The sequence below is a fragment of the Scleropages formosus genome, chromosome 13 (assembly GCF_900964775.1).
Source record: "Scleropages formosus chromosome 13, fSclFor1.1, whole genome shotgun sequence".
NCBI lineage: Eukaryota > Metazoa > Chordata > Actinopteri > Osteoglossiformes > Osteoglossidae > Scleropages > Scleropages formosus.
Window position 1 is genome coordinate 9287712 of NC_041818.1, and position 253276 is coordinate 9540987.

At 45.2% G+C, this 253276-nt stretch overlaps 15 protein-coding genes and 1 long non-coding RNA gene across 30 annotated transcripts in view; 5 read left to right on the forward strand and 11 right to left on the reverse strand.

The window, feature by feature from the left end:
• The window catches only part of brms1 (BRMS1 transcriptional repressor and anoikis regulator), a 15174-nt gene extending 697 nt beyond the window's left edge, over nucleotides 1-14477 (reverse strand). The window contains exons 1-11 of one of the 2 annotated variants that reach the window (XM_018737502.2): nucleotides 14408-14477; nucleotides 12795-13067; nucleotides 12339-12429; nucleotides 11558-11685; nucleotides 11005-11084; nucleotides 10808-10904; nucleotides 4958-5050; nucleotides 4720-4784; nucleotides 2831-2873; nucleotides 2249-2360; nucleotides 1-1478 (exon numbers count right to left, since the gene is read on the reverse strand). The exon at nucleotides 1-1478 is cut by the window's left edge and continues 697 nt beyond it. In XM_018737502.2, coding sequence (XP_018593018.2) covers nucleotides 1361-1478; nucleotides 2249-2360; nucleotides 2831-2873; nucleotides 4720-4784; nucleotides 4958-5050; nucleotides 10808-10904; nucleotides 11005-11084; nucleotides 11558-11685; nucleotides 12339-12429; nucleotides 12795-13065 — 1098 coding nt within the window. In that variant the 5' untranslated portion in view covers nucleotides 13066-13067; nucleotides 14408-14477 and the 3' untranslated portion in view covers nucleotides 1-1360. Of the gene's footprint in view, nucleotides 1479-2248; nucleotides 2361-2830; nucleotides 2874-4719; nucleotides 4785-4957; nucleotides 5051-10807; nucleotides 10905-11004; nucleotides 11085-11557; nucleotides 11686-12338; nucleotides 12430-12794; nucleotides 13068-14323 lie in introns of both variants that reach the window. The other variant, XM_018737504.2, reaches the window with a different exon arrangement.
• A 4827-nt stretch (nucleotides 14478-19304) lies between these two features.
• ppp1r14bb (protein phosphatase 1, regulatory (inhibitor) subunit 14Bb) lies at nucleotides 19305-34137 on the reverse strand. Of its 2 annotated transcripts, none has more exons than XM_018737450.2 (4): nucleotides 33174-34137; nucleotides 23071-23154; nucleotides 21334-21366; nucleotides 19305-21057 (listed from the first exon to the last, which is right to left on the reverse strand). In XM_018737450.2, exons 1-4 carry the CDS (start codon nucleotides 33369-33371, stop codon nucleotides 20989-20991), a joined length of 384 nt encoding a protein of 127 aa, XP_018592966.1. In that variant the 5' UTR covers nucleotides 33372-34137; the 3' UTR covers nucleotides 19305-20988. The 2 variants fall into 2 exon arrangements, with proteins under 2 accessions (XP_018592966.1, XP_018592967.1); XM_018737451.2 differs by lacking the exon at nucleotides 33174-34137 and adding an exon at nucleotides 23929-24345.
• An 8741-nt stretch (nucleotides 34138-42878) lies between these two features.
• plcb3 (phospholipase C, beta 3 (phosphatidylinositol-specific)) lies at nucleotides 42879-83471 on the forward strand. 2 transcript variants are annotated; one of them, XM_018737483.2, is made up of 34 exons: nucleotides 42879-43565; nucleotides 53104-53178; nucleotides 59322-59390; nucleotides 63902-64048; nucleotides 64335-64414; nucleotides 65407-65460; nucleotides 65589-65661; nucleotides 66179-66279; nucleotides 66765-66931; nucleotides 67044-67190; nucleotides 67795-67952; nucleotides 68080-68162; nucleotides 68355-68439; nucleotides 68990-69146; nucleotides 69491-69592; nucleotides 69678-69748; nucleotides 70003-70099; nucleotides 70734-70818; nucleotides 70968-71092; nucleotides 71254-71408; nucleotides 71539-71697; nucleotides 72062-72161; nucleotides 72374-72478; nucleotides 72785-72879; nucleotides 72986-73118; nucleotides 73404-73439; nucleotides 73603-73712; nucleotides 73991-74097; nucleotides 74362-74521; nucleotides 76059-76135; nucleotides 76852-76941; nucleotides 78409-78466; nucleotides 79435-79521; nucleotides 79942-83471. In XM_018737483.2, the coding sequence occupies exons 1-34, from the start codon at nucleotides 43467-43469 to the stop codon at nucleotides 80242-80244; spliced, it is 3750 nt and encodes a 1249-aa protein (XP_018592999.2). In that variant the 5' UTR covers nucleotides 42879-43466; the 3' UTR covers nucleotides 80245-83471. The 2 variants fall into 2 exon arrangements, with proteins under 2 accessions (XP_018592999.2, XP_018593000.2); XM_018737484.2 differs by lacking the exons at nucleotides 76059-76135; nucleotides 76852-76941; nucleotides 78409-78466; nucleotides 79435-79521; nucleotides 79942-83471 and adding an exon at nucleotides 74707-75091.
• Nucleotides 83472-89245: 5774 nt separating this feature from the next.
• slc8a4b (solute carrier family 8 member 4b) lies at nucleotides 89246-144340 on the reverse strand. The gene is made up of 9 exons (XM_018737162.2): nucleotides 144295-144340; nucleotides 143332-143512; nucleotides 122138-123530; nucleotides 120861-121342; nucleotides 95222-95328; nucleotides 93522-93646; nucleotides 91842-91941; nucleotides 91446-91718; nucleotides 89246-90611 (listed from the first exon to the last, which is right to left on the reverse strand). The coding sequence occupies exons 3-9, from the start codon at nucleotides 123473-123475 to the stop codon at nucleotides 90232-90234; spliced, it is 2805 nt and encodes a 934-aa protein (XP_018592678.1). The 5' UTR covers nucleotides 123476-123530; nucleotides 143332-143512; nucleotides 144295-144340; the 3' UTR covers nucleotides 89246-90231.
• An 11623-nt stretch (nucleotides 144341-155963) lies between these two features.
• badb (BCL2 associated agonist of cell death b) lies at nucleotides 155964-160818 on the forward strand. The gene is made up of 4 exons (XM_018737047.2): nucleotides 155964-156161; nucleotides 158100-158237; nucleotides 158674-158912; nucleotides 159111-160818. Exons 1-4 carry the CDS (start codon nucleotides 156104-156106, stop codon nucleotides 159234-159236), a joined length of 561 nt encoding a protein of 186 aa, XP_018592563.1. The 5' UTR covers nucleotides 155964-156103; the 3' UTR covers nucleotides 159237-160818.
• A 147-nt stretch (nucleotides 160819-160965) lies between these two features.
• On the reverse strand, nucleotides 160966-163004 carry LOC108925360 (uncharacterized oxidoreductase Mvan_2161). 2 transcript variants are annotated; one of them, XM_018737213.2, is made up of 2 exons: nucleotides 162936-163004; nucleotides 160966-162196 (listed from the first exon to the last, which is right to left on the reverse strand). In XM_018737213.2, the coding sequence occupies exons 1-2, from the start codon at nucleotides 162994-162996 to the stop codon at nucleotides 161304-161306; spliced, it is 954 nt and encodes a 317-aa protein (XP_018592729.2). In that variant the 5' UTR covers nucleotides 162997-163004; the 3' UTR covers nucleotides 160966-161303. The 2 variants fall into 2 exon arrangements, with proteins under 2 accessions (XP_018592729.2, XP_018592730.2); XM_018737214.2 differs by lacking the exon at nucleotides 162936-163004 and adding an exon at nucleotides 162462-162585.
• Nucleotides 163005-164079: 1075 nt separating this feature from the next.
• majin (membrane anchored junction protein) lies at nucleotides 164080-171033 on the forward strand. 4 transcript variants are annotated; one of them, XM_029257157.1, is made up of 11 exons: nucleotides 164080-164271; nucleotides 164373-164508; nucleotides 165004-165046; nucleotides 165499-165675; nucleotides 166040-166117; nucleotides 166651-166676; nucleotides 167132-167227; nucleotides 168614-168776; nucleotides 168888-168948; nucleotides 169168-169306; nucleotides 169682-171033. In XM_029257157.1, the coding sequence occupies exons 2-11, from the start codon at nucleotides 164408-164410 to the stop codon at nucleotides 169725-169727; spliced, it is 930 nt and encodes a 309-aa protein (XP_029112990.1). In that variant the 5' UTR covers nucleotides 164080-164271; nucleotides 164373-164407; the 3' UTR covers nucleotides 169728-171033. The 4 variants fall into 4 exon arrangements, with proteins under 4 accessions (XP_029112990.1, XP_029112989.1, XP_029112991.1 ...); XM_029257156.1 differs by having other exon boundaries at nucleotides 164080-164508; XM_029257158.1 differs by having other exon boundaries at nucleotides 164080-164508; nucleotides 169722-171033.
• Nucleotides 171034-171041: 8 nt separating this feature from the next.
• On the forward strand, nucleotides 171042-177520 carry gpha2 (glycoprotein hormone subunit alpha 2). 2 transcript variants are annotated; one of them, XM_018737031.2, is made up of 5 exons: nucleotides 171042-171771; nucleotides 175912-176026; nucleotides 176244-176428; nucleotides 176937-177079; nucleotides 177260-177520. In XM_018737031.2, the coding sequence occupies exons 2-4, from the start codon at nucleotides 175924-175926 to the stop codon at nucleotides 177039-177041; spliced, it is 393 nt and encodes a 130-aa protein (XP_018592547.1). In that variant the 5' UTR covers nucleotides 171042-171771; nucleotides 175912-175923; the 3' UTR covers nucleotides 177042-177079; nucleotides 177260-177520. The 2 variants fall into 2 exon arrangements, with proteins under 2 accessions (XP_018592547.1, XP_018592546.1); XM_018737030.2 differs by lacking the exon at nucleotides 171042-171771 and having other exon boundaries at nucleotides 175831-176026.
• Nucleotides 177521-177648: 128 nt separating this feature from the next.
• LOC114912139 (glycoprotein hormone beta-5-like) lies at nucleotides 177649-179343 on the reverse strand. Its single transcript, XM_029257638.1, has 3 exons — nucleotides 179183-179343; nucleotides 178191-178416; nucleotides 177649-177941 (listed from the first exon to the last, which is right to left on the reverse strand). The coding sequence occupies exons 2-3, from the start codon at nucleotides 178413-178415 to the stop codon at nucleotides 177753-177755; spliced, it is 414 nt and encodes a 137-aa protein (XP_029113471.1). The 5' UTR covers nucleotide 178416; nucleotides 179183-179343; the 3' UTR covers nucleotides 177649-177752.
• An 8606-nt stretch (nucleotides 179344-187949) lies between these two features.
• Nucleotides 187950-213159, reverse strand: ppp2r5b (protein phosphatase 2, regulatory subunit B', beta). The gene is made up of 13 exons (XM_029257547.1): nucleotides 212508-213159; nucleotides 203627-203823; nucleotides 199406-199507; nucleotides 199026-199118; nucleotides 198743-198873; nucleotides 197404-197463; nucleotides 196356-196464; nucleotides 190472-190525; nucleotides 189912-189962; nucleotides 189593-189712; nucleotides 189344-189471; nucleotides 188760-188861; nucleotides 187950-188653 (listed from the first exon to the last, which is right to left on the reverse strand). Exons 1-13 carry the CDS (start codon nucleotides 212698-212700, stop codon nucleotides 188485-188487), a joined length of 1509 nt encoding a protein of 502 aa, XP_029113380.1. The 5' UTR covers nucleotides 212701-213159; the 3' UTR covers nucleotides 187950-188484.
• Nucleotides 213160-216954: 3795 nt separating this feature from the next.
• batf2 (basic leucine zipper ATF-like transcription factor 2) lies at nucleotides 216955-221726 on the reverse strand. Its single transcript, XM_018737186.2, has 3 exons — nucleotides 220682-221726; nucleotides 220394-220504; nucleotides 216955-218008 (listed from the first exon to the last, which is right to left on the reverse strand). The coding sequence occupies exons 1-3, from the start codon at nucleotides 220763-220765 to the stop codon at nucleotides 217691-217693; spliced, it is 513 nt and encodes a 170-aa protein (XP_018592702.1). The 5' UTR covers nucleotides 220766-221726; the 3' UTR covers nucleotides 216955-217690.
• A 2452-nt stretch (nucleotides 221727-224178) lies between these two features.
• Nucleotides 224179-229032, forward strand: arl2 (ADP-ribosylation factor-like 2). 3 transcript variants are annotated; one of them, XM_029257500.1, is made up of 5 exons: nucleotides 224179-224246; nucleotides 226274-226384; nucleotides 227291-227453; nucleotides 228263-228343; nucleotides 228778-229032. In XM_029257500.1, the coding sequence occupies exons 1-5, from the start codon at nucleotides 224215-224217 to the stop codon at nucleotides 228910-228912; spliced, it is 522 nt and encodes a 173-aa protein (XP_029113333.1). In that variant the 5' UTR covers nucleotides 224179-224214; the 3' UTR covers nucleotides 228913-229032. The 3 variants fall into 3 exon arrangements, with proteins under 3 accessions (XP_029113333.1, XP_018592556.1, XP_029113332.1); XM_018737040.2 differs by having other exon boundaries at nucleotides 224186-224409; XM_029257499.1 differs by lacking the exon at nucleotides 224179-224246 and adding an exon at nucleotides 224421-224623.
• A 1865-nt stretch (nucleotides 229033-230897) lies between these two features.
• LOC108925329 (uncharacterized) lies at nucleotides 230898-234817 on the reverse strand. Of its 2 annotated transcripts, XR_001965394.2 has the most exons (9): nucleotides 234738-234817; nucleotides 234297-234411; nucleotides 233968-234004; nucleotides 233728-233756; nucleotides 233476-233520; nucleotides 233271-233319; nucleotides 232951-233080; nucleotides 232464-232545; nucleotides 230898-232254 (listed from the first exon to the last, which is right to left on the reverse strand). It is a non-coding gene; the product is annotated as an uncharacterized LOC108925329 (long non-coding RNA). The 2 variants fall into 2 exon arrangements; XR_001965395.2 differs by lacking the exon at nucleotides 232951-233080.
• Nucleotides 234818-236329: 1512 nt separating this feature from the next.
• LOC108925359 (uncharacterized) lies at nucleotides 236330-239262 on the reverse strand. Of its 2 annotated transcripts, XM_018737212.2 has the most exons (3): nucleotides 239108-239262; nucleotides 237859-238495; nucleotides 236330-236989 (listed from the first exon to the last, which is right to left on the reverse strand). In XM_018737212.2, exons 2-3 carry the CDS (start codon nucleotides 238441-238443, stop codon nucleotides 236843-236845), a joined length of 732 nt encoding a protein of 243 aa, XP_018592728.1. In that variant the 5' UTR covers nucleotides 238444-238495; nucleotides 239108-239262; the 3' UTR covers nucleotides 236330-236842. The 2 variants fall into 2 exon arrangements, with proteins under 2 accessions (XP_018592728.1, XP_018592727.1); XM_018737211.2 differs by lacking the exon at nucleotides 239108-239262 and having other exon boundaries at nucleotides 237859-239096.
• A 1532-nt stretch (nucleotides 239263-240794) lies between these two features.
• Nucleotides 240795-245292, reverse strand: b3gat3 (beta-1,3-glucuronyltransferase 3 (glucuronosyltransferase I)). Of its 2 annotated transcripts, XM_018737034.2 has the most exons (6): nucleotides 245106-245292; nucleotides 244370-244475; nucleotides 243985-244150; nucleotides 243419-243749; nucleotides 242522-242812; nucleotides 240795-241855 (listed from the first exon to the last, which is right to left on the reverse strand). In XM_018737034.2, the coding sequence occupies exons 2-6, from the start codon at nucleotides 244455-244457 to the stop codon at nucleotides 241757-241759; spliced, it is 975 nt and encodes a 324-aa protein (XP_018592550.2). In that variant the 5' UTR covers nucleotides 244458-244475; nucleotides 245106-245292; the 3' UTR covers nucleotides 240795-241756. The 2 variants fall into 2 exon arrangements, with proteins under 2 accessions (XP_018592550.2, XP_018592552.2); XM_018737036.2 differs by lacking the exon at nucleotides 245106-245292 and having other exon boundaries at nucleotides 243985-244145; nucleotides 244370-244468.
• A 633-nt stretch (nucleotides 245293-245925) lies between these two features.
• Nucleotides 245926-250015, reverse strand: naa40 (N-alpha-acetyltransferase 40, NatD catalytic subunit). Of its 2 annotated transcripts, none has more exons than XM_018737268.1 (8): nucleotides 249846-250015; nucleotides 248577-248672; nucleotides 248428-248480; nucleotides 248180-248275; nucleotides 247809-247967; nucleotides 247269-247352; nucleotides 246809-246886; nucleotides 245926-246463 (listed from the first exon to the last, which is right to left on the reverse strand). In XM_018737268.1, the coding sequence occupies exons 1-8, from the start codon at nucleotides 249849-249851 to the stop codon at nucleotides 246322-246324; spliced, it is 714 nt and encodes a 237-aa protein (XP_018592784.1). In that variant the 5' UTR covers nucleotides 249852-250015; the 3' UTR covers nucleotides 245926-246321. The 2 variants fall into 2 exon arrangements, with proteins under 2 accessions (XP_018592784.1, XP_018592785.1); XM_018737269.1 differs by lacking the exon at nucleotides 249846-250015 and adding an exon at nucleotides 249349-249420.
• Nucleotides 250016-253276: the final 3261 nt, after the last annotated feature.

The following is a 253276-nucleotide window of genomic DNA, read 5'->3' on the forward strand; positions in this document are numbered from 1 at the left end:
TTAAGGAGAGCAGGCTGAAGTGTGACATTTGTCCCAAAACAGTCAAAGATTGCACAATAAGAGCCTTCAGCAATGTGACTTGAGTTACTGCAGTTGGCCCCTCTAGCCATGAGCAGCTGAAGATGTGTGGAACAAATAGTTAATTTTATTGCCGTGAAGCAGACAGGCTTTGCCACGCGCGGTTCGAGATACATTTATCGGCGCGACTCCATATGTGCGTAGCACAGCCATGCGCTGATCGCTATGCAGAGCATCACGACGTGCTCGTCTACCGTGTGGATGAAGACACTGCGCCACCTGTTAGCGACACAGAGAACTGCACCATGTGTGCGTTACGCTGGCTTACAGACAACGCGGAGACACAAGTTAATTCAGGAGTGCATTTGTAAAGCTAGTGTCACTTTCACCACAGTCACAATCAATGAAAGCTGAACAATAAAGATGTCCTTCAATTAACTCGCCGGTTAGGTTCTATAGCATCCTCATAGTTAAATAAAAATCTCAGACTTCACTTAAAACATTTAAAACTAATATGAAATTACTGAAAATATGTGAAAAATCCATCATTTCCTCAACCTTCTCATCAATCCTGACAGTTGACCTGTTCATCCCATCAGCTTCTGGACACTTTCAAATTTATTATGTGCACCATTAAAAAGTTAATAGAGGTGTCCTTTGATATATTTACGAGTGAAGTTTTGTAACAGTCTTGCATAAAACTTCAATACGTAAAATACTGTCGTTTCATTTTAACATTTTTAACATAAGTCGGAGGTTACTAAAACTGATTCGAGATGACTGAAAATAAAAAGACCGTCTCCACAGACTCCTCTTTAATGCAGACTGATTTAATCCCATTGATGTGCAGTGTTCCTCACCTTAGTACTGATCTCAAACACCGCGGAAGTGAGTTGAATGAAAGCGCTCCCACATTCGTATGCTGTTTCCGAGTGTTTTAACCAACAGCCGGCTGAGAAAACTCCGGTCTCTTTTGCTCCACGACACACAGAGCCAGTGTACTTCCACTGCGTTGCTCGGTCACGTCCTCTCCTGTTATCAGTCTGACGTTAGCATCAGATCAGCGACAAAACTACGTCGGGATTTTGGACAGATGGACATAAATACATGGTTACTGAAGACCTCTTTTTTTAAATAGTCTATTTAAAAACACCATTTCTGACCAACGTACAGTTTTTGAAACAATATAAATAAGTGGGGCTAAGGTTATCGTAGTGATAAATAGGTCCTAGTAGTACTCATCCAAGTGCAAATATTGGTTAGAATCAGAGTGCGGCCCAAGGCAGCTAGAGCGTGCCTGCACTCGCGCTGAAAGGCGCTCGAGGACCAACCGTCTTCTCCCTCACACTTTGCTGATGGTGTATTTGCCTTTCTGCAGCTGCGAGACGTAGATCTTGGTTTTGCTGCCGTCCGTGCGCCTCAGCCAGACCTCCCCCGTGCTCACTGCCGTTATCACCGCCCTGAGAGAGCAGAAGAGTGAACTTCAGATTTACTCGTCACTCCAATACTCTGCTACTTGTCAAGTCTTCCTTTTTTCCGTCCTCTTCACAAATATCAAAACCAAGAAAAGACAGTGACGAGTTACTGCCCCCCAAAGTCCAACCACTAAACCAACTGTATCTGCACTGAGGAGGACAGTCACCTCCTACACTTCAGTCTCTGCAGAAGGTTCCAGATATGAGCAAGGGCGGGGGGGACAGATTGCGGAGATGTTTGTGGAGGCAAGTTGAGGAAGCTGGGAATTGTGCATACATACGAGTGCATCTTTAGGCATATAAACGTAACACTTTGATGACCAACAGATAGATACTGAAGTCATAGCAAATGATATTCATTTCCTGTCACTTTACATGCGGTCAAAATTAAATTACACTGATCTCTTGTAGATTGTGTTCTGCTACCATGCCATTCATATGGATATTAAATTTCTCAGGTCAGCAGCAAAAAGGCCTGTGCTTTTACTGTACGCTGAAAAAAGCTCTACACACATGCTCAATCATTGTGTGTCTGTGGAGTGTGACGTCACTGAAAAGCACTACAGCATTAGCTGCCGCTGCGTTCCTGCCAAGTTTCAGGTCGGTGTTTTAACAAACGTTACTGTGTCCTCAAATCGCAGAACGCTCCCACCATCAACGAAGGTGGTGTGACTCTGCAGTGCACTGAAGATGCGCAGGTGACATGGACAGAGGGGCAGCAGACAGGGAGAAAGGAGGGAGAGAGGCAGACTGACTGTGAGGTGGCATCCTCCTTGATATTCAGCAGGATAGTGTTCCCTTTGCAGAAGCGCTCCCCCTCATAGTAGAGTACACCACCCTGGCAGCGAGCGCAGTACTGCTGCCTGTCTGGGAGAAACCACAGGAGAGAAGCAGAGCTGCTCAATGCACACACACACCTGAGAGTGGGCGGAGCTCCACCGGCAGACCCTCGTGTAGCTCCACCCACTCAAATACTTCCTGCCCCCAGGGCACTCCGTGAAGCACACTCTTGATTATGGAAATGTGTCCTTTTACACATCATTGTGCAAGTCTCCTATTAAATATACAGAGCTTACTGGAAAAATGAGAGGGGCCACACTGAAATGTCACAGCTTCCTACTCTTAATGGTAACGGCACACAACAACAATGACCCCTCACAGCCCTGGGAAATTACTCTTGCAGGTTCACGGAACCTATGGTCTGCAGATTTCTATAGCCTGGAATAAGAGCCCTCCCACACAGACCATGAGCAATACGAGAAACGCAAGCAGAGGGAACGAGATGGGGACATTGCAGAGATTGCGGAAAAGTGCCACACGTAGAATTTTCAACTTACTTTCAGGTTTCTTCTTCAGGGGTGGCAAAAGTGCTGCTTTCGCCTGTATGAGCAAAGCGAAGACAGCATTTAGTCGGTGTGGTGTCTCAGTAAGGCAGCCCAATATCAATAAAATGCCATTACAAACATTTTTTGCATAATACTGTCACTGCAACATAAGTGTCAAATACTGAACCATTTTCCCTTTGCTGCTCCTCACAGTTGGCTCTTTGGCACCTAACTGTTCTCCTGCGTGACATAATCTTGAAAAGCTAATTCATAAGCATTCGTGTTAGAAGTCCATCGCGAGCCAACAAGATGTGACAGACAGCTTTGTTCCGATTTTAAGAGGAAAATGGCGACTGCCTTTATATACATAGTGCTGCAGAATGGACCCCTCTGTCCTCTCATGCTGCACAGTGCGCTGCTTCGCATTCCAGCTGAGCACTCTATCAGTCAGTCTTGGTCTTCTTTTATGTTCTGTTACCTTTGTGAGCTTTTGTTTTTATTTTTCATGATAAAAAAGCAGAAAGAACATTATTTTTATTAATTGTTCTTACTCTAACAATTAAGAATGCCTACACTGAATACAAGACCAATTCATCCGGTTCATTTCACTAATAAAAGGAACATATTATAAAAGCACAAGTGTACCAGCAAACATGTTCTAAGTTGTACGTTGGTACATTCTGAATCAGAACATTCACTTAAACTTCACTTGAACTGTGTAGCTCGTTCCTCGGTACATCAAACAAGGCTCAGATGGAACAAAAGTCAACAGAACTTAGAACCCATAAGGACCAGCTTCCCTCACTTCAGAACTGAAAGGATTCAACCATGTTATATATTTCCACTTATTAATTCTCCAAAGCGACATACATCTTATAAAAAAATACAGTGTTCATTACATTAGCAGGAAGAGAGACTTGGAGGCAGATGTGTGATCCTCAAGTGCAGTTAGTTTCTTTCCACCATATGAATCAATGTACATCATATGAGTAGGTGCATAAAACTTTATCCGAATATCGACGACTCCTGATCACCTTCCTAGTAATAATTTTTTTCTCAGATACATATATTCATTTACATTTATCACACACAGAACTTTAAACTTGCTACCCTAATCATATCATAAACGTAAGGCAATTCATTCACAGTACAGTGACATGATGGCAGTGTCACAAAACAGCTGCAGAATGTGATTTTACATGAACCCTCAATGCGATAAACCACAGAAATGCCCAGTCTCAGCCTTCCGACCACGGTGCTGTTGACACCATTAGTAAAAAACTGTTAAAGAACATAAACTCTAGGTTACAATCTTTATCTAGCTTCTAAATTTGTAGCTCCTTGCTTAAAAAAAAAGTGATGCATGACTGTTCCAGCAAAAATAAGAAAGCACCCCAGTGAACCCTAATATAAGCTGGTTATTACTGCAGCTGAGCTCCTATAACACTGGATTGATTTGTTTAATAACCTAGGAGGACTTTGTTGGGAAATGATGCTCAAGTGCACCTTCTTTAATGAGTATTCTTTCTGTATTTGTTCTTATCGATATACTGAAGATACCTTTTGACTTAGCCTCAGACACGAGGTACAATAAACTGGCTAACTACACTAGTATTTACTTTGAACACAGCAAAAAACAGCTACATATTTAAAAAATATTCATCTGAGATAATGAGATGTTTCCCTTGCTGCTTGACTACAGGTCCAGTTGAAACGGTGCCCTTGCCTAACACTGCCATGGATACGGTGTTCCTTGGTGTACAGTGTGTGAAATGTGTGGTGTAAATACATTTCAGCATCACACAGACACTAGTAATACCAAAACCTGATATTTCTACAATCTGTGTAGGGTGTGGTTTGAAGTCACTCAGACCACCATCCCTCTTGCAGTACATCAGTACCTTTTTAATGGCAGTCCAGTCCTCCAGGATGTCAATGTCCCTCAGCATGTAGACTATGTAGGGCCCTGAGACACATGGAAAACAAGAGACATGCAGGAAGACACACTTCACACAGAAGCTTTGTTTTGGTTTCATTTAACATGAGCCCAAGGACATTCATTGATTTAACAAAAATATAAACATGCTGAAGAGCACATTTAAAATCATGCCAGTGCGGGCGGGGAGTGAGACTGGTTACCGGACACCAGGGCTGCTTTCTTCCTTCGTTCGGGTCGCATGGAGTGACTCCTCTTTTTATACTTCTTCCCTCTCCCTTCATCGCTCCACCACTCTGTGACAAAGCAACAGGCACAGGTGAACATCTGTGAAAACTACAAAACACTGAAGCACTGTTGATAACATAACACTGCAACAGTCTGTGAAGTGCAATACCATAACACTGCAGTGCATTCCGAAGAGAGGGATAAACACCTGGCTCTGACTCTTCTCAGTACAAATGTTACTGCTGGGTCATATCATTCATTATCTGGAAAACAGTTCATTTCCATGACGATACGCAGCTCTGCGTGTCCATCAAGCCTCTTACTCACGTGCCCCGCCATCTTGACAACATCAGTGCCTAGATGAGGGCCAACAATCTTGCAATGAATGTGGATAAAATGGAGGCCATGTTTATAGGACCTAAAGTTCCCAGCACAAAACTGTCAGATGAAGAGATCACATCCTCTGCGAGGCGTCTCAGTGTTCACTTCGACCCAGAGCTGCCTTACAAGGAAGTTATGAAGACTTGCTTCCAGCACCTGAGGAATCTCTCTCAGTTAAAGCCATTTCTCTCTGGACACCAAGAAGTTAGTCCAAGCCATCATTTCCAGCAGGCTCGACTACTGAAACTCCCTTGTTGCCTGCCTGCCCTCTTTACGTCATCTCACCCCTTCAACTCATTCTGCATGCCGCAGCCAGGATTGTTTCAGGCTCCTGGAAATGCTGCCATATTATTCCAGTCCTTGACCACTTCACTGGCTACTCATCTCATATGGAGGCACCTTCAAGGTACTGCTCCTAACCTGCGAAGTGCTCAAAGGTCTGGCACCAGCTGACATCGCTGAGCTCCTCAACAGCTGCATACCCAGCATTCACAGGACACCAGTTTAATCGTAGTCCTAAAAATCTGCACGAAGACTGCACGGTAGAGCATTTACCCATCAGGCCCCTAAAATGTAGAATGCTTTGCCTTAGACAGTGAAAGACGCCCCTGCCGTTGCTGTCTTTAAAGCAAGATGAAAAACCCATTTCTTTAATCTTGTATTTCAGTAGCTGATCCCAATTAAAGTATTCATGAGCTGTTCTCTTTTTTCTCTGATTCCCTGAGGTGTCTTGGCACCTCAGAAACCCCAGTTCCACTAGCACTAGCACTAGCGTACTGACAGCCTAAGGACAGGTAAGATACTGACAAGGTTACCTGTAGGATGACTGCCTACAACAACCACTGGGCCCAATGGTCTGGAAGTGATGACTATGTACCTGAACCGATTGGATCGGCAACAATGGGCCTGGATACCTCACTTAGCTTCCATCTACTAGCGCTGTCCCTTACAAGATATACCGGTCCTTTGTGCTAGACATGTCCCCCAAGATCACCTGTGGCCACAGTAGAATGCCCAAGAGGGGTGGATAGGCACTGTTTATTTTTATCCCCTTGTTTGCAGTGGGAGTTTTTTCCTCTCCTCAGCTGCCAGCGGGCTTATCCAAATAGTTAGCTGTAACTGCTGCTACTCTGTATTGCACCTTTATTGTACTCTGAATTGTATTGTGAACTTTGTTCAGTGTTCTGAGTCACCTTGGTGACAAGAGCACTCCATAAAAATAAAATGAATTGAATAGAATTATTGACAATACAAGTAGGAACAGATTAAGAGGAAGGGGAGTGTGAGAGAGAGAGAGCGAGAGAGAGAGAGAGAGAGAGAGACTTTTGTTGTTCAAGGACTGGCACCTCTGTCCTGCCAGTGTGTCTCAAGAACACACAAAATCCTCCAATATGTACAGCATATTTGACTACGGTACATGTAATACAGACACACAGGCTCTGTCAGAGAGAGAGAGAGAGAGAGACGCAGGTTCGTGAGTTGTTTACATAGGATTAATCACACAACAAGGCTATCAAATGTTTAGCGAAATTGTGCAGTGTAACTGTGTGCATTAACTATGGAAAAGGCAGGGACACTACGTAATCCATAATGCATGTGTAACTGCAGGTGTGACAGCATGACCAAGCCATACAAAGTAGGGGATTTAATCGAAATAGATGCATAGAGCTGACCTGAGGGGATTAGCTAAAGCTGACGGCAGCTGCGTGACCAACAGCTGCTCAAGAGATTCTAAAAGCTGTTGGTACCTGCCGTCCTCCATTTAAGTGAGTGTTTTCTTCCACCAATAAGGGCATTGATTTATTTGTTGACTGCTTCGACAAGCAAATGCAGTTATCTATGCTGCACTAATATCTTGCGATGAGCCAGCCCAGTGGCCAATAGAACAGTTTGCGGTGGAGTAAGCCTTACACTGCTGCAGAAATGACCCAATCCCTCCCTTCTGCATGCTTGACCTGAAAATCTCCTCAGTCTGCCCCATCACAGATGTTGAACTATATTTTTAAATAAAGCAGAGTACTTCATTACATTAATAACATTTGAGTACGCTGACCGTAAGATCACATAACTATATTAATTCTTCATTGTCTTTGCTAGATCAGTACTGAAACATCTAGGACTGAATGTTTTAACTGGATGCTGTTACATACAAATATACAGTCATGAAAAATTACTAACTACAAAAAGTAATTTAAAAAAAAAGTACATCCTCCTCTAACTCTGTGGTTTTACATATTAGGGCACAATAAAGCCTTATGTCAGTCCTCACGATGCCCTAACAGTAGAGAACTCTAAACGACACACACGAAAGATTTTTCTTTGTCAGTATTTATTTCTGGAAAGCACAGCGGCGCAGCAGTAAAGCTGCTAGTTCACAGCACCTGGACTGTGCAATCGGACGCGACTATAAATCTATCTCAGTCTGTGGGCATGCATGTTCTTCCTGTGCTTGTGAGAGTCTCCTCCCACAGAGCAAAGACGTGTTCCAAGTAAAATGATGGCTCTAAACTGCCATTACTAGACACAGGTCTGTGGGTAACTGTCCTACTACTGGCTGGTGTCCCATTTAGGGTGCACCCTGCTTTAAGCTCTGGACCACCATGCCAAGTGATTATCATCAATAATGGATGGATGGGTTATTTACCCAAAAATAGCAGCTTGCAGGATGCATAGCATGCATAGCATGTGTGAAATGGTAGTAAATGCACCGTTTCTTCTTCTACTAGTTAAGAAGGCCATTAGTGCCGCTAATCAAATTCACACAATTAGCTGATCATCAGGAAGTGTTAGTACCTAAGTGCCAGCTATGACATCTTGCTTATGAGTGTTCAGGTTTGTGTTAAAACAGCATGCAAAGGACAAAAGATATCACAGAAAAAGAATTTCTGCTACACATTACTTTGTGAAAAGTTATGAAATCATTTCCAAATAATAATGACTCCATCAATCCAAATGGACTTCATTCAAGACAGCTGCCAATCTACCCAGCGGTGGGCATCCTGGCAATTTTACCCCAAGATCTGACTGTATGGTGCTCAGCAAAACTGCAAGAACCAGTTGCTCTATCCAGAGATTTAGAGGCCTGCCAATGTGGTAAATATCACAGAGTTTTTGACTTCACCATTAGATAAACTGAACAGATAAGCCTTTGACAGAATAGAAGCCAGAAGAAAACCTCTTCTCTCCAAAAAGTACACAGCCCCTCAACTTAAGTCTGCACAACTGCATCTGCTTGAACCACATGATTTTTGCAACACTGTCCTCCGAACAGATGAGATCCAGGTCATAACACAAAATGCCATGTTTAGTGAAAACCACACACACTGTCACAAGAAGTTGATACCAGTCATCAAGTATGATGATGAAGGCCTCATCATCTCAGGGCTGTCTTGTACCACAATAACTGAGTCTATGATGAATTCCCCTCTATACCAGCATACAGGGGCACAGCTAGGAATTCTGCACCCCTTTATAAATAAAACAAATTCCTACTAGAATTTTTGTGGATCCTTTCTAAGGGTAAGACCCTAGAATTCTGATCACCATGCATCCAACTGGTGACAACCCTGCCAGTATGTCGTAAAGGAAAACGTGAGACTTGTCCGGCAGCTAAAGCTTGGCCGAAGATGGACCGTGCAGCAGGACAGCACAGCAGTACATCTGTGACTGGCTGAGACAATAACAATCAGAGTTTTGGAATGGCCACGTCAGTTAGACTGTAGTCCCATTAAGATGTTGAGGGAGAGCCACAAGAGAGCTTTGCCTAGTGAATACCCTCAAACATCAATGAGCTTAAGTAGTTTTATAAGGAACAGAGAGTTAGAAATCCTCTGATGAGACCAATAAACACAAGTGTTCTCTGCTACTAAAAGGAATCACGGGGCTGCTTATTTTCAACACATGGCTTCTCCACGGTGACTTGTTTTGGGTGAAGAAATACAGTAATGACAAAGTAAAACATCATGAGACCAGATTTACCTACTGTTAAGACTTGGTGAGGACTAGATGAGGGTTAGTTATGTCATCATATGGAAAAATCTAAGAAATGGAACAGGGTTTTTCAAATACAAAGCAGTTTTAACAAAAGGTCATACATGTGACCAGTTCTAAGTATAGAAAACTATTTCATATGCTCTCCTAATTTTTCAATATATCAATTTCAATCCTAACAATATGGTTTAAAGACCATGTATTGCGAGACGCTTTTGTTTGTTGTTTTAATCAATTAGCAAGGACGTGCACCAATCTCTATACTGCAACAGCAATAAAAATAAAAAGAACTTCCTATATCCTCAAAGCAATTCATCTGTTTCAAATTTTAATTAGTTTTGAACTGCTTTCTATTATTGTGACATTAAGGCAACGTTAATGGCGTGACAGGACTGAAATTACAACGGCGATAACAATAATGACTTTCATAACATTGTAATTAATGTTTTAAGTACTGATAGCTGACTTGTCTGTCTATTAACCTCAGGAAATTGGGTTTGTGTTCTCTCACAGGAATTCAAGAAGGTCACTCCATCGTGTTCAAACGCAACACCCCTGACAAGGCCTGCGTTTTACATCGCCGGCAATAACTGCAGACTGTTTCCATCACTGAGATGCTGAAAATTGATAAATCGCTTCAAATCAGTGCTTTGCATATGATCATATAATCCCAATACTGTATGTTGTTTATTCACAACAAAAAAAATATATAATTATACAGTGCTGGACACTGGAATACAATTATAGCAGTATCTATGTCTGTACAAAGAGAACAAGTAAATCTGTAAAGTATCCCATACTGTGACATAAACTGGCATGGTGTTTAAAGCTGCTGCCTTGCGCAGAAAGAACCCAGGTCTGAATCCCACAGCACCCTTGAGCAAGGTACTTACCCTGAACTGCTGCAATAAAAATTATCCAGATTTATGAGAGGATAAATCATTTTAAGAAGGTTACATTTTATGTCACTTTAGAGATGTACATGAATTCTACTGTATGCAGCTGAGTGGATGCATTGCTCCACCTCCTACAGCTAAGCTGTGTGCATGTATGACATGGCTGGTTCTCGCATCAGTAATGAGAGGGAGTGGAACGAGAGGGTCAACTGGGTTACCAGCAATGGAAGGTAAAGAGGACGACGAGAAGGAGAAGGAGGACAACAGCTCTGGGGGCAGAAAGACACATGGGCTATTGTGCTTCTGTGTTCTATGAGCTCTTGAAGGTACTTGTACATTCAGTTTTAGGTCTGTTTAGGAACAGACAGGCTGTGGAATAGTCTTACCATAGTACTGCTGATAAGTATTAATGTGTGTCAAGAGTCTGGAACATCTTTCTTAGGTCCTTCCAAATCTGTACATGTCTTCTGTAGATTTGCGACCACTCAGTATACTTTACAAGTGTTACTGTGAATGTCAACATGAAATGTGTGTGTGTATGCCTGTGTGTCTGTGTACCTGAGCTGATGTCTCTGCTCTGCCAGTCCTCTTCCAGCCTGTGTATCTTGTCCAGAAGCTCTGTCTTCATGGTGTCCAGCAGTAGCGATCGCTCACTCTAGAGGCACAATGGAGACATCTCAACATAGCGTCACCCCTCGGGTAGATCCACAGGCTGTTTTTCCTACGTGTGTGTGGGTGCAAACCAAGTGTGCTACCTCCAGGTGTTGCCGGGCGCCTTGTATCTCACATTCATACTTGTGTTTGATCACCTGTAGGCACAGCTCTTTGTAGACCCCTGGATACAAGCCAGAGAGAAAAGGGACTGCTCAACACTAGCAAGTAGCACAGGGGTGTAGGACATGTACCTGTGTCCAAAAGGCTACAAGTTCATCAAGAGGGGTTCCCTACTGTAGCCCTGAGTTGAGGTATTTAACATAGGTCAATTCTAAAAATGTACACTAACTTTGGACAAAACCTAATCACAAAAAAAATAACAAAAACTGGTGGAAAAGTTTGCATATTATTTAAAAGATTCCCTGAGACAGTACTCTAAAACGCTCACTTGAACTGTTATGCCGTTACAGTGCCCGAGCTGTGAAATTGTGTAACTACAGTTTTTCTGTCACTTGGTGGTGTGCCGTAAGTTCTGCAGCTCTGTGTTCTTCTGAAATGCCAGGACATCATCATCTCTGCGACCTTGTCCAGCGTCCTTGATGTTGTTGTCGTGGTTGATGTGTGAATGCATTAGGAGAGGCATGGCCACAGTACCGGCAACCTCGGTGCGTAGCTGCATGTTCTTGTGGAGGACAGCCAGCGGCTCCTTGTACTCCGCTGCCCGCCCAGCAATCACTTCGTCTAGTTTCATTTTCACCTGGCTCAGCCGCTCCCGGAACAGCCTGTCCACATAGAGACCCTAAACATGACAACCAGGAACACTACTGGCTTGGAAAGCTCATTTGTCAGACTCTGGACAGGAAATGGTTGATGGAAAGGTGGAGAAGTTGCCCTACATGTATAAAAATGCAAAATTCACTGGTAGGTGAAGTACTTTATGGTAAAGTAAAACTGAATCTCCTAAGATTTGAATCAGCCTGCATTACTTTGCAATTTTAAAGTAGTGAAGTGTGCTCACAAATTCAAGACATTATGGACATTAATCAACACTCATCTCAATAAATCTGATCACAATAAATTGGAAGTTTTTACTGTTTTATGATTTTTAAAAAATTACCAAAAAAATTTTTAAACTCCTACAGAGAAACATTCCATGATAAAACAGACTTTTTCTCCCAGAATGCTGAGAGTCTCCATTTCATGGAATTCTTCCTCAATTAATTAATCTTTCCATCCATCTAAAGTGTCTCTTTCCTCATCTCTTTTAACAAAATAACCCCATTCACATAATACCTCCTTCAACTAGTCATGGGCATTTATTTTACTTGACTTTTGGACTCTGGCTCTCATGCATGGTACACAAAAAAATGGCCAGTTGGAATGAAGTGCCACGAAGGTTAAAGAAGATTTTGCCCTACCTCTGTCCGCTGCTTACTTGTCTTTAAGTTCCAGGAATTGCTTCTCCAGGTCTGACATTTCGTGCAGGCATTCTAATCTCCTCCGTTCACAGTCCTCATCGTCCATCTCTGACAGATAAGAGTTTCTATTATTTTCTGCTCTAATATTTTTTGTTCCTCTACAGCAAACACCAACTCCCATACACTAAATGTGGTAAATATATTACATATATACACACACATTATTTTTCTTGCTTGGCAGACACTTCTGTCCAAAGTGACCAATGAAATTTACCATTTTTAGAGTATGCCCAAGCAGTTCTTGGTGAAACACTCTTCTCAAAGGAGTCCTGTCAAGGAATGCCCTTTATATGAGTCTGCATGCACATTTACTACGCCATTACACTACCTGGTGCTCTGTCATGAATCAGGTGCCAATGAGAGACTCAGAATGTAACAAAAACTGATGTTTCTCTGCAACAGTCCTTCACTACCTGAACTCTCCTCCTCCTCCTCCTCCTCCTCCTCTTCCTCCTCCTCCTCCTCCTCCTCCTCTTCTTCTTCTTCCTCTTCAGCTTCGCTGTCCTCCGGGTTGCTCCCTCTTTCGCTTTCTCGGTCTTCCCCGCTCTCCTCCGCTGTCTCCTCACCCTCGCCACCTTCTCGCTCTCGCTCCTCGTCCAGCACCCCATTGGCTTCCGGCACCTCGGGCTCACCCTCAACTTCCATCTCCTCCTCGGGCTCCCTTGGGGCTGGTTGAGCTGGCATCGCTGCACAGATGAACACACAAGTGGTTCACAGAGGTGCGAGAGATGCACGACAGGCAGCACACATACACCATAGTGTACATGTAAAGAGCACAGCAGCGAAGGTAGATGTGAGTTACGCTTACTGCGGACAGACCCTGACATTTATGACATGAAACATACACATCACACAAAGCGCAAAACAGATTTATATAGCAACAAATATTTTTTAAAAAATCATTTTGCATTATCTATCATTTTGCTTAATTTCACAAAGTTCTCCGTTAGTATTTTTTACTTTAGAGGCTACTGGAACTTAACCCTGATATATTTATAATGTGTGTATCTCACAGGTCATACGTAGTACTTTTGAGAGAATGAAAAAGCGAGTTTATTTGCCTTATGAACTAATCAACTGGAAGAGCCTAAGCGAACAAACACATTTTTTAGTGACTTCACATTAAATGAAAGCAAGTGCTCAGTGCGCATGTGGAATTCCAAGTATGAGGAAAAAGGAACAACTTTCCTCAGGAGAAAACTAGAAAAGAAGAAATATTTGAGCTTTAAACAGGAAGGACAACTGGTACCCCAGTGGTTAGAGTTGTAGCTGCCTTTGGGCTCAGAAATCATAGGTTCCTCCAGCAGTAGCACCACTGAACAAGGTATTTACCCTAAATTACTGCAGTAACATTACCCAATAACTAAGTTCCTCTGGAGGAAAGTGTCAGCTACATGAATCATGTAAGGGAGAGGTGTCTGTCAGTGGTGAGAGCCTCTCTACACACAACTCCACAAACTGTAGTGTGCTGTTCCTCTGCAGTGAGACACAATAATCCATGTTAACCGATGATAATAATAACAGTAACAATATGAATTATGATAATATCAGCAGTTTAGAGCTGGTCGCTGCAGTGACTGAATCCACAGCATCATCAACAATCATCATGCGCCGGCGCAGTAGCTACACTGACTTGAGTGTAATTTAAATACGCACAAACAACAGAGACAGTCCCGAGATGCGCACTTACTTGTGCTCTCTCGGTTCTGTGCTATAGGAGTGCGTGTAATTTTGTCAAGCTAAACAAAAGAAGGAGGAAGCGTTATGAGAAACACTGTTCGAGTGTAACTGACGCAAAATGAGATAATTCTACACCACGCACTGAAGCACTACCACTAGCTTCTGTGCTAGCAGGACGAGTACGTTTCGCATTTATACCGCTTCCTCACCGCCCGAAACTGAAACCGTACACTCTGACGGTAGACGCACCACTTTTTCCTACCTTTATTTTGGGATTTTTTTAAAATTATTATTAATTGGCAAAGACCAACGTAGAAATGTAACAAATTTTCGTAAAGTCTCTTACTTCCTCAGGACAGTGTTACTTCAGCAAATCACAGTAGCCAATCAATGCGGACCTACTGCGCGCTCGTGCGGAAGCACTCGGCCAATAGGCAGCCGCAGCGCTGCAGAAATTACCAATCCGCTCGCTGCAGGTTAAGCTACCTGACCAATCGGCACATTCGTCAATGTGCTATCGCAACGTTTTCGTGTACGTTCACGCGTCAAACTGCGGGTCAACTACGAAGCTCTGCTTTACTTTTCTTACTGGTAGAGTAATCGTGTAATGCAACATTACATTTATTTACTTAGCAGACGCTTTTCTCGAAAGCGACTTCTAATGGATACTATGTTAGAGTTACTATCAGCCCACACACCCAAGTGACTTACACTACTAGATACACTGGGTCACTCATCCATGATACATCAGTGGAACACACTCTCTCTCTGTGTCACTCACACACTATGGGTGAACCTGATCAGCATGTCTTTGGAGTGTGGGAGGAAACCAGAGCACCTGAAGACTCACACTGCTAGATACACTACTTACACTGGGTCACTCATCCATGCATCAGTGGAACACACACACTCTCTCTGTCACTCATGCACTATGGGTGAGCCTGAGTAGCATGTCATGTGGGAGGAAACCTGAGCACGCGGGGGAAACCCATGCAGACATGGGGAGAACGTGCAAACTCCACGCAAACCGAGTGAGGCTCGAACCCACGTTCTCTCGCACCACCCAGGGGCTGTACCATCATGTCGCCCAGTCATGAGTGTGCTCGGTGAGGGTTTGTTCAAACGCTGCTCATGAAGAAAGGGAAAGAAAGTGGTCTGGACGCATTCTCACTTTTCTAATTGTAGGGCAGGAAGCGGTTTGACAGCAGTACCTTTCACATGAACAGCGGAGCGAGGCCTGGGACCCGAGCCAGATTTGGGGGGGCGGGGTCAGAGAAGGAGACGGGGGGGAAGTGCTCCGTCCATCCTTCTCCTGTTCCCTCCCTGCAAACGTGGACTAGGGGTAATCTGTAGGGAGTTTCCCCGTCGTCTCCTCAAAGTCCACATTGTTTCCGCTGCTGCTCTGCCTCCTTACACTTGTAAAGAAATTCTTGCACAAACGTGGCATTCACATGAATTCGGCGCCTGGAACAGGCATACATCTCACCATCTGAGAGACGCTGCAAAACATTTTAATATGGCATCAAGGAGTCAATATGTGCTGAAGGAATGTAGAACCGAAACGAATGGACACGAGCGTCTCTGTCCCTCTCTGGCACCGGGTGGAGACGCATCTCCGCGGGATGTCAAGCAGTTCAAAGCGATTCAAGGGCCCTTGAGCGGCACGTCCGCGGTTACAGTATCTTATTGCCCATTGCTGAAGAGGCAGAGTGGAGGGCGCGGTGGGTTGGACCGGGTCCTGCTCTCCAGTGGGTCTGGGGTTCGAGTCCCGCTTCGGGTGCCTTGCGATGGGCTGGCGTCCCGTCCTGGGTGTGTCCCCTCCCCCTCCAGCCTTACGCCCTGTGTTGCCGGGTTAGACTCTGGCTCCGGCTCCCCGCGACCCTCTATAGGACGAACGGTTCAGAAAATGTGTGCGTGTGAAGAGGCAGACAAAACCAGCTGATCACAAACTAACAAACGTGGCGTTTCAGCTACGACGGCGCTCTTTCGTATCTCTTCATTCTCCTCTACTTTCATTTCACCTCTTTTCTATGGCCCGGCGCAAGGGGGATGTTGAAAAAAGTAAATTCATGGGAGAACATCGGTGTGACGGAGCTTTTCTTGTCTCATAAGCGGAAGGTGAAATTCTATTCAACCCAAAATCCATGAAAATTGCTGCTTGTGGTATATGTTGCCTGGAGGTGAGAACCAGACTAATTTTACCATTAGCATTTTCCCCCCCTCTATTTTCTTTAATCGTATAATACATCCTGCTGTACTCTGCGTTCAGGCTATCCCACAGCGTGTGGTTCTGCTGACGGAGCGGGCTCCGTTGTTGCTCAGTGCCATCAGCAGGAATTTAGCCTATTTATGCATTTATTGACATCTGATGATGTTATGCTCCATGCTTCGTCCTTTAAATCATCTGGTGTTTGCCCTTTGCGATTCGCAAGGCCCGAACGAACGTGCGCTGTGAGTCACGCGCGCTTGCGATGGGAAAATAAAGGCGCGTGAAAGCAATCCATAGTGCATCACTAAATGCTGCTGGCAAGAGCCCTTTGCTGAAGTACGTTAGTCAATGTTTGTAAAGCTCAGAATAGTCGCACATTTCTCATCACTAATGTATTTCCTGACAGCCCTTGGTGCTTCTTGTGTCCTGTCTGTCCAGCAGGTGGCGCCATTCTCAAGTTTGAAAAGGAGCTGGTGAAGAAGTCCTGGTTACCCATCCATCCATCCATCTATCCATCCATCCATCCATTCCTTTGTCTATCTATCTATCTATCTATCCATCCATCCATCCATTCCTCTATCTATCTATCTATCTATCTACCATGCATCCATCCATCCATCTATCTATCCATCCATCCATTCCTCTATCTATCCATCCATCCATCAAAAGAAGGTCACATACTCATGTCAAAAGTGTGTGTCTGTATCAGTCAGAGGAGGAAAAAGCCTCTGTGAGATGAGCAGGGTCTTTTTCTTTAGTCTTTGGGAAGAATCAGTCTGTTTTTCCATAAAATCAGTTATGTTTTTTCAACAGCTCAGTAGTCTGCCGGTACTTTACCGTTCACGCGTACTTTCCGGCACCTTAAGAGACACCGTGGTGGTGGCATTGCATGTGCCGGTCCTCCTGAAGCGGTAACGCAATCATTATAAAATATAGTTTTCTTTTGATTTCTTAAATCTAGATACCTGGAATCACAGAAGTTTGTACATTGCTTTTTTTCCCATCATTTATTATATAAATAATTTAACTTATCTAAAGTGATTTACCCTTTGAGGAGACCACATGAGAAAAGCAGGAAGTACTAAAAAAGGAGGCTTTGTGTGTCCAGGCTGCTCCTCGTGAACTTGGGGGGGGGGGGGGGGGGGGGGGCGCAAAGCAGTAGAGCGAAACTCAGCGAGACGGCCACGTGCCCAGAGCCACGAGCTGCCAAACACCACGTCCTGCCACGGCGAGGCTGTCACACTGCCGCGTGTCTCACGGGTTAAGTCGGACTGCTGCTGTAGGCCCGATGCCCTCGCACGAGCCCCTCTCTGCAGAAGTGACGCTAGAGAAATCACATCGGCACCAGCTGATGTGGAAAAATGAGCAGCATTTCTCACAATACGTTTCCCCACACACAGCTGAAAATGGGTGGGAGACACCATATAGGAACAGTATATATAGGCAGTGTGTGACACACACACACACACACACACACACACACACACACACACACACACACACACACACACACACACGTTTCCCAGCACTGGTCTCAAACCCAGGAGATCAGTCTGGTGACCACGCTGTCAGTGTACAGATGATTCTCCATCTGACTCCCAGGTCTGTAATTATAGCCTTTAAATTCCTCCCCTACAACCACATACCCCTGTAATTTTAAGTTTTTTTTTTTTTTTTTTTTAAATGATCAGCTTACAGTAAAGCATAACAGTGTCTCAAGTTCAACATCTTTTTATTAAAGTTGCATAAAAGTGTAACAAAATTGGGAAAAAGGACAGTTAATATTGCTACATAAACTTTTTGTTTCTTTTTCAAACACAACTCTAAACAGCAGTGCTAATTTTTTTTTTTTTTTTTTTGCAGTTGTCATACAGTAAAAAAAGGAAACAACAGCACTATCTGGTAAACACCGGTAAAAACTGACCAATTCAAATAAATGTTAATATTTGCACCTAATAATGTACTGAATAGAGGTCTAAATTCTACCCTTACTCCTAGAAACATGAAGTCTGTCACAAACGATGGCAACAATAAAGATGACGTTGGAGTTCTCCGCAGCATCCATGATTCCATTTGCTCTTCTCGTCCGTTACATGTCATTGATGAACATCTTCATTTTATTTGGTTTGTGTAACATAAATAAAACCTAAGGCAACGTCTGTTTAAAAATGTGCCTCTCATCTGGGCAGATGAGCGCTGGAAGGAGGGAGGGAGGTAGGGAGGAAGAGAAGAGCTGGGGAGCGAGGAAGAGGAGAAAGAGGAAGGGGACAGCGGGAAGAAGTCCTCGTGGTAGCGCGGACGCTCCGAGCCTCTCCTCCGCTCACGCCGATTTCTGACGAGGACGTAGCTTTTTGCCGGATTACTGGCGTAGCACCGATGGGGCGTCAGCATCGCTGGCCGCAGTCTGCAGATGGAGCACTTGGGGAAGGCACCAGTCTGTCACCAGGGACACAACGTACACAGCTCCATTCTGTGGCGTGTGGGGCTGGACCGGAGCTGAAGGGCTGGGATTCCAACGGGCGGGCGACTCTGGGGCAGGGAGGCGCGATGCTTTAATAGCTGCACTCATGCACACACCTGCGGTTCGGGCGAGTTACACAGGCCCGTTACACGGGCCCACCCCCGGGGCTCAGTAAAATCGGAGAGTGGCGGGGGCGTGGTCTCAATCTGGCTGGGGGGGGGGGGGGCGGCGTGGGGATCACACGAACCCTCAAGGACCCTGAGTGTATGCAAGCATGCTGGTTTCCTTAGTAAATCCTGTGCGGTCCTGTGACACAAGCTACCTCTCTGTAGTCACCGGACGCGGGATGACTCAGTGCAGCTGAGTCACAAAACAGCCGCGGCTCTTGGAACGCCGGCCGGCCGTGCCTCACTCTGCAGTCAGCCTTCCTACCGGACGAGCTACTAACCTTCATGACTTCCGTTGTCGCACACGCGTCTGGTCAAGATATTAATGTTTCAAAAGACCACCAAAAGACCCTATAGCGCAAACTGCACGAACGTTAGAATAAAGCATTGAATCTATGGCAAAAAAAAAAAAAAAAAAAAAAAACTGCAGGACTAAGATCTGTTTTGCTATAGTAAGCAAATAAAAAGGTCTTTCTTTAACTTTAATTGCTTTAAATACTAGTTAATGGATGTTTAATGGGGAATATAGGTTACTTTACAGGCCCACAATCGCCCATGATTACAGTGTTTGAAAAGAGATCACAAACTACTGTGCTGAAGCTGAAAAAACATTTGTCCTTTTCGTAGTTTTTCTAACTAGAAATTGGGAATTTTGAACTGAATCAGCAACTTCTTTCCTTAGCCACTCTTTTGGAGGAAAAATGCCACGCTCACATTATACAAAAAAAAAAGGAGTCGAGAGAAAAAAAAAAATCCGTTGTCTACTAAAGGCTGAAATTTAAATCTAAATGCTCGTATCTCAACATTTTGAAAAAACTGATTTCACAATATTGCCCTTTTCCCAAATTTTTTTTCCCAGCCAGAAAGGAATAACCCCTTGAGAGGATGATATTCTCCATGTCTACTGTGCGCACAGCATCTGTGGTCATAAGAGCCTCACAGTTGGATAGCAAGTATGTAAACCCCTTCGAATAAGACACTTTTGAAATACAAAACTGAAAGGTCTGTATTTTAAACGCTTGTTCAACAGATGCGGAGCCTAACGAAAAATACCATTACCGATCCTCCCATTTATGCACTTCAATGCATATATTATAAAATTACTAAAATCTTACAATATATTCTGAGTCACATAAATGAAATCACAGTCATTTATACACTCCCACTTTTTAAAGATATTTTCCTTAAGTTGTATTTCATATTATTACGCTGAATAATATGCTCGTGCTCCTCCAAAACAGAGAGCAAAAACTCAGCCTGACTGGCTGATGGGATGAGACCTGACACCGAAGGAAGGCCTCCCGCATTCTGCTCTCTCCCCGCTTGCACGGATTAGTGGCGCGAGCGCAAGGCGGGCAAGACAGCCGCGCGCGATCAAAGCGAGGAGCCGTGATGCGGAATGCGTCTGGATTCGTAGAGCATGCCCGCTGTCCGGCCTTCACCCCCGCCGAGTGCGGAGAGTAGGGAGGATGGCAGCATTGGGCGTGGGCTTCATATGCATCTCCAAATCACACCTCCACACGCAGACCCACGGAACATATGATTCATTAATTAGAGACGAGCACAAAAGAAGTCTTAATGAAGCCCTTTACTGCAAGCGAGGGAGAGAACGGAAAAGACACGGACGGAGAAGTGGCCACGTTGCCGTCTTCCCCCCCGGCCCGCGTGCGCGAGCGCAGCACCCGGAGCATGACGACAGGGCTAACAGAACTGAACACTGCACTGCTTTGTGTCGCCACTCAGACAGGAGCCAGGCCCCAGGCCCCTTCTCGCTTCTGCTCCTCCCAGTATCCACGCGCTGTCTCAACATATGTGTACACACATCGATACGCACACTTTTTCTATACAGATACGCAAAAAAGATAGAGATAGATATCCAAACAAATTGAATCCCTTAAACAAAGCTAAACGAGATGAGGCAAATGAACCCTGCTTTTAAAATCTGATCAGTGGCACTCCTCACTTCACTCCTCCCACTCCTTAAAGAGGGATTGTGGGAGCCACCGCGGCACCCACCCTCCCACTGGCCCTCTCCAGCTAGAGGGGCAAGGGGCAGAGTTATGGGGAGCAAGGGGTTGAGGGAGAGGCGCTCATTTCTTCTGGGGTGTACTGAGCTTCTGCATGCCCCGGATCTTGTCCAGGAGCTCAGCCACAAAGTCCTGCGGGGGGTTGAGGGGTTGGGGCAGGGACAGAGGAAAAGAAAAGAAACATGCATGCGAATCCACTGTTTCACGGTGGACAAGTTTAAAGACTGCACACCCCATACTGCGGCCTGCTTCAGGCATGGTAAACATAACATTCTTGCTATCTTTACCATTTAAATTAACTCTTGCCTATTTGAATACTGTTCATCATACCATGCCCAGAATGTAAATTTGCTTTAAAAGAAAAGAAAAAGAAAAAAACACCACCATAGTGAATGAACGTAAACTCACGTCAGTAGGTTTGTAACAGTCTACCAGCAAGTCCTGCAAAACAATGGAGACAATGGAGACTTTAGGACACAAATTTTCTTCATTTAGATGACTTTTTGTTCAATTACACTATAATAAGGAAGCTCTAAAATGTTTCCATCTTTCACCTTACACTGACTCCTTATCTTTCAAACACAGTTGGTATTGGAAGTCTGTTTGCACCTTGGGTTGTTCGTAAATCCAAATTCACTTTTACCACCAATTCAAAATCAATAAAATCTTAATAATGCAGACCTCCCTTAAGTTATTTGCTTAACTTTTTTTCCCCTGTAAAACCCATTTCATTAGTTTTGTGAACAACGCTGATTCATTTAAAATTACTGGGGGAAAAAATCTGTCATTTCAACAAACTCCCACAGCAATTCGTCCCGTAGTCGTATACAAGCTTCGAAGCTTCCAGCCTCTTCCAACATTCTTGAATATCCTCACAATCTAAAGGTCAATAACACAGACATCCCTCGATTTATTTATGGGATAGATTCTGAAAAGATCAAGTAATGCTAGAAAAGTTTCCCCCACCTTGAAGTAATGCCACCTTGTGAATAAATCTGCACCCGTCTCAGTTGAACTGGTGACTTTCAATTGCTCATTATATATGTGTGTGTTTCATTGTTTTGCTGTATAAATGTGTGAATGATTGTAAGGAGTTCACTACAGTGTAACTAGCACTGTAAGTGACTTTAGACAAAGGTGTCAGCCAAATATGAGTTAATCATCACTGCACATTGCTGTGGAGAAAGGCATCTGCCAAATGAATAAATGTAAACGTCTCACTCCGCACAGCTGTCGGGAGGGGTGCAAAATCCAGATTTGGTCCTTGTAAATGTTGGGAAATTTCTGGGTAGGCCAAAGTTGTATTAAATGAAACTCGTTGCAACTCAAATGAGTGCATCTTGGAGGATGACTGTATACGAAAATGTTTTAACATTAATTAAAACCACAATCGACATGAAAACTCATTTAAAGAGGCTGAAAAAAATACGTACTCAAACACCTACTTAATGATCATTTTTATCGTTCCATCCCATAAACGTGTGCAGCGTGTGTGTGTCATTGATCACACACTTGTGAACAGCAGACGGAGGTGTGAACACTGTGGAGTCGAACAAGGGCGCCATCACACTCCTGTACTGTTTGAGTAGGTTTTGCTGCCAGCTAAAGGCTGGGTGTGGAAATGAAGGTCACTTTCGTTCCAAAATACAAAGAAATATTAGAAATGAATAAAAGCAAATAAATTATCTGGAAAATCGTATCTTTGGAAATTCACAATTCATTGTTTAGAAAACGGGGGACGTGGTGGTGGAGTGGGTTGGACCAGGTCCTGCTCTCCAGTGGGTCTAGGATTTGAGTCCCGCTTGGGGTGCCTTGCGGCGGACTGGCGTCCCATCCTGGGTGTGTCCCCTCCCCCTCCGGCCTTACGCCCTGTGTTGCCGGGTAGGCTCCGGTTCCCCGCGACCCCGTGTGGGACAAGCGGTTCTGAAAATGTGTGTGTGTGTGTGTTTAGAACATGGGGTGAGAGGGTTAAGTACAAATGTGACTACTAAGTCTACAAGTACAAAAATGTTCTTCAATCCTCGAAAATTCTACGTATTTCACCGTTAATCACACGAAATTCTCATGTTTCAGGACGTCTTCTCCTGCACAAGATTCCACCACACTTTTCAAAGATGGACCCAGCAGCGAAACGGCAGGTCATACTTTCACCCTGGTGGCTCGGTCCCCGTCGCTGGGCATGTCCAGCAGCTCGTCGACGTCAATCTCCAGCTCTGGGATGGCCTCTTCCTAATGGACATGTGAGGGTGAGGAGGAAGAGACAGAGGAGAAACAGAACTAAGAGGAAAGGCCCCAGACGGTGTGTTTTTTGCACAACAGCAGCACAATCTGTAAGTCCCAAAGTCAAGCCTGCAGCGCCAACAACGTTTGGGAGTTAATCCAGCGAGTGACACTTTCCGAGAATCGGAATGCATATCAAGCGCACGCTCACACACACACACACACACACACACACACACACACACACACACCCCTGTGGATGCACTCTAAATGCCACCTGCTTCTATCACCCCAAACCCTTCAAAGGCAATGAGGCCACTTTCTGCGAAACCAACGTCCAGCCCTGCTGAATGAAGAGGACGGTAATACGCAGCGTCTGTAAAACACAGTGCCAGACAAAGTAGTGCACTGCAGAGTTTAACCACTAGGTGTGTGATTTCCTGGATGCTCCATGGATGCCTCTCAGGAGTTCCAAGCTGACGTACTCTGCACTTGGTATCGCTAAAGTTTTAGTTTCCAACGGCTGGCCTTGAGCGGCGAACCCTACGCTCCCTCTTGCTTTGGGCCGCGAAGCCCACGACCACATACTGTTGACGGTGACGCATTTTGGGAGAGCACCGCTGGGCCGCACCCAACGAGCCGTCCACCGAATGGATTCGCCAACGCGGATTGCATGGCGCACAAGTTGAGTTTGCCTGCGTTTTCCCGTTCGAGCCTCTCCAGCGCGGGACACAACTGCGTCAGACTAGTGCCCTTTTTAGAAGTAGAGCAGCACTGACTCACTCTTGTGGCCTGTTGCGCCTGAGACGTCTGGCCGGCCGACCGACCGTGGTACTCCAATAGCTGCTCGACGCTCCAGTAGTCACAGTTTGAAAGAAAAACACGAGTGGCGAGTTCACGCCTGGGCCACCAGAGCAACTCCACCATATTTGTCCTACTGTCCTCTTACATGTCCACTTTATTCTTACGTCACGTCCGCAGCTCTACACACTTTCTCTGCCTGTCTCCGTTTCGCATTCCTCCTTCCTCTACCCCTCTGGCTATTTTTATTTGTCCCTCTGGTCTCTATCGGCTGCTGTCCGTTTTTTCTCCCCATGCAGCTTCCTTCCTCTCCCCAAAGTTAAAAATACACTGTTTTTCGCTGCCGAGCGCTCTAATTACCCCGTTGGAGAGCCAGCCCTCACCACCCCCCCCGGGGTCCGTCTGCTTCCCCCCTTTAGTCTCCACTTAAAGCAAAATTGTCAGTTGCGATGGACTGTGGTTAGAAGTCAGTGCTTCTCTGTTCCCATCAATCCTCCCTCTGCCATCAAGATGAGCTGGACTGTGTGTGTGTGTGTGTGAGATGTACATATGCACAAAAACAGCTTCCTTGGCCATTCTCTCTGAGCCACTTGTGAAACACACTCCCTTTATGGTGCTGTCTTTGTGTACTCTTCCTATTGACTCCTTTCAGATGAGTATTTAAAAACAAAAAAACCCGCCCCCCCCCCCAAAAAAAAAAACACATTGGACCTTGGACACAACGAAAGTCAGCGTGTTTCTCATACCTTCAGTGGATGTTGGTTTACGTTACATACCCCCCCTCGTCAATGCTCTCTCTTTCCTGTATTTCGCCCCCACCTATCTCCGTCCCATTTTTGACTCAAACAATTTCTCTATACTCCCCCAGTCCTCAGACCCGGGTTGCCCAGAGCAGCTGTCAGTGCACCTGCTCCTGCAGCCAACACACACTGACAGAGACTCCTTCTTCTCCCTGTCTCTTTCACTCTTTCTCTCTCTCTCTCACACACTCAACACAGCAGAGCCACACTAACCTGTCTGTTCTCTAACACACAGTCACATTGACAAAGACGTGTACTTGCCATCCACACTGTCCACAAGAACAGCAGCGGAATCCTGCCTTTGTGTGTGTGTGTGCTCCCTCAAAGAGCCGGGGTGGGGGTTGGCGTGGGACAGGGTAAGCACAGTAAGTGCGGAAAGGACAGTGAAGGTAAGCGGATGTGGCCAGTTAAGGAACTTAAAAGTCTTTGGATTAAGAGCACCATTTGTTTCTTTGTGTGTGTGTGTGTGTGTGTGTGTGTGTGCGTGCGCGTGCATGTTTGTCTGTGTGTGTTCCCGAGAGAGCTCCTGGGGCAGCCAGTGTACGCTGTAGTATAAGGATGAGGCGGCAGCGGGGGGTGGTGGTGGTGGTGTGTGTGAGAGCTTTAAAGAATGTTCCACAGGACATGTGGCCAGCATGTGCTGGCAGCCCGGGATAGGAGGGACTGATAGACGGAGGATGTGTGTGGGTTGAACAGGAAAATCAAACACAGCAACAAGAAAGGCACCAAAGCAGAGAAGCATGCCGCAACATGCGTGCTTTAAACATTGCGCCAGCGTGCGTGCGTGCGCGCACACGCACCTTCAATTTTAGTTTTTCCACCGTCTTCCTCCAAATTCCTGATTTCTATCATTGCTGTCTTTCGTGTGGCAGCACAGGTTAGCGCTGTCACCTTCCACTAGAAGGATCCAGGTTTGAATTCCCTCTCCTGCTGTAGTATTCTCGAAGAAGCTACTTACCTTGAATTACTCTAATAAAAATGGCCCTGCTGTATAAATGGGTAAAGTATTGGAGAAGAATGTCTGTTAAACGGATGAATAAATAAATAATGGATAAATCAAATAATACCACCACCTTACACTTAGGACAGTAAGCCTAAATCCAGCAACTCAAAGAAAGGTCACACCCCACATCACAGTAAACTGTAATGGCACTGAAGTCCCAATCAAAGCAGAAGCTGTGAACAATCTGATTGTTAATGAACCACATATAAATCCAGCAGCGGCGGCGGCACAAGGTACGAGGGCACACGCGTAGAGCAAAGACCCGGTTGGAAGCGTGCGGAGCGACTGTTCCCACCGAATCACAATCCCAACATCAGAGAGGAGCGGCTCTCAAAGTCCCGTCTGCATGTGCCCCCCGTGTGCAGACAGGAAGCGAGCTAGGGTTCCTCGGTGAGCTGGAGAGAGAGGCACTTGAGTGAGTAAGCAGTGTGTGTGTGTGTGTGTGCGTGCGTGCATAACGAAGAGAGACAAAAAGAAAAAGGTATTCTGAGTCCATAAGGGACTAAGTGACTGATTGATGGAGTTAGTGTGGATTCATACGTCTGCGTGTGTGTAATTGAGGGAGATGGGAGGTGTGACACAAGGCCGAGGAATGTGTGTCCACAGGCCACTGCAGTTCGAGTGGATGTAAAATGACAGTATGGGAGCAAGTCAGTTACGACGTCAGCCTGAGCCACATTACAGCGGCAGCACGGAGAGAGAGCGCACAGCCCTGTGAGCACCTGAGGGTCGCTGGCTCCAAACCCCCACAGCCACCAAACCCAGGAGCTCGCACAGTCATCGGAAAGCAACTGGACTGTGCATAACAGTGTGCACAGGGCACTGACTAACATGTATAAACGCAGAAAAACAGTGGCGACAGCATGGGTTTTATGTATCAGTGCTTAATATGAGAACATTTACATTTATTCATTCTTCAATACGATGTACAACGACCATTAATTAGCCCTCGGCTTTGGTCCAAAGTGACTTTACATACACTACGGTAAACTCCCTATGATTATTCGCCCTTCTGTACAGCAGAGCAGTGTAACACATACACACACTAATTTAGAGTCAGGCAATTTACCATCCCTGATGCACCTGAAACACATCTTTGGCCTGTGGGGGGCAACCAGAGTACCCAGAGGCAATCCACATGAACAAGGGGAGAACATGCAAACCCCACACGGACTGAACTGAATTGAAACCCATGTCCGAAAGCACATCCCACGTGCTGCGAGACATGAGCTCTACTGGTACTTAGCTCTAGATGAGTGTCTGAGCAACTTAAGGACCCAGCGAGACAAAGCCACTGAGCCACGGTCATCTCAAAGACCGAGGTTCGCAGCAATAATGTTCTTAGCAGGAGCCGCATTTAAAGTGAACACCTTTAAAAGGGACAAATGAAAGTCAGAGCACATCCGTGCAGGTTGCAGCAGATCATCTCATTGCTGAGAGCGGCAAGCAAACCCACAGTCTGCGGAGGCACGTGTGGTCTTAGAAGAAATGTGTGTGAATGTGTGCTGATGGAGACTGCTGGGAGCACAGATCAAACACGTGAACAAGTGCGAAGAGCTCCTCAAAGGAGCGGGCAGAGAGGAGGAGCGTCGGCATGGTGCTGGAACAGGAAGGGGCAGATCAGGGCTGGCGGACTCGAGGCTAAGCTGGAAACAAGGTGTACTTACTCCTCACACTCCTTCATTCAAGACTTCATAACCGTTAGATACAAGGTTCCAGCTTTAGCAGCCCCTTGAGGTTGGGATTCGGACCCAAGACCGCCACAGATGCTGGACCTAGCGCCAAAGAGCGCGACGTCACCAGCGATCACACGCCGTATTGCGTGTCGCGCGGACATGTACGCTCTAATTGACTACACATGCGCTCAATTACAGGCAATCCATAACACGCATTGCAGCTCCACATGAAACGACTGACGTGATCACAGGGGGAAAAAAAAAAAAAAAAGTCACTCGTAGGATCCTGTCGCGGTTTAGACACTTGCGGTGAGCAGGATTTCACAGCACAGCGAAAGCCGTGCACTCAGCCACGGCCCACCGGCAGCGCAACGCCGAGACAGGCCCGGTCCGCACACGAACATGTTGCGGCGGTGAAGTGCTCAGCGCTCGCTCTCTTTGTCAGCTTGTCTCTATTCCTCCTGATTGCTCTCTCTCACACACACGCGTGCGCTTTCATGCCTTTGGAGGAAGCACCACGCGACGAGGCAGGGGGAGCATAGGATGAGGGGCTGGCTCAGAAAACGAGGTGAAGGGCGGGAGCGTGGCTGCACGGCCTAGCGGTCAACCGACCCCACGGCCACTCATCTTGAGGCTGCAGGCTTTCCGACAACAAACGGACCGAACCCCAGTCCCCCGCAGCGGTCAAACCCGACACAGGAGAGCTGAAAGGAGGGAGAGAACTCCTCTGTGGGTTCCCGTTCAGTTCAGCTACTCCAGTTCGGCGTCTGTCCTCAGGCCTGATCACTTACACATTTCCTGTAAGATACAAAGACAGCTGGAAAAAGCCTATTGGTAGCAACAGTAGTTAACGGTTATTAGAGAAGAGGCCTTGCAGGACACCGAGCCTCAGATCCACAGCTGCACTTCTCAGGGTTAATCCACACAATTTCATCGACTTCCTGTCAAACCTGCGTGACTCAGAGGGACTGGCGGGGGGATGGGGGAGGATGTGTAAAGGGGGAAAGGAGTTCGAGACAGGGAAGTCTACGAAATAATTGACAATGACTTCATATAATGAAACAAACCGTTGCACAGTCTTGTTCTGCTCAACGCCACTGGTCTGAAACCCACGACCAACTCTTTATGTACGCCGTCAAGAGGAGCAGCAGTCCAACTGGATTTGAGGATTATAGTTATCAGTATTAATAGTATATTATTATTTATAATATTCATATATAATCTATACTATCACCCTGAACAAATAATTTCAGTGCAGCTATCATTGATACTTACTTTTCTTTAAGTGATAGAACCACACACAGATTCATGAGCTTTCACATCCACCCGCGTATGGCCTACTCCTAGCCTATCCCCTGTCCCTCGTCCCAAACCCAAATCCCCACGCCTGTCCCCGTACCCACCTGTAAATTCACAGATGGTTGTTTCTAGCTACCAGGTGTGAGGTGCAGGGTTACAGGGAGAAGACGTGAATCCTCAGAGCCAAGTGGTGCCACCGTTGTGGCTGAGGGAAGCCTTCTGGAACTGACGCTGGCTTTTCTTAACAGCTATCTGTCCTCCCCCCAGCGCTTTCACACCATGCCTCAAGCTGAGATGAGACACCAGAAACCAGTCCAACAGACGTGGCACATGCTCGACACCCAAAGCTTTCCATTCCATAGCAGGCACATAATTAAAAAGGCTGAGATTTGCTAGTGGACACATAATGAAGCAGTCTGTACAACTGACAACCCAAATGTGAGCAATGAGCACAGTCTCATAATAATAATATAGCCAAAAAATGCTTAATGCTATAAACCATCCAAATTTGACCATGAATAATAGGAATATACAACTGGATCACTACTGGGCAGATGCCAATGCATTTTTTGAGAGGCATTTTCCTTTTTTGAGACTGACGCCCAAACTCCCCAGCACCCTTGACTTTGGGTCACATACCCAAGCAATCAATAATACAATTGATCAGTCTAGATGGTCATGTGAAGCTTTTGACCACAGTAGCGCTCCAGCAAGTTGCTGTTAAGGGCCGTTATTCTGTCCGCTCCCCAAACCTGGCGCACGCAAACAGACGTATGCACACACACGCATACTTGCCCAACACTGGATTCTGGGTGAATTATTAATCATAAATGATAGTGTTAGGTGGGAAATAGGGTTTACAAACCTACAGTTACACGTTAACCACAAAAAAAAAAAAAAAAAAACACAGTTTCAGAGAATTAGATCCGACTGTGGAACCATACACCCCAGTACATTTACTTATGGAAATAGTCCAGAATGTGCCCTTAGACAGAAGTGTTCAGACACTGGAGGAACTCCCCATCCCACTGCCCAAAAGGATATGACTGGACAGTAAAGAAGGGCACCAAACTGAGGAGTTAATTCGCAGTTTAATATTCAGCATTTAGGAACAACATCCACAAACCGATGTTATTATTGGCTTTTTTCTAATGCAACTAATCAGCGAAAGTATTTTAACTCCCTTATCAGCACAATGAAAGGGAGATTCCCATCACAATCCAGCCCTACTACATTTACAGTGTTAATCTACTAAGTTATTTACCCATTTATACAGCCAGGTAATTTTACTATAGTAATTTTTAGGGTAAGTACCTTGCTTAAGGGTACTACAGCTGGAGGTGAGATTCAAACCTGCGACCGTGAGTTCAATGGCAGCAGCTCTAACCACTACAAGTACTAACCCTGAAGTGGAAGGCAAGACAGGTGAATAACATAGCAAATATGCTATGAGACATGCTCAACCTGTATTTTAAGAATAAGCACGTTAAGACAATTCACACAATAAATATAAAAATGCTAGATATTCTAATTATAACATGAGGTATTCTATCTTCAGTCACAGAAAAACACGATGTCTCACGGTCGCTAGTCTGCCTGTGGAGCATCATAGTATGAATGTGTTTACAGTCACGTTATTACTGCTTTGCACAACACGTAACCACTTATTTTCTCTCTCAGAATTACAAAGCTTTCCCAAATTAAGGGTGTCTGATTAAAAAAAAATGCATTAATGAAACTGCCGATTTAATTATTTGTTCGGTACACAGCATTTGACGCAATACTTTTCTGGTATGTGTATATTTTTAAGTCTGCATTTGGTGGTCCTTTTAGAAGATTTCACTGCAGAACGCGGCGAGCGCAGTTTAGGAAGCTCGGCGGAGACGAAGTAGCGCCGATTTCGGTTTCCAAGCGCAGGCCCCGCGTCTCACGCACAGGTGACGGAGACATAGCATCAGCAGCTGACGGCCGGGGGTGAGGGAGGCTGCAGCTGCAAAACCTGGAACTGCTTCTTCTGAGTCAGAGGGCCGGTTGCAACGCTGCGGAGCGAGAGTCATTCTCAGTCCCCGGGAGAGCGAGCCGTTCCCAGCGCACAGGAAGGAGCGTCATTCACTGCCGAGGAATGGCAGCTATTCCCAATTCACAAGCAATCGGGGGTTTTCGCAAAGAAAATCCCTCTTATCTAAAAGGCGCTGGTTTGTTGACCTCTTCCTACCCTGTAGTTTGTGAACTTTTTTCCTTGCAATCTGCGCAAAGTCTTTAAATATATTTTTCTCAGCTGGTTTTGCTTTTAAATGTCCCAGGCTTGGCGAACCGGCGACACTAAATTGACCGTAGTGTGTGTGAGTGAATGTGCGTTTGCGATATCCCACCGATAGACTAGCGTCCCATCCAGGATATACCCGGTTTCACACGCTGTGCTTCTGGGACAGGCTCTGGACCGAGATGACCCTGCGCTCGAAAAGTGCTTACTGACAATGGATGGTTTATATGTGGCGGAGAAGAAAAGCAAAATGGCAAGAATGCGTCTAATGTGAAAAAAGTAAACAATGAACAATACGTATGTGCAGTGATCACAAAACGCGGTTTCTAAAGGGCCGAGCCGGAGCTCTGAAGTGCAGCTGCTGACACACAGCGAGTCGCTGGGCCTCCCTCCAAACACTTCCACCCCTCCTCCTATTAACTTATTTTCTTCTTATAAAGACTGATCCACATTAATAATTACCTTTTTACAATGATCATTTCTTTCATGGATTTCAGCTTCCTCTCATCTTCCTCTTCTCTATTTGTCCCTTGTCTGCTTTGTCTTCTTTGTGACTATGGACACTGTTTACGATGAAAACACTCCTACAAAGCAAATCTGGCTTTTACACAACACAGAATCAGCAAGCTGGTGCCATTACCTTCACCGAAGACTTTGCTTCGATTTGTAGATTCGGCCACAACACAGTTTTAAAACAAAACCTTGGTAAAAGTTCAGCAAAAATGTCCACTGCGAGTCTGCACAGAGTGCCCCTCACACATTTCTCAAGACCCCCGTTCCCCATTCTAAGCCATCTTCCGGGTGCATGATTCAATTCCTCATCATTTCAAGGTAGGTTCCGACAGCCTTCAAGGATTTAGTGATTTATCAGCAGGATCATTTTTACTGGAGCAATTTAGAGTAGGTGCCTTTCTCAAGGGTCCTACAGCAGGAGGTGGGATTGCAACTGCAACCTCCAAATCCAGAGGCAGCAGCTCATAGACTGAGCTTCAGTGCTGCACCTAGAAAGACCTCTCCCACACGATAATAAACTACTCCGAACCATATCAAACCGTATTACACCACGCCAAACCATGCTGAGCCATGCTAGACCATACGTAACCATAGTTAACCATGCTGAAAGGTCCATCTCTGCTCTGTCCAGATCATCAATCACAAACCCCAATGCTGAGGCTATCACTCTGGACATGTGGAGAAATGAGCTCCAACCACCATCTCAGCAGCATCTCAGGACCACCTGAGGACCTTTCTTGAAGGCCCACGCAGCATCCTTCCCGCCGCACACAAGTCATTTCCTACAGGGACATTTTAACGGGGGGAGCTCCGGATGGTGTCCAGCACATTCTTCTCGCTGGGCCTCAAGGAGGAACGCTGGCCCCAGAAGCGAAGGAGGGTGACGGCAAAGAGCGGATGAGGGATCCGGGGGGCAGAGCGTGGAGGACGGAGAAGCCCCTTGTCCACATGCTCCCTCCCTTTGTCACAGATGCCGCCGGCCTTTCTCCATCACACCTCCATCTCCATCCCCTCATTCCCCTTTCTCATTTTCACGTGTGTGCGATTACCCCGTCCCCCATTCTTTCCTCTCATCAACCTTTCTATTTTTTTTCCTCTGATTGCAGTATCACTCGCGTATGTTGCCACATAAAAGCCGGTCTTTATTCCCAGGACAGCGATGATGTTTGACTCAACACATCCCTTTGTGCTCCTCCTCAACTTCCCCCTGTGGCCTTCGATCGCATTCCCTCCCAATCCCATGGCATGACTGTCACGAGCCTGATCCTAAATGCGGACAATAGACCGTGGCAACAAAACTGAAGTGTGGAACGGATTCGGCCGAACGCGGTTCAAAAAGGCACGCGCAAGCACGCACGCGCGCGCGCGCGACGCTATTCAAACCGCGGCGTCCATATGATACGAGCAGGAGCGCGGCTTCGCGACGCTGCCGTGCGTGTCACGCGCCAGTGTCACTCAGTATCCATATTTAAACGCCACATAATCACATATACCGCCTCGTCCTTCTAACCACTCGCACTACTGTACACCGCGCCTCTTTATTATTATTATCCGCCACGGGGACGCGGCTCGTTTCAGCCCCGGCGTCTCGTGTGCATGAGGCGGACAGAAACATGACACAAAAAAAGGCTCAAAGCCCGGGGACCGGCGTCCTGTGGCACCGCGTTAGCTACCTCGCAGTCGTAGAGCTCGGTGAGCCGCTCGATGATCCACTCCTCCAGGTTGAGGCGCTTCCTCAGCTCCTTGCGGTCGTACTTGACCGTGACGCGGCCCTGCTTGCGAACGGGCACCTCGCTCTCCTCGCCCCCGGGAGGCGTCTGGAAGTAGACGCGCGGCTGGGGGCTCGACTCCGGGCTCGTCACGGCCGCCATGCTCCGCCGAGGTCCGCAGGGAGACGCTCTCCGCCCGTTGCTCTCCTTCTTCTCCTCCTCCTCCTTCTCCTCGCCGTCTTTAAGTCCCTATATCTCCGCCTGAATAAATACCTCAGAACGCGCGGCCCGCTATTGTTCCTGTGCGGCAGATGTGCATGGCACACTGGGCACCTCTGATGATGAATAAAAACAGTAATAACAATTACAGTTCACCGCGAACCATAAAAATATAGACCCGGCTGAAATGCCAAGTCCTGCTCGCGCGGCTCTTCTCTACAAAAAAATATAATATATCAGTGAAAATGTGCGGACTGTTGTTCGCGGGCGCAGCGCGTGCCGCGTTTTCCGCCCTCCGTGCTCCTATTGCTCGTGTGGAATAGAAAAGTGGCCACTCTCTGGAACGGCCTAATGTCTCTAACAGACCTCGGTGGATTTTTTTTTTTTTTTTCTTCTATTCTATTCTTGTCCTTTGAATGAGGTAATGAAAAATCGGCAGCAGTGTGAATACAAAAAGTGTTGCTTCTAGTGATGTCAAAAAGCAGCGCTACACGCCGATCGACAGGAGGATCCTTCTGGAAGTTGCAATATGCGCTTCGTCCCCTCTGTTCCGTCCTTCCTCTTCCCCCTCTTCTTCCCCTGGATCCCTCCACAAATATCTCCCCGAATAACTCCCCTCCTGGAGCGCACTCGAACCTCTCTCTCCCCCCACCGTCTGTCACTTACACTTACACACACACACACTCGCTAAATCTTTCTCCCTCTCTCACACACCTCTTAAAGCGATAGAGGCCAATATGCGTCCGCTGGGCTCCCTGATGAGGGGAACACAGTTCATCACCTAACCTCTCCCGCAGCCTTCTTAACGTCTATATGTCTGAAACCTGTGTCCAAAGCAGCTTGCTGTGTTAGATAACCTACTTTACCTCAACTTACCCATGCATCTCAAGCAACTGCGTGGCTCTGAATTGCCCCGCGCTCTAAGTGTGAGCGAACGAGCGTGTGTCGTTGCCCTGATCGACTGGCGTCCTGTCCAGGGTGCACTGCCTCACGCCCTGCGCTTCCAGGACGCACTCCAGAGCACTGTAACTTGCGTACGGATAGGATGGCATAGGATAATACTTTATGAATTTCTGCAAGGATCACATCAACGCATAGCAGCTCAACACTGCAGCAAAGTGTGCAGTTACAGTATACCAATAAATAAAGTTAGTAAGAAATAAAATCAACATTTACAAATTGCACATTGTACTATATAATAAAAAATTAGCCCATTGCAGCGACTCAATGCACTCGTCTGCTTCGAGGAGCCAACAGGCCCTCGACTGGCTTTAGGGGGCCAGACGGCTGCTGCCGAGTAGGTTCCCAGAGTGCCTCTTTGTGCTCCGCAACCGAACGATCCGGTGACTAAAGGGGCTCGTGGCGATCGCTTCTTGGAGGGGATGTGAGCCATTGTTCGTAATGGACTCTGACTTCCTCCTCATCCTGCTCTCTGCCACCACTTCCACTGAGTCAGGGCTCAGCACCACGATAGAACCTGCTTTCTTTACAAGGAGGTCGAGTCTGTGGGTCTCATCAGCAGAGATGTTCCTCTCCAGCACATGACAGCGCAGAACATGACACTGGTGACTATGGTCTGATAACCAAAGGACACATGTTCTTTCTCCAAACATAAACCCATCTGGATGTAGGGAATAGGGTGAAATATGACTCAGCAGACCATATTATCCTTTCCATTTCTCAGGGGTCTCCTCTCTGTGTGACAGTCTTGGTTATGGGCAGTTTCTCAATGGCAGGCCTGCTGTGATTTCCAGCTTAGTGAAGCTCCCAATGTACGGTTCTTGTTACGACTGGGTCGCAGAGGTGCTGATTCAGTCCTGTGGTAATTTTTGAGTGTGTACTTTTGGGGTATTTAGCAAGTATCCCTTGAAGTATCTGTCCTCCGGTGTCGGTGAACTTCCGCTCGCGACCGCTGTTCCTCTTTGCTGATGCAGGTTGTCCATGTTTGCCATATGATTTCATTATTTTTGAGACTTTTCCCCTTGACAAAATTAATAATTCTGCCGTTTTTCTGACTGCTGCACCTGCAATTCGGACACCGACTATTTGACCCCTTTAGAAGTCTATTAGGTGCCCTGTTGCAGTGAACTGACATATCAAAGATTTTTCATAGCTGGAACATGCTGCTAACTGGTGATCAACATGAGATAACTCACCTTTATAGCTGTGATTGTATTTGAGATTTAGTTACTGGAAAGTGAAGACCAAATTTTCATGTGGCTTCTCTTCTTTTGTTCATACCCTATACGTTTAAATGTACAGTTATTAATTTGGCAGATGTTTCATCCAAAGAAACATACGTATGCTGCGCAAAAAGTGCTTACACACACACACACAGTCTGAAACCGCTTGTCCCAGGTGGGGTAGCAGCAAGCCAGGGCCTAGCCCGGCAACATAGGGTGCAGGGCTGGAGGAGGAGGAGACACGCACCCAGGACGGGACGCCAGTCCATTGCAAGGCACCCCAAACTTGACTCGAACCCCAGGCCCACCCAAGAGAAGGCACAGGCCAAACCTGCTGCGCCACCGCACCCCCCTCTCAAAGAGCTTTCAGTATAGTTTAAACTTAATGAGTTCACTTACAGACTTTGGGAAAGATGTAAATGCTCAGCTGTGTGTGGTGATTAGTTTAATGACAAAGGGCGTGAGAAGCACAATGCTCCAAGGATTGGCATCATGCTTAGGACAGAAGGGAGGTCAGCCTCTTCAAGGGGCAAAGGGCAGCAGGAGCACTGATCTTGAGTGTGTGTTCACACCGTGTGTGTTGTTCAGTGGTTGATTAGGAACCACAAAGAGCCAGTACTCTTGTGAACATCATAAGATTAAAACCTCAGTCCAACACAGCCCTCAAGGGACTTCCACAACTGTCAACATCATGATCTCAGGGACACGGAGGACCTCCTGGTTCGAGTCCAACGCGATTGTCCTCTCAAAGACCCCAAGGGCTTTAGGGACTCCATGATGTGCTCTGTCTGTCTCACCCCCTGCACATACCTGTACACTGCATTCCACGACTCAGCGAGAGCGTGTTCTTTATTGTTTTCTTTTTTCCCTCCACCACCTGGTGTGACATACATGAGTCAACTCATGAATGCAATAATCAGCATAATACGAGCGTGTGAAAATGTGAGAAATGCGGCAAGAAAAAACAGGCTTTTCTAGATTGCAGATGCAGAGCCAAAATACAACAAATTAAAAAACAGTTGGCAGGCAGTAGGCGGTAAACAACAACCCATTTCAAAAGTAGACAGACTGGTCCATTGAGTTTTTAATGTTAGCAACAGACACCGAGTTAAAAAAAGGAGAACCTAATTGCTTTCATATGAAATGTGACCAAGTGGCGGCGCCTCTGACCTGCATCCCGCCATGTGTATAGATTATTTTGTTTCTTAACTTAGACAATTATGTCTGGAATCTCATTTGATCATCAAGACTCGATAGAGCACATTATTCATAACATTACTACCAGAGTTACCTGAATGGCAATGGTAGTATACACAGGACACGCTTTCCTTCGGTGCTTTCGTTATGATTGCTACCTTCAGCAGAAGTTGTGGAACAACCCAGAGCAATAGAAATATGAATTATTCACCATAGTATGTCTGGAACTTACAGTCTAATAAACCCAGACTGCTTACTGTAACACACTCTGACAGATACATGAGTCCACCTGCCTCTTAACCCATGAATTTACTAGGGTGTGGCTTCTCTGAATATCTCCTTTCTGTGATTTTTTTTAAAAATTCTAACATCTATTCCTTGTATTGTTCTCCAAATGCAGTCTCCGATCACCACTATAAGCATACCTACATTTCATGTCTGCAGACACCAAAGCACGCGCACACACGGGGGGGTCAATCAAATGGCAATATGTAATATTAATGGCAGGAGAGTCTGAAAGAAGGGAAAGAACAAAGAAAAGGCGTGTTTGCGTGCCTGTAATACTTTATGTCCTGTTCCACCGAACTATTTGCACATCTGTGTGGTATTATCCATCCCTTCAGCGTGTCTTTGATCGTTTTCATATGTGAATGATTTTACAGAGGTTGGCTGTTGGCTACCAAAAAAGATTCAATTTGCCAAAGCGAAATCTCTCTTTTACCTTTCCCTGAGTAATATCTGTTTAATAGCTTTATTATCTGTATTAAGGTCTGTTTAAGTAACACCTGCTTAAAAGATGAAAGATGCAGCATAAAGTAGATTTGTGTGAAAGTAAAACTCAGTGTGTATGTAACTATTCTTCTGTGTGTATGAGGATGTTCATCACACGTGTTTCACACCTCATCTTAATGCCCTGCGATGCAGCTTGCTGGAGCGCGCCGGTGCGCTCAGGTACGGCACTGTTGAGCCATGCGTGGGCTGATCGCTCTCATGGCAGACACCCAGCACCAGCAAGAGGGGTGCAGAGAGAGAGAGAAGGTACGTCACAGTCCTTCTGCTCAGACAGACTTTGAAACACAAATCTGCTCTTTAATCCCTCGGTGAGAATCACCCTCATAGCCTCAGGAGACCCAAGCGGCGTCCAGGAACCAGCCTGTCATCAGCAAGCGGAGAGCATTACATTGGAGGATAAATGAGAGACAGTGTCCTTGTCAGAGTGTACTTGTCCTCTCGGGGTTGCTGGCCCATGCACCACGTTGCGTATGACCGTTTCCTAAATCTTGACCTGGATTACAGCAATTTGCATGTGACACTGATTCCATCGATAGGTTCAGGTTGCTCATGGTTAATATTCTCACACATGCAAAACTCAGTGCCATGTATGATGTGATCTCACCTGACACACCATCATTGTTTACTTCATCTGTGACTGGTTTTCTGTAAAAAAAAAAAAAAAACTCAGTCTATTTGATGGCCTAACTCTGGCCCATAACATAGTCAAGTAACATCTTGCATATCTTACTGTAAAACCCAAACTTGTGTATTTAGTTTTAATTAAAAGTGTACCCTGGATGCCCTTTGACAACAGCAGCTCAGTTCCTCCTGCTTCACACTGCTCTCGGAACAAGGCTTTTCCGGTAGAACCATAGCACTCTTGGTTTTTCAGAATGTTACTGAAAGGTTGAAGAGGACAATAAGCCACAGGCATGGTTTCGACTAACGTTATGAAACGCATGTTGAGAAGATGAACAGCTCTGCTGAAACTGCGAAAAGGCAGAGACTGCAGAGCTGCACCGTGTCTTTGGAGCAAATAAAGAAGCACTATAAGTCATCATCTCAACCCGTATGTCATTATTTACCATCATCATCATCATTATTATTATTATAGTGATGATGGAGGAAGAGCTCATTTACCTGGAATGCTTATAGACTGGGAAGAGAGAGTGCAGTTCCCATTTGGTAGGAGAATGGGGTTCGAGCCTGTTAGGTGTTAAGGGGAAGAGAGACTTTCTGAGAAAAGGAAGGAGAACTGCATTTTGAACAACCTGCTTTCACTTCCAGTCTTCTGACAACCATATAAACTTGTGTAACAAACCAGTATGGCAAATCACTCATCACACCTACACACAGTCACACTAGTAGCTAACAATAAACTACTCAACAACCAAAACTATATGCTCAGAGGCACATCAAACATGGATGTGAGTGTATATTCACACATTGGGAGACACAAAAAAACTGAGAAGTCCTTTCAAGATTTTTTAAGTAAATAAATGCGATCTTTGCTTTCGCTACGGAATGCCGTTAGAGCGCTGGCGTTGCAGTTTTTATTTCAGTTAAACCTTTAATCGAAAGAAAAGGAGGACTTTAATCAAACTACGGAAAAATGACAGGATTAAATGTGCTGTAAAGTAACCGCATGAGAGCAGCTTTGAAAGGCACTATCGTTCCGTGCACATAAAGGGCATGTGGTCATACGTCACTTGCGGGTTACTAGGCGCATAACGGAAGCATGCACCGACTCTGTGCAGTACCCTTCGCTACAAGGCCCTATGTTCTAAAAATGGCTTGTCCGGCTCCTCCTATCCCCTTTAGGACCTTTCTGTCTGTACGCTTTGACGCACCTCTGCACGTTAACCCCCTGCCTCAGTGTATCCAAGGTCACACCCCACCAGAGAGAACAAAAGTCTTGACTGTTCATTTTCAGCGGTCATTGGAACTGGCCATCATCAGGTTGCAGCGGAATGCTAGCATAGTCTTTGGTTCACGTTAGAGCCACCCAGCAAGAACAGCAGGAGGCCCAAGCACGGTGTGCCTTCCTGCTGCAGGATCCTGGAGCCCCACGGTCCTGTCGCCAGGGTAAGCTCACAGACTGGCAGCGCACCATTTGGATCAATGGGAAATAACAGTCTGTACCTTCGTTCTGGGTGGAGAGGAATCACGTTGGCCCCTGAACTCCTCACAGTGACTCTGACAGATTCAGTGATCTTGATGTAGTCCCATCCATGCCATGTGATGCTATACTGCTGTTACCACAAGCTAATTAAATTTGGCTTCTAAATGACATGTGAGATGACAGCAGCCGCTGTTTCTTCAGCTCTCACCAGGTCTATCAACGCTTCCCAATTCCTCCTAATGCAGAAGTGACAATGAGGATGACAGTCCAGCCACTCACCAAATACTGCCGATCCAGGTGACTTGATACCCCAACACTTCACTCTGAAAGTCTTTCTTTTTTTAAAAAAAATACCAACAGTAAGTAAAAATATGTGTAGTAACAGGTATGGCAGGAAGTAAGTGGGAAGTACAAAACCCTGTGACCTTAGAACTCAGTGGTAAGGTGCCCAATCAGGGACTAGGAAATGACTGACTCGCATCATCGCTCTCTCAACCTGGAAAAGCATAACAGGAAGGCTTAGTCTTCAGGGATCTTTCAAAACCACAGCATAGCACACTGACTGATTAAATCTTTTAAACAAAGCCAAAGTCAAGGACAGCGAAAGTTACTGCTCAAATGGGTCAAAAACTTCTCTCTGATTTTTTTTTTTTTTTTTTTTTACGGCGTATGGAAATTGAGGTTAGCTCGCTGTACCAACCTCCTTGACGTCAAACACCAAGGACGTCTTTCTAAGGCAGACAGACAGATGTTCAGTTTATATTTCCCAGTCCAATTACAGCATAAGTTAACACCAGCAAAGTTACATCACCCATAGGGACGTTTTCACAAATTAGAGAGCGCTCTTCAGTGGTTATGAGCTCTAAAAAGCTGTCGTAGACGGTACCAACACGGTAAACTATTAAAAAAAGTTTGTAAGAGAGTACACCGATTCCCCGAGTTCAGCAAATACTGGGCCACCTGTTCCCAGATCTATGGGAATGCATCATGAATGAACACGTGTTCCATGTGCCTAAAGGCGCTTTGAGCTTTTTTCTGCTGCTGAGAAAGTCATCCTTACATCAATGCGCTTGCAAACAGTCCGTCATTCTGTAGTCATTGCCAACATGCCCTACACGCCCTTCCTCGGGCTGTTGACAATGCGAGGGCCGATGCGAGGGCCGATGTGCGAGGGCCGATGCGAGGGCCCCGCCACTAGATGGCAGTCGCACACCTTCTGCTTTTGGAGGGAAATTAAGCAAACGCCTTTCCCAACACCAGAGCTGTTTTTTATTACAAGTCGAACTTTTATAACATGATTTGATTAAGTCCCTGCTCCAACTGATGACTGGGTCAGGACTTTCTTATTAAGTTGTGTATTTGTCCCTGAATGCTTTCCCCCAGGGTTTATGCTGCAGCAGGTAAACGTGTCAAACCCGTTGCCTTTTCCTGAATCAAACCTTTTACACATGAAGTTCTTCAAGTACAATTGCTCACGTGTTGTAGCTACATGGTACGTAAGCGCCATGGAGGAGTTCTTTGCAGCAGGTGCGAGAAAACGGGCTCCGATACATGGCCGGAGATAGGTTCTTGTGCAGCCATGGCTGTGTTCTCTGACACAATGTGTCTTTGTGAGGTCTTGGCACTCACTGAGAAGTCTCTGTGTGTCTCTCTGTGTCTCTACTCTTCTGGGTTTCCATCCACATGAGCATATCGACAGAGAGGAGGAGAAGGAGAGAGAAGTGGGTCTTTATCCACACCGGCAGCCCCCCACCCCCAGATATATGCTGCTGCGATTTTCCTTTGGAGTCGAAGCAATGCGGACATTCGCACGTTGACCGCCCCTTTCTTCGGTCACGTCTCTACTCCTGTCCTTCGCCACCTGCCTCAAAGGCCTTGCTGCGCTGTATATCGCTGACCTTCACCCTGAAGAGGCTGTAAAAGTCGAGGAATAAACAGGGCGAGTGCAGCTCATTGGCTGCTTTTCAGTATCTACGCAAACAAGAGATTTCGTCAAAAGACCATGAAACACTAATTACTTTGGTTGCAGTATTTCACATACGCTTTGATTTAGATGTACATAATGGCAAAAAGCTGTTTCACAGTAAGTAGCCTGCAATATGTCTATGTGTTTTAGCAGCAGAATAAGTCCAAATCTCTTGGGAACGCAACACCTGTCAAAGAGGTTAGACTCAAAAACATTATCACTATGGGTGCTCTGTGCAAAGGGCAAAATTAAAGAAAAGGTAACTTCTCTGGCCCAAATGGCCATACACTTGCACTTGCCTTGTCTTTGGAAAGCCAATGTTCTGTTTCAGATTTGTTACAATAATGCTCGATTCAAAACTATTGTCTATGAAAATCCAGCCACCCAACATCTTGATAGTTAAAATAACAAATAAGACTTCCAGGTTTGACAGCTGTAACAGAGTTCATCCCCATGACTGTATTGACTATGAATGAATGGAGCTCTATAATTCATCACCGTCCGTCCGTACCACTCGCCCCATACGGGACACGGGGAACTGGAGCCTAACCCGGCACACAGGGCGTAAGGCCGGAGGGGGAGGGGACACACCCAGGATGGGACGCCAGTCCGTCGCAAGGCACCCCAAGCTGGACTCGAACCCCAAACCCACCGAAGAGCAGGACCAGGACCAACCCACTGCGCCACCGCACCCCCAAGGCTTATAATTCATCACCCCCTCCCAAAAAATGTTTCATGTACATGTAAGTGTAACATTACAGCTGGCCGGAACATGATCATGATGATGGGGCAGCAGGTCGTGTAGCATTTTTGGCTGTTCCCTTACAACCCGAAGGCCCCTGGTTCGAGTCTCACTCGTGCTCTAGTATCCCAGAACAAGCTGCTTGACTTGATACGGTAAAACACCCTGCTGAGAAAATGGGTAAAGTAAAGAAGTAGCTTTGGGACCAGAAGGTGGTAGATAAAAATAAAACGTTTATACTTGATTTGTTTTTGTTTTTTTTTTTAAAAAAAAGAAACCTGACAACGTAACGTTCCTCAAAAACTGTGAAGGAAGCAATATTACTGTGCACTACAGTATCAGCACTTTTTTTGAGGGCTACGGTCAAGTCTCAAGTTCCTGAAATCAAACCAAACTGCGCCTTTAAGAGATTTTAAGAAATTAGTTGTAGCTGTTGGCCGCTTTAGCGAGAAACCTCTCTCACCCGTGCAGCGCCGTCGTCGCTGTGCAGGAATCGGTGTAAAAACGCAGACACACACACGCGCGCAGTAAGAGAGGAGAAACAGTGCCGCGAAAGGGGGACAGACAGAGTGACAGCGCAGAGAGTGTGTGGAGACGGAGGAAGGAGGAAACACTCGCCGTGTGCGCTGCGCTCCTCTCCAGACAACATGAAGGAAGGAGGACAGGAGGAGCAGAGCACCCATGTCAAGTGAAAGTTTCAAAGAAGGAGAGGAGAGAGGGCAGAGAAGCGCGGAGCGCCGGGAAGGAAGGAAGAAAGGAAGGAAACCTAAGCAACATTAAGAGTCGCGGGACGATAATATAAAAAGATACACAGAGATGACAATATGAGCGCATGAACTCAATTACCGAGCGCCATGAACTAAGCTGCAGCCGCTCCGACAGCTTGTTCGCGTCTTGTTTAATTTTTGAAGTCAGTCTTCGCCTTGTTCTCCGTCTCCTCATAAGAGCAGTTTAATATCCGAGGAGCGGTTAATATCCAGGAGCCGCGCACACGCAGTCGGGCTGCTCGCCGAAGCCGCGGGAGAGGCGTCGCCGCCCCGCTGTTCCCGGAGACATGGCCGGCGCCAAGCCGGGGGTCCACGCGCTGCAGCTCAAACCCGTGTCCGTCCACGAAATACTCAAGAAGGGCAGCAAGTTCATCAAATGGGACGAAGTGAGTAGCTGGGGCACGCGAGCACACCATTAGTATCTGTCTGTCCGCGTGCGAGGCGCGCGGATTTAAAGGGGAATAAACAAATTGGTATTGTACAGTTATGTATAATAAATTCAGTGCAGTTTACTAGTCAAACAAGGGTGTGTATAGATATGAGTGAATCTGACATGAGTGCGAGGGCCTGTGGTTCAGAGTCGCCACTGTCAGGACACCCACTCTGCGGCCGACTCACTCAGCACTGTTTTTATTCGGTATTCTGCGACTTGTGACATGTTTTCTTCAGCAGTTTGATCTCGCAGTGAATGGACACTAAGTCACCGAGAAGAGGCTTTTTTTCCCCCCCAACCCTTCCCGAGTCTCCGACACGCATTGCCGCCGACTCACTGTCCTGTCCATTTTTCTGCCCAACTCCATCTGCTCTTTATTCCCTTTTCGAGCTCTGTCGGAGTGGCTGCGTCGTGATTTTACTTCGCCGCCTTGACTCCACAGTTAAATTTTTTTTTTTTTTTTTTTTTTTTTTTTACAGTACTCGCTTTCAGTTTTTTTTTTTTTTTTTTTTTTTTTCTTTTTTACGAGCGGACCAGACGAACCTGCTCGCGAGCGCTTCCGCGTGCTTGCGTTCTCATTAACTAACCCCGCGCACTGAACACACACACGCGCTACTTTTAATGTGTAATGTGTAGAAGTACGTCGCGGTGTTATAATTGTTCGTTAGCTCTTTATAATATCCCGCCAGTTGCGTTTAAGATTCTCCTGACGGGACGCTTTTTCCGGTCGTTTTAATGAATTCGACCGATTGACTCAACTAGTAGACTAGTGTGAGAGGTTTACTCACTAGACTAAGGGGACTATCGCTTTACTCGCTTGAAGAGCTGTGTGTATTTAAACATGCCCAGTACTGTTTACCCGTGTGTGTCCGTGGTTCTCGAGAAAGACTCGTCATTAATAATTAACCGGCACCTTCCCTTCATCAGGACTCTCTTCTTTGGACTCCTCGGATGACATTTTTTTCTTAATTGAGCCGGGCGCGTTCTGAAAGGCCACGCGCGCGCTTCCCGCCCGAATCGATAACGCGGGACGCGCACGCGCTTCCCCTCCGAAAGCCCTTCGCCGCCCTTTTCGCTCTGCCAACCCATAGACATTATATCGACTGCTCAGTTCAGTCAGATCGATCTTCGTAAACGGTTATGAAACACATTTCTGAGGTATAGTTCAGCTCCCTCGCTTTGCATCCAGTAGTTAACTTAATGTTTTACCGTGTGTTTTCTATACATTCCCCATAGAACACATTTTGCATCGTGTTTTATACTCATTCTCTCACAAACAAATCAAATGTCGTCGTAAATATTACACCCGTCTGTTTAAATCACGTCTTTAGGTAACGAGGGTTATATATTTATTCATTGTTTCTTTTGTTGTGTAAGCTGCAAGAAATTGCAGAGCCATAACTTAACCTCACTGGCTGGGGTTCTAGGATTCGCCTGTTCTTTTACTGTGTTAATTCTGGACCTGAGGAATGAGTGTATCTATACTTGTCCTCCCCAACTTTGCAGTTTTTCAAAAAATTATTCATGTTGTGTGTAGTTGCTGGCATGTCCTCTGTTTGAAGTCTGAAGGCTATAGCACATGGCTCAGTGTGTGCTGTTGGACTGGACCTGCTCACACCTTGGCTCCTGCACTGGTTGTTCTTAGCATACTGGACAAGACTGTTCAAACAGTGGCAACAAAAGAAGTTTGAATTTTTCTTCTTATTATTTCTTCGAGTAAGTGTTCAAACCAGTTAGTGTCACCCAAGTGACTGCATCAGGCCCACAGCTGGTATGCAACATGGGCGCATTGTGAGCAGTGCATACGCGACTCTCCTCCCACAAATCAAACCCCCACCACTTCCCTGTCGCTCGCAGAGTCGCTCTTATCCACCACAAAATTTCACACATTCCTTTTGGTTCTCGCAAAAAACAGCACATTGTTCGAAACACTGTGGCATGCGTTGCAGTGAAGGCTTTTTGGCTGAAATGGGGCTACTTTAGGAGTATGGTGCTCGCATACGTCATTGTTGTCTCAGGTGAGGGATCGAATCCCAGAGCCCGGGGTTTCAGCACTGAGGATTCAAGCCCAGTTCCATGGGTCACTTGCGCTACCACCTTGTCACCAGACCAATTCGCACTCTCAACGCTGTCTCTGAGACTGCCGCCGATATCTTAGTCGGTTATCCGACGGACACTTAGACAGATGATGCCATATGCCTTGCATTGCCACCAGGAACACCAACAGCGGACACACGTCCATATGTTCTGCAGCTAGATTTACGTGTCAACATTCATTTTCTCTTTCTCACTGAATTGCCAGGAAGTAGTTAGGGTTCTGATTTCAGTGACAAGAGGAGTCCAAAGAACTGGAAAAGGAGGGGATGTTGAGTGGGAAAGAGGAAAGAGGGAGAAAATGTGAGAGAGAAATGTATCCCATAGAGAAACCAAATAAGGAGATATCACTTGGGAAAGTGCAGCAAAGTTTCTCCGCAGTCTGGTCAGGAACAGAAGAGGCTGAAATCGGTTTTAGAGCAAGTGCCGGGGTGAAGAGCACATGGGCCAGTCACTCGTCACTGCCCAGCTTTCATCCTGCTGTTTGCAGCCTGCCTCCTCTATCCTGTCCATCCTGTCTTGTATCCCCTAACAGTTTTCAAAGACCAGTGTTTATCATACACAATGTGAACCTTTGTTTTGGCATGAGAAAGACATGGATGGAAAAGAATGTGCTCTGCGTTTGCATTTTAGATCCCAATCTGTATCAGTAAGATCTTCACTTTTTTTTCTGCAGAAAAAGTGCATTTGCAGGAAAGGGAATGTATCTGCACGTGTGTGTATGTAGTAGTTCTATGTCCATATGAGTTTTTAATTAAAGCAATAAGTGCATTACAGATGTGTATAGTAATCATGTCAATGAGCAGTGTGTGTGTTTAAGGCTTTGCCCATGTGACATTATGCTTTTAAATATTCTGTGTTGTGTGTTTGTAGAAAAACTATCTGAAGTAGTAGCATTCCGTGGAAATGGCATGCTTGTGATTTGTGCTTTGTCTGTTGCCTGTGTATGGTTCTGTGTACGCTGCATCTTGGTTTTTATTTGGCAGGCATGCTTGTGTGTGTTTGAGAGGAAAATCTATTTTGCTGTTGTTTTGCTTTATGGGTGTGTGTTTTCTCCCTGAATGACTTCCTGTTCCAGCTTGTAAGGTTGTCTCTGGAGTCAAAATATTTTCTCTGTAGTCGTCCCCCACTCTCTCCCCCTTCTTCCCCTTTGGTTCAATTGAAATTAATCCCTTGCTTTTGTTCTCAGTTGAATTTGGTTGAAATTCCTTTCATGGATAATTGTTTGTGGTATTCTAGAGTGTTTAAAGGTCAGAGATTGGCCCAGGTGGACTTCCACAGGATCCTACTTTACTGTATGGCATCTCAAAGATGTACTGTGTTTCACTTAGGAGATGAAAGGTTTAGTATGTGATATGGTCTGAAGCGTCTGCAGTTTTAAACTTTGTCTAGAATATTTGTAGGTTAAACCTGGACATGTGTGTACAATACCAAGGATAGTTCAATGGCAACGACTTTGCTGCGTTGAATGAAAGGAGAGAAGTGGGAACTACATTTTTGGTGAGTTACTGCTGTAACCTCATAAAATGTTAATAGATTTCTGGTGAAGCTGCTCACTTAATATTTTGTAGTGATCCAAATGTGTCTTCTGCATTCCTGTCCATGTCCTATTGTATAAGCAGTCCCTGTCATATTGTTCCACCTTCTTCAGTTTATTTTTATAGAGCGCTCTTCTTGCACAGTGACACAGAGCAAAGAAACAAATGCATCAGACAAGGAAACAAACTACAGAAATAGTATAATACATTATCAATGCTTTTATAAAGCTATAAGTGTGCCTGCTGGCCGCGGAGGAAAAGAACAAAAACTCCCAACTGAAAGTCGAGGGAGAAAAAACATCTCGGAGTCCAAGTGCCAATGGCTGCCCACCCCTCCTGGGCATTCTAGATTAAATAAGACTTCTAAGTCAGATTACAGGTAACAGTGGCATTGTTGCTGTATGGTAGCTTGATTTCCCAGTTCAGCAAGGCACGCCTCGTCCATCATGGCATTGGTCATTTTCTTCGGTCAGCATGGGGTGCTTCTGTAACGGCAGGCCGGCCGGCCGGCCTCCTCAGGTCTTATTGCAGAGAGACGATGCTTAAAAAGAAGAAATTTTTAGTAACTAATGACTAAAAAAATAAGTTTAATATGTATTGACACAGCGGTGGGGGGAAAAAACTGAAAAGACAGCCAAGTGGAATTAAATTTCATGGTGATATGCTTCCGTGAACATGAGTCTTTAGTCTGGATTTGAAGACTGATACAGACGGGGCACTTCTGACAATAACAGGTAGATTATTCCACAGTTTAGGTGCTCTGTAGCTAAAGGTGCGACCTCTTACTGAGGTCTTATTGATCGCAGGTACGTTAAGGTAACCCGCATCCAATGAATGAAGATGGCATCCTGGGATATAAGTATCAATACCTTCTTCTCCCTGGTTCTTTTCTCTCACTCTTTCGTCTTTGTTGTAGTCCTCCCTTTGTTTCCTACTTGTTCCTGTCAGACTTTTCTCTCTGTGAAGCGTGTTTACATTATCCTGGAGTTACACACAAACATCCTGTTTATGAGCTCATGGGCTGGTCCACTCCTTGCCATGTTTGTGTGTCATGTTTAGCAGGGTCAGCAGTGTGCACACAAGACCAGACGGCAGTGGAGCTTTCTCCATAGACAAAGCAAAGTCTTTCACCAGGATGTCTGTATACAGCAAAGTTACTGATGGAGGGTTGCTCCAGGTGTGGGAACATACTTCCAACAACAGATTTATGTAGGTATCTTTAAATAGCCCTCTCAGCTTTCAGGAAGGGTCTCAAAATAGATGTTTTGGACCCACTTCTCTACTGATTTCCTATCTACTCTTTGAACTTTCTCTATATTATCTGTTTTAAAAAAGTACTCTCCCCATTCTATGCAGCTACGTATATAAAGTCTGCTGCTTAATCAGCGGTATTAGGCTGACTACTTGGAGAATGATGGAATTGTGTGTTTGCATATTATATATCCGTTTGTTGGTGAAATGCACAGTTATCTTTGAGTTGTGGTGAAAAGCATCTGCTAAAGAAGTTAATGTAAATTTAGGTGTGGTAAATTCTGACTTAGGCCTATGAAGTACCAGAGTAAACCTTAGCCCTAATAATACAGCCCACTATATGTACACTTATGCATACACGTGTTAGCATGCATAACCACAGCAGCTTGTACACCCTGATGTTAACATGCTAATGCATGTCACACATACACCCATACTTGTATAGTGTGTGAATGACAGAGAACGTGTATTCTACTGATGTATGGATGCGTGACCCAGTGTAAGTAGTGTATCCAGCAGTGTAAATCACCTTGGTGAATAAGATATGTGGGCTGATAACACTACATAGGTACAAACTTCCAATGAACTCTAACCCTAACCTACTGCCTGCCCCCCTTGGCTTTTTGTCTCACATTACCTTAGATAAAAAATTACAATATAACATGTTTCAATTAATTTATAATCAGTTCCTTTTGATATTTCTCACTGGTCAGTGAGAGTACAATTTAGAATTTATACGTGTACACTTTAATTTCATTGTCTGGCACAGATGGTGTATGTTGCCGTTGTGCAGCGTAGCCTCTGGATTAGATTTCCTTCAATGTTGCTTACGCCGAGCATGTCTGGTCGAGTTTTTGTGTGTGCAGAGGTTGCACAACTTTCAGGAACATGTTACAACACCTTCACAGTGCAGCGAGACACCACCCCCATAGCAAGAAGAGACTGTTGGAGTGACACACACCTGTGTGTGAATGTGAAAAGCTGCAGTTAGCACAACCACTTAATCTCCACTCCACTTCAGAGAAAACTGCACTTTTTTTGCTTGATGAAACCTAATTTGTGCACGCTCGGTGCCATTTTCAATGGGTGTATCACTTTTACTGCAATTTTTAGTCGTTATGTGATGGACTTGTTTAAAGCAGCACGTGTGGCTTTCTGATAACAATTGTGAGTGATAAACCAGTAGGTATTGTCAGAAAGGTTGAGTATCTGGTTTTAGAAAAGTTTTCTGGAGTTCTTTACTTCTGTGGTCATTGGATCTGCTTACAGGGCAGCAGGTGGACCTGGACAACTAGCAGCTTATAGAGCGAAAAGTAGCTGCAGATACATCAGAATAGGTGCGTGCTTGTGTTTACCCCTCCCAGGTCTTGTTGTGAGAATTTATTTCAAAACATGGTGGCCAGTTCTGTGGGGGAAAAGCCTCCCTGTGAAATGGCACTGTCCTACAGAAGATACCTCGAGATTGTGCTGAGTTTAAACAGAATATCTTGCTGGAGAAATAGAAATGTTTCTGCGATTGCTTTTTTCCTCTCAGACTGTCCCAGAATGGGACTCTTGAGCATTAATGGTCCCTTTCCGCCTGTAGAATAACTTTTAAGCTCTTATGGGGTTCCTATCTTCTACATTCCATTAGTCTTCCTTTAGTTAGAAGGGTGGTGGATGCTAAAGTGTGCTTGCTCTAAGAATATGTATGCATGTCTCTCTCTCTCTCACACACACACACACACACACACACACACACATACGCATATATATATATATATATATATATATATATATATATCAATTTCAGCACCCTTCACGTTATACACCAAATTTGTATCTGATTAATTGCAACCATAAGTAGGCCAAGATGTCAGTCCTTCGAGGGTTTTTATCAGAATCACCAGGGAATGAAGGATAAACATAGAAAGAGGACTGTGGAAGACAAGGAAACTTAACTTTACCGATGGCTGTGTGTATCAGCACAGTGGAGCCTGTTGCTGTTTAGGAATCTGATAGCTGCTGCTGCAGTGTTGTTACTCGTGGTACATTTATGTGTTAATGGAGTACACATGCACATGTGGTTCGTGTGGGGCCGCTGTGCTCCGGTATTTGGCCTGTTGCAAAGGGAGCACTGGCAAAGAATCATCAAGCAGCCATAAATGAGGGGTCACTGTCCTCCAGGGGTCAATGAGCCCACTGTGTAAACATGTTCACATGGGCAGAACAAATCAAGGCTAGTCTCTCCTCTGCACAAATTCACATGGCTTTGTTGGCAAGAGTTGCGTTTTTATTGCTTGGCCACAGCTTACAAAGTCAACAGTTACAAAATATGCCGTTTTAAGTAAGAACCAGCAATGTGCCGCAATCACACTGGTGAATTAAAGGCTGCTTTTGTCCCTTTCCAGTACTACTTAAGCATGGTTTCATCCTCGGCACCATCCAGTTTAGCTTCTGTACTTATAGATGTCTGAATGAGTCACCTTGTGCTGTATCTATCCTTGGTGGTAGTGCCTGTCAACTGTTTGGTGCTGACATCACTGCTGTTATTCAGTGCATTACCCTTCATGCTTCAGAAGCATTGAGGATTTCAACGCTACAGGTCTCCACCTCCAAGTCGGAGTGTTTCACCCAGTTAGAGCAACACAGACCCATTTTCCTAGAGTTCTGCTTGTCAGTCCACAGCACCATGTAGTTCAGCGTGTTTCTGCGTATTTATTATTGCTCCCCATATCAGGAAGGAATGGAACTTATTTTTTGGGTATGGATTTCCTCTTATGAGTTTGGCTGTGTTCTGCCCTGGCCCTGTTGCCTGTTCATGCGGCGTATGGACAGGAGGGAAATTTCCGAACCCGTTCTATGTAGAGACTGCTCCACGAGCAGCATGTGGTGTACATGTGACTCAGCTGGGCGAGATCATTTTCTTTGTCAGCGTTCTGTAGAATGGAAGGTGTGAGGACCTTTCTCAAAGTGAGGGGTTGCTTCTAAGGACTACAACAGTCATGTGTAGTGTAATGGTTAAGGATGCCAGCCTCTAACCTGATGGTACCAGTTCCCAGAAGGGGCTCTGCTTTTGCACCACACCAAGAAAACAAAACTGGGGGGGGGGGAAGCGATATACATTTGACACGAATATGACAGAAGATTCTCTAAGGCAACGGTATAAAATGAACAGTGACAAAAGCTGTGGAAGATGATGCTAGACTGTGGGCATTTCTCTCCGGTACCGATGGCTTCTTATTGTTGTGGAAATCTCTGAGATTAAGAAACGTTCCAGTGATTGGCATCAACCACTTATTGGATTCAAATGACGCTGGCCAAATGTGATTCTCGTTAGGGGTTTGCATTGAGAGCGCGGGGCATGCCATCACTTTGGACATTTTCCATTTTGATGAAATTGCATTTCGATTCTAAATGGCCAATGGATAATGCATTATGGACCGTTTAAGGGGCTTTGTTCTGTCACAAAGACTTGTTTTGCCACCAAGTACTGTTGTTTAGCTTCATGCTTCTATTCTACTGTTATAGATTTCCCACCATAGACTGCAATATGATGGTATTAAATATGAAGAGTGTATGAGGCTTTCAGAACGATTAAGAAGATTTGGTGCCTCTGGGGTATTTTTGCCACCCCTGGCTTCTTCCCATGTGACCAAATGTATATTTCATTACAGTCATGCTTTTGAGAATAGGAAGGTGTTCACAGCTGCTAACATTTTTCTCTAAGATGTCAGGATGAGCTCTGCAATTAACTCAGAAAGCATTATTTCAGGATACCTTTATCAATAGGCAAAGAAAAGTACATGGAAACAGTCGCAAGGTCGTGCCGCACTGCGTAGACATTTTTACGGTTGTACAATGTTTATGTGCAGTGCCCATAAAACTGTTTCATTTGGCAACAGCAACCCTGATGTTTAACTCTGAAATCTCCATGTATCCAAACTAAGTCCTAAGAAAGGGATGCTGCGGACGCTGTCTGGACATGTTCCATTCTTTCCAAAGAACTGGAAAATGAGATAAAGTCTCCCTGATCCCTCCTGCTTCAAAGCCGGAGGTACGGAACTGTCCTCGGCACCAGGTCCAGTTTCAGGATTCTGACCCACCATGAAGACGGTGGTGCCCTTGGCTTTTGTGTGCTTGTATGTGACATACATGGTTCAGGTGACACGGAGTAGCGCTTCCATCAGAAATGCTCATGCCATGTTTGCACTCGGCAGACAGTAAAATCAAAGTATTTCAAGGAGCAGTGTGTTTAATTTCCTTAGCTTCAGTCACTTTGACCTCTCACCATGTAATAATGCATTTGAACTGTTTTTGATGCAGCACTTTTTTGTCCAGCGTACTGAGGCATTTCTTCGTGGTTTGGGCGGTTGCATTTGTTAGTTTTGAGTGGCTTTGTACTTTTTTTTTTGTGACTTCCCATTTTCACCAGGTATTTTCCGACATCTTTTACCAATTCCGTTCATTATTCAAAGGTATGGCATTGGTCCTAGTATCTGATGCTTTACTTAGTACCTGGTAGTTGGTCACCTTCAGCTTTGTGTATGTGTGAATGGTGTGGCGTCCATCTGTGTGCACACACTCTCGAGTTGGCCTCATAGTGTAACTTGAATCTATTGTTTCCAGGAGGTGAACAGCGCTTTGGTGACCCTGAAAGTGGATCCCAATGGCTTTTTCCTGTATTGGACTGTCTCCAACATGGTAAGTAGTGGTCAGTCTTGACCTTGTTCATCCGCTTTACACACTGGTAGCAGCCTTTAGTGGGACTTTCCTTTCTTCTGTTTTTTTTTGTGTTTTCTGCTATGCCTGTGTGTTACAGTCCCAGTATATCTGTGGTTTTGCCAGGTTTAACCTGCCCCACACACACAGCTTTCTGCAATGTGTTCTTTTCCTTCTTTGCTTTCTACAGCCTCCTCATTGGTGCACCTCCCTCCATTGCTTGCCTCCTCTGCTGTCCAGTCTCTCTTCCCCTTCCTCTCTTCCCTCCATGCCAATTAGTTGGACAGGGTTGTCATGTGAAGCCTTATGAATCGAATCAAATTTCAGGGCCTGAAATTAAATCAGCTCTTCTATCACCCTCCCTTCCTTTGAGCCTCTCCTTTCTTCCTATGCTCCCTCTTTTTGTCCTGCTATCTTTTCACTCTTGTATATTTATTCTAAAAGCATGTGTGGTATGTGTGCTGACTGTTAAAATATGGCTTGTATTAATGTTTTGTCGTCTTCTCTTTCCGTGTGTGTGTGTGTGTGTGTGTGGGGTGAGGGCGGGAGGAGCCTGTATTAGAACACTAGGCCACTCACTGCCTGAGGAAAAGCACTGACACTGTTTTCTGTTGCCAGATAGTGCAGCCCATTGTGGAGTTTATAGTAAAGAGGACACCTCTCTAATAACCACCAATTCATCTATTATTAAAGCTGATAATTCTATTATTACAGCTAATATTACTATTATTGTATCCCTCATTACTTTGGTTTTATGTTCCCTGTCGATTTCTTTTCATTTAAGTTAATTTCCTATCCTCTCTTCTTTTCCTGCCCAGCAATGTTCTCCATGTGTGCTTTTCCCATGCGCTTAAACTTTATTCTTTAAGCCAGCTCTCCTATCCAGATTTGCTGTGCTGGACATAGCAATGGAAAATAACAGTAAGGGCCCAGTGTAACTACGTTAGTGGAATGCTGATATTAATTGCATAAGTGCCATTTGTCCATTGTTACTGAAGCAAAGTGCTGGAGTCGCATCAGAGGAGAGCAGGAGAGGGGTTTTAAGAACATCAGAGGATGACACAGGCTACTAGGAAACCCTTGAAATACAGACAAAGGTCCTGGTGGGTCCCTCCCTTCTTTTAAGCTGAATAACAGTTAAAAGTCAAACAGGTGAAACAGAAACAAACAGGTGGGTTTTAGCTGCAACAGAGTCTCTGTTGAAGGACTTTTGTAGAGAAGGGAAGGCACACCCACTGCTCTCTGCTGCCTGGCTGCTCATACTCATACAGGTGACCTGGACCTCGAATAGGAGCTTGACATAGGCCTGGGGATGTATGGCCTTGTGACCATTATTGTCTCACACCTTTGAGCAAATTAGTGTGTACCCAGTAAGTGTTTGTATGTATGTATGTGCACACACGTACTATATATTGTACACATGTATGAGAACTGAGGGGTCACTTTTATATTCTGTATTAACTTCCCTGTCAGTGCAGTGCCTGCATCCAGCCCCAGTCCCTCCCTCTACCTCTCTACCCCTTCCAGGCTCATAGCATTGCTGTCAGCCAGCTGGTTATCATCAGCTGAGAGTAGACATGTAAACTGAGGGATGACACTTCCTTTCCCTGCACTCTGTTGCCCTCTCTCTCTTTCCCTTTCTTTCTCTCTCTCTCTGTCTCTCCTGCTCCTGTCCCCCCAGTGACTTAGCGTGGGAAAGTGGACAGGAAGTCATTCAGACGAGCAAGCGTGGTCCTGCTGCTCCAGGAACTCTCCTTCCCGCCCTTCTCCGACCGTCACATTAACTTTTACTCCCACTCCTTTCTGGGGGTGTGTTTGTGTGTTGTGGGAGGGGGTGAGGTTTGGAGCATGTAGCAGGAGGTTGCCGGAGCAGCACACACCCAAGACCAGCGACACTCTGCTGTGAGCACGTGGTCAGAAAAAAGTAGGCCAAAGCCAAGCAGTGGTTTTGCCAGATAGACAGGTGGAGAGGTGCCAGGCCACACTGGGAGTGTTGGGGATGGGGTTAGCGCTGCTTGTCACTGCCACAATCAGACCGAGAACTCTTCATCTGCCTGCACCTTAATGGTTTTTTTTCCTGCATGAACACAAAGGCTGGCACAGACCCTCGCAGTGAGAAGTGAGAGTAAGCTTGGGATGTGGTCCACAAGCATGGGGCAGCTGTTGGGTCCAAGATCTTCCTATGTTTAACCCCTTTTCTCCCCAACAGTTCCATACTAGCGAGGAGACCAGCTCCATTCCACCCATTTGCTCTGTTGTGGTAATCTGAAGCTGCTGGGGTGCAAAATGTTTCAAGACTTGTACTTTTGGAAGGTCTAGTGGAATTTAACCTCTATTCTCCATAGTTATTTAATCATTTGGATAAACAAATGCACTGATAGCAAGCATATAATGTTTTAAGCTGTCTGGCTCAAAACTTGACATACGGAGGTTAAAGAATTATTCTAGGTTAAAAGGCAAAAATATACTAATCTGCTCAAGAAATATTTACAGAAATACACGCGCACACACACAACCACACACATATAAGGCATGCCAGAGGGGAAGTGAGTTTTTTTGGTTGATAATGTAACGGTTTCCTCTGTTCAGTCACTTTCCACATCAGTTCTCCACTGCTCTTAATGACGACACACCCCGAAAACTGGCCCTTCCCATTGTGTGAGAGAGAGACATGCACAAGACTGAAAGTCAGACCGCTAGTAGACGGGTATCTTCCAACAAGCACGTACATGGTTTGTACCTTGTTTTGTCCTACACGTAAACAATCCGCAAAATGCATACTCATTACACACTTGTGTACTGGGGACAAAAAGAGGCGCTTTACACACGCTCCAAGTGTACAGCCACTCAGCCAGTGAAACCCTCCCTGCTTGAGTGGCTCTTGGTGGGACGCCCCTGCAAAGAGGCCTGAACGTTGCGGCCTCTGACAAATGAGTATGATTATTTTGCTTATTTTGCATTAAGAGCTGTGATTTGACATTCCATTTTCAAAGACTGACCAAGGAACGTGGTAAATGGAACTCTACGTGGGGGACAGAGCAAGAGAGAGGGAGTGCAGGAGGGGCACTGTGGGGAAGATGAACAAAGACAGACCGTATTATCTTGACAAACACTTTGAGTCCATTAGCTCTGAGCTGTGAGAGTGAGAAGATGGAAGAGCGGCATGAAGATGCCTGCTGTATCTCTCTGCCAAAATGTGTTTGAGGCAGGAGCAAGTCAGACAGCTGACCACAGAAGAGCTGAAACCAGTCAAACACAACTGTGATACACTCAACAAGCGTACAGCATAAACAAAAACACTTTATGATGGAGCCATTCTGAAAATAAGCAATGCATCCCTCTTGCATCACACCGCCTTCTCTGCCTTAATCCACTTTAAATGCTCTCAAGCAAACTTCATCTCGCCCTTTTTTTGGCTTTCATATTAACCACCAATCTATATCTTTCCAATCTCCCAAATCCCTGTCCATCCACCATCCCCATCAGTTTCTCTGTCTGCACCTGTCTAACTTAAGTCCTGGTGAAAGGGCCATCTACTCTGTGTGTGACAGAATGAGTCTGAGCCTGGATATGCTGTGGAGGAAGTGTGTGTATTTTTTTTTTTTTTTTTTTTTGTCTGCTGTTCTAAAAAACGACAGTTTCTTTACGCTAAATACATTATTGTCGAAGTCCTACACAGAGCTGTGTTTGTTTTGTTGCCACGGTTCTTTGTGTGAATGTGCGTGTACCAAACAGTCGTCCCCCCGCCCCGCAGGCGCACACAAAGTGTCCTGCCAAATACAGTGCGAACAGAATAACAGTGGCACCCCCCCCCCCCCCCCCCCATATGTTTAGTTTTAACAACAAACAGTAGAGTTAATTTTACTACTCCTCGCCATGTTGGCTCCCAGGGTCATTGACATTTTCTGTAGCTTCATATTTCGGGGTGTTGGGGAAGGGGGGGTGGTTCACAGGGATATAGAGTGTCAAGAGCACTTTCCAGTCCTTCTCCTCTCGTGCCCCAAAGTATCTCAGCTCTGCGGACACACCTTGTGCTCACTCTGCAGGAGTGTGTTCAGGGCCACAAGTTAACTGGGGAAGACTATGGAAATGCCCTTGAGTTTAAATAATGAGGTTGTATTTTGCAGTCAAAAGATAAGTGAGATGGTTCACAGTGTTTAAAAACACTCTGTGGGAGTCTTTAGGTCCTGAGGAACAGGCTTCAGTGGTAGACGCCGCATATGCATATATAGGAGTTAAGTTGTGCTGTCTTCTACCCTTCTGCGTTAGTTTTTGACTGGCTGTAGGTTAAGCAGGGCAGCCTGCAGGAGGTCGAGGGCTTCCTAGCAAAGGTGGACCCAAGGTGTGTTAAATTTCGAAGGAAGTTCCAAAAGGCCAGGTCTAGGGTTGAGTCAGATGTCACAATGGCCGCACTGATTTCTCAGCCCTGATTACTGGGCCCAAGGCCCAGCTCTGTGACACAATACGAAAGTACAATGACTAAGAGCCTATAAGACAATACTGTACCTCGCCCTGAGTCCAAGGCAGAAATGCTGCTTATTATGAAAAGGTCATTGGGTGAGGAGGTCTGGCTTCAGCAGAGGGTTTGGTTGCATTAAGTGGTCAGGGCCTGGGGGGGGCTGCAGGGCCTTGGCCGCCACACTGGCTCCAGTAGAGTGACTCCAGTGCACTTTCTCCACATGCCTGGACTCTGATCTGAGGTGAGAGCGTAGGGCCTTGCTTTCATTCTCCGCTGCAGCCAGGGTGCCCGTCTCCTCATACTACAGCGATGCAAAAGCAGAAAAAGAAATGTTGACCCTCCCTGAAGGCAAGCTACAGCATGTGATGTGTGAATGGACGGCCAAGAGCGTGATAGTGTCGCGGTCCTGTATTCATGTCAGTTATGTAGCCCTAGAACTTTGTCAAAGTGAGACAGCCCCCAAATGAGACCAGAGATATATGGGTATGAGTGGTCTTTTATATAGGCCTTACCCTATGGGAAGGAGTGGGCAAGTGTGGCTTTGCCCATACAGTTACCTGGGTTCACGTTAGCCACACTGCTGCCCCTAAATCCATCCCTACGTCTTCTGTCTGGCTTGGCCTGGTCTAGTTTCAGTGAACTAATTGCCAAAAAAACACTATGGTGTTCTTTGAAGTCTCTAACCAGTAGTTGTGAGTGTCTCGTTGTGTCCGACTCTGGGTGCATTTATAAGCCTTGAAAGGGTCTTAATACTTGTCTTTCCCTGTCCATCTGTTTTGTAATGCTCTAAATGAGTTCCTGACAGTATGTTGGTTTGATGCATATAAGGTTAGTACAGATTCCACAGCAATGGCAACAGCCCCTTTTCCCTGTGGCACAGTTCACACGCTTCCCTGAGAAATGGAGTTGGAGTCTGTGAGACACTGGAGAGCTAAAGATGACCCCCTGAGGGGGTGTGATTAAAGCAGTCGGCGCGTCCTGTCATTGGGTGGCGCTGCCTGCGAAATAGAATTCCAACTGAGCTGCAACAGTTCTCTTTTAAAAAAAAAAAAAAAAAAAAAAAAAAAAAAAGGGGGGGGGGGGGGGGGGTGGAGGGGTTAGACCAACAGCAGCAATTTCTGTTTTTTAATCAACCGCCAACCTTTGAGAGGAGAAGAAAGCATCAGATGACACAAAAGCATGTTTCTGGCAGGCCTGCGGTCTCTTCGGTCTTCAGTCTGGTTTATTTGTGGAGTGAGAGAGACCTCCATGGACCATTAGGGACATTAACGTGTTTAATACTCCAGAGGTTCATGACTTGTCTCCATGGCTTCTGCCAAATGTGCATACATCCAGGCAGAAAGAGAGTGCAAGTTGCCATTTTGCTGCTGTGGTATTTCTGTAGCGATATCCCTGTGTACAACTAAGTACAGCTTACATGGTTTTGTTACCTTCTCCTCTTTATTATGGAGCTACTTCCCAACCTGCACACCAACCTCTTTCTTATTAGTTTATCTGTTTAGAGGAGTTTCTTGGGGTCCTCTGTCTTTTGTTTTAATGTTTCACAAAAATTAATCCACATGATTGTTTAAACTTGAAATGAGCCATAGTGTACAGTGGAGGTCCTGGCAGTGACAGTAGTAAAGTGCAAGTAGTGCTGATCTCCTTTCCTGTCTTTTTCTTTCAGGAGGTGGAGCTGTTGGATATCAGTCTCATCAGAGACACCAGGACAGGGAAATTTGCAAAAATACCAAAGGTAATGCTGCTAATATGTATATATGGGAATAAATCATATGGTGAAGTGGGGGAAAGAAAAACTTTTCCTCATAAGTTTACAATGTGAGGGTTGTATATTAAAATTACCCATTTTTATAGTTGAGGCATTTAGGGTTAAAAAAAAAAAAAACTTGCTCAATGGAGTTACAGCAGGAGATGGGGTTTAAACTTAGTCCTTTGATTGCAAGACAATGGTTCTAATCACTGTGCCACCTGCTGCCCTACGTAGTTAGTCTAACACTGAATTTCCATTAAATCCAATGTCATTGCACTTCATTTTGTGTGAGGCAGGAGCATATGGGTAAACAGTCAGTAAGTAACGTGAGCAGAGTGGAAAGCCAGGAAAGCCAACTGTATTTAACCAGTAAAGCTCCTGGAATGTGAAAATTGATTTCTTTTAAAAATTCTCTACCCCATTGGCACTAAAACACATGTTCTCAATTTGGGTATGTTCAGGGATAGGCTTCAGAGGTCTGTCAAGTGCAGGTTTTCTTTGAAAATAATACTAACCTAATGAAAGTTAAACAGTAAAATAAGAATATTAGTATGTATGAAATAATTCTTTATGGAGATGATCATTTTTCAATGCAATAAAGTGAAACATTTTTTTCAAATTTGACAGTTTTCCAGTGGTTCCTTAGCATCAGTTTCTTAAACGAGTCTGAGGTCTAGAAAGGTTTAGGAACCTCAGATCTACAGCTATTGCTTAATGTTGGAAATGCAAAATAGATTAATAAATGGGCAGAATTAAAGATGGCACTTGCTTAACAAATTCCCATTTGTATTGTGAGAACAGAAGCGAATTTACAGATCCATTGACAGAGTGGCCACAGAACACAAGCAGTGTGGAACAGCTTGTGTGTAGTGTGTATGTTGTGGAGAGTGAATCGCAGGCTGCTGGGAAAGGACAGCTCCTGATCAGTGAGTGAGTGAGAGAGAGTGTGTTTTGGAAAAAGCTATGGCAGTCCTTCTTAAACCCTTAAATGTCTTGGTTTGACACACCCACTTTGTGGACCATAAAGAATAGAGATACACACACTGAAGTTCTAGAGCTTGATTCCTGGTTTTCATCGTGCAGAAGGCAGCCATGGAAACGTGTCCTGTCTCGAAAGCTTGTGGCAGAGTGGTTTTCCTTGACAGACAAGCTTTAAAATTTTCACCTCTCGGGCTGATAGGGGTCAGAGGTCGCATGACATGCCAGCAGTTTGCCCGAGGCATGGTGGAAATGCAGTGTGGGACAGCTCCTGAGACAGGCACACAAGGACATGGTCAACAGCAGTAATAAGCTCTCATTGATTGACCGCTGCTTTAACAATCAATGGACATAGAACACATCAGTAATATTGCTGCTTAACCGTGACAGTAACGCTAAGTGTTTTACCCTGATTTTACAACAGCATTGTGACGCCTCCTTTAACGCTGTAAATCCTATTTGACTGGTGCTGAAATGCACTCATTTGCACTGGTTCAGTTCAGCCTTTGACCTCTTTAGCCCTGTTGACTCTACATTGTTCCAGTACAGTAAACCCAACTCAATATCCCCATGGGCACCGTTGAACACAGGTGCATCATGGTGAGGGCAGAAGACATGCCTCTACCATGTCCAAAAGTCCACAGGGGGTGAGTGCAGGATGCATTGCACACACTGCTGACTTGCCTGCACCAGAGCAGTGTAACTTGAATCACCTTCTAAAACTTTCTTGAGGTTGCTTGGTGTTGATTTACATCTGTGCGTTCATTGACTTGTTTGCCTGATCTTCTAATGCACTCTTCTCTTGTTTGCACTTAATGCAGTCTTCAAATATAAACTGAACAGATTGAGCGACTGCTAATCTGGAGGGTGGATGTACTCCATTCTCCTTTTTATTCTCATCACCTGCCATGAGAAGGCTCAGAATTACACCACAAAACTGCAACCTAAATTCTCAAAGGATTACAAGACCAAATATTTTGCGTCAGAACCAACGAGAACTTGAAATGTTTAAATAAAATTAATATTCAGTGCAATGCTATTTCTCCTGAAACTGTGGATTTTAAACCTAATCTGAGCCAATTTTATTAAGTGTAGGTGATCCTCGATTTGTGATGGGGTTCTATTCTGTTGGTCTAACTGTGTAAGTAGACTTGTTCATAAGTCGTAAATCCCCTTTTACTGTATTATGTAAAAGATGGAATATATACACATGCATGAAAGTTATGTTGTATAATGGGACTATAATTTTTCACCGGTTTTAACCCTTTATTCATGTTAAGAAAATACTAATATAGCGCAATATAAATGCAGTACAGTGTCGTCATATTTCCATGCTGCACTATTTTCACTTTCATTTCTAAACCAGTTTTCTTTCCCTTTTTTTGTTTTCTGCACTACCAGAATATTAATGTTTTGGCTTGTTAGCCATTTTAACTATTAAAAAAAAAAAAAAAACTGGTCAACCAGTGTTATTGTACAGCTGATGGAGCAGTTGTCCATGGACATTAACAGCCAAATGTCTGACCTTGAAAATAACAGTGAGGTTGATGGAATGGCTGTCATAAGTCTGGGTTGTGTTAGATGCAAATGTCATAAGTCGAGGACTGCATACAAACCGAAGATGTTCCAATGTCCATGGGAAATACTGATTCCAGGTCTATGCCTGGTTATGCTTCCCTAAATCTGTGTTTAACAAACCTTTTTTTGGTCGAGTCCAGCAGCTTTCAGTGGTCATGCAATGAAAATGTTCAGCTGAGGTTAACAAATGGACATTTATTTCTGGGATTCCTTTTTAACAGATTTTTGTTGAAAGTTCTGAGGACTCCTTTGAATTTCATAAATATTTATTCCGGCATTATGAATCAAATGATATAAAGCATAGGCTGTCAAAGGGCTTGGCTGGGGGCTTCATTTTAAATGAATAACTTGGAGAAAAACCAAGCATCTTTCAAAAGTCTGGCTTCAAGTATTCCTCTACCTTAGTCATGGTCTTTGTCGCGCACTCAAGAACTGGAATGACTGCTGGTAGTAGATAGAAATGGCCTTCACTGGCTCTCTTCTACCTGGGTGTGAAGTCTGTATGTGCATCCAAGGTGTTTTGTGTATGAAACTGAGGGGTCAGGATGTCTGGGCTTTTTCCTTAGGGAATGCTTCCCCCACTGTCCTCAAGTACTTGCTGTTCTTCCCAGGGGAAGTGAAGAGCTGTCCTTGGCCTCTCAACCAGCAGTCCCATGTGAAAAAGGGTCCTCAACTCTGCTAAGGCAGCAGGACACAAAGTACTGATGTCTAAAACCACTCAGTGATAACTCTTGGTCTGGGGGTTCAGTTGTAGACTATGGATTGCCTTTTTGGGAAGAAGTACTGCAACATGGGATTCTGCTGGCCGCATGTAATGACACCACAGGGAGCAGAACATCCTTTCCATCCCATCTAATGCAATGAATGGCCGCTGTCTGTGTCTTCATGCAATATGGAACCGCAGGAACCTTTCAGTGTGGGAACCAGGCACTTGGGGCTGTGAGGCCATTGCCACACGCATGCTAATTTGCTATAAGCGCAAAGGGCAACGTCAAATCTCCATCTGTCTTCTTTTGTCTGACAGTAAATTGCCTCTGCTTCCTGCGCCACTTCACCCATAAACGGTGTCATTAGTAGTTCATAAATAATCATGTCAGTTCATTTTTCAGGCTCTCAGGCACTGATTGGCTCACCTTCTTAAGCTTAAATTGAGGGGGGGAGTCATTCTCCAAGCTTAATGATGTTTCTCTAGAATCACCAAGAATGAGGTGGGCTACCAGCAACCTGTCCTGCATATGGTGGTCCACTGCTACGCTGCCTTCATGGAGCATGGGTCATCCTGCTGCGGACCATCATTGGCACGTTCTTACCTTTTCAGGTTACTTGGTCATTTCAGCCCCTTGCCAATGGTATGACGGTCAAACCTTTGCATCCATCAGACTTTTGTGTGATGCACTGAAGGCTTGTCCCTAGTGGTGAAAGGCTTATGAAGCGGATGTCTCTTTTTTTGCCCCATGTGGTATTATTTTTACCAGTGCATTCTGATGCTCTGGATTCTTATATAGAGGATGGAGGCTAGCCACATGCTATCTTTGTACAGAATGCTCTCAGCACGTCAAAAATTTACCAGTAGCTCTCTCAATGAAAAAATAGACTTGAAGACTCAGAAAAGTGCACTTCTATTAATTTTAGACTAGTTGTGGAGTGTGACTGTGCTCAGAATCTTTCTACATTATAAAGGCAATGTCGTGGACTGCTCGAAAACAAAATGTAAAATTACAAAACGCTATTGCTTTTATTTATCCAAGTATAATTTTGAGTATGAAATGCACAGTTTGTGTAACAAACCCCAGCATTAACTTAGCCAGCAGCTTTATTTATATATATATATATAATTTTTTTTTTTAAACCACACACGCTTTGTACTGAAAGTAAAAGAACTGTCGTTTCCAAGTACTAAGGCGTTCGTGTAACACACTTCTGTCACTGATTCTCTTCAGGATCCCAAGGTGCGGGAGGTACTGGGCTTTGGCAAGGGAGGTGAGGATGGAGCTGTAGAGGGCAAGCTTCTGACTGTGGTCCATGGATGTGACCTGGTCAATGTCTCCTTCCTCAACTTCCAGGCCATGCAGGAGGACATAGCCAAGGTATGTGGCTTTGTTGGCTGTCATCTTCATCACCTTCTTCAGTATTAAAATTACACGTGATTCAGGCCGTACATTTCCCATCAACTCCTGTTATTGTAGCCACCTTCTGACTGGCGCGCTCCTCACTTTCTGGTCCACCCTACCACTCGTGTCTCTGTCCATGGCTCCATCTCTGTGCTGTCGATGACTCTTCCTATTGCCACTGCTGTGCTCATCGACTGTTGTCACACCCAGTCAAAGATTCTGTCACGCTGTTGATCACAACTGTTGTTGTGGTTGTGTCTAGGTGTGGACAGAGGAGCTCTTTAAACTGGCTACCAATATTCTGTCTCAGAATGCCTCGCGCAACACCTTTCTCTACAAAGCGTAAGTGTATGAGTGAGCGAGCGAGCATATGTGTGCACATATGCAAGGATGTAAGCCATGAAAGCCTGACTTTGCAGTTATGATTTAAAGAAACCTATAATTTAAACCTAATAATCTTTTGGAAATTTTTTTTTTTTGTCTTATTGAGATGAATAGATAAGAATAATTTATGAGGAAAGTCAGTCTCCTCTGTGATAAATGTCTTTACATCCATTGTAGGCATATTTATTCGAATATGATTCTTTCTTGTCAGCTGCCCTGTTACAAAGTGTAAAAACGGTTCATAAACAAAATAATTTGACACAGAGTAGAATGCACAAGGTAAAGTAATAAACACTGCAAAAGAAGTCATCCACATATTTACAGAAGGAACTTCTGGTGGTGACCACAACATTAAAATACATTTTTTGCCAAATATGTAAGACTTGTTGGCGCGCGCGCGCACGCACACGCACGCACGCACACACGCACAGTGTTTATAACCGCTTATCCCAAGTGGGGTCGCGGTGAAACGGAGCCTATCCCGGCAACACAGGGCGCAAGGCTGAGGGGACACACCCGGGACTGGGCGCCAGTCTGCCGCAAGGCATTCCAAGCAGGACTCGAACCCCAGCCCCACCGCACAGTGGCCTTGGCCAAACCCACTGCGTCACCACGCCCCCCAGTTGTTAGCCTATGTACCATAAAATTCTCCCACTTGAAAAATTAACATTTGATTTGCATGACAATTGTAATGAATTCTGGAATATGTGGACACCCTTCTGGAAGTTATTAGAAAGTGTTAAATGATCACTCCTGTGATATATTGTCATTTTTTGACTTTAAGCCCACACTTTTTCTTTTTACTTTAATGTGGACATCTTTACAGTTTCTTGGTGCACCGAGTCCACCTGTATGCTTCTGTGACCTTGTGACATAAACAAATTTTCAAAAAAAACTTGCAAAAGAATGTTTGTCACTGCTACACTACCCTCTTTCTGTTTTCCTCACAGATACACAAAATTAAAATTACAGGTGACCCAGGATAACAAGATTCAAGTGAAGAAGTGAGTTCTGGGGGAATACAAGCCGGCGTGGGCATTGTCACACACAGACCTCAGAGTTTTCGTACCTGACGCGGCGCTTCTCTTTTCTCTCCCTCTCGTTTCTCCCTTTCGCTTTCCATGGCTTCCAGCATCCTAAAGATGTTCTCCGACAAGAAGCGTGTAGAGATGGCCCTGGAGCAGTGTGGCCTGCTGGCCAATCGGGTATGATGACATTTGGCGTAATCTGTGAGTGCCGACTGATGGGCTCGCTCACCACGGTGCAGAGTCTCACTTTGGTGTGGAGCCTCTGGCATTGCTTCCAGTTAGCTTGCCTCAGTCTCCACCCTCCTTGTACCTTGTACAGACTGTCACTGAGGAAACTAATTGCAATTCTATGAGTCTCACTGCTCATTGTTAGTCCACTGCAGTGCTTCTATGGAACACGGGGCCCTCTGCTGGCATAATAAGATACACTGATTTACTGTTGACCCACCTTGGTCTAACAGTATTTTTTTTGTGTGTCTCTTAAAATGTTGTTTTTTTTTTTTCTTTCATATTTTATGGTTTAGTTCACAAAAATAACTATATTCAGTTTTTTTTTTCTTTTTTTAAAGGCTATAGAAAGTTCGCAGTGACTTGTACAACTCAAGTTGTATTAGTGCATACAGTGCATTTACATCACGCAATCATACCATTTACACCCTCCTGACCTTACGTTCTCCCTCTGACTGTCCCCCAGGTGGAGGGGATCAAGGCCGACGATTTTACTTGGGAAGCATTCCAGAACTTTCTTAACAGCCTATGTTTGCGGCCCGAGTTGGAGCGCATCTTTGTTGAGCTGTGAGTGAGACAGAGGGAGTGTTGCCTGAGTGCATATGCATTTTTTTCCAGACTTTTTCATAATGTTTACAGAACAGATTACAGCTAAACCCTTCAATGAAGGAAAAAACTTGAATAATGAATATTGCTTTTTAAAACCAATTTCCACTTTTCTGTTCTGTTCTCTCTCTCGTGTGTGTGTGTGTGTGTGTGTGTGTCTGACACAGAGTGTGTGTGTTCCACTGATGTGTGGATGAGTGACCCATTGTAAGTAGTGTATCTAGCAGTGTAAGTCAAATTGGTGAATAAGGTGTGTGGGCTAGTAACACTACATAGTATACATTGTGAGTCGCTTTGGAGAAAAGAATCTAAGTGAATAAATTTAAATGTCTGTTCACAAGGAAAACACATTTTCAGTAATAAGGATAAAAGCAGCGCCTAAAATTTCAAAAGCAGTTTGTTTTGTAATCCTCACTTTTCCTTTTTTCTCTTCTGTACCTCTGCAGTGGGTCAAAAGGAAAGCCCTTCTTGTCTCTGGACCAGATGTTGGACTTCATCAACAGGCGGCAGCGTGACTCCCGCCTCAATGAGGTCCTGTACCCTCCTCTGAAGAGGGAGCAGGTGCGACAGCTGATGGAGAAGTACGAGACTAACTCCAGCCAGCTGGAGCGTGGTAAGCCACCTGTGCTGGCCACATGTACGTGTGTGCGTGCATGTGTGAAAACAAGGGGATACCTTACTGCCTTAAAAAGTCTTGACATCTCTGCCATTCCTTCCTCCCACAGACCAAATCTCTCTGATGAGCTTCAGCCGGTACCTGGGAGGGGAGGAGAACAGCATTGTCCCCCCCGAGAGACTGGATGTCATGGATGACATGACCCAGCCCATCTCGCACTACTTCATCAATTCCTCCCACAACACCTACCTCACAGGTAATCCTTCATTGTGTGTTCTTGCATTTTACATGTGGTGACATGAGCTCCCTTCTTTATAGCACTGTCCCACCTTCTCTGTCTTTATGTGAGGATCCTTCCTTCATTTGCACAATGATACTTCCTCACATTAATATACAAATCTCTTTACACAGGTCAGTCATTGTACACTCATTATACGTTGTTCTTGTGTTAATTTTTCCCTCTTCCTTCCTCTTTCCTGTAGCAATGCACACAGATACCCAGAATTCTCTCGTTCTGATGTGTGGAATGTGGCTTGATAGTGCATACGCTATTCTCTTATGCGTGATGGGATTATACTACTGGTAAACCTTAGTGAGTCGCTTCTTGTCCTCTGAAGCAGCAGTGCGGAGAGTGTGAATATGTTTGGCATTTATGCAGGTTGAATGTTTACATTCTGCTAGGAAGTATTGTATAGGGTTACACTTCTCAAGTGAAAAGCAGTTGTATAAATTAATTAGGAACTGGAGATAATGAGAGCACTGTGTTGTAAAGATCACTGATATGCATCACAGCTGAAATATGATGTATTATAGATGATGTTGAGTCTGCAGTCACTGTTGTGCTGTCTGTACCTGCTCAGTGGGCCAGCTTACAGGCCTCTCCTCCGTGGAGATGTACCGCCAAGTTCTACTGACGGGCTGCCGCTGCGTGGAGCTTGACTGCTGGCAGGGCCGCCCGCCCGATGAGGAGCCATACATCACCCATGGCTTCACTATGACCACTGAGATCCCATTCAAGGTGTTTCTGCTGTTCACCTTGTTTCCCACCTCCCCTACAATTCATCCCTCAAGATGTATATGCTCAGCCTCTCCCCCCTCAGCACTCAGACCTGACGACTTGTTTGTTTGCTCTCCATCTCCTGCAGGAGGTGATTGAGGCGATCGCTGAAAGTGCATTCAAGGCCTCTCCCTATCCTCTAATCCTTTCTTTTGAGAACCATGTGGACTCGTGAGTGAGACAGTGTTTGGTTTCTTATTATAAGGGTAGGAAAGGCAAATTGTGGGAAGTTAATTTACCGAATAATGAAATGTTAGTGGTTTTCTCTCTAGGAGTAACTCCTTTTGGACTTTACCTCTGTCTGTTGTTTCAGCCCTAACCACCTCTCCTTTTGCTTTGTCTTCCATCTCCTTATCCCCACAGTGCAAAGCAGCAGGCCAAGATGGCTGAATACTGTCGCACTATATTTGGAGATGCGCTGCTCATTGATGCACTGGAGAAGTACCCTGTGAGTCCCTCCTTCCTGCTGGCATGGTTCAGACTGTTTTGGATCTGGCCTGGATGGGGCTCATTCATATACTCACTGGGCTGGGGTACTGTACTGGGACACTTCTTTCTTCTTAGGATGTTTGCAGATGTATTTGGTCAGTAGGCGACTTACTTAAACTTTGGGAGCACTTGGTAGACAGGCTTTAAATTTAATAAATTGCTTCAGTAAAACAATGTAGACCTTTGGCTACTGGACACCAACAGGCTCCAGGTGGTCTTAACAGAAGTGACCCCCAGGCTAATGCGTCATTTCTCTGAAATGCAAAGGTTCTGACCTCTGACCCTGGGCAATGCTACCCAGTTAGGTTCAGGACTTAGAGCATTTTACATCCTTGATAAAAGGAAAGTGCCCAGATGTTCCGCATAAGGTTGTGCCACAGAGACAGATAAACAGGGAAATGAAGCCTGCTGGAACCAATCATGTGCTAAGTCTTTGGAGACCTGAATGTGCTTGACAGCATTTAGTGCTTCATTAAATATTCCTACGGTCCACTTCACTGTGCCCACAGTTGGTCCCAGGTCAGCCACTGCCATCTCCACAAGACCTGATGGGCAAGATCCTCGTTAAGAACAAGAAGAAACACCACCACCGGCCTCCCAATGGCAGCGTCAGGCGCAGGGCTGACGTAGGGGGTGAGATTGCAAAGCAGGCCTCCCCAAACAACGGTGAGCCTCTTGAGAGCACTCATTCGCTTGGAGACTCTCTTCTCCTTGCGTCTTGTACCCAGAGCTCAACAGCATTAATGACTCCAGAGTTTGCACTAAAACAGATAGCAGATACCTGCAAAATATAGAATTTGTCACAAATTTGTTTGGAGTATATGCATGCTTGTGTGTACAAAGAGAAATTTAATTGTGACAAATTCTATATTTTGCAGGTATCTGCTATCTGTTTTAGTGCAAACTCTGGAGTCATTAATGCTGCTTGTGTGTACAAAGAGAAATTTCCCTCATGAAGCTTTTTGTTGCCGTCTGTTACAATATGGTGTAATATTGTTCTGCGACTCTAGATTGCCCGTTGAATGATGGAGACTCAGGTCAGCTCATGTCTAACGGAGAAGAGAAGCTGGCTGAGAGGATGGTGAAAGACGGCGAGCCCCGCAAGTCAATTGGTTAGTAGCTCATAGTGATATTTGGTAATAACCATTGTATCAGTCTGGTGTCATCACTGAGTAACCACTCTGCTTTAAAATCAAGGTTATGTGGAGAGTGAGGAGGAAGAGGAAGAAGAACCAGTGGCTGAGCTCAAGAAACCCAACTCTGATGAGGTAAGTACTTGTGCAAGGTAGCTTCGCATCTGTGTTTCATGTGGTCACTTCAAGCAGTCATTCTGTGACTTAAAAGAAGTTATTCTGTATGTATATTATTTGCATAGCTATCAAAGCACTGCAGTTCACATAGAGAAGGATATAGTAATGTGGATAATACAGTAAAAGTGCTGTCCTCTGTTGCCTTTCAGTTTATGCGGTATAGAAAGTGTTAATCTGTCACTGATTCCCTCTCTCCTCTTCCCATCCTTCAGGGCACAGCAAGCAGTGAGGTGAATGCCACAGAAGAGATGTCCAACCTGGTCAACTACATAGAACCGGTCAAGTTCAAGAGCTTCGAGGTGGCCCGCAGTGAGTCTGTCCTCCACCTCCAATCTTTTACTCAGCTCGCCGTTTCATATTTTTGGTATTAAAGAGACATGAATGCAGTTCACACAGGCTTTATTAGAAAGAGGAGCATATGCCTCTAGTCCTGTGTGCACATGTGTTTGTGCACATGATTTGAATTCTGTTCTGATTCTGATTGTGTCTTTTGGGTAATCATTAACTGTTATTGACTCCATTTAGACTGCATCTCTGACTAATCAAATGTACTAAGGTAGCCATTATGGGTAATGATCCCTATCCACTCCCTTGCTTTAATGGTATCAGCGTTACTGCTGTTAATATTAATATGTATTAGTGTGTGCAGTCCCATTAGTGTCTGCTGTGTTCACCATGCTAAGTGCAGACATAACACTAATGAAATGTAATAACAGCATATAACATTATCATTTCAGATGAGAATACAGTCATAATGTTTTTATTGGTGTTTAATTTCATTATGACCACACAGAGTACGGTGTAATGTTAAGTACACAGATTGCCTAACCGCTGTATGCAGTTAGCAGTATTATCAGTAGTAAACGCAGTAGAATGTTTGTTTTATTCCGCTCGTTCTCTCTGATGGTGCCTGATGATTCGCTCATCTTTGTGTTCCCTACAGAAAGGAACAAGCTCTTTGAAATGTCCTCCTTTGTGGAAACGAAAGGCATGGACACGCTGAAGAACTCGCCCATTGAGTTTGTGGAGTATCCTTTCAGTAGCTTCATTATGTGTGTTTGTATGTGTGAGTGTGATCTCTTGAGGAGATGTTTTGTTAATGTTCTTTTCGTTACCATTACATATTTCAGGACACACATGCATCTGTTAGCTTCATCCTTTAGCTGCACGCATTCAGATACAATAAGAAGCAGCTGAGTCGTATCTACCCCAAGGGCACCCGAGTGGACTCCTCCAACTACATGCCTCAGATCTTTTGGAACGTGGGTTGCCAAATGGTGGCGCTCAACTTCCAGACCCTCGGTTAGTCTTGACCTTTTTCATTTTAGCACCGTGTTCTGTCAGTCTACTGTAAACGCTTGTTTTTTCAGTAGCCACGCTGTCTCTCAATCTCTCTTCATGTGGACAGTAAAAAGGCATTCTTGCAAGGACAAACATGGTCTTGTTTGCCCAATGTCTCTCAGATCTTCCCATGCAGCTGAACATGGGGATATTTGAGTACAATGGCCACTCAGGGTACCTCCTGAAACCTGAGTTCATGAGGCGCACAGACAAGCACTTTGACCCCTTCACAGAGAACATTGTAGATGGGATTGTGGCCAACACTGTCAAGATCCGGGTGAGGAGCCGTCTTCTCTCTGAGGGCAGTTTGAGGAATTTTGGGTGATTTTATGCATCTCTGAATCTGGGTGTGTGTGTGTCTGCATTTGTATCTCCGTGTCTCAAATGACACACTATACCCTCTGTAGGTGATCTCCGGCCAGTTCCTCACTGATAAGAAGGTCGGGGTGTTTGTGGAAGTGGACGTGTTCGGATTGCCCGTCGACACCAAAAGGAAGTTCCGCACCAAGACATCCAACAACAACTCCTTGGACCCAGTGTGGGAGGAGGAGACTATCTTCCACAAGGTAGCAAACATAGCTTTCTAAAGTCCTGCTCCTGCGCTATAACTTCATATACTGCACTTCTACACACATTTGTCTCTGCACAGTGACTACTTCCTAAAAGCATCACATGCCAGAGTGTTAGTGTTAGGGTGGTGTATTAGCGGAGTTACAGGTACAGTAATTTATTCCACTGTGTATGCTTCAGGGAACTGTTTGCTTTCACCACTTGAGGACATTCAGTGTAATTCTTGTCCATATAATGTTGCTCTTCTTTTGCTCTTTTGAAGAGTAGCAGAGATCTCCACTAAAATCCCTTGTTTAGCTTTGTGGCTGTTGTGTTCCTTCAGCAGTGTCCTCCGTTTCCTCCTTCCTGTCCCTCTCTCAGGTAGTGCTGCCAACACTGGCATCCCTACGAGTGGCTGTGTTTGAGGAGAATGGCAAGTTCATCGGCCACCGCATCCTGCCTGTGTCTTCCATACGACCAGGTGAGCGTTCCCTGTGAACTTAAGTCATGCTGAGAAGTGTTGCACCATCGCTTCTTAGCTTGGTCTCCTGACCCTGAACTTGACCGCAATCTTTATTGACAAATTGGCCTGATTGTCTGCTGATTTTTTTTTCTGTGGGTGTGTGCACAAGCAAGACTGTGGCCATGAACCTTGTCTCTGGGGGGGGGGGTTTGTGTGTGTCTGTTTTTTAGGGTACCACTACATTAGCCTGAAGAATGAGCTAAACCAGCCCCTGCTGCTGTCCTCCCTGCTGGTGTACATTGAAGCCCAGGACTACATCCCCAATGAGCATCAGGGTGAGGCTCATTGCTGTATCCACACTACCCTCCGTCAGTTCTCCTGAGCACCGGTCACAAAGCACTGCCCACTTCCCACGCAGAATAACACATTTCAGAGCTATTGTCAAATACTACTGGTTTAGTCGAAAGGTTTTAAAAAGATAGCATTTTACTTGTATGTGGCTGACCATCATCATAGGCTGTTCTTTATTATAGTTTTGAAAAGTGCTTGTGGTTGTTGGCTTGGAGGCCCTGATAAATAAGGGTGTGTGTTCATGGGGATCTGTGTAATGACTGGCACTGCTGTCTGTCTGTGTGTATCAGAGTATGCTGAGGCACTTACGAACCCCATCAAACATGTCAGCCTGCTGGACCAGAGGGAGAGACAGCTGGCTGCGCTCTTAGTGGATATTCATGAGGTACGTTGTCAGAGCACACACTTAGCTGTGTGTGTGTGTGTGTGTGTGTGTGTGTGTGTGTGTGTGTCTATGCACAACACAGGATTTTGGGGTCTCTGCTTTGCAGAGGGTGCATGTGGGGTCTCCTTCACAAGAGAACCCAAGGCCACAGCCACCGCCCAGAGAAGGGGACGTCTGCCTCCCACCCACACCGCAGCCGCCTGTAATGGTCCCTGATGGTGTAAACTCCCCAGCAGCAGGTACTGCATCACATCCTTGGAGTAGTTCGGTCCACTCGGGCTGAGTACAGCTGGGTTTTAGTGCTGACATCAGTTTTTGTTTACACTGTTCATACAGTTATACTGTGCTGCTGTTTATAGTGATCTCTATTTAAATCTTGTTTCTGCTGGTTGTCTGTTGGTTTTGTGTGTTGCATTAACTGTGTCCATGTAATTACACGTCTAGACTCTGGCTCTGCACTGTCGCGTCTTCTGGTCTTCTGCTGTGTTGGGCTGCATTGTGACGTTGCATTGTATGTGTTTCAGGCCAGAAGGAAGATCTTATTGCTGCAGTCTTAGCAGGTATGGCCATTTTAGAACACCCAAATGGATTTTACTTTCCCGCAAACCTGGGCACTGAACCGAAAAGTATATTTAATTCTGCTGGAATGAATGTATGGGAGGAGAAAGACAGATGTTTTTCTCTCTCTCTCTCTCTCTCTCTCTCTCTCTCGCTGCGGGTCAGATATCCAGCCCCAGTCATTAGACGAGCTGAAGCAGCACAAATCCTACCTGAAGCTACTCAAGAAACAGTGCAAGGAGTTAAAAGAGCTGCGTAAAAAACACCTGAAGAAGGTGACACCTCCTGCTTTTCTTGCATTCAGTTCTAATGGATTTATTTCAGAACTGTTTCAATTTCGAATTGTTTTACTGGCCTGAAATGTGTGCAGTAAATGCTGACAAACCATAACTTTAGTGCTGTCAAGGAGACATAGCTTCAGTAACAATGAATAAAAAGTAATTTCATAGATATTAAACTGCAAAAGGATTGCTGTTGAAATCTTTATGCTTACAATCTAAACTCACGTTCTTTAGACATATAGTAAATGAAGGCCTGTGTGTGCCTGGTTCAGGTGGGGGCCCTCAGTAAGGAGCAGCGCACTCGAACCAACCAGCTGCACTCCGAATCGATTAGACGGCGCAGCCAGATTGAGAAGAAGTGCAAAGGCAGCCTGAAAAAGTGAGAAGGGGATTTAGAAATGGAAAAATGGAGGGAAAGGATGAGGATTTTGGGAAGGGACAATGGAAGGAAGTGGTTTCATATGGGGTGCTGCAAGTCTAGATGATGAGGGGACTTTGTGACGGTTTCACTCAAATGATTACATGGCTGTCACTTATTAACCAAGTTGGATGTTTTTAGTGGTCCGTGTGCATGGGATTCTTTTTTGAGTATTTCTGTGTGTACGTATATGATGTCCAAAGTTAAATTGCTTGCTCTATTCAGGGATCCGCAGGAGACGGTGCAGAAGGAGCTGACTGCTCTGGATGAGGAGCTGCAGAGGGAGACAGTGCAGATGCGCGAGTGGCAGATGCAGGAGTTGCTCCAGCTACGCCAGTCTCAGCACCAGCTGGAGAGGGAGAAGAAGAAGGCGCACCTCAAAGAGGTGGGCAGTCCTGTCTGCGCTCGTCTGAGTCGTTTACAGCCGAAGAGTTTCCAAAGAGAGCTTTCTCTTTCCATATTCATTATATGTAATTTTAAAAAAAATCTTATCTTTTCTGTCTCTCTCCCGGTACCTTTCCATATTTCAACCTGTTCGTTTACTGTCCGTGTTCTCCTCCTCTTCAAAAGACACCCTTGTCTCCTACCCTAACCTTTTTCTGTCTCTAAAATTCAATTCGAAACATGTCCAGGCTTCACTTGTGACAAAAACACTCATATAATGGTACTCATATTTGTGAGAAAATCCTTCTGAGTGCAGAAATGTCAGTTTAAAATAGAAGGAGCTTTGGTAACGTCAAGGGCCACAAAGTGAGCATCTGCCTGGTCCTCCCCACTCAGGGTACGGCTCTTCCTGGACGCCTCAGAAGTCTTGCATCGGCTTGCAAGCACCTCAGAACTTATCATTAGTGTAAAACCATTGTCATAATAATGAGCCATAAAGCAAAATTTTACAGTGCTAAAACTAGAAAAAGCAAAAAGAAATCCTTACCAGCAGTTTATAACTTGATGCATAGCGCAGTTACAAGCATTACAAGTGATAACTAATTACATTGAAAATCATTTTGTTAGGATGTGTTCTAAAAAAATAGTATTCCCAATTTTATATAGTGCACTTAAAAAAAGCAGCTTTTTTAAAATAAAGATGCTTTGGTTACAACTCTAATATAAATGTCTACTGACCGTTGCATGATTGCAGTGGTTCGGAGCCTACCTGGAAGCATGGTGTGCAAGGCAAGGTGTACCTTGGACTGGGTACAGGTCCATCCCAAGGCAATCTCGCATGCACGCGCGCGCACACACACACACACACACACACACACACACACACACACACACACACACACACACACACACGCGTTTTCTCGTAGTTACACCCTGAGGAAAGTTTAGAGTCAGCAGCTGACCTGAAACACATGTCTTTGGAGTGTGGGAGGAAACCCAATGAACACAAAGAGAAGAAACTCCACACAGATGGGAGCTGTGAGGCACCACTGATATTCACTGTGCTGCTCAAAATCAACTGAATGCAGCAATATAATGAAAAGAGGAAATTATAGTAAATTAAATGATGGAGAAGAGGAAAAAGAATGGTGGGGGGGAGCATGCAAACATGACACGTATGAGCGGGTTTATTCTGATTTCCTGGATTTTGTTTTGAATGATGTTTCTCCAAGTTTCAAAACAAATTTTACAGGGTGAAAAATGGCTAAAACTTTTGTAGCTCAACGAGACTAAAGATCTGTCTTTCTCGTAGAAATTTGTTTTAATTTCAGTTCTGTGAGAATTTAGGAGAATTTCGGAAATGAATTGTGCTTCATGTGTGGGGGAAGCCTATGTTTGCTACTGTGAACCGGTGGATTTTTGTTGCAGGAGCAGTAGACCTTTGTTCAAACATAAAATGGACACACTCTACAGACCTGTCTCTTACTGCCTTCTGGTTCTCCCTCTTCCTCCTCCTCGTCTCTTTCTGTGTCTTGCAGTCCTTCGACAAGCTCAAAGAGACGGCAAAGGAATGCCAAGAGACCCAGCTGAAGAAGCTGAAGGACATCTGCGAGAAGTGAGGACCTATTTCCATCCATTGTTTGAGCAGCTTCTCTTTCCTTGTTTGACTTTTTTTTTTTTTTTTTTTTACTTGATCTGCTTTGGAAATGCATACGGTTGAATCATGTACACATATGACATATGAGATCAATGAATGTTCTGGATATGGAACTAAATGACACATTTTTACAGTTTTAACTGCTGAAATGTAAAATTACAGCAAAAGGTGCTTCTTTCTCTCTTTCATCCTCTTTTGGTTGTGGTGGTGTATCTGTCTGGGATTTCTGCAACAAAATCTCGCTTTCGGTGATGGGTGTCTGCTCTTTTGAAAGAGAAAAGGTTTCTCACTACGTTTTCACTGTATTTTATTCTGCATGTTTTATTGCTCATTTCTGATCTAAGTTTTTTTGTCTTTTTTCCTCTGAGTTTAAATACCCTATTCAAAAAAAGAAAAAATGGTAGTGATCCTGAGACAGGATATACTTGGGTTGATTAAGGCTTGGCAGGATTAAATTTAATTTTCCTATGTGCTGTACAAGAAATTCCATTTGAAGTGACAAAAACATAATTCATTAAAGATGAGGAGCCCCCTCTTTTTGCTTGCTTTTATATGGAGTGAAAGTTTCTTCAGTCTGTTTTTACTCTCTCTGTACTAACATTAACACATCTGAATGGATCTCTTAAAGTCGAAGTGATAGTGTGTTAAAACAGACTTTCTGTCTTCTCTCCAAGGGAGAAGAAGGAGCTGCAGAAGATCTTGGACAGGAAGAGACACAACAGTATCAGTGAGGTTAAGAACAAGGACAAGGAGAAAGCAGATGCGTGAGTGCTTCCTCACATCTCCATTCCCAGTGCTCCCAGTATTCCTGTCGGAGGACACTGAGCCAGGGCTTATGGTCCAAAGAGAAGTTGTGTACAAGCCATCTCATGGCTCCGCCTGTCCCCCTTTCTGTCACACTCTGCGCCCTTCCGCTGAGCTGTTCGCTCCATCCCAGTTGCTCTGTCACCCTTCAGTCTCCATTCCCACCTGCGTCTTTGCTCCCGCAGCCTGCTGACAGGTCACTGAGGATTTATTACACAATGCAGGATTTATCTGGTCACTGAAAGGGCATTTAATGCACACTATAGTCATGTCACTGACACAAGGTGAGGAAAGCATTCAGACAGGATTACTGGAACCCTCTCCGGTGTGGCACAGTGGAAGAAGTATGCATACCTGGCCTTTCTTTGTACAGCGACACTTTTTTGTTTCCGCTGTTCCTGATAAAATCTGCGGTTCGTCTGGCAGGTGTGGAGACCAGACCTTGGGGATACATGAAGGTGCAGTCGAAAGCTGCGGGTTCAGTGCTGGAGCAGGGGGCCCACAGCGGCCCAGCCAGCAGGCTGCCTCTCTCAGGTCCAGTCTCTGGTGACCAAATCCCTGTGCTCTTCACACCTCTGCACTGACAAACAGTGTGTCAGTGACTGGAACCTTGGAGAATTCCTTCTGGTCTTGTTTTATCAAGGCTTCATATCTGCTCATAGTTGCTGAGGGCAGTCTGTTTGAATTTTGTCTAAACTCTGTCTTGAGCGGTCTCCAAGCAGGTGTCTATGTGCTCCTTCTTTAAACAGGAGGACGGGTGGTCTTTAGTGTTGCGATGGTTCACTTTGACTCTGTATTTTGTCACTTTGGAGGAAAACTGGCAGGTTTCCACTCAAGCGTAGCTATTTATTGAGGGTTTTCACCCGTAGTTTTTCCTTGTGACGTAGTGGGAACAGCTCATCTTTCCCACAATGCAATGCTGGTGGCCATATTGAAGGTGCTGTGCATGACTGTAATGGGAATCTCTCGGTGACCAGTCCAACCGTGCACAGGTCTTCACTCACAATCCAGGAAGACCGCAGCGTGTGCTGCTTTTCACTGTACCTGACATCTTGAAGCGCTAGACTGAATGAATAATTTAATGCCTCATTCAAGCCTCGCAGCTGGTCGTTGAGGCCGCAGCTGTTGGGGTGAACAGCTGACCACGGGCTACGTGAGAAGGGCCTCGGCGCTGCTTTCTTCGTACCCTCATACATTTCTGCTCTTGAGCTGTCCCATGGTTCTGCACAAACCGTGTTGGATGAGAGCCCTTTTGCTCTTGACGATCTCCACGGGCGGCTGATCTCCTCTGAATGACAGTCTTGGGTCACCCCAGTGCGGAACACACGCCACCCCACCCTTAGTTTCTGTGGATGGGCTTTCCCAGGTAAATCTTTCTCCATTTGAACTCTACAGCCTGTTTGACAGTTTTGCCTCCATCTCTGCAGGGAGCTTAATGAGATCAACAGGAAGCACATCACGGAGTCGGTTGCCTCCCTCCGCATGGTGAGTCCTGTGTGCTGCCCCCTCTGGCTCCCTGACACCTGACCTCTGACCTCTGACCCAGGCTTGCACTCACCCACTCCTGTGGTTGCCCTCTGGCAGGACGAGGGGAACATTTAAACATGTGCAGATGGGTTCACACACTAACCCATCTCATTTTTGTCCACCTCTTGCTTGCTCTTTCTTTACATGCAAACAGAAGCTTGAATTATAATGTATATTTTTATCTTGCTGAGAACACAAGTACTAACCGGTATGCAGTAATGTTGATTCTTCCCCCCTCCTCTTACTTAGTGCTGTTTGGTCCGTTTCGGTGCATGTTATGTGTGTGTATCTCATATTAAAGAAACCGTTATTCCTGAGGGACCAGTTGACGCAGATAAGTAATAGAAGAGAAGGAAGTGAGGAGAGCGCTGCTCCTGCTTTACTCGGAGACTGAACGTTGAGCTGGTGCTCCTGCAGATGGGGGTGTAGCTAGAAATTCTCAGCCCCCAGAAAGAATATTGCTCTGCCGCCCCTTAAATAAAATAAAGTTACCACTGCGATTTCTGTGGGCCCTCACCTGATTGGAATGTGAAATCCTGACGTTGAGGAGACTAGGCATAAATTTACCCATTGCCTGGTCCTCCATTCATTCGGAAAGAAGGATTCCTTTGGATATCATTTTTAGTACTTGATGTCACTACTTGCCAGTATTTATATTCAAAATATTAGATATTTCAGTGGCTGTAAGCATCGTATTTAAAGCTTTGCCGTTCACATCTGCTGTGGCTGCGCTGCAAGGCTGTTAATCACAGTCCTGCACCCGGAGACCTGTCCTTCCTCCTGGATGAGAAGTTTTTTGCAAGTTCTAAAAATGAATGAAAGAAGAGCAAAATGCATATGTCTAACACTCTGTAGCAGTGAGGGGTTTGATGCTAGTGGAGCAGTGGCCCATCCTCAGACTGTGTGTGTGTGTGTGTGTCCTGCAGCTGGACAAGGCTCAGAAGCAGCGCCAGGAGAAGCTGCAGCTTTGCCAGAGGGAGGTGCTACAGCACATCGATGAGGAGCTGCCCATGGTGTGTATCCTTGTCCTCCCCACACTCGCCCTGCTCTCACTGTGTCCGTAGTCCCGTCCTGCTTTTACGTGATAATCGTTGCTTAATGTAAATAGTTTTTTTTTTTCTTTCCCCCCCCTCCCCTTTTGCTGCCCTTCCTTATGTGCTCTGGGTGCATCACACCCACATCAGATAGACACAGACCTCCTCAAAGAGCAGTTACTTAAAAGAGAGTATTCTTTGGCTCTTTGGCCAGTCCCTCCCCAAGGTCTGTGGCTGTCCAGCTGACTGTAGGTGTCGCCTGGCAGCATGAGGGAAGAAGCCCAACTAACTCACTCCACTCTTAGTTCCTGGCAATGTACTGATGTGCTCCGCAGTTTCTTTGACATTCATAAGCTTTTCCCACCTGAAAGAGGAATATTCGCCCTCTCTCCACTCCAGCAACAAGCCCAGCTGGAGAGGGACCTGGAGGCGGAGCTCCGGGGCCTGCCGGAGGAAATCTGCCAGTACCTGCAGGGGGAGCTGGAGAGCAAGAGTCCAAAGAGCGATGCCCTGTTTGGCTCGCTGTCGAACAATGACAGCCTGAGCTCCGGTCCACCGTCGAACAGCAGCACGCCCCCTTATTCTTCTCCTAACCATAAATGGCACAAGGAGCGGAGCCTGGACAATAGTACCACCTCATTGGTGGATTCATCATCCTCCAGCACTCCAGTGTTGTCAGAAGCAGAGCTTACGACAGTGTAATTCATTGTTCTTAACTGTTGCTTTTCCCTCATCACCAATTAATGATAAAAAATAATAGCTATTTCTTAAGTTTATTTTCAAGGTATCCATTATCAGGGTATGTCTGTGCTTTTGAGCATTTTTACCAAAGCTCTTAGCTCTTTTATTGGTATAGGGTCCTATGGATTTTTTTTTTTTTTTTTTTTTTTTTTTTTAATTTTCCTTTTAGCCATATTTACTTTCATCTTATGAAAACTTTGGACATGAAGGGCACGTTTTAGTTTAGAGCTGGATTTAATTTATTTATTGGCATTGTAATGACCTGTCTTGGGTTCAGTCGTAGTACTGAACTGTCTCCACCAGATGGCGGACAATGGTAACTTAGCTTTGTGACAGTGCTGGGCTGCACTCTGTTTTATAGTACTGGTGAAAAGCCTTGTTTACATAATGAATTGCTCCCAAATCCTTGTCCAACGGGACAGTAACGGACAATAATCCAGTTATTTTGATACCACTGATACCAACTGATACCAGAAACATCTACAGATGAGGAGTCCAATAGTGAAGCTAGAGATGAAATGGTCCTGAACAGCAGTAGAGGAGTCTTTTTACCCAGTGGGCCCCAGGTCGTGTGTGTGTGTGTGTGTGTGTGTGTGTGTGTGTGTGTCAGTCACTGTGAATGGAAGCAAGGATTTACTGCAGAGAACTGCAGGCCATGATTGAATTAGAATCTCAGACCCTACAAATGCCCACTCTCAGTAGCTAACCTAACAGGGTTAAATGTATTCAATCTCCTGCTGGGTTTAACTTAATCCTAACTCTTAATTCAGAATGTAATTTGGCCTTGAAATAACCACTAAATTGCTGCTCTCCAGCACCAGGTCGCTCCTCCTCATGTGGATCAGACTGGGTCAAAGTCCTATGGAGCCAAGCACTAGCGTTCCTTACCTGTATTTGTTTTCTTTTCTTTTAAATTCCTTTGTACCCCATTATAGTTGCCCTCTTCATACAGTGGCCTGTAGGATGGAACCGAACATGTGGGTTTTTTTTTTTTTTTATACTACAATCATTTCTACTTTTAGGGTTTATTTTACTTTTCATTTTAATCTTGCGTGGCAGACGGCCCTTTTTGGCTTTAATCTCCTCTCATCTGTCCCTCGGCTGTTCCGTGAGCTGCGGCCCGCTGGGCTTCTGCTGGGCTTCTGCAGCGCAGGCTAAACCCAACATGTGGATTTGGCCCTGAACAAGCTGCCAGGTGGCAGCGGACTCGGGATGAGGGACTCGTCATGGTGACAGGAACACCGCCGCTGCTGCCGCTGCTGATGATGAAGCAAGACTGCACAGTAGACACCGTGAGGAAAATGACCTTCGACAATGGAAGCGACATTAAAGGTGGTCGTACCCTCCCTTTAGGTGGGAGGTCCTTCAGCGAGCAAGCGAGCGGGAAGGCAGGGGTCTCATGACGGCCAGGGTACGGGAAGCACCCTTCTGCCCCCTGCTGTCCTGCCTGCAGTGCACGTTAGTGGAGCGAGCCCAGCGCTGTGGGAGAGACCGGGGCTGCGAACAAAGGACCGTGCTTCTGTCGCTGCCGTCACAATCGGAACAAGTGGAGATGATCCAGTGCTGGCATCCCTTTGACATGTGGTCTTAGCGCCCACTTTTTTTTTTTTTTTGCCTCTAATGGGTGTTCCGTATACGTTGTTTGTCTCGTAGTTTAATACGGATTCTACTACTGACTAAGGGTGGAGGTGGCAGATGGTACACGGTGGTCCATCCAGCGTGACCCTCACACTGCTGGGGCATCTCTCACCTCCACCTGCTGCCTGTCTGTTGGTTCATTTTGTGGGGAAAAGCTCTACCTTTACCTTTGTGAAACTCCTCCTTACATACGCTTTATCCTTTCAACTGGCTTTTAAAGATGGATGGCTCTTAAGTTGCATTAGTACTTACGGTTTTTTGCTACTCGTAGCTTTTTTTTGTTAACAAGTGTTGGCTGAGCAGCACTTAGTCTGTGGGTAAAACGCAGTAGAACACTGGTCCTCTTGAACCGAATTAGGATGGTTCAACAGGTTAGCAGGTATTTAGTGATGAGCTCCTAGCAGCCAGTAGTGGAGAGCAGCTTTTAGCCTAATTGAGGAGTTTGAGCTGATACGAGCAGAACCACAGGGCTTCTTTGGGTGCTCAGTCTGAACGCGGCCATGGAGTTACTGGCTCTGGCTGCGTCCAGGTAAATGGACACCGGCCGCTTTGCTGTGCCATTGTGTGGGATCTTTGCACAAGAGAAGCCGGAGGCTTACACTTTCTTCTTGTCGTTTTGCCCCCTGCCCCTTCACTTTCACCTTTTATATTTTGATTCGTACGTTCTGGTGTGGCACGGAGCTCCTCCTTACTGCTCCTCACTCTGAACAAGAACATGTTCTGTCTACGGCTCACTTAGCTTGGCTGTCCAGGAAATTTTCAGCGTGCGAACGTGCACCGTACCGACACGTGTTGCGTACACCCCCCTCGATAGCACCTGTACTGCCAGCCGAGGCCAAATTTGCGCTGTGAGGTCATGGAACAAGCAGAGGATGCGATGGGCTCGTCACTCGAGAATTTCAGTTGTATTTCCTCAGATTTGTTGTGAAGGACAGTTTCTGCTCTGCGTCCAGTTAAATACGTGCGTTTCACTGACGGGTGCCAGTCGCACCAAGGTTTTCTAAGAGCTGGACTCTCAACCCCGTGGAGTCGTTTGTCAACATCGGTGAAGCTTGGAAGGTTCAAAAACACAAAGGACCAAAGTGTCTTCTGGGTGTTTAATAATTACTCTGTGTTTCTAATGACATTTACAAATGACTGGTGGCTGGAAAGTGTGTTCTTCATCTGGCTCTGCTTTAAAGGGATTCTCAGAGAATCTCTAAATACTAGTTGTGTAGTAGACTTCTACAGATAGTGAAATATAAATGAGCTTTAAGGGTACAGCCCACTTCTAAGTTGGTAGAGATAGAAACTGATATACCATTAATGACTTTTTGCCATAAACGTAGAGGCTAATCCAGTTCTCGCTCCAAAGTTGCAGCGCTAAAGTGTTGAACATGTGACCTATAAAGAAGCAAATGCTAACTTTTGTTGTGCCACTTAAACTTCCTCTCCGCTCTGGTTGCTGTACTCCTTGTCGTTTCATTTCCCCCTTCTCTATCACTTATGTATATCGGAAACAGAAGCTTACTATGTTAACACTGTATGTAGAAATTCCTGGTGCGTCTTGTGAAAGGGAAAAAATTCAGGATGTAATTTTTTTTGTCTTGAGAGATAATATACTGTACATTCAATAAATGCTGAAATTTTGTGTACATGCCTGCTTTTTCAGACTGAGAAATTGTACTCGGAGTAAAATGTGGTTTTTGGAGACAAACGTGAGAAGGAAAATGTATCACGATTGAACATAAGCAGTTTGTTTCAGGAGGACCCTGAATAATTGCAAGAAATTTATACGTGCGCATGTGACAAAAGCGGGAAAAAAATATTTAAGCGTGTGCAGTGACCTCATAAATGCTGACACGGGCGCTTTTGGTTCAGTTCCCTGTGTTCGGTGAGATGGGGAAACACGCTCATGATCACCTCCGTGAGCCCACTTGGGACTTGTTGAGCTCAGGAAATACTTCTGGAAAAGACTGGAAAGGACTTTCTTTCAAATTACCAGTACATTAGGCTGTATGCAGTCGCCCAGAGACACTGTCACAATATGATTTTTAGGTAATAAGCATAACATAAAACATTTGCTCTTCATCAGTTGTAAAACCTTTCAGTTGTGCAAAACATTGCCAGTTATTAACATGGTTTGGTAAAAAACACAGTAAAATATAGCTGATCAACCCAACCCCCTAATCGAATGACTATGGACTACATGGAGTAGCCGTGGTGGTGTTGGACGAACTGATTCCAGTGTCCTCCTGAGAGCGACTAAGAGACTGCGGTCCAGCTCGTACCTCACTTCCTACCCTACCGCAAGGTCTCAATTCTTCTCAAGTCTTGAAGTCTTACAATCAAGTCACTGAGTGGGAGACAACCTTAATGATCAGTTTTATAATGGGTGTATTTTCCAGCTAAATGGTTCACAATCCACAAAAAACTGTTACATCAAACTTGGTACCCTGAGAAGATGTCCATCTGCAGTAGCTCTCCCTCGCTGCCTGCTGTTCGTTCGCAGATCGCACTCGGCCAAGACGTTAATTACGTTTTCACGAGCCTCCGCGTTGCAGGTCGGACCTCTGACCGGCACGGCAGCTGGACGCTGTCCCACAGTGGGTGGAGGGAGGATCTCGCACAGGGCTTCCCGTCTCCTGCCTGAGCAAAAAAGCTTAAGTAAAGCTGGAGAGGAAATTTGCTCTCGTTTTAAAGGAGAAAAGCGCCCCATTGAGAAGCTGAAGAAAGCCATTAAGCCGGATGCTTTATTAAGCTCTTTACTGGTCTCACTCAAAATAGCAGTACTTCTGCTCAAAACATTCATCTCCATTTGATATTCTCTCTCGGCAAACGCTGAAATTGAGAGCCGCTGGTGACGTAAGACCAACGATCTGAGACCAGTGTGGCTGGAGCATTAGGGAGCGATTAGCGAAGCACCCTAAACATTCGACATTCTGCCCGACGCTACTACCGACAGCATGCCTGCTACAACTCTTCTCCACCTCATAACGGAAGCCTCCATGCTGATTTTGTTCAAAACAATTTAACATCCAAAACAAAAGCCGCCGATCACTGCATTTTTCATCTATGTTCCTATTGTGCTCCCATCAATAATGCAGTTTTCCTAAGAAATGGTCACATGATCAAAGGTCAACGTTCACACGTTTCAGGCACTTCTACGCCGACTGGTACTACAGACACACGGGGAGGGTCAGTGCTACAGAGCACTGCATGTGAAGGCCACTGGCAGCAGTAGAGAATACAAGCACACAGAGACCCTCTAACATTTCTTTGTGAACTTATTACTCCGCGGTCCACAGCCGAAACCCACGGCGGGCGGTCACGGGTACATGTTTCCATGGTCCTGCAGCACAATCCCGTGACAATTTTCCTCACGAACGGGGAAGAACGGCACTGAAACCTTTGGAAAGGTTCCGAACGGTCTCCATCGCATTCCCCTGGTGATTCCACGAGCCTTTTGACATGTTTGCGCCCCAATCGGAAATGCGATTTACCACGTCCCATTGCTGTAGGCTCGTTGCACGAGTGGAAGAGGAACGGGTCCAGGACTCTCGGTGGTGTCCTACAGGAGAATGGACAGAAGGACTCTCGTGGTGTCAGGACCTTTCATTCACATAATGCAAACTCTTCCATGTTTCTAGTTGACTCACAGAAGACGTGACCTTCATTTGCCCTTCCAGCTGATGTTCTACCTACGGAGAAGTACGGATGCACGTTAGCAGTTATTACACATTTGCTAAATGCGAGCATTTTGGTGTCAATTTGTTTAAAATGGGCTTGAGGACCAAAGAGCTACCAGAGGATGAGAAAGCAATGGATGTACCGACGTGTCCAACATGACGACCCACAAAGCTTCATCAGCCTTCGTGTGTGAGCAACGGATCCCTTCTTGAGGAGCAAATCTCCTAACCCTAACCCCATTCCTTGATCCCAAGGGGCATCTTCTCTTTTCTCTCACTTCCAGCTCCTCTCGATTCTGCACCCCCAACCCCCACCCCCCTCGCTCACCAGCGTCACGTTGCTCTGGCTTTTGTTTCCCAAGACTGGGAAATCCTCCCGTTAGGTCTGGATTTCATCTGAAATAAGTTAAATATTTATTAATGTAGAACATTAAATAAATATTCTCTTTAATTCTCCACTTGTATGTTTCCACATACAATATGTGGCTGACCACAAAGGGAAAACACACCACTTAATGGCAAGATAAAACAAATAACACTCCGTTTCGTTGGACCCATTAGGATTCCTTCAAGGTTTTAATGGACTTATAAATAGATAAAATAAAGACAAACGATTATTCTTTGTAAACAAAAGGTAATTTTTCATACTTTAAAAATATTTGAGTACAACGTTTAACATCTCGCTGAAGAGTTTCAATGACTTGGAATATGAGACATGCAACGACACACACACACAAATTCACACAAGAGTCCCAGGACTTTGTCGAAAGACAGCAAAATGTCTCAATTCAGCAGTTGCACCTAATCACCCTCCCAGGCTCTGGATAAACCTTGAAACAGAAACCGCAACTATCTTTCTAGAATAACGAAAATTGCAGATTGAAAGCACTTGGTGATTTTAAAAAAAAAAGAAAGAAAAAAAAAAAGGGGCTGTGAAGTTGGATTTCATAATCAATAATAGATATGATCGAATGAAGCAATCAGAGCAAAATGTCAACATTTGGGTCTAAGTGAGAAAAGGTGTAAGTTAATCCGTGTGTCGTCTATGTCCTGCGAAGCGCGTTGCGTGTATCTGCAAATGAAGAAGCGATTCCGATCCGCGAGAAATGGCGTCGGTGCACGATGAGCGCAGCGACGCCTTCGGTTCGGCGTGACCCCGTGACCCGCATCTGCATTCTGGCCCCGATACCCAGCGATCCTGCGGCACGACTGCACCGGCCAACGGGAGGAATTCCGGCCGAGCACGAACCACCTGGTAACTTTCCCGTAACGTGGAATGAAAACGCAGAGCATCACGGCAAAAGGCCACTCCGTCACAGAGGCGCACTTGAAAAGGCTGTCGTACATTCAGAAGTTTCGTACTTGACGGGCGGGTGATCGACCGCGGTCCTCTGACTCCGAGGACGGAATCCAAACGCGGAAAGTGGACGTCCTTCAATCGCGCTCGTGTTTAGCCCAGGAAAGTACTCGCGCTGTCAATACCGATTCGATCTGCTCAGATATTTCATGCATATACTGTATATAGTTTGTGTGTGTGTGTGTGTATACACACACAAGCACACAATGTGGTTTTTATTTAGCCCAACCCTAAATCTAGTCACTCACTACCCATTAGTAGACACAAGAATAACGTACAAAGCTTACGATTTAGCACTTTACGCATTTACATAGTTTTATATTTACCGAAGTAGTTCAGGAGCAAACGGGCCGATTAAAGGCATAACAGAGTCGTTGAGGGAAACACACTGGTAACGATGCGGCGAAAAGGCCCGTTTCTTCACGGAATTTCTAAACCCGCACAAAACCTGCACCGCGCTAGTGGCGTTTCGGCAGGAAACCCCCCCCCGGCTGTACCGAGAGAGGCCAACGTCCGGCAGCGGCGCCGGGATCGAGCCGACGCAAGCGGCCACCCGCCGTGTTTGCGCGTGTCGCTAGCCTCGCGTGCGCCTCCGCCCCCCTCGTTCGGGCGGCTGTCGGACATCGCGTCGGAGCCGCTCGGACACTCCGCTCTCCTCGATTGGATTAGGGCGTCGGGACGCCGGCCAGGGGGTCATTACATTAAGGAACATATCGATAGGGAAATACGTTCACGCGCTCGCACAAACTGATTGTAAGAGTAAGAGAGCGACAGCGCACTACAGCCTGGTCCCGCATCAGCCCTCTGATAGCGTGCTACAGATGATCTAGAGGGGTGGGTCCGGCACCCCCCCCACCTCCACGGCTACCCCTAAACAGGGGCCTGATAATTCACCCCCCTCCGCCCCAGCGCCAAAGCAGCTGCAGAATCCAATTGAGGGATTTTTCGTAACAGGGCGCCGCTTTAATTCATTAACAATGACTACAGACGGTCAGAGAGCGACAAGGACGGCCTTATAAGGAGATTACAACTAGCAGCCCCCCCACCCAGACAGACAACATAATGACAGAAAGACAATGACTGTTGGAGATGGTTGCCTAGCAACCGCAGGGTCTAAAAATACACTAACTGCGCACTTTCTCACTTGAAATAATAAATAGTACTGGTACGTAAATACTCCATATAAATACTCGAGCTGAAAATGTGTTTTCGGCTGCTTCTTCTAATTTAATGAGACAAATGTTCCCTTTTCGGAATGAGAACGGAAATATATGGAGCGTACGGTGAATTCCATGGAAAAAGATGTCGTATCCACACGTAGAGATGACTCGGCCAACTCTCGTTCCCTCCACCATTCGTGCGTTAATGACCAATTAGAGAGTCTAATAGCAGAGATTCAAGTGGGACTAGAGAACTGTCCACTTTTGTTCTCGGGCTGGGTTTTCAATTTCTGTAAATTTAAGGCAATTTTGTTGGATTTTTGCTTGCGTCGGTAGGTTCTTTTGGCAGAAAAGGAACATGTTGCGTGGGCGATGAGTTCACTGACGACGTGGACTGGACTGGCACCGAACTGGGCCGTTCCGGCGCCGGAAACAGCGGGACGCAGCATGGCCACAATAAACACCGAAGACGGAGGGCATTTCCTGGAGAATGCAGATGAGCGCTCCGAAAGGGCGGGTGTCCATGTGGGACCGACTGCCATGTGAGTTTGCTGTTGACCAGGAACAAGGACCTCGATGCAGCCACCACTCTGGAAACCCTGCCTCTCAACCCTGTGCTTTCCCTGAACACGAAGCCAATTCCAAAGCAGCACCATGGGGTATTTGTACCTGAAAGGTAAATGGAAGTAGGGTTGAAGGGTTCAGAATGCATGGCTTATAAAGATCTCAGATAGATACACACTCTTGACAACTTCACAGCCGATCACACAGCTCTCGGGAGGAGCTCCCTGCCCGTCGACAAGCACGAGACCTTTGACAGAGAGCCTTTCTTGGACTCTTGGACTCTCGGACTGGGTTGTCGGGTTGCCGTGGTCAGTGTGGGGAAGCAATGGTTCAGTTCAAAAGGATCCTTCATCGCACCCCAGACCCCGGAGGCCAGAAGTGGAGCTAGTTTGGTTCAGAGACCGATGTAGGTGAGCACTAGTATTACCAAGCAGCTTGGTTTGGCTAACATACACCCTCATTTCAGTATTGCTTTGTGTGTTTTTCAATGTTTTGCTATAGGAACGTCTACTTGGAACAAATAAAAACTGAAAAGTCAATGCTGTAGCAATATGGAAAAATCGTGTAGAGCGTGTTATTTTGATGTGTTCCATGCAAAAGTCCCACATATGAAAACTGCACCTTGCATCACATCCTCTGTGACAAAAAAGCCATTAAGGAAGGGGTCGGGGTCACGGATCTCGTACTGTGTTGTTTTGAGTTTCCCTTAGCTGTTCTTTTCCGCCTAAACGAACGTCTGCTCGTTTTTCTAATACACAGAAGAGTCATGTAAATACACAGTAAATACAGACAAAATATACAGTAATCACAACAATCACCTTCAGATAGAACAGCTTTGTGCTGCATAAGGCCCTCCCTAAGGTCTACTGCTCTCGATTATGGTGCCCGTGATGCGGTCATGTCAACCAGTTAACTTCCCCAGGACGCCGATCCAGTCCACTGACAGCTATGAGTGTGTTCGGTACTCGCTGTCACTCCCCTCCCACTATCCACCGTTTCTCAGAACCCTCAGTTCCTTTCTTCGTCAAATAATTATTTTCTTCACAGTTTCACAACAAGACAAGCACATGACACTTGAAAAGGAGGCTGGATTGAGACTGTTGGGGCAGAAAAGGAAGAATTTTGCTTCTGCTTTGTATTGCAACTAAGTTTCGCTGTCTTCTAGCTGAAAAGATGCAGAAGGTACTGCGGTGAGGGACCGTATAACCTAGAAAAAGATTTCACCTTGACTGAAAGAAAATCTGTCCAATGCAGACTCGTGGAAGTTTACGACAGGGGCAGCTGTCGATAAAAACACGCGTCGATAGCAAGCACACCCTTGCACCACACAAGCCAAGGCGTTGCTCTGGTCTCAGCGAAGCTCCTGCGAGACTCAGCTTGCGCCGCAGTAGAGCTGCCCTCTATTTCAAATGGCAAAGAAGTACAAAGAAAATCATTCTCTGAAATACCAACAGAAATAAATACAAAAAAAACATAGTAACAAGAGTAAGGGAGGTTCAGGAGAGTTTTTGGGTGAGCGGTTTGTTGCCGACAGAGAGGAGGGCTGGGGTGAGCGGTGCTCTCAGAAGCTTGGTATGTGACAGTAGGCCTCCAGCGAGGCCAGCAGGATGTAGAGTAGCCAGAGGCCCACGAAGAGCAGGGTGGTGAGCAGCTTGGTCACCCGGGGCCCTCCCAGTTCTCCTCCGGACACACCGGGTCGCCTGCGGTACAGCAGCACCGACACGCACATCACGGCCATAATGGTGAACACGGTGACGGAAAAGGCCAGAGAACCCGGCGCCACGCGGAACTCCTTGCCCTTCGTGCGCCAGTAGACGGCGGCGATGGTCCAAGCCACGCCGATGCCCAGGAAGACGTTGACAGCGTTGCTGCCTGTGACGTTGCCGATGGAGGCGTCTGCATACTGGTCCTGTATGGCCGCCACCTTGCTGGCGAATGTGTCTGAAGGTGGGAAGGGGGTAGAAAACAAACAGCACAAATACGTTAAACAAACACCGACCTCCTAATTAGCGAGGAACATGGGTCTCCCTCAGACCCTCGCACAGCTACAGCCCCCCGAGATGAGCGGGGGAGAAGTGGCCGAGAGCCAAGATGGAGCCCGCTGGCACACCTGTCTGCACAGTGGCATCGACGTGCACACAAACACACACACACCAGCGGGAGAGTTTAGAAGTACATCTTGTGTGGAGCTCTCTTCTTGTTTAAAAAATATTCCAATGTGAAACATCCATTTAAATAAAATTGCCTAAACCGTGAAATAATATTGAGTAAAGGAAACATGACCCGATAATCTTCCAGCGCAAAAAACGGACGGTTGAGGAAGCCATTACGCTTATGATTCTCTTCATCAGCATTAGTTGTATGGCCTCTGTGCAGGCGAAACTGCTTCGATATTCCGACAGACTGAATACATCATAAATGTAGGCTCATATGATGGAGACTGTGCCGAATTTCACTTTTTAAAGCGGGAATTAGAGGCATAAAACACTATTTCATTTTTTCAGATAGTTTAAGGTGTCAGAACTTTCCCTGATGACCTGATGATTTAATGAACTATTTAAGTAAGTCACTAAAGGCAGAATTATTTGTCATAATTGTTACGTTCCCATGAACTCATAAGCTTGGGGGGGGAACTGCGTCAGCGTAGTTCCAACTTCTGGCATGTGACTATTTAATTGTTTTCAGAAGAAAAAGAGTCATGTTCGAAAATGGCCTTTCGTGGGTGACAGAGAGGAGAGCCACAGAAGGCAGCGCAGGGTGCGAGAAGAGGCAGACCTGGTACGGAGGTGCCCAGGGCCACAAACACCACAGCCGTGACCGTGTCTTTGAGGCCGACAGTGCAGCCGAAGTGGGAGGCCAGGTCTCCGGTGATGGCCGTCAACACTCCGATCAGCGAGATGGACACGATGAAGCAGGCCCAGCCGTTCCAGTACTCGGTGGGTGGCACGAAGGCGAACAGAACCTTCCAGAACACTGTGAGGAAATGCATGATGTAGTCGAAGCAGGAGGGCAGGCGTTCCTCGCCGCTCTCCTCCTCATCGTCGTCACCTGAAGGACAGAGGGAAGGGTCACGCCCATGGTGAGAGCGAGGGACAACGTGTGGTACGGAGGACAGTAAGGAAGGAGGACTGACGTGCATACAGACACGTGGGCAGAGGGGGGGGCACTGACCTGCGCTGACTGTGACGGCACTGACAAACTGCTCTCTCCAGCTGCTGCTGCCCACCACGAGTGCCAGGTTTGTCTTCTTAATCAGCTTGTCCACCGTGCTCTACACACAAACACCAGGGCTCAAAGTGCGTCCCTGGCTGAGTGCTCGTACGCTCAATAAGCCATGCGAACACTTACGTCTCGTATCAACAATCATCTCGGAGGAACACTTACATAACATCAACATTTGAATCTCTTTATGCAACTTATCTACTCCTGCAATGCATATAAGCAAAACACGTTTAAACAATGCCTTTTAATTTAATCCATCCTGGATATGTGCTCTTGCCGGAAGCCCACTTATTCCGGACTACAACGCTTCTTGTTTTCAGAGGAAGACCACTGTATGATCTTCTCATGGGCGCTCCTTCAAGGAGATCCCTGTGGACCCCATACATGTTAGTCAGTGTGTTTGTTGTGCTTCCTCTTCCTCAGAAGCACGTCTTTGTCCCAGGAGTCTCAGTTGCTGCTTCCGGTCAGTATGTCCACTTGCGTGTCCTCGGACCATTCCCAGCAGAGCGTGAATATTCATCTCTGGTAGGCCGAATTCCTCTTAATCCTGTTTTTTGGTTGCGTGACCATATCATGCTGCTCTGCTGAGTATTTCCACAGGTAAGTAATGAATTGTTGTTCTAGAGCTAAAAGCAGCTCTGAACTGGGCTGTGGGGATGGACTGTATGAAAGATCTGCCCGATGCCGTGCCTCGCGGTGCTGCTGCCCTCCCTACCCAGATAGGCTCCCAATGAGAGAAAACCGGCGATCCGGAGTTGGACGGAACAATAAGGAGCAAAAAGACTAAGAATTAAAAAATTACAGAACTCTCCAAGGATGGCACAGTGATGCAGCAGGTATTACAGGTGCCTCACGGTGCCTGGACTGTGGGATTGGGTATAGGTTCCATACCTGTAGAGTCTGTGTGGAGACTGTTTGCCCTCTCTGTCTTCACAGGGGGTTCCTCTGAGTGCTCTGGTTTCCTCCCATAGTCTACAAATGTATGTTTTTAGGTGAATTGGTGACTCTAGATTAGATGTAATGGGTAATGAGGGGCAGCCAGTAGTGTAGTCATTAGAGCTGCTGCCTCTGGATCTGAAGGTCGCGGGTTTGAATCTGCTGTAGTACCCTTGAGCAAGGTGCTTACCCTAAAGTTGTTCTAGTAAAATTATCCAGCTGTTTAAAAAAAATTGTAAGTGGCTTTGAAGAAGAAGCTTTGAAGCATTGTAAGTTGCTTTGAAGAAGAGTGTCAGCTAAATGAATGAAAGTAGATGTGGTTGAGTGTGTGGCTACACTGTGATGGACTAGCATCCCCTCCAGGGAGTGCCCTGCCTAGCCTAATGCTCTATACTTCCAGGATAGTCTCCACAACAGGAAAGCAGTTAACGTGGGTGAGAATTCTATGTGACTTGCTGTCCACCTTGAGGAAAAATACCTCGACCTTAGTTGATGTCATTAAAGGTTCAGGAAGCAATTAAGAATCTGTTTTAAAAAGAAAGCCTTCCTCTCTGTGTTCCTCTGCTTTGATAGAATGAAATCATTGTTAACATTAGCTTTTCATCATCACTTGTGTGTTGGGAGGGGTCCAGCAGCTTGTTTGTTGTCCAGCATTTGCTGCACAGAGACACCTCACTGCCTCTAATTTCATACCTTGAACTCGTATGACTCCTCGATCACCACCTCCAGCCGCGTGTGCTCACCCAGGCTGGGACAGCCCATCTTGGCCACCTCCTCCTCCTCAGCTCCCACCACCGGCTTGTTTTCATTGGAGTCCCCTGGAAGAGGAGCGTGACGCGGGACAGAAATGTCAGCCAGCTGGCTCTGCGACCTTCCCTGCACCCATTCTCGCTGAAAATGCTCAGCACGTAGCAGCTGTGTGGCCACGGCTGGACATGGATGTGAACGGTCCGGACAGACTGCAGACGAGCTCCAATTTCAAAACCTTACATCATCTAAAAAACAGGAATACCACCGGGAGATGGGGGCTCGGGAGGAGGAGGAGGGGTGGGAGTGGAGGGGCATTTGGGCAGTGGTTGAAACTGCCAACAAAGAACGAAGGAAGAGACGGTAAAGAATCAAAATGCATATTTATTCTGTTCTATGTCTGAAAGTGTCCAATAAATTCTTACAGTGGTGCAGATAACGGAACAGCACTACGGCATATATTGAATTACAGCAGCAATGCCAACGCACTGTATAATTAATGTGCACTTGTACCAAAATATTCGAAAACTCTGCACTAACACAAGCAAGTGGCAATGAGACCAATTATTTCCTGCTCCTATTCAATTCTCCTCCAGATATTAACCATTATTCCAAACCTAAGTGTTTTTTATGGTAATATAAGGTCATGCCTTGTCGTATTTAGGTAAAAGGGTTCATGCGCATGAATTTCAAAGTATGTTTTCTGCAAATTTGCCTTTACATAGCCTTCATTTTAAATCAATGTCCTCTTTGTTCGTTATTCTTCCTTTCACTTACTCTCATGCCAGGTTTTTTTAAATCTTATTGCCAGGTTTTTCTAAATCCCTGCACTCCGGACCCTGTTGCTTTGCCCACTGTTTCTTCACCAGAGGTACATGTGTGATGCATCGAGGGAATCTGCTAAGATCCTGCAGAGAGCATTATTACACTTCCGAGCAGAATGATTTTCATTAGAGACACCCATAAACAAAAATCATCATCATCACAAAATCAACAAAACAGAACCGTTCGTGCAGTCAGTTGTTTAAGAATGAAGTTTTGCTCGCTTTTATTATTTAGCCTTTTTCAAAGTCTGTTTCCTGCAGATATTTTTTATTTAATTTAAATTTCATTTAAATTTAAATTATGAACTCAAACAGCACTTTCAGATTATTCACTGTAATGACAAACACTATAGATAACATCTTTTATTGCATTACTGCTTGTACAATGCTTTTAATGCAAATGTATATTTTTGGTAATTTTAACGTATTAAATATGACTGTTCCCCTTATTTGACATATATAATGCCACGATTTGTATGATTTCATTGTCATCACTGTAAATAGTACTCACAAGTATTAGTAGTAGCAGTGATTTCCACTGTTATTTTGGCTTGAAGGTCAAGCAGCTGTAAAACTTGTATCTCAATGGACAAACACTCTTAGAAATATTACTAAGTCCACATGTGTGTGGGACCTGGAACGGCATCATTTAATTGGGTCCAAGAGTTACAGATTGAGGAGACGGAGCATCGTCACCGATGGCGATGAAGGTTGTTATAGAGCTCCGTATTGGTCTTTAGCTGATAGAAAAGGCCCCTCGGCAGAGCTGGAGTGTTGACCCCATCCACCCTGGGCCTCCCATTGAGACCCCACCTCACTGACCATGCTTTTGTCCAATCTCCAGCAGTACGGGCTCTCCCAGCTCAATGGTGAACATCTTGTTCTTCTCATACTCCTCATCATCAATGATCTTCACCTCGATCACCTTCCTGTAGAGGGACACAACGATTAGCTCTGCATGTACAATGTCAAGAGAGCAGTTCTTTCAGCACAACTGTACTTCCCATAAAGAACACGGTTGACAAAGTGCCATCTTCTTGACTTTTTCACACAGCTTTGTGTGACCCAGCAAATCAGGTCTGCTTTAAAAACAACTCCACCTCCTTTTCTCATTTTTGTGAACTGTCTCAGGTCGGTGTCCCTAACTACTATGCTACCTGCTGTCCTTATGCCACCAGTGCAACACTGTGTAGAGACAATGATTATATTTACACTTATTCATTTAGCTGATGCTTTTCTCCAAAGAAACTTACAGTGTTAGTCTACCTACAGCCATTTATACAGGCAGGTAATGTTACTGGAGCAATTTTAGGGTAAGTACCTTGTTCAAGGGTACTACAGCTGGAGGTGGTGATCAAACATGTGACATTTGAGTCCAAAGACCGCTCTAACCATTGCACTACCAGCTGTCCCACGTGCACAAATACGTGCAATCATGGGTACACATACACTTGTAAAACACTGGAAAAAATAGGAAACAGAACTGGGAATTTGGGGCATTTTCCCGCAAACAGAACAAAGAGTGCATTAAAAAATTAGTGCACTGAAGTGTGTCGACAGGAGGCAAATCTTTGCATGGATCCTGTGAACCACCAAATCAAATTCGTCCTCGAACTTTGGTTAAACTGCCGTGGTCATGATACAGATGCTATATTGGCTCATATCTACTTTAAATTTTACATCAACCACATCCCTGCACCTAAATCTCAATGTTTCAGCCGTAGTAACTGTTTTTGTAAAATATGTAAAATTGTTTCTGCTGCTTAATTTAAAATTTGTGTGTTGCACAAGGGGTAAAGGATGAGGTGAACAAGGGAAGAGAGGAAGCTACTCTGTAATCTAACATCTGTAGGAGAAAGAATGTTGCTCTACCTCTTTCAGTGACAAACCACCGATAATCACATCAAGTGCATAATGAAAGCCTGAATAGAAAGAGAGGAAGACACAGATGTTCGAGGTTGTAATGATTACAGGCTGTGAATAACGAAGATGGCTGGAGATCGATGCCAGGGGGACAAAGGCTTTCTCGTAACGCGTTTAGATTTTGGCGAGCTGAAACGCAAACACACTCGTATCTGCAATTCCAAGCTCGCATATTCATATACCTACACACCGATGCACATTTTGCATCACCAATCCTCTGTCCAAACGAACACGTATGAACAGCCACGGCTATGCAAAAATACATGCGTGTGGTACAGTTACAGAGCAGTGTCTAATTTACCTCGTGAGTAAACTGAATACTTTCCATCCATCGTCAACAACCGCTTGTCCCGAGCAGGGTCTCGGCGAGCGGGAGCCTTACCCGGCAACACAGGGCACAAGGCCGAAGGGGGAGGGGACACACCCAGGACGGGACGCCAGTCCATCGCAAGGCACCCCAAGCGGGGCTCGAACCCCAGACCCACCACACAGAGGGCACCACGCCAAATTGAACAGCTTTCATTTCTCAAAAGAAAGAGTGCCTGATATGGTTCTAAAGTGGTTGGATGTCTTCTTTTCAACATCATACATCATCAAGACCGAGCAACAGTGCACACAGAAGTGTATGAATGAGCAGCGATATGATATTGAGCATTTCTTCATCACAGTGGGGTTTTGGTGATCGTGTTTATCTTGTGTTGTCCTGCACACCGCGGCTTGTCACTGTGCATTAGCTGTTTTTGTGGGCTGGCAGCACCCAGGTCTGTAGGCAACCACGCCACCCGATCTCCAAAAAAAGTTCTAAATAGCGTGATGAAGATGCTACTCTCACCTCTCAGCAGCGCACCCCGACCCCTCACACATTTAAATGACATAAAATAGCTAAATTTATTTTTGTACCTGCTACACTATAATGGCTGTAGCCTACCTATATTATAGATTACACTTCCCCTTCAAAGTAATTCATGGCAAACATAAAATGTATGTAATAAAATGTCATTTAATAAAAAAAATAAGACAGAATTCTGACCCAGCTGTCATGTGCCATGTGACACAACAGTGCAGTTGCACTAATGTATGTGAACACACACACTGAGGCACTGGGCGATCTGGCCGTGTCGTCGTCCTGCATCCTCCAAAAGGGCCCTGCTAACGTCCAGCTGCCTCCAACACCTCCTGTGTCACTATGCCGTGGCCTCCTAATTTTGACTCCACTCCAGCAACTCAATTAAGGCCGCGTGTCCTTTGGGTTTTCTTACAGCGTTCATTTGATTGCACATTCAGAGGGCGGAGCCTGGATGCTATGCAACCCCGCCCTAATCCACGGAAGGTAGCCAATGAGGTGCAAGGATACAGGACTGTGTGTGACAGGCAGTTCAGGCTGAACCAATGAAGATCTTCCACATAGACTAAACTCGGGTGTACGGAAAATGATTTACAGACACATTTTCATTACAGCATTATGGATCCTGGGGGTTTAATTTTCTTAAGTGTCTCCTTTGATATTTTTTGTTTCTCGCTTTTAATGAACTCAGAATAAATCTTGATGAATAACTTTCTTTTTTTTGTTCTTGTCAAAAGGAAAGCTGAGGGAATCAAGTTTAAGACAAGATGTTTTGCCTTGTTGATTTACAGTATAGACTGAGAGATCCATTAACTGACAAACTGCATTTCACTGGTTAAAAAAAAAACAAACCCTTGCACATGTTCTGCGATGTCACCACAGTAATGAGCTTGAATACTGTCTGAAGAAAATGATTAGCCATTAATGTGAAACACGGCAAACCATTTAAGACGTACAGTTACAGAATTGTACTGAACCCCCGGGATTTACCAACAGCGCAGCACCCCGATCCACTGAGCTCTGCATTTGTGAGCGTGTAGTGGAGAGTAGCACGGAATTAGCAATGAAAATGAGAGTTCAGACACGCTATCGGGCTTTCACATGAACACACATATAGACCTTTACAAAGAGAGCAATGAGAATGAGAGGAAACGAAAAGCAGACCGGGAGAGCGTGTGGGGGAAGGCGCCGTCCTGATACATCATGGAGGACAAGACACTGAATTGTTTAATCATTTTTGTCTCAGGAATGTCACCAGCAGACAAGCAATTAAGATGAAACTGGAAGAGGTTTTCCAGAAATTAGGCGGATTTTATTTACGCTACAATTGCGATGAGAAACAACCGAGCAGCGCCTTCGTATGTGTGGTGCTCATACATACTTATATGCGGTAAACATGGGATAGAAAAAATATTGGGTTGGCATGACAACATGTAACAAGAGAATCTTCCAGTACTCACAAAAAAGTCAATGCCGGCAGAAGAAAAGATGGCAAGAGGGAGGGAGGGTGTCAAAAAAAGAGAAGAAAAAGGGGCTGCTGGGACAAGTTAAGAGAAAAAAACCTAACGGCATACATTCACACATAAAAAAAAATGTGAAACTCAAAGACATCACAAGAAGCCAGATGCACTGCATATCTGCACATGGCAGTGGCTCACCAGTGCAGTACAGTAACAGAGCACTAGCCTATTCCACCCATCAATACAACACATACATGTGCTCCAAGAATGCCGCACATGTACATAGCTCTTGGCAGGTTTATAAAGAGTGTGTGTATACACACACACACACACACACAGCCTGAAACTGCTTGTCCCAAGCAGGGTTGCAGTGAACCAGAGTCTAACCTGGTAACACAGGGCACAAGGCTGGAGGCGGAGGGGACACACCCAAGACAGGATGCTAGTCTGTCACAAGGCACCCCAAGCAGGACTTGAACCCCAGACCCACTGGAGAGCAGGACATGGTCAAAAACGCTGCACCACTGTGCCACTGCACCACCATATCCCCCTCCTTAATGGCACAGAATCCCTAGTGGAGCCCTCAGGGCATATGTGTGTGTGTGTAATGTAGCTCACACCTCTCTCACATGCACTGTACACACATTTAGGACAAACCCAGTCCTAGATAGCAGGAAAGGAACAGCACGCTCAAGAGCTGGGATGCCCTATTTGATCTTAGTTCGGGATTTAAATGTGAATCTAAAATGTCCAGTAGCAGAAGTGTACAAGTGCTGCAGAGGCTGCATGGCTGCAGCACCTCGTATGGATTTCCACAAGGCCGCCTCACTGGCTGAAGGAGCGTGCGGCGAAACGAGCGCTCGTTCAGGTTGGAGGTGCTGAGGGCCGCGGGCTGCTCCCAGCTCCTTTCGCACACCCGCTCTGTCCCACAACAAATTAAGGTCAAGCATCTAAAGGGAGACATGGCCTGCCTGAGCTCCCTCATTCAGAGCCTCTGCTGAGCCAAACGCCATGAATAATAGCTGGCCGGGGTCCAGACCAACAGCAAGTCTGGGAATTTTCATTATTTATGAGGCGTTCATGTTTTCTTAACTATACCACCTGTTTTTTTTTTCCAAGAAAGAGAAAACGGGCCAGAACTCAAGAGAACAGAAAATAAACATGAGCTGTAGCTTCCTGGGCACGCCGCACGTGGTCGAGGCACTGCTGGACTAGTGACGTTCTCATCGACTTTAATCAGCAGGTGGTACATTTAAGGTGATCGTGACGCTCTTCTCGGGAAGTGACACGGAAAAGTGCCCTGTGTGTTTTCCCGACACTCTGCACCACCGTGCTGCTCACATCTCCGGCGCCTTCTCTCCTCTCCTCCCTTCCTGCTGTCTCCAGCGCCACCAGTCCAAATTAGTAACTGATACTTAGTCACACGCAAAAAAAAAAAAAAAAAAAACTATATAAAATGTAAAAAATCCCAGAAGCCATTATCAAAAAGGCAACACAGTACTATTTCTGTCAAAGTCAGAGCCATCGCGCAATTCATCCACACATCTTCACAGATCTTGGATGACTGGATATTGGAATGACGTGGCAGTCCAGTGCATCACAGCATTATTTTTTTCAGTATGATTTCCTGAACTGCAAAAAAAAATAAAGAAAAACCAGCAGAGGAATACAAATTGTGAAATTGTTACAATATTTTAATATTTGAAGTGATATTGGCTAACATAAAACCTTTAGTAATAACAGTAAAAAATATTTGTAGGTGCTTTTGATAAGGAAGTGTTGTAAACACCGTGCCACCTTCCAACGCTGCATGTCTGTTTTCATGTCTTGTTTTTCCATAGGGTGCTTTGTTTAATAAAACAAAAAATGTTATGTATGTAAACCAAAATTACTATTATGTCAAGATATTTTTGAAAAATTACGCTGGAAATCAGTTGGTCCACCTTTCCGTGTTTCTGAATAAACATCGGTGTGTACAAACGTAAATAAAAGTGTGCACACGTGAGAAAAAGCGCGCATTGTGCATATGCATCATAAGATACACACAGCAGATATCGTCATACCTGCTAGGGTTAGGATTATAAAACTTGCGCTTCCTGGAAGGAAACTGAAAGAATGTGTCGAAAGCATAAATGCTTTAGCACAGTCGTAAAAGAAGTCCTATCTGCAGTCTACGTACTATTTCTAGTCTAATGCAACTCTATATTTTCAAGAGTTGTGGAATTGAAAGAATTATTTTTGGCATGATAATTGAGCCACTTTGAACTGAACTAAGTGGAACAGAGAGCGAGGGAGAGGAGGGGATTTAAAGGGCTCACAGAGATAGAGAGAGGAGATTTAAGTAGCTCGGGACGACACCACACCTTCGGGGAGCGGGTGTCTCGCAGAGACAGTTCATAATTACTGAGAGAGGGGAAATCTTTGCGATATAATAAGACCAAGAATGTAATTAATTTCAACACAGTTCACTTTCCTGACAGGGAAAACTCTTAATCACCTCTGTCCTCCTTAATTGTTTAACGTGTGTATGAGATTTGCGGAGGGAGATTAAAAAATGGAGTGTAGAGACCCTGAGAGGAGAGAACAGGGAGAGATGGAGGGAGGGACAGAAAGAGAAGAAAAGGAGATGTCTGTGGGACCCCTGAACTCTGGTACATCTACTACTGCAGTGCTACACAGAAAGCAGCCCAGCGACGCAGTGTGACCCACCAGTCACTGATACACAGCATATTACACAGGAACACAGGACAAGGGTTTCAGTCTCAGTCCGTGGCAAGTGGGACTGCTTATCCGTCGGACCCAATGCGATGGGAGAACTGGCAGCACTGTGCACACGGCCTGGCCGTGACTCAGTCCGATAACCTCGTACACACTCCTTGAAAATGCGTATTGCTTTTATACCGAATGGCATCATATATCGTACAGTGCTTTTGTTTTTCAGTTTACCTCGCACCCTCTGACATCAAAATGGCCCACTCGCTCTGTTCGTTTCCCAGATTGATAGTATGTAGAAAGCTCATCATTTTCCATAGTAACGTAGCCGCAAGCAGGACTGGAACGACTCGACTGCAGCACAGCCAGGAGTCTCAGGCACCGGCTTGGAGAGCTGTCAGACACACAGGTCAACAGACACACAAGTCAGTAGAAAATGCCTGAAAGACGGCAGGTGGATCAGACATGGAAAATGTTCCCGCACTCAAACGTATTAAGATCATGCAAACTTGGAGAATTTAAGGCAGCAGCTTTATTTTGCTGGCACCAATATTTTGTTCCGTTTCTGTGCCTCCTGGGAGATGACTGTGGAGCGTGGCTCCGGTGCACAGCGGAAGGGGACGGGGAAGAGGGGGCTCAGCCAGGCGCTAATTTGCACCAGCGACCCACAACCTACATGGATCCCTGGCTCCTAATTACAGGCTCCCGCAGCCAGCGACGGCCCCAGCACAGCGCCCTGGCTGGCATAAAGAGCACTCACCAGGGACAGATAAACAAACCAGGGGAAGTAGCTGTGTGTGCTGGAAAGAAAGACACGCCAGTGTGCTCCTTGGCCTCAATGTGCACTCATTAAATTGTGGTCCTGGACTACCGGGATACTGAAGCAGAAAAGCTTTGCACTTGTGTGAGTGTGTGTGTGTTTGTGTGTGTGTTTAACATGTTGGAGAACACATTTGTGTGTTCACGTGCATAAGAGAGTCAGAGACAGACAGAGACAAATCACTAATAACACAGTCAATCCCTGGGTAAATCCCAACAAGGGTAGGATTTAATCCAAAATAATCTCTCTATTACATAAGAAAACTTGTGAATTTGCGTGGATGTTCCAGTTCATTAACACACTTTAAAGAGAGTCTTGAAACCGTCATAAATCCATTTATAGACTTTGCTTAAGCGAGAGCTCACTTTCGCAGCGATGACAGAGTTTAGAAAGTTCCAGGTTGAACTGAAGGGCCCCACCTAGGAAAGAAGGGACAGTCTGTTTGTCTGTGGCCCGGGGGTCTGCAGAGGGGGGTAGAAAAATGGACTGTCTCCTTGCCATTTATCACCAAGCACCAGTACACAGAGCCAGAACAACTGTGGGAATCAGCTCATCGCACCTCACAAACACGGTACATAAATTCATTTTTAAGGGAAAAAAGGTCTCCGTACAGACAAAAATCTACAATGTTTTTAAAATATAAACATGTACCACGAAGGCGGGCTTCCACTTTCTCGTTTCTTTCAGTACAGGTTTTGCCAGATCGACTTTGGATGTTGGGTTTTAGGAAGAGCCTTGAACGAAGGAGGCCTCAACAGGCGGTCCAAAGGCAACCAGACTCCGTACGACAACTGGAACCCTCAGCAAAATATTGAAACATAGCTACAGCTGAAGATGAATGGTGAACAAAATATTGCAGGAACGGCTACAGGTGCCTTAGTTAAAGTACTGTATTAAACCATTTTCTATAGCATGCCTCATCTAGTTTAATTTCATTTTTGTCAAAACACTGTAGGTAGGTATGTTCATTTGTTTTTGAACTACTGATTTATGATCAAATATTGAGCTTTTTGTTTTCATATTAAAATGTTGCCACAAAATAACAAATTTCACTCCCTGATGAAGATGTATCCATGTGTTGTTCAGATTTACTTTTGCTTCTCAAATTACCATTATTTCCTTTTTTTAAAAAAAAAGATGTTTCCAACTTAATATTTTATGATATTAAGTTCAGGGGGACACTGTCTAGGTCTTTCTCTCTGCAAAGCTCATGGACACCATACCATTGGAGGCACTAATCTCCGCATTATCACAAGATTTAGGCTTTATTTACAATATTGTTCTGCTATTTCTGTTATAAAGGCTATTTGTATGATTAAAATAATTTAGTTGACAATTCCATGGTGATGGTTTATAACTAAAAGTTAATATTAAGGGGCAGCAGGAGGCATAGTTGTTATACTTCAGTGAATAGTAGGTAGTGTAGTGGTTAGAGCTGCTGCTTTTGGATTCAAAGGTCATGGGTTTGAGCCCCTATCTCTAGCTATAGTACCTTTGAGCAAGGTACTTACCCTAAATTGCTCCAGTAAAATTACCCAGTTGTATAAATGGGTAAATAATTGTATATTGCTTCGGAGGAAAACGTCACCTAAATGAACAAATGTGAATGTAGAGCGGTTGCCTTACTCTCAACGGACCCAGGATCAAGTCCCGCTAAGGTAACTACCTTATTTTGCTTCAGTAAAAATGACCACAACCATTCAAACCCTACTTGAAGAACAGCAGTCATTACCTCCAGAGTAACACAGAGGTTAATATGCTATGTTTAGTCAGAAAATAGCCAAAATAATGCCAGCTAGGGCAGCAAGTAGTGCACTGTTTAGAACTGCCACATTCCATCTGACAGACACAGGTTTGAATCTCACCTGTTGTAAGTACCCTTCAGTGAGGTACTCAACCTAAATTGCTCCAGTACAAGCTGTATACATTTAAAATGAATACAATGTCTGACACGAGCCGTTTAACAGAACAAAAATATCTTTTGTGTTAGTAAAGTAGTGACATCACAGGTAAAAAGGCCTTTGTACAGAGTAATCAGCCCGTTGTATGTAAAAGGGTGCATAATTTCACATTTTACTTTCACTTATTTCACTTCACAAATAAGCCATTGTGGTGATGTTTCCTGAACGGGACTCAAAAGCTAAGTTTATTTAGCCATTTTGTCATTTTAACTTTATTTTACCACAGCCATTCTAAGATTTTTTACATTTTAAATATGCAACTGCGACTAAAGTGATTTTGTTTCGATTTCATTATATGTGTGTTTTCATGGAATACGTGGCGTAATATTTTTTCATGGAAAAGATCAGTAAGGATGTTTTTAGCTTTTTACAACCTACTGCGATTCCTGATGAAGAGTGCAACATAATTTAGTGATACACATCGCCATGAAGGCAACATGATATGCATTGTGAGCACATGACTACCAGTGATTCCAGGGTGTATCACATGGAAACTATATTAAATATAGTTCTGTGCTGTCTGCAGTTCCATTCTGGGAGGATCCCATCAAAGAAAGATACACACAGCAGGGGAAACACACCCAACTAAATACAGAGAAGTACCCATAGCAAGCATTTAATGTGTGTGTGTGTGTTTGTGTGTGTGTATCTGCGGTTGACAGCCTCCCTCTCCCTTTCATTAAGCTGGTTTCCCAGTGTCCATCACTCTCCATCTGTGTCTCAGTGGCCTGTGGGCAGGGTGTCCGGTTCCCCGGTTCCTTCCTCCTCTCTCCCCTCCCCTCCCCTCCCCTCCCCCCACACATGGGGCACATTTAGATTTTTGTTTCTTCTGTGCTGCCAACGCTTGGGGCTGCCAGCACGTCGTGGGCCCCCAAGCAAAGCTACAGTGAGGACAGCGAGGTTTGGCGAAAAAGAGCGCAGCGAGTGTGGCGGCACACGTCAAAGGAGTGGGGGAAGTGACAATATTTGTTAGTCCTACTTCTCTAGAGTTTGCTCGCCATTTGGGGCAGTTGAAAACAGGTGTAGGTGCAGGTGACACAAACATTCTGAGATTCCGGTAAACGTGGTACAAGAGAATTACACAGTGTCATCCCGCGGTGTTCATCTCCTGTACACCTCAATTATAGGTTGCACATATGAACCTGATCACCAGGAAGCTGCGTCATGTGGGGGGGCTCTGGGTTGCACTCATCCATACTCAGACTCAGACGGAAATAATCGCTTTGGTCCCATGGAGAACAGCCACCGCACATGAGAGAACACCTTGAAAAGGGAAAGAAAAGCACCACCCAAGAAAAGTCTCAAGTCTATAAAAGTATGTGGCACTGGCAGCATAACAAAATAAGCACTTAAAAAGTAAAAGGGACTACAAATGCTTAATACACATCTTAAGCACAAGAAACAAGTGGCTCCTGGACATCTGCAGGGAAAGGAATACACCATAGTTAAATTTCAGCTAGGGTATATTCCTTTCCTTGCAGATGTCAAAAATTTTGCTTGATTTAGCTAGGGAATATACTCTAGCTAAAACAAGCAAAATTTATGAAAGAAGGGAACAGATATTTTGTGCATATGATGATGTAACTGGATGATGATGCTGAATAAACATGCGAGAATTCTTGAGAGTTCGTCACATACAGATGCAAATGGAGAAATGCTGCACAGTAAATGTTTCTCAAGAAAGTCTTTCTCTATTGGCTTCACTTAGGTCAACATTTCAGTCAGGGTTGCTGCACCCTGAAAATGCTCATCATTTGGCATAACAACTCCTGACAAGGGGTTACAGAGAAAAGCAGATCTACTGAAAAAATACTCCCTTCCCACATGTAACGGTATCCTGAACAAAAAAACCACTACAACAACTTATAAAAGACATAGTATTTTCTCATACAACAAGCTTCTTCAGTATGGTGACTATTTTCCAGTGATGCAGTAATTGCAGGTCCACAACAGGTATGTTTTCCACTGCCTACATTTACATCTATTCATTTAGCTGGCGCATTTCTGTGTATGGGACAAGCGGTTCAGACAATGTATGTATGTATGTATTTCTCCAAAGCAACTTAACAACTACTTATCCATTTGTACAGCTGGATAATTTTACCGGAGCAATTTAGGGTAAGGACCTCATTTAAGGATACTACAGTTGGAAGTGGGATTCAAACCTAGAACCTTTGGGTTCAAAGGCAGCAGCTCTAATCACTACACTCCCAGCTGCCTAACATGTGGTTCAACTGTACATGTCCTGTTCCCTGTCACACTGACAGTCTCAAAACTGATTATATTAAACCTAACTCTCAACTAAAACATCAGATTCGATACAAACCTTTTCAAAATGGACTATAGAAACGTGTAATATTAGTTAAATTATTTGACTTGAATAAACAGTTTTATACAACAAAGACTCTTACACTATTGTAAACAAACTGTGTCTCTTGTGGTTTACATGCCTGAATTCAAAGGTGCCTCTGACTGTCCAAAAATGATTAATTCTCCTACACAAATCATTGTATCAATTTTAATAATCTGGTTAATAAATAACAATATTTAATATTTGTTACACACATTACAAAATTTGGTGTTATTATCGACACACATTTAAATATTACCTTTTTTTTGGTTTATTTTTATTTTTAGGCAACATATTCTTCATTTGGGAACCAATTACTTTTTTTTTTTACCCAGTAAGAAGCAATGTTAATTCAACCCTCTAATTATGGGAATTCGCATTACAGGGTAATGTCCATGGAAATGACCCCATAAAGCACAGGGATTGTATATTGCCAGATCTGTTCACAGGTAGTGAATATGAAATTAGACAGATATTGACCTGAAAAGGCCAAAAATAAGGAGAGCAGTTGGTAAGATTAAAGGAAGAATGCTGAATATCCATTAAAAAAAAACTTAGATGCAAAGCAGCAAAAGAGAATGTCAAATGAAGAAGAAACATTGCTGCACGTAAAAACTTTACAGGAACATAATCTAAGTTTACCTGTGTCTAAAAATCATCAGGTTTCTGTCTCCCAGCCTAAATAATACACAAAAAGATCTGCAAGCTTCCCAGCCAATAAAAACAAGGTTCTATAAATATTCCCAGTAGACTGGGGTAAAAATGTTTTATAGTGTTATGCAGCCCACACTGAATGGGAAAGCACCCAGCTAAAATCCTACATACCGTATTTCCAAAATACACAGCAAAAACAGAATAAGGCACGAACAAGAAAAGCTGAATTAGAACAATTCTCATTTACATCTGTAAAATTCTATGACATTTAACCATGGCAGGAGAGTACTGATGGATCAGCCTCCTATAGTTTGGACAAAGCAATCATATAGTGACAACAAGCACAGTAACAGTATCAACCTATAGCTTATACCCTATAATCAGGCATTCATTGTTGCATTTATGCTCATCTTTGGCAATGTTACTGCCACACATTTCATGTTTACCAGTAAAGCACGTTCACTTAGTAATTCAATGTGAAAGACAATGAAAAATAAAGGGAACAGGAGTCGAGCACTTTCCCCAAAAGCAGCACTAAGTTGCATGGCGTCCCTGGCCAAGCCGGGCTCCAGCACTTTGGAAAGGCCAGCCCTCGCGGGGGAAGCTTGTGCGACAGCGATAGCTCAGAACCCCACCAAGTGACTCGGCCCGAGGGACAGGAAGCAAGCGTCTCATGAAAGACACGTCACTGTTCACTTCACACACTTTGCCGCTTCCTCTTCTAAATGTTATTACTTTGCATACAATCACCTTCCTAATTATCATTCACTTTGTTTTGATTATAAAAGTCACTGTTAGGTGTGCCAATTTCATGCCGAACTGATGCATTTACATAATGGCAAGTGCTTTAAAAGAGCAACAAAAAACAAATAAGATGAACAAATAAATAAAAATCAGATAAACTGCACAAAGGGATGTAAGCTAATAAGTGCATAAAGCGCAGAGTCCTCCAGAACACTGCAGGACCCTTAGACCATATGAACGCGGTAAGAAGTTAAATACTGTATTATCAACAGCGAGATCCGTGAACACAGCCTGGCCATTGAGCTACATTCAGGTGAGGCTGGACAGGGAAAATGACTTATGCAGTCCAATGGGTCAGGACAGCGCAGTGCTTCCCAGCTGGTTCTGTGAAATAGAAGAACATAAGGGTGAAAAACAGTGCCAAATAGAGTACAGTGGGGTAAAGCAGTTTTTCCTTGGGAACTATGCTGCACTGTGTAGTTAAATATGCAGCCACCTACTGTGGCCTGGGGGTTGATGTGACTCTAGCTGAGTTCCACATTCAGAAGAAAAACAAAGTCAGTGGCCTAAGGAAAGAGATGAAGGGCCTGGAGGGGATCACCACAGCAAAGGGTAGGGCTGGGTGGAGCAGGGGACAAGAGCACACATCCACAGGACAGCCTTACACATATCCACACACCCACAGAGGAATCTGGAAACCCACCTACACACAGACACATCCAGAAATATAAAACCTTAAAAATAATGTTTGGGCAGCTTTCAGAAATAAGACTCCGAGCGCCCGCCAACTAGTGACTTCCTGACCCTGAGGTAAAACATGACCGTGACGGGAAAAATGAAGATGTAAAACAACAAAAACTGATTATAATATCCAAAGACTTTTTGTCAGTAGCTAGTCTAGTCTCCTCACTTTGAGGTAGGAATGTGAGGAAGAAATAATTAAAAACTGATAGGATGAAAAAATGAATTAAAAAATGAAAACCTTGAAAATATAGAGTGGCTTAAACATCCAAATCCAGACAATCAATGTCCAGTCTATGTAACTGTCCAAACCTAACCAATCCGTTTCCCTTTGACACAACCATGTCTCCTTGAGACACGTCCCCAGATGTTTCCGGGGTGAATAGTAAATTGTTGATTACCTCCATTTGTATACATGGAGACCTGTGTGAAAACAGTGTGCGTGAAGGAATTTGCATAGACTTTAAAATGGTAAGGGCAGTTTGGACCATTATCAGAGATCAGTGATCTGCTTGCCACCATTAGCAATCTTGAACTAGTGGTATTTAAAGCCATTGCCTTCCTCAACACTGTCACTGCGGACACTACCTCAGGAAGCTGTTCCACTTCTGCCTGCATGATGGTTCCACGCACCAAAGGAAAAGAATCAAAAGCACAAACGTTTTCAGTTCTTGCTCCAGTGTGGTGGAATGACCACCCCCTCTCACTCAGAACTGCTGAATCTCCCTCTACATTTAAGAAGGATCTCAAAGCTCACGTCTCACCTGATCTCCTAAGTGCATGATAAACGTAGAAATGTTTAACACTTTTGTGATTCAAAATTGTTGAATAATGGAAAAACCTTTATGCAGCTACTAATATGATGTACATTGGTTCACACGGTGGACTGTGACAAATTGACTGTACTCTAGAATCACGTGTCTGCTTCCAAGTCTCTCTTTATGTTGATGCAATGCACTCATTGCATTGTTCTCTGAGATGTACGTCGCTTTGGAGAAAAGCATGTGCTAAATGAAAAAATGTAAATAAAGCTGTCATGAAACCCTTCAGTTACTAAAAAAGAAACGGCCATCTGGCAAATGCATTTCGAGTCAACAAGCGGAAGGGATTACAACCAACATACATCTCACACTCCATGGTGTATTTGTGAGGAACCCAGGTTCTGGAAGATAGACGGATAGAGGGCAGGAAGAAGTGAAAAACATTTTTGTTCAGCAAAAGCTAAACCAAAACAAGCTCCATGTGACTATGAAAAAGCTTCCAACAAGTTTTTGAATGAAAGGAGGAAGGACCACAGAACTATGAATGAAGAACAAACAGCTGGAAAACACAGGCTCCCACTGCTGCTCCAAGCTTGGACACAGGATTCACACAGCATCAAGGCATCAAGTGGCCACCTGTTCAACCCTGGTCCAACATATACGGTGACTCACACTGTGTTTCTGCAAGCTGGTGTGTCTGAAAGTGTGGCCAAAATCAATACACACTAAACGCTTGGAGCAAAAAAAGAAAAAAATTACCAATAAAAGGACAGCGGTCTTCACTCATAAGCAACCTGAACTCAGCACAGTTCAATATCGCCATCATTTAATTGACAGCACTTGCAGCAGCTTGTAACCCCAAGCTTCAGGACCCACGGCGCTCGTATTAAGTTCCTCTACTGCACAGATGTGCGGCTCCTGTTATCCCTCTGGAGCACAACCCTGACAGTTAACTTGAACAAGAGAGCAATTACGGCATCAGGTAGCTATCCACGCAGGGCAAATGGCGACCAATTTTCTTGGGAAAATGACATTAGAATACTGCTCTAGTTTGTACCTGGGTCAGGCAGTGCGATGGGGAGCTTGAGGCAACAAAGAGTAATAATTTGAAGTGGTGAGTGCTCATCCTGTGTAAAAATCATATCCATAGTAAAAATCACTTGCTGGGTCCATGGGCCAAATTCTGTTGCTTCCACACATGTTCCTCTCCCTTACAAGTCTTTCCAAAAGCACCTTAAAGGGACACTTGAACCAGGACACACAGCTACCTGTTCTGAGGCTCTGTGAGCCCCACAATGACCAACAAAAGGACAATTAGTTGACAATTAGGACAAAAATGACAATTAGCAGTCAGAAAACCAAAAGCTGCATGTTAGAGGCAGCTGGTAGTATAGCGGTAACAGCTGCTACCTTTGGCTCTGAAAGGTTGTAGGTTTACATCTTACCTTTCACTACAGTACACATGAGCAAGGTACTAACCCTAAAAATTGCCTAGCTGTGTAAATAATTGCTGTTTTGCAGAAAAGTGTTAGCTAAGTAAAAACTCTACACAGGACAGATGTTTTGGTTCAAGAAGGCATTAAATGAGCAGATCACTTAGCAAAAAGACAAAATCTAACTAGCTATGTTTTCCAGACAAGCTAAATAACTAACAAGGAAATACACAAAAAAATTGTGTGTTCTGGAACAGATAGGTTTTCTTATCATACTACAATTACCAAATTAAAGCTAGAAAAATAAACACAAATTAAATCTCCTTTCAAAGAACTCTGAAAGTCCCAAGCCATCATTTAAACTAGAGAAATAATATTTGTTGTTTCTGCTTCATGGTTCATATTAGCTTCTAGGTATAGTTGCTCTGTTTTGTGAACACTGAAGTTTTCATTTCTTTTGTCTTTGCAGGTTGTAAAGATTTAATAATTAGTCATAAGGAAGGCACTATACAGCAGGACTTAAAATTTTTAAGGCAAGACAAATTTACAGTCCATTACTATCCAGGACACACACAGAGCAAACTAGAGTGCATTCAGGATTTACCCCCAACTGAGTTTACACACTGCACTAGAACACAGCATGAACACTGACAAAAAACAGCAAAAACACTTTGACTTTGACTGAGAGGAGAGACTCAGAATGCACAGCCAGGCCAATGCAATCTCAATATCCAGAGGAGCTGGTAGCATAGTAGTTAGACATCTTCCCTTTTAGTCCAGAATTTGCAGGTTCAAATCCCACCTCCAGCTGTAATCCCATTAAAAAAGTAGGCCTACTTATGTTATATTGCTCCAGTAACCCTCATATACTAAAGACACTAATACTTCAGTTTTGTATTTATATGCTTATAGCTAATAATTTATCATTATTTTAAAAACTGCTCAATAAAGATGCTCAGTAAAGCCATACTTACAGTGGTCTCAATATTTTTATAATTATTTTAAACAGATTTGTAAAAATAATTGTTCTTTTCCACTGCAATGATGAAGTAGGAAGTAGGGCGAGTGATACACGCTTCGGCCAGACGACAGCTATTAATCAGAAATAAGTGCCTTTCTCAAGCCACAGAAACCTGCCAGGCGTGCTGAGATACCCTGGGACAACCCACATCTTTCCCTCCCCAGGGGAAAAATGCCAATGATCGTAGAAGAGAGCTGCTGACCTGAGTCCAACTCCAGGGTGAATACAGGTTGGATAGCATGGGGCCCGAGATGTGGACCTGCACATGTTCAAATCCCAGCAAGGTTACTGTTCATTTACATTTATTCATTTAGCAGACGTGTATCTCCAAAGCAAAGTACATGCAGTGCATTATATCAGCAGAAAAAGAGACTTCGATACAGACGTGTGATTCTAAAGTATAGTTACTGTAATTTGTTACTTTCCACCATATGAACCAATGTACATCACATGAGTAGCTGTATAAAGGTTTATCCAAAAAATCAACAATTCCTAATAACATTCCTATGTTTTTATTAAACATTTACATTACACGAGTAGCTGTCTGAAAGTTTATCCATTATTCAACAGTTATGATCTCAAAGTTATAGAGCATGAACATTTACACATCACGTAAACTTAAGTGATCATGGAAGAAGTGAGTCCGGAAGAGGTGAGTTTTAAGACCCTTTTTAAATGTAGACAGAGATTCAGCAGTTCGGAGTGAGAGGGGGAGGTCGTTCCACCACATCCAATGTACAAATCTCCACTTGTTCATCAAGGCAAGTTCCTGCTAACATGATGGGGCACTGCTGTTGATCCCCGTCTCCATGTCGTCCTCCGTCAAAGTACAAAGTAAATGCATGCATAATGTGTTTTTTTAACTGTGACACAGATTTATACGCTTTCTGCTGAGAGATAACTGACAAGGAGTAAAAATGAGAAAGAAGAAAATTCAAAAGCAACTTGTAAAATTTCTCTAACAATCACAGTAACCAAGCTTTAACCAAGCAGTGCAAGGAGCAAAAGGAGAACAATGCTCTGTGCTATTAATGTAGCATGTTATTAAATTCACACACCATGTTATTAATGTGAATCCACTGAGTGTTGTTTTTGCTATTTATTACTGTTTGTGCTGACTGGATTGAATTTTTGCCACAAGTGCCAAGTACATTGTGGATAAATTTGTGCACTAAATGAATAAAAAGTGAATTGGAGAAGATTTCGCAAAAACAATTTGGCTTTTGTTAACAGGCTTTTTGTAACAGACTACCAGGCAGCACCTTCTGGGCTGTTTCACTGAGAGGAAGTAAGAAACCTGTGAAAGATGCGCCAAAGCGATAGAGCCCAAGGCACTGACAAGCCAAGAGCTCCTACAAGAGCCCTGCAGCTGTCAGTAGCACTACACAAACCAGTCCCGCAGAGCCACAGAGCTAAAGCACCATTGTAAAACAAACCGACTGGGCTTATTTCCAGCGTGCGGACAGGCTAAGCTAAACAGGCTTGATCACGATCGCATCCTGAAAGGGGACGCAGTGTCTGCTAGGATACTCTTTGGTGACAAACAGAAGGCAAAGCAGTGACTCGGGGAGCCGAACAAGGGCACCGACCCCAACGCAGGCTACTGGTCACAGTCACTGTACCCTGCGCTCACTGAGGAATGAACATCCCAAAAACTGATTCCCCAAACTGTTTTTCCTCCTCCTCTATTAGGGTCTAACACATTTTCCCACAAATTGCAATTCCTTTGAACAGGACTACTACTGTATTAGTTCATAATATACTGCTTTTAATATACATATGTTCTACATCTCTGAGTGAAAATGTGACTATATATTTTTAATGATAAAAGATTAGCGTACAAAAAATGATAGAGATTATTACTCATAAAGTAACTGAGTCACATTATTTCATGTAATGTGGGCTATTATATTAGTGTTGGAAAAAAGATTACGCTTATGCCAACGTACTGTAAATGAATCTCACTGAAGGGTCAATATCTCAAAGCTTTGGGAATGTATTTTTAGAACGTGCACATGCTAATGAAGAATTTTAAATGAGCAGAGATTGCTCTCCGTCACACATACACTGACACGGCTGATCCTTGAAACTGCTCATTAAAACCACACTTACACTGGCCTCTAATGCATTTATACTCATTTCTTCCGAATATTTTTCCCTCCGAACCTCTGAGCAAGGCTCCGCACACATCCAGCCGCCCTGCCAATCGTATAATAGGGGATGATAATGAAGTACAAACTCACATTCGATATCCTCAGGAGAAGCAGATGAAGGAGTCAGGGAGGAAGACGTCACGCTTGTCTACACCCCCCCCCACCCGTCCTCATTCTGTGTTTGCAAAGTGTATCATCTCCATGGCTTGAACAACCCCATCACACTGCTGTCAGAGCCACAAAGACCATCAGAGCCACAGTCTTAATTGGAATTAAAGGCGGAAGATGGAGATACGAGAGAAGAGAAAGGAGGAAGGAGTGGAGGGAGAGGAAGCAGCAGAGAGAGCAGGGAGAGGCTGAGGAAACATCTTATTTGGGCACAGAGCAACCAGTTATGCCATCAAAATATCAACCAGCAGGACAAAGCACTGATTTGAGCTTATTCTCAAACACACACATACACACACACTCACTCACACACACCTACTGTTCCATCCTCATACTACCAAAGCAATTGGACAATGTTAAAGCATTTTTCACACAACTCAAGAGACTGTGCTAACACGGCTCCCTCCAAGGTCTTCTCCTCCCTGGAAAACATCGAAATCACTAATTCCTGCTGCTGTTGGATACACAGTTTCACTGCTTAATTGACCGTGGAAGCGGCATTTTTCTGCAGCAGAGCTGTGAAACGTCCCAAAGCCCAGTATATGGCTATGGTGAATAACCTGCCACCACAATTTACACAGTAAGCCTTTGTGTAGCACCACAAGAACAGTGGGTTTCAAACTTCCCCAGTGGACACCTGGGTAAAAAACACTACATTTTAAACACTTCAATGAAATCATATCATGCAGAAAAAACTAGCTAAAAATGACAATTGGGTCCAGGGAGAGTCAGGTTATTCAAAACAAAACATTTATTTATTCAGGAGAAATACAAAAGACACACACACACACACATTTTCAGAACCGCTTGTCCCATACAGGGTCGCAGGGAACCGGAGCCTACCCCATAACACAGGGCGTAAGGCCAGAGGAGGAGGGGACACACCCAGGACAGGACGCCAGTCCATCACAGGGCACCCTAAGCAGGACTTGAACCCCAGACCCACCAGAGAGCAGGACTGTGGTCCAACCCACTGCGCCACTGCACCCCCCTACAATACACACACACACACATTTTCGGAACCGCTTGTCCCATATGGGGTCGCGGGGAACCAGAGCCTACCCGGTAACACAAGGCACAAGGCCGGAGGGGGAGGGGACACACCCAGGACGGGACGCCAGTCTACCGCAAGGCACCCCAAGCAGGACTCGAACCCCAGACCCACCAGAGAGCAGGACCAGGTCTAACCCACTGCGCCACCGCGCCCCCCCCCACAATACAAAAGGCATTCATTTATTAATAATCTACGATGAACCTCTTGTTATGATTCTTGCATATTTATAATATGTTTCCAATCCTCCTCTAGGAGGCACCTGGAATGTGTATGATGTCTCTTCCCCAAGTTCCAGAGAAAATGTTAAACTGTGGTACCTGTACTGCACATCAGTTTTAAACCAGTCTGATACACACACACACACACACACACACACACACACACACACACACATGCACCCATACAGTGTTCACCCTCTCATTCATTTATTCCATTACGCCTTTTTTTTGCTCTAGTTGTGCAAGCATCTGTGAAATTACACCCCCTCCCTTCCACACCTACACACAATTACCCTCTCTCACATGCTCTTGACAGAGTGGGGTCCAGAGACCTGCGGAACAGGAGGGCGAAGGTTTATTTTAACCATAGTAAGACCTAGAAAGGCAGGGAAGCAGAGGTTGGGCTGGGGATTCGCGTCTCCATAGCCCAGCAAGCCACTAACTGTTCAACATCACAGATCCTTAAGTAGCCCACTTCAAATGTTCTCCTTATCCATGCTAACCCAGGTCTCCTCACTTTGAGAGTCTGGGCAATGTGCTTCCCAGCTTTGGGACAGACACCAGCACCATATAACCACTAAAGTGATGGTCACAGTTCTGAGAGCACGTACCTGTGGAACGTGTATACTGTATGTCATGGCTTGCAGCGTAGGAGAATGTGGAAACAAAAGCTGGTTCTCCAGTGACCAACAAGACCAACATGGAGCAAACAAGAACTGTGTGGGGCATTAAAACAACAGAAAGTGGTGTGAACGCACAAGCACCTTATCCCAGCATTCCACTGTAACAGAAGAACCGCTTTAGGGGCTACCAGTAAAGGCACAACTTCCAAACATGACACAGACACCTAATCTGTCAAGTCAGAGACAGACACGAGGACACTGACAAGCTCACAGACTCAGACAGTAGAGAATGCAGCCTAGTTGTCTGCTACAGGGTACAGCCATACCCATGTGGATGGGAAATCTGACAGGGCTCGCTGGAGTTGCATTTGATGCTGTGCATGTCACCGTGCTGCCAGAGCTCTTTTCGGTGCCCATGCCAAGACAGAGAGCAGAAAAACAAGGGAACAGGGGACTGCAAGAGGTGCTGCGAGACAGACAGCGGATGCAAGAGGAAACAGACGGATGCTACCATCCTTGACTCCTCATTTCTGAAGGAAAAATAAATCTAATAAAAAAATACATTAGGTGTACAATTTCCATCTCGGAGTGAAATAACAGTGTTTTGTCTTCATTTGAGATGTCAGATGACTGCCACTTTTTGTGAGTTACGGCACGCCTGACAGTAAACAAACAGTGTGTTTGCACGGGTGTTTGCTGTGTGTAGGGATGCTAGATAAAAAGAGTTTTATGCTGGGTTCAGTTGTATGCACGGGTTCTTGTGTGCTTGCATGTGATTTTATGTGAACGTACAGCTTACAGTGTAACGTTCCTGGAGAAATGCGCTAAATGTCAAAGCCATTAATGACAACCATGAGCTCACGATGCACGAGCCCCCTGACCCTCTACACACCTGTTCTCAGTGAAAAATGTGAAAGCGACATACAGAATGTTCTCTTTCTAAGCCCATCTCCCTTCTGTCACCATCCCCCCCCCCCCCCAACAAAACCATAGTCAAAAAAAGACGCTGTCAGTTCAGCCTCAATGCCCAGTCAATCCTCAGAGAGACCCGAGGGCTTTCAGCTCTTTCCAATCTCACCCCTCAAACTCAGTTTCACCTCAGCGATTTGATCTACCTGGTCCATGCATTCATGGTACATGGTGGAGATGGACAGCCGCACACAGACAGAAGAGGGAAAGGGGATAGGTTTGGAGAAGAGGAGGGTAAAGGCATGGATACAGGAGCAGTGGATGGTAAACTGAACCCAGTGTGAGTACAGTGCTCAACTGTTCACCATGGTACATGACACAGCAACCTACTTTTCCTCATTGTGTATTCTGCCATATACATAACTACCTATAAATCTATATAAATCCAAATTTCCCAAGGACAGTGATGGAAACAGAATGCACAAAACTTTAATAGTCAGTACCAGTGAAGTCTTTTGTAGAAACAGATAGAGAGGTGAATACAAGGAGAGAGGGGAGGTCTAGAAGTGACACATGACCAGAGTGAGCAGGAGCTAGGAGAGAGAAGCAGCGATACTGCTGTGAAGTAAGACTGCAGGAGGACACAATAAATGAGTCCACGAGTGGGAGTGGATGGAAGAGGAGGAAGACAGCGTGGAGCTCGGGACAGTGATCCCCAGCCATTGTCTCTATTACATCCCAAAGGCGGCATCGATCTGGCCAAGCAGAGGCTGCACACTGCTGGTGCGCATGAGCCCTGCTGTCAGTCGGCAGCTCGCCCAGGGACAGCCACCCCCACCATCCTGCTCTCTAGTTTACATTTTACATTCTTATCAGTTTACCCAAAGGGAGACACAAACAAACACACACAGGAAGGTGTCTGCAAACTGCACAGTGACCATCTGTGAACTGGTAAAAAATGGTAATATTTGGATTTTACTTCTCAAAGGAATCTTCAACTTGTGACCAGCAGCTGATTTTACAGCACTGCAAAGGGTATTTCAAGGTACAAAAGGTTTCTGTTAAAAAGGGTACATAAATGTGAACATATGGGCAGCACAAGGATGCAGCATGTATCACTGGCACCATACAGCACCTCGGTTGTGTATTCCAAGATGGGTTTGAATCTGGCTCAGCCTTTGTGTAGTTTTCATATTGTCCCCTTGATTCTCCTCCAGGTGCTCTGGTTTCCTCACAGAGTCCAAAGACAAGTTTTTTTCAGGTTCTAAATTTGAATAACTAGCACTGAAAGTGATTTCAGAGAAAGCTGCAAGCCAAACAATAGTTAATAAGCATTTTACATTGTTTTGGAGAAAGGCGTCTGCTAAATGAAAAAAAAAAAATATATATATATTCCTCACAGGAGGGGGATGTGGTGGCACAGTGGGTTGGCCTGGCTCCTGCTCTCCGGTAGGTCTGGGGTTCAAGTCCTGCTTGGGGTGCCTTGCGACAGACTGGCATCCCATCCTGGGTGTGTCCCCTCCCCTTCCAGCCTTATGCCCTATGTCGCCGGGTTAGGCTCTGGTTCCGGCCCCCCGTAACCCCATATGGGACAAGCGGTTCAGATAGTGTGTGTGTGTGTGTGTGTGTGTGTGTGTGTATATTCCTCACAGCTTTGGCTCCTGTTCCACAACAGAATGCTCCCCTCTGATGTTTTCATTCCTTAGCCTAGATTCACTCACAAGGTTACTTCACACAGCCCTTTTATTACACATCTTGTGGTGTAACATGGTCTGCTAATTGCTTACTGACTCTTGAAGGCACTACAGTGGGTGCTCACTTATTGATATGGCTTAGCTGCTATGCCTATTGGTTTAATCCTTGCTTGAAAAAAGGAACTATAAAATCCCTCTCGTTAAAACTCCCAAAAGACACACTTGGTCTATGCAGCACAAAACACTCTTGTACCAGAAGGATATTGGCTTTAGTTCTTATTCAGTGTCTTATTGTATAAATGTCCAGCGGGTGGAACGAGAGACACATGACGTTTAAGCGTTGTGCGAGTGCCATCACACAGAAGGCACACGGGTGAGCCTAGAGAACTATAAATAATAGTATCTGTGGCAAAAGATGTCAGAGCAGCTCTTCATCAGCTGTTCGCTTTGAGGAAGAAAAGGCCAGTGTTGAGCTCATTCAGCGGGGAGGCTCGTGTCAGTCGCTCGGGTCCCCTGACACCATGGACTAACGTCACGCAGCTTCGAGGAGTCCAGAAGCGTTCTCAGTGAGGTGCTGGTACAAGGGGACAATTGAGCACACGCATTGCTATATCTCAGACAAATGCAAGACACATATTTGCAATCCCCCCACTGCTTCTGTCACCCCTTACACATATACAGCCATGCAGCAGACTCAAACCCCCTCCCCTGTGTCTGCTCCTCTCACAGTGATGCTACACTCCTCCCCTTCCTGAGCATTCACAGAACAGCCCTTCTATGGCTCTAGGTAACTCAGGGCATCTTCATTCTGACACCATTCCGATCCTCCTGATCCTTCAAGGGTGCATTTCTAATACAAGAATGAGTTTCCCTCATTTATTCATTGACACTGTCTGGGCGGTGTTAATGCACACTCCCTGAACAAAGAACGCTGAGTCCAAAACGTACAAACATAATTAGGATTCAAAGGTTGTTTGCAATTCTGTTTGTCTGTAAATCCAACCGCTACGTCACAAATAAGAAAAGCTTAATAATACAGAGAACGCACGATTAATTGACAAGCTAAATTAAAAACCTCAGATAAAGTTGTAATTAATTAAACATTCACTGTAAGAGCTAGGGGGGTGCGGTGGCGCAGTGGTTTTGACTGGGTCCTGCTCTCTGGTGGGTCTGGGGTTCAAGTCTTGCTTGGGGTGCCTTGCAATGGACTGGTGTCCTGTCCTGGGTGTGTCCCTTCCCCCTTTAGCCTTATACCCTGTGTTGCTGGGTTAGGCTCTGGCTTGCTGCAACCCTGCTTGGGACAAATGGTTTCAGACTGTGTATGCTGTAAGACCTTTATTTGTTCACTCTATTTTCACAAACTGCCTTCTTATGCAGGGTTGGTGTGTTCCACACCCCATCCTGGAAACACAGGGCAAGAGATAGCAAACAACATGGATGGGATGCCATTCTATCACAGGGCTTTTATTTGAGTATCTTTTACTAACATGAAACAAAATGTGCAATGTTCATGAGCATCTGACCCCCTTTAATTTGAATTATTTTCCATTCAGTCAATAAAAGTTTAATAATAGTGGCATACCTTGATTTTTTCACAGGGAAGTTCCTATAAAAGTCTCAGATAAATCAATAAAAATATGCTGCAAGACTTTTAACGTTTCTATTAACCTATAAATAACCTCTAAATTTCTAAATAACCTATAAATGTTCTTCATCTTGTTATTGATCATTGACACTCAAACACCAGACATCAGCTGTAAATTCTGTGGAATCGAGTTGAATTAAGGCAATCTCACACTCCTCCTTTGTGCGCATTTCCGTTCAATGGCGGGACGCAGAAATGTGAATTGTAATGCAACAAACAAGAAATAAACAAACAGGAAAATGTTTGTATTGCTGAAAATCTACAACCTGAACATTGGACCCGCTGTACTGGTCTCATTTCCAGCTCTGCATCTGGTTGAACCAGCCAGCAATGGAACTAAGAACTCATCTCACTGCCAGATATTAAGCTAACCAAACACTGACAATTCAAGACACCAGAAGCATTAAGTAACAGCCTGTATGCCAGCAGGGAACTTACTTAAATGTAAGCGGAAGGAGGTTACACTCTGCTACAAAATAAATAAGTGATACTGTTCTTTCTTTTCACGTCACACATATAGAATCAGCAGCAGTGACATGCAGTGACATTGGCAGGCAAAGCAGCACCACTCACATGGTCTCGTCATTGAGGAACTCCAGCTTCCCAGACACCTCCTCGTAGTCCTCGCCCCCCTTGGCTGTGCCGTCCAGTGTACGGTATGGAACTGCCACCACACCGCGTGCTCCTGATGTTCGCTGTACCTTCACCTGCATGGTGCCCACGCTCTCACTCACGCGTGTCGATGCACTCTCGAACGTGAAGATCCCTGCGTGGTCGTCGTCATAGATGGTGACCGTGGCAGTGTGGGCCTCTCCCAGCGCTGCCTTGGGAGATGGCAGAGAGGCAGGTTCCAGGGCACTGTGCTCTCCCCAGCTGACTACACGAGGGTTGCTAAGGTGCACGAAGAAGTATTCATCCTCCTCAAAGATGTCATCATCTATGATGCCCACCGTCAGCTCCTTGAGTGTTTCGCCAGGCTTGAAGACAAGAGTGCCCTCGGCAAACTCATAGTCTGAGCCAGCATTGGCTGTGCCATCCTCGGTCCGATAGTCCACCTGACCCACAAAGAGAACAGGAAAGGATCAGAAGAGCAGCACAGTCATCCAAGAGCCTGCTTTAAGTGCTTAGAGACCTATAAATACTGCCTGGATCCAATGAAGCAAACCATTAAAAAGCCGAGAAAATTAAAGTGTCTGAAACGTCTGCCAACTTCACTTCACATTACAGCGTGGTCGCTAAAGGTATTCGTTTCCTTTTTGTTATAACCCTTTCAATTATTTAGCACAGAATTTTCATGGGATGTATACCGTAATGTTATTAATCATTTACACGCTCCAGGAGCATTACTGGTGTTCCCCCAAACATCAAACTATAATGAGCTCCATCCCAGATGGACGATGATGCCGGCATGTTGGACACTGCAGACACATCTGTTGTTGCTAAGCAGCACATCAACAGAACTGGATGGTATATGAAAGTGCAGACATGGTATCCCCAGGGAAATGGGAGATGCAAACTTTCTGTTTAATGACTGATTGGTCTTAATAGCTGTTCATTAGCACTTTATCAAAAGCTTGGATTATAATCATGTACTAAATAACATTAACATAACCGTCAAGTGTCACACAGCATATCATTTAATATAAAGACAATAAACACCACTGATATTCTGAATGGTTAGTTTTTCACTCGGTGAAAAAAATATAGGCATTGTTTAAAATGGCATTGAGCTTGTATGAAATGAAAGATAACATAAAATCTACATTGCTTTGTTAGCAATTCTGAACCTGTCCAATTTCCCTGCTCTGCCCACCTGAGTCTGTCACTTTTCCATGACCTCCCACACTCACCTTGACCGTGCAGCTGCTGTCGCCCCCATGCCGGGCAACAGCCAACTTCAGGGAGCCACAGTTTTCAAAGCACTGGTAGTGTGAGGGCTCGAACTCGAGCCGTGTGGTGTGGGGGTCATCTTCCTGGGCATTGGCTTCGTGACAGCTCACCACCTTGCGGGCCTGATCAGCCGCATGTTTCTTCAGGATGTTACCGGCACCAATCATCATGCGTGTGGCCTGGATACGATAGAAGGCACGGCTCTTCTGCTGCTGTACCAGCACCTGGTAGTTGGCCATCTCGATCAGCTGCTCCATGTCCTTCTCTGGGTACTTCTGCTTGAGCTCCTTCAGGGTACGTGCCATGTCACGCCGTGCCTCCTCCTCTTGGTCCCGCACCCCTGGCAATCCTCCTCCCACCTCCATACCCACCAGCATGCTGTCAAGTGCCTCCTTGTGGTGGGAGTTGGCCCCTTGCCCGTCCATCTCCATGTCCATCTTGGTGAAGATACCATCCCCTTCAGTCTCAATGATGATGCCCCTGCTTTTGTCAGCACGATAGCGCTTGTGGACATACTTGTAGAAGAGCAGGCGCCGGTCAGCAATCCAGGCTTGGACCACACATAATGGAAAGAAGAGGAAGGTGAGCACAGCCTCCCACACCTCCACCACACCTGGTGAGAAGACTGACAGGATGAGGTACAGCCATATATAGGCGAAGATACTCCAGGCTGCCGTGACAAAGAAGACACGCAGGTGCCTGATCTTGCGCGTCTCACCATCAGGGACCACGTAGACACAGATGGCAATAATAACAAACATGTTGAAGGCAGCACTGCCTACAATGGTGCTAGGCCCCAGATCGCCTGCATCAAACTTATGGCCGCACACCTCGATGACAGAGAGCAGGATCTCAGGTGCTGAGGACCCTAGTGCCATGAGGGTCAGATTGGAGACCGTCTCGTTCCATATGCGCACTGTTGCTGTAGTGGTCTCGCCATTGGGTTTCTTGATGGTGATCTCCTTTTCTTGTGACGTGATGACCTCGATGGAGGACATGAAGCGATCAGCGATGATGGACATGCCCAGGAACATGTAGATCAGTGCAACGAAGTAGACGATTGCACGAGCCACCTTGTCCCCCACTGAGGGATTCTGGGGATTCCACACGGGTAGAACCACCCCCTCAGAACATGCATCCCCACCTGAGCAATTGACAGTCACATTGCCAGAGGTAGGCTCATGGGAGTTGGCCCAGCAGGGGCTGGTCATTGCCAGAAGGACTAGAAGGAGAAATGTGGAGAGGCATGGACTGCTGGGGCTGAGAAGCGATCGGGGGTGTGGGGGCGGCATGATCATACAAGTGTGAACTTTCTTTCTTGCAATCCTCTGAGACCTTCCCCAACAGAGAAACCTGAGGATCAAAAGGATACACAAAGCAAGTATTCATACATTTATGTCTGTAAATCAGACATTAACGTGACTCAATCATGGCAATAAATAATTGCACAACTCCTAAAGAAAGTTCAGTTCATCCATTTTAAGTGAAAATGTCTCTCATAGTCATTTACTGCATGCCCCAATGATTCGATCTGTATATTCAATCTGTGTTGGTGTATTTTAACACTTTTTCTCATTCTTTCATATGTCTAACTGCCTCCTGTTGCCATACACCACTACTGCAATTTTCATTGACATCTTTCCATTTCTCCCTCTTCTTGTCTCTCTGTCACTCCCGGAGACACAAGCACACATGCAGAAGCCAACAGGCACTCCATGCTTTACAGACCAGCATCATTTCTTATCTGGGGACACCTTCCATTCCCACTCCTTCCCTAAACAACAGATTTCAAATGCTTCTGTCACCACAGAAAATTTACCGCCCTCTGCATCTGTGTGTTTGTGTGTACAGACCTGAAGGGTGTCTAGCTGTGTTTCCTTTACACATACCCTCCCTGTGGGCTGTGACACATTGACTCTAGCTCTTCTGACACATACACACACACGTAGACGGGGCAGACCTGACTGCATTCAAAAATCAAACACACTCTAGAACCGTATCGTCAGCAATGAAAAGACTTCTGTCCTTTCATTTCTCCATGCACAAAAATATGTATGTATGTATGTCCTCGAGCAGCACTTAGTCAGACATTAATCTGAGTTTAACAGCATCAGTTTAACACAATTACTTTTTGGATGTTAATATCTTAATGTACCAGTTCAGTTCATGGATATCTTAATAGTTGAATACAACTTGAGTGCAAGTTGTCCTCAAGCTGTACTAGTATTAGAAACTGCTATAAATCACAAATAGTCAGCTGATGTATTTGTTAGATTAGAACAACAGAAAATGTCTTCAGATGCTTCAAGCAACAATCTTTTGTCCCATGAGTCAATGTGCACACAGCTTACACAAAATCATAAAATTGTTTGATTTACCTCAAATTCCTCTTTCACTTATGTACAGAGATATATTCAAAGCAGTCTCAATGAATGTACTTAAAGTTGTGATTTACTATGTGATCACCAAAACCTTTCATACATTCACCTTTTGTTCTTAATAAAAATTCCCCTGCCTTTCTAGTATATCAAATATAGTGTGTCTAAGTCACCCAATTGGCACAGAATGCTCCACGGCAGCAGCTGCTCATCAGTGTCGCTCTCAGGATCCGTGATGTGTTGCGTCTGAAAAAGACTCATGGCCGCAGTGACTGATTCAGACTTCAGTTGGCAAAGACAGACGGGAAAATGGTTCAGGTAAGCCTGAGTGAGCCGTCAGGGGACTGACTGCATCTCCTGATTTTTATGGCATTTTATTGGCCGTATTGTTCAGTGCATAGTCTAATGCTCTTTCTGCCGAAATCCCAGACAGCAGACTGCTTTCCCTCCTTGTCTGAAAAGCCTGAACCAACGTGAATGACTCCCTGATTGCTACAGCACCACGTTTCATCTATATATAAAACCACAAACAGCAAAGTTGCAATGTTACTGGTGCATGCGATGGTGACAGCGAGCAGCTGAAGTTGCCTTCATCTCGGGAGCTGGCTGACATGTTTGTCGCGACGAAGACTGTTTCAGAAGAGCTCGCCAATGAGCCGCAGAGCTGCAGAGCCGCCGGGGGGGAGCACAGGCTCTGTCCACAGTGGTGTTGCCGGCATTACAGGGGTCAGGGCCGTGAAGGACAGGCTCCAGGTCTGGCTGCTTTGCAATAAGCTTCAAAAGGCAGAACGAAGAAGACTCATCACATGTAAAACCCAGCATGGAATTGACTTTTTGAACCGCAGTTCAGATGTTGTGAGTGGGATTGAAGAAATTTAGTGAATCCAGATTTGATAAGTAATTGGAGAGATTTGTTACAACAGAAGTCTACCTAATTTGAGCACTACAAGGCCCTATGCCATTACTACTGTAACACAACTCCCCTACATCCCTCCTGTACCTGTGTCCCACTCCTGATACTCACTTTTCTCTCTACTGCCACTCACTTCACTTCAGTGAATGCAAAACTGAAAAGTTACTGCAGGGTATGGACTTTGAACAAAGTGTTTCTCAAACACTGAGAGACTGCACACACACGAAGAATCTGTAAGGGATTAGGCGCAAAGGTATGTTCCTCTTATGGCAGTGCGGCACCATCTCATACACAAGTTCTTTTACAGTGTGGTGGTGTTTCTTGTGTGTGTGTGTGTGTGTGTGTGTGTGTGTGTGTGTGTGTGTGTGTGTGTGTGCGCGCATGTGTTTCTGTGGGAAAAGCATTAAGAAAACAGTATTTTCTGTTTTGCTACTGTAATTTTATTGATCCCAATCCTTATGTTTAAAATTTTTTTTAAAGAATTCACAGCACAGAGCACAGCAGTCAGTCAGTCAATATCTCCCAATTCCCTAGTGAGATCCAACAATGACCCGGACTCCTGACCCAGACTTCGTGGTTCAGAGGAACAGAGGAATACTGCATTCATGCTCACTCTTATTCAATACAAGAATCTCTCCGGGCTCCTTCACACAGCCAATACACAAAAATATTCAGGGCAAACACACACATACACAACTCTTCCATCTGTTCTCTCACACACTCGGTATACATGGGTGATCACGCATCAAACATACACATGCCCACCTGCTACACCATCTTTTCCCTTAGCTTCATCAACAAAGCATACTGAACATAGTGATGGGAAGAAAAAAACTGCTGTTATAATTGCATTCCTACCTAACAGCTGATACTTTTTTAAAAATGGCTTACAGTGTTAGTAAAAAAACAAGCATGAAGCATATCTTTGGACTTTTGGAGGAAACAAGAGCACCTACAGAAAGCAACGTACAAACTCAACACAGCCAGAATAGTGATCTGACCTACGTTCAAACATACAGCTCAAGCTAAATGAGGCACCACCGTGACATCCTCTAACAAACCACAGTGCTATATAATACATTATAGTTCTTAACATGGTATTTCCAAAATGTTGTTTATTACTGATATATTCAAATCCTGGAAAGTACAAGGGTAAAAAACCCATAAAGCAGACTAAACTCACATTTTTCCACTTGAACAGACCAGCCAGTCTTTAATCTGCTGATTGTCCCCAAGTTTGCAAACTGTGAATCCAAAGACATCCATTTTTTCACTTGGTTTCTTGTCCATTGTGGTAGGCTGTGGGCCAGAGAGTAATCCCATTTAGAGAGTGGAACTCTGATGGGAAACAGGAGGCCGAAAGGGAAGCTGGAATGGGCTGGATTAAAGCTGCACTTTTGGCCCAATCTCTAGTCGCCGTTTCCAAACCTTGTGCCAACATCCACTTCCACATAACTGTGAAGGGGACCTTTTCTGTATTCCTCAACAAAAGTTGCCATCAGTTACAAACAACTTTGACAAAAACTCCAGCTCTTTTTTCCCTGTCTCCACTTTATTTAGATGTGCATCAGTTTAACTACTAGACAACTCCTGAAAATCAGTGTGGAACTGTGGAAACTACTGTTCTAAAGAAGTTCAAAGCAAGACCATATAAATTTGATGTCCTTCAATTGGATGATGTGTAACTGGTAGAAAATTAAAGCCCCTGTCTCAGTTTCTTAAATGTGCAGTTCCATATTCTTCTATTGCACTTATCCATGAAAAATGATAATGCATTTTAACAGACATGCTAGAGGAACATTTGAAACTGCAGAAAAGACAATTCAGTCATAAACAGAGAAAGCCAAGTGAGGGGAACTGAGAGCACAAGCTGGCCAATAGGAGTTGAGACAGACAGGATGAGGCAGGGCCACAGTTTTTTTGCTCTCTGAAACTGTCCCCTGTAGGGCACTGAGCCTGCCCACAGTGTGCCCTAGCAGCCTTAATATTATGATAATACTCCATGTCCTCAATAGCGCTGAAACTTGATCGGCGGCACTGACACAGCTGATATAGCCTGTGTGATCGAGGCATTCTAGTTCACAGGCTAAACTGTGCGTGAAGACAGACACGAGAATTACCCACAGATGGAGACCGAGATTGACACAAAGATGGACAGGCACACATATTTGCACAATGACATCAAGATGGATATGCATATGGAATAAGAGGAGAGAGCTAGCTGCCTAGGGCCTTGTAAGTAAGGCTGTAAGTGATGTCCGGAAGCTTTGACAGTTGTGTAGGGGCTGGCACATGCACAGTAAATAAAAAGCCGCTCCTACTCACCCCTCAGCTCCACCTCCTTTTCATCAGCTCTATCTCCTGCAACTGCTACAGTGACAAATAACAGCAATTTTTAATAAAAGCACAGAGAAAATCCACCTGTCAGCAGGAGATTTAAGAGTGACATGGACGTCCCATTGTAAGGTGTAAGGAGAAACACGCAGAGTGGAGAAAGAGACGAAGGGAGCGAGAGAGCGAGAATTGAGTTTATACGAAATCCAGGCAACAATTTCTCTCTGGTCCAAGACACATGGAGTAAACATTAACAAATGAGCAGGGGAATTAAAATTCAGCAACTCACACCAGGCAGGATCTCACTCCAAAACACAGCCGTGGGATGAAGGGCTGCACAGGCTTAACCCAGTGATGTTATGGAGCCTGCACGAAGCTGCGCACGCTGACTGGAGGGATTTACATACAAACCACTGGCATGATGCTGGAGGCCACAGGATTTCATAAAGCACTGACCGCTTTCTCTTTTTAATCTTTTCATCTTTAATTTCAGAAGAGCTCTGCATTATCTGTAATGTGCATATAAAAGGACGATGTACAACAGGGGCCAGATGAAGGTGCCCAAAGAGCTGCTTCAAAGAAGGGAGCTGAGAGGATAAGAATAACTCTTTTTAGGGAAGTGCCGTGCTTTTCAGCCAATACCTATCTTTGAAAAATCTAAGGGAGGGTCAGGCTGCTGGAGTAGGAGCAGAAGCAGGAGAAGAGACTAATTGGGAGGGGGCTCCTGCTGAAACCAATGTATCTGCTACAAAACTAACTCTTGTAACTAAAATCATCTAAGTTCTGTCACAATATACATGCACGCCTCTGTTGAGAACCCATGAACCCACTCTACACTGTAGCACAGTGGAACTGCAATAGCATGCAGGCTTTTGAAGAGATTAGAATAGATCTCTCCCATACAGCAATCTCTTCTTCCCACCATCACAGGAAATGTGGGCTACTTCCCTAGAAATTACTAAGCGTCTGATATATTTTAATTTCTCAGTATTACATGAGGTTCATGGAAAAAGCTTTTTGTATTTGACTGAAAACAACAGCAAATCCCGGGATCTCAGGGTTGCTTTTATCATACTGATATCTGCTGGACACACTGCCATATGTAATTCTGGGTAATGAACAACATAGACATTAAAGACAAAAACCAGTAGCCCGAAGGTTGTCTGGTAAAGTCCCAGAAAGGGAATTACTTTACTACCCTTCAACATGTTGTATTTCAAAGTAACTCACACAAAGCAATCCTGGAAGTGTGAATCTTCAGCAATGCACTTGGCCATCCCAGGGGCCACAGAAGGTCATCATTCTGACACAAGCCTGTATTTGTGACTCTGCCTTCTATTGCACCTCCTGCCTTTCATTTAGTTCAGTTTGCTCTGTGGATCCAAACAACAAGAGACGTGTGCCCTGGCTAAAAAAGGAAATAATTTCCAAGAGTATTTATTTAGCCTGTCAGCCATAAACACCACATTTTTTACTAATCTAAATTGAAGAACACTTGAAGTATAAGTATCTTATATCTTAGCTCTTTTATAAGTACTGTGCAATACAATAACATAACTGAAATGATGTGTTCCAGTCAATAGTTGATGTTGTACTGAGATACAGCGAGAGCATGTCAAAGGTCAAACAGCCAGCTGACCCAGCATTACTTTATTTGATTAATTGTTTAGCATATGCAAGCTATTATGAAAATATGAACTTACAAAAGTTTAAAGTACAATAAAATGATTGCTAAAATTAAAAAATAAAATAATTACTCAAATTGTAATCAAATGCAAGAGTAGATAACAATTACTGGTAATGAAAATTTTATGACACACTTAAAGTGGAATAAAAGGGAACTACTGTACTATCCTTCAACAAGTTGTATTTTAACATAACGCAAACCAAGCAGTCCAGGAAGCGTGACTCTTTAGTAGTGCATTTGGCTATCCCAAGAGGGCCTAACCCTAACCCTATCCCTAAGCCTAACCCTAACCTAACCCTAACCCTAAACAATAACTGAAGGCTAACTCAGCACCGTGTCATGTGTCACAAGTTTCAGCTGTGTCATCTTCTCATCTACGTATGAGAATGCTGCCTTGAGGATGAAACAGACCAACATCATTCGCTCATGTTCAAGGGGTTACTGTGGTGATCCCTTGGGCTCAGGTATCTATGAAGACCACCGAGATCCACAAGGAGTACAGGGCCCCAGTCCCACAAAGTCACTGCTGATTCAGTAATTTCATCATTATAACGCATCTGCCAAATGTCTTGTCTTGACATTTTAACATTATACTTATCCATTTAGCTGATGTTTTTATCCAGAGCAATTTTTCTCAATATGTAATCTGAAAGCAGTATAAGAGATCACAGAACATAAGATTTCTATTGATTTTACTAGGAAATATTGCTATCTAAGCCAACCCCACATTGTTTTGACATATTTTAGCTGAGATTTCAGTACTGACATGTCCATGACATAAGGTTCCTTTTCTTCTACTCAGGTCATTGAAAAGTTAGAGCATGACCCATTGAGTTGACTGAGTTATAAACTATTGTTCCACCCTGTAGGTTTCTAGCTTTAAAATGCATTATTTTTCTGAGTTACACTTTTTCACAAATAACATTAACATTACATTCATACCTCTATATATGGGGGGGTGTGGTGGCGCCTGCTGTGGATCAGCTCTGGGGTTTGAGCCCTGCCTGGGGTGCCTTGCGGCGGACTGGCGTCCCTTCCTGGGTTGTCCCCTCCTCCTTCAGCCTCGCACCCTCTGTTGCCAGGTAAGCTCCGGCTCGCCATGACCCCGCTCAGGACAATTGGTTGGTGTGTGTGTGTGTGTGTGTGTGTGTGTGTGTGTGTGTGTGTGTGTGTGTGTGTGTGTGTGTATGTAAAATATGGTAAAGCAGCACTGAGGCACAGCATAATATTCTGTCATTTTCCTTTAACCTTCATGCCTTTGACCTAGTATACAGTACTAGGTACTTTATGTACTTTGTACCACTACTTATATGTACTTTATAGCTGTATATTATACTCCTGTACTAACATACAGCTATAAAAGAAGAAACTAATACAATCTTTCAATATGATCTGCAAATGCTTGTATTAGATACATGCCAGCAGTGCAAAAAATTAAAGCTCATTCAATCTGTAATGATGACTTCTTGCCATAACCATTGGTCAGAAACTCCAGCCCTAAAAAACAAAATCCATTTTTACATCAATTCTTAGTTACTTTCCTGGAATTAAGTGTGAACACTCACATTGCCAAATTAAATGTACAGTACACTAAAACCCGCAAGACTGCAGGAGTGGATCTGCAGACCTTTGCTCTGGGCAGTACTTAGTGCACTCGAGCTGTGTCTGTCCAGGGGCTCTGTGGGTTGGACTAATGGAAACCCATACCCACTGGTACACACCCATATGATTATCAGCAAAATCTGGGATGACACCAGTTAATACATCCTCTCCGTACGGCCAGGAGTGAGTAAATATGCATGAACACGATCTACAACCAAAGCAGTCATCCAAACAGAGAAAGATCTGGTAAAGATGGTATTTCTGTACTGCATGTCTCAAGCTCCTTTGATACAATACCTTTGGCAGTCACTGCATCTACCCATGCTCAGTATCCTGTTGGCCTTGTCAGTCACACAGTCTGGACTAGTTTATAAAATGTCTCAGTGCTTTGTGGTGGGTGCCCAGTGACAGTCTATTGTGTGACAAAGTGCTTCCTAGAATGAGGATATGTTACCAAGCAGTGTGCATACTACAGCTTGGCAAGCTGAAAACTGCCCATTATTTTTAGTTCACTGCATGACCTCATTTTTATAGCGCCTTTTATCAAAGCATCTCTATGGGTTCTGTGGAGACAAGGGAAAACCTGCCATATTTTTTACTGTAGTGCAGTGCTGAAAGTGCACCACATGTGAGGGTACAGTCAGGGACTTGATCAGCGGGGATGGGAATAAGGACAACAGGGCAGTGGACAGACGGTGATTAGGAGACAGACTTCTGACGGCGGTCCACCAGGACTACAGCCTTGTTCTAGCTGGTAAAGACCACTGGTGCACTAATGGTCACAATAAGTCTAGACCCCCATTCTGCTGCTGTTTTGACAGACTGATCATATGATGTCCTGTAAGTATTGCAACTAGAACACAGGGCTGGTCCACAGGCAGTCGGACTGTGCAAAGCAGTCCTCTGCGTTGTACGGCCAGAGCATGATACATTCCTGGAAAAAAAACACGAATCACTGAAGAGCAAAAAATGTGCCTCTCACTAGGTTTATGAATAATGTATGTGAAAATGATCAAATGAATGCAAACAAGTGGATATCAATAAAATTATAGTGTAATACAAAAATATTTTTACAAAAAACATTCCCAAAAGGAATAACATTTTTATCTTAATGGCAAACAATTAATAGTGATTAAAAATAAATGACTTGGTTCTCTAAAAACACAGCTTTTCCAAATAATTTCAGATATTATGCAGGTGTGCCATCCATAAACTTACCTATTGATAGAACGTTAATTAAATTCCAGAAATGTTAAGCATGAAAGAGGCTAGTTTTTTTGTTTCTAACATGAAAAATTTTAATATATACTTTACAAATTAGATTTAAATGATTTATTTATAGAAGGGGGGCACGGTGGCGCAGTGGGTTGGACCGGGTCCTGCTCTTCAGTGGGTCTGCGGTTCCAGTCCCACTTGGGGTGCCTTGCGACGGACTGGCATCCCGTCCTGGGTGTGTCCCCTCCCCCTCCGGCCTTACGCCCTGTGTTACCGGGTAGGCTCCAGTTCCCCGTGACCCCCTATGGGACAAGCGGTTCTGAAAGTGTGTGTGTGTGTGTGTGTGTGTGTGTGTGTGTGTGTGTGTGTGTGTGTGTGTGATTTATTTATAGCCGCTGATGCAACACATAGTTTGTACTATATGAAACGCTTAATGAAAATACTAAAAAGTATGAAGAAATGTATGACTAAGGTGGTCTTACTTAAAGTGAAATAACCCTCCCCTTGTCTAGGAGTTTGTCTCACATTTACAACCTTCACACACAGTGCCTCATCGACCCCAGGCCAGCAACTTCCTCATCTGTTCTCAGGTCACGTCCAGTGCCCATTATACTGGCAAAACTTCTAATCACACATTTAACAGCAATGATACTGAAACTCTCCTTGTTCCAAGAGTAAAGGTTAATAATTGTATAGATTTGACCCATATTCAATTTGCTGAGCAATAACTCAGGTTCATATATTTTGTTTCCAGTAACTACTATTGCTACCAAACATTATTATTACAGCACAGATCACGAGGGTAACTGTAATTACCGGTTTCCCTTTCCTGTTTCAATTTCTATTTGCCATTCCCATCACATTCCCAATCACTATTTAACAATTACCATTTTTCAGACAATTTTCTTAGGGCTGGCACCTATGGGAGTGCAGGTAGACGGACTGAAGCTACGAGTATGTATGCATTATCTGGAGCCCTCCACACACACGACTGGACACATGTGCTTGTGTACAGCGATAATCTGCAGCCCTGACATTATGCTGCACAGCCCCATTGAGCGCGCCCAGCCATGTGTGAAAACGCTCTCAGCACTTACCACACTGCTGCCGACAGCATTGCCGCTTGTACTGCTGAGAACCAGGAGAAACCAGGAAAGAGACTGGCTGGAAAGAGACCAGATGGGACAGACTGGCTAAAAGTGGAAGGGCCAGGGGAATGGAGGATAAGGACAGGCAGAGAAAGGCAGAGGGCCAGACAACCATTCTCCCGTCAGTAAGCACCTCCTCACAGTAGCGGATGAAGGGGTGAAGGTCGTAAGGATTCGATTTCTGAGTAAATTAGCACATTCCATTTTAGAGAAATCAATGTAGGCACCATTCTTCACTTGCAAGTTTAGAGCAGAAACTGAGCAGGGACTCGAAGCCATGCACTGCTTTGCAGAAGCCCCATTTTATTAAGGCCACCCAAAAAAACAAAAAAGCAGGCAATGTAAGGAGACTTGAGTAATGAATGCATTAATGTTAGATGTAGGCTGCAAACATCCTGTATCATCTATTACTGATAACTACAAGAAGTTTATGTGGCATGTGCAAAAGACAAATGGAACTTACATAAATACATAAATATGAAAACTGACATCTGCAACCGTAAAAGCACAAACGGACCAGTTTCACTGGGACCTTCCAGCACAGAACCTTGGTTTCACCAATTGTAAGTAATCCGAATAAAAGAGCCTGATAATTGATTACTGACTCTGAATATAATTAAGGCTTTGGAGGGAGTAAACACTAAAGTCCTTAGCTCTTTGAGCCCAGACTAGCCTGCCCTTTGTATTGATCAATGACAACAAAGGACATTATACTCTGCAGGAGAAAGTTTCTGGCAAGATGACAGTTACCTCTTAGTCCCCTTTCAATGGCTCTTACATGAAGCCTGAATTAAGTTCAGACCTCGTTCTGGCCCTACAAGCAGCCACACTGTAAACCATGCATCCCATCAAGATTTCTGCAAGCCGCATCAATATGTTGTGCCAGTGTCCCATCTCTGAAAAGTCAAAACTCTCAATTATGACTCCTTTCGGTCTCAGTTGCTCAGTGGTGAAATGATCTTTACAAGTCCTCACTGAGAACTTCTGAATGCAATCCACTAAGAAGAAGGCTTAAAACCTAGCCCTGCATGTAAGCAACTGAAAGCCTGTCTGATCTAATCGGTTTTAATAGAAATCATAGTCTATATACAAGTAATTAAGTCTATTGACAACATTAGAAAAAACAAAATAAACAATTATTTAAAAGTTATTTTAAAATTTTCCTTTTTATAAATAGTCATCCAGCCATTATCAGTAACTACTCAGGGTGATTTGGAACTTATTCCAAGAGCACAGGATATGAGCCAGTATTCACCTTGGAAGGGACTTTTTTAAATATAATATATGCAATTTTATATATCACAGTTTTGCTGCAATCTACAGAAAATACTAGATAAAAAAATTACATGTTAAATATGTATCATGAGAGGCTTTTGGGTACTACTGCAAGGTCTTTTTAATTTAAAATACATTATCTTCCATTTGAAATACATTGCATAATGGAGATTACATAGCATTGCATTACTTTCATTTTAGTACGCACACGCACGCACACACGCACACTGTCTGAAACCGCTTGTCCCGAGTGGGATCGCGGCGAACCGGAGTCTAACCCGGCAACACAGGGCACAAGGCTGGAGGGGAAGGGGACACACCCAGGATGGGACGCCAGTCCGTCACAAGGCACTCCAAGCAGGACTTGAACCCCAGACCCACCAGAGAGTGGGACCTAGCCAAACCCACTGCACACCCCTGTTTAAGTAAACATTTACTGGAAAACTAAACAAAGCTAGGCATTCTCCTCTTTGGAAGCATTTTGCCTGAACCATTAACTATATTAGAGGTCCAAGCTTCTGCTAGTTTGGATACACATTTGTTAGGGCAGTTAGAGCAGGATGTGTGAAGCAGAATGACACTTAACACATAACACTGATCATGTTTGTGTTGATAACATCTTTAACGGTACCACATCCTCCTAAATCTAAAAGCTGTTTCGGATGCAGATGCACAAAAAATGAATAAATAAATATACATACTCAATTTAATTCTGCTCATGTTGCAATAAGAGGTAAGGCACAGTGAAAGTGAGAGACATTGAGTAAAGTCAGGCCTGTTATACAAAAGTCAGGAGAAGATTACTGGTCTGCCTATGTGTGCTTGCATTTGTTCAGGGAGAAAGGTAGCACAGACAAAAAAATCAGGGCAACCAGCAGTGAGGCTAAATCACAATGCTGCAAAGTAGCAATTGGGAAGAACACGGTAACTGCTCTGCTCTAGCTGCACATCATTCTGAACTGAAAGAGTTCACTTTTACGCTACCACTGTCTCAGTCTCTACATCCTCAATAGCTGATCTCAGTGGCCACTGTCATAGACACACGGCAATGAACAATGAGCAGCCTGTTCCGCAAGCAGTACAGGGGGATGGCAAATGGCATAACCCATCACCATGGAACTCAGTACACAAGGCTGGGCCAAAGGTTACCATCTCACTGTGCACATTCGACTCAGCTAATGGGCCAATCAGGTGGCACAGAGAGCAATCATATAGCTCACCACAAACAAATTCAAATATGCAAATATGGTTCTTAGAAATCTGCCTGCTGTTACACTTAACATCTTAATCATTTGATTAAGATCCAATTCGAGTGTGGATGCTGCTTGAACCGCAAACGTAGGTGCTTAACTGAAAGAGAGCCATGGCAGTACCTAGCTGAAGTGTAAAGCACACAGGCTCTCCACTTTTCCTCCTCTTTTGTGGGCACCAAACCTGTCCTCATTCTTCCAGCATCACTTTTATGTTTGGTTTCTTCTGTTCATATATCCACCAAGGCAGTCCTTTCTATTGTATAGAACACTGTCAGCCTGGGTCAGGGCAACCAGTTATTTTTCTCAACTTCTTCTCTGAATAAATGCAAAAAGTACAATACTGAAGGTAGATGTTTCGAATGATTAGTCTCAAGAAACAAAGGCAGGCTTCCTGCAGAATCATCTCCACGTGTTTTAAAAACATATTCAGAAAAACTGGCCCTGTGTGTCAGTGGAAATTTAAAATGTATTCAGCTGAAAATATTCATTTCCCTTTTATGAGATAAATTAAGAAATAATGAATAATAAATAAAAGTGGTATATTTGAGATGACACCAGAATTTATGAATAAGGGCTAAAAGCCATTAGCGCATAACAACTGCTTTATAAAAACACTGAAAGAGTAGAATGCATGGAGACCTGCGAGTTTCAGACATTTTGATGTGTTCTATAATAACACACACTAATTCCCAGATTTTTAAACACCAGTTTGACAATCGTCTGTGACATCATGCGAGAATGCATCTTTCCCTTACGTTATAAAGCCCCAGAAACTCATTTACATATCAGAATAAAAGCAGCAAAAACACATGGGTACAAATGCCGTTCAAGATCATTGGAAGGACAGCAAAATGGCATTTGTTACGACTGCACATGTATAACTCAGAGCAAGAGAGCAAGAAAAACTGCACAAACATGACTGAATACCATGGTCAGGCTGAGGTGTACTAAAAGCTCATAACAGCCGGGCATACCTTTCTGCACGTCCAGTGGTGTAAGAACAACAGACAGCCTCAGAAGCAGAGGGGAGCAGATGGAGCTGTTTTTCTACCCAATTTGTATACATTCCTCTTATATACACAAAAAATTAAATAATGTTCATGATTTAAACAAACAGTCCATCAATAAGTTTCAGTGGCATCCAAAGCATTGCTTCCATTGCATTTGTCCTTTTACTTTTTTTGGCTCTTGTTTTCAAAGTGAAGAAAATCAAAAATATAACATTTAAATAACTTCAAATATCCACAAAAATAAGCAATCCCTCCGAAGTAACGTGCACATTGCAGTTGGGATTTAACATATATATTTTGGCTGTGAAAATTTGTGCTAACAAGAAGGACCAGGAAAATGAACATTCCATTAAGTTTCAGCCTGGCTGAGCAAAATTTTATTACAAATATAAAATCCATCTGCTCTGTAACTCTTTGGTTGCAGACAAAAACTCCCAATAAAACTGTACACATTTTTGAAAAATTCAATTTGCACTCTTTCATCAAAGAGGCTTCCAGACATGCTGACTTCACAAAGAGCTTTAAGCTTTACACTTGTAAGAGAATGTGTGTGATTACCAGATCAGTCTTAGCTAATTAAACTCTACAGATGTCTTCAGACCAGCTTCGCAGCACTCGTGCCAACATGCATATACTACACACACAGTGTAAACACACTGCAGACGGAACACAGTTAAAAGACGCTCCACTGCAGCTACTGGAGACATTGCATGAGCCATGACCTCAGATGGAAACAATTTGTCCTACATCTAACTGTGTTACCACTAAAAAACAGGTGTAGGGACCATCAAGGCATGTAAAGGACTGTTTTAGACAAAGAATGTTCAGAATATGATATTTGTCTCCAGTGACAAGTTGTGTGAAATCAGCCACATCGAGACCATGGAGTGTGTCTCTGTTGTCTCAGAGCTACTCTTAAATCTAGTTCCAAGGTTATGATTATGTAGCATTTGTCATGATCTGCAGTGCAAGTATCAACACCAAAATGAACACAGTATAAGAAGAATCATTCCCCCTATTAAATATATTAAATATAAGTCATGTGACCCACATAACCATAATGCTTTAAACTAAATTAAGGACCCAGAAAGTCTTCATTTGAACACATGCTCGCCTTTGGGTTTTCCAGCCATTCTTTATTACATCAGTAAATGCTATTTTATATAACCTGTAATAAAAATCCCAGGAGCAAGGCTACATAGCAAAACAAGCCACCAATAAAGTCAAAATTCTGTGTATCTATAGTGTGGGGAGGTAATTAACTGTTCAACATAATTAACGAGATTTGGCATTGCTGCACAAATGGTATCAAAATGACCTTAAGAAAAAGGGAATTAGAAAATGGAGCAAACTTCAGAAGGCATATAAATAAACAAGGTCAGTTTTGCCCAAACCTGAAGAAGGGCTCAAATGAGACGTGAGGCAGTAATGACATGCAAACAGTCAATCGAAGCCCAGAGGAGTTGTCTATAATTTTGGAGTGCATGCCTCATGACAGAAGCCAAAGACAGAATAGGAACACTGACTATATATTATGGTGGCATGCTGGTGCAGCAGATAGATGCTTCATAGCTCCTGAGCTCTGGATTCAGATCTGGGTTGAAATGCAGCTCAGACTTTAAGGACTGTGTGGAGTTTGCACGTTCTCCCCATGTTTGCTTGGGTTTCCTCCCATAGTCCAAAGACGTTTTTCCAAAGTGGACTGGTCACTCTGAATTGCTCTTTGTGTGTATAGTTTGGTCTCCTGTCCAGGATGTACCCTTTCTTATGCCTCCTGCTATTACAATAGACACTTTTCTGCCATGACCCATATAATTATTGCATATAATAATTGTCCGGATGAAAAAGAACCATTGAATATTTTCTTCTGTAGCATTTCAGAAGGGGCTTAACTTGAGGTATAAACACACAGGCTACGGAACAGGAGCAGGCTTGACAAAATCCCTTTGAGGTCTTTGATATTTGTGTGTTGGAGCACAAATCACGGAGCCGATATCACTGTGAAGATACAGACAACACAGGGAATTTATTTCCTCGGTCTAACCTCTTTGAAAGTAATAATTGGATAGACTGATTGTGAAGCTGCAGAGATGTGATAGCAGGAGAGTGAACAAAACACTGGCTTTGATCACAAAAATTGAGAGCTTAAAGCGAGCAGATCAGATATAAAAACACATATGTACATCGGAACAGAACATTGCATAAACCATGTTTTTAATTGAACTTCCTTTATATACATATATAGAGCTTAATATTTAAAATACTTGACAAAAAAAGGATCTCAGATGTGAACATTAACCTCCATGCACATTCCTGCTATATTCATCTATTTGACCTGACTGTAACTCATGCATGACACACATCTCGTATCCTTCTGGAGCTAAACCATTTTAAAACATATTTCCATCAAATGTTCCAAGTGGTGATGCTAAGTTAGGCCGACGCGCACGATGAGTCTTGCAGTCCTATTTATTTGAGGAGAAAATCAAGGGAAACAAATCCTTCTGAGCTGTTCTTGATTGTCCTGATTACCTTCGCTCTTGGGTCAGGGCTTTCTCTAACCTTTTTTGAAAGCATTGTATCAGAAAAGCATTCATTTTAAAAATCTGTTATTCTATATTCCAGAATACTCCAATGCAGCTGGTGCAAAAGGAATGTTTCCTCAATGTGTCGGTGTCACATTGTCAGATATATGAACACACAACACTGGGAGCTGTAAGTGACCCCATGCCACATGCCCCGGAGAGTGAGTCGGGATCAGCAGCTGGGAGTTTGCTGTCAGTCTGACACACCCAGTACTTCCAGTTCATTTCCCACAGCACCCTCTTCCCTGCCAAAAGTCCCACCTGTATGACCTGTGTCTGCGCTAGAGTGTGCACAGATACAAAGGATTCTGCTGTGTTCCCAGTTAAGGAGAAGCATTGTTTCCCTTGAGAAAAAAAAAGGGACTACATAACGGGAAGGGGTTAAACAAAAGCAAAAATGCACAATCCCATTATCGTGAACTTACGTTAGCCTTGGGTTCTGCTGTTCTACCGCACCATTGTAGCTTGTGCTGCATTTCAGCCATTCCCAGCTATACATTATGCCTAAGGGGGTGTGATCATCAGCCATCCAAACTCTCACCCTGGATATGAGCATAACAAAATCGATTAAGACACAAGACCGTGTGACTGCAGAACGGCTTTCGATTCGTGTACAGGTAAAAACTCCCAAAGCAAAGTCATTATCCATTATCTAGGAAAGGTAAGCACTTTCTGCATCTTAAATCCACAACCAATTAGACAAGGAATGATAAAATCTGCAGGGACTAGGGGGAAAATATACTCTGTGCTGTTTCTATGTCTCTCTTAACCTACAGCCCTTGTTTTATTAATGACAATCCAGCTCAGGGAAGCACTGTGGTGTTTAAGCAGAAACTACCACTTTTTCAAGCACCCCAAGGTAGTAAAAGATGACAAATGCAAGAATGATGAGGAAAACTCTGTCCTAAACTGCTCATTGAGGACCAGCATGAAAGGAATGTATAACTAAGCTCTGTATTCAGTGCCAGATTTATCACATTATTTCCTTTTCTTTGATTAGGTAAAAGCTGATTTCATGTGCATTTCCTGGCATCAGTTTCAGAAATTTTTAATTAAATTTGGCACAGCCCTGTTTCTTTGCATTTCCTAAATAATGTCAAAAATAAATTTGGTATCTGAGCTTATTAGCTATTTGTACAGTGCCAAGTTTTGTAATTTATAGTTCTGTCATTGACAGTTACTCATAGATTTTAAAGCAATGGAAATGAACTTTCATTTATTCCATGAAGCTGATAAGACAGCTGGCACTGTCACATTTGGTAGGGAAACATATTTCATATTCTGTCATTTCCATAGGGATAGATGATTGCAGCATGAACAAAATTCAAACAATTTCCATTCAGCAAAGGTACCTCACATTGATTTAACATCTACGGTAAGGTACATACTGGACATGAATGATTGATTATGTAGAAATATTCAGAGAGCACAAATAAAGAAAAGCCATCTTTTTCTTTTATTAGTCTCATAGAACTGCACCTGCAGCAAGGTAAGGATTATTTTTGCATTGTCATGAAAATTAGGGAGCAGCACATTAACTCCAGTCTCTTTCAGTTAAAGTCATGACAAAAGAACAAACATGTCTCCACAATAACATTTTGTTGCAGGGTGGCACTGAGGACCAGTTTGCTTTTCTTGGCCACTTCGCACCATCAGGCCATGATGAGGGTCTAGTGATTCAGCAGACCAGTCCCTGCTTTCAGCACACACGCCTCCTGATCTGAGATCAGTGAACGGATAGTCTGAGACAAACCACAGAAGCCACCTGAAGATCGAGAGTCTGTGGTTTCTGCTTTTTTCTACAAACGCATCACTTCATCACACCCTTAATGCGTCTGAAAAATTTGATTTTTTTCCCACACAGAAAATACACAAGAAACACTACAGAACATATTGGGAATATTTCCGGAAATTTAAAAATAGGCCTGAAATAAATATTTATGTGACCCAGTAGAGGGCTATTTGGACCAATTATAAAAAGTAAGGTTAATGGAATGAAAACCAGTTTAAACACAGGCCTTCTGTGGACTCTTGCAGAAGGACCTCAATGGTTCCTGTTGTGATGAAGTCCTACATTGGTAATTTTATGCCATGGTTTTGTACCTGAATGTTCTGAATAAGGACCAAAAGCCTCCTAAGATTTTAGATCCTACTTTAGTGAATGCATTGTGTGCTAAGTGCACTGTCAACTGGTTTGCAGATCCCTTAACTGAACAGTGGGCTTCATCTGTCTTTATCAATCATTAACCTCTCATCTGGTCAAGGAGTAACTGACTAACAACAGATGATATCAATACTGCACAGTGCAAAATGTACGATTTTGAACACTTTTTCCACATATTTTCCTTTCTGACCTCCACGAATTTCAGCTCAATGCAGTTGTATCTAACCCTGTTAGATACTAACCTGTACTTTCTACCCAAACTTCAAAACTTATTTTGCCAGGTATGTTTACTTCCTTGGAGATTTAAATCAAGCAAAAATCAAATGACAAAGTTCTTTCATTACATCACGTTCCATTTACACCAGAGAAGCACTAATGTATGGAATTACAGGCAGGTGTTACTAGGTACGCCTCAGATGCCACCAATTCAATCTTTTTTAATCCTCCTGTAATCCAATCATTAAGAAAATCTGCCTAACGTGCATTCGAACCACTCACCCTACTGTTGTACCCTTGACAAATGACACACTGAACTCTTGCACAGCATGGCTATGTAATTTGTTTTGACTGTAACTTACTTCAGCTGCACAAGGAAAAAGCCTGTGCTCAGAGAATAACATAATGTATTCACTCTGGATAACCGAATCAGTGAAATAAATGTCACTCACTCACTGTTGACAACCACTCATCCTAAGGCAGGGTCTTGTGCCCCAGAGCCTATCCCAGAAGCACAAGCTGCTAGGGCAGGCAGGCTATACCCCAGATGGGACGCCAGTCCATCACGTGGTAGCCACACCCACACTGGCACTCTGAGTAATTCACAGCTGCGAATCCACCTGAAACACATGTCTTTGAGATATGCAAACTCCACACTGACTGAACTGGGAACAAACCAATGTCCAATCGCACAGTACACGTGCCACAGAGCATCAGCACTGCACCATCATGCTGCCACTTTAAATAACTGTCTATCTATCCATCCCATTTCAATACCCGCTTCTGCTGAGCGGAGACACGGTTATCTGGAACCTATCCCGGAATCATTTAGTGCAAGGCTGTTTGGATACATCCTGAACGGGACGCAAGTTCATTGCAGTTAAATAAATGTCTTGTACAAAATTCCTCTAAGCATTAATCTATGTGTGCATTATTTTGGAAAAAGTTGTCTGTACACAGTCTAACCTGAAGATCACAGTCTAATTAATCACCGAGGTACTAGTCAAAAGAGTTAAGAAACCTGGGCAAAAACTATGTTGGATGAACTGGCCAGCAAAAGCAAAGCAACCAACAAGTAGTGCCCTACATGTCTGAGATGCGCTGCAGAGTGTTGGTTCATTTCTCAATCAGATTTGTTAACCAAAGATTTGTGAAGAAAAACTAGTTACCAGCAACTGTACTCTGTATAACCTTTGACTGGTACTGTACATGACAAATGCAGTCTGTACTGGATAGGAGTTTCGGAAACTATGATCTATAAACCTAGTTACATTCATGTTCTTAAGATTCTTCCTTTCACTAACTTAAGTTGGTAGAGCATGGCAGACACTGTGCCGCAGGTACAACGTCAAAATTACAGAATGCCCCTCTCACCTGCACTTGTCCTTCTGGCAGAACGTGGACCCCTTCTTCTGTGGAAAATCACTGCTGGTCTCACCTGGGCCCACGGGGGTCACACCAGAAGCCAAAGGCACATGTCACGTGTTCCTCACCGTGGAATCGGGTTCGAAAGGGAGATGGGGGGGGTCTCTCCTCAGCTCCTCTCCTTGCAGATCTGAAGATGGATTAAGTCCACAATTAGTGACAAGACGATAAGCCAATGAATGTGTTCCATGACAGTGCGGGTAGTAAATGAGACGGAATCTCTATTTCACTGGCTGTAAGGAAAAAGGCTGAAGTTACGTTTAATATTCTGAACACAAAATAAAATGGTTTTGCTCATATTTTATCGCCTTATAACTCACTAGTTAAAAAGATCCTAAAATCATCACTCATTGCTTACGCGTTATGTACCGGATTCCTGAATTAATTTCCAGTGAACCTCATCCAAGTGCATTTTAGTGAACTGTTGTTACAGCACTTGATGATCGTTCCGATCGCTATTTTTTAAAAACTGTGGCACCAACTGAGGCTGCGCGTAACAGGACGGGATGGAGCAGTGGCTCTTCGTGTCCTGTGTTCCAGCTGTTTCCTGGGCACCTGGAGGTTGCCGGTTCGAAGCCCACAGCTGCGTTGGTACCTGTGGCCGAGGTGCTTACGCTGAATTGGTACGGTAAGAATGCAGAGCTCTGTAAAGAGGTACGGCAGTGCGAAGCTGACTGTATGATACCTGCCATCAAAGGTGTGAGCTCGACGAACGACGAGGCGCTGCGCTCCCGCGGTGTCCTGAGGTAGTGACTAGTCTGAGGCAAATCTCAGACTCGCTCAATGTGGGAGCCGCGAACTCGGAGCGCTGACTCAAAATGATGGGTGATTATGATGGTGATGATAACAGGAGGAGAGCCGGTGAGGAGCACACGCTGCGTGGAGAGGAGTCGAGTGCCGCTCATTGCTCACCGTGTGTCGAAGAGCCCCGGGTCCTCAGCTCGTGTCCAGCCGACGCACAGACGCTCTTCGGCCAAAAGCTCCGGCTCGCGCCGTTCAGCCTCAGCACTAGAAGCGCTCGCGCATCCCCGCCGCGCGCCTCCGCGTCGCCCAACTGTCCGAGTGCGCGTTTCAAATCAAGTGCCACGATAGCAGGCGCAACTTCTGGGTTACGCCGCAAACAAACACGGGCATGTGCGTTTTCCCCTTCCTCCCGAATCGGAGCCCTTTTTCCCCGATTGCTTATTCACAACAAGCGAATCCGTGTCGGACTGACAGGAGAGTCCTTGAACCGCGCGCTCCGCTCGGGATGGATGGATGGATGGTGGTGAATGAATGAGGGAGGAGGGCGACCACCTGCCTTCGTTTGACCGCAAAACGGGCTGTTTTAACCCCGGATCTCCACTGTGCGCGTGCAGATATAAGAGTACAGCCACACAGTGTCGAGGTGTGTGCGTGTGTGTGCCTTTCCGCGGATGCGCTGTGTGCAGATGTGTGTGGCGGCTGCGGACGGAGAGCGATGCGGTCGCCTCAGCAGCGCGCCGTCGTCGACTGACTGCGAGGGGCGGGCGGCTCTGGGGGCCCGTGAGACGAGGAAGGAAACATGACCGCCGTCATTCCTTTGGCCAGCATCTCCCGGGGAAGCGGGCTTTCGCGGAAAACACCGCCCGGGTGTATATATAAAGAAAACAGCCCGCGCCTAGTCCAACCTGAGCTGTGTCGCACTGAGCTGAAGAGAACGGTGCCTAGGCGACCCGACAGGGGCTCTCCTCCCAAAATGTTACAGATTCATTCAAGGGCACATGACAATAATAAAGCACAGAGGTCAGCACCGCACGGTCTACTATAAATAAATAGCTCTTCAAATCTGACGCTAAAACGCCACTGAAATCGTTACACGGAGTACAAAAGCTGAGGTTCACGCAGCAGCAGGCGACGCCGCCACACTCCGGAAGGCGACTGACTGGGCGCGTGCACGCAAAGCAAAGGCGGGAACGACAGCCGCTTTTCACGCAGTTTTTATGATTAAAAAAAGAAACCCTTATATTAAATGGGAGCTATTTTATCCATTCGCCGTTCCTAAAAATAAAGTTATTCACAACACACAGCGTTCGTCTTAAAGCGTTTTGTCTCTAATAACTTTCAAAATGACCCGACGAGATCGATGAATCATCATGGAAAGAGCGAAAAATGGTTATTTTAAACCTGACGCAAAATTTGGGTAAAAAACTGGATTCAGTAAAAATGTCACTTAATAGTTGTTTTAATGAGTTGTCTTATCAATGAATTTCTATAGTGGTTAAAGTTGCCCTCTTGTACTAGAAGGAAAACGTTGGAATCCCACTTCCATTACCCAGTTGTGTAAATGGATAATAACTGTAGGTAGCTTAGCATTGTGAGCTGCTTTGAAGAAAAAATATCAGCTAAATAGATAAATGTGAATGAGTATCAAATGTAAAAGTGTTTTCCTGCACCCGTGATGGTCAAAGTCAGTTCTGAAGAAACTGTATGCTTTTCAGTCCATTTTTGCACCCATGTACTAGGCACTATGAGGATACCTGTTAGGAAGGATGCTATAAATAGTATAAAAAATAAACTTAACTGAATTTTGCACTTTATGTTCCTGTTCTTAAAAAGGGTTTCATTTTCATGTTAATGTCAAGCAATTCTTGCAGACAGATACAGATTTACAGCACAAATGTTTGATTCATTAACTCACTTTCATTAACTTTTTGTCCCTGTCAGGGTTGTGGGGGATCGGAGCCCATTCTGGAATCACTGGGCGCTAGACTAGGAAGGAGTGGTACATCCGGGCTGCATGCTTTTGGTCTGTGAGAGGAAACCGGAGCACCCAGAGGAAACTCACGCAGACACAGTGAGCCGAGTTCAAATTACACCCAAACGGCCCAAGTGCTCTGAGGTAACAGGGTTACCATGTTTCCATGTCGATCTATTAACTGTGAATACATATAAATTCATTCACACAGACAAATAATGGTCTGAATACACAGAGAATGATGCTTTACACTCTGTAAACTGCTACTGCTGCACACTAGGTCAGAAAAACTGCCCTTTATAGTATATTTATTCCAGGCATGCCAATAACAATGGAATATTTAATTACTAGTCTGCACTCAACTGAGTTTTTTTAAATTGGACCATCTTTCTCAGTTTAATGTGATTCCCATAGTTAATTCAGCTAGAAAGAGCCATCACACACACACACACTTGTCCCATACAGGGTCACAGGGAGCCACAACCTAACCCAGCAACACAGGACAGAAGGCTGGAGGGGGAGGGAACACACCCAGGACAGGACACCAGTCCATCACAAGGCACCCCAAGCAGAACTTGAACCCCAGACCCACTGGAGAGCAGGACCCAGTCCAACCCACTGTGCCACTTCAGAAAGAGCCATCTCAGACTCAAATTTCTTATCATAAATAGAGCAAAATTGCCTTTTAATTCAAAAAGCACATTATTTCTGCATTTGCAGTTTTTTGAGTTACTATACGTAATTAACTAACTAGATACTTTCGGCATTATTGTGGCACGTTAGACTGCCTTGAGATGCTGTCATCACTGATCGGGTGGAGAGAAATCTACTGACTCATAATGTATGAGGGCAGCAGGTAACATAGTGGATAGAGTGTCCACATTAAAGTGGAAAAACCCAGAAGATCTCTCACATCCTGCTAGAGAATAGAGCAAGAAAACTGCTATAATATTCGTGTTCCAATTTCAAAGCACAACTCTATATGAATCCAACGAGTGATATGAAAAACAGATCAAATAAATGTCTTTTTACACAAATAAATGTGGTCACCCTGTTTGTTATCATGAAAGGTGATTTAATGAAATCTCAGACTGCCTAAAACAACTGATATTTTGCATGATGCTGACTTTGAGTGCCCTTCAGCAAGGTACCTCCCCTGAATTGCTCTTGTATAAACAGCTGAATAATTGGAAGTAGCTCAGCATTATCTAATAAGTTAAGTTTCTCTGGAGAACAGTGTCAGCTAAATAATAGTAATAATGTACTGTATATGGGAGCCTATTTGAGGTCAGTGTTCTACAGGCACAGTTCTGAGTGCAACCTGTTGTACTGTCCTGCACCCTCTCTGTGGCATTTCAAATGGATCACCTCGCTATAATGAGTTTCTATTGAGCTTTACTTTAATCCCTACTTCCCTGATTAATGCTCAAAATGATATGTCACTAATAAATCATCAGCCTGCACCCACTGTCTACACGATGTACAATATTGCAGACATCGCTGACAACCTATCATCAGCCTTCTAAGTTGCTGTTCATTTTGCAACTTAAACAATCCTAAGCATGATAGAAACATATTAGTTGTTTTAGACACTCTGAGATTTCATTCTATCATCTGTCATAATAACATAGCATGAATACCGTATTACATTTCTTACTGCATTCTACAATCCATGGTACATTACTGTACAGATGCCAAGTCTTTAAGAAACAGCATGCCAATTTACTGCAGTTATGATAATTATTGCTTTATGGCCAACAAAACATATGGAGTCCAGAGACGCACCCACATTAAAACACCAGGAGAGATAAATGCAGATGACTTGCAGGGTGGGGCATTTAATCACAAACACGCAGGGGTTTGAACTGTGACTTTCAAAGCATTACAGGTTTTAAATATGCCCCCCAAAGTGTTTTTTACTGAAAAATAATTTTTTTTAGTCAGAAAAATGACTGCCACACTTGACACCATTGATAAATTCTTTCTATAACGTGTCATTTTTGGTTATTACAAAGTATTTGATTTGTTATCTTTACATGTATTTTCTGTACTACATTTACATGTCTAGTTTGTATGGTCTGGTATATTCATTGAAATTTGACTGGTTTGTTGCAGCTGGGGGTGCGGTGGCGCAGTGGGTTGGACCGCAGTCCTGCTCTCCGGTGGGTCTGGGGTTCAAGTCCCGCTTGGGGTGCCTTGCGGCGGACTGGCGTCCCGTCCTGGGTGTGTCCCTTCCCCCTCCAGCCTTACGCCCTGAGTTGCCGGGTTAGGCTCCGGTTCCCCGTGACCCCGTAAGGGACAAGCGGTTCTGAAAATGTGTGTGTGTGTTAGACCATGTTATAGTGTCTGGTGCCTCCTCTGCAAGGAGCTGCTTGGTGCCCACAATTACAAATATAAAACATTATTCTGAGGCAATCATGAATAACTTTCTGGATTTTTTAAAGTTTTTACACTAACAAAACTGAAGTTTTTTTCCATAATCATTTATAAAAACTTTTTTTTTTTTTTCCATTTTCTCTGAAACTTCGATCGCAACACAGAGCATTCAAAATACATTTGATTCGGAAATATACTTAATATATTAAATATACATAGCAAAACACATCTGATTCACATACACATTTTTTAAGGTGAGGAAACTGCACGCCAAAGAATCAACACAACATGGTCCTTTAACGCTTCCATTTCCAATCATGAAATAAAATCTGCTTTTTTCATTTTATCAGTCTACAAAGTACAAGGGTGTTGAATTTCAGTAAAAACACTGAGCATGCACTTGACTACACCCAGTCCTAAATAGAAATACAGTGAAAACATGTTCTTTGACTTAAAAGTGTACCCCTCTTTAACAAGAAGCAACACCCATTAAACATCTCCAGCACTTTCTGTAAAGATGGAATGAAGGTTTATGCCCGGGTGGGATACAGCCTAGAGTTTCCTAAAATTCTCCCAGTAAACCCCAAAAGGCGGCTCCCGGTCAGCATGTATATAAATGGCCAATAATTGCATGTGTCTAAATGCAGTCAAATGCGGGAGCTCAGAGTGTAACCACAGAAGAAGGGAACATTAGGGCCTTCAGTCTGAGCTTCCCTCTCATTGTCAGAAGTTACAGACCCAACAAATCCACAAAAAAGCTACGTACTGTATGAGGCCTTCAGAGCTCTGATGGTGAGCGCATACTGCTGCGTGAGCACAGACCTACACACACAGTGAGAAAACCCCTTGATTACTCTATGAGCAGCATATACACTGATGCCTGGAAGCTCCCGACATTGTGTAACACACACTCACACACGGAGCTGCATATGCATGCCTAAGAAACACAGTTAATTCAACAAAATAATATTCAGCAATATGTGTAAAATGTATATTTTTGTTCACAATGTTCTGTTGGAGGGGGGTGTTGGCGCAGCGGGTTTGGCCGGGTCCTGCTCTCCGGTGGGTCTGGTGTTCGAGTCCCGCTTGGGGTGTCTTGCGATGGACTGGCGTCCCGTCCTGGGTGTGTCCCCTCCCCCTCCGGCCTTGTGCCCTGTGTTGCCGCGTTAGGCTCCGGCTCGCCACGACCCCCGTATGAGACAAGTGATTTTGGGCATTGTGTGTGTTTTGTTGCATTTATGCTGCGCACGGGCAGCTGGTAATGTAGAGGTTAGAGCTGCTGCCTTTGGACCCACAGGTCATAGGTTTAAATCCCACCTCTGGTTGTAGTACCCTTGAGTAAGGTATTTACCCTCAACTGCTCCAGTAAAATTACCCAGCTGTATAAACGGGTAAAGAGTTGTAGGTGGCTTAAAATTGTAAGAAAAGTGTCAGTGGAAACGCCAGAAAAAAATCTGCCGAACTGAAATGCTGACTGTGACCACAATACGGATCATGAATATAATGAGAGGATACGTAGTTGCAGGAAAACATGTGAAAGAAGAACTGTAAAATAAATCCTAGTTGTGTCAGTCTGGAGAGAAATAATGGAAACGATTTCTTTCAAAGGGACGGGACTCTGTAATACTGTGTAGCTCTGATTTCACAGCATCTGATTGTCAGAGTATGATCAGAACTTTGTGAAGCAAATAAACACACCTTGAAACTAACCCATTATTATTATTATTGTTGTTGTTTTGTTGTTGTTTATTGGCCTAGGTGTTATTTTTCTTATTATTATTATTGTTGTTATTATTATTATTATTATACAATAATACACAGGGAAAGATTTTCAAATCCTTGTGCAAAAATTGAACATCTTTCCCTGTCTATTTTTGTATAATAATAATAATAATAATTATTATTATTATTATTATTATTATTGTTGTTGTTGTTTTGTTGTTGTTGTTGTTACTACCATAGAAAGTTTTAAGCAGACAAAGCGAAATGACTACAATTTAATAGAAATATACTTTAGTGTCTAAGGTCGCCATCAGCTGGTGAATGAAGGTAAAAACTGAAAATCTAAGCAGATGTTTTGCAGTTCCTACAACATTCTGAATGCTCCCTTCCAGCCTTCATCACACACCTCTTCGTTAAATGAAGGAAGAACACTTTACCTTGCCTAGGAATCACTTTACGTGCGTATGAATTGGAATTTACCCCAATTTTACCCTGTGCCTTCAGGGTAGGCTCCTTGTGACTGCAACCCTCCCTTAGTATGAATGAGTGAATAATATGCAATTTAACTCACGTTCCAGATGATCAATTTATTATTTATTTTACTGCCAAGCTACTCAGACTCTGAGAAAAGTAGGATACATGTGAATAAATTACTATATAATACAAAGGAACAGTATCTGTGTTATACATCTATAACTATCATATAGTGTATGATAATAAAAAGAGGATTAATACAGTAGATTATTACAGGGGTGAACAAAATAACAGAAACACCTAGCAATATGTTTACATTTATTTATTCAGCAGATGCTTTTCTCCCTTCTAATGAACTCTATGTAGTTTTACTATCAGCTCACATCCTTTACTCACCATGGTGACTTACACTGCTAGATACACTACTTACACTGGGTCACTCATCTATACATCAGCGGAACACACACACACTCTGGGGAACCTGAACAGCATGTCTTTGGAGTGTGGGAGGAAACCAGAGCACCCAAAGACTTACACTGCTAGATGCACTACTTACACTGGGTCACTCATGCATACATCAGTGGAACACACACGCTCTCTCTGTCACTCACACACTCTGGGGAACCTGAACAGCATGTCTTTGGAGTGTGGGAGGAAACCAGAGCACCCGGAGAAAACCCAGGCAGACATGGGGGGAACATGCAAACTCCACACAGACTGAGTGGGAATCAAACCCACCCCCTCTCACACCACCCAGGTGCTGTGAAACAGCAGCGCTACTCACTGTGCCACCCACGTTAACATCAAGGACCTAATAAGGAGTAGGTGGGGTTCAAGTCCTGCTCAGGATGTGAGGAGTTCGTATGTTTCTCCGTGTGTTTGCACCCCCCAGGCATGCATGGAGGAAGGCACAGGCAAAGCACTTCTGTTCATCCCATGCCTTGTGAACCAGGCAAGTGGTCGCTCTGAGTCGGGGCCGACATCCAGTAAGGAGAAGGGCCGCCCTTTGCCTTCAGAAGAGCTTCAGTGTTTCCTGAAAACCTGTCGTATAGCTAAGTCCTGAATGTCCCACAGGTCCTATGTGTAGTGCAAAAGTGCAGATTCTTCCAGAAGGAAAGCCTACGGTTTGTTGACGGATGAAGGCGGTGGAAATGTACTTCGCATTCTGTGCTCCACAACTTCCCTTAAAGGTTCACTGATGCTTAGCCCTGGAGACCGAGGAGGCCGTGGAAGGAGTTTCACTTAGTCCCTGTGTGTATGGGGGCATTATCATCCTGGAACATGGGAGCATCACGAGGGAGCTGTGTTTGCACCACAGGGTGCGCCCGGTCCCGTAAAATGGTCTAACATGCCGAGGTCATTAAACAGCCACGCAGACCAATCGGACCTAGCGGCTCCCATGAGATGACTGCCCACACCGCCGCTGAACCCCCACCACGTTTAACAGCTGGCACCAGACATTATGGGTTGAAAGCGTCCTTTGGTTTTCTCCAAACATAAACGAATCTGGATGTAGGAAATAGGGTGATAGATGACCGCAGTACGTTTTCCATCCCATTTCATTGAAGAGTTTTTTCATTCACCCCCGGAGCAACAAAATAAAAACAAATTTATTGCGTCCTCGGTGGCCACCACTGTTCGCAGTCATTCTCCTGCCATCAGGGAGGCAATGTCATCAGTGTCTTGGCTGGGTCTCCAGTTCAAATCCCGCTCCTGCCATAGTACCTTCGATGAAGATACAGACACACACACACACACACATTGACTGAGGTTGCTTGTCCCAAGTGGGGGTTGATGTGAACTAGAGCCCAACCCGGCAATGCAGCGTGTAAGGCTGGAGGGGGAGGGGACACACCCAGGACGGGACGCCAGTCCACTGCAAGGCACCCCGAGCGGGACTCGAACCCCGGACCCACCAAAGAGCAGGCACAGATCAAACCCGCTGCACCCCCCCACATTCGATGAAGATACTAACCCTAAATTGACAGAGCGACAACACCCAGCTGTACAAATGGCTCAGTCTTTGTAAAGCTGACTTCCTAACATAAACTGCCCTGGGCAAATGTATCCGCTAAATGAAGGGTAGCAAGAATAAGCAGGGTTACTCTAGTCCTGGTAGAATAATGAAAGGGTGTGATGTGATCACTTTCCAAAGTTCCCTATTCCTTAAACACTGGACAGACAGGAAGTGCCCCTGTTGCGTTTCTCTTTACTTTTAAGCCTTTTATTTCAGGCAGTGCTTGCAAGACATCCTTCTTCTTCCGCTGATGGTAGCTTTATTCTCCCTTTCCTAATGGTACCGTTCTTTCCATCTTCCCGATGGCATCTTTTACGGCCTGCCACTCCCTGGACGCTCGGATTTATACCCAGGGAAAAGCAGGCACTGGTGGGGGGGGCGGTGTGCCATAGGAACGGAACATATCTGAAAGGTGGCCTTGAAGGAACTGTCTGCACATCCCAGACTCATATCCCAGATTGAGCCCCCGCCAGATGTTCCGCAGCCGAGACACAAGCACAGCGCTGGAAAAGGAATAATAATAGAGTCAATAGCAGGACAGTCGCATAGTTGTGTGTAAGCAAAAATACGAATACATATATCCCTTGTCCCTTGATCCCCAAGCGGGGGTCACGACAAACCGGAGCCTTACCCGGCAACACAGGAACGAGAAGGGACACACCCAGGACAGGACGCCAGTCCATCACAAGGCACCCCAAGCAGGACTCGAACCCCTGACTCACCAGCGAGCAGGCACAGGCCAAACCCGCTGCACCACCGCACCCCCCGAAGCAAAAATAATGCTACATTATTAATCCCACACCCGCACCCGAATTCTAACCCTGCAGAACCAGCTAAGTGACCTCCCCTCCACTGGCTTCTTTTTTTACCTAAACATGCTGACATACACAGAGCTAGGGCTCGAGGTCAAAAGGTCACAGTCTATCACATATATTACCATGCAGTACTTTTTAATATCTTCTAGAAAAGTGTCCACATAATCCAGAACTCAGCAGGGCTGCCTTACAAATCAAATGTCAATTTTTCGAGTGGGAGAAATTTAAACACTTCAGTCTATGTGAAGATGGAACTTCTGGTGAAGACCACAAAAATAAAATACACTGGCCCCTTTTTTTACTGGAGTGTGGGGTTCATATGATTGACCTGTAGGATTGTGGACGGCTACAGTTCTGCCGAGGGGAATATTTACGAGAGTCATGGCCTCCGGGTGTGTGCCCAGCAGGAATAGAGCCCCAGACCACACACCTGATCAGCACCATCTAGAACAGGATGAACGGAGCAGCACTAGTGAGAGACCCCGTGGAACCTTGACTGAGACAACATGCATCTTGTGCTCTCCGTCTAAGTTCCCATGATCCCTATGTTCCCCTGTCTTCACCACAGCTCCACATCACTTCCACCTGAAAATAAATTCTTCACCTGGGATCACCACAGGGGGGTGTGGTGGTGCAGTGGGTTGGACTGGGTCCTGCTCTCCGGTGGGTCTCACTGCGCCACCGCACCCCCTGTTACTTACAATTATTTACCCATTTATACAGCTGGGGATAGTTTGTGGGGGGGCGGGGGGGTCTGGCCAGGTCCTGCTCCCTGGTGGGTCTGGGGTTCGAGTCCTGCTTGGGGTGCCTTGTGATGGACTGGCGTCCCGTCCTGGGTGTGTCCCCTCCCCCTCCAGCCTTACGCCCTGTGTTGCCGGGTTAGACTCTGGCTCCGGCTCCCTACGACCCTCTATGGGACGAACGGTTCAGAAAGTGTGTGTGTGTGTGTGTGTGTGGGTGGGTGGGTTTGCCACAATACCGGCCTTCAAGTGATTTCTTGAGAACAAGGCCAACGAAATCAAATTTGTCATAATCAGTCTGTTAGTCACCTTTGTTAACCGCACGTCCCTGTCCGGGTCATGGCAGTCCAAATCCCATCCTGGAATCACCGAGCACTCAACTAGACACAGTACACCCTGGACAGGACGCCAGCCCATCAAAGAGCAGCTACACACTGCCCGCACGCCAGATGCAATTTGGACTCACTAAGCGACCTAAAAGACACCTTCGGAGCATGCAAACTCCGCGCAGACTAAACTGGATTCAAACCCATGCCCAAGCAGCCCAGGCACTATGGGGCAGCGGCGTTACCTGCTGCACCCCTGTGCCACCCTGCCATTGTGTTAGGTTTTTCAAAACTATTTCCAATTTGCAATAAGTGGCGCAAACAAAGCGGGATGCGGGAGCACATCAAAATATCAGTGCGAAGAGCTTTGGGAAGGTGAAAGGGACCCTGCAAATGACAGTATGTGCAAGAGTCACAGAAACTGTAACTGCTGTCCCCATTCTGTCAGTGGTGGAGAGCAAAGCCCATCCTACTATTTTTAACTCGTTTAGTGAAACATTCGCAGTGCAGAATAAGAGAAATATATGACTTTTGAAATAATAAAGGCAGTAGGAGGTGGGAAATTTGATATGCTTGAATTACTAAATTATGTATGGACAGATACACACACACCTTCTGAATCACTTGTCCCATATGGGGTTGCGGGGAACCAGAGCCTAACCTGGCAACAGAGGGCATAAGGCTGGAGGGGGAGGGGATACACCCAGGATGGGATGCCAGCCCATCACAAGGCACCCCAAGCAGGATTCAAACCCCAGACCCACTAGAGAGCAGGACCTGGGCCAACCCACTGCGCCACTGCACCCCCCAGGGAGAGATATTGAAGGAGAACAATATTCATCCACTTCCATGAGGGGGAGAGAAATTCATCCATCGCACTCACTCCTGGGATCACAGGCCCATTTCTTTTACCTGGGTTTAATCAAAATCTGTCAAATCTGAAGATGCAGTATAAAGATATTTCCTTTCTGAGAAACCTGGAGCTGATGGATGCTGACAATTTGCACACTGCTTTGGAAGTCGCAGTTATCACAGATTCTGGAGTGATGCGACCGTATTTGCCACTCTCTTGATCTGCTGCTTTTATCAAAAATCAGCAATTAACGGGAAATGCTGAGAGGATCAACCTTACTTTTTTATTTGGAAAAAAAGCATTTTGGGCTGAGACATTGCTTGTGGACTGAAAGTGCTTAACTGAGTCGGTTCATCATGGAATTATGTCAACAATTTGGAAGCGCGAACGGCGTTCGCTTGAATCTTAAAGACAGACGCCAGTGCGTGTCCGCGCAACTTGGAAGCAAAACACGTGCGCGCCTATAACACGTATTACAGCCGCCCGGTGAGGTAAACAAAGCTCAAGAAGTCCTAGTCCGCAACAGTGACGTCACCCAGAAGGCCAGTGAGAGCGCGGCGGCGACGGCCGGTGATTGGCCGAGCCGTGGTTGTTCGGGAGCACGAGCGCTCGGATGGGCCCCATTGGGCAGCCGGAGTGAAACTGCGCCGAAGCGCTCGCGACTCCGAACAAAAACAAGAAGATGTCGAAGAAGACAAGGAATAAAGCGCTGGAGGGGGGAGTAAGGAAGGACGCAGCCGGTGAGAACGCGTGCCGCCGTTTAAGTGCGATTCCGCGCAACAGAACACAAATAACAGGTGATTTAGCGGCTGGTAGAGTTGTTTGCAAAGCGAATCATTTGTATTGTTCCGCTCCGTCCGTGCGGTGTGTGGTTAAGGTTAGTTCTGCGCTGAGGCGCTTCTGTTGTTGTCCTGCGTGACACTTGAAATTAACTCAGTAGATAAAATGTGACAACAATCAATGTGAGGACAAAGAGGAAAAAATGAAGCAGCGTTTGAGAAGACGGGTGGGCAGCTTAGCTTCCCGCCGTAAAAAAAAAAAAGCGAAAGACAAGAAGAACAGGTTGTTCATAGTGAGGTGAAGGCGCACGCGGGAGGGAAAGTTAGTGATTTGTAATGTAACTGTGTGAGGTGATGGTGACACCCTTTGTCCGGCCGTCTTTTCCACGTTAAAATGATCAGAGTCGGCTCTACATTTTTTTTTTTTGTTTGTTTTTGTTTTAAGAAAAAAGAAAGAAAGCTGGTACGTTTTAAATTAAATATAAGATGAAACCTGCCTGTGTGATAGGTGGACTGTGTGTGGTCTGTGTTTGCGGAGACCTTTGACCTGGGATGTGAAACACTGCTAATATACAGTATAATACAGTATACAATATACAGTACCCTGCTGAAGATCAGGTGAGGTGCAGGCCTTGGCCTGAACCCTTGGTTGCCCTCTTGTAGTGACATACTCACAGCTTTTCATGGTGGTCAGCTGGTAGCGTAGTGGTTAGAGCTACTACCTTTGAACCCAGAAGGTTGTAGGTTTTGATCCCCCACCTCTGGCTGTAGTACCCTTGAGCAAGGTACTTACCCTAAATTGCTCCAGTAAAATTACCCAACTGCATAAATGGGTAAATGTTTGTAAGCGTGTAATAATTGTAACCTTAACATTGTAAGTCGCTTTGGGGAAAAGCATCATCTAAAGGCATGGAAAAGTCACTTTGGCATCTCGCACTGTCCTGTTTACACTCACTATCTGCCCAAGCTGTTGGTCGCAGAAATCCCACCACGCACTTCAGTTCATTTTTTTTTTCCACCGTACAGATTGCGCTATGATTCAGTGCTGATACACTAAGACAAATATGGATAGCAGGGCAAGTCGTAAAGTCAAGTCTGATGTCTCTTCAGCCCCAATATATATGTACGTTAAACCTGATCAACAGTCAGTGGGAGGTTTAAAAAAAAAAAAAAAAAAAAAGGCTGAGAACTACATGTGGGTCTGTACATGGTTTCCTGTCAACAGTTTTTCATTTAAGGTTTCTCCTGCATTTACTGCCTTCACTAGGGTGCTGGTGTGCAGTGTTAAGGTAAAAGATTAGGAAAATTGTTGCATGTAAAGTTCAGTGTTTAATTTTAAATTCTATTTGCAGTTTGCGTTGAATGTGTGACAGATTTCTTGACTTAGTCAAGGAAAACAACATTTCAAGGAGCCTTTTTTTTGTCACTCATGTATACATGCCAGCAGGGTTTGAACTGACCCCATTGCATCTCGTTATTTTTTAGATTTGGATTGGATCCCTCTGTTATAAGGGTGATAAACACTGGGCCTGGAGGACTGTAGTGTATAGTGGTTTTTGCTCTAACTCAGATGTTAATTGCTTTACTGAAAGACTAATATATAAGTGCTATGGCAGGAGGAATGAAGACGTCTATAAGGTATAAACCATAATGACAAGTTTTCAATGTTTCCACATACAGTATTTTTTCCTCTGGAGCTTTACATTTGAAGCTATTGTAATATTTCAGCAGAACATGATATGTCAGCTGTAACACTCCTTTTATTCGACTAATGTTCGCCACTTTGGAGAAAGGCGTCTGCTAAATGAATAAATGTAATTGTGATGTCGTTGGACAACTTTTATCCCTGACACATCTTATTCAATCATCCTTTCCTCCATGCTCTCTGCACATCCATAGATGTCACCATGGATCGCATGTTCAGTATCTCAGACAATGAATCTGAAACCTCAGATGAAACAGCAGACTCGGAGGCCGTGTCACAGCCAGCTTCGCAGCTTGAGCATGCCCTCACTGTGCCAGACATCAAACTCTCAGGTGAGACCCAGCAATGAGCCGAACAGCTGTTAGAAGCTCACAGAAAGAATTACTGCATTAGATTGTTTTTCAGCGTTTTCAAAAGTGTTTACATTGTCTGAAGACGTAATAAAATTTTGAATTGTACAAAAAATAAACCAAACAAGTCCATTTATTTGTACTGCATCAAGGTGAAGAATAGACATTTAATTAAGATCATAAACAGCAATAATAAAGTTCAGTGTTTAGATTTCAGTTATGTTTTTGTGTAGAAATATGCTCAAAATTTATTATTTGTCCAGAAGAAATTTTTCAGTGTGACCTCATTTAAACTAGCCTTGCCCCACATCATCAGAGTTCCATCAAGGGTAATTCTGTTTAATCAATAATATGTAATTAGTGACATTAAATCAAAAAGCTTAATTAAATCTATGTGTTGTTGTTTTCTGTCGCCCAGGGGAACCGGGCAGCCGAGTGAGGGTGCTGTCTGAATCTGAGGTCTCTCTGGGTCGAAGTGAAGAGCCCGATTTAAATAACAGAGCTGTGTCTGATGAGGGTGGGGGTGGTGGGGCTGGCGATGGGACCCACTTTCGCACACGCTCACAGTCAGCCCCCCCTGCACTGTGGGCAGCGCAACGGTATGGCCGACAGCTAAGGCGCATGAGTGATGAGTTTGACACCCTGCTGGACAAAGGGGTAAATGAAGGTTATTTTGAAGGACCTCTGACTTTACGCATTAGATGCATATTTAGGGACATGAATGGCAATTAAGATTGAGTCAGAATTTGGAAGTATTAGTAATTATGCTTTTCGGTCTTCAAAGTTTATTCAGTAAAGATGTTTGAAGTCTTCCTGATTGCTTGTGTCCCTCTCCTTCCTGTGGTGGGCGCACAGATGAAGAGGGTGCGCAGCGCAGGAGCCGCCCGCCAGATGCAGGCTTCCCCAAGTTGGTTTGCCTTCCTTTGGAGCCACAAGGAGAGCGAGGCCGAGATCAGCAGCGGAGGCAGGGCTGCGCAGTGAGGGAGGGGGAAGGGCCAAGGGACAGCTGTACATAAACCCAAGTGCATCGAGTGACAACAACCGACCTCCAGACGTATAGTGTGCCACAGAAAGGGGACTGGGTGTGTGTCGTCCACACACTGTTCTGTATGAAACAAACTCTATGCAAACAAAGAGAGGGTTACAGATGAAACAGAAGGAAAATGGGGGGGATTACTGTGATTAAACTTTTTGGAATTCTTTTAGTTACAACTCTTCCCTTTATTCTTGTTGAAAGCAAATATATATTTTTAAGAAAACACTGATGCTTTAAAACCAGCAGGAGCACAATCATGTAAGTGACAATCTGAATATTGTCAGTCAGTGGAGAAAACTTAACATTCCATTTCAGGAGTCTTACATTTTTACTTTTAAAATTGCTAAAAAAAAAAACAAAAAAAGACACCTTTATGAAAACATTTTGTATTGCGTGCCCGAACTCAATAAATTAATTCGAATTTCAGCACACTGTTTGCGGATCAAAACGTTTAGGTGCTTGTAAATAAATTGTGGATATTTTTAATGAAGGATAGGAAAAACAAAAAAAAAGAGACCTGCTGTAAACAAATGAGAAATGTGGCTGTTGGTATATGTGTATGACAGTGTCTTATTTTCTACACATGCTGAGATGTATATAAAACTCCAGTTTCTGAAGTTTGTTCCATTTCTGTACCAATGATGCTTTGCAGACTTGGTGTTCATAAAAAAAAAAAGCTGTTGTTCCTTCAGCCATTAGCAAGCAGAACGACAAAAGAAGTATTCATAACAATGGTATAAAATATACAGACCTTTACTTGCCTTGAAAGGGGAATGCAGCTACTTTTCCCTGGGCCTTGTCAGATTTTAGGAGTTAGACATGTGTTAAGGATGGGAGTTGCCCTGTAATGGTAACAAAACAGGAGCTACTGAAGATGATGTGAAAATATCAAATATTTAACGTTAAAACTGCTTTCAAGATGTGTTTTATGGTGTCTGTTTCCAGGTTTATAATTACTTCTGGAAATGCTAACATTGAAACTAGATCTCTGAAGGTAAATGCAAGGAAAGGGATGAGTAACATGGTCCAGTGTGCCTTTTGAATAGAAACTGGTAAGAAATTAGCTCCAGGATGCTTACAGTGGGGTTGCACCCACCTGCCACTTTTTGAATCCGTGTATTTAAGTGCAGGCTGCTCAATTGAACGAATGCCTTTTAGAACCCAGACTTAATTGAATCTGTGGGGACCTGCCCTCCCGCTCTGCTTCGTAAGAGCTGGTGCATCGCATCAGAGTTCATCTACTGTAAATGGGTTAGGGCGATAAGACCACCACGCGAACACAACTGGAAGATGCAACTGTTATTTACATAAGATCGGTAAGGGCTACAGTGTAAAACCACTACAACTAGAAGACATGAAATAATGCAAAGTGCTGTGTGATGGAAGTCCTGCCATCATTGCTGGTATTACTTGAAGCTTGTGTATAATGGACTCGGATGTTTCCTGCTCTTTATAACTTTTGTAAATGCTTTTTTTTCTGAATGATGATTGATGTTTGGTAAAATAAAGTTGTATTATGAACTAAAATTTGTGTGAAACTTGACATGATTTTTTGAGCATGCGCTTTCTAAACGTGATTTTTTTTTTTTTTTCCATGGAAACCAATTTTACTGAAAGGGCTGTTAAGGACATTTTCATTTCAACACAAAAAACAAGAACACAGTAATTGTTCTTGTTAAAAAATGTATTTTTGTTACATGGTTATAAAAGCTATGGCGAAACAAGACAAGTACTGTTAAAAGTGGATTTCTGAGACAACTATCAAGGATGAGCCAAAAGGATGAGCAAACCTCTGAATGATGGACTTTAGAAGAATGGTGCTCCAGTCTTTGTATCTCGATGTGTCAATTCCTTTGCTCACTCAAGGCCAATATCCCTGTTTACAGCAATATTCTCCTAAACTGAATGAGATTTTTAGACATTCTCAAAAGAGAAGGTTTGTTGGGGGAGTCGAGAGCACAGTGGAGAACCGAGCCCTAGACACAGGCTTGACTGGGGGGGACGGTGCATCGCTAAACAACAGCTGAGGGATCCCAGCAGTACTTCTCGCCACAGTCAAGGGCGGACAGCCTGCTCATGTCCTCCTCACTCAACTGGAAGTCGAAAATTTGCGCATTCTCCTTCAGCCTCTCGGGGCACGAGGACTTGGGCAGCACGGGCACGCCTTGCTCCACAGCCCACCTGAGCAGCACCTGTGCGGGCGTGCGTCCGCACTCAGCGGCCACAGCAAGTACCGCGGGCTCCTTCAAGAGTACCCCTGTCCCTAGGGATGAGTAGGCCTGGAAGCACACATCCATACTCCTGCAAAGCTCCCTGAGCTCCACCTGAGCCAGCTTGGGATGGAACTCCACCTGGAGGACAGCAGGGGGAACCCTGCACATCTGCAGCAGGTCTCGAAGATGTGCTGTGGTGTAGTTGGAAACCCCAATGGCACGAAAGTTCCCGCTAGCATGGAGCTCCTCAAGCGCCGCCCAGCTCTGGGCTCGGTTCTCTATGTTGCGCGGGTCCCCAGCATCCAGGCCCTGAGTCCCTGGCCAATGGATCAGATACAGATCAATGTACTCGCAGCCAAGCTGCTCGAGACTGCGCAGACAGCCTTCCCTGGCTGCAGAACCCTGGTCCCGGGGCCCCAGCTTGCTGGTGAGAAAGATGTCTTTGCGGGTCAGGCCATGTTTGGGTAGCAGCTCACGCAAGGCGCAGCCAAGATCAGCCTCGTTTCTGTACACTGCCGCTGTGTCGAAGGCGCGATACCCTGCAGCCAGTGCCACATCCACAGCCTGGTGGACTTCCTTTGAGCCACGCAGCTGGAAGGTGCCCAAACCCAGCAGGGGCATTCGTGTCCCTGTGTTCAGCAGGAAGGATGGCTGGGGTTCAGACATGGTCGATCCAGAGGAAACGGGAAATTCTGAATGCAAAAGCAGAGCAGAAGCAGGTATACAGTTAGTGACCTGGAAATACAGCAGATTTAAAATAATGATGGACGGTTGCAGATTCAAATGGCTAAGAGGTGTCAGGGTGACAGCCAGAAGTACGTGATCGGGTAGGGAACGTATAGCTGGGACAATGGCCACATCGCTTATACGATATCTGTCTTTCCATGATGAATGACTTCTCGATTTTTTCAGCATGAAAAACACACAGAGCACTACTGAGACAGAAAATATAAATACCTTAAGGCTATGAGGGTGATTTCTGCTTAGCATCTGTCCCAGTTAACAATTACACGGTAAAATTTTATGGTTATATGATTCCACATACAAATAGTAATCTTGATTTTTAGGGTGCACCTTACTGCTTGGCTTTCAACAACTACAGAAAAAAAACTTAGTTGCCATCGTGATTAAGTTGTTTAAAATTTATAAGAAATGTAAATAAAGAAACGGGAAGAAACGGGGGGCATGGTGGCGCAGCAGGTTTGGCCGGGTCCTGCTCTACTCTCTGGGGGATCTGAGGTTCAAGTCCCGCATGTGGGTGCCTTGTGATGGACTGTCGTCCCGTCCTGGGCTGCGTGTGTCCCTTCCAGCCTTGCGCCCTGCTGCGTGTCGCCGAGTTAGGCTCCGCTTTGCCGCGACCCCGCTCGCAACACGGTTTCAGTTTTAAACTGTGTCTTCTACGCGAAACAAGTTATAAGGCGAAACACTTACTCAGATGTTCGGAGAGAGGATCACTTCCAGGTAACTGAGTGTCACACGCTGCTCCTCCCATGTGAATAAGTTGACCTCGATCATGTGACTAACAGCGCCGTGGACCGTCTCGACCGTCGTCACCATAGAAACACCAGAGCGAAACCCTTCCAATGGTTGAATTCTGCACCAATCGCATTTCATAAATGTCCACTGAGCTGGAAGCCTATTGGCAGGAATCGATGTTGGCTGGCTGACGTCTGATAAGTTTAACTCCTCGCCTGCTGCTCCCTTCCTTGCGCTAAATCAGAGGCGCCATTATTCCGTATAATACGGTAACTTTTTGTTCGCCTTGGGTGTGGCGGGGACTGTTATGGTTACTTCGCTATCGCTATGACTGTGGTTTTATAGATGTTATCAGCCTGCAGATACCGTTATTGGGTACGACTGAGGAAGAAAAAAAATCACAGCGACGCTCTAACTTTGATTTATTCCCATTTTAAAAATACAGTATGAGTAGTTTTCACAGTAAATCAAACAGTTTTCCATTTAATTTCTGCCAATACTCAGGTGAACACACGCCGATAGTTGGTTCTGTTCAACTGTTCCACCTCCACTTTGTGTTTACCTGCAAATAACCATATATTAATAAACATAATAATACCAGTCACAAGTTGTTAAGATGTAAGATTAAACACGTTCACCTGTACAGGGTAAAGGAGAGGTGTACCTTAGCATCACTCACTGTCCATCAGTGCATTTTTATAAAATGAGAATTTATTCCATCGATTACCATTTCGCACACACTAGTCTACCTCGTAGGGCGTACTTACAATGAACCAGTACTTTTAATATATCACATACTTTCTTACACTGAAATTCTTCAGGCAGTCTGTTTTTTTTAGTTTTGAACAGGCCGGCGTGCCTGACTTAGATTCTTAGAAACTTTAGAGTAACAAACACTTATCGCATCAGCGAACATTTCTGAGAGGCATCCAGTGTTTATTTTTTCCAGGAATAAACCAGCACACCAACTCAAATCGCTCAACAAAGTTTCATCCAGCGCTGAACAGATTTACTATCTGTCCGTAGGACAGTAACTTAAGTGCTGCCTCAGGTCCCGTCTTACTGCGGTCTCACACGGGACAGGTCGCATGCGCAGAGGCACGTGCACGAGACGTCTGCCAGCGCGCGCGCCGCACGGCCAACGAACGTGTATTTCATCGGCGCACAGAGAGTTCTAGAAGCACGCAGGCAATTCCCGCAGCTCGGTGAGCGGGTCCAGCATCGCCTGCGCTCCACCAGCAGATGTAGAAGCGAAGGGGAGCCCATCGCTCAGTCCCAGTTTAGTTTGCAAGTAGGGGAACTGCTGCACTTTATTGGGCCAGAAACCAGGTGAAAACACCATGCTGGAACCAGTAATATAATAATAAGGTGTTGTGGTTATTGTGTCTTGAGGCGCCGTAGCGCGTAGGCTGGACCAACCCGCCATCATGCCCCTCCGGGTCTTCTCGTACCCGCTGCCCGAAACCCGCTTCTTCCAGGCCGGCTCTCGAGTGTTCAAGTTCAAGATCAGGAACGGCAGTAACGCCAGGTAGCGCTGCCCGACAGAGGGACGCTGGGCTTTGTTAGCGTGTAGCTCTCGTCTCCTTGCGCTGGACTTGCTGGTAGAGCGGAAGCTGGTCGCTAATTCTGCAGCGCGACAAGCGCGCGACTCAGCGTAAAAAGGCGCGTCTTTTCAGCCTCAGTTGGGCGCCATTTTTTGTGGCGCTTTGTCTATTAGACACACGACTTCTTCACCCTCAATTTATCTGATGCTTTTCTCCAAAGTGACTTACGGTGTTATGGTTACAGTTATTATAAGCTTACAATTATTTCCAAGTACCTTGCTCAAGGGTACTACAGCCAGAGGTGGGGATTTAACCTGTGACCTTTGGATCCAAAGGCAGCAGCCTTAACCGCTACACTACCAGGTTAACTTGCAACACTCACACAATGCCTCAGCTCATTCTAGTGCACATATTATGTCATAAAACCATGTTTGAGTCAAAGCAATGACTTTGTTACACTTGGTTTTTGTCATTTCCAGGGGATGTGAGATAACTGATGAGCAAGTTTCCCAGGAAATTGAGGTAAAAGTATGACGGACTAACTTGTTCATATGGAGAAACACTGCCTCCTTTTTTAGCCTCTGCATCATTTAAAAGCACATTTTCCAAGATGTTAATCAAAATTGCCGGGGTGTTATTTCTCACATTGTCTTTTATCTTTGTAAAATACCCACATGAAGTTCAGTATGGCCTGACAAATCTCAAGAGTATGTGTTAAATGAGCAGAGATGTTTTTTTTTTTTTTAAAAAAAGAATAAATAAATAAATAAAACTTACAGCGCTCACAGACCATCAGTATGCTGCAGTTTGGAACTTGTAAAACGGAATTAATTTTGATTAAATCTGCTTTTCCTGAACATGTTTATTTTTGCAGAAGTGGCAGCACAAATCACCTTACAAAGGTGGCTCTTGCTGCCAGTCAGTCACGAGATGCAGGCAAGGAGCTGTTCATTCATGCTTATGTTTTATTATAGGATGCCATTCGGGTGGTGCTGGCAAACCTGGATTGCCTTCAGCCCTTTGCCACAAAGCATTTCAGCGTCTTTCCCTGTATGCTTTCAGATACAAATTTCACTGTATTAGTGATGACAGCTGAATGTAGCAACTGTGGCCAACCTAAACACGAAGCCCGAGATAAGGTATCGTCAGAGGTAACTGTCAATCTTCTTTAGATTGTTTTCCTTTTTTAGAAACATTTTTAGTCACATTGTGAGAGAGCCGAAAAGATTATTATCTTTTACAAATGTCTGTTTATTTTTAGGAATCTGTACGAAACTATGTGAGCCAAAAGACAATCTGTATTAAATGGTTTAAGTGGGAAGTCAATCAAAGATAAGCCTAGCAGACTGGCTCTGTGCTTGGGTCTTTCAGTTGTTAAAACCTTCTTTTGTAGATTATGGAGTTCTTGTTACAAGTGAGATGTTGGTACAAATGTAAACCGTATGAACATATGAATATTCTGGCCACTGTGTTCTGGGATCAGATGTGCACCTATTAGCTGGCTTCTAAAAACAGATGTGGAGATGGTGTCTGCAGATACAGAACTTGAGTGGTTCCAGTTTGCGTGCTGTATCACTAAACTTTGTTGACAAGGTAAGAATAAGACTGACCAGCATAATGAACATTTCTTTGTAACTACTTCCTCTTTACTGCCTCTTGACCTTTCCTGTCAGGCTGAACCAAAGTTGGATGATGGGTGGACCAGAGATAGGTTGATGTGTTGGGGATGGTGACAGTGAGTGGATTATTTCACTTGACTTTATAAACAGACAAGAGCAAGTGGAAGAGGGTATCCCAGCTGCAGTTTCAGAAGGGAGCCATGAAACTTACAGCGTACCCCTTCCTTCTCACACTCTACCTAGAAACGCGGGACTCTTCATGCCTCCGCCCAGCTGGTTCATACTCTGTCTTTTTCCCTGGATGTACTACTCATGCTGCTACTAGTATCAGTGTTTTTGAGTCTATATGCTGTCTTCTGCTGTTTGGTACATTCATTGTTAAGCACTCTGGAGCTTTACATGAAACAAGGGTGAAATACGAAATACATAGTTAATATAAATCGCTTAAGTTGAATTCACATGTAATCAATGCTAATGTTCATCTCTGTGTCACTTGTTATCCTTCAGCCAAGAGAACTGGAGACCAGACACCTGTGAGTGTTCAGTGTTCTGCCTGTTTTGTTTCTGTATTTGCCTATGACACCAGCTCAGTTTCAATTTTGAGTTTACAGGTATCTGCATAAGAATATTAATGCTTAGTTTCTCTCAGCACACCTTTTACTGCTGGTAGAGTTTTTGTAGGTTCACGCTTTCATTTTTTACTGTTAAAGTGTGCTAGGTGTGCGGTACTAGGTATTCGTTAAGTGTTTTACACCGAAATGCTCAAGGCCAAACTTAAACAGCATCCAACTATTTTGGCCTTTAATCTGCAGATGTCTTTAAGCACTACTAAGCACTACAAAGCACTATATAAAACTAATATTTACATTTGTTGCATCTCTTACCCTCACAGTACTCTGTGTTAGAGAGTACCACTGCAAATGATGGGTAAATTTGTTTTTACTGCACAGGTTAGAGTAACTGGGCCAGATGTGCTGCCAATTGACAGGTCCGTGTGTCACTCCAAGCGCAGTAGACGAGAGCAGCCACTAGAGGGCTCGCCAGTTCAGCTCAGCCTGTGGGAGAAAACAGTCCTGGAGGGCCTGTGAGTGTGTGTGATCTGTTTGGAGGGACGGATCGCTTTCCCAGTGGACTGACATGAATTGTGTCACTCCTGCTATGTTCACCCTTCGTTTGTTCTTTTACTTACTCGTTTTCTACATTTCCCACTTTTCAGTCTTGAATTGAATCATTTACTTTTCCCTATTACAGTTGTAGCTGATCTGTAGCTCCTGAGGGGGGTGCGGTGGCGTGGCGGGTTTAACCTGTGCCTGCTCTCTGGTGGGTCTGGGGTTTGAGTCCTGCTTGAGGTGCCTTGCAATGGACTGGCATCCCGTCCTGGGTGTGTCCCATCCCCCTGCAGCCTTGCGCACTGTGTTGCTGGGTTAGGCTCCGGTTCACCACGACTCTGCTTGGGACAAACTGTTCCAGATGGGGTGTGTGTGTGTGTGTGTGTGTGGCTCCTGAATAGAACAACTAAAGGCAGCAGTTCAGTTTTTGTCTGCAGTTATGAAACAGGCAGACCAAGCAGCCTTTGTCTTTCCAAAGCTGGAAAACAGGGTGCCGTTTTCATCCGTCTGCCAGTCAGCCAATGAGGTGCAAATAATAATTTAGCTTAAAAAAAAAATCAGTCAAGCAAAAGCTGAGCACAAATTAAAAATAAACAGTGAGAACAGACATTGAAAGCTAATTTTAAAATATTCACAGGCACTTTCTGGCAAAGCTTTCAATCTTTTTGTGGGTGGTTTGTAGCCTGAAGAGGTGCATTGTAGTTATACACTGATGTATCAAAGTATTCTCAGATTATAAGAGTAGTAAAGAGGTAAAGTAAAAATAGATGCACCGGGAGGTGTGTTTGTAGTTTGCAGCCTAATGGAATGAATAGAAACTGTGTAGTAGAATTCATAAGGGATGAGGGAAATACTAACAATGATTTATCAGGGTTGTTTCATTACATCTTAAGGAATAATCGGACATGGTGTGTGTGTTTATTTTTGTTTGACTATATTTTTGTTTGGCTTTTGTGTGTAATGTATCTGTTTATGCAGCCCTTTGTGTGACCGTCAGTTTCTTTTCCCCTGCTCTATTTTGCATGAATGTATCTTAGCATGTGTCTTTCTGTGAGCACGTGTGGATGTGTGAGTGAAACGTGTCTCTCGTGGGTACGTGATTCAGCACATGTCTGTCTGCGTCTCTGTACAGCTCTGTCCTCAGGCTGACAGTCCTCCTGACCTGTGCTTGACAGCCCTTTGTTTGTGTGTTTAATGTGACGGAAACAGAGTTTAAATTAAAAAAAGGGGGGGATAAGGAAAGGAACAGGCTGGGTGCCGACCAACAGCAGAGCAAGCCTCTGGCAGCTATCGTGGCACCTACAGAGACAGTACTGCCTCTGCCGCCACAATAACAGCACTGTCTTTCTTCCTGGCCCCAGCGAGATGGACGGGGAGCCGCACTTCTGGCCCAGTCGACCAGAAACAATGGCTAGCGACAGGGGTGTGAGCGAGTCTGTCTCTCTCCCACACAAAGACTCACCTTATGCTCCCCACAGCAGCCCAACACCCCCCAGGCTGTGTTACTGCTGCTCGCACTCACAGGTCTGCCACATTTTGCCCACTCAGGTGGGAGAGATCCTTTGACTGCTTTGATAATAGACAGAGAAAAAACAACAGCAGCCACTCAGGATGATGTTCTTTTCCTCTCTGCAGCTTCCAGAGTGTTTTGTGCCAACTCACCTAGGTGCACGTAACCAGTTCACACACAGTGAAGGTTAGGGCAGTCCATTTGACCAAGACTACGCTGGTTGTTGTGTTGATTACTGTACTCTTGTCACCAGACTTTAGTCGGACAAGCCTTACTTTCACACGACCAAGATTTAAAGGGCTTTTCTCTAAGGGTAATTATATTAACACTGGTGATAATGTTGTAGGTGCCAGGTATACCTTGCTAAGGATGTCCGAGGTAATCTGTCCATTGCTATCATGCCAGCTGTAGACGGGAAGGAGGCAAGGGAGGCACAAGGTGAACAAGGGGAGCCTGCTACAGAAGCACAGGAGGGTCAGCCCCACACCCCGCAGAGGAGCACCCCCACAGGAGACCACACCAGTGTGTTCATTCGCTGGGCCTGGTAAGAGAACTCTCTTGTGCTCTAGTGATGGACTGTTGACTGAAGTCCTTTATCCTGGCCGCTCATGCATTGCTACTGTAGTTAATAGGACTGTCATAGTGTTTTGTGGAATCAGTAGTTCATGTAGAGTACACTCAACACTTGTTTTGTGACATTTCACATCATAACTTGACACACATGAGAAGATTTGTGAACTCATTTTCAGCAGTGTTTTGTTTAGTAATTTTGTTTAAATTGCCCATTATATGTGTAGAATTTGCTACTGCTATTGTTTTATCATTAAGACTTAACTTTCAGTTGATATTTATGTTTTAATTATTTCTATGTGTTCTGCTGGTATGTGTTTCCTCACCACGTTGTCTCTCTTTTCATCAGTAAAGTATTCCCCTTGTCACTGTTCTCTTCCCATAAGAAGAAATAGAGCCAAAGACCATGATCCTTTTTTCCAGCAAATTCCAGTGTTGAGATGTGCTCTGGACTGCACTGCATCATCACACGTAATGCTTGCAAACAGTACAGTCAGGAAGTTTAAAGTATGCTTTGGTGGGTTAACCTGCTACCATCAAGTAATTGTTTGTGCCTGTTAAATTTAAAGATGTTGTTTTGCGAAAGTTCTTCCTTTTGTTTTTTGTGTCACTAGTAATATAGACTGACAGTGGTCAATGTTCACAGCTAGACCAAGTTTTTACCATCAGTTGGTTAGATCATTCAGTTGTGTTCACCTGTAACTTTTGTACTCCTGTTACTATGAGTAATATTTTTGTTGTTGCATTAAATTTCAAGTGCAGAACTATTATTTTCAGTTTTCCAGTGTATTAGTAACACATCCAAAGGAAAATGGTACCCAACAACTGTCTGCCACCCAGCTCCATATGAATATTAGAACATAATCCTGTGTGAATTATAATGCCTGACTGTCAGACCTGTTCCGCATCACAGACCAGTACAATGGTTTCTACCCATGATTAGTGCTGGATATTGAACATACTGACTTCCCCCTATTTTGTAAGGCCGCTTCGGCAAGGTCTGAACTGCTCGGCTCCCCATTCAGAAATAGTGTTGTCCAGTGTCCGACTGGTAACACTAACAGTACTTTGCATGGAAACCCAGACCCCTCCCATCCATTTCTGTGAGCTGAGCGCTAGCATCTCTGCATGTGCATGCTCTTTTAACTTCAGTCCTAATGTGCATTTGATGGACTTCCCTGGATGAAGTCATCTCATCGTTTAATCATCACTTAAGTGCAGTAAGAAGAACACACCCTCACGCCGGTATGTTCTACAGGCTGCTATCATTTTCTGTGAAAAGAGCAGACACCGGTAGACAGAGCTGACAGTCACATTAAAATTATGATGGGAATAAAAAGAATTAAAAGGCTAATTCCAGTATCACGACTCAGGAATGTAACTACACAAAATGTTTTTATTTTTGAACATTAGGCTTCGTAACCTGGTAACCCATCCTCGTTGCAACAGTAATATTGTTGTTGCACCTCCTTCCATTTTACCCAGCTATTTCAAGCACCATTACAGCAATGGAGAATGTTACTGTGGTTTTCCCCAGTCATTAAATGCATTTAATTTGTCACCCCATGCCCTCTGTCTTCTTCCATTTGCAGATTTCCTCCAAAAGAGAAGAAAGATGGGGGGGCAACGCCTCTCATTTTTATAGGTTTCCTCAGTCATTCAGATGTATATCATACTTGATATTTACAGATTCACATCCATGAAAAAGTGTGGTTTTTGCTCTTGCAGTCACTAGGTTTTTTGTACCAAATCATAGGTTAATGCAGTTAAATGCTCCATGGAAACAGGGTACTCACTTAATATGTGAGGTTTTCAAATGGAAAACATAATGAAATGTCAAATGGGCAAATGATATATGATGCTTTAAACTCAAGACTAAAAAGTATAGTATTACATACACATACCAAAAGAATGCTAAGAAACAAAAGATCATATTCTCATAAATTACCAATGATAAAAAAATTACTCAAGCACTTGCATACAAACCCAAAGGCAAATACACAAAACAGACCATCACTTGACACGTGATCCAAAGCCGCAGTCTTTCTTGACCTGACCTTGCCCTTCCTCCTTACATCACTGATTCTACATTAATAACACACTGAAAATAATGGAAAATGCAGACAAAAGGCGCAATCATGGACATATCTGGAGCACATTAACATAGTACAGAAACGTAATATCGATTTAAGGTATTGTACAAAAACATTTGAACGTACTCATATGCAGAAAGTTCCATAACTGCATTGGCTTTAAAATCCAATTAAAAGGGAAATTCACCCCAGGCAGATTTGATTAATATCCTTCCCTCCTTTTCCTAGGATGGGAAACCTATCTACTTTCCCTCATTTATGAGGCCGTTGTTGTCAGTGTCGACCTCTGTTACCGGTTAAGACAGCGGGAGAGGAAGGAATTTGGAAGGACAGAGGCGACAGCGGGGTAAGATACCACAAGAGACTTAGGCTTTCGGAAACGTAGACTACAGGGCAGAGGAGGGGTCGACGCGCGGTGCCGAAACGCGACAGTGGGTGTGTCCCGGTGCGGAGGAAGGCTCGGCCTCACCTGTGCTACAAATAGCGGCGTGTGAGGAGGTGCATCCACACGCACACCTGTCTACACACCTTCAACACACCTACTCTACACCTGGACAGAGCCTGCGGCGTACTGACAGGTAACGAGAACTGCTCTCTGCTGGGGTACGTACCTTGCATAAGGGTACTACAGCTGGAGGTGGGATTGGTTCAAATCCCACCTCCAGCTGTAGTACCCTTAAGCGAGGTACCTATCCTAATCTTCTCCGGTAAAATTACCCAGCTGTCTAAAATGCCTAAACAACTGCAGGTAGTTTATTTTAAGATGCTTTGGTGAGAAGTGTCAGCCAAACAAATAAATGTCGTTGTCTTAATATCTGGGAGTGTTGAGTGCCGCCGCTCGCCTGCGTCCGAGCAGAACTGTTTCGGCTCTTGGTCGGAGTGAAAGCAGGTTGCCATTGTGTTATTTGTAAAAATATTATCTGAATATTACTTACTCATTTTTTCTGTATAAAATTCAGCGTTGTCTCCAACATGTGCTGGATGCGATGACTTCCGCACAATATGTGACTTGAGGGTTACGATCTTTGCATAAGATCAATTGAAAATGCATCTATCGCCGTATGAAGATATAATAATGTTTTGAGTTTATTCTTTTTAGAATAAGAATTTTGTGTTGTTTTTTGTGTAAATGCCTTCCTGGAACAGTCACTGGGCACAATATGGTCTGGATTCGGCCTAAAAAAGTGACTGAAACACCCCCCCCCCCCCCCGCGTAGCCCATCTTTCCGTTTCTAGCATCTTCCCTCCTGTTCATTTGAGGGATGCTTGTCTTTAAGAAATATCAGACAGACCATATTCTATATTCCAGACCATAAGAAATATCAGACATCAACAGTACATAAAATTCAAAGATATGTGGTGAAATTAATTTATCGTTGTTGATGTTTTTAACAGGGGGTGCGGTGGCGCAGTGGGTTGGACCGCAGTCCTGCTCTCCGGTGGGTCTGGGATTCGAGTCCCGCTTGGGGTGCCTTGCGACGGACTGGCGTCCCGTCCTGGGTGTGTCCCCTCCGGCCTTACACCCTGTGTTACTGGGTAGGCTCCAGTTCCCCGCGACCCCGTATGGGACAAGCAGTTCTGAAATAGGGGGGTGCGGTGGCGCAGTGGGTTGGACCACAGTCCTGCTGTCCGGTGGGTTTGGGGTTCGAGTCCCGCTTGGGGTGCCTTGCGATGGACTGGCGTCCCGTCCTGGGTGTGTCCCCTCCCCCTCTGGCCTTACGCCCTGTGTTACCGGGTAGGCTCCGGTTCCCCGTGACCCCGTATGGGACAAGCGGTTCTGGGGAAAAAAAAAAAAGATGTTTTTAACCCTCATTAAGACAATGGCTGGAAATGAGTGTTCGAGCACAGGGTGCGGTTACAGCGCTGGAATGGTAAAAGGGGAAGTGTCCTTAAGTCTGGCCTTAACCTGAACACGTCAAGTGTCCCTCTGATGTGTATTCTGTAAGTAGGCTTGATGTCCCACCGTCTCCACTGGTAACGACACCAGGCTTTTACCGTAATATGACAGCGGAGTCAGCAGGACGCTCAGCCACTCAAGTGGAATAAACTTTGTCATTAACGATAACGTGACCGTTTTTCGGGTTTTGCTCGTAGCGTTCCAGGACAAAGGTGCTGATAAAAATTGGGGCATCGCAGTGTTGTTTACCACAGTATTGTTACACTTCATTACTGGAACACATGTAGGTACCGGAAAATTCACATTTACATGTATTCAATTAGCGGATGCTTTTCTCCAAGGCGACGTACATCTCAGAGGAAATAAAACGTGTTCATTACATTAGCAGAAAGAGAGATTCAGATGCAGACACATGATTTTATGGTACAGTTAATATTTTTTTACTTTCCACCATATGAACCAATGTACCTCACACCTGTAGCTGCATAAAACTATCTGAATATCCAAAATTCCTGATCACATTCCTAGTAACATTTTTTTGTGATATATAAACATAGATATACAGTATATGTTTATATACTATATCTCAAAATATATAATAAATATATATCATATATAAATAATTCTAACCATAAAAATATATATAGATATATATAAATTGTAGTGCCTTCTGTAACTATGAAGCACTGAGACTGTGAAGAACTGACACTGCATTTCAGCGACAGAGAAGAACCACAAAAAAGCAGCGTCTCGAAGTGTGACGGCCTCCGGCTGCCCTCGTACACACCCACAGGAGAGGAGCGCCGAGCCAGTAAGGCCTGGGGAGTGAAGCACTTTGCTTTACCACGGTATAACAAGGTCCGCGGGTAATACTACCCTCTGAATGACTTGCTTTACCACATGACGGAGCTGGAAACTGTACTCAGGGGTCAGGTCATGTCTACAAGCAGGGACTGTAAACTCCTGGGGAAAACATTACAGTATGTATTACAGCAACCCTGGGCACAGAGAAAATGCACAACTGTCATTTTTATGGAGCCAAATCTATGGCAATACAATAAATATTCATGGGTGAGGGCAATAAAAGTTAATTTCTGCGTAATACAACATGACAGAGCAATAAATTACACATTGATGTGTAATAGATACTTGCAAAGTCATATTGCTGGCTTTTTGTATCTCCTCTTCAAGGCACAACTTCACACTTTTTCTATGAGAATATACAAAATGTGAGAATATCATTATGTTTGTTTCTTCACTAACGGTTGTAAAAATGAGGATTCATAGATTGCTGTTTGTATCCTTTTTACTTTTATTCACTGTAGTGTACAAATAAGCAATGGCCCCCAGATCTCTTGTGTCTAACAGCACACAAAAGTGCGTATTACATGTGTAATGTTTCAGTAAATGTACAGCGAGTTGTCGTCATCTCTGCCCATATTGAGTCCAAAACTTATTTTATGGCCCAGCGGGCAGCGAAAGGATCAGCAGCCCGATACGTACGAGTTGTGATCAGTCCCCACCAGCCTGCTTGTCCCACTCAGACACACAAAATATAGATCCCACTGGTTTTCAGTTTGGACCCGGTGTGCTGGAATAAACTCCTTATCTCCCTCATAACTGCTGAATCCCTGCTGTCTTAAAGTGTCTTAAGAGACATCTCCTTCAGATCCATTTGTTCCCAGTCAGCTGACAACTTTGTAAGTTAGTCCAGCGTCATCTGTTACTATCATCTAGCTATTTGCAGCGTGAATGTCGCTGCCACAGGCACCTAGTAAGGTCTATAGGCAGCTAGTAATGTCTACAGTCCGCTAATAATATTTACAGGGAACTAGTAATATCTATAGGGGACTGGTAACATCTACAAGAAACTAGTAAGGTCTTATTGTCATAAGTGTCTTTTTCTGTGGAAAAAATATTTAAATCAGCTGGAAATGTGAATGTAGTCACAGGGTACCAGTCTTTTGCAGAGCAATAACTAACACACACACACACACACACACACACACACACACACATATGCAGACAGAGAGAGAGAGAGGGAAACTGAATTAGCAGTTCACCTGAAACACACGACTTTGGACTGTGGAAGGAAACCAGAGCATCTGGAGAAAACACATTTGGAGAAAATGCAAACTTCTGTGTTTTAGAAAATGGAGAAGCCTGCATGTGAAAGTATTATTTATACACTGTGGAGACACTTTTCTCTAAAGCGACTTATAGTGTTAGGTTTGTGCACTAAGCTACTCACAGTTACCACATTTATACAGCTGGGTAATATTTTATTTCTTTAACTATTTTACTGGAGTAATTTAAGTACTTTGTTCAAGGATACTTACAGTAAGAGGTGGGATTTCAGCCTGAATCTTTTGGTTGCAAGGCTGTGGCTCTAAGCACTATGCTACCTGGTGCCCCAGTAATACAGTAAATAAAAAATAATACAGTAAAACATGGTGCCGTGATACAGAGACACAGATAGACTTACAGAACACTGTAAGGGGACAGAAGCCAAATTGCCATGACCTGTTTTGTGTGTCTCACGATTCTGATGTGTGTGTGTGTATGCATCCATGTGCTCATCTTTCACAGGCCATTGCAGTCATGTCTCCTGGAGGAATTCTGACCTTTGGCCTCTTGCTCGTGGTGCTGCTTGCAGCCTTCAGCTGGAGCTATGATGGCCTGGGCCCAGGATGCCATCTCTACCGTGAGACTCTTCTTCCAGTTTATACACGGAAACAGACTCTCGAACTCACATATACACACGCACACAAGGATATACACATCTTGCACATGTTTCCCAGAATACTTGTAACCTTTCACAGCGACATCATATAAAGAAGTTCCGCTAATACGTGTGCCCTGTCCTCCTCTTCGAACCGTCCTCCCGGTCCTACCCGAACCTGGCGCCGTCCTCCCGTCAGCGTTCAACGTGACGATCCGCAGTGACAGGCGGGGGACGTGCCGGGGAACCCACCTGGTCCACGCCTGTGTTGGATACTGCGAGTCCAGTGCCTTCCCCTCACGCTACTCTGTGCTCGTGGCCTCCAACTTCACCCACAACATCACGTCGGCCTCCCGCTGCTGCACCATCAGCAAGGACACAAAGGTGTGTTCCACTGCCAGTGCCGACAGCGTGTAGTTCCACTTCTAACATGTGTTCGCCCAGATTAGAGAGCGTGTGGCTTCTTCAATTCCATCGATGTGTTCGCTTGAACGCTGCTATTCAAGCACTTTGAATACAGTGCACTTAAGAGCTCTAGAGCAAGACCCCTCTGTGGTGTCTTAACGGGAAACCCCTTGATCATAAATGGTGTCTCTCGCTCCCATTCTCGCACACACTCACACATCATGGGTAATTTAGAGTCACCACTTCACGTGAAACAGGTCTGGGCTGTTGGAGGAAACCAGAGCACCCTGTGGAAAGCTGCACAAACCTGGGGAAAACATGCACACTCCATGCTAACTGAGCAGGAGATGGAACCCATGTCCCCTTGCTATTCGCTGCGTCACCATGCCCCAACAGACAAACGAGCGATGCAGCCGCGATGCACGTGGAGAAATGCGTCTGTCATACATCACATCTCTAACTCACGCGTGCTGCTCTGCGTTATCAGGTCAAGGTGCGTCTGGACTGCCCCCGTGGCCGTCACCACGACGACATCGAGATACTGACAGCCCGCGCCTGCCGCTGCGACATGTGCCGAAAAGCACGCTACTGAAGCTTGTCAAGCGGTCGCCCCAGCGCACGGCACTCTGGGTAGCACAATTATCGCTGCGCTCGCAGCCTGTGTGGGGGGCAGACGGGACAAAAGGGAAAGGTGGCTAAGGAGTGGGCAGATGTTTAGGGAGAAAGTAAGGGCAGAGAAGAAGACTCCAGCCAAAGTATTTATTGTAAATATGTTTTTGTATTTGGGCTTTATTCCATTTTTCTTTGCAGAGCACATTTAAAGGAAGGAGGACGTGCACCAGCAATGGCTTTGCGCTCTCGCCAGGGCGAACATGCACCCGCCCTGTGCCCTTTCCCCTGTGGCCTGAGCTCTGCAGACTCCTCCGCAGCTCCCTCTCCGCTGTCCAGCTACAGCACCGCTGACCTCGCTGCTTGTGTTGCGGCAGCAGAGCCTCCTATTTATATTTGCCCGCTTTATGTTCTGCCCATTTCTAAATGCCACAGATATACTCGTTACCTAAAACGTGCAAAATCGACAAACCAACAAATAAACCATTCGTTGATTCATCTCAGGTCTGTTGTCATTTTTTATATTTGGCAAAGACACGGGTCCACAGAGAATGAACGACAAGCAGACACGGGAGGAGAGAGCAGCGAAATCGCGCCACTTTATTAACGTACAGCACAGCTCCATCATTTACCGCGGTCACTCTTAGCCGCAACCGGGTTCACGCTGTAAAGGCTCCTCACTGCGCTCTCTGCCTCACAGGGTCTCGCACTCGGTGTCCCGCGTGGAGCAGAGGGCGCAGTCGCACTGCAGAGCCGTCGGGTACGGGTACAGCGGCGACACGTGGGGCGGGCAGGCGGCCAGGCGGGCCGTCAGGTAGCGGGCGCGGCTGTAGGTGCAGACTCGGTGGTGCCGCTGGATGTAGGGCGGCTCCGGGACGGGCTTCTGCAGGGCTCAAGCACAGAGGAGGACGTGTCAGAGGGACGGCAGCGGGGAAGCGCCATCCAAACATCTCGGCTGCAGCATCACCTGCGACTCAAGGCCACCGCTCCACGTTATGGGGACTTTCCTGTGTCGCAGAGGACTCACACACACACACACACACACACACATTGTGCAGGTGGATGTTTCACCAGAGCTGTTCATAAAAGCCATCGAGGCTGGGTTAGGGGGTCCAGGCAATGGACGGCTCACCTCCCAGGTGCGGCATCGACCCCAGCACGCCTCGGTGGACACACGCAGGCCGCGGCAGCCCGGCTTCTGGGCCACGAAGGAGAAGTCGCGCACGGCGCAGCCGCGGAACGTGTCCAGCTTCGCGAGGGCGGCCGAAAGGGTGAGCAAGGTGAGCAGGGTGATCAGGGTGAGCAGGCCAAGGCCGAGGGAAGAGGTGAGCAGCGCAGTGCGGCAGCGCAGCCACATTCTGTGAGAGGAGCCACTTGTCGTTCAGTGAAGCTTTCTTTAAGGCACCCGGTAAAGCATATGGTAAAATACCATAGTCGAACATTCAAACTGTATTTCAGTGAGGTTTCACAGCCATCACTTCAGAACTGTTAATGTATAACTAAAGGAAGTAACTGTGACATATAATCGTGAGGGCAAACTGGAAATATTTTGTCTGCACTAACACGCACTAACACACACACACACACCGCACTTTCGAGTAAGAACCGGGCAGTTCGAATTCTATCGCGTTCGGAAAGGGCGCCGCCTGGCGGACACCAGTGGAACTGCATGGAAGCGCGTCCTGCGTCAACTCGCGCGGCGCTCTCACCCAAACTTCAAGGTGACATGTAAAACATGTAAAACAGCACTTTTACCCTCATACACTACAGTCGACACAGTTGTGCGGAAAATTTTCAGACGAATGGAGCCGTTCTCTTAAAATATCATTTATTTTTTTTAAGTGCAGCTCATTCAAATCGCACACAACTGCAAATGAATGCTGCATAAGTCTACTGTTAACGTCTTTAAATTAATTCAAACTCCGATTTCTTTATTTTTCCTTCGAAAACACAGCAGAAACAGTAGCCAACCTGTGTTACTGTCATGAAACATGATTAAAGCGAACAATAACTCATAATTCAGACAAGATTTTACACGAGTTGCAGCAATTCCGCTGTTCAGGGAAAAAAGTTTATTCATTATGTTGTACGTGAAAAGTTTGCGGTAAAAAGTAGGTGCCTTACCTGGCTTGTTCAGTCAGAGAGAAGAAACAGGTTCAGTGCGTTTTCAAAGAGCCTTCGGATGGTCAGATGGAGAAAAGCTCCATGTTGTCGTTTCTAAGCCCTTTAAGGACGGAAACGATGACATCACCGCGATGACAAATAAAGGTGCAATTAATTGTCGCATAAGGAGGAGAAGCGCGACTGTTAGTGCAGTGACGTCACTGGGGGTGCGAGGGGTGCGGAGCGCACGGGGTGGCACCATGATCGGAGGGGGGTGACACCAAAATGACTGTATAACATTTTTGTGCAGGGTTTCAGCAGAAATGTGTTTTTTTTAAAAGAAAAAAAATCCCCGTAGTCAGTTCTAAGAACAAAAAAAAAATTCATAAACCCAGACTACATGTATCAATAGCTAAAACACTGTGATAATTTAACTTTCCGAACCTTTCCAAATCTCAGCTAGAGTTCATTGGAAGTTGCTTTGGAGAAAAGCATCTGCTACATTTACTCACTTAGCAGATACTTTTCTTCAAAGTGACATCCGGTGAACTTTATGTAGTGTTACTATTCCCTCACACACCTTATTCACCGCGGTGACTTACACTGCTAGATACACTAATTACACTGGGTCACTCATCCATACATGGAACACACTCTCTCTGTCACTCACACACTATGGGGGAACCTGAACAGCATGTCTTTGGAGTGTGGGAGGAAACCAGAGCACCCAAAGACTTACACTGCTAGACACACTACTTACACTGGCTTACTCATCCATACATCAGTGGAACACACACACACACTCTCTCTCTATCACTCTCATGCTATGGGGGAACCTGAACAGCATGTCTTTGGAGTGTGGGAGGAAACCAGAGCACCCAAAGACTTACACTGCTAGACACACTACTTACACTGGCTCACTCATCCATACATCAGTGGAACACACACACTCTCTCTCTGTCACTCTCACACTGTGGGCGAACCTGAACAGCAGGTCGTTGGACTGTGAGAGGAAACCAGAGCACCGAGAGGAAATCCACGCAGACTGAGTGGGGATCGAACCCACCTCCTCTCCTACCACCCAGGCACCGTGAGACAGCAGTGCTACTGAAGCGGAAGAAGAAGTGAAGAACAAGGGAGCTGCATCGCTAATTGTCACCCAGGGAGGCTCTTGGCGTGTGGCCTGTCTGGAACCTTCTACTCTGTGTCCCTCCACCCTAGGGACAGCTGATACTGTAGTGGTTGTTGCTGCCTTTAGACCCGAAGGTTGCAGGTTTGCTCTCCGCTGCTGGCTGTAGTGCTCTTGAGTGAGGTACTTACCCTAAATGTTAAACGTTAACATTAAAAAAACATTTAAAAAAAAAAACATTGCCCAGCTGTATAAATGGGTAAGTAATTGTAACCTTAACAGTGTCAGCCAAATGAATAAGTGTGAAAATGTCCACATGAGTTCAAACTAGGCTGCTTGAGAGTGTGTGAACCCTACAGGGATGGATGTTATTACTGCACAAAATATTCAACTTATAAAATCAAAACATTAAAAAAAAAAACACACAATTTCCTCTCAACTAACATATGGAATTGGTTGTTACACACCTATTATAACTATATAATAACACTACATATAGAGTGTTATTATATAGTTATAATTTAATTTAATTATAATTAATTGTAATTTTATTTAGCTTCTACTAAACAAATAAATGTAAAGAAACGTAAATGTATTACATCGCATGACAAAGACTGCTTCTTATCAACGAACCAGTTCACGGTAAAACCAAGGGACACAGCGGTTTCACACACTTTACTTTGAGCTACAGGAAGGCCTGTACAGTACAGCACAGTAAAAAAGATCATTTACAGCCGGAGTCCATTCAAGGTGGCTCTCCGTCTAGTCAGGAAAGGGCATCCCGGCCGACTCGACCCTAGATCGGGCTCGACTGCATGGTAAGGTGAGGTAAGGTGAGGTAAATGAGACAAGGTGAGATAATACGTTATTGATCCCTGTAGGGAAAATCACCTACAGCAGCTCAGGATGATATCTAATGAAGTATACAGTATAATTACACCAAGAGAAATAAAGACAAAATAAATTACACCCTGACTAAGCACCTGAACAGCAATAGCATGGTAGTTTGAGCTGCTGCCTCTAGACCACAAGGTTGCAAGTTTGAATCCCTTTTCCAGCTCCAATACCCTTGAGCAATGTAATTAACCCTAATTGCTCACTCTATGAATGGTTGACTAGTTGTAAGTTGCTTTGGAGAAAACTGGCAGCAGAATTAATAACAAAATCAATATTTGCACATTGTGCCATGCAATAAAAATTAACTCAATGCACTTGTCTGCTTTGCCGTGTTGAGGAGCCAACAGGCCCTCGACTGGCTTTAGGGGGCCAAATGGCTGCTGCCGAGAAGGTTCCCAAAGTGCCTCTTTGTGCTCCGCAACCGAACGATCCGGTGACTAAAGGGGCTCGTGGCGATCGCTTCTTGGAGGGGATGTGAGCCATTGTTCGTAATGGACTCTGACTTCCTCCTCATCCTGCTCTCTGCCACCGCTTCCACTGAGTCAGGGCTCAGCACCACGATAGAACCTGCTTTCTTTACAAGGAGGTTGAGTCTGTGGGTCTCATCAGCAGAGATGTTCCTCTCCAGCACATGGCACTGGTGACTGTGGGTCTGATAAAACACGTGAAGACACAGAGGAAAGAACAATGAATGTGCACTTTTCTGAAGAAATTCAGAAACTGATGCTATGTAGCGAATGACACCGGACCGAATATTAACACTAGAGTAAACGCCCATGTATTTAGCAGGCTGGAGCCCGATCTGAAAGAACAATCACAGCCCATCGGCTAAGAACGACGCGGTCGGTTCATTGGTGTTTTCAACACGGTGCCTGGTCGGGAATGAAGCCGCTTTGATTCGATCGGTTGATGAATTTCAGCTTAGAGTACGAATCTGGGACTTTTTGTAAAGATGGAGTATTTTGCTGGACTGCCAAGTCTGAACAAAGACACCAAATACCTCGAACGAAGAGGGTTAAGTTGTAAGAGCTGCTTCATAACGGCCTGACTGTCGAGAGCTTTACCATGAAATGTTTAAAAGCGAACGACGCCGAGCCTTAAAGCATTTAAATGCATTTTTCTTGGAATTAATGTCCGCGGACCTTGATCATTCCCTCCTCCGTGTCTTTACATGTAGAATTTTACTACATGCGATGAACAAGCTCAGCTTTCTATGAAAGTTCAATCTTCTGTCTTTCCTAATACGCTGCATCTGTGTTGTGTGAGCAGTCCAGCTTGTTGCCGATGTGGACCCCCAGGTACGTGTAGGACGCGGCGTCCACGTGCTTTGCGCGCTGAAAGACACAGGCATTGATCCTGGAAACTTTACGTTATGCGAGGAAAGGGTGTCCTCTTCTACTGCGCATCCATGGATAAAACAGCCTGTGTAAGAAGGTGTCCGTACTGGGAGCCTTGTTTGTATTTTTTTTTTAATGTGGGCGACATGGTGAGCAGTGCTGTCGTTTCACAGTGCTTCGGCAGCGCGGGAGGATTTTGGTTCGATCCCCGCTCAGTCTGTATGGCGTCTGCGTGGGTTTCCGCTAGATGCTCTGGTTTCCTCTCACAGTCCAAAGACAGGCTGTTCATGTTCACCCATAGTTTGTAGGTGACAGAGGGAGTGTGTGTGTTCCACTGATGTATGGATGAGTGACCCAGTGTAAGTAGTGTATCTAGCAGTGTGAGTCTTCAGGTGTTCTGGTTTCCTCCCACACTCCAAAGACATGCTGATCAGGTTCACCCATAGCGGGAGAGTGACAGAGAGAGAGAGTGTGTGTGTTCCACTGATGTATGGATGAGTGACACAGTGTAAGTAGTGTATCTAGCAGTGTAAGTTTTCAGGTGCTCTGGTTTCCTCCCACAATCCAAAGACATGTTCAGGTCCCCCCGTAGTGTGTGAGTGACACAGAGAGAGTCTGTTCCACTGATGTATGGATGAGTGACCCATTGCAAGTAGTGTAACTAGCAGTGTAAGTCACCGCGGTGAATAAGGTGTGTGGGCTGATAACACTACATAGAGTTCATTGGAAGTTGCTTTGGAGAAAAGTGTCTCTGCTAAATGAATGGTTTTTTTTTGATTAGCTCACTCCACAAAAATGCAAAAGCCATGAAGTTACTGAAAAACTCACTCAAAATATAGGCCTATGCTTCATTTACATTTTCCAGTCCACATCTTTAAAAGTGTCATTATCTTATAAGCTGATCATAAATGCAATAATGTGCATTTACATTTATTTATTTAGCTGTTGCTTTTCTCCAAAGTGACACACAAGCTACTTACAATTACACACATACACACCCATTGTCTGAACCGCTTGTCCCATACTGGGTCGCAGGGAGCCGGAGCCTAACCCGGCAACTCAGGGCGTAAGGCTGGAGGGGAGGGAACACACCCAAGACGGGATGCCAGTCCATCACAAGGCACCCCAAGCGGGACTCGAACCCCAGACCCACTGGAGAGCAGGACCCGGTCCAACCCCCTGTTCCACCGCACCCCCTGTTAATTACAGTTATTTACCCATTTATACAGCTGGACATAGTTTGGGGGGGGGGGGGTTTGGCCAGGTCCTCCTCCCTGGTGGGTTTGGGGTTCGAGTCCCACTTGGGGTACCTTGTAATGGACTGGCGTCCCGTCCTGGGTGTGTCTCCTCCAGCCTTACGTCCTGTGTTGCCAGGTGAGGTTCCGGTTCGCCGCGACCCCACTTGGGACAAGCGGTTTCAGCCAGTGTGTGTGCGCGCGCATAGTTTGTGCGGGATGAACAACATTTACGGGACAGTTTAGCATTCCATGCTGAATAAAATGACGTGCTCTCGTTGGTTTGCTCCAGCTGCAGCGCGTGAACACGTGAGCACCAGGGCGGGCCCTGCCTCGCACCCGGAGCACCGCGAGCACGGCGTGCCGTGAACGGTTTCCGAAAGTGCGAAACCGGCGGCGTTCGACGACACAGAACGACACCGCTCCTTAAAAATAACAACATTCACTCTCATTTTCACGAGTATTTTTATTATTTCGTTTTTTTAAATTAAGATAAAACATTTTTTTTTCTTTTCTCTATTTCTTTGCCAGAAATCGTAGCTAAAAGAGGTTGTATGGAAGGACGGATGCTGTACAGCAAGTCTGCAGTTAGAAAAATGGCAGAACGGAGGGGGCGGCCTTGGGGGGGGGGGGTGTTCCGGCAAGGTTCCCGTCAACAGACCTCACACAACCCTGCTGTGGGCCGCGGGCGGGAAGCCTCCTAAGACCATTTCTCCGGTGCGGAAAAAAGCTCCCATCGCATTTATTCACACAGTTTGTCTTCGTGTACATTTACTTCGAGAGAGAGGGATGGAGACAAGCAGAAGAACAGTGTGTAGATTATACATCGGTGAACCGGAGCTGAAAGCGGGTGAAAGGAAGACGGTGGCTCGGGGGGTCGGGGGGGGCGTTCGGCACAGTTCGGTTCAACGGTGTGCAGTGCTTCTCGCCCGTGAGCGTTGGCTTTTAGTTCACGTCTGGCACCGGTGTACACCTCGCAGTAATTTCGTTTAAAATATATTGCTCCAAGAAAACGGCTACATCGGTGGGTTTCGGAGAAACGCCCAATACGTTGTCGCGAACGTTACGAGTTTTTGTGAAGCGGATCGTAACGTTACGTCCGGTGCAACAAGCGGATGGGAGAAAAACGTTACGGGAAGTCTGCAGGATAGGAAGAGGCCAGCTCGCGTGTCGTGTCGTGGTGTTAATCACTTTTTTTTTTTTTTTTTTTTTGTATTTTTTCGAGTATTTTTATTTATGAAAAAAAAAAAAACGTGTCGGTCGAAGACCAAACGGCCATCCGATCTGTCCCGTTCGGCTCGATTCATATTGCAGAAGCAGTGTCGCGCTGTAAAAACTGTGCAGAATCCTGTCTAAACGGTGCGTCGAGTGAGGAACGTGACCGCGCAACCTCACGGTGTATAACCTATAGTGGTGTCAGAAGTGGGATGGAACCCAGGGATGGTTCGGATCATGGTCTGGAGACGTCCCTGTGCACAACCTCATCCGGCAATACATCTAAAACATCCCTACCCTCGTCTAACAACGTATCTATAACATCCTGACCCTCGCCCGCCAATATATGGATAACCGGGAATTACTCTATAAATAAGAAAAGAGAACGTTGTTAAGGATCTCAGAGCTGCCGCTCACGTTTGGGAGCAGCTGGATGTTCCCATTCAGTCGGCACCTTATAAATATGCTACGTAGATTCTATTTGGACAGTTTTACCTTGGTAAAATATTATACATGTGGAGCGCTACAATATTTCCCATACCTGAATACATATATATATATATATATATATCTGTGGAAACCGGCCCAACTTCGGGTGTAACGTCAAGCTGTGTGTTCCATATCAGAACCGTAGAGCCCGCGGAAGGAAAAGGACAGAGAGCTCGCAGTAGAGGACACCTGCCGCGTGTCCCGGCTTTTGGTCTCTTGGACCTCGTCTTCGATCACGGTCGACCGAGCCGTTCGGAGCTGCCGTCCCGCCGTTAATTACACCGAATCGTTTGGGGGGAATTATGTACGATCTGGGACTGCGCTAATAAAAGGACAGAACTGAGATTTTTCATGCGCGAGTTAATTCTAAGCAAGTATTAAAATCCATCCGGACACCGAACCGGTAACGGGCAGGTCGGACAGCGGATCGCCGGGCTTTCCTGTGCTCCGCAAGGCCCGGCAAACGAACCGAAGACACGTACGCAGGAATACGCGGTCTAAATAAACACGCGGCACGAAGTATGCGAACGAAAACGAGAACGAGGACCGAAGCGGATCGGGACGCTGGCAAAGAAACAACGGAACGCGGAGGCAGTGGTACCTCCGAGGCCCACGTCTCCGAGCGCTTGTAGGAATTCTTCAGCTTTGGGATTACAGTGCAGGTACCCCCCCCCCCTCCCCCCACAAACCTCAACCCCCTTCCACGTCAAGAAAACCTAGAAAATCCTCTTTTCCCCATATACAGCGGGTCCAATCCCTGCCAGACCAGCCTCTGTGGACGTAGTCTACATATACTTGTCTCTCTCTAGTTCGGTCCAGCAAAACTAGTTCACGTACAGCACGCAAAGAATATAAAAAAAAATACGCGTTAAATTCAAGCTTTACAATTTTCCCAGAACTGTCGGAAAGCATCAGTACACGCGCACGTGCCGATCTGAACCCTGAGTGTGTGCGTTTATGAGCGTTTATGAGCGTATGACCTTTCGTTTGTTCCTTCGCGACAAAGCGACGTCTAAAATAAAGAGAGATCTCCTTCTCCTTCTGTTTCGTCAGTCTACTGGTCACGTCCCCTAATCTGCTCTGGGCTCGGCGCATTCATACATTCACGTTCAAGGCTGATTGTCCCCAACACGTCGTGCCGTATGTTCGCACACGCACCTGCGCATCCAGCAGACCGGAAAGTTCCAGTTCTGCTACGCTATTTACTCTTCTTGTTTTGGTAAAATGCCGTATTATTGCTGACTGGGTACCGAATCCACGGGTTTGCAGTGAAAACTGTTGAACTGTATATGATGTGAATAAAATATAGCCTTGCAGGAGATTGACCCTGCAGGGGGGGTGCAGCGGCACAGCGGCGCAGCAGGGTTGACCGGGTCCTGCTCTCTGGCGGGTCTGGGTTCGAGTCCCGCTCGGGGTGCCTTGTGATGGACCGGCGTCCCGTCCGGGGTGCGTCCCCTCCCCCCCACAGCCTTGCGCCGCGTGTTGCCGGGTTAGGCTCCGGTCTGCCGCGACCCCGCTCGGGACAAGCGGTTTCAGACGACGTGTGCGTGTGGGTTTCGGTCGGTGTGTGTGAGAACGACCCGAAGCAGTACAGGCGAGCGGTTGTTAAACCTGCGGTTCGGCGCTGGAAACCACACGCCAGCAGTTACACTCGCAAACCGCTCCAAAGCACAATCAACGATTACGTCCTCATCACAATGCCGGTTCCGGGCTCCTGGTCTGACGCGGCGGAACGGGTGAGGAGAATGACGTCGCCTTTCCGCCGTTCCGTCGCTCGGCGTGCCTAGCAAATCTGCCTTCGCACGTTTTCGTGCGGCCGGCGATCAGTGCCAAACACGCGGACCAGACTCTCTTCTTAACCCTCTGTTTCCGCAGGGTTCGCAAATCGGAAGTCAAATTTTAAACGTGAAGCTCGCAAGCATCTGGCGACGACGAGAAAAACACAAAAATAAGCTAAGGGGTGCAGACAGCCGGGACCTGTACGCGTACCTGGACGGGGTGTTAAAGGACAGCGCAGCGCTCGCGTCGGGGAGCCGCGGTGTTCGGCCCCCGAAACGCTTCCGACGTGTTCGAAACCGAAGAGGATATTGCTCGGATAAGCGCTTTCTCGTCTTTCTCACGCCGGAACGATTTCAGGTTAGCAGCATATGCCTGCAGGGATCATTTAATACTACGCTAGTCACTCATCCCCACTGTTACGTATTCATGGATATGGATATATAAAAACAGCAGTGATAGCAGAGAAGTAGTGGAAGTACGAACGGTGTTTTCGTCCATCATCATCATCATCATCATCATCCTCATGATAGGCATCATTATCATCACCATCATCATCCTCATGATCATTATCACCATCATTATCATAATCCTCATCATCATAATTATCACCATCATCACTATCATCACCATCACCACCACCACCATCATTATCATCGTCGTCATCGTCATTGTCATCGTCATCAACATCAGCGTCATCATCACCATCAACGTCATCATCATCATCATAATCATCATCATCATCATCATCATCACAATTCCTCCTCTTTTGTGTCAATAAAAAGTCAAATTTAATGGTTGCGACTGGGGGTTTTGGGTTTGAACCCACACGATGGGACCAGTTCCGGCACTCGGGACTGCTTGAATCCCGTGTGTACTCGCGTACGTCAGCGCGCACCGAAAACATACACTCGTCTCGGAAGCGTCCTCGCTTCGTGACCGCGAGTCGGCGAGCACGCCGGAGCGCCGTCGACCGTCCGAAAATGTCCGTACGAGTTTGTGGGAGCATCGATAGGGACGTGCGTTTTCGTGTTGAATTGGGCCAAACCGAATGTCCGTGCGGTTGTGTGTGTTTGCGTGAGTGACTGAATACCGAATGAGCTGCGAGATTACGTGTGTGTGTGTGTGTGTGTTTGTGCCAATGAGGCTGAAAGTAGGATGTACACTAGAGAGCGGTGGCTGCGGGGCGTGTTCCCGGGCCCCGCAGCGAGCGGCGTTCCACAGCGCGCCGTCGGTGTGTGTTCTCTAGGTCGCGCTGTTGCCGCCGGGCGCCGGCTCCGGCTGGGCAGGGCCCGGTCGCTCTTGGAGGTTCTTCTGGTTGCGGCTGGCCTCCATCAGGCTCCGCAACCTCCTCTCCTGCTGCTCGTCCAGCGACCGCCACAGCTCCGCCCGCTCGCGCTCTCGCTTGAGCTCCCTGCAGGGACAGAGGGTGCGTTACACGCTCACACACACACACACACACACACACACACACACACACACACACACACACACACGCACTCATACAGCGAAAAACTCACTTCTGCTTCTCCACTTTGTAAGAGGCGGTGAGGTCGTCAAAGAGCTTGCTGTTCATCTCCATAAATGTCTTCAGCACGTTATAGATAAGAGACACGATTGTCCTAAGGAGGAGAGGAGCCGGAAGGACGTGAGCACCAGTGCGGGAAAAAAAGTCAAAGAGACATGCAGACAGCTGTCACACCCCCCCCACACACACACACTGTCTGAACCGCTTGTCCCATACGAGGTCGCGGGGAGCCGGAGCCCAACTCAGGGCGTAAGGCCGGAGGGGGAGGGGACACACCCCGGGCGGGACGCCAGTCCATCACAAGGCATCCCAAGCGGGACTGGAACCCCAGACCCACCGGAGAGCAGGACCCGGCCAAGCCCGCCGCACCACCGATCATACCTCAACAGTTAATCACAGGTTCCAACTAAAATACCCTGAAATAAAAACTTGCTCATGTCCACATATGCGAAGTGAGCGTCCGGTATTGAGGCTCCTCCACTTACTGTCCCACACCATGAGGACAGTTCAACACATGGCACTGTGACACTGCTCTGCGCTCTCAGTCAGAGACGGGACGGGACGGGATGGACTCACTGGTTCCAGTGCTCCTTGGAGACCCTGTAGAGCGTGCCAAAGACCAGGGGAAGGATCACCTGGCAATTCTCCTCAATGAGGCTCAGGATGTACTCGTTGTTCCAGAAATAGAGGGCGCGCTCGGCGACCTGGGAGACAGAGGGAGGCGGCACTAAGCACCTGGAGCTCCGACCCACAGGGCAACAGCGGCGATAAGTGCGTGAACCTGCGTCCGTCCGTCCGTCCGTCCGTCCGTGGGCCATCCCTTACCTGGAAGTGTGGGCTGGCGACGCAGGCCGCGATCTGCTTGAAGAGCGCCTCCTGAACGCGGACGAACTGGGAGGGCTCGATGACGTCCAGAATCTCTTCCATCTCCCCCAGGAACATCACCTGTCCGGAACGGGGAACGTACGTCAGCGGGGACGCCGCCGTCTACCGAAACACGGGGCCGAGCGACAAAAACCTAGAGGAGCCGAGCGTAAGGAGACCCCGTGGCACCCCGCCGATTCGCATATTACGCGCTGACGGATGATTCCGGAATCCCGGCGATTTCCCGAGCCCGCAGCCGACGGCCCGGGAGGGTGCTCACCTCTTTCTGAGTGCAGGTCTTCGGCCAGTACTTCAAGAGCCCGCGGATTATCTGGGAGAAGAGAAGCAGGGAAACGTCACCTCCCCGCGTCCTCCTTTACGGGAGGCCCTTGCGCAGGAACGCAACTGATCCCTTAAGGCCGGGGATGCCCGTTTGATCGTAGCGGGCGTACCCTCGAGCACGGTACGTTACCTCCGTTATTCGAGTAAAAAGGGAAATTTACGTGTTTAGCTGACACTTCTTTTTCAGAAGCAGCTTATAATGTTAAGCTTCCTAGAGTTACTGACGCGTTAGGTCATTTTTCTGGAGCAACTCGGCACGGGTGCCTCGCTCAAGGGTGCTGCGGAGGTAGGTGGGATTCAAACCCATGTCCTTTGGAGGCGAAGGGAGGAGCGTTAACCCCGGCGTTACGAGCTGCCCCGGACTACAGCACGGCAGCATCGTTTACCGGGCTCCGGCGCTTTCCGTGCCACAATAATGTTGCATATCGCTAAAGGACGTTCTCACGATAAGTGCTCCCGCTACATTTTCAAAGCCGGGACTCGGAGGCGGTGACTTACGTATTCGGTAACGGTTGCATCTTTCTCCATGAACTGGACGACGCAGTAGGCGAGCTGGGAAAGGACAAGAAAGACGTCGATGAGGGAAGGTGATCAACACGGGGAAACGGAGAGAGCGCTTTAAGAGCTGCACGCTTAAGTCTGAGAGGTTGGGTAAATATTTTTCTTGGTTCACACACGTCAAGCCCAATCCCCGACTTGAATGCCACGACAGGCTGCTTTGTTTGTGGAAGGGGGCGAACTGGAAGCGCGAGGGAATGTATAGGGCTAGGCGGCGACCGCATCGACGCTCACGTCCCCAACCCCTGGGAGCCCAAATCCGTTCTGACTGCAGAGATCAGCTTCATGATGAGGGAAACCTCCTGCCCCATACATACACCTTAGTGAGTTTGTGGGGAGGGGGGCAGGATGTATGAGAATTGTTAAGTACTTTCAGCACTAATGTTTCTTACATTTACATATTTAGCAGCTGCTTTTCTCCAAAGCAACTTCCAATGAACTCTATGTAGTGTTACTATCAGCCCACACACCTTATTCACCACAGTGACTTACACTGATACTACTTACACTGGGTCACTCATCCATACATCAGTGGAACACACACACACACACACACACAGTATGGGGGAACCTGAACAGCATGTCTTTGGAGTGTGGGAGGAAACCAGAGCAGCCAGAGGAAACCCACAAAGGCACAGGGAGAACATGCAAACTCCACACAGACTGAGCGGGGATCAAACCCACATCTGCTCACACCGCCTCGGCGCTGTGAGACAGCAGCGCTACTCGCTGTGCCACCGTGCTGTTCCGTTCTTCACGGATGGAAGTAAAAACAGGGTATGCACTTGGTGGAACTCGCTACGGAATATGCACATGCGGCGCCTACGCCAAAGGCACAGGGTGAGAGGCAGGGTCCGCCATGGACGTCACCCCAAATTATTAGAGGGTAACCACACACACACTCATTCACTCACGCATTCAGACACTAACAGCACGACAGAGTAAACAGTTCACCTGAAACACGTGTCTTTGGACTGTGGGAGGAAACCAGAGCACCCACTTGATCACTCACTTGATCATCTTCGAAAACTGACCGACTTTCTCCGGAAAACTCAAAACCAGTTCAGTTTTGTTGCAGGTAGATGTTACATATTGACAGTCCAGGAATGTAAACTCTTCATTTTTTGAAGGAGGACTTCAAGCGATCTTAGAGCCCGGACGCTTACGGCGATTCGAGTCCAAAAGAACAACGCTGATTTCTGCAGAAGTGCTAGGCGATCTGTACGAAATCCTCTCGCTTGTACCCAGCAAGCACCACGTTAATGGTCAACATCTGCTTGTCACACCTGTGTGTCAGCAGCAGACGGAGGCTGTGATTGAGCAGTACGTGCTAAACTGTGCTCTTATATCTCAGGCCCTGTAACTACAGCACAATGGGCCTCGTGAGCCGGTGATCCGTCGGGATTAGAGCCGCGACTGGGGAACGGATCTTCAGAGGGAGGTTACCGATTCTCGCATTCAGCAATTGTCCCTCACACCCGTTACCGTGGCGAGCCGTCACCGTGGCAACAAACTGTGTATCTGTTTACATCGGAAGGGATGATGTCACCGACTTCTTCTCCACCTAAGGGGAACTTGTTAAAATGTTCTAGACGTCTTCATCGTTTCCACACTACGTTAATCCATTTTAAATGGCTAAAAGGGTGAAGAAGGGAAAGAAAATAATAATAATAATAATAATAATAATAATAATAACACATTTTCTCATGATAGTTTGAGGTATTAAGCTAGAATTAAAGAGAAGATGGGTTCCAGTCTCTAGAACTGTGAGTTTAGACAGATACAGTGCTGAGGAGATCACATCCGGAGCCCATGCAATCCTGGCGAGCAGAAGTGTAAAGGAGGGTGTAGCTAACATCGTATTTATCAACTCGACCTGTGATAATGCGGAGAAGCACGAAGACGCTGAGGATTTTCACATCGGAGGTGCCGAACGCCAACTACGGGCCCCGCAGGCCACGCAGTCGGTTCGAGGCCCTGTTCTAGGTCTTTCTACTCCTATTTAAACGAACAGAGTCAAAGAGTGAGTTTCACAGATTGCATTAACAAATCACTGCAGAGCATAATTCTAAGAGTGCACGAAGTGCTTACGAACCACTACGGAATCTACCGATCGCTGCGCATTTGAAATATTGATCTTCCTCCCGTGTCTTTTGGTTTAATCTTTTTCATCATCTGGGGTGCGGGAGAGATTCGGTCACTTTGACTGCCGTTACATCAATCGCGCAGCGGTGCATCATTTCTGAACCGCATTATAATAAGCGGAGCTGTAGTTTCCCAGTCCCTTCATACCGTTTCCATTCACACCCAGCAGTTGCGCGAAACGACAGACGCGCACTTTCACGGGCGGTATCACAAGTAAAAATTTTTTTTTCAGTGTGTATATCACACACAAACTACACCTCTGCTCTTCACCTAGGTCAAAAAAACAATTATCCGCACTGTTCTTTTAATAACGTTTTAACATCGAGTATTTATTCCATAGGGGGGCGTGAGGAGTTTGGCTGGGTCCCGCTCTCCGGTGAGTCTGGGGTTCGAGTCCCGCTTGGGGTGCCTTGCGATGGACTGGCGTCCCGTCCTGGGTGTGTCCCCTCCCCCTTCAGCCTTGTGCCCTGCGTTACTGGGTTAGGCTCCAGTTTGCCATGACCCCACTTGAGACTAGCGGTTTCAGATTGTGTGTGTGTGTGTGTGTGTGTGTGTGTGTGTGTGTGTGTGTGTGTGTGTGTGTGTGTGTGTGTGTGTGTGTGCTTATTCCATGCACCAGAGCTGACCCCAAAGCCTGGTCCAGAAAGTAAATGCAAGAATGAACCTCTGCAACGGGCCCTGTGTGGATGGACTGGTTATTAGGGCTCCGCGCATCCAGTGAACCCTTCCCTTTAGGTTGAATTTCTGTTCGGAGCAAGACTCCGGCTGCCCTCGAACAGCGCAAATATATTTAGCAGTCAAGCGGCTCGCGAGCGCGGCCGACCGCTGGCCGCGGACTGAATAATGTATGGATGGGATCCCACGCAGCACGGTGCAGGGAAGGGAAATGTAGGCCACACCGCAGCTTCAAAGCGAAGCCTGAGCTCCGTCGCTCTCGATTCACGCAATTAACGGACGAGCACAGAGACGTGCGAGTCCTCGCTCACGCGGGCGTACGCCGATACGCAGCCGTGCGCCGGGGCTGCGCGCGAACCTTAGAAAGGCGCATCCCGCAGGGGCGCGACCTCGTAGAAACGCGCACGGAGACACGCCCGCAGGCGTAGAAATGGGGTTTTTAGGAAGCCGCGTTAGCCTGAGGCCCCACGCCCTACTCACATATAGCGACCCGGCACGGCCTCTGACAATCCGCCCTTTATCTAACGCGTTGCCCCCTTGGGCTCACGCCTCCAAACGCAGCCCCATGGCCGAAGGAGAAGCAGAGGCGGGGTGAGACCGCTGCTCCATTACTCTTAAGTATAAGCAGGTATTCTTGTGACCTCCGGCGAGGCTGGGCTCCTCTTCGAAACCCTGATCGGCACCAACCGGAAGAAGTCACTGACACTTTTCTCCAAAGCAGCTTACAATTATTATGTTACCAGCTTATAACGAATTTATCCATCATTACAGCTGGGTAACTTTACTCAAGTAATTGAAGGTAAGCACCTTGCTCAAGGTGGGGATCGAACCCGCAACCCTGGGGGGGCTCTAAAGGGCACAGCATTAACCACTACACCACCAGCTCTCCTAGCCATCAAAGGACACTTATTAATATATGTTTATGAAGAAATAAATGTGACCCTAGCCACGTTCAACGGAGAGGTGGGTGATCCTCAGAACCGGTACAGGGTTCGTACGCTCCCCGCGTGATCCCTGTTCTTCCTCCCACGTTTCAGCGACATGTGAACATCCTCTGCCGCGCTTATCGAAAAAGGACGAAAGGTGACAGGACGGCACGTCGATGACGCATCCCGCACGGTTGATCGGAAAGAGGTTCCGCGCGAACGGGAGCCGCCGGCGTAATGACGGTACGTCGCGTTCTCGGAGAGGCTGAAACGGAGCGGGAAGAACACACCCCGGCGAACCGTGCTTCTCGTGGCTTACAGAGCACGTTGAGTCCCTTCGCTCTCTCATACAGGCGTCTTCCCTCCTCCGCACCCGTCTCACGTATTCTGCCGTATCGCTCATTCATCCTGGCGCGGTTCATCGGAAAACTGAAGGTGACACTGCAGCTCAAGGGTAATAAATCACGTTAATGCCGAGCGCGACGGAGGAGGGTAATATATGGAATCGCCTCTGAAGAGCGGCACCGCAGAAGTTACCTTACTCAAACATGCCCTCTGATGTCCAACACTGTGAACAACCGACGCCGTGTCTGCTGTAGGGTAACGGGTCGGGTGATTAAGGTTAAAAACGACAACGGGAAATAATAATGGCGACGGCTAAACTGGAAAAATGAAAATGCCACCAGTGGCCGCTTGTTTAGTGGTGATGCAATATAACAGACGCACGACACGGTGCGCGAATGAGGGAATGTGGCTACCCTGTGATGGACTGGCATCCCATCCAGGGTGTACGCCCCCCACCATCAGTTCCAGAATAGGCGCCATACAGCTGCAACCCTGGCACAGGCACAGAGACACACGCACACTATCCAAAACTGCTTGTCCCAAGGGGTCGTGGCAAACCGGAGCCTAACCCAGCAACACAGGGCTCAAGGTTGGGGGGGGGACACACCCAGGACGGGACGCCAGTCCATCGCAAGGCACCCCAAGCAGGACTTGAACCTCAGACCCACCGGGCAGCAGGACCCGGTCAAACACACTGCACCACCACACCCCCTACATGGAAGCTTGTATGTATTCACGTTTTGAAGGCTCATCGATCGTAACATCACAGTATGAACGTACACTTTCCTTTCGTTTCGATCGGAAGCACATTTCGGTCTCCATCGAGATGATTGCTAGGGTTTATTTGGCAGCTGAAAAAAAAGGGACAACAGAGCAATACGTTCAGACGCAAAGTGATTTCTGTGCAGCAGGGGGTGTGGTGGTGCAGTGGGTTGGACAGGGGTAGATCAGGTCCTGCTCTCCGGTGGGTCTGGGGTTCAAGTCCCGCTTGGGGTGCCTTGCGATGGACCGGCGTCCCGTCCCGGGTGCGTCCCCTCCCCCTGGGTTAGGCTCTGGCTCCCCCCGACCCCGTATGGGACAAGCGGTTTCAGACGGTGCGTGCGTGTGATTTCCGTGCCTCTCGTGCAAGTAGCTTCGACCGGGCGATAACGTGATCGATTACGAGGACCAAACATGCGCCCTCCCTCATATCGCTCACGGTGACCAGCGCCTTCCGGCGCAGCTATTCGTTCCGCAGGGCCCCGCGAGACGCACCGTGCCACAAAAGCCGCCGTGTTTCCCGTGAGCCTCCCTTGCCCTCCATCAAAGCGCCGCTTTCTTCCCCGCATCGCTGCGGACCGAAATGCTTGACTGCTTCTAAAAATACACTAGAAACATTTCAAAGAAACCGTCACGTGTGGACAGTAATAAACACGTTATTATAAGCAGGGTCACAGCAATTTGTCAGGTATCGTGGGAGCCTGAAAAAACAGCAACAGCTGCGGCGGCGATAATAGACGCACGTTGTAAATTCGATTAAACGAACTGTGACCTCCGATATAATGTCTCATTTGCAAATAAAGAGGCGTATCGGTTATTTGAGGGGGAGGAATAGAGATCGCCGTCTGTGACTGTACGTCTGGGTGTTTCCGTGTATGCGGTATGTCCCTGCATATGGGGGACATTTGTGTGTGTGTGTGTGTGTGTGTGTGCGCGCACGTGCCTCCATGTACCTCCCGTTGGGAGCCACTGACCTGGGCGTGAAAGATGGACAGAGACTTGGCCGTGTGGAGCGGGATGAGCACCCGCACCAGGAACTGTTTGTGCTCCGACTTCAGAGGCAGCGCGAAGCCGTTGATGATGCTGCGGGACGGCGGAGCGACGGGAACAAGGGCGGGGAGACGGAGAGAGAGAGAGAAAGAGAGAGAGAGAGAAATAAAAATTTGGGGTTTGAGGGACTTCTCTGGAATCATTTGGCCTTTTCTTGCTCTTGTTCACCGGTGCGGTGGAGCAAGTCTCCTCTTCCGGAACGCTCCTCAGCCAGCAGCACATGGAGACGAAAAGGATGCTCTCCTCGCGTCTCCCTCCCTCCCTCCCTCCGGGTACTCCTATTCTTCCTCCTTTTCTCCCCACAGCCCACGCCGCTCCCTTTTCCGCACACCCCTCCTCTGCCTGCGCACCTCCCGTCACCCCTCTCCTATTCCCAGCCAGTTTTTCCACCCTCAGCCCCTCTCTCTCCCCCCCCCCCCACCCTCTCACAGAACCCCTTCCCAGCTTCCCAGCACCTCTCCCAGGAGAAGGGGCACATCGCCTTGTAATGGAGGGAGGGCGTAGGCAGTGCTATAAATACCTCAGCTGGAATAAGCCACGAAGCCCCAATGTAATCCCCCGCCCCCTGCACACTGACTCACTCCTTCTCACTTCCTCGCTCTCATCCTCCATCTCCGTCTCCCTCCATCCTTCCCCCCCCCGCCACGCATCTACTAAACAGAACGCCGTGGCCCAGTCGATCGCTCCCGCTAATGTGTTTTTGCTTCGCCTTGGCACCACCTCGCGATCGGTGAAACGGACGCGAACCCCGACTTTCCTAGCTGGGATACGGGGCGGGGGGAACTATGTCTTTTCGGCACCGAGGGCTCTTCTCCGTGCCTCCAATCGGGGACTGTCGCAGAGATCCCAAAGCACACCCCTCACGCCACGCCTGTGTAACTGGCCTCGAACCGGAGGGAAAGCAGAGCACAAGCGGGGCGGCAGCTACGCTCGGCTTCTACGGCATCGGCATCGCGGAGCGTCGGTCTCTACCTGCCCAGGATCTCCAGCAGCTCAGCCACTCCGTTGAAGCGCTCGGTTTCGTAGATGAACCTGGAGCCACATGAAGGACACATTTAGAAGTTTGCACTTAAAGACGGTACGGAGCACGAGCTTGTTGGCTGGAAAGAAACAAGGCAGGGGAAAAAAAGATTATGATCTATAACAGTGACAAGGAAGGGGGGGGGGGATGCTGACAGTGACAAACTGCACCGTCTGCCCTCTGCTCCGAGGACTCGGGAGAGGGAGAGGATGCTCGGTGCCACGGCGATGTGCGATCGCCATAATGCGCACGAGAGCCGGTCGCACGGCAGCCCGCCGGCGGCCGATTTACTGGCCTGGCGGCGAACCCCGGCAGAGCGCGCACCTCAGCCTGCGGAGGACGGCGGAGCGCATCCGCTGTGAGCCGTGCTCCTGAAGCCCGGGCTCCGCACGCGCGGGGCAGGGGGAGCGACCCGAACGCTTCTGGGCGTCCTTCGAAAGCCCTTTCGGAGTGTAACTCCCATCAGGACGGAGCAATCGCGCCCAAAGATGAGAAATGTGCTTCGCATTTAACGTACCATCACGTACGGTTATGCACCCGCACATGTACCTGAACGATGTCACCGGAGTACAGTTACTTTGGTTCTGTCCGTTCTGCCCGTTTCTTTAACCGGCCCAAGAAGACGCGGTTACGTGGCGCCAGACCACGTGTCTGGGATGGAATGACTGCGATTAGGGCGGCATTGGTCGATCCAGGCTGGGTGTCTCGTGCCTCCTCCCTAGGTACCACACCCCCCCCCCCCCAATTCACGGTGCTTGTCAACCGTAAAAAAGAATATTGCGCACAGAGCTCAAAACTGTTTTCTTCCCAGAAATATGTTGCAACGGAAGAGTGTAAAACCTTTCAACAAACGAAACAGTACTGTAAAAAAAAGCCCGGGGGGTGTGGGGTTCAAGTCTCACTTGGGGTGCCTTGCGATGGACTGGCGTCCCGCCCTGGGTGTCTCCCCTCCCCCTCCAGCTTTACGCCCCGCGTTGCCGGGTTAGGCTCCGGCTCCCCGCGACCCCTCATGGGACAAGCGGTCTCGGCCACCGTGTGTGTGCGAAAAACAGCCCAACCCTTTAAGCGTTTCAGGATTTCCTTCCGTAAGTGAATTTCAGCATCACTTCCTATAACCTCACACACGAGTTACTGGAGCGAAATAACATCTGCTTTCCTCTGCGAAACCGCTCCTCCAGGCCTCGCGCCTGCGATTATTCCCGGATTTCACAGAAATGGGACCCGCGTCACGAGGCGCCCAACGAAAAGACCCAACGGCTCCAGAGCTGAGCGCCAAGGCGCTTTGCCTACCTGAGGAAGATGTTGTTGATCTGCTTGCGGATGTAGGCGCGCAGTCCCAGCAGCTTGCCGTAGACGCGGTGCAAGATGGTCTTCAGGTACTCCCTCTCCCGGGGGTCTTCGCTGTCGAACAGCTCCAGGAGCTGAGCGGCACGCGGGCGCACGTTCGCGGAGCGATCGAGACAGTCGCACGGAACGGTCAGAGGCACAACCGCAACACTTCGAGACTCGCACGACAGAGACGGGAACGGAAGGTACCGCCCGCGACATCTAGATGAGGGAAAAACGTCTCTACCTGCAAAACAAACTTCTGGTCCACGTAGCGCTTCGCCATAGAGGGCTGGAAGTCCGGGCTCTCCAGGAAGCGCAGGAAGAACTCGTACACCAGCTGGCGACACAGACGCATCGTGAAAAACGGCAGATGCGGAAAGGCGAGAGGGCGAGGAGGACGGGGCGAAGCGTGACGCGACCGCGGAGGGCGGCGGATGGGAACGAGGAGGAGGAGGAGGAGGAGGAGGAGGAGAGCGCAGAGGGGTGAGGGAAACACGGAGGATGGAAAAAAGGAAGCGGCGGGGGGACGAAGACCAAGGATCGAGAAACGCGAACAGCACGGAGACGGCTGGAGAGGGAGGGAGTGGCGAGGCGAGGCGAGGCGGGTTTGACGGGGGATTCTACCTGTAGGTGAGGCCAGGAGGCCTCCAGCGTGGGCTCGTCCTCCTCGGGGTCAAACTCCGGGTTCTCGCTGGGCGGCAGCGTGCGGAAGATGTTCACCGAAATCTAGAGGCAGAGGAGCACAGGTATCGACCATGCTGCACTTCAGACGACACGATATTGCGCAATTTCTCATGCATGGTGATGCACAACACGGCGATCGGCAGATTTAGTTACACAAACACACACTGGCTGAAACTGCTTATCCCAAGCAGGGTCGCGGTGAACCGGAGCCTAACCCGGCAACATAGGGCGCAAGGCTGGAGGGGGAGGGGACGCACCCAGGACGGGACGCCACTCCATTGCAAGGCACCCCAAGCGGCACTCGAACCTCAGACCCGCTGCGTTTATACAGCTGGGCAACTTTTTTTAACCGCAGCAATTTAGAGTAAGTTCCTTCCTCAAGGGTACTGCAGGTATAAGCTGATTTGAACCCGCCAACTTGGGCGAAAAGATGCAGCCCTAAACCGCGATGCCACCGGGTGGACGACGGGAGCCGACCGACGAGAGCAAAGTCCCGGCGTTAAGACAAATAGCGAAGACACACGGCGCCTAAATCACGGAAAGCTATCGAAACCGCAGACACGTCTAGAGCGAGTCTTTGAATGAGCTCAGACCAGCGTTACTAACGTTCCGTCGAAAAACAAAAAGGGATTCCAACGAATTATCGGACACCTTTGGTTGAACGCAGTGGCCGACCACATCCAGCGGATTAATTTGTTTTTTTTTTTTCCCCCACGCTTTAGTTCCATATTTAATACTAGGAAAATGTTTTGCTTCGAACGGTTATTGATCTAGGGGTAAATTAGGCCTTTATTTCACGCAACTCACAGTCTCCACAAACGGCAGGGTGGTAAAGCAGCGACTCGCGATTACAGTCCGTCCGAACAACAACGACAGATTTTGGGGGGAAAACAGACGGCGGGCAATTTTTCTTTCTGTTCACGGAAAAACAAAAATAGAGAAAAAGATTAAAATGTTCAAAAAAACAACAAAACTATATATAAATTTTCAGTATGCACATACATACATGGATACGTACAGCTCTGTAATTCAGGGTAAATACCTTGACCATGGATGCTACAGTAGGGGAGGGAACTGGAGCAAAGAAACTTCCAGTTACACAGTGACAGCTGTCACCACTAAGGCCCCTGTTACCCTCTCTTATTATTTTTATTAATTGTATTGCACATTTACACATTGTCTGAAACCGCTCGTCGCATGCAGGGTCGCGGGGAGCCGGAGCCTAACCCGGCAACATGGGGCGCAAGGCCGGAGGGGGAGGGGACGCACCCAGGACGGGACGCCAGTCCATCGCAAGGCATCCCAAGCGGGACTCGAACCCCAGACCCACCGGAGAGCAGGACCCGGTCCAACCCACTGCACCACCGCCCCTAAAGTTTACTTTTATTTTAATTTTTATTTATTATTTTTGTCAAGGGCATCTTACACGGCTGCTGTTTTACGAACAGTGCTTATTTCCTGCAGTGAAGACATGGTTGGTGATTTTACCTACCTAAATTCAGTATATAATTCACGCACTCTAGGTTACTTGTCTTATTAATGAGGAACTCGGAGGGAACACCTGCTTTTTCTTCATTGCGAAGCTTTACGGAACTGAGACGAACGAAAAAAGGAGGCGGTTGCGTGCAGTTAAGATTGAAAGGACCTTTTAGCCAAGGTGTATAAAACCTAAATAATCATACAAATGCTGTAATAATAGTATAATAAACGATCATACTGCTAAGACTGTTTTAGACACCCAAGCACATATTTTAACAGAAAACTAACAGTTAAGATAAAACAAATTACATAATCAAAAAAAATAAAAATCTATGTAGTCCTCAATGTAAACTGAACATTTTTGGACTTGGTCAGAAAAATGGCTTGAGTCAGATTTTTTTTTGTACGTTTTAAAATGATTTTATCTTATGGCGATTTTAAATGTGGTGAATACAGCGAGCGTGAAAAGTGCAAGAGTATAAAAATTAATCAAATTAATTATTAAACTATTAAATTAATAAAATAAGTGACGTTTCTACTCAGAACAAGGCGCTTTACAGTGTACACTGTACACGTCAAAGGGTGATTTTTTTAAGATTACGTTAAAGCATACCCTTTACCCTGCGTCCCGTAGTTCTACACGGTACTTTGCGTGGTATATTTGAATAGTGGATAATTATTCTTTTGCATTCTGTGCTATAACACAATAGTTGATTTTATATTGTGTGTATTATATCGTGTTACCCTTCGTATATGTCTGACTGCTTATTATATCAATAATAATAATCAATAACAGGAAATCTCTGTAAACGCGATTTGAATCTCAGAATAGAACCAAGAAAAGTGAAATTGGCCAGATGCTGATGAACGCTGCATAAACTCATATGTTGAATCGGCACTGAATATGAATTTGCGGAGATTACATATCTTTTATTTTCAGTTGTTTTAAAGAATAACACGGCGGCACAACACTTGAGCTGTTCGGGTGTCGGATTGAATCCCGCTCAGTCTACGTAGAGTTTGCATGTTCGGTCTGCATTGGTTTCTTCTAGCTGCTCTGGTTTCCTCCCACACTCCAAAGGTAATGCTAGATTGCCTGGTGCGTGTGCGTGGCTACTCTGAGGTGGAGTAGTGTACCCCCCTCAGCCTTGTACCCAGTGATTCCAGGACAGGCTTCAGACCACACCTGACCAGGACAAGCAACTAACACGAGTGAGAACAATTTTAAATCACTTTTAATTTTAAGGTACAGTATATTGTAGTTAATAGGGGGGTGCGGTGGCGCAGTGGGTTGGACCACTGTCCTGCTCTCCGGTGGGTCTGGGGTTCAAGTCCCGCTTGGGGTGCCTTGCGACGGACTGGCGTCCCGTCCTGGGTGTGTCCCCTCCCCCTCTGGCCTTACGCCCTGTGTTGCCGGGTAGGCTCCGGTTCCCCGCGACCCCGTATGGGACAAGCGGTTCAGAAAGTGTGTGTGTGTGTGTGTGTATTGTAGTTAATAAAACATTTAAGTGCTATACTGCAATGGTCTGGTATTCCATCTAGGGTATACCCTACCCCGCCTTATGCCTTGTGTTTCCGGGTTAGGCTCTGGTCACCACGGCCCTGCATGGGACAAGTGGTTTTTGAGGATGGATGAATGGATGGGGGGAGGAGTAGGGGGTGTAGGGACACGGTGGCACAGCGGATTTGGCCAGGGCCTGCTGTGCGGTGGGTCTGGGGTGCCCTCCATCAGACCGGTGCCCCGTCCGGGGTGCGTCCCCTCCCTGTCCAGCCCTGTGCCCCGCATCGCCAGGTAGGGTTCCGCTTTGAAGCGACCTTACTCGGGACAAGCAGTTGCACACAGCGTGTGTGTGCGTGTGAGAACGGATGGAAGCGTTACAGAGCTTTTCTTAAATTTATTCCACCTTTAAAACATTTAGTACACTTTTCTCACAGAACAGCCCCACAAATAAATGTAGGGACAAGTCTATTATGCAGCGTTTACTCATTAATTAGGAACCAATCACACTACCAACAGATTTCGGGCCCCAGCTGTGTTCATAAATTGACGTGCCAGTAAATAACCACAATCCTGTGCTTGACAGGCTTCACACAGCCAACCCAAATAACCTGTAGCGCTCAGCTTTAACGCATTTCAGCTGCAGCACGAACTACTAATAGAGGCCTTTCATTAACGGGAACAGCGGAAATGTGTTGCGTCGATGCACTGAGCGCTTTACGATACAAGTCAGTTGGGCTGCGTCCCGGCAGCACCTCCGGACATGGCGACGCGAAATATCGACCCTTCCGCCGGCAAGCGCCTTCGGGCATCGGCGCAAAGCACAGTCCTCTTTGCGAGGCTGCGAGATCACTACAGCGCTAATTCCTGTTGAGGGACATGCCATGCCTGTCATTATATCCCGGAATCAGAGACCCACGGTAAGGATGTTATTTAAGCGGGGTGAAGTAAATATTATAGCCGTTCCTTATTATGACTCATCTACCTCTAAACTGCTGTTAAGTCTTTTCTCCGTTCCTCCTCCACCCCCTCCTTCCATCTTTCTGAGCGACACCTTCCTATTTATCGAATTATATCCCTTCCGCCGCAGTCTCTCCTTCCTCTTCTCAGTTCCCACTCCCCCCCTCAGGCTCTTTCTACTCTTGTACCCTCATTTGTGCCCTCCTCCTCTCCTTGTATCTCACCATCTTGATGGCCTCGGGGTAGAGGGGTTCGATGAGCACGCCCCGGCCGGTGGCCACGCTCTCCACCAGCTCGTTGAGCGCCGCCCTCTTCACCTCCTTGCCCTTCAGGTCGGCCACGCAGTCCAGGAAGTCGAACAGCACGCAGCACTGCTGGAGCTTCTTGCAGAAGAGGTCGTGCAGTTCCGCCACGGGGGCATCTGTGTCCGGCAGGGTAGGAGACGGAGGAAAAGAGTGACTCACTCGCGCTCGTGTTGAGCCCTGCTGATCGTACCTGTCACTTCAACAGGGGCCCAGGATGAACTTCCAGAGCCACGCGAAAGCCACAGTGCAACTAGAAAATCCTCAGTGTCAGTCCATTCCATCTACAGTCGTGGTTTCGCAGTCCTCCGGCTGACGCTAGGCTAGAGGGGCAGAATGATCAAATGGAAAATGAATGCATTGTATTTCCATTTATTTATTTAGAGGATGCTTTTGTCCAAAGCGATTTCCAATGAACTCTATGGAGTGTTATCAGCCCATACACATACACACTGTCTGAAACCGCTTGTCCTATATGGTGTCGCAGGGAGCCAGAGCCTAACCCAGCAATGCAGGACACAAGGATGGAGTGGGAGGGGACTCACCCCGGACGGGACGCCAGTCCATCGCAAGGAATCCCAAGCGGGAGTCAAACCCCAGACCCACCAGAAAGCAGGACTCAGTCAAACCCACTGCGCCACCGCACCCCCCCGTAAGCATCACCCAAATAACGATATGGAATACAACAACAATTATTCCTATAATAGTTTCCGCTCCACAATATTTTCAATTCGGTTGTTAATTTTTATAGAAAGCTCTTCCCACCTGGGTGACACACAGTCCAAGACAAAGTTCCAGTGAATGATACAGTACAGAAAGGGTTAACTATTAGGATAAAACAGCTGGCAGCTGAGGAGAGGAAAACAAAAAAAAACTCCCAATGGCAAAGAATGAATTAAAAATAAGCCTCCGGGGACCAAGTACCAGTGGCCTGCTATGGGAGACCTCTCTCATATGACCTGAATATAAATAATTACATATTCCTGTGTGCTAAATGCTCACTATCCACCCCTCCCACTCAGCTGTACGGTTATAAACACTTTTAGCCCCTGGGTAGCGTTCAGACAACTTTCTATTTTTGGTGCTGGCATCTGAAATTTGGCGGTGCTGTTGTAATAGTTTATAAATCAGTTATAAAAAAGAGATTGTCACCTAAAGGGGGGTTACAGCAGGGGGCATGGTGGCGCAGCGGGTTTGGCTGGGTCCCGTTCTCTGGTGGGTCTGGGGTTTGAGTCCTGCTTGGGGTGCTTTGTGATAGGCTCATGTCCTGTCCTGGGCGTGTCCCCTCCGGCCTTACGCCCTGTGTTGCCGGGTTAGGCTCTGGTTTGCCACGACCCCACTTGGGACAAGCAGTTTCTGCCTGTGTTGTGTTATGTATTTTAACCAGCTTCAGACCTGGCCATCATTGCAAGTCCTACACTTCCTTTTGGAATTTGTGGTTTTGTAGACCTCATTCACCTGAAATAAGACCACTGGCCATTTGGTAATTGAAGCTCTTTGTACTTTACTATAGTGCCAAACATTTGCTTCTTACGGACCAGGCGCACCACGTGCGTATAAAAATTCAAGAAAACGCATACAATTTGGTGAAACGTCCATAGATCTATTTCCAAAAACCACTTATCCTGAGCAGGGTCCCGGCGATCCAGACCCTATCCCAGAAGTGTTTGGCACAAAGTTGAGAGGCGGTACATGCTGGACACCAACCCATAGTGGGGTAGTCCCGCAAATGCAACACGGGCTATTTAGGATTACCACTCTACCTAAACTGAAATCAGAGCAAAGAACATGCAAACTCAAGTAGGGATAAAACCCACATTCTCTCGCACCACCCAGGCGCTGGGAGGCAAGAGCGGTACTCACTTCGCCCCCTCGATATCGCTTGCGTTTATTCATTTTGTGTGTTCGGACGCCTATTGTGGAGCGTGTCATGAATCCTCATGGCCTTCAGATTAAAGGACCCTTTTTTTTGACGCAGAAAATTTGCAAATGGGTTACATTTGACCAGAACACAACCCGACGGTTAAGCTCACACACAAAAATGACCATAAGCAAGTTTTTTTGGGACTTTTATGCTGCTGAATTTGTTCATACCTGGTAAATGTACAAGCTCTGTAAACATGAGTGCGAAGAATTAAAGCAACTTTACCTTGTTATTCACACAGTCTCAATAGAGGCTCAATGCAGAAGACGTTGGGAGGGGTGATCAGGGCTCAGAAGTGACTGATTTTTGTTAACCATCGGATTCAAACAAATTCCCTCTGCAGGTACGAAGAGAAAGGTCTTTTCCGGCGAGCAAGTAGCATTCCGTTGTCCACGCGCAAGGGGCCGCAAACATTTACACCCCTCTTTTACAAAAGCCATTAAGAGGTTGCACCGATTCCACACGGCCAAACCCTGCAACTGAGCGATCCCTCCTGGACCAGGATGTCTGCTTGGAGCAAGAGCATTTTAAATGTACTTTGCTTGAACTGCCTCTTCTGGAATGGGAGCAGTTAAGTGATATTTTAGTGAACATAAACGAAAGGAGCAAACGGTACGAGAGGCGAGAATAAACGCGTTCCTGGCAGGGAGGAAAAGCCGACACGCGGTAATGTCGCTAATTTAATGAAGATACCTTCTATCCTACTGACCAGGTGGACACACACATTTCAGACAGATCATATTTAATGCCCACGCCCAAATTTTAAACACGACATTGTGAGAGCGAGGACTGGGAGGAGTGGTCGTGCCGTTATCGGCGTGAAATGCACTCCCTGCAATACTCTGTCTGAATCATTTTCGAAACACACCCTCACTGAGACCCTAGAACGTTCCCTGGTGCCTGACGTTATCTCATGAGTTCAGTTAAAACCTTCCTCGACATCCTACCTGCCCCTCATTTTTGACTCAGATACAGAACTTGTGACGGCTCATTTGTACACACGCTAGCTGAAACCGCTTGTCCCAAGCAGGGTCGTGGCAAATTGAAGCCTAACCCGGCAACACAGGGCGCAACGAAAGACACCCAGGACGGGACGCCAGTCCATTGCAAGGCACCCCAAGCAGGACTCGAACCCCGGACCCGCCAGAGAGCAGGACCCGGCCAAACCCGCTGCACCACCACACCACCACGCCCCCTAATTCATTTGTAGTACAACGTAATTTCATACACAACATGCACTCCGAGTGTAAGGAAGGAGTAGGGGGGAGGAGGAGAAGAAAAAGAAAGAAGAAGGGAAAGAGGCAGGAGAGAGCCCGAAAGAGCCGAACAAAGCTGCGAGCGGACGAAAAACACCGGCCGAGGTGCAGGAGGGAGGAGAGACGGGTATTGCGCATCTCCCTATACGTACTGTAGCAGGTGAGAAGACAAACTGAATTGCACAGGAGACGGAGACAGCGAGACGGCAGGCGATGCACCCTGAGATGCTTGGGATCGGAAGCCCGGGAGTTCGGTGAGGCCTTGCTTAATGCGAGCACAGATTTTACCTTGATTCTTTACCTCGTAAAACATTGCGAGCGGCACATTAAGCAAGATGTAAATGGCACCAGCTCTCCACAACTACTCTGTAGAGGAGAAGAGCCGGAAATGGAGCGAGAGGGGGAGCGAGAGGAGGTGGACTCGGCGCAAGGATGACATCATCCCTCGTTCCCATCCCCGCCTTGTGTTTTGCCTCTCTTCCGTTCTACATCTTTGCTCTGGTCCCCTCCGATAAACCGAAACACGGTACCAATTAAGCAGAGCGTCACTCTTCACGAGCGACACAGTGAGGGGCGTCACGAACATCTTCTCTTCTGGCTGCACCCTCAAAACCTTCCCTGGAAGGCGAGGACCCGCAGAACGGCGCGGATTTTAACGACGGGATCGAAATCTTAAGCGTAACCCTCAGATGAGGCGCCGTCGACGTTTCGACGTCTCTGCCGGCCGTCTGAGCGCAGGGTACGATACGCCCTTCGGAAGAGGGCACGTTCCCACCGCCATTTGTTGAACCAGATCAGGGGGCTTTACTTACAAACTATTGATTTGCGAAGGGCCATTTCTGTGAGCCACATCTGTCTCCTCGTTCACCGACACACTCTCTTCGCTGCAAGGAGGAGAGACCACCCTAGCTGGTCATTTACGTTCTCCTCCAGCATCTCCCCATCATTACTCCTCCCTTTCCCTTCCCTCCTTTTCTCTTCCTTTCTCTCGGATCTGTGATCCCCTCGCCCCGGCTCTCCTTCTTCCCTGGTCTCCGCCTCCTCTTCTCCTCCCTCTCCATCTTCTCCTTCTCTATTGATTCGTGAAGCTATGGAGGGGAAGGGAGAGCATCCCATGTCCGCTGTAACCTAATACCAACCTTCTCCGAATGCCCTCCGCAGACACACACACACACACAAGAGCGCATCCGGACACCTACAGACACTGACTCACCGACAGACCGATGCAAACGCACGCTGAAAAAATTGGTTTTACGACGGATATACACGCAAACCTAATGCCGCATCAATACTCGTGCCTGCAAACAAGAGCTTTTCCAGTGACACATATGCAAAAAAATTAACACATATAATTGTTAAAGAGTTAATGGAAGCGGGGGGTGCGGTGGCGCAGTGGGTTGGACCGGGTCCTCCTCTCCAGTGGGTCTGGGGCTCGAGTCCCGCTTGGGGTGCCTTGCGACGGACTGGCGTCCCGTCCTGGGTGTGTCCCCTCCCCCTCCGGCCCTACGCCCTGTGTTGCCAGGTAGGCTCCGGTTCCCCGCGACCCCGTATGGGACAAGCGGTTCAGATGATGTTCGTGTGTGTGAGTTAACGGAATGAAACGGAGATACCAACGCTATCGGCAGGCGTTCAGAATTGGCTGAAATACAGGTTGAGTCACAAACCCAACAACACAATGACACGGCAGGAGAAAACACGCACGGGCAAACGTAAGATTCCCAGAAATATCAAAGGTGGCACGAACACAAACGGACGTCGGAGAGCCACGGCGCTCGCAAGAACGCTCAACGGCTTGCAGAAAAACTCTCCATTCACATACATTTCCAAAGAGCTAGGCAAAGCATCGCCTTTTTTTTTTTCTATATAGCCCTGAGGACCAAGATCAGGATGAAATTGGAAAGCGCGCGGAACAGAAGGTATGGTTTTATGTAATGGGGGACGCCGTGAACTGAAATGCCAGGGAACCAAGTGAGAGTACAGTATGTTATTGTAAGTGCGAGCGGTGGGTGAAGAGTTTGGCTCAAGGCGAATGGCTATTTAGAGGGTATCATACAGACTGACTCACGAGGTCCTGAGGAGAAAGATCAACAGCTGGAGTCAGGGGGCGGCCCGCTGCCGTGCTTTCTGCTTCATTTACATGCATCTGATGCTTTTCTCCAAAGCAACTCGCAGCGTTAAGGTTACAATTCTTCAGCCGTTTATACGGCTGGGTAATTTTACTGGAGCAATTTAGGGTAAGACCTTGTTCAAGGGTAATACAGCCAGGGATGGGGATGAAACCTGTGCCTTTTGGATCCAAAGGCTATCAGGGTCCCTAAATTTCAAAGCTTCACACACACAAGCCTCAGAATAAGAGATTTACATGTATGCAGGCGCGCGCGCACACACACACACACAAAAGCAGGAGCAGATCTCCGTGAAAAAGAAACACAGTCGCATGAGGACGAACACACATCCGCAGCCGCACGGTACGACGGACGTCACCGAGAACAGCGGATGATCCGAAAATACCAATAAAAAAAGGAACGCTGACTATTTTTATTACTTTCCCAGCACAGAAAAACATATGAACTTATTCTGCGTTACTGGCCCCAAAGAGGTTTGAGCACAAACAAAAATTCTGATAATGTCTATTGAAATCGAGACATCACAGGGGACTTAGTCATAGCCACCGCTTGATTTTTAAAGAGCGCATGACATTTAGAGCAACTTTACACTGACTGAACGTGACAGTACGTTGATTATACTAGTTAGTCATAATCAAAATTTCTATAAGTGGTACTGGTGAAATGGCAAAGCTGAGGTCAGACTCATACGGTCGACGTTTCCGCTCTGCATTTGACATAGTTGAACCGAACTGCTTTAGTTAATATCAGACTGCATAAATGGGTTAAGCTGTGAACTTTATGAGTTGCTCTGGATAGGGATCTGTGCTAATAAGATAAAAATAAAAACACTGAAATGTAAGCAGTGTTAGCTAATCTAGGCTGTGCCTGGAAAAAAAAAAAAAAATCACCTAACATCATGTGATTCACAAGCCACCAGATACCAGTAGCTCTGTGAGTTCCTACTGTAACCGAGGACCACGTTAAAGATCAGAACACAGAGCCCTAAACCAGCAAATATGGAGAGGTTAGGAAAGCGCTGGGAGTTCAGAGTTGGGCTTCCTGCAATTGTACCTGCTATAAAAATATTTTTTTAAAATTAAAAACACTTTGTGGGGGGGGCATGGTGGTGCAGTGGGTTGGACCGGGTCCTGCTTTCCAGTAGGTCTGGGGTTCAAGTCCCGCTTGGGGTGCCTTGTGATGGACTGGCGTCCCGTCCTGGGTGTGTCCCCTCCCTCTTCGCCCTGTGTTGCCGGGTTAGGCTCCGGCTCCCCGCGACCCCGTATGGAACAAGCGGCTTCAGATGATGATGATGATGATGATGTAAAAACACTTTGTACCATATAAGTACTTTTTCCGTTGCCTGAATTGTGCCTTTATTGCAATTAGTACGTCTGTGTTCACACGCATGTATTCAAATCTTACGGACTCAGTGGGGCATCGTCTCAAGGAAGCTTCTAACTCCAAAGCGTCCCCATAGCGTTTTACAGGAGGCACTTCTAAAGTCATCTTTTGTTTGGGAAACGTACAAAACGTTTTTGAGACATCTTTATCCTCACATGCATTGAATTGCTTTAAATCCAATTTAAACAAACTGTTGGAGATGTGCGCCTTTCTAGGACACCTTATTAAACAAAACACTGAAGACCATGAATGGGTAAAGAACGGCTGCCATGACAACAGAAAGACGTTCTTCTCTTCAAAGGCCAGGGGGAGCTTATAGAGCAGGCGTGGCCTCCTCCGTCCCCACATGGCTATAGCTCTCTTTCAGGATTTGCTTCTCCTTACTGCACGATCTGGTGTCCGATTGTTACTGTGGGACGAACCTGTTGCCAAGTATGCAGCACCGCAGTGAACTGCGGTGTTAAAAATGGCTCAGTGATTCACATCAGTCAAAGCTGATGATCTTCTATGTGGCATAACGATGACACATCTCAGCCGGACAGAATGAGCGAGAAGTTATTAAAACTTTGCTGCCTTACTAATGCATGACATGAGCACCATCGTGTGTGAAGCCCATTTGATGGTAGTGCCTCAGTCACTTTGAAGACTTGCACCGAAACGGTACACACCCTTTGTGATGAGCAAAAGGTTGGCAAGAAAAATTTCGAGCGGCTACCCAGGGGAAAGTCACAAGAGCTACATGTTGTTCCTGGGCCAGCATCCGGAAATATGAGCAAAAACCTGCCCGCGACTCTTCAACTCCTCTCTCTGCTCTCTTCCTCTGGCTTAAATTCCGCTGTTTTCAAAAGAAATCCAAAGTCTAACCCCATCACCAGAACCGCCTCGCAGCGAAAGCAGAAACGTCTGAAACCCATTTCGTGCTCACCTCGCGCGTTCTGAAAACGCATCTTTCTCATACTCTTTGCTGCTTGCCTGGGAGTCTATCTGCAGTTTTCTTCTGGTCAAAGCATGTAAAGGTACCTCTCAGGCTGACAGCTGGGCCCTGTCTACACCCACCGAAGTTAACGCTCTGCCTTATGTAAAAAAAAAAAAAAAAAAAAAAGATTTACTGCTTGTGCTGTGACCAAACCTACCAATCACACACATCAGCAATATTACAGGTACAGCAGCACTGTGTGGGTCAAACATCACAAGTCTCACTTTGCTATGGAATTTCTATTGATGCCATTTGCTGTACCTGATAAAAGTGGACATCAGATAAAACAGTGTCACTTGTTACAGTAAAAAGGTAGTTCAAAATTAGTAATATAATGTCATATACACAATGAACAGTAACAATAAGGTATATATAATACCAGAAATATTGAGTCTGACAATAAAAACTTAAAAAAATGCAAGAAAAGAAAGGAAGACAGTGGGTGACCAGACTCATAAAGTATAATCAGTGAGATGTGGACATTAATGTGTGGAAAGTTAAGTGAGTAAGGTGTGAACAGTATGTACAGTAATATGTGGGTAGTTCAGTCAGTAAGATGTGGACAGTGAGATATGGACAGTAATGTGTAGGTACTACATGAGCAGCATGTGGACAGTAACGTACTATGTGTAAGATGTGGACATAAATGCGTGGGTAGTAAACTCAGTAAGATGTGGACAGTAATGTGTGGACAATAATGTGTGGGTAGTTAAGTCAGTAGCATGCGGACAGTAAGATGTGGAAAGCTAAGCGAGTAAGATGTGGACAGCAAGGAATAATCAGTAAGATGTGGACAGTGTGGACAGTCAGTAAGATGTGAACACGGTCAGAGACATTTGGGTAGAGTCAGTAGGATGTGGAGAGCAAGTACAGTCTTTCGCATGAGGACAGTAAGGACATGCACAGAAATGTGTGGACAGGTACAGTACAGTTCAGGATGAGGACAGCGAGAGACACTAAACGAGGCGTGGACACGAGAGGTGGACACTAGGAGACAAAATGTGGACAAGGCATGGTGAGGTGAGAGATTCCAAGAGTAAGGCACTGTAGTGTAGAGGCCAGGCCAGGTAACCACCAGCAGGTAACCACCAGGCATGGACAGGAAGGTAAGGATGGACACGTTCGCGGACACGTTTACCTTTGAGCAAAGGCAGGGCCGTCAGCTCGATCTGCGAGCTCTGGTAGCGGAACTGCGACGAGCTGTGGGAGCGCCGCTGCCGGGCTCTGCGCATCGAGCGCCGGGGGAAGCCGTCCACCTTCTCCGCGCTCGGCACCGAGAAGCCGGTGGTCGGAGAGGACGGGCTGGATGGGGGCAGCTTGGTGGTCTCCATCGGCGCTGGTGGAGCTGCTGCTAGGCTGGAAGGGCGATCCGGGGAGGCTGGGACTGGAGCGGTGCGACTGAGTGAGGGCGGCAGCTCTGATCTCGCTAATGTAGCAATTGATCAAAGGCAATATATTATTGTGGATCAGCGACGAACGGTTTAATGGCGATTCCGCGAGTCAGGAAAACGGACGGGGGCAAATGAACAGGGTGCTCGGGTGGCTCCTAAGGTGGGCTGAAACCCGCGAGATGGAAATATCTAATTTGATCGTCGTCTGTGCGGGCGCGCGCGCGTGTGTGTATGTGCGCGAGCGCGCGAGTGTTTCAAGAAACCCGGAAAACTGGGTCCATTTAAAACGTGAACATACTAAGAGACACAGACGCACGTTGATATAAATATATATATATATACCTATATCTCTACAGAGATGGACAAACGCACCACTACAACGGCACTGCCGTACGGTACTGGCGTCATCAATAAGTCAGCGGCCTAAATTTGGTATCAACTGATATAATATTCAGGACATAAATAAATATTTCCAAACATCGAGCAACCCAAGAACTAGTAGTAGCAAATTATCAGATGTTACATGAGTGAAAAGCGTCCATTGGTCCGGAAAATCACTATAATAAAGGCAGTATTATGCTATTCCGTTAAAATCCGACTCTTTCTTTCTTACCGACAGATATATAAATATATATACTGTATATATATATATATATATAGTATATGGGAAAAAAATATATGTTACAAACTGAACAGCGGCAATAGGCTGGTTCGCTCTATCCGCGCCCCTGCTGCTTCAGCCGTCCGCGGTGGATGTGTTTGCTGGATGCTGATGATGATGTTATTGTAGGGCTACAGCGGTGTTATTGTCATGTCCCTGCAGGCTGCTGTCGGAGGATGATGAGAGGAGGATGCGCGCAGGGCGGAGGTGCGGGTTCCAGCCGCGTGTCCACATGTGCGGGGATCCAGATTCCAGGCTCGCGCGCCGCCCGTGTGTCGTGTGCTGCCTCTCTCGTCCGCGGAGACGCGCCTGCACGGTCCAGCCCGTCCTCCTTACTCCATCCCCGGCACGGCTCTTGTCTTGTCCGCGATCCGTCTCCGCGATCGCGTGGCTCGGAGTGGTGGTGGACGCCGCGAGAAGAAATCCACGCGCTGCGGCGGATGCTCGCGCCGTCCACTCTATATAATAATATTATCCGGCGATCTGTGCGCGCTGCCTCTCGCGCGCTCGCCCACTCTTCTTTGCTGTGTATTTTAATTGATATCAGTCTTTTTTTTTTTTTTTTTTTTCTTTCTGCACCGGAGCGCTTGTCCTCCTTTCAGCAGCTCCCCGATCCTCCTTCTCTGGATGCTCTCTATGATCTTCCCGTCTTTCTTTCCACCCCTCCTCCTTCGCCCCGTTCCTTCCTCCCTCCCTCGCCGTGGCAGCGTCGCCCTCCGTTCGCGGTGTTTCACGTCTCGTTAAGCGACATACCTCGGAAAGGGGTTATTTTTGCGTGCCGCTCTTCCCGCGCTGTGCCGCACTCCCCGCACCGCTCCCGCGTCCGCGCGCCCTAAGCACGAGCTCTTTGACGCATTGTCCGCGGTGTCGTCATGCTGACACGGTCTCCCCGCTCTCAGACGAGCCGCCTCAGTGTGTGTGCGTGTGTATGTGTGTGTTTGGAGGAGCACATCTCCGGTTTCCGTGGCCCTTCCAGTGGCCCAGAGTGACAAAAAAAAAAAAAAAAAAAATCATCATTCCGTCATGGTGCCAAGGAAACGCCGATTCCCGGCGCGTGTCGCACAGCAAGGAGGTTTATTACGTATAAACCCGCGATGTCTTAAAGTCATTAAGTGGCCATATGTAGCCAGCGCTTCCACTTCAACAACACTTTTCCTTGACAACCTCACAATATTGCTTCTGCTAATCAAAAATTATGACATACAGTAATAGGTACCATTCTGGCATAGAGTAGGCAGTAAGTAGGCAACTTACTAAGTTAATAGGCTCTAAGTCAGCTAGTTAGTAGGCTGTAAGTAGACCAGGTACTTAATAGACTGTAAGAACACCAGTTAGTAGTACATAGGCTATAACATTTACATTTATTCACTTAGCGGACACTTTTCTCCAAAGTGACTTCCGATGAACTCTATGTAGTGTTATCAGCCCACACACCTTATTCACCGCGGTGACTTACACTGCTAGGTACACTACTTACACTGGGTCACTCATCCATACATCAGTGGAACACACACACACTCTGGGGAACCTGAACAGCATGTCTTTGGAGTGTGGGAGGAAACCAGAGTACCCAAAGACTTACACTGCTAGACACACTACTTAAACTGGGTCACTCATTCATACATCAGTGGAACACACACACTCTCTCTCTCTGTCACTCTCACGCTATGTGGGAACCAGAACAGAATGTCTTTGGAGTGTGGGAGGAAACCAGAGCACCCGGAGGAAACCCACGCAGACACGGGGAGAACATGCAAACTCCACACAAACCGAGCAGGGATCGAACCCACATTCTCTCCCACCACCCAGATGCTGTGAGACAGCAGTGCCACTCGCTGTGCCACCCTGCTGCCTATAAGTATGCTGTTAAGTAGGCCAGTTACTAAGTAAGTAGGCTGTAAATCAGCTAGTAGGCTGTAAGCAGGCAAACTAGCAAGTTAGTAAAGTAATATGTTAATAAGCTCTAAGTATGGCATCTACTGCGTTAATACTCTATAAGTATGCAAGTTAAGAAGTTAATAGGTTGTAACTAGGGTACTTAGCAAGTTACTATACTGTATTTCTCAGTCTTGGAATATGTGGTAATCTCAGGAAAGTCATGAGCAAATGTCCTCACCGTTGCATTGTTATGCACATTGCTATGTTTGGTTTATATGGTAATAGTACAATTTTGAATATATGGAATTCCAAGGAGGAGGCCAATACAGCAATGTCAAATCACACAGAAGTCAATTTATAATTGTAAAGACCATTATTGAGTGTGATGTTTTTATTGCCGTTACATTTTCACTGGTCTTGTATATAATGGACATCGGCATTGCTGTGAAGGTGGTTGATTCTGATTACATTAGATGATGGAGAACTTCACTTTAAACCCACAGAATTGACAGAAGTTTAGTGGCAGGTTGATCGAGTTTTTAATAGGTGTTCTTCGGGGAGTTAGACAGCTCAGTGCTTTACTGAAGTCATTAATAAAGATGAATAATATTCATAAATAAGAATGGTGTTGTACTACACTCCCACCAAGTAACTGGTCAGTTCAGAAATTGTTGGAACTACTGTATATTGGCATTTATGTGACAGTTAGAAACAACCTTGTAACACAAGTGTTTAGAGAGCTGCTCAGGGGAATTTATTCCTTAGAATGTATGATTATGGATTAGCTGAATGTAACGTCTCAAAACTTCACTGTCTATTTTAAAATATGATTTCTGTCTACTTCTAGGGATCGGTGAATTATGTAAATTGTATATTTTTTTAAATCAGATTTGTGCATCTTTGGCATTAGAGCTAAAAGCCTTTCACCTTTTTGACTATTTCAGTTACATGCTGAGTTGCATTTGAAATTTGTACTGCTGTCACAAAGAACAACATAAACCAGTATGATTAAATGCTTTAAAATGAGAATTTTTCATTACGATAAGGAAATATATCCGAGTGCCCCATAAAAAGCGTGACGCTGTTGGCGCACTCATAATAAACATGATTGAATTGTATGTCATTGTGAGTTCAGTATGATAAAAATTAATGTTTCTCGTGGCTCCTTTATGCATGAATCAATAGTTTGTGTGCCCTGAATTGCATCGCAGTGTTTTTACAAATCTACATTTAGAAGATACTTGTCTCCAAAGCAACTAGCAGTGAACACTATGTAGCGTTATGAGCCCACACCTTAGCCACCCAAGGTGATCTACAAAGCTAGATACTCTACTTAGACCAAGTCACTCATCCATATACCAGTGACTCTCTCTCACCCACCCACCTGTTATGGGTGGCTTTCTTTTTCTTTGTAGAGTCACCAATCCACCTTAACAGCATGTTTTTGGATTGTGGGAGGAAAACAGAGCACCCAGAGGTCCACACATATTACCTTTATTTATTTATCAGAGGTTTTTCTCCAATGAACTCTATGTAGTGTTATCAGCCCACACACCTTATTCACCGCAGTGATTTACGTTGCTAGATACACTACTTACAATGGGTCACTCATCCATACATCAGCGGAATACACTCTGTCTGTGTCACTCACACGCTATGAGAGAACCTGGAGAGCATGTCTTTAGACTGTGGGAAGAAACCAGAGCACCCATGGGAAAACCCACAGAGGCCGAGAGGGGATTGAACCCACGTCGTCTCACACCACTAGCACTAGTTGCTGTGCGACCGTGCTACCCACCCACACTGTGAACGCTCCACACACACTGAGCCACCGTGCCACCCTACCGCCTCACATCTACCTTTGCGGTCAATCCCGAGTTCTGTCCCACAAACGTTTTCCATCAGATTCTGCTTTGTACTTTTTCTTATTCAGCTCTTTAATGAATTTTGTGGGGGGGAAAAAAAAAAAAAATCATGTGTACATTAATTTAAATCTGAAAGCCAACCGGCGTTGAATCAATACATTTCATCCGCTTGACACTAAAGCTTATTTCACATTTGTACCACTAGGATGCGCTCTCGGTCACTGCACACATAGCTAAAAAAAACAACTGCACGGAGACCAGATTACAGTATTACAATAGTTGTGGAGTTTCCTTTATAGCAGCATACTGGTTTGATTTGTTCACGGCAGGTCCTTCCATTGTCCTCCAACTGACAGTAGCAAATGTATTGCTAGTGAAATTACTGGAAACACCAAACTGGGTTGCCAGCTGGGTTACTGGAATGGTGCGAACAGCCACAAGGCTACATCACGGTGAGGCAACTGTCCTCAGATGGTGAGTTTTGGTCCAGCTCGCATCCTCATCTCCTCGACAAACCCTTGATACGTCAGTACATTGATGGGTGTGGCATGTCCCCATTTTCCTGTAGAAGGCAGAGGCCAAACTCCAAGTCCACGAGATCAAGGGGTAGAGGTTCTGCCAAGGTAGGGGCAAGAACCTGGGCAGGGATGGGAGCAGGGGCAGGGGCAGGGGCAGGAGCAGGAGCAGGAGCGGGGGCGTACAGAGGGTTTTCCAGTGGCGAAAACGGAAGCAAGCACTGAAGTTCATGCTGCTGCAGAGCAGTCGTGTAGAGCTGGATCTCCTGTCGAAGGTGGGCTATTTCCTTCTCGTACATCGCATTGGAGTGCTCCAGCATTTCCAGCTCCTGAAGAAAAAAGACGTGAGGGGAGGGTAATTTGTACCGATGGAACAGTCAAAGCCCATGAATCAGACTCAGCCCAGGAAGATTATTAGCAACTCATCTGGTAGGCATGTCTCAGTAGCACTCAGTGTAATCAGTATGTATTCACCGTAATGCATTAAAACAGCAGCACGGCGTTGACCATTTCGCTTAAAAGCGCCCGGAGGGCTGTAATTTCACATGCGCGATAAACTAACTCTCAGCCAACTTCTCTATGCCTACACCACTTGCATACAGACACCTTGTTTGGGATAAGAAAGAAAGTGAAAGTGGCATAAAAGAAAGCAAAAGAAGAGACAATAATTCCTTAGTACTCCAGGAGAGAGGAGACATTGTCCTAGGAGTTTTTTATTTTCCCCCTGCAAATACAGTATCGGCCAAAGTTCTTTCATATAGTCAGTAACATGTAGAAGACACAACTTAATCTAGTCAAGTTCAAGTTGTTTTTATTGTCATTCCTCTATATAGCTTGTGTGCAGTGGAAATGTCGTTTCTCTGGAGACCAGGGTGCAACACAGAACATATTCTGTATGTAAAACAATATTTAAAAGAATGCTGTTTCATAAAGGGGGCCTGATTTAAAGATTTCTGGTTCAAGTCCCTGATGAATTATTATTATTATTATTATTATTAATAATAATAATAATAATAATAATAATAATATAAATTTAGCAGGGACTTGAACCATAAATCTTTAAATAATTAAAGAAAAAAAATCATTTCATAAAGGGGGCCTGATTTAAAGATTTCTGGTTCAAGTCCCTGATGAATTTATATTATTATTATTATTATTATTATTATTATTATTATTAATAAATTTAGCAGGGACTTGAACCATACACACACACACATTTTCAGAACCGCTTGTCCCATACAGGGTCACGGGGAACCGGAGCCTAACCCGGCAACACAGGGCGTAAGGCCGGAGGGGGAGGGGACACACCCAGGACGGGATGCCAGCCCGTCGCAAGGCACCCCAAGCGGGACTTGAACCCCAGACCCACTGGAGAGCAGGACCTGGTCCAACCCACTGCGCAACCGCGCCCCCCATAAATCTTTAAATAATTAAAGAAAAAAAAATCTTTAAATCTCTAAATTATTATTATCATTATTATTGATAATAAGTAGCAGTGATTTCTTTCAGAAGCCCATCCATTCCTGTGGAATGTGAGCCTGAGTGCTCTTCTCCTCAAAGGCGGCCTTTTCCCAGAAATGCTTGCTAACTCAAAGTGGGCTTGCGTAACACACGCTCAGCCAAGCACGGCGCTTCAGAGAGCTCTGCAGTTACACACTTCGGAAAGTGCACGACCACAAGCTTCGCCTCATTTCTTCGGTTAAGTCGCAGTCTTGCATCACAGGGCTTTTCACGCCGGTGAAATACGAAACCTTGGTTTTATTATGTACTGAGCCGACCGCTTTGTCTCGAGGCAACTTGCAACATCGCATTCATATTCTAAGTTACCTGCAATTATTTCACTTACAGTGTGAAGCTACCTGGAGTTATTGACCTATTTAAACATGTGGGTAGCTTTCACTGGAGCACCTGAGCGGAAGCACCTTTGCACAAGGAAATTACAGCAGTAGGCAGGATTTGAACTCATGACATTCAGACGAAAAGACAGGATTTGAATTCATGATGTTCAGACCAAAAGGCAGGATTTGAACCCATGACATTCTGACCCAAAGGAAGGATCTGAACCTGTGACATTCAGACCCAAGGCGGGACTTGAACCCATGACGTTCTGACCCAAAGGAAGGATCTGAACCTGTGACATTCAGAATCAGAATCAGAACAAATCAGAATCCAAGGCAGGACTTGAACCCATGACATTGAGACCCAAAGGAAGGATCTGAACCTGTGACATTCAGAATCAGAACAAATCAGAATCCAAGGCAGGACTTGAACCCATGACATTGAGACCTGAAGGAAGGATTTGAACCCATGACATTGAGACCTGAAGGAAGGATTTGAACCCATGACATTCAGATCCAAGGCAGGACTTGAACCGATGATGTTCAGACCCAAGGCAGGACTTGAACCCATGATGTTCAGACCCAAAGGCAGGAGCACTAACCCTTATGCTCCCAGCCACATTCAAGAACTCAACCCACAACAGGAGAAGCCTTCAAACCAAGAACATTCCAAGTTAGAAGGCAGCAGCCCTAACCGCTGCGCCCCCTGCTGCTCACCGGAAGAAACTGGGGGAGTGACATACGGTGATTAAACAGCGTAAGCAGGCTTTACCGATGCTCTCCGTCGATGGTACGAAACACTACACACACTACGCACACCACACACACTACACACGCACACGGGAAGAGATGGGGAGCAAACCCCCATTGACACACCTTGTGTAGCGTGTCCGCCCGCTCCGTTTGCTTTTTCCTGCTCCGCTGCGCCGCCACTCGGTTGTTTTCCCTACGCTTATGCTTCCTGGCCGAGTCCGAGAGCTTCCCGGGCTGAGGGAGGGGTGTGAAAAGTACAGTACCGTGTTACCGCAGCACAGAGTACGGCTCACTCAGCTCGCAGAGTCAAACCGCCGGCATCGACGCGCTTAACAAGAACTACTGACTGCGATTCATATTTTCGAATTTCTTGTTCATCACAATATAATTAATGATGATGACGATACGTACCGATCCTGCTACACTCGGCAAACTTTCATCACCGGAGAACGAGGTTAAACTCCCCTCAGATTTGGAATCCATTAAGAGCAGCATCCCCACAACGCGCTGATCACGCGGGCGCCGGAGCGACAGGACTCGTGCGACGGCGGCCGCGGATGCGCGGACCAGGCTCCATTCACGAGCGTCAGTCGCGCGCGCACCCGCGCGCGGACAGCCCCCTTGCCTTGTTCCCGGCGAGTTGCGCTCTCCCGATGTTCGACGGGCGAATTTGACTGTTATTTACAGTAAAGTCCTTCGTTTTATTGAGCGTGGTGGTGGTGAGGGAGCGGCTAAGCGTGCGTGGGCGGAGGTCCCGGTTTCGGTTTCAGTTTATTTTAAATGTCCACGCTGCGGAGAAGGAGGAAGTTCTGCCGACGGGTGGGCACACGGGGGTCAGGACGCTTTCCCGAAGTTACGCGCGGGGAATTTTTTTTTTTTTTTTTTTGGAGGGAAGCCAAGCAGCACGGAAAGGCGCGTGGAAGGGCGACGCGACGTGACGCGGCGCGCGCGACAGCTCTGCTTAGCAGCGACACCGACTTTCCCCGCTGGTTCATTGCAAGGTCGACGACGTTTTCGGATAGAGAAACGTTTTTCTTACACGGGGCGGGGCACTGTTTCCCGGTTTTTGCCTCAACTGTTGCCTCACTGCTCCTGGAATAGGTTTTACGAGGAAAAGTCGACGTTCTCAAAGTTATTTCTCCTCAGTGAACCGTCAGCGGAAGCTCGCCTAGCAAACCAGTCTCACCCTTTGCTTAAGCAAGAATATTATTATAATATGCGCAACTGTGCTTTACATCACCCTGCTTTCCCCTAAATATACACCGTTTCTAGAAATACTGCCAAAGAACCTCCTCCTTTCTTTTCTCAGCAGACGTGGGTTAGGTTTCCTGTACCTGTTAGGCCTGGGCGCTAGTAGTAATGTCCCATTCATGCTGTACACATGACTTCTTGTTCACGCTTCCTGTAAATACTTGTGTTTAACGAAAGTCCTTGTGTCGCCCGATCGATTCATTAGAGTAATAAAACTCTGTTGAAATGTAGGGGGGTGCAGTGGGTTGGATTGGGTCCTGCTCTCGGGTGGGTCAGGGGTTCGAGTCCCGCTTGGGGTGCCTTGCGATGGTCTGGCGTCCCGTCCTGCGTGTGTCCCCTCCCCCTTCAGCCTTACGCCCTGTGTTGCCGGGTTAGGCTCCAGTTCGCTGTGACCCTGCTCAGGACAAGTGGTTTCAGACTTTGTGTGTGTGTGTGAAAAATGTTTTGGTCCACAACCAGGTGCATCGTGCTATACGATACAGCTGGTGGTGAACTAAAACATTTCCTATCACCTATAAAATAGGAAGATTATTGCAATAATTCTAATAATGAAGACTGAATGGTTCTCACCTCCACTCTTGGAGCAGCTTGTTCTGCAGTCATGTTTCATGTGAACTAAAGAATCCATTTCTGAGAATACGTTCCCTTTTTGTGATCCTGCTTTCATCAGACCTGTCACGTATTCAGACTGCTTATTGATGTTATTATTAAAGTTATAACAAAGAGGAGACACAGTCCTTTTCTAAGAATGTGTTTCTATATTCTTTTCAGTATTTGTGAACTATTTTGTCTAATTGTTTATGGCTCCAAGTAATCACGCAGTACAAACCTTAGAATTTCAAAACAATCAGTCTGAAACATTGTTTTCAAAAAGGGACTTCAGCTCCTGGCTTATTGTGTGTGTTTTTGTGCCCTTTCAGGTTTGATTCTACTTCCTTGATTATTAGAATACTTCACTTTCATATTTCTGTCATTTTAGGAGTTGCAGTTCAATTGGTTATGCATTTGGCTATATGCTTGGTGTACTTTCTGTCATGTTCGCTCCAAGGAAGGATGGACTCAAGCGCAGAGTAATGAGTGAGATAGGTTTAATAGATCCAAATCGGTATCCAAAAGACAGGTCGTGGGACAGGCAAGGGTCAGGCGATCGGCAGACGGAGTACGAAGGGCGAAGGCAAAGATCGTGGTCGGAAAACACAAGCGGCGGTCTGTCACGGGCAGAGTTCACTGGTACACGTCGGTTGGGAAACAAAGAGGCAAAACTAGGTTCCACACCCCTGCTTCCCCGTCGTCTCCTTTTAAGCAGCTTCCATCAGGAATCTGCAGGTGTCTGCCAATGAGGTGGGTGCGCAGGGCGTGACACTTTCCATACAAGCTTACAGTCTTCTGGAGGGTTAACAAATACATAAATCTGGAAATACTGGCAGATGCTTTTTAACCAATGTACTTTGAACACTTTGAATTAAAAACACGTTTCAACACAGAAGTACACAGGATAAAATTATACCGTTAGAAAACGTGTAAACACCAGTACACATCCATCAGTATAAAATTAATTAAAACAGTCAAAAAAACAATAGATATTATATGTACTTGTACTTCAACTTACAAACATAATTGGGACCTAAAGTCTGTTCATAACTGAAAGTTCTTTGTAAGTCCACCCACTATGTCACAATCAATAAAATCTTAATAATACAGTTTAATCCCTCTTTTTATATCCTGTTTAGGTTCTGTAAGATAAAGGTATGATCAATTAAAATTTTGCTATAAGACTTTTATTTATTCTATTTTATCAACAGCTCATACAATGCAATGTCTCTGTATTCCTCTATCTTGCGAGCACAGGCAATGAGACAAGGAACTCCTTGGGCTGGACCCAAGTGTATTTTAACTTTTATTAACATTAAACAACATTACAGTTAGGTTTACTTTAAAATGATGTAAAATTAAAAGAAATAAAAGCATGCCATATAATAATAAACATCCATTCAATCCATTAGTCACAGGGCACAAACTTTGTTAAAATTGCACATTGAGGGGAACTGGTTGCTTTGGGGATAGAGCTGCTCCCCTTAGACCCAAAGTTTGCAAGTTCAAATCCCCTTTCTAGCTGCAGAACCCTTGAGTAAGGTGCCTACCCTAAATTGCTCCAGTTAAAACTACCCAGCTGTATATATCTGTGAGCAATTTAACATCATTAGCTGCTTTGGAGAAAAGCATCAGGCCACATGACATGATGTAAAAACACAGTATGTGACATTTTAACCGACTAAATAAAAAAAAAAGATGTAATTAATTTCATTGAATTTTATTTAGGTGTGTTCAAAGTTTGCGTGTCTGACTATGATGGTATTATTGTGTGATGCAACAGAATTTACAATATTTTGGTAGGTATGGTACTGCACTGTATACTGTATTTTAGGAACCAGGTAAATTACGGTCATTTGCACATAGGGGGCGCAACTGGAAGAAGTGCTGCCAATTGTACATGTCTGTTTCGTAGCGGGCTTCTCTTCGTTCAAGACACGTTTTCACCAATGAAAAGTCCTGTAGCTTGAGTGGCTTTGGAACTATTCAATAGAAATCTTCTTTTAATAGACGTCAGGAATTATAGCCAATAGCAGAGACGAAGGGGTGGGACTTTGTGGTAGCGCCTCTTCCTGGTGCTTGCAGGCGCAAACCGTGTGTAGATGAAAGAGGCTGTGGACGAGTTGTCAGTTGGGTAAAGAAAGAGTTACTGAGCTCGAAGAATTGACTCCTTGTTCACTAGTTAGTTATTAATAAATATATTTTTCTTGAGCTAGTTCAGTCACGTTTCTGATGGGTTTACTGACGATTCTGAAGAAAATGAAACGCAAAGAACGAGAGATGCGATTGCTGATGTTGTATCCTTGTCCTGTGTGATGTATGAAGAATTATTAACGGTCAGAATTTTTAATTTATGAAAAACTAGCCAAAAGGCGAATGCTGGGAGTAGTTATGGAAACCAGTCTTCGATGGTAGTTGATGGATTTGCTTGATTTTTTTGATGAGATCTGGACCCATTGATTGACTGACTGAGCTGATGCGTTTAGTCCTGCATCAAGCTGGTAAAAGAATGTAAGTACATTCAAATTAAAGTAGAAATACATTAGTAAATTTATTTATGAACAGGAGTTTGCATGTTGAACGTTCTTCCCGTGATCGCGTGAGGTGCTACTGGGATAGGCTCCGGACCCCTGCGACCCTTCCTTAAAATAAGCGGCTATTGATAATAAGCCGGTTTCTGCCGGGAGGGTCCGTGACGCCACGCGCCACCCTGCCCCCTCCTGCTGCCTGAAGGGCATTGCACCCAACCCCCATGTTGGACTTTGCGGGTGGTCGGCCCACACGCCCCCATGTTGCCTTTTCGAGCCGAGCCGAGCCGAGCCGAGCCGAACCGGGTTAAGTTGGCTGCCCGGCCACCAGGCACTTGCCTAGGAACACTACCTCCAGGCCTGGCTCCAAGGGTATGTCCCGGTGACCCTATTCCGGGCAGGGTAAACGTTGTAATGTTTACTTTTTTAATGGGGATTTTTGGATCGTGTTAGTCTGGATCTTCACTCCAGACCTGTTCGCCATGGGAGACCCTACCAGGAGCATCCTGCTCCTGACAATATAGCGCTGGAGATTCCTAGATCGCTTAAGCCCTTCTGCCACGACAGGGCCCCAGTCGGTGGAGGATGCGAGCATGGAGTGGTGGGACTCGCTCTCCGTGACAGGGTGAGGAGTTCGTACATCCGGGAGGAACTCGGAGCGGAGCCGCTTCTCCTCCGCATCGAGAGGAGCCAGTTGAGGTGGTTCGGGGCATCTCATAAGGATGCCCCCTGGGCGCCTCCCTTTGGAGGTATTCCGGGCACGGCCAACTGGGACGAGTCCCCGAGGTCAGCCCAGGACCCGCTGGAGGGATTATATCTCACAGTTGGCCTGGGGATGACTGGTGATTCCCCAGGCTGAGCTGGGGGAAGGATGGGGGATGGGGTGGCTGGGCCCCTCTGCTCTCTCTATTGCCACCGCAACCCTAGAAGGACAAGCAGTCTGGAAAATGGATGGATGGATGGAAGGAAGATAATAAGCAAGTTATTCACCAGTAGCTTAATTCATTGAGGGACCAATGGGACCGGTGTGGTAAAAACTGGTATGAGAAGGTTTACCACACATCTGCTACAGTGGTACACGTGTATTGTTTTTCAAGGGGAAAAGTGAACTTAGGAATTTAAAACTGATATGAAAACGATACTTAAAGCTGCAACGTCATGAGAAGGATAAAACAAGCTGTAGGGTTTTACCTTGGCTTTTCGCGCTCCTTCCGTTTCTCCTCGGTTCCTTTGATTCCAAAAAGAGATTAAAATTTTGCATTATTGTGAAAGTTAAACTCTGGATCTCCACACCCTGCACTGGACAAGCGATTATCGATGATGATTGAATAAAAATGTGAGGTTTATAAACACTAGAAATAATCATTTTTGTTTGTTATTATACATGTTGGCATTATGAATGTGATGCACAAAATGCCTTTTATTTTGGCATTTTATGGAATATTAGTTGACTTTTTTCCTTTGGGGGCCGTTTTTTTTTTCTTTGTCCGTGAGGAAAAAAAATGACAATTTCATCCCCTCGCAACAAGAATTGGTCAAATTGGCTGATTTCATACAACACAATAACTCCATTTTGTGAGGTATAGGTGTGTGAGAAGTCGGAATCTATTTTCTTAACAAAAAATGTCTGCAGGGGTCTCGACAATGCCGGAAAAACAACTATTATGAAGAAGTTCAACGGAGAAGATGTCAGCACTATTTCTCCAACGCTGGGATTTAACATTAAAACACTTGAACACAGAGGGTGAGATCTTAATTTGATTGACTTGAATTTTTGTATGGAGTTCAAGGTGGAACATCATTTGTTTCAGTTTATTCTCATATTGCCCCCTCTCTACCAAGATTGCGCAATAGCATTTAAAATGGGATCGAGTGTGAGAAGTAGAGACGGAAAATCGCATCACGTCGTTGGATTAAGGAGCAGTAGAAAGAGGAACACCAAGAGTAATCGCAACAAAACAAGTGTGGTGAAGAGTCAGACTGCAGTGGGGGAGAAGAAATTAAACTCCTAAGGCAGGGACAGGATAATAAAAAGTGGTCATCTAGGGCCAGTTAGCTAACCACCCCTCCTAGGCATATTATTGGTGATTAGAGCTGTCACCTTCAAATCCTGCTCCTACTGTAGGACCCTTGAGCAAGGTACTTACCCCAAATTACTCCATTTTAAAAAATACATTGAGCGAATGAGTATACGGCCCTCACTTTCTAAGCTACGATGGAAAAATGCTTTCGCTGTATACATTTAATATGATTGTTGTCTAAGGCATCTTGAAATTATTTACCCATTTAAATATCAGGGTGTTTTCCTGGAGTAATTTGTGGTGAGTACTGTGCTCATGGCAACAGGAGCAGAGATGCAAACCTGGGACTTTGGAATTGCAAGGCTTCCACTCTGAACATTGCTACCTTCTGGCCGCTAAACATAACTTTATGGGAGTATGAAAAAAACATACCGGTAGTTCATGTTGTCTGAGCAGTGTAAAGAGTGGTCATGTGGTCCTTCAGACTCTTTGTGGAAGGGGAACAGATGATCTGTAGTGGATGAAACAATCCACGCAATGAAGGCTTGCAGGCCTCACCGTGGTGAAGTTTGCCCCAAGCATGCTGGCATACTAGAGTTATACGTTTCACCTCGTTTCCATTGTTTAAGGTTTAAACTGAACATTTGGGATGTTGGCGGTCAGAAATCTCTACGCTCCTACTGGAGGAACTACTTTGAGAGCACAGATGGCCTGGTGTGGGTCGTCGACAGTGCCGACAAACTACGTCTTGAGGACTGCAGGCGGGAGCTGAGTGCACTGCTGCTGGAAGAGGTACGTGATACTTCCCCCATGCCAGTGGGCTGAAATCTGTTTTTGAATTACTGCCTTAAATGGAAAACAAGAGTACATCCAACATTTTTGGTTATCTATTTTTCAGTATGTCTACCTGACACTTGTATAGTGTTCGTATGTCGGGGAGGTATGGAGCGCCAGCTGGCCCTGTACCCGAAGAGGATGTCAATGTTATTTGGAAGGGCATCACACAAACATAAATGGAGACTGACATAGGTGCTGCCAGCATGTTAAAGCCACGAAATCCCACAATTTGGGCTTTCATTGTATAATCCTGCCAGTTATCTTAAGGATGACATATTGAATAAATCCCTGCCTCATTGTTGCAAATTAAATTAAGGCTGTACTCCCCATGTCCTGGCCAAACTCCCTCTCAGACACTTCCATAAATCAGTGCAACCTACTCATCATTGGTGTTATTACTTCTGGAACAAAACAGGTGTCATCCATCAGCAAATGCGGGTCCCGCGTATGGCGGTGAAGGCATGTTAAATAACAACAATAACTGTAATAACTGACAGTGAAGTTGTTATGGTTTATCTGATTTAACAGCTTGAGAACCTACTTCAGAAAGTGACAGGAATGTTGGGAAGGATGCATATCATCCAGAGGAGATTTACATTGAGGCATGAAAAAAATTATACATACGCAATATTCTTGGAAATAAATGGTAGCTCTTCAGAGTTTTTGATCACATGTTGTACATGTTTGTGTTTTCTCTGTGTGTGTGTGTGTGTGTGTATGCACATGTATAGTGAAGAAAATGTATAAAACTATATTTTTTTCAGCGGTTGGCCGGAGCCACCCTCCTGGTGTTTGCCAACAAACAGGATTTGCCTGGAGCATTGTCCAAAGATGCTATTAGAGAGGTGGGCATCCTGTTACCGTTAACGTTTTTACAAGTAAAAGATTAAGTACAACAGCCCATTTGTATTTATTTTATTCCTATTACTTTTTGTATAAGTATCTGTATTTGATGAATCAGCATATTTTTTGTTTCTTAGACTATAGTTCCAGAAAACGACTTAAAAGAGCTCAAGGAATACAGAATATTCTGGATATGTAGATATGTAAGACCTGCTGCTTTTGATAAACTGTTTTTATTACAGTGTTGGGAAATATTAACCGCTCCTACATTTTTCTGATGTGTCTGTATTTTCGGCCTCACCAAATACTTAAAGGTTCAGGTCGGTGTGGATGAGAAGTAATGTATTGTATGTAATGTGATGTACTTATCTCAATGTTCGTGTGTATTTTGTGTGCGAGGAAAGGTTGGCCCACTTTCTCGTTTGCATCTCCGCAGGCCCTTGCGCTGGATGATATAAAGACGCATCACTGGTGCATCATTGGATGCAGCGCTATGACAGGGGAGAACCTGCTGACTGGTGTGGACTGGCTGCTTGATGACATTGCTGCCCAAATATTTACTGCAGACTAATGTGCAAAGTTATCCTGATATGAACTGAAATGAAGAAAAATCCCTTTACCGTGTCTGCCTAAAAACATAACGTATACTGCAAATACTAACAATAAACAGGCATATTAAAAAGTATTCCTCCTCCACCATCAGATTCGAAATTACGTTAAACTGCTGTACCAACTTCTTGGTAAATTTCACAATTTCTACTGTTGGCACTTGTGAAAAGCAATCCGAGTTATGTGAAGTCCTCCATCTGGGGCACTTCCTCCCTTTCAGATGGATAGATCAACCTACCTTCACACTGGTGAGAACCGTAATCTCAGATTTGGAGGTGCTGACCTTCAGCCTGACTGTGGCACACACACTTGCCAACTACTTTAGTCCATGCTGAAGTTCACATTCAACTGAGATTAACAGGACTAGATCATCAGCAAGCAGCAGCGGGGAAGTCTTGGAATGATCAGTATAGACATCCTCCAAACCCTCCAACTGCTCTATGGATATCCTGTCTATGGTATAAAAAGAAGAGACAAGACAAGCCCTTGGCTAAAGTCCAGCACCTACACTGAACATGCTGAGCCAACTCACACTGTAGATACAGGGAACGAAAAGCATGCAAGTTTCCGTTTTTTTGCACACTAAAGCAGGTTCTCTTGCAATATTTACTTGTATTTTGCTCTCGCCATCTTTTCTTTCGTTTTCACAAGATGCCCAGTCCATGCCAATGAGAAGTAGCCCCACGACATGATGTTACCACCACTATACTTCACTGTAGGTATGGTGTTACTTGAGGCATGGGCATTGTTATGGAGAAGAAATCGACCGAGCTAATGCACTCCAAGACAGTTGTTATAGACCCTTTTGTTGAAGAAAAATATGAGTGTTCTCATCTCCTGCTCCATTGCCAGCCTTACCAGTTTGCCTTCAGATAAAGGTTTTGAAGCATGAGCAAAAGATGTATGACCCAAACAACACCTGGGCAAGTGAGCCCTATTTATGAAAGAGTTGTCTGACCAAACGAGTAGTACGAAGCTAAGCTCACAAAGCTAGATGTTGCCAGTGCAAAACTAAAGAAATGCGTCCTCCATTGCAGCTATTAAAACAAAACTCAATCACCGAATTGATTGCACAAACAGCTTTGAAACTTGTACTGTCGGAGCTGGATGCAGGACATCTGTTCTGGAGGATTTGACCCAATCGCAAGCCGAATCAATAGCAACCCTGGAGCAAAAAGTAACCCTAGACCAAGTGAAACAGGAGAAAGGGGGAACTAAAAACCATTGTGATTTGACAGTTGAGAATGTAGCCGGTATAGCCAAAGGAAATGCTGCTCGCAAGTTTTTTCTGCAGGACAAATTGTGTTCTTTGGTGTAACTGATTTTCCTGACCGATACAGACTAACGATACGCACTAACAAATTGAACACAAGCACCTGAGCAGCATTCTGCTTCAATCTCTAAATCTCTCTGGCAAAGAAAAGAGAGAAGCTGTAGTGAAGAAACCCAATATTAGATTCCTGTCTAATTTGACCAAGATTTGCCAGCTGATGTCCAACAAACATCCAGTGATGTTTGCAAGATGCTTTATTGAACACAGAATTTACTGGGATTGGCCTACCCCACATGAGATTTCTACATAAATATTTAACTGCATGGTGTTCGGAACTACTTTCCTTGGAAGAACTGAAGGTGGTTTGTGTTTCAAAGAGCTACATTTCTTTTAATTCTCTTTGGTTTCATTAAGATTTTATTAGACTTGATTGTGTTTTTAAACTTGTCTAAGAGGATTAGTTACATTTTATTTATGGTGGCTTCAGAGTGACAGTGAACATGGGGGTGACTGGGTCTACAAGTCAGGTGCAATGAATGATGCAACAGGATTTTTTGGGTAAGGTTTTTATTTTGGGTATAATTGTATGGATTATGGGGTTTTGATCTGTCTTTTGGTAATATGAAAGACAGAAACCAGACTTCATTTTACAGTAAAAAATTTTATTATCAACCTCTCCTTAGATGTCAATTATGACTATATTAAGGATTCTTAAATACTGAGAAATGCAAAAAAAATGCCACTCAACAGTGCATTCAAAATGTAAATGAACTCTTCACAGGATATTTCCACTGACACTCTCACTGTGGCAGGTTGCCAGTTTAGTAGAACATTCAGTTACTCAAAAGCCCTTCAGTATAAAGCTACATTTGCCCATTATAAAATATGTAATGCATTTTGATACATATATTCTGGGAATGCAACAGGAACACATTACTCTCATGATGTTCAGTTAACCATTAATCCTTTAGCTAAAAGTTAGAAAATTGTAACAAAATCTTCCTCCTAAACTTTTTCTCTATGAAAAGATGCAACACTGATTGGATACTTTACAAGGAACTTTGTTAGTTTTCCCCCATAAGTTCCCTCTATATACCATATGTGGATGACTAAAGTGGTAACATTTTCCTGCTACAAGATGTAATAGCAACATAACCCAGAACATTTTGGAGTGCCTGGACTCCTTTCTGAATTACATACCTTAAATTTCATAAGCTCCCAGTGTCCATCTACAAGTTACAGATGAGCTATACATCTCCTAGAATAGGGTTGAATATGAGAAAGCACTGCAAGTGCTTTCTCAACAGCAAATTAATCTACAGTATTTTGGCAGATTAGATAGCAAGTCACTTCAATGCAACTCCTTTAGGGAGCAGGACCACACCAAGGTGCATGTCTAACTGCCATTTTTATTCATACTATTTAGAGAACCTGTAACTGGTGGAGACTGCATTCTGCCTTCTCAGTCATGGTCAAACAGCTGTCGCTACATGAATTACAATAATGTATAGCTTTGACTTCATAGTCCAATGAACATAAGCCAATATTTAATACTACAAAGCACTTCTCTCCCTGGGTTTAGAACCAGCATTGCTTATAAAGTTATACTTTAGCTTTTATAATTGGACCTGTCCAATTTATTTGGTGTTACCATGCTTACACTAGATTTGGGAGTGGCAACCCTGCAGCAAGTGTGTGGTTTAATAAAATGACATCTACCTTCAAGATAATCATCCATGAAATATTTGCTAGAACAGGTGCTACTATTGCCATTACATCTGGCTCCAGACATGAATTCAGAGGGGTGCACCCTCATTAGTACAAATTCAAAAATAAGTTACAAAAAGTTATCCATATCTACTTTCCTGTAATGTAGAATACTGCTAAGTACATATTCAAGTTAACTGGAAAAAAAATCACTTGGCACAGGTAAGATGTTTAGATGGATTATAAACAGTGTTGAGGCAGTGTATCCTACAAATCCAGAAATGTGATGCTTCATCTTCCTGTGGTTCTTGCTCTCCATACATGCTGCAAGGAAGAGGAGACTTGCATGATAAGTTGCTACAGAGCTCACCAGCCAATAGCAGAGATGCTGAATTTAGATCATAAGGGTACCAATCAGTCACCCTACATTCAGACTGGGGCGGTAACCACATTTAATCATCTCCAGCCACCTCAGGTAGCAGAATGATCAATACTAGTTTGTCAACACCTTCCGAAAAAAAAAATACACCAACCTTAAAATCCAGAGATTCAGGATCATCCTCTTGTTACGAGTCAAGTTATAGTTTCAACTTTGGATAACTGCTGACAATTTGACTGGGGGGAGAAAACAGCAATATTAAAGCTTTTGCACAAGGCATATATAAACACATGTAAATGGAAATCATTCCACCTCAAGGAAATACATGCGATTTTTAAGTTGCTAAATTGTACTAGAGCAGACTGGTCAACATCTAGGATAAAATGAATTAAAGTTCAGACACATGATCAATATATGTAGATGTTATCAGATTGATCTCATGCAGTCACAGACCAGTATAAAAATTCCTCATATTCAGGAAAAGGGTCAGAAGCAGAACTAATTAGGGGAGGGAAATTCTTTTCACTGATGCTTCCCTCCAAACCAATTTATGTTAAACAATCTACAATTTTACAAATCTGAGTAATTTTACTGCTGCAATTTAGGGCAAATACCTTGGTTAAAGGTAGTAAAGTGTATACCTTTAGTATAAAGGTAGGTGGGATTTGAATGCCGTGACCTTTGGAGCCAATAGCAACAATTAACTATACTACCAGCTGCCCCAGTAATTTTGCAGAGTAAATGTATCAGGGAGATGCCTCCAAGCTTTACCTGTGAAGACAGACCAGAGCTTTTCTTACAAAATATGCATTCTGAGCTCTGCAAGTCACTAATGCCATTTCAACATCATTTCAGAAAAAGAGCTGAACAGAAAATCATGCTGTGCAGACAAATTGTGTGGCTGACAAGTGAGAAAGCACTGTCAGACATGAATCTCAGCAATGTCACAGAACAAGCTTACCTGAAGACATCCCTCCCAAGCTGCCTTCTGCTGAAGACAAACAGGTAATCTGGAAGCACAGCCCAGAAGTCAGTTTACAAATTTAACTGATATATTCTCCATAAAACAGGAGAAACCATGCTGGAATGAACACAAAACTCAGATCAGGCCTGAGGATTTAACAAAGCATGCACCTTCTCAAAGAGGAGATTAAGAACCTGCTTACCTCCAGGGCCTTCACTTCAAGTGTTCAGGGCACAAGTGCAGAGTCCTGTAATCATGAGCAACAAGAAGTTTACTCTACAGAAGACACTGGAGCGGACCGCATTAAAAGTTTTAAGTCCGATCAGGGCTTTGGTGACTAGATTGCCATGAGACGCAAGTCGTCCAAAAAGTAAAGGGTCAAGACCCAATTCATCCTCTCAGACTAAGAACCTAGTGGCAATAGATTTGTGCCCAGACAAAGAACTTGACTCACCAACTCATTAGGGCCCTCATGTGCCAGACCTGATGAAAGACAAGAGCCATTTCAATGTGAAATGATTTCACTGCAAGACCACACAACAATTACAATTGATATTAACACCAAGCGGGTTTCAGGCCAACAGTTAACATCACCAGAAAAATCAGACATATGCTTGTCCTGTAAAGAGCTCATCATAAACCACCTGGACAACAGGAGTAGCATCAGTTAAAAAAAAAAAGAGGGAACCATTACCTTGGGATCTGGAGAAATAATGGATCCTTCCACACCTCTGAAAGAGGAACCAGTGCAAAAGTGAACATTTAGTGAAGTCAACTGTTTTACTCAATGGGCAGTGCAAAGATAGGCCCAGCAACCCTCAACAGGGCTGCAGATGGAGTACTAGAGTAAAGCACTGCACTAATACTGTACTGTCCATCACCACTCAGGATCTGAGAAAGTAGCTTCTTCAAACAAGTAGGTTCAGAAAGAGAGAGTTCAGTGTATCATCACAGCAGCTGATGGACACCAGCGCTGACTTCAGTAAAAAAAAAAAGTTACATTAATTTACTACAAGTGTCTACCTGCAGCTGCCGCTCTGTTCCCAGAAGGGAGCGCGCAGCGCGCACACGGGAGCAGCCGGGCACGTGCCCTGCACGCGGGACGCCTGCAGCGCATCCCGGAAGGAAAGAGGACCGTCTGGAAAATACATATTATGAATGATATCAGCACAGAAACAGCCATGAAAAGGCCCGAAAATGATATCGTACAACATTTCATTTAATTGTTGCTGGTAAAGTATTCCAACTTGACCGACTCGAACGCGAAGTTTTTTTTTTAACCGTCTCCAAACTTCAACTTGCGTACTTTTAAAAATAACCCCTTATTATTTTTGTCATTATTATATACAGGATACGACGATGCACAGTCACACTGTGAGCACTTTAGCATTATTTGAAATATACGTATCTCATGAAACACTACAAAAAAAAAAACCCGCCAAAGAAACATTTCACAGAACACACCTTAACGGAGATTCAAAGGCGACGCACGTGCTACCGTGACCGCTGCACGCGCCGCTCACGTACTCTCATCGGTCGCGCCAACAAAGGGAGAGAAATGGCCGCTGCGAACCTATTTTATACGCGTCAGCAAAACCACGCCTCCTTCTCGATAAAACTCCAAAATATGTCATTATAATTCGCACTTTGACATGCACGTTAATGCTTTTTATTTATTTCGACGGAAAAAAAAAAAACAAAAAAGCAATAAAAAAGAAAAGAAAGGTAAGCTTTGCACACCTCGCTGGTTTAAAACGTCATTTCCTTTGAGCGCCAATTTTAAAGTGGACCGAGGGATGCGTGTCATACCTCGAATGAACAGTAGGTGGCAGAAGAAACGAGGTGTGCTGTGCCACACTACCGGTGAGCTACCGTGAATGAACAGTAGGTGGCAGAAGAAACAAGACATAAGGTACCATAGCTGAGTTTAACAGGAGTCAGGGTTTGAGAACTGCAGGGGTTCTCAGTATAACATTTCCATTATTATTGCTTTTTAATTAACCAATACTTATCTTTCTAAAGTCCCTGAAGAATTTAGTGCTTGACACATCAAACTGTCTCAAGCTGAGTGCTCTATAACGTGTAGATGTCCAACTCCAGCTCAATATTATTTAGTATTGGCTCACAGGATCGAGTCCTAGTCCTGCTTTAGTAGCTACCCTTTGTTAAGGTACTTACCCTCAACAGATACAATAACGAAACCCTGCTCTATAAGTAGGTGTAACTTGATTATCTATATTTCTATATCTTTATCTGTGTCTACATCTTATTATAGATTTATTATTATTATTATTATTATTAATATTATTATTATTATTATTGAGAAGAAGAAGAATAGTCTGAATTACTATTACTGTCTCACAGCGCCTGAGTGGTGCGAGAGAACGTGGATTCGATCCTCACTCAGTCTGTGTGGCGTTTACTTGTTCTCCCCATGTTTGTGTGGGTTTCCTCCAGGTGCTCTGGTTTCCTACCACAGTCCAAGGACATGCTGTTCAAGTTCACCCATAATGTGTGAGTAACAGAGAGTGTGTGTTGCACTGATGTACGGATGAGTGACCCAGTGTAAGTAGTGTATCTAGCAGTGTAAGTCACCGCGGTAAATAAGGTGTGTGGGCTGATAACACTACATAGAGTTCATTGGAAGTCATTTTGGACAAGATGGTCTGCAAAGTAAATAAACAAATTAATTAATAAATGAAGAATACCAAATATGATAATAAATGTCATTTCATCATAAAGTACCTGACAGCAGTCAGTTAAGTCTGGCTCAGAGGTTAAGAATAAGTGAGTTATGACTGCTCTTATTCAGCTGACTTATTTTAACTGTAAATAAGTGTGTTGATATGGTTTTAATATTTTTGAGAGGTTAATTTAGTAACTGCAGTGAATTTTTTTTGCACAGTATGGTGAAATGTACAATAACCTGAAAATTAAAAGTATATTTTAGTGTTCAAATAAGCTTTATGTTTTTTCTCTCTACTTGTTAGGGAGAAAAGATTTGTTTTGATAGATTTGTTTACAAATATCACTTAGATACTCAGACTGAAGACCTTTAAAACAAATTTATTTACAGTTTTACAGCATATGTCCCATCTTGGTTTTCAGGCAATGTTCCATTCCAGGGCGGTGTGACAGGGATTCTCATAAGAGGTTCAAATTCAAGGACTCAGATGTATAACATGAAACCTTCTTAGTCATAGAAGTACATCCTGGATTTATGCTGAGACACCTGTAAGAATCAGTAAAACCTGACACTCAGTAGTAACGTCATGATGCACAAGGTTATTTGTGATGTGTGTATTAAAAAGTATGGAAACTGAGCATGAACAGGGGTCGATCTGTCACTGCGCATGTCTGAATAGTGTTCAGAATTAGCATAATCACAGAACAGTCTTTAAATTTTGTAGCTATAAATTACACGAAACACGATTTAATTCTGAAAAAATTGTTACATTCATGTGCAAAACTCATCTGTAAATAAAATAAATATGTCACTATGAATGTATCATCTATTAATATCAGAATATGCAGATGTGAGGTGTCCAGGGTCCTCTGTGTGCTTGATCCTATCGGTACTCGGCAATTGCCGAGTTTTGATGAAATCCTGCTGGCGACGATGAGTGTGAGGATGAAGATGAGATGGGTGCGAGGGTCACGCTATTCAGATTGGCAATAAAAGTCTCCCAACCTCTGCGGAACGCTCGGTCAATGGCCTAGAGGAAACAGAAAAACAGTCGGTCATACACAGTGTCCCTAATCATGGCACTTATGCCCTGCAAGGGTCTGCAGAAAAAACCGGAGCTTGTAAAGCCCTGAAATGAAAATTACTGACGAGAAGCAAATAGCTGAAGAATGTGTGTCCCATCAATTCGTAACATGCTACCATACCTGCCAATGTACAGAAACATAAATAGTGGAGGAACGGAAAGATATTGCTCTAAAAATTAGAAACAAAGATTTAAAAAAAAAAAAAAAAAAAAAAAAAACAGGTACCGCTCATCAAAAATAATTTTACAGTATTCTCAGATTTATGGAGAGGTAGATTATACTGGAGCAATCTGGGTGAAATGACTCACCCCTCCTTAGATTTAAAATATTACATTTTAGATCTCAAGTCCTTGGCTGTAACCGCACTACCTACTGCATGAGTTAAAGATGAAGACGATAGATGTTGGCGCGCAAAATCTAAATGGAATATTGGGACAGTGCAAGAGCAGGACTGTCCAGTCACGGCACGGTGACTTTCCTGCAGAGTGTGTGTATTCACGCCACCCTAAGAAGAAGCGATCGCCGTGCACCACTTCCTCAGCAGCAGTCCAGCAGAGCAGCACACCTCAAACGGGATCCAAAGTCTAAAGAGCAGGAGCTCTGCTGACACATCTCACCCCTACCAGCCTGGCACTGTGGTTGGAACTTGTTCTCCGGACCTTGGCTGAAACTCCAAGCAGGAGTCCACCGATGTATTACACTGCTAAGTAAAGTACTCAGATTCATCTGCACCTGCAAAAGCACCGTTTCGGAAACGCGGCAACACAAGTTGCGATGATTGAACTGCTCGGCAAAGACGAAACACGCTCCTCACCCGTCTGTAGCTGCGTAGGGTGCTTCTCTTTCCCAGTTTCACTTCCTCTCCATGCTGGACATCCAGTTCTTTTCCTCTTTTCTTCTTCCAGATGGGAGCCTGATCGTCTCCATCTTCCCCGATGGAAAAGTGTATCTGCGCAGGACTGGAATGACTCTCTTCCTCCGCAGGGATGGACAGCGGGGACAACGCTTCTCTAGCAGAGGCTGGAATCTGGTTCTCCTTGCTGGCAGGAAGAACCTCTGACTGGCCGTCCACCCGCTTCCCGGAGCTGCTCCTCCTCCTCCTCCAGCGGCCGCCGTCGCGGCTCGGCTTCTTCCTCAGCAGCGAGGCCTTCCCGTCATCCTCCATCACGCCACCATCGAAATCGAAGACGCTGGGCTCGCCGGACAAGCGGCGCCGTCCCCCTTGCAGATTTTGCAGATTTCTCTTTCCCGTCCTCTCCCGCTCATGATTCTGTTCCATCAGCACATCCCCTCCGGCTGTCTCAGCCTTCGTGTCATCCAGGCGCCCGTAGAAGCCACTGGCCCGGTCCAGGAACTTGGGGGATTTGGCGGACTTCCTGGAGCTCTTTCCAATGGTCATTGTTTTCTCTGCGACTTCGCGGACTAACAGGAAAGTGTTTTCCGAACACTAACTGCAAGAGTCATAAAATTAAAGATTGCCAGAGTGACATCAGTAACATTAACATTGAAGTTTCCTTGCTGACTTTTTTCTGCGGATTGTGAATTTTTGTGGCGTTCGCCTGAAATTAGTTATAAATTATAGGCTGCCCTTCCGTCACACACCCATTTAAATGCGCCCCTATGCTTAACCCTCTTCTTCGAACGTACGTTTTTTAACGTTTCGCCACCCGCGACGAAAAAAGACTGTTCGTCACTGATCTTCTTCGCCGCTTCGAATCATTTTTCATTACGAAACAACTCTGCCCATCTTCTCCGAAAGCTGGCTGTCACCGCCTGGCCTGCTGAGCAGCCAGTGGCGAATTCAGAATTATAGCTGCACATTTTGAATTAAACCTACAAATTGTCTTTCGAGCAAAGGCAGAGCGCAGGCTAGAACTTGGCGTAAATTAAATGCAAAGCTGCAAAATCATTCCAGCGAGTGGAAACGTTAGAATTGTTAAAACGAACTTGACAGACTAAGACTGACCTTAAAATAAAAGGGCAATCCAGAATCATCTACTCTAACGTGTATTATCCAAAAGAAGTGAGCCAAGGAATCTCAGTTAAAGAATCACGCCATTTACCTGGTGCGTGAGAGCTGCGTGTCTGTGCCGCTCTGTCTCCCGCCGTGATATACCCTGCCCGGACCCGTCGTCACCAAGGCAAACACACACCCATACAGACCTGCCGCCGCGGAAACGTCTACATGTGAGTCAAAAGCCTCCAGATGTCCTACTGAAGGAACGTCACGGGCGGCAGGAGGAGGATGAGCAGCAACAGTTTTAACAGCCCCCAGACACCAAGACATGACCTCAGCAGCCTATAGGCAGGCGAAGAAAAAAAAAAAAAAAAGGGAAACGGCATATGGCCTGACTTACGCTGACATCCAGTAGTTAACAAATGGCAATTGTTTCGCAGATATTTGCTGGCGAACCTGACCTGTGCCTGTATACGGATCGGGCGTCTGTCTCACAAAGACGGAGTCACGGAGGGCTGCGGTTCTAGGCAATACACTTTAAAGGCCGACTGTATTATAGTTGCAACAGCTCCAGAAAACTGCACATCTTAGTGAGAAAAAATAAGGGGGAAAAGCACGGAGAGTTTGGCCCGGTGGCAATTTTGTTGGATTACGCAATAAGCACTAACCCAATACCGTTGGCAGGCCCGCACCAAACGCGCAAAGGTACGAGGCGGCGGGTTCGCTGCGCGTGTTAGAGCTTGCAGCCCTCCTCCAGCTGCGAGGGAGAACGATCACGCTCCGCCGCTCTACCGTCACCCTGACTCACAGCACATGCGGGAGTGTGTCGTCCTTTCTGCCGCATCCCACGTGCTATTAGTCACCCGACAACACTGGTCACGGGGTCAGATGTACAGGATCGCGTACTTGAGCCTAAATAAGGACATGCAGAGAGCTTCCAAGCGGCTGAGTTGAAGGTACTCTTACTGCTACGACTCACCTGTACGGTGCGGACCACGCTGGGATTTCAGGCGGACTGGTAAGGGGGACCTGAGATCAACGAACGGATGTTTCCCACTCATGGCAGGTAGACCTGTTGCAGTCTGCCACAACACAATAAAGGGTGGTTGTTTCCCCGAAGTGTAAAAATAGCCATTAGCAGAGCTGAGTTAAAAGGGCTATGAATTTACTACCATTGACAAGCAGGATTCCGTTACCAGACTGATCAGGAGCACCTTTGCCCAGTACTTCATTTACAACGGGCAATTACAGCATCACCTCATGCGAAAGCCCTTTCAGCTGACAAGCTGGTATGTGTTTTAATAGACAAGGTGTGTTGCACTGGAAGGCAAAGTCCTTGTTCCCTGTCACAGGGTGAGGGTCAAGAAGTAAAGGACCTACACAGCACTTAGATTACTCTAGAACAAGCAGTGCACTGATGGTTTACAGCGATAACATTACTCGCATGAAAAGCACCAGCACTGACTTTAGCCCACAACTCTTTGTCACAACTTTAACTTAACTAATCTTGAAAACATTTCCTGGTCCCTGGTATTTTCAAGTCAAGGCAAACTAGTGACACTTAGTGGCAGAACAAACTATTTTAAGCCATTTAATATTCTGTTTACTACACTATTGTTGCTGTTATTATTCATGCATTGCAACACAAGTAGAAATACATATTACATAAAACTATATATTCTTGAGATTTGAGGCAGACCCCCCCCATTTCAGCTATGTGTTTTCCTCAAGGATTCCTACTAGAGCTTAAAGGTATATAAATATATGTATATACACAAACACAACAACGCCACTTGTCAGGTTTTATTTTTTGTTCATTTATACATCTAGGGACATTAAGCATTCATAAGTTACCGGACCCTGCGCATGAACAAAGCTCCAAAATACAGAATAGTTAAAAGACATTAAACATGCATAACATACCTTCAGACCAAGATACCAGAAAGATGTACAATTAACCAACATGGAGCTGAAATAAATATTTCTGTTTCTTATTTTGCATTATGTACAAACCTGGCTTGCATTTAAATTATGGCACTGGTGCAAAAGGAGAAGGAAGAATTTTATTAAATAGCTGAGTGACAAGTTGTCAAAATAAGCTAAGCTAAATCTAGCTTGGACACATGCAGTCCAGTAGTGTCTCCCTTTGAATTAGGTTACTTTCACCTGCTTCCTTTAAACCTGGATCCATTTAAAGCTTTCTTATACTCTCTGATTTACACCTCTCTCTTTAAAAAGTGCACAACTCCAGTCCTCAGGACACCTAAATGTTGTAGAGTCAACTTGATCAGGATTTGTTTTGCATGTGAAACATCAGGAGAGGAGATGAACTGTTGACATAACAATGAAGGACGGTGGTTGGGCAAATCCCGCTGGAGAATGCATTCCTTGTGTTTGTTGCTCCTCCTTAGTCTGTATTACGTATGTACACGATTCTCAATGATCTCTCACTTATCCTCCCTCTCCCTCTGTATAGCTCTCCTTTCCGTGCTACTAGTGGCCGCTACCTTTGCCAGAAGCACGATGAATCCAAATGAGGGGAAGATGGTGCTATAAGCACCCTCTCCAGTGGCAGCACGATGCTTTTCCTGGATCCAGGCAATAGAGAAGTCCGAGAGAGCTTCTCGTTCCGTATCTGGGCTTGTGCCTTAACCAGCCCAATCCCCGGTTGAGTTTGGGAAGTTCTTCATGCCTTGCACATGGTTTGTACCGCCACTGGGCACAAACAATACTGATCCACCTCTGGAGACACGCGTCACACCTCAACCGCAGGATCGGAGCCCAGTCCCTGCTTCTGCATTGCCTCCTCCCGCTTCATCTTGGGCTTCTCTGTCCGTGTGTGCCACACCAGGACCTGTAATAGAGTTGCATGTTGCACAGCTACAGATAAACCACAGAGCCCCACGCTCAAGGTTTCAAAATCCCTACAATATGCAGCAGTGAACTAAGAAAATAGCTGTGCCAAACAGCACAACAGGAACATTGCTCAAGACTTGCTCCATCCCAATTGCAACATCAGCACAACACCAGTTTAAGTTCTGACAGTCATAAGACAACAACATGCAATACCACCACCACTGACTGCATCACAAGCCACATTCTTGGATGCACAAATTAGAATCAGCTCAAAATGAGCAAAGAATAAATGGTAGCTTTTTTTCAACAAATTTCAAACCACAACTGTGCAACACAAGCACCCTGCACATTAATTCACTTGAAAAGAATGGGAAATGTCCAAATCTATGTTAGAGTCCATTATGTTAAAAGTTACATTTTTCAAACAACACAAAATTCTGACATATGGTGGACTTTAAGGCATTCCAGGTTATTGTCTCAGTTTATGAAGTAGCAAAAAGCAGATAATGACTAATTCCCATTTAGCTCCCTCCTGGTACCAGGGGAGTAACATATGAGATACAAACACAAAAGATGTTTCGTACCTTAAATTTTGCACTACCTTCCCCCCATAATTCATTGAACTCAAGCACCTCAAAACTCCATAGCATAGAGAGAGACAAACCTTAGTACACAAGTCAGCTTTAGGCTCTAGTTCCTCCATAGTGACCAGGCTTTGCAGAAAGCTGCTTTCCAGGAAACCCATGGGTGCATCGCCATCAAAACGAGCCTCTGGGTTGGCCAGCACAAGCCGTAGCGAGACCGCAAAGCCAGCCATGTCCAAAGGGAAGGGTCGGCTGGGACGCCATCCTGTGTGGAAGCGGACCACGTGTCCCTGCTCCACTATGGGCCGCTCGTAGCGCATCCCACCTACCAACCCCACAGGCCAGACTGACACCCGCTGGGTCCACCGCATCTGGGGACAGAACCTCACTTACAGAATTGAAAAAGGTGGTGGGGGAGACAAAAAAAAAAAAAAAAAAAGAAAAGAAAAGAAAAAAAAAAACAAAAATCCAAGGGGTGGTTTATGATCCTCCACTCCTCAGGGTCTAACCCTCTAAGTTTTGAAAAGATTTTGGATCTCTTCTGGATAAGTGGTTAATTCAATTCAATTTATTTTTATGGAGTGCTCTTCTCACACATTGACGCAGAGCACTGAAGACAAGATAAGACAAACAAGTTAGTTGACTATATACTAGTTGGGAGTAATACATTATCCATGCAGTTACTAAAGCTATAAGTATGCCTACTGGCCATGGAGGAAAGGAACAAAAAACTCCCAGCTGAAAGTCAAGAGAGAAGAAAACCTCTGGGGGTCCAAGTGGCAGTGACTACTGAAATGTCTCCTGGGCATAATTCTATATCATGGTTGACTTAATACTTTGAGGGGTTTGCATGGAAAGTGCCTTAAATGAAGAAGTAGCATTCGTGACGTGAAACTAAAAGCAGTACTGAAAATAAGTAGCGATGGAGAACAGTGTGAATGAGAATGACGAAGAGGTAAACAAAAAAAGGTTGTTACCTCTTCAAATAGCTGCAGACTGTATGTGTTGTCATCGTCCGCAAAGTAAATCACGCCGCCTTCTTGGCTTCGGATGTTTTCCCTCAGCCAGCGAAGCCCCTCATTCCTCTGCTCCGCGCCACGGGGCTTCAACCAGCTGGGGTCTCCCTCCTGCAGCTTGCGCTCATGGGGGGTGGCCACATGCAGATGAGTGAAGGCCAAGCCAGAGTGTGACAAGAATTCTGAAACCAGGCCCGTCCTATGGGGAGAGTCCTCCACCACGATCCAGTGGAGCTGGGGTACCAGCAGGAACGTATGAGATAAGCGGGTGAGCTCAGCCTTCTGGACCAACCTGAGTGAAAAGACGTGTGAAAACTTTGTACAGCGTGCGCACTCAACAGCACACAGCGAGCTATTTTACCCTTGAAAAGAACATTTAACCCAATTGCCAAAATGTCAGCTCTTCACAGGAGTTGGAGGTGAGAAAAATCTAACAACAGTATCCGTTATTCAAGTTTACCATGCTGCCCTACTTTAGACCGGCAACCAGGAGACCTTGGAATAATACCGTCTTCCCCTGTGCGTACCTGGCATAGGTGGGCGTGATGACGTAGATGGTCGGCAGAGGAGGTTTGAGGGGCTTGGTGGGCTCGGCTTTCTTTGTTTGCTCCAACAAGCTATGGAGCTTCTCCCGAAGGCGAGAGATGGTACGATCTTTGGCCAAGTCGTGTTCAGTGCAATCGCAGCGCTGACCTTACAGGTAAATAAACAACCATGTTTGTGTCCTTACCGCAGCATACACTGCGGTTGCATCTGCATCAAAAGCTGAACAACAAAACATGCCAATAAAACAGGTATAGCCCTAAAGGAAAGCATGACATAACACATAAAGATACTTGCATGGCTTACTGCGCACAAATCATCGTAAACTAGATAACATTTATATGCTGACACACAAAGCTATTTTCTTACCCAGCTGCATGAGCGCATAAATCAGCCCTAATAGCGACACTGTGAAGTAGAGGATAAACACGGTCTTCAGCTTGAGCTTCAGCCTCATAGTGGATCACCAGCGCAACTGACAAGTAACACAACGTGTGACAATACAACCACTGCATTGAATAGGCACTGATGACTGAGAATCCTGCACTTTACAAATAAATATCACTCAATGCAAACACACACAGGGAGTAAGCGATACAAACTAGGCAAACAGAGACATCCCTGAAGCACTGAGGAGGAATGGGGGTGGGAACACAATCACCGCAATCAAGAGATGAAGGAATCTGGGGGCAGGGCAAAACAATACTCATCTAATACAAACAAGCAGGATACCTGTACCCATCTCATCTGTCACAATCAATGTAGGCATTTTCATTTTGCAGAAGAACAGTAAGAGCAGAAGAGACTTGAGTGCATCACACTATTCTTTCTGGTATACTAGTACTAGCCCAGTACTATTGCGACTACACACGTCTAATGATTAGCCTAGGGAAAAATGCACAATATGTACGGTTCTTCAAATATATATATACACACACACACACACACACACAACGAATAGTCTTCGTATTGAAGCGGACAATTATCACAGTTAATTGCCTCAAAAAATTAACCAGGAACGAGACGAGGAAGTCTGGTCCACACGTAACGGTTGACTAATAATATAGTCTAACATTTCTACTTTCCGTTATCAACATCAGCTTACCGCAATTTATTAGTTGGGGAAGCAAGGACTATGTAGGTTTCAGTTCGCCAGTTTTGTCTTCTGCCATGACCACGAAACGCACTATTTCGAACTGCTGGAAAACCGTGAAAAATTGCTAAAGCCATTCATAGCTTAAGGTTGCTTCTGAAGACCAACAACTTCCGCTTTCTACGTGCGCCCGGAAATTCATCCCCTACAACTACGAACGGGGCATATTTGGTTCCGGAGTTCGCCCTAAAATGTGTTTTACTGCCCGCTTTCTGTCGTCATGCCTACACTACTGTAATATTTTTTTCTGCCCACCGACCCCTTTTTCTGACCCCTCCCTACACTCCTCATCTCTCCAGTTAGAGAGATGCAGTGAAGGCCCTACAATCCATTGGTCTCTGTCCTGGGCTGTCTGCTTTGCCCAGGCCATCTTGCTCTTTTCTAGTGCTGGCTGTAGGGTCCATCTCCCTGTGATGATGGGCCTTCCTCTTCTCTGTTTAGCCTGTGGGTTCTAATCCAAGGCTTGCCCTGAAAGGCTGGTCACATCTGCACAAGGTGTGCCCAACACATTTCCTTCTCTCAATTGCATTAACAGGCTATTGCTTTGTCCTCTGCCAGAGCTCCTGGTTATAGGTCCCTGCACCCTTGCTTAGGTAGATTTGTGAACTTGAAGTTTCTCCAATATAGACTTATAGCACTGTCATCAGATTGAGTCAAACAGATGAGATGCTTAACAAGGTAGCCATGCAGATTTTATTTGTAACAATGCATAGTAAAACTACTTTTGTTTAAAAAAAAAAAAAAAAAAAAAAAATCCATTTCATTAGCTTTTTATAGTAAAGCACTTAAAAGCATGTCAGATCCTTGGTAAAATTACAGGAAAAGCATGACTGAGGTATACAAACAAGGCCAAACATCAATACAACAGAAAATCATAAAACAAGCCATAAAGTCCCATGCAATCACATGCTCATATTCCCCTCTCCACAAAACAAGAAAGCACCCTTGCCATAGCTGGCATATTAAGACCTCATTTAAAACCCTACTGGCTTTGCATTTTGTTCTTCTTAGTAACAAAACCAAATGTTTAGAAAAAGTGTCATTGTTCTGGAATCCTATATAAACTATTAGCTGTAGGAAGATTTTTTTGAAAGAATACCATTTTAGATTGTTTTCAGTGATAGTTTAACTGTTGTCAGAGTCCCGCCTCTCCAGACAACCAGCTCTTTCAGTCACAGCAATAACAGGGATCCCCATAACATGCAAGACCTACAGCCTCTCCAAATTTTGTCTGTCGGCTCAAGATTTCGTGGATGGAACTATTCCCATAGGTGCTGAACGTACTAGGTGAGTAGACGTCAATGTCAAACCTAAAATTATTAAAAAAAATAAAATTCATATTGAAGTAGTTCATTTCATGATCAAAGCAAGTTACTTGACCAGTGAATGTACAGGCAAGTGTTGCATTTCAGAGTACATTGAGAGTCAAAGTGGAATACAAGAAACAAGTCTGAATTACTCATATTACTTGCATTGCCATAAGTAAAATAAAATCTAAAATACCAGTCTACTGCAGGCTATCCCACCAGTGCAGTACCCCAATTAGCTTTGTGCCCTGTGCTTCTGCAACCATTACAATATCTTAACTGAAAGATGAGGGAACATTTACACTCAACAGTACAGAAAAATGCCAGGTATTACTGACTTGTACTTACTGTAAGGCTTCTCTGAAAAATCTGTAAGCCCCAGTATTTTGTCTGAATACTGGCACTATCACCTTCCTCATCTCTGTTCTACAGAAAAATGACATTGGCATACAAGTTCAGTTTTACCAACCATATCATTTAAATAAGTACAATGGTCTATAGCCATTTTCTTTCTTCTGACACTAAAGCTGTCAATTTATATTATGTACATTTACACAAAACTTTCATATTGAATATTTTGCAGATTTACAGTCAGTTGGCAAATCTGCCTACAGATACTCATCCATCTATTTGCAATAGCCTAGAATTTTTTTTTTTTTTTAAAAAAAAGTTGCTTTCTCAGTATAAACATTCAAAATTCAAGGCAAAGATAAAGTCATCATCCAGGACTCAAACTAATGAGCCTCAAACTCAGGTCCCATGGCCAGTCACAGCTGGCTTTTGCACACCACTGCATTCAGTACTGTACCTGTTTGCAATGAGCTGCAAAATCTGCATGAGGAACTTGCCAAGACCTTTTCTTTGCACTTGTCTTTCCAGCTGTAGTTCATAACTGCAAACAGACCATTTGTCAACAATATTCTCCTCCCTTAGTTTATAGTATCCTTACAACTTTTATCCAAGAATAAAAATACTGAATGTAACAAAATGTAAGTGCCTTACATTTGCTTGCATGCACATGTGAATTGGTGATGAGAATAGGACATGGGCTTTGAGAAGCATTTACATTCATCTAGAGATTAATTTCTCCAAAGCCAACATACATTTCAGAACAAAAAATGCATTACATAGCAATAAAACCTGCCTCTCTGACAGAGAGAACATGAACTGCTTTAGTTAAACATTTGAGAGAAGTTCACACACCCCAACTTTAAAAAGTGGGCTGACTTTTATCCCTTGTAATTATCTACAACTAGTTAATAGCCTAAAAGTGAATTGCTGCAATATGGCAGACTTAAGCTATGAAAGTGCCACTGGGTTTTTAAACTGTATCCAAGAAGAAACTAACCAGTAGATCACTTCATTGCCATAATCCACACTGAAGCGAAAAAGGCAGAAAGCCACAGGTGTAGAATTTGCATCATAAGCCAAGAGGTAAAATGCCCTCTCATCCTTAAACTGCTCCATCTTCTCCTTATCATTCCAGACCCAGTCAACTTGTGTATAGCTAGGGATGAAGAACAGACTACATTGGACAAATGCAGACAAAAACTAGTTCAATTTCACATTTTATGATATCCTTTCCAACATGGCCACCCACAACTTTTAAAGTCTAGAAGCAATTTATAGACTTGATAAGGAACAATCTTGTATGTACTGTGGAAGAAATGTGATTTTAGGACTGCAGTGTCCTGTTTCCATTCATAGCCACATTCTTACAAATACATCATGTTGTCTCTGGTCAGTTCATAGGCCCAATCCACCGTACTGGAATTCAGGGAAAGGACACGTTTACATTCTATCTGCAGGTTCAGTCTGGGGAGGGCAGAATGGAAGAGAGGGGAGAAAAGAAATCTTAAGTGGTTCAAAGAAGCTCTTACCCAAGCAGTCATTCCCTTCAAAGCATGGCTGCCAACAGCATACACAACTTGAATATAGTAGAAAGCAGCTACCCCAAGATTACATACCCATTTCTGTCATACTTTTTAAAAAGAGGGAAAAATGCCAAGGGATCTTCAATCTGAAAGAATAGCAAAGTCACATATGGTCAGTTTTTTTTTTTTTTTTAATTAAAGTTTGTCAGCAACACTCATGGCAACTGTTGACCTCTTCTTACCTTGGAAGCTGCTTCCACTTTGGCAAACACAGCATCCCTGGCTGCTTGCTTCATAAGCCTTTTTTGCTTCTTTGTTCTTGCCTTGTCCGACTTCCTCTAAAGTAGGAAATGAGAGGTCATGCACAGTTCTAAACCAATGCTAGAAGCATTACAATACTGAAGTTTGTAAGCATTTTCCTTAAACAGTTTTATAAAGAATAAACATTTTGTGTGTGCAAAACAGGGTACATCCTGGCTGGGACACCAGCACAAGGTATCCACATAGATTTGAATATTACCAGAGCAATTCTGAAACACAGCTTTAGCAATAGACTGCAGGCAGCAAGGCCTCAGCAGATGACAAGGTGTTATAATAATGAATTGACATTTGTCTTGTACGTCCCTTCAGATCACTTTCAGCTTGTGTTGTGTTTACATGTTGTCAGTGCATTTATGGGAGTTCCCTCCCACAGAACACAGACATGGTTTACATCAAATGGTGACACTCACTTGCCCTTGGTGTGCATCTGTATGTAGTGAGTGTGCAGTTGACCTGCATCTCATCCCCTAAATAGCCTGCCTCACAATCTGCTTACAGGAGAAGCTTTGGACCAGTGGAACCCTACCTTTGTCAATGGCTTTTTTTTTTTTTTTTAAAACAGGTTAAAAAATTAACTATAGCCTGCACCCTCTATTGTTATGAGAAGTGTAAAATTCAAATGCAGCATATGCATTGTTGTGCAGTTAGTGTACAGAAGACACATGTGTGTTCTGAGGCAAATAAAGGCCATACCGTCACACAGAGAAAAATGACATTTTGGAAGAAATTAGCTGCTGGCAACGAAACTTGCAGTACTGTACGTGTTTAAGTTGTAATGTCGACTTTTTTGCACATTATCAGTAATTGGAGCGTCATATATTTCTTCAAGTTAGCGTTTAAGGACGTTTTCTCGTCAGGAACGCTCCTCAGCGACACGCTTGGCTTAAACAGCACAGCGAGTAGCACCAGAACCGCACCGCCTTCAAGCGTAGCTCCCAGTGAGCGCGCGCGCGAGAGAGAGCGAGAGAGAGAGATGCACGCGGCAGACAATGAGCCAGCCCTCTATCTCACGCAGTACAGGAACCGTTTAAAAAAAAAAACCCCACACGCCTCATGTTACTACAGCTCACAATACAATAGGCACCGGTTTCTTCCTTGTTGTAATACGCGCTGACCCGTATAATGACGTTCTGGTTTAAAACCATTTACTTTCTCATATCCATACAAACAAAGCAACACAATAAACTCACCCCCATATTGTCGTATTTTGACCAAACCAGGCTAGTCAAGTAGGGTTCAGTTCGTCACCTACTCAAAAGTGAAAACTACTACGCCCCCCCCTTCCTTACAAACCACACTGGTGAATCAACTAACAATGAATGTCGAACTGATGAAAAAGTCAGAAGAAGAGCCCCCTAGTCGTCATTTATATTCCATTAGAGTGGTATCAATGATTGGATCTGTAATGAATGCTCTTCCCTGTCTCTCCTCCCACCTCTTCGCGGCTTGGACTCCGAGTTTCTACCCTGAGGAAAACTCCCCCCCGCATTGTTGTACGTACTTGTTTAACCGTGTACGTTAATAACCTCATTTTATACATGTACTGAATCTTCATACTCTTACGAACGCTAATAACTTTAAGCACTGTTATTTAGTTTTTAAACAATAGCTACAAAAGCAAGCAGAGGATGAGAAGGCTGCAATTACAGGCTTATTATTCGCAACATGCGGTAATGGCCCCAGCCCGTGTAAAAAAGAGCACCTGAGTAAAACAGAGTAACTTAAGTCAGTCAGCTTCTTCCTGCTTGTCCTGGAAAAGGGTTGCAGTGTACAAAAATTGTCTCTCTGTTTGTTTACTTATATTTTCTTAGCCTTTATTTAGCTGGCACCTTTCCAAGGGCTACAATGTTAGAACACTGAACAACCATTTTACCTCAAGTTACAGGAGGGTATTTTTTACTGCATTGTTTTTTTTAAATGTGTTTAGTTCAAAAGGACAATTATCAAAATACATGCAGTATTATCAGTGTACAAAATGTAATATTTTCCACAGCTACATTTTTCAGATCTCCAGTTGTTACTTTGCTGTCATAGTGGTATTTAGTGTCTTCAAAATCTATAACCCTACTAGCACAAATCCTATAAATTCTGTAAACCTCTACCTTTTGAAAGATTTCAAACATATCTTATAGTCATACACAGCAAAATTATTCTTACTAGAAATGGATCTAAATGATAAAATTTCTTCACCCCCTTTTCAACAGTACTGCATTTAGGTCAATTACAGGGGACATATGCATATTTTAATGTTATGGATGCTTAATACTTTTGTAGACATGAGAAATTCAGGGAAGCTGGGGGGAAAAAGTGCATATGTTTGTTTGGCCAATTCACTCTTAGAATTAGTATCTGATAACTTATATAAGTTATAGATTCAATTACTGCTACAGGCCTTTTGAATATGTTTTTACTGATTTTGTACATTAGAACATGATGCTGTTTTCAATACTTCTTGGCAGCATTTGCCAAAGCAAAAATTTTCAGCTCTTGCCACAGATTTTCTAAACAATTATTTGGAGTCACGTCAAGATATTCACTGCCTTCTTGATTTACTTCATAATTTTGGATCTACACTTTACATTTTCCTCTTTCATTTATGCCCTTTAAAACTGCAGTGGAGTTGATGATAATTCTTATATAAAGCTTGCTTTATTCTAATATATTTTTTAGTTTTTTTTTAACCACAAACATAATTTTTGTCTGGTTTGATATCACACCATTTAAGTACATAGTGAACTGCCTGGGGGGGGGGAGAACAATGGTATGGGGCTCAGTGAACCTTGATGGACTATGAACTGCACCCCACTGCCTGCCCAATACAATTCAGTTTAATGACCACCAGCTGCTGGTGATTAGAGGAACAATCTAGCAAGTGGATTAAAAGCAGCTGGCTGAAGGACTGAGTAAATTATAGTGTTTTGGATGGAGACAATATAAATAGTCTGCTACTGAACACAGGTGCTCTGTGTTTGAAAGTTTTGTGTAAGATCTTGGTATGGTTTGCCCGTGTGCGTGCCTTGGGTCCAGCCTTATCCCTAGTTTCGTTTATCTTTACTTTGATAAAGACATTGTTTTGTGAGAAAGACCTGCTGTAGGATCACTTTAGAAGAAACCAAATGAGAAATCTGACATGGGTTTTTCCTCACATTCCCTTTTTCCAAGGAATCCCTTGGTTGCCAAGTTTGTTAAATGTCAGGTCTTTCAGAGTTGCAATGTCTGAAATTTTTTTTATTTAGTTTCTTTGGGGGGGGGACCTTGGAATTCATAGCTGTACCCCTTACCTGTAATGTTACTTCAGTTTCTTCAGATTAAACCAAGAGAAAAGCTACTGCTCTACATGAATGAGGGGGGAGGGGGGGGAATGAAACTGTACCATTTGCCTCATTTATCAAGGGCTATATTTGGTTTTCATTATGGTATGGTATGACTAATACAGCCAAATCAAATACACCCATATGTACTGTATTAAAGAACACACAGATTGGTAGCAGTAGGCAGTCTGGTGGAGGTAATTTGATAAGGGTTCAATATCTGATAAAATGAAAAGAGACCATGTGTGAAATAGGTATAATGATGCGACTGTCTATGGATGATCCAACATTATATACTAACCAGGAAGCAAAATTTTATTTTCAATAGATCCATTAAAATTGTTTGGGTATTTTTTCTTAAAGGGTAGGCCTATATAGTAATTAATGAGTAAGCAACAAGTGATTAGTGCTTTACAACATGAGCCAGCAAACCCAGCTTCTGCAGATACACGAGCAAATTTTCAAATATGTGTAATATAGTAACAATATAACTTGAATGGAACTATCTGCATTACAGTTCATTGAAATCGTTTGACTGAATTTGCTCTCATTGTGTCTGCGCTATGATCCATCGATGTCAATGTCCAGTCCACATGACATCGAGCTCAGAAAATTCATTCATTCATTCAAAAAAAAAAACCTTACAATGCGTCCGCGGTTGTCCTTCTGAGTCTGTTGTACTGTATTTGTCCACTAGGTGGCCGATCTAGCTTGTGGCATATTGTGCACGTTCATCACCTGTATGATATGATTATTTACCGGATGTTGTTATTGAGTTAAGCACTATCGTTATTGGTTTAAGAACGTGATTCTGTTTGACAACATTCGAAATTATGTATATATCTATACAATGGGTAAGAAGTCAAGGCGGTTTTCGTCACCGTCGAGCTCGGCGTGCGTGCGCCGGCGCGCTCTGCTTTGCCGGCGTGCTCTTCAACGCGTGCGTGTCCCCCTCAGCGAACAATGAACCCGAGCTCGCGCCTCATTCACGCGCAGATGGCCCACCCGTAGCCCCGCCCCGCGGTCTTTGTCTTCACCCCGTCTGTCTCGCGACTGGGAGGTGGCGGTACGGAGGAGCTGCAGGGGTCACCGAGTTCTCCTCCGGACGAGCCGCAGCCTCCGCCCTCGCTCTGTCAGAGTGTGTAGCTGGCTTCGCCATGTACTTTTATTCTAGTGACCTTAATGAAGCACTGCCTTCTAAGAGAAGGTGTAAAATCGATGCGCATTAACGGACATAAAGAGATAAAATGGTCTGTCAGTGTTGAAAAGCTTATTTGCATGCGTCGTAATGCGGAAAAAGCTGCGGGCTT

Excerpts from the sequence above, each read along its gene's own strand:
- ppp1r14bb (XM_018737450.2), bottom strand. The coding sequence starts at position 33,371 with ATGGCGGCCGTGACGAGCCCGGAGTCGAGCCCCCAGCCGCGCGTCTAC. Across the intron at positions 23,155-33,173 it reads CCGAGCTCTACGACTGCGAG|GAAGAGGCCATCCCAGAGCT; the intron begins GTAGCTAACGCG and ends CATGTCCATTAG. Across the intron at positions 21,367-23,070 it reads ACCGAGCCACCAGGGTGAAA|GACTTGCTGGTAGACTGTTA; the intron begins GTATGACCTGCC and ends ATTGTTTTGCAG.
- plcb3 (XM_018737483.2), top strand. The coding sequence starts at position 43,467 with ATGGCCGGCGCCAAGCCGGGGGTCCACGCGCTGCAGCTCAAACCCGTG. Across the intron at positions 65,662-66,178 it reads GTGGCCTGCTGGCCAATCGG|GTGGAGGGGATCAAGGCCGA; the intron begins GTATGATGACAT and ends ACTGTCCCCCAG. Across the intron at positions 78,467-79,434 it reads CGGTTGCCTCCCTCCGCATG|CTGGACAAGGCTCAGAAGCA; the intron begins GTGAGTCCTGTG and ends TGTGTCCTGCAG.
- slc8a4b (XM_018737162.2), bottom strand. The coding sequence starts at position 123,475 with ATGATCATGCCGCCCCCACACCCCCGATCGCTTCTCAGCCCCAGCAGT. Across the intron at positions 91,942-93,521 it reads AGGAGTCATACGAGTTCAAG|AGCACGGTGGACAAGCTGAT; the intron begins GTATGAAATTAG and ends GTTTGTGTGTAG. Across the intron at positions 91,719-91,841 it reads TGCCGTCACAGTCAGCGCAG|GTGACGACGATGAGGAGGAG; the intron begins GTCAGTGCCCCC and ends TCTGTCCTTCAG.
- badb (XM_018737047.2), top strand. The coding sequence starts at position 156,104 with ATGTCGAAGAAGACAAGGAATAAAGCGCTGGAGGGGGGAGTAAGGAAG. Across the intron at positions 158,238-158,673 it reads GCCAGACATCAAACTCTCAG|GGGAACCGGGCAGCCGAGTG; the intron begins GTGAGACCCAGC and ends TCTGTCGCCCAG. Across the intron at positions 158,913-159,110 it reads ACACCCTGCTGGACAAAGGG|ATGAAGAGGGTGCGCAGCGC; the intron begins GTAAATGAAGGT and ends GTGGGCGCACAG.
- LOC108925360 (XM_018737213.2), bottom strand. The coding sequence starts at position 162,996 with ATGGGAGGAGCAGCGTGTGACACTCAGTTACCTGGAAGTGATCCTCTC. Across the intron at positions 162,197-162,935 it reads TCCTCTCTCCGAACATCTGA|AATTTCCCGTTTCCTCTGGA; the intron begins GTAAGTGTTTCG and ends TTTTGCATTCAG.
- majin (XM_029257156.1), top strand. The coding sequence starts at position 164,408 with ATGCCCCTCCGGGTCTTCTCGTACCCGCTGCCCGAAACCCGCTTCTTC. Across the intron at positions 165,676-166,039 it reads GAGATAAGGTATCGTCAGAG|ATGTGGAGATGGTGTCTGCA; the intron begins GTAACTGTCAAT and ends TTCTAAAAACAG. Across the intron at positions 166,677-167,131 it reads GAACTGGAGACCAGACACCT|GTCCGTGTGTCACTCCAAGC; the intron begins GTGAGTGTTCAG and ends GCCAATTGACAG.
- gpha2 (XM_018737030.2), top strand. The coding sequence starts at position 175,885 with ATGCATCCATGTGCTCATCTTTCACAGGCCATTGCAGTCATGTCTCCT. Across the intron at positions 176,027-176,243 it reads CCCAGGATGCCATCTCTACC|CGTTCAACGTGACGATCCGC; the intron begins GTGAGACTCTTC and ends TCCTCCCGTCAG. Across the intron at positions 176,429-176,936 it reads CCATCAGCAAGGACACAAAG|GTCAAGGTGCGTCTGGACTG; the intron begins GTGTGTTCCACT and ends CTGCGTTATCAG.
- LOC114912139 (XM_029257638.1), bottom strand. The coding sequence starts at position 178,415 with ATGTGGCTGCGCTGCCGCACTGCGCTGCTCACCTCTTCCCTCGGCCTT. Across the intron at positions 177,942-178,190 it reads GTCGATGCCGCACCTGGGAG|AAGCCCGTCCCGGAGCCGCC; the intron begins GTGAGCCGTCCA and ends TGAGCCCTGCAG.
- ppp2r5b (XM_029257547.1), bottom strand. The coding sequence starts at position 212,700 with ATGGAGACCACCAAGCTGCCCCCATCCAGCCCGTCCTCTCCGACCACC. Across the intron at positions 199,508-203,626 it reads ACCCCGAGGCCATCAAGATG|ATTTCGGTGAACATCTTCCG; the intron begins GTGAGATACAAG and ends CTCTGCCTCTAG. Across the intron at positions 189,963-190,471 it reads ATGCAACCGTTACCGAATAC|ATAATCCGCGGGCTCTTGAA; the intron begins GTAAGTCACCGC and ends CTCTTCTCCCAG.
- batf2 (XM_018737186.2), bottom strand. The coding sequence starts at position 220,765 with ATGCTGCTCTTAATGGATTCCAAATCTGAGGGGAGTTTAACCTCGTTC. Across the intron at positions 220,505-220,681 it reads TGCCGAGTGTAGCAGGATCG|CCCGGGAAGCTCTCGGACTC; the intron begins GTACGTATCGTC and ends CCCCTCCCTCAG. Across the intron at positions 218,009-220,393 it reads GGGCGGACACGCTACACAAG|GAGCTGGAAATGCTGGAGCA; the intron begins GTGTGTCAATGG and ends TTTTTTCTTCAG.
- arl2 (XM_018737040.2), top strand. The coding sequence starts at position 224,345 with ATGGGTTTACTGACGATTCTGAAGAAAATGAAACGCAAAGAACGAGAG. Across the intron at positions 226,385-227,290 it reads AAAACACTTGAACACAGAGG|GTTTAAACTGAACATTTGGG; the intron begins GTGAGATCTTAA and ends CCATTGTTTAAG. Across the intron at positions 228,344-228,777 it reads CCAAAGATGCTATTAGAGAG|GCCCTTGCGCTGGATGATAT; the intron begins GTGGGCATCCTG and ends GCATCTCCGCAG.
- LOC108925359 (XM_018737212.2), bottom strand. The coding sequence starts at position 238,443 with ATGACCATTGGAAAGAGCTCCAGGAAGTCCGCCAAATCCCCCAAGTTC. Across the intron at positions 236,990-237,858 it reads CCCTACGCAGCTACAGACGG|GCCATTGACCGAGCGTTCCG; the intron begins GTGAGGAGCGTG and ends TGTTTCCTCTAG.
- b3gat3 (XM_018737034.2), bottom strand. The coding sequence starts at position 244,457 with ATGAGGCTGAAGCTCAAGCTGAAGACCGTGTTTATCCTCTACTTCACA. Across the intron at positions 243,750-243,984 it reads ATCACGCCCACCTATGCCAG|GTTGGTCCAGAAGGCTGAGC; the intron begins GTACGCACAGGG and ends CTTTTCACTCAG. Across the intron at positions 242,813-243,418 it reads GTCTGCAGCTATTTGAAGAG|ATGCGGTGGACCCAGCGGGT; the intron begins GTAACAACCTTT and ends TTCTGTCCCCAG.
- naa40 (XM_018737268.1), bottom strand. Across the intron at positions 247,968-248,179 it reads AGAGACAACATGATGTATTT|CTATACACAAGTTGACTGGG; the intron begins GTAAGAATGTGG and ends CTTCATCCCTAG. Across the intron at positions 246,887-247,268 it reads TTGCAGCTCATTGCAAACAG|AACAGAGATGAGGAAGGTGA; the intron begins GTACAGTACTGA and ends ATTTTTCTGTAG.